The sequence below is a fragment of the Semicossyphus pulcher genome, unplaced genomic scaffold (genome assembly GCF_022749685.1).
Source record: "Semicossyphus pulcher isolate SPU_LCO1_2020_fin unplaced genomic scaffold, fSemPul1.0.p SCAF_15, whole genome shotgun sequence".
In the NCBI taxonomy this organism is placed as follows: Eukaryota; Metazoa; Chordata; class Actinopteri; order Labriformes; family Labridae; genus Semicossyphus; species Semicossyphus pulcher.
Genome location: NW_027211659.1, coordinates 24,577,641 through 24,846,990, shown reverse-complemented (window position 1 = coordinate 24,846,990; position 269,350 = coordinate 24,577,641). Strand labels below are relative to the sequence as shown.

The window sequence follows — 269,350 nt, the reverse complement described above, 5'->3', positions numbered from 1 at the left end:
AGAAGGAGCCCACTGTAAACTATAACCTCACAACACATTTTCCTAATGAGTTTATGATCTGAACCTCTAGTTTCAAGTATTAAGTACAGCCTGATGTTCATTGGTTAAATTAAAGCAAAATTTAGAGGAAAATAGACAATAAAGCAGGATAAGATTTAGGGTGGTCTAATCAGAATTATGGAAACTAAAATAATTAAAAAAGAAAAATCTAAAGAGAGACGATAGTCCAGGTATAACCCCAAGCAAATTGCATAAAATATTTTTTTCCTCATTTTATTTAATGCTTCTGTATTCATGTCGCTGATTTTCAAAATGTAACTTTAAATTTTAAATAACTTAAAATAATTACAATTTAATTATTACAATCGGGAAGTGTAGAAGATTAAGGTCAGTGACACCTTGAAAGCCCATATCAATCAATCAATCAAATTTTATATGTATAGCGCCAAATCATAACCAAAGTTATCTCGAGACACTATACAAAAAGAGCAGGTCTAGACCGACTCTTTGTTTTGTTATTTAAAGAGAGACCCAACATGAATCACCATGAGTAGCACTTAGCAACATTGGCAAGGAAAAACTTCCTTTTAACAGGCAGAAACCTCGAGCAGAACCAGACGCATGTTGAACAACCATCTGCCTCGACTGGATGGGCCGAAAAATGGGATAAAGGGAGATGCATATGTGCACTTTATGTATATTTTTACATTATGAAGACAGTGTTTGCCTAGCCAACAGCAGTGTTTCTCAAAGTGGGGTCCTCAAAATATGTGATAAATTTATAGTTTTTATAAATATAATTATTTATAAAAATTGCGCTCTATCATTAAAAACTGCATGTCTAAAGATGAGGACCATTTGCGCCAATGAAACAAGCATGTTGTGTCCATTACGCCCACCTTTGGACCAAACTGATATAATTGTGAAACATCACGTCAATCTAAATCACTCAGCTCACTCATGTCGCAACAAACCGTTCCTGTAGCTGTCAAATGCAGTGAAGTTGAGTCCACAAGCAATTAGAATAAAATGACCCTCTGTTTTAAAGTCTATGGGTGGTATTGATTCAAATTGAAATGTTTTTCTGTTTATTTTTCTGTCTATGAAACAGGTCTGAAGTATTTAAGTTGATAAGTTTTACAGTACAAATAGTTCCTATGGCATCTATGAGTGCAAATGGTAGTAAGCTTAATCGGTGTTACGATTATAAGGGGCTGCTTGGACAATGTTCTCCCCAGTGAGGGGTGCCTAGCCCCAAAAAGTTTGAGATCCCCTGGCCCCGGAGATGAACTTGTTATGTACTTGCTCCTATCATCACACTTCCAAGTAACCGTCACATAAAGACTGAAACTAGATTTTCATCAGACGCATTAGTGACATTTAAAAGTTAAATATGGGCTTCATCTCTGGCCTTCTCTGTCCGGACCTCGCCGTGTTCTTCGGAAGGAACCTCTCCAGGTGACATGTGACCGATAGAACAGGTATGTGTTTAAACGGGCCGGAACATTCTATGGTTGCTATGTTTTGTCTCCGTGTGCATCGTTTCGATAAATTGATCATTTGAGGCCAAACAAAACTTCTGTACGGTCAGAAATTGCAAAGCTCTCACGGATATTTCCAAGCGAGGATTTCTTCCAAAAAACCAACAACAAAAAGCGACTACAGGACTACAGGACTTCAACTAAAGACCTTCTCCGACAGACGACAGGACTTCTTTGTGGTAAATGGGACATTTATGCACTTTTTATAGCCATGTTGTTGACAGAGCATTTTGCTATCGACTCTTTCTGAACCCTCAGACAGGTGCAGGCTAATTGCTGATATTAGACATAGCTCTTTTCGATTTACTGTGTATAATAATTACTTTAAACTGAATAATTAAGCCAAAGGCTGCTTTCCAGGCTTGTTTAACACTCATTGTATTTCCGAAATCCCCTTAAAATGATGGACAATCAAGCATAATGAGAAATACGCTGTTAATTAAACCAGGCCTACATGTTCTGTATTTCTAACCTGGTATATATCATATAGGTCACAGGCTATTTGATGAAGCAGTGACATCAGAATTTAATCCATATCATTTCGGGTTATACAGTTATGCTCATTCACGTTTTTTTTTTTCATATTTAAAATATTTTACATTTGATCATTTGGCAGAAAACGTGTTTACAAAATTCGTTTTTAGCTATTTCACAGCTGCAGAAATGATGGTGCGGTCTTGACACACAGATCCTTCTTATACCCAATTATTAATTATAATATATGATAATCTGAATATCAGAGTGTTTGTTTTATAAGGCACATGTGAGTCATTAATTTTGTTACACTAAGCTTATAACAAAGTCTATTATATGTGTAATTTTAAATAACTACACCAACATGTTTATACTGTTTATTCTGAGCAGTTCATCTTCATCTGTCCTGTCTCTGCGCTCATGGGCTTGTTTTTTTTTTAATTGATAAATACAGGATGACAGTGACCATGTGTGCTTTCATAAACATATGTTAACATAACCAAGGTTTCCTGCAAACTTATCAATATGAAACAAATGTGAACAATTAGCATTTTTACTGCAAATACTTAATTCTAGCTTGTGTATAATTAATTGCATGCTGTTTGATTTTAATGGAGTATTGCTGCATTGAAGTTCCGTATTGAGTTTTTAATTCAATATGCGGAGCAGCGGGCTGAAGGTTGTCTTTGTCTTCACCTGTAGATGGAGCAGCGCTTCCAGTGGACCTCGGACCTCGTCCCGATCCCCGGTAGGCCCAGCAGCCCACGGCTCATCCTCCGGAGGACCCCGGCACCGACCGCCTCACCTGGCTGTCACACCAGCTCTTCCAGTAGGTCACACGTAAGATCTCCCTCCTCCTCCACTGGTGATGTTTTGAAAAAGCAACGCCGCAAGACTCTTGTGGCTCTCAGTGAGGCTGTAAAAGCCCGCCCACCGAAAAGACTAAGGGCGTCCACTGAGGCTCTTGAAGCTTGCCCCAAGCCACCTAATTTATCTTTTAAATTGTGGCAGTTTGACACAACTGGGGCAGTGGGTGAAGCTCTTAAAGCGAGCCCTCTAAAAACATCTGTGGAACCGAGAGAGACTCATGTGTGTCCCCCCAAGAAGACGGTGGCCCCGGGTTTGGCTCGGAAGTCGTGGCTCCCCGAGGTGACTGTGGCTCCCCACCTGGCTCAGAGACCATGTCCTACACCAGCTGTGGCACCCACTGAGACTCCGGCAGCGTGCCCTCCTCGGGCACCTGTGGGACCCACTGTGGCTCCGGCAGCGTGCCCTCCTCGGGCACCTGTGGGACCCACTGTGGCTCCGGCAGCGTGCCCTCCTCGGGCACCTGTGGGACCCAGTGTGGCTCCGGCAGCGTGCCCTCCTCGGGCACCTGTGGGACCCACTGTGGCTCCGGCAGCGTGCCCTCCTCGGGCAGCTGTTGGACCCAGTGAGCCTCGGCCGTTGTGGGACATCCCTGAGCCAGAGTGGGCGAGAGAGCACAGGCTCTACATGGAGGAGAGGGAGCGGTGGTTCGAGAGCTGGTGGAAGCACAAGCAGACCATCTGAAGGTAAGTCTGCAGGTAAGTGATTTTTTCCTTACAAATAATAAGAATTTAAGTTTATTCTTATTTTGTTTCCCTAAACTAAGTTTAGTTGATTTTATTGAATGTTCTGAATGTATTTAATGTGAATTTGTGTGGAAACGGAGATGAGACGAGGAGAGGAGAAGGAGGAGAGGAGCGGAGGAAGGTGGAGAGGAGAGGAGAAGGAGGAGAGGAGCGGAGGAAGGTGGAGAGGGGAGGAAGGAGTAGAGGAGGAAGGAGGAGAGGAGCGGTATAAGGTGGAGAGGAGAGGAGCGGAGGAAGGAGGAGAGGAGTGGGGAGTAGAGGGGAGGAGAGGAGCCAAGGAAGGTGGAAAGGACAGGGGAGGAGAGGAGGAGAGGAGAGGAAGGAGGAGAGGAGCGGAGGAAGGTGGAGAGGAGAGGTGCGGAGGAAGGTGGAGAGGAGAGGAGTGGAGGAAGGAGGATAGGAGGATAGGAGGATAGGAGGAGAGGAGTGGAGGAAGGAGGATAGGAGGAGTGGAGGAAGGAGGATAGGAGGAGAGGAGTGGAGGAAGGAGGAGAGGAAGGAGGAAGGTGGAGAGGAGAGGAAGGAGTAGAGGAGGAAGGAGGAGAGGAGTGGATGAAGGAGGAAAGGAGAGGGGAGGAGAGGAAGGAGGAGAGGAGCGGAGGAAGGTGGAGAGGAGAGAGGAGGGGAGGAGCGGAGGAAAGTGGAGAGGGGAGGAGAGGAGCAGAGGAAAGTGGAGAGGGGAGGAGAGGAAGGAGGAGAGGAGCGGAGGAAGGTGGAGAGGAGAGGAAGGAGTAGAGGAGGAAGGAGGAGAGGAGCGGAGGAAGGAGGAGAGGAAGGAGGAAGGTGGAGAGGAGAGGAAGGAGTAGAGGAGGAAGGAGGAGAGGAGTGGAGGAAGGAGTAGAGGAGGAAGGAGGAGAGGAGTGGATGAAGGAGGAAAGGAGAGGGGAGGAGAGGAAGGAGGAGAGGAGCGGAGGAAGGTGGAGAGGACCGGAGGAAGGAGGAAAGGACCGGAGGAAGGAGGAAAGGAGAGGTGAGGAGAGGAAGGAGGAGAGGAGCGGAGGATGGTGGAGAGGAGAGGGGAGTAGAGGGGAGGAGAGGAGTGAAGGAAGGTGGAAAGGAGAGAGGAGGGGAGGAGCGGAGGAAAGTGGAGAGGGGAGGAGAGGAGCAGAGGAAAGTGGAGAGGGGAGGAGAGGAAGGAGGAGAGGAGCGGAGGAAGGTGGAGAGGAGAGGAAGGAGTAGAGGAGGAAGGAGGAGAGGAGTGGAGGAAGGTGGAGAGGGGAGGAGAGGAGCGAAGGAAGGTGGAAAGGAGAGAGGAGGGGAGGAGCGGAGGAAAGTGGAGAGGGGAGGAGAGGAGCAGAGGAAAGTGGAGAGGGGAGGAGAGGAAGGAGGAAGGTGGAGAGGAGAGGAAGGAGTAGAGGAGGAAGGAGGAGAGGAGTGGATGAAGGAGGAAAGGAGAGGGGAGGAGAGGAAGGAGGAGAGGAGCGGAGGAAGGTGGAGAGGAGAGAGGAGGGGAGGAGCGGAGGAAAGTGGAGAGGGGAGGAGAGGAGCAGAGGAAAGTGGAGAGGGGAGGAGAGGAAGGAGGAGAGGAGCGGAGGAAGGCGGAGAGGAGAGGAAGGAGTAGAGGAGGAAGGAGGAGAGGAGCGGAGGAAGGAGGAGAGGAAGGAGGAAGGTGGAGAGGAGAGGAAGGAGTAGAGGAGGAAGGAGGAGAGGAGTGGAGGAAGGAGTAGAGGAGGAAGGAGGAGAGGAGTGGATGAAGGAGGAAAGGAGAGGGGAGGAGAGGAAGGAGGAGAGGAGCGGAGGAAGGTGGAGAGGACCGGAGGAAGGAGGAAAGGACCGGAGGAAGGAGGAAAGGAGAGGTGAGGAGAGGAAGGAGGAGAGGAGCGGAGGATGGTGGAGAGGAGAGGGGAGTAGAGGGGAGGAGAGGAGTGAAGGAAGGTGGAAAGGAGAGAGGAGGGGAGGAGCGGAGGAAAGTGGAGAGGGGAGGAGAGGAGCAGAGGAAAGTGGAGAGGGGAGCAGAGGAAGGAGGAGAGGAGCGGAGGAAGGTGGAGAGGAGAGGAAGGAGTAGAGGAGGAAGGAGGAGAGGAGTGGAGGAAGGTGGAGAGGGGAGGAGAGGAGCGAAGGAAGGTGGAAAGGAGAGAGGAGGGGAGGAGCGGAGGAAAGTGGAGAGGGGAGGAGAGGAGCAGAGGAAAGTGGAGAGGGGAGGAGAGGAAGGAGGAGAGGAGCGGAGGAAGGTGGAGAGGAGAGGAAGGAGTAGAGGAGGAAGGAGGAGAGGAGTGGAGGAAGGTGGAGAGGGGAGGAGAGGAGTGAAGGAAGGTGGAAAGGAGCAGAGGACAGTGGAGAGGAGAGGGGAGGAGAAGAGAGGAGCGAAGGAAGGTGGAAAGGAGAGGGGAGGAGAGGAGAGGAGAGGAGGAGAGGAGAGGAGGAGAGGAGCAGAGGAAAGTGGAGAGGAGAGGAGGAAGGTGGAGAGGAGAGGAGGAAGGAGGAGAGTAGGGGAAGGAGGAGAGGAGTGGAAGGAGGAGAGGAGCGGAGGAAGGTGGAGAGGAGGAGAGGAAGGAGGAGAGAAGCTGAGGAAGGTGGGGAGGAGAGGAGGAGAGGAAGGAGGAGAGAAGCTGAGGAAGGTGGGGAGGAGAGGAGCAGAGGAAAGAGGAGAGGGCAGGAGAGGAAGGATGAGAGGAGCGGAGGAAGGTGGAGAGGGTAGGAGAGGAAGGAGAAGAGGAGCGGAGGAAGGTGGAGAGGGTAGTAGAGGAGAGGAGCGGAGAGGAGGTGGGAGGGCCATAGGTACGACCTCTCTAATGTAAAAGGTAAATATCAATATTTTTTATTATAATAATTTCAGTTCACCTTGTTTCTGTTTTTTTTAAACTAAAACCTTCACTGTCTTCCATTTTTCTTAGAGAGAGGAGAGGAGAAAGGATAAGAGGAAGGAGGAGAGGAAGGAGGAGAGGAGAGGAGGACGGAGGAGAGGAGGAAGGAGGAGAGGAGAGGAGGGGAGGTGGCGGGCCAAATTAAGCTACATCTCTCACACAAACAGGTAAATATTAACTTCTCTAATGTCATCAGCAGATTTCATCACAGCTCAGTTTCAGGTTTTTCTGTTCGTGACTTTAAGTTTTTAACTCTTCTTTCCTTTGGTCTGCCATTTGTCTTTTATAGGAGAGGAGACGAGACTGTAGGAGGTGAGAGGAAAGGAGAGGAGACGAGATAGGAGGAGAGGAGCGGAGAGGAGGTGGGAGGGCCATAGGTATGACCTCTCTAATGTTAAAGGTAAATATCAGTATTTTTTATTAGAACAATTTCATTTCACCTTGTTTCTGTTTTTTATTTAACTAAAACCTTCACTGTCTTCCATTTTCTCACAGAGAGAGGAGAGGAGGAAGGATAAGAGGAAGGAGAAGAGGAGAGGAAGGAGGAGAGGAGAGGAGGGGAGGTGGCGGGCCAAATTAAGCTACATCTCTCACACAAACAGGTAAATATTAACTTCTGTAATGTCATCAGCAGATTTCATCACAGCTCAGTTTCAGGTTTTTCTGTTCATGACTTTAAGTTTTTAACTCTTCTTTCCTTTGGTCTGCCGTTTGTGTTTCTGACATTTTTAATGTCAGAAACACAAATGTTAACTTTTGTTTGATGTTTGTTGATAGTGTGACTTTAGAGTAAACAGAGGAGGTGGTGCGATGAGGAGAGGCGGTGGGAGGACAATACGTGTGAATTCTCTAATATAAAAGGTATATATGAATATTTGTATTCAATGTATTTTTAATTCAATGTTATCATCATGCTGCATGAATAACATGTTCACATAGTTTCTGATTCTTTAATGCAAAAAGGTAAACATCATTTCTCTAACATCATCACCAGGTTTAAACAAGTTCACGTCTACATTTTCTTTTATGTGTTATTATCACAATTCATGTAATGATTCATAAATAATCAATTCACCTGGTTTCTGGTACATTTTAAATGAAACCCTCCTTGTTCTCTTTTTTCGTGCAGAGAGAGGAGATGAGAGGAGAGGAGGTGAATGAGAGGAGAGGAGAGGAGGTGGGAGGGCAATATGAGGCATGAACTGTCATGCAACAAGGTATATATCAACTTATCTTCTGTCATTAATAGATCTCATCAAGTTCACTTCTCTGTTCACAATTTCAAGTTTTTAACTTTAATTCATTTTTGTCTGACGTTCTATCTGTTAGATAGAGCAGAGGAGAGGAGAGGAGAGGAGGTGGAGGGAGAGGGAGAGGGGAGGAGAGGAGAGGAGGTGGCGGGCCAAAATATGCTACAGCTCTAAACACAAAAAGGTAAATATCAACTTCTCTAATGTCATCACCAGGGGGGTATAATAGGAAGCAGGATTTGCGGTTATCGTGGTAACTTCAGGGTAACTTCTGAGTTTTCAGTACTACGAAGCTGGTTCACTTCGTACTGGTGTAGATTGCCATGGTAACTTACGCTGAACACCTAACTTGCTCCGGAGCAGCGAGCATATGTATGGAGATAAGAGATCAACCTGAACTCATCACCACCAAATGAACAATCAGGTCTCTTGATTCTTGATTCGGTGAGCAGATCGTGAGAGGGAGGAGGGAGAGAGAGACTGGTGAAACACTTCCGCTTTACCGTCTGATTTTATAAAAATGTATTCATGAAAGATATTCATCGAGCTTTAATGATCTACATCTGCAACAGAGACTGGTAAAAACACTGAAGCCGGGTGCAGAGGCTGCAGTCCTCAGCGCACTGGTCGCGGGTTCGACTCCTGGCCTGCCGATCCGTTTGGTGCATATCAACCCCCACTCTCTACTCCCCACATTTCCTGTCTCACTTCATCTGTTCTATCTAAAAAATCCAAAAAAATAATCTTAAAAAAAAAACGCCACTGTACTGTACTGAGATATCAAAGTAAGCATTCGTACTGCTTTAAATTGTGCTTTTATATTTATTTTTATTTGCTTCATGGTTTGATACAGCTGAGTCTAAAATGTGTTATTAACACAACAAACAACAACAAATTACATCTGTGCAACGTATTAAATTTAATACACAAGTGTTATAATAAATATATCTTGCTCTAATGATGGAGCAGTAATATTTTATTTACTCATTTACACAGTCTGCATTTATTTGTCCTCTCTTTAATTACACCGATTGTACAGCTGCAGCTGGATTTCAGTTTTTTAGACTTGCCCGTGTTTAGATTGGTCATTTGCTCCAAACAACGCCCCTTTAATGTGAACACGCTCATAGAAACCCTGGGCTGACTTATCGAGTTGATAACCAGCGCTATGTGACCGCTTAACGTGCTTCCCTTTGTCAGGTTAAGTGAAGCCAGATCAGGAAAAGAGACCCAAAAGGAGAGGAGGTGGAAGGAGAAGAGAGGAGGTGGGAGGGCAATATGAGGCATGAACTTTCATGCATTAAGGTAAGTATCAAGTTCACTTCTCTGCTCATCTGTTCTTTTGTCTGATGTTCTGTCTGTTCGGTAGTGGAGAGGAGCGGAGAGCAGAGGAGCTGGGAGGACATAATTGTGAACTCCCTCATGTAAAAGATTAACAGGAAATCATTTGATGTTTTTATCTCAATTTTTTCAGCGATGTATAAAATGTCTCCACTTAGTTTCTGATGTTTTTAACTGATACATTTGAATGGAAAAGGTGAGTATCAGAATATTTCTTGTTCTTATATTAATTCATGTTATGAAAACATTATCTGTTTTTTAATAATATCTCCACTTGTCCTCGAGAGGAGAGGAGAAGTTTTCTGTGTGAATCTCATGTTAATAGGTATTTACATGTATTTTAACTTGGAGTGGATCAGTTGGATTATTAATCTGTTAATCTTTGTTCTTTACAGACGCATTTCCTCTTGTCTGCATTTAGTTTTTTAGAGAGAAAATAAACGATCACAGAAGAGAGGAAGAGACGACAACAAAAGAGAAAATCCAAGAACGACAGAGGAAATGAAACAAGAACGATCATGAAGCATGAACACTGACTGTAAAAGGTAAATATAAATTAACTTAATATTCATGTCAGAACTTATTACATGAGTAATCTGTTAGTCATCCAACCACCAAACTCTGCCTGCTCTCAAAATCAGATAAAAAGATTCAAACTGCAGAAATAAAGTGAACATTCATCTTAATTTAATGAGTATTAATGTGAGAAAGAAGCTTCTAAAATGTTTTGTTTGCTTCTTTACAGCCGATGAAAGTCTGGAGGACCTGGAGTGAAACTTGAACAAGTAGCAGAAGTGATCCACATCTCTGTACAGAGACTTTTAACCTGATCAAACACTGAACAAAGTGTTTAAAATAAATAATCAACACCACAGGAAATGTTTGTTTGGTTTCTAATCTTCATGTTTGACCTTGGGATTTAGCAGGCACTGAGTTTACATTGTGTTGCAAACCATTTCCTGTGACACACATTCCTCCTCGGGAATGATTATATTAAACAGGGTAAATCTGTCACACAAAAACATCCATTCAAGAATTTTTCCTGTGGATATACTTTGGTTTCTTCCCTCCAAGTCGACATATTTTGGTACAAGGGCCATCAGAGTCTTTGTTTTATACACACTTAAACTGTACATAGTCTGGGTCCCATGAAAGACCCATGTGTTAGTGTCCTCTACTGAATCCTTCACATCAGAATTTAAGTTTAATGCCAAGTAGTTTTCATACACATAAGGAGTTTGTCTTTATGTTTTGGTGCAAGAACAATCAATTCAAAACTAGAATAGAAATAAGTAAAGGGCTTTTAAACATTCCCCTACTGTCAGGGTACTTTCAGTTTCAGTTTTAATTTTTGAGCACCACCCACTGGTGACAATCGATAATTGCGGGAGCACACTTCCCGATTTAACCAGATGTCTACAGCTGGCTGGATTTTCCTCGCTTTTGTTTGTAGACTGTTTGCCTTCATCTGAGTGTCGAATTTGTTTCTTTTTCTTTGGATTTTCACATATTTTTGGAGTTGTATCTGTTGTTCAGCCATAGTAGATTACTGTTTCCTCACAATGCTTACAGAGACCACTGCTGGGTGATGGAAAACGCGTCACTAACTGGGCGCCGCTTGTGATTTTTTTCAGCGAAAGTCGCACTGGACACCCAGTCTGTAATACTGCAAATGCAAAGGCTTTCATCAGTGGGCCATAGGCTCAATCACCGTTGTTTTACCTAATTCGGCGATAGATAGTGACTTAACAGACATTTATTTAAATGAAAAAGTTCGAGATTGTAACGTTAAATAAAATAAGAAAAATGGACAATAAGAATAAAATATAAAAAAGCAACATGATACAAGATATGTACAACAGGTGTAATTTAAGAGCTGTAGAGATGTGCAGGTTTGTGCAAGATGATGGAAGAGCAATATTCAACAGTATGAAATTAAACACAGAGTGCAACGTAAACATACAGTATGTAGTCCAGTGTGCATTAATGTAAAACATAAATCTACATTACTGAGTACGTCAGTTAGTACAGAAGAGTGCAATGACTATAAAGGCTTTAATGTGCTGCCTTTATCTCTAGTGAAGAAGTCACAATAATACAAAGTACACAATTCCTCACAACATTCACATGCTTCCACTTAAACTTTGTAAATCTTGAAGCCAGAGGAAAGTCCTCATTGTCACTAAATTAAAAAGGTTCATCTTCTGCAAAGTGAGAAGTTTTGTACTTGGATTTAGTAACAGTTCTCCACCAGCTGAGGGCAGAGCAGGACTAAACAACTCATGGTGGTTAACTGGATGTTGAAATAAGAATGGACTGAGTAAAGCTGATTAAAACAGGTGTTACACCTGTTCTTTAGTGGATGTGCTCATATGAACAAACACGTGTGTGTGTGTGTGTGTGTGTGTGTGTGTGTGGAGGGTAACGTGATGCTTCCTTTTCCGCAATGGACTCAATTCTACACGCTCATGGGAAAACCCCATATTAAATTGGCAGAGCTACAAGATAGGGAAAAAAGCATTTAACTGATACAGAGGAGCTTAATTATGTATAAAAACAGACTGACAAACTTTTAAAACCTTCACACTCTCTCAAAACAGAGTCTAAACTGAAAATTAGCCTACTGGCCATAAACGCAGCAGTAGCCTATACTTAGCATGCTAACATTCATGATGTTCTCTACACTGTTTAGAACAGTAAGAACGGACAAAATATTACAAAATAATTAAATCCACTGGCTGGGATTACATTTTAAACCCAATGTGAGTTTGTAACTTTATCTACAAACCCTGTAAAAGAGTGGTGGTGATGGCGTCGTCTGTGAGGTCACAAGCCATTCATACATTAGTTGTGAGATCATTACTGATGCAAAACCTGATAGTGATGTACGTAGCTGTGTCATTTTTTTCTCAACAGTTTTCTCTGCCAAATCCCGCCCTCTTGTGCTGTGATTGGCTCGCACTAGCTGCCTCAAAGTTTGCCTTTACGGCTTTCTGCTTCAGCTACAGAGCCAAGTAAATGTTTCACATTTGAGTCGTACAGTCGCCCACTGTTCTAGCTAATGTGTAGGCCCATGTTGACTTGTTGTTTTAGCCCAAACAATGATCCTTCATAAACCTAAACAAGTGGTTTTGTATCTTTTACCTAACCCAGCTGTTTCACGACATTAACCACATACTTGCTAAAGTTTAGGCACCTGCACATCTCGGTCAGGTTTAGTTACCAAAAACACTGAGTTGGATTTAGGAGCAAATCTTGGTTTGGGTTAAAAAGGTGTTTGGTTTTCACACAGGACCCCACTGTTCTAGCCAAATGTACAAGTTCACTTTGACTTATTGTATTAGCCCAAATCATGATAGTTTCCAAACCTTATTTTGTAGTTCTGTTGCCTAAACCTAACTACTACCCTACTTCAAAACAGGTGGAAATTAAGGCATCCCTAACAGGTGAAATACAGGTTTTGCCACCATTGTCAGACCATGCTTGATCACCACTCTGACTGTGTACAATATGACTACTTCTTATTGAGATTGTGCGGTTGAAAAATGCATTGGCCTCTTCATCCCTCGTTTTGTTTGTGGAAGAAGAAGGGACTAGGCTTAAGCATGCTTTCCTCACTTCATTTTCTGTTGTCATCCATTGATTTCTCTTAGCCGAACAGCCAATCAGTGTTCAGTGTTTTCTCTCACTGATGACCCAATATGGGCGAGAGCTGATTGTCTGATTGTTGTGTCAGGGCCTTAAATGATGTTTCATTTCTTATCTCTCACACTTTAACAGGAATTTCAACTGCTTACAACGCACGCAATCTGACTGTCCTTACTTCTTCCACTTCAGCTGACATTCCACGGCTGTTATCCATTTTTTTTTTTTTTATATAGGTACAATCTTGACCTTTTTCATCTAAATAAATGTCTGTTAAGTCACTATCTATCGCTGAATGAGGTAACACAATGGTGACTGAGCCTCTGGCCCACTGATGAAAGCCTTTGCATTTGGTGCGACTTTCGGCGAAAAAAATCACAAGGGGCGCCCAGTTAGTGAGGCATTTTCCATCACCCAGCAGTGGTCTCTGTAAGCATTGTGAGGAAACAGTTATCTGCTATGGCTGAACAACAGATACAACTTCAAAAATATGTGAAAATCTGGACTGGGTGTCTGGTGAGACTTTTGCGAAAAAAATCACAAGCGGCGCCCAGTTAGTGACACATTTCCCATCACCCAGGCGGAGCTAAGCGGCTGCTTTTCCGGTCTCTGTAAGTGTTGCAAGTAAACAGTAATCTACTATGGCTGAACAAACAAAGAAAAGATGGATGACTACAGATACAACTTCTAAAATCAGTGAAAAAGAAGTAACTAGTTCAATGCTCAGATGAAGTCAAACAGTCTACAAATGAAAGCGAGGAAAATCAAGAGTTAGAGCCATGAGAAAGAGAGCCAGGCATAGCCGCCTGGTTAAATTGGGAAGTGCGCTAGTAACTTGATTATTGCCAGTGGGTGGCGCTCAAGAACATGAAAGTAAAATATGAATCATTGTATCTGAAAGCCAAAAGGACTTGGTGTTGGTTGTGGGATTGGAGGGGTCATGAGGTACACAACATCATTTTTGGATGATATCTGTATCTCTAACAGTGATACCTGGCATCCAAAGTGCACCCCTTCGACAGTCAAAGGTTTTATTTGTCTGCCTTTGTGAAGGACCTCATTGCTTGATGCATGCAGGGACCCCTCAACCCCACTTAAGTTCATCAGACGGGTTATCAATGGACTAAAATCCTGCATCGTAAAATGCCTAGATGCTTGCCTTAACAGACACAGATTGCTTTCTTAATGAGTCCCCAAGCTTATTGAGAAACTGTTCCAAGCCTATGGAGATACCAACTGGAAGTTATGTAATACATCATTATTTACTTCCCCATCCAGCACACTAAAAAATAGGGTATGGTTGGAATGTTTCCTTACGGCTGTGTTGTAAGGGTTAAACATGCTCTGAGGCATGGCCCCTCCTTGCTCGGCTCGCCTGGTCTCCTGGATGTAATAGGAGCCTTGTGCATTTGCTGCTCTACCCTCCTCATGGCTGCATGTCTGTCCCGGAGTGTGTTTTGGAGGAATGGCAGCTGGTTACTGTCCTGCCATATCGCAGGGGCCCGGGTCTGCTGCAGAGGTGTGGGAAGTGCCTCCTCTGGATCGGAGGCCCTCTCTACTTTCCAGGAAAAGCCTCGGACAGTCGAAGATCTTCCTAATGTCAGCGTCTTGGAGCTGCTGTACAGGATGGTGTTTCAGGGGTTCTACAAACGTTTGCATGAGCTTCAGGTACGCCGTGGACTCTGGCTGACACAGATTCAGCCGATCTGATCCTTGCATTCTAGAAAACCCTGACATAACTTTGCTTTAATTGCTGAGTTTACCTGCTGAGGCTTTGACACCAACATGCATAATAAAGAATGTCAGGCTGGTTGCATTACCTTTGTTCCTATAGTAACATCCAGAGAAAAACAGCTGCTCCCCCAGAGGAGAGGCTTGTTTTCTCTGTGTACAGGACAACAACCTGCTGGGTGTACAGCACTTTTGCTCAATCTTGAGATATCTTGATGCATAAGTAATGTATTACACAACAATGTTTACTAATGGGACGGACAGTTAAACTTTGTTGATTTGAACAGCCTGTTGTGATGCAGAAGATAAAGTTGTTTGTTAACTTCACTCTGCCTCCCACCAGATTTTCGAGAAGCAGAGGTACGGGCACATTTACAGACATGGAATGAAATCAGTGTCCGTGAACACTCCTCAGCTGCTGGAGGAAATCCTGAGGAACGATGAGAAGTTCCCCTGCCGGGGAGACATGTCCCTCTGGACAGAGTATCGAGACATGAGAGGACTTGGATATGGGCCTTTCACAACGTAAGAACACAGAAGAGTGTGTGATGTGCACAACAATGCTCTGTCCCCATCTCCCTGCTAGGCTTGTCCCATGTCTAAACATTACATGATGAAGCTTGTAATACTTACAAAAGGGCTTTCCGGGGCAAAGTCCTGTCAAGTGAAAGGAATGGATTAACTGTAACCTTCTAGTATTGAAACACTTTGTCAGCGTGTTTCTGACTGGATTTACAAGATTCTTTCGCCACTTCGGTAGGCCTCTTCGGTAGGCCTCTTCCTTGGCAAAGCTGTTCAAGTTAAGTTTTTTTGTTATGTAAGGAAAGTTTTGGTCCTTACAAAGTAGCTGCAAGATGTTACTGTGTCAAAAGTTCATCTGCAGCCTCATAAACACTCCAGTCTGTGGAGACAAAGCGGGCCTGTAACTTTCCCTCGTCTCCCCAGAGTCTTGACCACAGGCTGATTTTAGATTCTGCTTGTAAGTTGAGATGAACCTGAGAGAGATTGCAGTCCCAAAGCTGCACAGGAGACAGAGCAATGGGTGTCGTTTAATGTAGTGTATCAATTGTCCTTTGTTTTTTTATTCATGGTGGGACACTTAAAGGAGCAATTCGCCCCTGGAGAAAGCCACAGTCAGTCAAAGCTGGTGTTCTAAGTAGTCTGGCTTTCCAGGGCCCATTGAAGAAACGGATAGCGTCCTCCAAAGGCACAGAGCCAAATTGCTTTTTTTTTTTTTTACCATTATGGCATTAGCTCCTCATAATAGCATGATAAGACTGAGGTTGAAAATCAGCGCGCTGGCCCTTTAATATGCATTTTGATCTTGGGTTATGGCTGCATTACGCTCTCAGATGGAGTTGTAAGCCCTGCAGGAGTGTAGTGTCTGGGATGTGCCAAGTAAAGCCAAGTTTCAGTGAGGCTCAGGGTGACGGACCTGGGTGGCGAGGTCTGTTCATTTTGTTAGCCATTTGCAGCTAAAACTTGCATGCATGCAACATGCATTACCTTTTTAATATCCAGGAATTTACAATATAGACACTACAACTGACAATGTAACGTGTGAACATTAACCACGCGAGGTCCTGCTTAAACCTAGTTTATAGCCTAGTCTTGTTACTATTTGACTCCGTTGTAGCTCATTTAAGTGTCGCTCTATCTTTGCTTACATGATCTTTGTTTGCAATTTATTTCTCAAGCACTTTTTATTCCGATTTTATGTTCACATCCAAACTGCAATCAATCGAAATGTCAAATGAAATTCTCTGAAACAAAAGTAGGGGGTCCAGTGTATGTGGTTGTTGCAGAACTGTAATTCTGCAACAGCACCAAATTAAATGCTGAATTGGTTAATCTACCTGTCTACCTGTGCACAATCTGTGCACTTATTGCAGATGTGCGCAGTCTTCCACAAGATAAAGTCTGGTCTTCTTCTGTTGTTTTTTTTGCCTACCCCAGCTTTAAGGATGAATTTCACTCTGTAGTGTCCTAGTTAATCCCATTATCATCTCTGATGTTTGGTTTTGTTTGCCACGAATAGTCAATAGTGGCAATGATAACACAAATACAAATTTCACACATATTAAGCATTAAAAAAACATGTCTCAGATTGGTTTATGTTTCTTACTGACTGTACATCTGTTCCCAGTGAGGGGGAAAGGTGGTACAACCTGAGGGCGATGCTGAACAAGCGCATGCTGCATCCGAAGGACTCTGCACAGTACGGTGGTGTTATCAGCGAGGTTGTTACTGACTTCATGAAGAGAATGTACTACCTGCGTCAGTGCAGCCCCACAGGAGATTTGGTGCCTGATGTGGCCAATGAGCTGTATCGGTTCTCACTAGAAGGTATGAAAGTTACTGAAAGCTGCACACTTAGGTGGTGCTCAGTACTTATTTAAGTGCATTGTGCATGTAAATTCAAATCTTATGAACTAATAAAAAATAATGAATCATACAAATCAAATGAAATTCCAAAAATGTGTTTTATATTATTGATTAAATAAATATGTAAATGTTAATTATGGTTCTGTTTTGTCTGTTTTTGTTGCTTTCCAACTTTATTTAGTTCCTTATCATTTCTTTCCTTACCCTCTCTGACCCTCAGGTATTGCCTCTATACTGTTCGAAACAAGGCTTGGGTGTCTGGAAAAGAAAATCCCAGCAGGTACTCAAGACTTCATCAACGCCATCGCTCAGATGTTCTCATACAGCATGGCTGTGGTCGTGACGCCCAAGTGGAGCCGCACTTTCCTGCCCTTCTGGGGGCACTACATCGCAGGCTGGGAGGGCATCTTCAGCTTTGGTCAGTTGGAAACACAGTTTAGTGACATTCTTTGATATGGATCTGTTGGTACCATGAGTGCTCCTGTAATGACTACTTCAACAAGTGATGCTCTCATATTTCTGTTGCTCCTCAGTTATGTGTAAGCTATAGTGTGGGCATTTTTTGAGAGGCTTGAGAGGTGAGTTTTAGGAGGCAAAACTTTTACCTTCCTTTTGGCTGCAGCTTCATTCTCTGACATAACAGGGGTATTAATCTTTGGCAAGAAATTGATGATGCATATTTCCCAAAATGTCAAACTACTTATCTTTGATCTCCTTTAAATTGTAATGACACTTTTTGTTTGTAAAGAGGAAGCTAATCTTTTGAAAAGTGAAATAAAACACTTCTATTTCTGCACTTATTTTAGCCAAAGAGTTGATCGACAAGAAGCTGGAGATCATTCAGCAGCGTGTGGACAACAACCAGGAAGTGGAGGGCGAATACTTAACGTACCTCTTCTCAAACACTCAGATGAGCACTAACGATGTGTACGGCAGCATCGCGGAGCTTCTGTTAGCTGGAGTGGACACGGTAAATGGGATTCTGTATCATTACCTGCCTTTTTCCGTGCACACCTCCAGAGTTAAGCCATGTTGATGGGTTGTAGGGGCTTGGTTGACTTGGGTAGACTCTTTTAAATCAGTGTCTTATGTTAAGAATGAAAGAAGTCCCCCCCACGAAAAGAAACATTATCATGAGCTGTTAGTCTTTCTGCAAACCTCTCCTGCAATCCCTTGATTAGTAAAAACAGCATTCTGAAAATTTGTATTCATAAAATGTCAAAATAAAAGTTGGGCTGCAGGGCTGCTACTCAAATTCCCCCCCAAAATCCTCTACATATGCACCTGAGTTTGAGTATAAATTTGTACAGGTATGCATATCTGTGCCTGTTTACTTAATGATATTTCTTTGTTGTCCAGACCTCCAACACCCTCACATGGACGCTGCACCTGCTGTCCAAGCACCCTGAAATCCAGGACAGACTTCACAAAGAAGTGTGCACATTAGTACCAGCAGAGCGGCTGCCCTCCGCTGAGGAGGTCACCAAGATGCCGTATTTAAGGGCTGTAATCAAGGAAGCTCTGAGGTGAGACTGGCGCTCAGCTTTTAAACAGGCCAACAGTCATGGACCGTGGAACGCATTTAGAATTAGTAGGGAAACACAGGAACACAGAGAGAGAGAGCGAGAGAGAGACAACCGCTGGTATGCCCCTCCTGTAAATGCATTGATTGAGGTGCAACATCCTCTGTTAGATATAGCCGTTCTGGTTCGTAGTGTCGATCTCATTTGTCTTGATCATTTCGACACGTAATGTCTTTAACACTGAGCCTCCTTCACACACGGCTCACCTGCTGCTGTGGAAACGAGATCGCGGGTGAACAAATTCAAAACACGAGTTGGTTTTTTTTGGGCTACTTTGTAAAACTTACAGCTCATGATGAATGTCAACAGAGCGGACACATACAGGGTGAGAGAAGCACATAGTTACGAACAGTTGACACAGTTTTAAATAGGGTGACGACATGTAGTTTGCTGCGATGTTTATGTTCAGAAGTGGGTCAGGCCTGGGCACTACCGGCCCAACCGGCCAGCAGTGATGCACAAACATGATACGTGAAGCCTGATCTAGATTTAGGGCACTGATTCTATGTCTTGAAGTTTCACTCACTGTCTGTTTAACTAAAAAAAAAATGACATCAAATTATAAATTCTTATTTTGCAGGATGTATCCTGTGGTTCCCCTGAACGCAAGGATCATTACAGAAAAGAGTGTTTCTATTGGTGGATATCAGTTTCCCAAAAACGTGGGTCCACTTTTATTATTTAACCTTTTTTTATTGTTTTTTATGCCCCTGTATTAGAAGTTTATTAAATTGCTGTAAGAAACCCCTGTTATCTACAGCAGAACAGGCCTTATAATCTAGCATTGGCATTGTACTCCTTTAACTCTACTAGTACTTGCTACTACTGCTACAACTAAAATACTTCTCAAATTAACTACAACAAAAGAAATTAGATCACAGTTCATAAATTAAATCTCTTGACTGTTTTTCTTTCAGACCCCTTTCACACTGTGTCACTATGCCATCAGTCATGATCCGGACACCTTCCCAGAGCCGCACATGTTTAGGCCGGAGAGGTGGCTCCGTGACGGCCGAGAGAGGCCCAACCCTTTTGGCTCCATCCCGTTTGGCTTTGGTGTGAGAGGCTGTGTCGGCCGCCGGATTGCTGAGCTTGAGATGTATATGGTTCTGTTTCGGGTAAGTTACAAGTGGGAAAACTTGCTTTATCCTTTCAAATAGTGAAACCCAGCTTTAAACAAGGCAGGGATGTTATAGGAATGTGTGTTGAAAAGGGGGCCTATAGGATCTGATCACAGAAGCTCAAGATAAATACTTATATTTGGTCATTTATTCGTTGTACAACGTGAAAATCATTCAGTTAAAGGCTACAAAAACTTTGTTTTAAATCTTAAGTATTTCTACTTAATGTAAAAAAATCCATCCATCCATCCATCCATTATCTTCCGCTTATCTGGGGTTGGGTCACGTTGGCAGCAGGCTAAGCAAGGTGACCCAGGCGTCCCTCTCCCCAGCAACGTTTTCCAGCTCCTCCTGGGGGATTCCGAGTTGGACGTGCCCGGAAAACCTCCAAAGGGAGGCAACCAGGAGGCATCCTAACCAGATGCCCAAACCACCTCAACTGGCTACTTTTAATGCGAAGGAGCTCCCAGCTCCGAGCTCCCCCCGGATCTCCGAGCTCCTTACCCTATCTCTAAGGCTAAATGTATGACTGAAAAGGCAACACAGTTAAACGAAACATCTTATTATATTATGATACATCGTATTTTTATATAAGGTATTTTTCATTAATATTTTAAGACATTCAGTTAAGCTGCTTCGTCCAACCCAGGGTCAGAGGAGTTTGTGAAATAGTCACACTAGAATCTATAAATTCACGGCCCCATCCATTTTATTCATGTCAGTTTGTTTGAATTTTAAGCGTTTTTTATAATTGTAAGTCTATTTTGTGCCTGCAACATGAAAGAATTTATGAATTCATGTGGCTTCGTATAAAGAGCCAAAAAGGCTGTGGTGACCGAGAGCAATGGATGGGTGAAACAAACACAGGTATTGGTCCCAGGAGACTGAGGCTTATGTTCAGTGTGAGACCAAAAGATAAAATTCAAGTAATATATAAAAAGTAATATAAAATAAATACCTTCTATTTTGGTTTCTGAGGTACAGTATCTTAAACCAAATACTGTGTAAACCTAACGTAGTGGTAGTAGTGGTGCCACAACCAATGAAACTGCAGCAGTTTTTGATAAATGTATGGTTAGGTCAGGTAAAGATCATAATAAGTCTCCTGAGTGAAACATGGCAGAAAGCCCTAAAATCTTCCAGGCAACCACCATGTAATACGTTTGTGCTGACGGACACCAAACGGCTTTTGGGTTTCAGGCACAAAATATTGTTCCAACTGAAATACATTTTAATTTCCCTTTGACGGAGTGCTGGTGTAGCTCAGCTGGTAGAGCAGGTGCCCCATGTACAGAGGCTTCAGTCGTTGACACACCGATCACAGGTTTGACTCTCGGTCTTTTGATCATTTGGTGCATTGCGTTTTATATTCATCAGCAGCCCTATCCAATAAAGGCAAAAGACAAAAAAATAATCTTTAAAAAGTTGTATTTGACTGACACTTGAATAAGGGAAATTCATGTGCGTATTCTAATCTATAATTTTTTGAATATTTCATGAGCTGCAGTGAGACTGGGTCGCTTTATCAGGACTGTGGGGGCATTTCTAATCAGAATTCATTGAAAGTGACCAAGCAACCTGCCATCGTATTCTGATTTAAATGTTGCAGCATGCCAGCAGCGCCCCAACCACAACCTCGAAAATATTGTCGAGTGCAAGCATAAAGTAAAAAGAAAAACGCCATCGTCCCTAGCAACGTGTAACCAAGTAAATCACATGGGCAAAAATCTCAATCTCAAGTTTGTCAGGTACATCAGTATCTCCATATTCTTCTTTTCCCTCCAGATAATCAGGCTGTTTGAAGTCCAACCAGACCCCACGATGGGAGAGTTGAAATGCATCTGCCGCACAGTTCTGATTCCTGACCAACCACTGAGCCTTCACTTTGTGGACAGAGGACGTGGAAATGCAGCTTGATGTGCTTTTACAGATCGGTTTGATTGCAAATGTTTCATGTGAACGTAAAACTTTATATATATATGTATTTTTTAAGAAATGGGCTGCACCTATATAACCACTCCAAGCACTTTCACACTACATGTCACATTCACCCTATCAGACACACATTCATACACTGATGGCTGCTACATGAAGTGCCTAAATGCACGGGGAACAATTTAGGGTTCATTTTTGCCCAAGGACACTTGGTCAGGGATTGAACCACCAACCTTCCAATTGAGAGACGACCAATTATACCACTGAGCCACAGCTGCCCCAAAGAAGATCCAATGATTTAATCAAGAGAGACAACGGGAGCAGGTTTAAAACTTTAGCTTTAAAAACAAAGTGTGTCTATTAAAAGCGTATTTTTAAGCTCATATGTTTTTTATATATGTATAGCACTACACCAAGTTACTTCACATTAAATATTTAATATTTTTGCTACACTGAGGAAACATTAAGCATTTATAGATGCTTGCAGATCTTGTAAATAGGATTACATAACAGGTGGTGATGGCTCACACAGACGAGCCCTGCAGACGTCCAACTGTGTTTTCCAAAGACGACATAAGAATGAGGAAACAGAGTAACATGGATTCCCTTTAAACTTTAGTTTCAGACTTGTAAAAGAAGAGTAAATAATCTTATCTGGTTTTTACATTGCTCCTTAAGTGTGCACTGCATGCAAGAATCACTGCATTTATTCTGTAGTCAATGTTTATGTGGGAGCTGAACATGAATGAACCCCACTGTAGTTTTTTTTTTCTTTCAAAGCAAAATCAATACACCCGATGTCAAACCATTTTGTATTCCTTTGTAGCACAATAAATCCTTGTATCTTTGGTATTCATGTCTATAATGCACATTGCTCTACTTAAATAAACTATTGACTTACTTAGATTAGAAATATGATGCATACTGTATGAAGCTGTATGAATGAACGTATGACATGTGGGTTAACCAAGAGAGGCTGGTCTCGCTCAGGAGCAGGTGGATTGTGGGGAATGTTGTTTACTAGAAACAGAATCCTCCAGTATTTACTCAGACTGGCTCCTCTTTTCTCCCTGTGTTCTATAAAATACTTCCTCTACTCCAAGAGTCTGGGAGCTGAAGGGAAACATTTTAAAGACTTTGGATAATACCCTTTGTGAAGAAAAAAATACCAATGTCATGTCTTCCCAATCTACACACAGCACATATCACTGTTATTACAATAACACCGCCCGTCCCTAAAACATTAAATTAAATTCCTGACAATTAACTTAACGTGTTAAATACAAAGGCTGCACGGTGGTGTGGTGATTAGCACTGTCGCTACACAGCAAGAAGGTTCCTGGTTCGAATCCTGGTTCAGACGTAGCAGTCCGAGGCAGGTAGCCTGACTTCCTCCTACAGTCCAAAGACATACTCATGAATGTATGTGTGTGATTGGGTTTTGTCTTTTGTGCGTCAGCCCCATGACTGATTGGCAATCAGTGCAGGGTGTACCCCGCCTCTCGCCCAATGAAAGCTGGGGTCAGATCCAGCCGCCCTGTGACCTGAACAGGATGAAGCTAGTATGATGGTCGGGCTATAAGATTGTAGAGATAAGTAATAGATGTATTTTCAATGCATATATAGTATACATAGTTTTTTCTGGAAGTACTGGACTAGTGGAAGTACAGCTTTAAGTTGCTACTGTGGCTCTGGTTGTTTTTATTTTCCTTCTGACTAGCCCTTCGCGAACCACCCAGCAGGGGGCAGCACGTGTGCATGAAAAGAACAGAGTCCTTCAACTTCACTGCTGCTCAGTCTGCAGGGATTCCTTCACTGTGCAACTACTGATCTCAGTCCAGTGTTTTAATGTATCAGCAGGGACTTTAGGTAATTCCTGACCCCAGACCTCTTGTGGACGTTGAGGCTAAATGGACACATGTAAATATCCTTTTTTTCTTTGACACTGTCTAAGACCAAATCACTGGAACTCAGCATAGGGACAGACTTTGTTGCAGTGTTTGCACATGTGCAGACTATTAAACAATCAATGCCTTGCAGGTTTGAATGACAGCCTGAGGCACCAATCACAGAACCAAATGCAAACACAAATGTAAAGAGAGGAGGGAAAGAGAGAGGGAGAAGGGGAGGGAGAGAGAGAGCGCTGCAGGCTACCTGTTTGTCCTCCTCAGTCTGTCTGCAGTGGGAAGTCACCTCACCTCAGTGTGGCAGACACGCTTAAAACAAGTGAGGGGAAACTCCTTCAAACTTCTTTAAAAACACACTACGGGTTAATGCTCGATGATGTCAGACAGTCTGCGCAGATTTGTCGCCTGTTCCAGCAGAATAAAGTGATAAGAAGTCCCTGCATGAGAGGCGTGAAAGGAGGTAGCCGAGCTGTGAACTTTTGAATGGGTTTGGACGCGCGCGCTCTCTGGCTTTGCTCGGATGGGATGCACGGTGAGCTTCATCTGCTGTGAAGAGGACTTTCTGCAAATGCCTATGTGCCAATATGAAGAGGAGAAGAAGAAAGAGAGCGTGAAAAAGGTGAGAGAAGAAGAAGAAATGCATGCTAGTGTGCGTCGGAACACGAGCTGGTGGCGACAGAGTTTGGTTCAGGTTGTTTTCACTGCAGGTTGTACATGTTGATGTGCATATAAATGTATGCTTTTATAGGTCATACGCTATCGCTATGTGGGGCTTAATTAATATAAGAAATTCTGACCTTTGGTTCCACTTGACAAATGAGGAAAAGTCCTGTAAACCACACACAGAGTCTGAGCAACAATAAACGTGTTAGTTTACATGGAGGACCAGAATAAAGCCAGTGGTTGTTACATAAGGAAGATACTTGTAGAGAGCTTGTACACAAACATAAATCTCACTATATTGTGTGTCTAATACCTGCTTTGACAGCAGTCATTCAATCACTGCTACTGTGTGTGTGGGAATGAGGTAAACCATTTACTGTAATGACTGCCAAGGGCAACAAGGAGAAGTCCAAGTTCAGTCATGCTTGTTCTCCATGACAAAGAGCACAGGGACTACCTGTTGTGATCATACCTGTACTCTAAAGTAAATCTGTCTCTTCCTCTCAAACTCTGCTGGTGTTTCTCCGCTCGTTTATTTGTAAGTTTTGTTCAAGTTGTTTTGCAGCCCGAGGCTCGACTTTCTGCCCAGTGGAATGTGGTCAGTGACCTGTGACCTGCGCTGAGCAGACAGTGTGAGATTAACCCAAAGGACTGTGTAGTAATGCTTAAACTCTGCGATAGAGTTGATTTCATTAACCCTGCAGCCCAATCAGGTAGTGGCCCTTCATCAACACCGTCCTCCTGGAGGAAGTTGTTTAAATTTGTCAATATACAACAGTGCAGACGTTGTGATACAGGACTTCCTTGCTTATTATCTTTTCCTCAAAGGTTGGGCTGAGTTTACATTTATACCACCATCACTTAGGGAGGCAGAAGCTGGCTGTTTGAACTATCTAACCACTTTTATTTAAAAAATCCCCTTGAAGTGACTAGCTGGAGTTCATTGGCAATGCAAATAGAGTTGCTCTGATGCCATTTTTCTCATTACTTTCTGATACTGATTTCGATCCTTGAACTTAGCAATCTGCCAATACAGAGTATCGATCTAATAGTGCCATAAACAATGACAGCTTTATACTATCCTTTTTGTAATGCCTCGTTCATGCCTGGTTTGTCGTTTCCATAATATTGTATTTTCTTTTATTTGTTGTCTCTTCTACAAACTGCTGACCCAAACAGCTGATCTGACACCGTGCGCTGCATCTGTAGGTGTACAGGGCCGTTGTGCAGAGTCATAGACATAGTGCCGAGGGGAAGGGCTGCCTGATGCTCAGTAGAAGTGGTGACAAAAATAAAAATACAGGGCACACTTAAATGGAAATGTTTGTTTACATGTAGGACTCTTTTAAGTGGCTAAAGTACACATAGCTTATCTTCCGAGTAGGAACTCTCCTAAGGTTTCTCCTAACAGGGGCCGTGCTCACTGTTATCTACTGTATGTAGTACACTTACTATTGATAAGTACCTCATACAACCCCACTTCAAAAAAACAGAACTATCTCTTTAAACCCTTGGTATCATATTCATAAATACAGAAAGGATCAGAAAATGAATTTGATTAACAATTACCACAGTTAATGATGACAGAAAAGAACATAAACAAATCACTCTTGGAATAAATATCATTTTTATGTGGAGTACATGTTTCTTAAACATCACTCTCTCTTGTGGCTGCCAAACAGCATCAGAGCCACACCGCTTTTTGTAACAGAAAACAGCGACTTTCAGTGACTTTAACCAGTTTTAATAACCGGGTCTACTTTTTGGGGGGGAGAGGAAAATAACTCGGATAACCTGGTAATTACGGTACCTGGTGAAAGGCAAATACTGAAGGAATTCTTACCTGAACTGAAGCAAAGTAGCTACAAAAAAGCAAAGCTACCAGCAGCTCCTCTTGACGTGTTGTGTTGCCATGAAACGTCAGAGAAACGCTGATTGTTAACATGATGCTGCTTTATTTAGTGTAGCTGACTGATGTTAGACTCTCAGCTAGCATCACACTGTTGTTTGCAATCATCATGTTAAATCAGATCATACGCATCCTTAACACATCCATGGTGGCAGAACAGAGCAACCCTCTGTGTGGACCACTGTTTAGGAGCGAAGAAGAAGAAGAAGAATTGATTTCCAGTGAAACAAGTTGATATTTTTGTGGCTAATAAATTATGCTATCAGATTGGTGCAGAGACTTGCATACTAGCCACACAATCCTACATTACACTGGAATGGGCATCTGAAAAACAGGACCTACAATTAAATTAGACTATTTGGCAGTTTTTTTTTTTGCAAGGTACCCAATTCTAACTGAACCCTGAGGTTCAAGTACCTGTGGTTGGGAATCACCACTCTTGATGACACCTTTAGTAGTTATGTGGATGGAAAATCCTTTAAAAGCTTACAAAATACACATATTATTTCCCAGCACAGGACAGACACGTACTGGTTATTAACCAGCAGGGTTCTTGCGCTGCAGGGAAGTCACACTGAAGAGACACTTTTAGCCATCTCGGATGACTTTTCCTGGACGTGCTGGGCTGTCTGGTGGCACAGACAAACAGCTGGCACCGAGGCGTGTAGGGCTGTGCGCACAGGGAGAACTGTGGGAAACGAATGTCCTGACTCTGCCAGCAGAGCTGTGGTCGAAGTAATGAAGTGGTGCTAAAGTGTTGAAAATAGTCACTGAAGTGAAGAAGCCAAGTGTCACTCATGCTGAGTTTAAACAAGCAGCATTCACTTGTGATGCAAAAGGACAAAGTAGAAGAAGCTCAACAAATGTGGAGCTGTTTGTTGTTGTTCTGCAAAACTATAAAACGGATCTACTGTTGTGTGTTGAATCTCTTTGCCTCCTTGCAGCTTATTTACCTTTCCAAATGCTCAGCTCACCCGTAGCATTTTCTTTGCATCCCATTTGCTCCTCTTTCATGCTGATGTTTTCGTCAGAGGTGTTCTCAGGTGCACAGGCTTTGCTTCCTGTGGTAATTTGCTCTTTGTGTGTGTGATGCCTGTGGTTTGTGTCTGAGGAGAAGAAGAGAGTGTGTCTGCTCCTGTCAGGAGCTCTCAGGGAGGCCTGAGGTGCAGGACTTTGAAGAGCGATAACAATCGGCGCGAAAGAACAACCCTCATGTAAAATCAAAGTAAACAGCCAGGACTTTGAACCAGTTGAGGGGGTCTTGAATAGACTTAAGGAAGAATGTTCCCTGTATGTTTTTCATTTATGGGTTGTTATATAACGGCAGAACATGAGCAGACAGACAGTTGTAGGATTAAAGGACCATCTGAATGCACAGATATTGAAGAATCACATTAAATGAAGATGATTGTGCTCTTGTGCCAATTTGAACACACATTAGAGAATACTTTGCTTTACAGAAACACAACCAATGATTTTTTTCTTACTTCATTTAAATAGAATTAATAATTGTTGGTAAAATGTTCTGTTTTTTTCCCAAATTCATCTTGAACCCTAATGTGTGTTTTTTATTAAATCACGACTGAGAATGTCACTTCATAGTGTGAAAATGTTGTTAGTTCTGCTGTTCCCTCTGAGTATAAAGCTGACATCAGATGAAAGTCATGTTCAGCTGAATGTTTGGGGTTCCTCCCTCTGTATGATCGAATCCTAAAAGCTTGTGCTCACCACTGCATATTAAGACCTTGCACAGACACTCCCAGGCCTTTAGCTCAGCTGATAGTGTTTCCAGTGTCAGCCGATGAGCAAGTGGCAACCTCCAGAGCTGATAAATAAAGCCATCATCCAAGTCATAGGTGCTGAACTGAACAGCAGAAATAAACAGCCTAGGACAAAAGACACTTTTGGTCTTTATTGCTGGTTCGGGACAGCTGTATCGGGGGTAAATTTTAAATGAACTTTCGTTTTTTAATAATATCAAGGCTGTAAGTTATGCATCATTTCACTCAGATCAGGCGGTTCATTTAGTGGTGGAGATACATGGCAGAAGGATGACAATTCTCCACCTGAGCACCCATGGCCATAATGTTTTCTCACTGTGTAAAGCCTGGCTGACATTTTCCTCATGGTCATCAGGTATTTTTTTTGTTCCTATTATTTTGGAGCTGCAAATCTGTTAATCTGCAGCATGTGAGTTTAAAAATGTAAATAATGTTTTCTAAATAAACACAAGGTAGCAGAATGTACGCCCATGTAATCTTGACTGCACTCATGCTTTGTGAAATCTTTCGAGAATTTTTACTTCAGTATTTTTGAAACCAAGTACTCCAGTACTTTAACTCAAGTAATAATTTGACTGAGCAACTTTCACTTGTATTGGAGTAATATTTGACCAGGAGTATTTGTACTTTGACTCAAGTAATGAAGATGTATACTTTGTCCACAACTGGTCCTATTAGTATATGGTTTACACGCGCTTGTCAAAGTATGCTCCCTTCTGGCATCAAAAAACCAAGATGACGACAGACAAACTTGAAGTTTCCATAAGACAGTCCACAAACCAATGTGTGACATGCTGGCTACGTCTACTTCTTCTATTAACAGTCTGTGTTGATGAGTAATCATTGTAATAAAAGTAGCTTGTGAAGGTCTGCTAACATGTTAGCCATCTGAGGTTTATAAGCTAGTAATAGAACATGGATCTTTTTATGTAGCAGCTGGAGCGTCAGAGGGAGGTGAGACATTTCAAGAGCATTTCACTGTACTGGAAATAAAGTTGCCACAAATAAAGTCCATGCAGTCGGCCATTAGTTTAATGTAATCAAGACCGTGAGTCTACATATGTGTTGGCGGTTTAGTGGAGGCGTGGTGGTGCTTCCTCAGCATGTAGACATGCTCACAAAGTGTATGCTACTTGCTTTAACAGACATGATTTTTACAGTGTTCACTATCTTAGTTTAGTCTTTTAGCTTGCTGGCATGCTAACATTTGCTTAACAGCACAAAGTACAGAGTAAAGCAGAAGCTGATTGGTTTTAACATACTAGCAGTGTTGTAGTACTCGAGTCCAGGACTCGGACTCCACTCGAGTTCAGGACTCAGACTCCACCCGAGACCAAGACTTGGACTCCACTCAAGTCTTGATTTTCAGGACTCCTGACCCCTCGATCTCACATGATCCATGTCCAGCGTGTTCCATCTGCGCCGTGGTTCTGGCCCGTCTTTAGTGGAGCAGAGCGGGGAGACGCTTCTGGGACACGCCGGAGACAGACCACGGCGTGAACAGGGGTGCTGTGGAATCATGAGCATTGACCTGAATAGACACGATCGACTCCGGAGGTCACGGCGCACGCGGAACATGCCGGAGAAGGATCCTGTGGAATTTGAGGGTGACTCCACTCGGACTCGAGCACTGATGACTCGGACTGGGACTCGTGCATTGACAGCATTTGGACTCGGAAGATGGAGAGGAGGACGGTCCATTTTTAACAGTGAAAATCAGTTTTTAGTTTTGCTGCGTAAATGTCCCACGATGTTTTCTGCAGTGACATTACTGCACACATGGAAACATTTACAATCGTTGTAAACAGCTTCTCTAATCTTTGATCAATGCAACACAATAAAGAAATCACCTGGAAACACAATTTATAATTTCTTGATCATTTGGCTCTACGTTTTAACAATATCACACCCTCTTAGACGTGAGTGCAGTATAAACATGATGATTCACAGATGATAGAGAGTTAAAGCTCAGCTTAGTAGCATTTTTTGTTTTGTTTTTAAGATTAATTTTTTGGCTTTTTTTTGCCTTTATTCGGTAGGACAGCTGAAGAGAGGCAGGAAATGTTGGGCAGAGAGAGTGGGGGATGACATGCACCAAATGATCGGCAAGTTGGGAGTTGAACCTGCGATCAGTGCGTCGAGGACTGTAGCCTCTGAACATGGGGCGCCCGCTCTACCAACTGAGCTACATCAGCGCCCTGCTTACTAGCATTTAACATAATTAAACCTTGAGGACTCGGACTCGACTCATATTGTTCTTTAGTGACTCGGACTCGACTTGGAACACTTGGGACTCGAGACTAGACTCGGACTCGAGGTTTGGTGACTCGGTAACAACCCTGCATATTAGTAACAATTCCAAGGTATTTAACAAATTTAAAATTTGACCCGATGATTGGTGATATTCTGACATTTCTTACTGAACAAACTGTTATATTTATCCTTTGCAGACCATTAATGTCCGTACAAAATTCAAAGGTAATCCATCCAACAGTGGTAGACTACCTGACATACCAATCAGCATCCATCCAACTCAGTGTGCTGGATTAGCTGGAAAGTTAAACAATGTTTATATAAAAAAAGGACTACATATATATTGGCATGGATTTGCCTTAATACAAAGCTGTATTTAGCAGTCTTCAACTGTTGAAAGGCAGAGCAGTTCTTTACAGTCATATTGAGAAGTGTGATCCCTTATTCGGTCCGTCGACATCTGTGAAAGATATCTGGTTCTCTTTGGCTCGCTAAGTGTTTAGCAGATTTGGTTTCTATTCCTTATGTACTTTTTCTCCCTGCTGTTTCACACTGGGTAGTGACCACTTAGCTCCTGTTCTGGGAGCACACAGTTATTAGTGGAGCAGCATTGGTTTCTTTAGTTGGTCTGGAAATTTCCAGTTCCAGTAGTTGAAGCAAGTTTTCACACATCTTTAGCTTTTAGTTTGTGATCAGTGACTGCAGTGACTTACTTTTAGTCTCCAGGTCCAGACAGCATTTAAACTGACTCAGACTTTTAGATGTCACAGCAGACAGCAGAAGTTCCCTTTTTGTGCATATTAGCAGAACACGCTAAGTTGATGGTGTAGCTCAATGTAAAGTGTTCAAAATGTTTTTTAATCTGAGACTTTTGTTATGTTTTTTGTGCAAAGGATTTCCTGTGTATGAAGGCTGTCAGGAAGTACAATTATCTTTAAGTTTACGGAAGCAAAAACAGCCAATTTTAAGTATTACATTTCTTAGTTTCAAGTAACCAGCAGGCTAAAATCTCCACGTGAGTTACACCGCTGACTGTCCCTCCTTCAGAAGCTAAGCCTCATTTCAGTTTGAGGCCTGTCAGGTCCAGCTCTCTATCCTCCCTTTTTTCTGAATTCCCACCAAAGTGTCAGACGGGCGGGGGCTTTCCTGGGATTTAGAGATTTTCGATAAAGGTATGCGGTGAACTGAAAGTTACCTGCCGCCCCATATTGCATTCCAGTGGATGCTTTAGCTGAGGGGAAAACAGTGCGTCCTCTGTGCTGCGTCTCTGGGGAGGCCTATCATTTCACTCCTACCTGCCGGCTCTGACCCGCATATGGGCCGCAGAACAAGACCCTCTCTGTGTGTTCCTCTGTGGAGAGGTGCCCAGTGTGTGCTTGACCCGGGAGAGGGCTGTGATGCCTCTGCAAGGTTAACCCCTGTCATCTTACCTTTTAATGCCCGCGCACACAGGAATTTAACCTCTTGTGGACATTTTTGCACTTTTTTTCAGAACAGGAAGTTTCCTTAAACAGACTTATACTCCTCCTCTGACAGTCTGGGCAGACAATGCTGCATTGTATTCATGTTGACAATGATATAATAAGAGAAGATATCAAAGACAGTGTCTATTTGAAGTTTGATTGTCTACTTACCTGCATCTATCTGTCTTGATGTGGCAAACCTCTCCCACCTGCTGCTCCCAGCAGGTTAAACCAGCTCTGACCAGCAAACATCCAGTCCACTCTCACTCCCAACTCGTGACAGGTTGGTCGTTGACCCTAATGCTTGAAAATATAACAATCTAGGTCCCCCTTTAGCATTATTTCTGGAGGCTCTTCTCTAGTTTAATGTGGGTCCAGAGAACAGAGAACAGAATTTAATGGGTTTTTTTTTTGTTTTTTTTTACTTTTAACCGACATTGTTACACAGTTCAATCAGTTCCACTGTTCTCACTGAACAGCTTTAATACCTCCGTGTTCTTGTGTGTTACAACAAGCAGTAGTGAAATCGTTTGGTCGACGCTCCCCCACGTCTGTCCTCTACTCATCTTGCTGCCTGGCTGTGTGGCTGTGTGGCTGTCTTTGCAAGTGTCGGCACCCGTTACCAACCCACAATGCACTTTTTTTTTTTGGTTCGCTTCCTGTATTAGGTCCGACTTTAAGTCTGATTATGTTCTTACCTGAATAGAACCGGACCGTACTTCATTTGGAAATGGACCGAGTCCTGTCTTTGCTGGACATCCGAATGCGTGTCCAAATGAACCAGGCTTTCAGAGTTAAGTCTGAATGTCTGGACCAAAGCTGTCAGGTCTTAATGCACCCTTAGAGCCAACCACTTTTAAAGTAACGAAAGTAAGTATGTAAGGAAGTATATGTAGTTCTTATTTAAACACAAACAGTGATCTTCACCGAAGCCTAAAAAGGTGATTTTGGTGCCTAAATCTAACCAATCTCATATGTTCACCATGTGTTAAATAATGTTGCACTCGTTAAGCTGAATGTTTCTCAACAAGCTTTATTCAGAACTTATTTTCATAGCAGATGTTTTATATTTATAATTGCTAAATTGACCTTTGAGCCCCTAAAGCGCTGACACTAGAGTGCTAACTAGACTATCATACTTTGAAACACAGGTCCACTGACCAAGCAGGTGTATGTGACAAGTTGGGAGTTAGATGTGTTAAAATGTCACACTGATTTAGCACAGAGGTCCTTCCTTCCCAACAAAGTAAAGGGATAACTTTATTAAGTTGCTTCATAAGAAACTTGTGTGCTGCAATCATGAAAGTTAAGTTACAGTATTTTAGTTTCAGTTTTTGGTTCAGATCCTGTTAGAACGCTGCCCTGGGAAGTTTTTTTTGTATAAAATTGTAAAACTTGAGAGGAAATCCTCCAGTTTAAGTTGGCAGCTAGCAGGGACTAACCTTTTCATCTAGTTTGGAAGTCAACACCTTTTCTTTGAATCCTTCTCGGTCAAAGGATGTGTGAATCCGATGAGCGGATATTTCGTTTCCAAACAGCCTTTCAAGACATTACTGATCCAGTGATGCGTAACGTTGCTCACAAAGAGTGTGGAACAGGAAGATAATGGGACACAAAAGGCGTTCATTGAGCTTCTTAAAGTGTCTTTAATTCACTTGGCAATGCACAGTGGATAGAATGACAGTCAGAATGATAGATTAAGGCACAGGGCAACTGTATTTCCCCCCGAGTCACGGCTGTGTGCCCCTTTTCTTGGAATGTAAAGCAGAGGCCTCACTTCCACCTCTTCCTCAGACCTCGTGGCATCAGCGCTACATAATGCACTCCGTTTAGCCCTATACCATGCAGCCTCTATGGCTTTGTGGAACCGTGCATGCGGCCTTTATGCTGCAGTTTTGTTGATATTTCTCTACGTGTGGGGGGATTTTCTTGTCTTCTCCCTAATACTTGGCAAGGCGATGTGGCATTTGCTCTTGGCAACGTCCAAATCCCACAAAGTCTCACTCTGGGGGCCTTTGTAGCCATTCACAACACTTCCGAGTGATGGACAGGGCGCTCGGCTCTCCCAGGTCGCATCCCTTTTCGCCTCAAAATGCGTCTTTTGTTGATATTTGTGGCTCCTCTCTTTTCCCGGGGTCTTTTTCAGCGAGGTCGGATGCCACAGGGCTCCAAGGGTAATTACTGTGACAGTGGAGCAGAAGTTAGGCTGGGCTACCCAGGTCGCCCAATCATGTTTTCATCATCGGGAGACTGTTTTTCTTTGGGGACGTGATAAATCCCCCCTTTGACATGCTGCATTTACTCTGAATACACACAGGAAGAAAGACCCCAGTTTTTTTCCCTCTCTTCCTCTATTTTGCACCAATGCTTGTAACAAGCTGAGGCAGATCATTGTTGCCAGTTCGCCCTCACTGCGTTTTAAAAGGATAGGTTTGCACACTTAGACATTCCAGTGAGGAGGAATTTCATAGGTATTTGCACAGGAATGTGGTTTCTCACTGGACTGGGAGGAGAACCTAATGGGCATTATGAAATGTTACTATAAAGTCCCTAATAAACATATAGACTAACTGTCACAGGAAACGCTTTGTAGAGAATTAAAGCATTTTGAAATGTGAGTTAAAGTAGTTTAAATGCATATATGATAACAAAGTTAAGGGTCTCATGAAGCATCCACAAAAGTCTGTGTGAAAACTTTAGAAAAACTAGCTAAAAAAAGCTTAGTGTCCTTCTTAGACCATTTCTTATGACTTAGCCCTAAACAGTTTGTTTGAGTCGTCTGAATAAAATCAGCTTTATTAATCCCGAAGGAAATTACAGTGCCAGATAGCTCCAAAAATTACAGAACAATACAAATAATACAAAATGCAAACAACAACTCAATTTAAGCATAAATACAGAATATAAAATGTGTGGCTTAATGCAAAAGAGACGGTGCACTCCTACACAACAGAAGTGTAGGAGTGCTTTCTAGAAATAATAAATAAACTGAACGTTGTGCAACGTTAGCTGATATGCTGCTATTTGTTCTCAGAGCTATGAATGCAATGCTGAATGATAATGCTGTAATGTTAGCTAGTGCTTTCTTATTACAAAGCACATCCCCCCACTGACGCTCAACATCCAACCGAGAAAACAGATAATCAACAGCTAACCCAAATTAAAAACAGAGAACCACTGTCCACGCTCAACACCGCGTCAATACTTGTCCCAAGGACGACACTTGAGCAGAGATATACTTGCTCTTTAACCTTGCGTTCATGTACATAATGGCCTCTTCATGATGTAATTGTTCACATACTTGTCTATGCACTACGTGTGTGACTGGAGGATACCTCAAGAAGGCGCACCAGAGAGCTCAGGCCGTATGCAGCTACCGGATGTGCTGGATGTAAACATAGATGGAGACACTCGAGGAGGTTACTGTGATGTTCATTCTGAGATCACGGCAGAAAATGTGACAGCTTTTGTTTGTTCGATGGACACACCGTTGACACGGTCCCCACTCCGTCTCTCCAACATGTTCCTCCGTGCACGGACGTAACAGTCCCGGACTTGTTTCCATTTAGTTTTGCAGGTTTCCACGTCGACTTCTAAAATGGAATGTATCTGTCTCCAGCTGTTTGACAGGCATGTTTGTCGCTGTGCAGTGGCAATAACACATCGTACAGATGTGGATAATTGTGGACTTGGTCTGTCAGCTCTTCTTCAAAACTTGCTGCCTTGTTGTCCCTGCTGCTGTGTTGATCCTGTCACATCCCCTCTGCCTCTACACTGCCCCTACAGCTCATGTGCATACTGCATCCTGCAATAGCGTACTGTCAAATTTTGAGGACGTGCACAGCAGACACTCCAAACTGATGCGCGCAAACGTATAGTTAAAAGAAAGAATATCTCCGGCTTTACGCTGGGTGTAAACAGTCAAATAGCTACTGTGTGACTTTTACTGTGATTGGTCTGCAGACCTAATGGCATTGTTTTAGTAACAAATACCCGAGTGCAACCATGTCCAAGTTTACAGAAATACCATTATTTTGATTTTGGAGTTAAAGTAATTTCTAACAATTTTTAGATGCTTCCAAACATAAACTCATATTGCATCGTCAGAAGGCTGATTAGACGGTGGATTTGGGTTTCCATGGGGCTCTAGAGTTGGGTTTATAAAGCTTTAGGCAGTGACCAAGCAGATGAGGATGCATGCAATGTAAACACATTATTATACTCCACATTAATGTGGAAACGAAACATAACTCTTCTCTGCTCATGTATGATACTTGTCTGTGTCTCCACAGCCTTAAAGACAACACAGAGGGACACAACAGTTGATTGTTCTGTGGAGACGTTTGTCATGCCGTTATTATGAGTGGAAGGGGAGCAGAAACTCTATAGCCCTCCATAAAAAAAACTCCGGCACATGCTCCACGTTCCCGTCCTGATCCCTGTTAATGAGAGCGGGTGTGTCCCCTCCTATGGACCAGGCACAGGAATCTTTAATTAAATCACACTCTCGGACCCCAAGCTGCACATGTGTTGCACGCGCCTGAAATCCTACACAAGCAACACCAACGTGCCAAACATTTCTATGGTACACACAGGCCCTGAGTTTATTTACAGCACCCCTCAGGCTGTGTTCACACTGCAGCTGAAAATATACTGATTCTATTTATTTAATCACACGTGCGTACAGGCTGATAAAATGATATATAACATGAGATGACAGGAATTTATCTACAGATTTAGTTATATATATTTATACTTGGCTGGGTACCCCTGTTGTATCTCCTTATTTGTCCATTGTGAGCACAGCTGTAGATCAGTAGGCTGGATGATCTATAAATGGCATTGAGTTTAAGAGATTTAAGCATCAGTGTGATGATTTTTTACCTCTAAGTTTTTGAGGATGCATCCCCTTTTATTCCACCTCGCATCAACCTGTTTTAAATGCTTTAAAGAAAGTTCTATGTATGCCGTTAATGAACCCAGTCTCACAGGAGTTTGAGAAATAGCCATGTAAATAAAATACATAGAATCATGTTCATGGACACGAATTTTCCCGTCTTTTGTGTTGCATTGTGGTTGCAAGAACTTCCCGCCCAGCATATCTCAGCGCTTTCTGCAGCTTAGCTCTTTCTCTTTATCCTGGAGGCCGCTGTTTGTGTCTCAGATGAAACCAGAAGTTAACATAGATGTACTGTTTTCGCCAAAACCACAATCTTTTCCTGGTTTGGTGCCTAAACAAATAACAGTTCGGTTTGTTTAGGCTTCATGGATAGGTATGTTCATACATTGTTTTTACCGGCGCCTGGTTGTGTTGTGGTACTACCGTCAGACGTTGGCTGTAGCGCACTTGAAACCTCTTTTCTAACCGCCATTAAATAATAAAAGAAGAAGAAAACGTTAGTGCCAGAAACGGGTGTGGCGCTGTGAGATTCGGAGCTGGAGAAAAATGCAGAAAGTTCGGCAGCTGTCAAAGAGGTCTGTGTGGAACTCGATAAAATAAAAAGGAGGTCAAGCAAACTTAGCCAGGTAAAACTACCACATCAGAAGTCTACAACAACAATATACAGCAAATATAGAAAAATAGCAAAATAAAACCTCTTTAAAGTCTCTTTCTCCTTATGACTGTGTGCGTTTTCGCGAACGGTGTAATGCAATCTAATCTCTCGCACCCAAAGAACACAATAAGTCAAATCTTTGCCTGTATCTATACGTCACCAGCCTTCAAAACTGCCTGTTGCAGGAACAAAATAGCACACCTGAAAATAAATCTAACTTTAAATGAATATTTTATAGATGTAAATATGTAACAGCATGGACAGTATTTACATCCAACAATAATTTAATGAATTACAAATAAGAAGTCTCTAAGTTTGTCTTTCAGTACCTTTCAGTGTGTCATGTTTTTATTCTGCACACGTGTTTTTGTGTTGTAGCTGTTTGGGAACATATTATAGAGAACTATGTGTCATCCTCATTATAAACACTCACCGAAGATCGGCAGCAATTAGGATGAAATAACAGCAGCAGCACAGTATGAAGCATAAAAGCTTTTAGTCCTGCTTTCTTAGCTTCTGCGTGGACTTTCCCAGACTACAAGAATAGCATATTGGATTACCTAAATTGGGGGGTTTTACCCTTTTAAGCCCACTTCATTTTACTTTACATTAGTCACAGAAGTCCTGAGAACTTAATCTGCGACTTCTTTGCCTTCTGCGTGCCTGTCTGCTTGGCAGGCTTTCATGGCACGACTCTGAAAATAGCCTGAATACCTCCGCATCGTTGTATTGTGTTATCAAGGGCTGTGTAGGAGTGTGTGATCAGGTTGGAGGATAATATTTCTCTGTGTGTGCATGTTGCATAGCTCCTGAGTAAACAGGATCGCAAGAGTGATTCATAGTTACAGAAATGCGACGTCACTGTTGTAAAGTCCAAACTAGTAAAAGTATTATCGCCTATAGAGAGTGTGTGTGACATATGTGCAGATTCTCTGTCGCTGAATGTTAACTGTACCTTTTTAAGATACTTCTACACATTATACAGCTCTTTATTTAGATTATTTAGATATTTGCTTCGTTTATGTTTTTCCAGGAGCAAAGCTGTATGTCAGGATTAATGAAAAAACATACTGAAAGTGTGTCAGTGCCATACGTTATCTGTCCTGAATGGGTGGACTCCCCGTGTTACAGATAACAGTGATGGATTTAACAGCGTGTAGACAAAATGAAACGGAACAATCTGTTTTAATGGCTGTGTTATCTGTAAGCAGCTCCCTCCACTGCAGCACTGTCACTTATCACCTCTGTGGATGACATTCTTTGAATCTCTGCGTCATTATGTACGATTGTCTTGTGTCTAATGTTACCACTGAGCTCTGCAGGGGTCAAGCCTTTAACACCTGCCATCTGCATTCTTATGTTTGGTTTAGTTTTCACTGGAGACCACGTTAAAATACATCACTGCAAGCTACACTCCAACAAACCTACAAAGACCGTCCTGTATTATTTATGTGTATTGAGTGATTGCAGAATAGATTTTTAATTAAGAATATTATAGCAGAAACTTTTTCATGTCCCACATTAATGAATTATTTCTAAATCTGCTTAAAGATGCTGTAAGTAAAATCTAAACTGCACCAGAGGACAAATTTAAATTTTGTTCAAACCTGAACCAGAGCTAAAGTTTTTGTCAACTGACACATAAAACTGCCTGTCATTGAGCATGGTGTACAGGGCAAATGACTGCAATTCATCATTTTCAGCCTTAAAAAGTAGATAAGAGCTTGTTTCATATGACATGTGCTAAACAGTGACGTAGTCTATGAGATGTTACAGTCTGCATTACTTACTTGCCCTTTAAATTAACACAAATATTCCAAAGATGGGTTAAAAAGCAATTTTGATATTGAAAATTTGAATAGGGCTGCACGGTGGTGCAGTGGTTAGCGCTGTCGCCTCACAGCTAGCAGGTTTCTGGTTCGAATCCCTGTTTGGGGGCCTTTCTGCGTGGAGTTTATATGTTCTCCCCGTGCATGTGTGGGTTCTCTCCGGTTACTCCGGCATGCCGTTAGATTAATCGTTTGGTTAACTGGTGACTCTGAAATTGTCCGTAGGTGTGAGTGTGAGCGCGAATGGTTGTCTGTCTCTGTGTGTCAGCCCTGTGCTTGACTGGCCAGATGTAACCCCGCCTCTCGCCCAATGACAGCTGGGATAGGCTCCAGCCACCCGTGTCTCAAAACAGGGTCAGGGTCAGCAGTATAGATAAGTTATTGAAGCCTTCTCAGGTATGAGACACTATGTACTTCATGGGTCAGAAACACATACACAGTTTATTCAAATTAATGTGAATGACACCAATGAAAACAGCTCTATTTCTAACTTAGTTTGTTGTAGAAATGAAGTTGTTTCGTTTCATTGCAAAGCTTCTGCTGCCTCACTTGAGCTTGAACTTAATCTATTATTTTTATAAGCTATCAAATCCAAAAAGGCTTCCATGCATGACTTCTCAGATGGTTTGAGGTCATGTTATCCCTTTGCCATGGTACTATAGTATAATCTATTTTGCGTTAGATAAGACTATATGACATCCCAACAATAGCCTAGTTTATTCATGAGTCAGCAGGGCAGGCAGTGGGTCAGAAGACAGTCAATCGATGTTTATTTTTCCCTCCTGCTTAAAGTAGTGTTACTAATTTCTAACAAAAAGTCTATGCCTCCAGCCTCGGATATTCGTCCCAATCTTTAAGTTGTACTTTAAGTTGGTACATTTTTGACACTTTATCTGGGCTCAACAAAGAGCCAAGAATTATGACATAAAAACTGTTGCACGTCGTGCAAATACACCAGCCATAAGGCCCATAGAAATATATTGTTGTTCAGTTCAAGTCTGTTCATGCTCGTAGCTGCAGAAATCACACCCATCAACATGACAGAAGCTTGTTTGCTTCACATTATCTCAGACACCGGCCAAACATCTGAATCTCCACGGTTCTTTCATCTGCTGGGAAAACACGTGACTGTGTTTGCTCGGTGTCTGGGTGGGTCTCTGCGTTTCTGACTGGGAAACATGCAAACATGAAAGAAAAAGGAAGACAGCCAGTAAACAATGAAGGCATTCCTTCTTTCAAACTGTGGCTTGTAGCCAAAACAAAAGCGGATTACTGAGTTTTATCTGAAGACTGTTTCTTACAGTACAATATGATTTTAACCAGCAGGTGGGGACATTGCCATTGTCTGTTTCTGCCTTTTAAATCTGTACCCACACAACCGCCCATGGATTCTAGGGTGGCATAAATCATTCTAAAAAAACAGTCTTGCATAAAAAATAATTTTAATGTATACTTAGGCTGGTGTCTTTTATAGATTGCGGTGTGTGGCGGTAAGTGAAGTGTTCTCTAAGCTTCTGAAAATAGTTTTCCTATAAAAATCAAAATCATGACTGAATTAGCAAAAAAGTTAAAATTGTTAAGAGTTTTAAAAATCCAGAAAATGTATTACATCGGGATCATAAAAAACCACCAGCTGTCTGATTGGTGCACAGAAATGTGTCTTTAACTACCACCTGAAGAAGACCACTGCATCCAAACGTTGTGATTAGCCTTTTAAACTTTTTGTGGCATTGAGTAAGTGTGCAGGCTTTTCTTCTTTTTCATGCTGCTGTTTTCTGATTGCCCTGCTCCTACGTCATGTGCGTTTAACAACCCTTCTTCAATGCACAGAAATGTGACATCATTACTTTTTTTGAAAGAACTGAAAAACTTCAAACCGATGAGAAGAACATGGATAAAGAAATGTGTTTAAACATTGACTGAAAACTTTTTTTCTGGGCCTTTTTCAGCTTGGGCTCCCACATATGACTATTTTTCTATTGATTAATCTAAACGATTAATTCTGACATGTGGTCGTTTTCAGAAACATTTTATCAAACACTTATTTAATAGAATTTCTAAGGAAGCAGTCAGACGACTTTTTATTAAAAAGCTTCAAGGACAAAAGATATTAAAAAGCTCTCCCGACTAATGAATAGGGGTGGGACAAAATATCGATATCACAATATATCGTCGTCCCGACTGTTGTGATAAAATTATCGTATCGCTAATGCCAAATATCGATATTTTAATTTTAAAAAAAGTCAGCGCTCTAAACAGATCTGCCTGCCAATTTGAGTCACTGCATCATTCTTTATCTCAGTTTGTGTCAAAAATCTGTAAAACTGACCAGAATTTTGTATTCTTCTTTAATCAGACATCGTGACCCATACCTTTAAAGCCTTGGGCCTTAGGAAACTTTCACTCTGAACCGAGTCGGACTCTGCTGCTGCCGCCGCCATTTTCTAAAACTGCATTGTGTGGACTGGAGCTACTCGGCCGACCAACGACTTGAGCCAAAAAACGACTGATGACTTGACGCAGAAGAAAAACAATTAAAAATGTTGCTTTGGTTTAAAATATTGTTGTCGACGCATTTTCAGCATTGACGTAATTGATTACGTCGACTACTCACGGCAGCCCTAATTTCAGCCCTAAGTGACTGTGAGACGTAGGAAAGGCTGCCATATGAAGATGTGACGTTTGAAGTGAAAGCTCTGGACCTTTCTTTGTAAGCATTGTTCCAGATGCTCAAACATGACAGTGAAATGACAGCAGTGATTCTTTTAATGGTGATTGTTAATTTGCTAATCTATTATGTTCTGTGACAAATTTGTCATGTAGCACTTATATAGCACTGTTATAAAATTAGCTAACATAGACGCCTCTTTTCTTGTAAATCTCTGAGTGATTCCAGTGTAAACACCCGTAAAAGCTCCCATGCGGCGGTGACGGCCGTGTAACGTCCCGCAGCTCTCCTGCAACAAGGTCTGTTTCTGAGAAGTTAATTCAATTAAAGCAGACAAAAGGCCACTGGCACCAATAAAGTTTGGGTGAAATGTGAAGCCGTGCGGTGGACACACACACAGTCTTGTGGCCACTCAACCGTGATTTACATTAGCATAATGCCCGGCTAGTGGGCCGGCTCACCGTCACCCCGGGTTACGGTTGGTTCCGTGAAGAAATCCAGCTCCATGTTTATAGAGTGTTTCACGTCTGCAGCTGACAGACGGGGTGTCCTCACTGCAACCACACACAGACAATTACACACACACGTCTGTGTAACTGTACTTGTAAAGACCCTGTATTCCAAACACATATAAACCCTTACCTTGACCCCCTCCTCTTCTCCTTTATATAAATGCAAACTTTGATCCTGGTAAAAACATTGCATTGGTTCCTCCTGCCACATGTGTGTTGTGACTCTGAGTTTCCATGCTGACAGAGAAATGCATTCATTGATTAGCATTAGCGGCTATCAGCGGGTATCAGCTGATCAGTAATGTCCAGTCATATTAAAGCAGATATACAGTGCAGCCATTAAAGCCCGACACTTCTCATTTTATCTCTTATTTTTGTGGTGTTGTAAAATTTTATGTTTAAGAAAAGTGGACTTTTATCCGTTGCTGGCAACTTCAGACAAGCGCTTGCTTTGCACCCGTCTCATCAACTCCATCAGCCCAATATTTTCTAAAGCTTTGGCTAAATTAAATATGTAACATACGGGCTGTTTCCAGGGCGAATGTGGGATGTATGTTATTACTGACCTGTAAAATAACGATGGTGATTTTCCCTTGTAATGCAGAATTGTCTCTTCAAGTTTTGGACACTATGAAACTTCAATGTTTGTTAATATTTACGTTTATAAAGCTAATCTCTATGTCGCACACACACCAGCAATGCTCATGCTCTCACTCCATATTGGCCGTTTCATTGATTATTATAGAAGCATAAGCTGTGTCTCAACTCAGGGGCTGCAGCCTTCGAAGAATATGGTCCGAGGAGGTAGAGCCATTCATAGGTAGACCACTGAGGCCGAACTGAAATGAGGCGGTCTGATCTACAGAGGATTACCTTTTTGCGTCACCAGCTGTTCTCGTCCTTACCCTTGCGTCACCAAATCCTGCTCCTGTCGCCTAACAACAGGTAACTAGCAGGCTAACTAGCTAGCATAACTAACGTCACATAACTTAGCCTTTTAGTTTAAAGATAATTTGTTTCAAGGGCCCTTTCGTTATTTTTAACATTTGTAACGCTGGCAATTCAATTGAGTTAAAAAAAAACATTTTACATGTAAAAGTTTACATGTTAAATTGGCATGTATCGGGATACGTTGGGCCGCGAAGGTTACACTTGATGGATCCTTTGTAGCACGAGAAAACAAGGACGCATTTGTCGGCCGCATTGGAAGGAGCCTTCAAATTGGGAACGCCTTTGACATGCCGCTGTGACACAGTCCTGTCTCCTTGGATTGGGACACAGCTGTTGAGCTGCAGCAGCCTCTCGTGCACAGTCCTCATTTAGTCATAATTGCAATGATGAGCAAGGCATAAAAGTTTACAATGCCTGCAAGGTTACGGAGAGCACGACAGTCTTTGTTTACTTTGCTGTTACTGCCTTGCAGAGCTTTGAATATTTGCTGATCATTTTACTGAATTATTGAGCCCCCAAAAGACTGTATATTTGGCCAATAAAGCTAATCCTCATTCTAAATTTGCAACATGCAAGCTTCATTCCCTCTCCTGTTAATTTGAACATATTGCACAATTGACAAACTCCATACTTGTGTCTCATGCAGGAGCATGTGAGAACCCTGGATGACTCACAGATGTTTCTGCAGTTAGAAAAAAATGTCACCTTTTGAAATGTGACATTGCAAATGCATTCTGTGTGTAAACAGCGCTCGCAAATCATTTTTATGAAACAGGCCCCGGGATGCCTCCCAGAAATCCCCGCTTTGGAAATATCTGTCCAACTCCATCTTGGAGGAGGCACAGAAGGACTGTGTCATCTAGCCAGGGGGCTTGAGGATGTTTTATGGGCTGCAGATATTTGAAAATGTTTCTCACTCATTTACCAAACTCATCCGTCTTTATATAAACTGCCACATAAACTATACGCGGTGAAAAGGATTAGAACTTTGCCGATCATCCTTAATAACATGCCAGAACGATCCCACATACTGCATCATTTCTTACACATGTGGAACGTAAAGCTCTCCCAAAGGATGCTCTAATCTGCTAGTTATGTTTCTTGGAAATCCTCTAAGAGATGATTGATCTCAGCCCGAGTGAGGCTAAATAAATGTTTATGGGATTTTGTGAGTAGACTGGTGACTCGGCTGTGTGAAAAAGAGTCCTTAAGGGTTTATCCGAGGCACCATTCCCATGTTTCTAGCCTGGTCGGTGGCTTTAGCCTGGAAAAAAAGTTACTTACTTACATGGGTATCTAAATATTGGGATGTCCAGCATTAAGAGAAAGTAATGCTGTAAGGTTTGGTGTGATTTTAGTGCGATATATCATATATCATCATGGAGCAGTCAGTGTTGTGATTGGTGGGTGCAGTAAGCCTGCAACAGTTATGTGCACTAAAAGAAAAGACTTGCTGTAATGTAGCGCTCATGTGGTTTCATCAGAAATGACAAGTGTGAGCTCATGCAACATGCGCTTCCAATTTAAACTCATGTGTTTGCCTCATCCGCAGCACACATGGCGGGGAGGACTACTCACACACACACACATGCAAACACACACACAGGCATTTCAGAGCCTCCTTTGGCAGCGGCGTTGACGGAGGCCTCACTCATGGCTTAGCACATTGAGGGGCGATAACAATCGGCCAGAAAGTAAACCCCCCCATGTTAAAACCTGAGCACACAGCGCACACTTTGATCCAGCTGAGGGGGGTTTAGGGGGCTTTAGGAAGAATGAACCCTATATGGTTTTGGCTCAGGGCTTCACAGTGTTTACAATATAGACACAGTTAGGGTCCCCCCATCTACATACACATGATGGAAACACATTCTCAGCTCTCCTGTAACAGTTGGCAGCGGGCTTTTTCTATCTATTTCTTGTCTTTTACTGACACAACATAGTTATAAAGTTACATAAAGCACTTTGTATCTGTGTTAGAACAACGTACATTGTTTGTCTGGCTGCCCCCTAATGGTAGATGAAATATCAGTGGAGAAGATCCTGACCTGTTTACTCAGTGATGTACCAGTGATTAAAACCATTTGAAACACAGACTAAAGCACTTTTATGTTGAACATCAGAGTTTCTTTGCTAATTGTTTTTGCAGACAGACGGTGTCAGTAGGCCCTGCGAGCTGAGGTGCAGCTTGCTTACTTCCAGGTGCTGAGCTTGTTTTAAGGTTCGGATTTCTTTGGTGTTTATCACTGACCAAGTTTTCCCTCCTTTCAAAAATGAATGAACCAAGTAATTAATACCCATAATAATACTAAATAGTGTCTTAGACATGGGATCAACTCAAGCAGTAGTTAATAGGGCTATGGCTAGGCAAATATCAATATATATATGGCGCTTTAAACAGATTTCCCTGCAACTTTTTTTTCACTACTTCATGAGTCCTCATGGTGGCGCTTATGACATCAATGAGGGTAGCATGAAAGGAAATTAACTGGCCAAAGAAGAAATTAATCAGATAATGTCATGATCGATTGTCGTAGAATCGCTGTATTGTGATGTTATCGTTATCGTGGGCCACGTATCGTGTATCGTATCGTAAGTTACCCTGTGATTCCCACCCCATTAGCTAACTTTAGCTTAGCTTGTTTGACTGATAACTTAAGATCCAGACATCCGATTACTAAACTACTTCATATGTTTAGTGACACTTATGCGTGGCCATCAGCTGGGGCTGAAAGGAAACAGTCATAATCGTGCCTCTTACAGGTAACACAAAAATGAGACTCATGTAGGCTGATAAAGGAGTTTTGTTGGGCGCTGAGCTGAAAACAAATCAACATTCAACCTGTGTATTGAGCAGCCAAATCCTATTTGCATGAAAAAATCCTAGGTGGTGCAGCCTTAACTTATGAACAATATGTATCTATGTAATACATAGTGTACATGTTTACATAAACAGGTTTAGTAGAAATTAAACTTTGGTCCGGTGCAGATGACGAAAGAATTAAAATGGTTTCATTGTGACGAAACTTAGAATTAGTAAATGAAGAACATCTGAGGTGGGATTGAGTCATGCGTCACCGATCATGTTCTCCTCAAAGGCAAGTAGGCTGCTCCTGTGTTTCATCTCCAGCAAAGTAAATATCCCGTCTTTGTACCAAACCTTGTGAAGTTGTGTGGAAGGAGAGTAAACTGGAAGAATGCTAATGTCAGATGCTGCTCCTGTTTCATACCCTGCATGCTCTGCTTCCTGAGTCCCCTCCTTGGACATGGGCGAGTGGCAGTGAATCTGTCGGGTCTGAGCTGCTTTCCATTAAGGGTCTGTTAAAAAAACAATAGAGCCAGTTTTGTTGGGAGTTACTTTGTTAGGAGGCCTGTTGCAAAGGGTGACCTCTTGACCTCAGCTGCCAGCACCTCCAGTGTGCTGATTCATTGGCTGAGACAGTTTTATATCTGTTAGTTGATAAAAACGCATTAAATACACACAGTAATGAGCCAGAGCATATATTTCTATATATTTTGCAGCATCTGTAAATTGCTTTATTTGAAACCTGGAAGCATCTGGAAAAGTTTCTGTTCTGCTAACAGAGAGCCAGGATTTGAGAATTAACAAATGAGTCCACTCTTCCACTCTTTTATGGCTTTAATACTGAATTAAGCCAACAAACAAGAGAGAAAATGTCAGAGAGCAAACAACAGGTCCTGGTTTTCTTACTTTCCATGTTATGATCCTCTGACTCTAGCTTTCCATAGCGCGCGTGTGTGTGTGTGTGTGCTTCCTCTCTTTTAGCTAACAATGCAGCTCAGGAAGTGTGTCAGGATAAGGGCCAGACCGCTGGGCTCTTTTCGGTCAGTGCATCCAACTTTGAGGGACAATAAGTCAGTCCTGTTAATCCCAGAGAAGCTCGCTCCGTGTTGGAGAAAGCTGTGGATCTGTGAAAGGGAATTACTGCCCAGGTGTGTTCAAAGGAAACTCTGAGATGTCCCTCTGGCTGGTGAGTGCTGTTGCAACATGTCATTTCTAACTGTGGGTGGTCAGAGACTCGCTCCCATCTCAAGGTCAGACCAACGCAGGACACAAAATGTTGGAGTCAAAGAAAACTGCTGCTGGTTTTGCCTGTTTTAGGTTATTAACGTGCTACTTTTCTTAAACTTGTTTTATTTGCCGCAATTTTTTAAGGACACAACAGACTTTTATATTGATTCTACCTTTTTGGCACCAGCTGTTTGAGGTTTGGGCATACACATCTTGCTTGCTGAATCTACTCACGCAGTTTGAATCTGTTCGAAACTCGTATTGAATTACATTTTAAATGACCTTTTAAATTATAAAATTCAAAGATCTCTGGTCACATCTTGTTTTTAGCTATAATCTGAAAATTCGACAACCAGAAGAAGATATGAAGAATAATACTGATAAAAATGGATCTGAATTGTAAAGCAAAGAGACTTTAACCGCAGGCTTAATATGAGCCGTTTGCTGATGTTAATGTTGTTTATTCCTCTTTGCATGAAATACAGGAAGGGCATGAACCAGGTGTAATTCCAGAATTATTCTCATCATAGCTTTAGGCTGAGTTTTAATCTTACTTGCTTGGCATAGATGCTACATTACTACAATTATAAAGGGAAATGCTTAATGAATATGACAATTTTCCTTAAATAAGTTTCAGAAAGTCGCAAGATAGTTTTGTTTCCTGTATCGTAATACATTGTAATATACTGACTCATAACCCCTGTAAGGTGATTGGTTTGTATTAGAGCTACTGCAAGTTGTCGACGTAATCCATGAAGTCGACCCTTAAAAATGCGTCAACATCAATATTTTTAATCGACGCAAACCAATATTTTTTCTTCTGCGTCATGACGTCATTGGTCGGCTGAGCAGCTGAGTCTGACTCTGTTGCAGCAGGGTTTGACTCGGTTCCAAGTTAGTTTCCGAAAGGCCCAAGGCTTTGAAAGTATGGGAGTACTTCAGATTATCACAGAACAAAAAGGTGGTTTGCTATGCACGAGCACCTAAAGAAAAAACACACAGGCGCTGTTCTGGATGATGGACCGCCAGAAAGAGTGTTGTCTATTCATTAGTAGGGAGAGCTTTTTAATATATTTTGTCCTCGCAGCTGTTTAATACATTCATAAAGCCATGTCAATTTCCTGCTTCCTTACAAATTCCATTGAATAAGTGTTTGAGAAAATGTTTTGGCTAAATCTGGGTTTATATTACGTTACGTGTGTGTGTGTGTGCGTGTGTGTGTGCGCGTTGGGCTTCTCGTATGTAGGGCTTCCACAAGTAGTTATTTTATTTCTGCCATTATGTTGAGCACATTTCTTTGTGTTAGGAATGCTATGAAAACAATAACGTTTGAATAATTGTGCAATATTTGAGGAAAGTAAATTGTTTAGATTAATCAACTAATCAGTAAAATAGCCAATAGATTAATCGATAGAAAATTGGTCGTTAGTGGCAGCCCTAGTTTGTATCGTCAGCCAGTATGCTGCCCTCATGAGCACGTTGCCTTGTGTAGTGGACTGTCTCAGTTTTTACGTCAGACTGAGACGGTCTGTCCCGTATGTCTCTCTTTCTCTGTCCCTCTTTTGTCCTCCCCTGTGATGCTGAGGTGTCACTCTCGGAGGTGTCCGGACAGATAATTTCTTTATGGCCCTGCAGAACGCAGTAACTTTCACCCTGACGACTGCTTTACAAGCGGCCGTCCTCTCTTCATTGGAGGTGGACCCCCTCGTCTGTCATCAAGTCTTATGCAATGGTCAGCCTTAACAGAGGACAGCAGTCTTCTTTAATTGACCTTTGTTTCACTTTCATTTAACCTCTAGTGGCTCCTTTATTAATTTCACTTTCACATGTCATGAAAGCGGATTTTTACATGAAGAGGACTCCTGTTAAAATGTGTATAAACCTAGAAATAATGGACATACGGGTGTATACTTGATGGGTGTTCCCGCATTTTTTTTTGCTGAGTGAAGAAAGTCAGAGCCAGCACTCCACCCTTTCATCACCTTGGCCTCCATCCTGTTCATTTCTGCCCTGTCTGGCTTTATGAGGCAGCTGATGATTGCTCGGAGGCCTTTGGTGTGTGAGGCCAGTTGATAATTACTGCTCCAAAGGTGAAATGGTCACTGTGTGTACTTTGTGTTTGGCGGGGGCGTCTGTAGATGATAATTAAAGGTTAAATAGCTCACCCCTGCCCTTTAAGAATTTATAATTTACTCCCACACAAAGGATAAAGCTGTCAGCTGTCATCTTCTTTCACAGCTTATTCGCCTCTGATTTATTGGTTCAACAGAAGCCATATCTATTACCAGACATTTGGGAAACTCCTCAGGACTCAGGCACCAGATTGATTTTGAATAATGTGAATATTTTCTTGTGTGTAATATACTGTACATCTCTATGCTTTTAAGACATATTTACGAGGCTCACCAGTAAAGATGGCACAGTGGTGCAGTGGTTGTTAGCACTGTTGTCTCACAGGAAGAAAGTTCCTGGTTTGACCCTTAACAGGATGAGTGTTGAGATAATGGATGGATGGTTGAAAGGCTTCCAGTAAAGTAAGAAATTGTCCCCTTGCTCTCCGTTTGTGATACGTTTTCCTGTATCTCACTTGTTATCCACAAACTTTATTGAGGAAAACCAATGATATATTATGTATATAAAGATGGATGACATGTCTCCATGTACTCTCATTGTACAAAATTGAAGACAAAATACCTCGCGAGGCGAGCGCTGACGTCTTGCGATGGTTCATTTGGAGCCCGAGCTGCAAAGTAGAGATTGGCGGGTGGAGCTGCCGTAGCCACCGCTAACCAAACACACACTTAACTTAAGGTCCCACATGTGGGCGTATTTAACTGCAGAACAGCTTCTTGTGTTGGTCTGAAGCAGACGTTCACAAATGTGGAAACTTCAATGACTGTATTGTTTAAGTAACGTCTCCTCTCGCCGTTCCTCCTCTACTCTGTTACTCGGGCAACAGATCGTCTGCAGGAGCCGTATTTGTCAACAGAGCTGTCAATCATCCTTTTTACAGCATCAAATAACTAATTTAAAATAAACTTGTCATACAAATGAACACTTGGACATAAATCAGCAAGATAAGAACTAACTATAATGACAGAAATCATGTGTGAGAAAAATGTATTTGACATGTATTTTGATTTTATAGTTTGACTCATGTCCCATCTGTTAACATGGAGGAGGAGGGCTTTATGACCTTTACTGCAGCCAGTCAGCAGGGGGCGATAGAGAGGGTTTGGCTTTGCCTTTGGGGAGCTGTCATGTCGTCAATCTTTTTATACAGTCTATGAGGAAAACCCTTTTTAGTGGTGCACAGCACTTAATAGGAAACTTAGGGATCTTAGTGATCCACATAACATTTTATAGTTCTGGAAAAACAAGACAGAAATGTTGCCTCTGCATGGCACAAAATTCTAAATATTCTTTATCATTTCTCACCAGACAGCTTTATTATAGGCTGGGGTGACAGTATCACTCGCATGCAGTCACTGAGAATTAAATCTTCGCCCAGGAAGCTTTGTCATTCTTTGAGCCTCCTTCTGTCTGAAGAGGCTTTGGGTTAACAGCTGGGATTATAGCTTGTCTTAAAACAGGACATGTCATTGTGCGCTCCATTTCCACAAAGTCCCGATTTAAATTTCCCATTCCTGCCAATTTGTCCAAAATGTTCCCATCTGCGGACTTAAGATAGAGCACCGTCTCTGTGCTTTGCTCGAAGATGAATTGAGCCACTCAAGTCCCCATGGCGGTCTGCCACCTGCTTACATGCCAAAAAATGGACGCCTTGAATCAATAGAGGGAGGGGCAGGAGATACTTGGTGCATTAATCATAGCCACTTGGTTGGGGGGTGTAACATGAAATGCAATACTTAAACAAATGGGCCTCCAATGCTAATGTTATTATTAGCTATTAGTTAACTTCAGCTTTAATTGATTTAGCCTTTTCAGCAGTGACAAAAGATAGACTGGTTGTATTTTCTGCCATGATCGCGCAGAGTGTAAGCTAGATGCATGATGTGATTGAGGCTAAACTAAAACATGGCACCTGAGTTGAGATAAGAGAAGCTTAGACAACATTTCCACACATTTGTTTCTTTATTGGTGCTTTTAGAACGACACTGCATTGCTATTGATGGATAATAGCAAATTAAATTGAAGAGCAGATACTACCAGCTGTGACCAAAACCTCCCAGTCACCCCCCCCCCAATAAAACCATGACCGCTGCTTCCCCTCTTATTCTCTCAGGAACAATGACCCTCACTCCCTCACCTCTTGCCTGGTTTCCTAGAACAGACAACAGACCTGACGTTGCCAGACTCTGACATGAAACCAGCCCATTGTTTGTTCTGCAGAGAGACAGGAAGTGCGCATGATATTGTCCCCGCTGCTTCTCCAGAACTTAGCCAGTATTGTGTAATGTTCTGTAACATGAATAAAGAAGGCTATGCCAGAGCCTGATTACCTTTCTTCACCTGTAAGAAAGTGTTTGTGAGCTATGCACAGACTGTTGGCCGACTTGTCTGTAACCGTCCATGTCATCTGACCGCTGCACTGAAGAGATCTACCAACCTGCAGCATGTTCTAACCAACAAATTACTCAATACTCACTGTTTTCTTGCGCTTGTTGTTATCGGAAACACATGGTTGGATTTTCCCATTAGGAAAATGTCACTTAGACAATAGGCTGCTGTTAGTTATAAGGGCGTGAGCACAATATATTTTTTACAGGCAATTTCAGCTTGAATCAACTTCAGTACAATCGCCTCTAGAGGTTAGGCTCATTTGTTAGCTGTGGCCAATTTTGACATGTGAATTTAAAGGTAAAAAAATGGACAAAGCAACTATTACAGAGGCTGTGCCAAAGAATCAAGTTCTGCACAAAAAGGCACTGTGTAGCTCTATTGTACAAATATTCTTGAACAAACTCTGGTACTGTACAACTCTACTTACAGTTCCTTAAATTAGCATCTCTCTCTGCATGTCATGGCCAGCCCAATCCGGATCTGAACCGCATTAAAAACCTCCTGAATGTGATCAAGAGGAAGGTGGATGGTCACAAGCCATCAGACAAAGAGTGGCCGAACAGCGCCGTGACAGACTGGTGGGGAGCATGCCAAGATGCATGAACGCCATCAATTAAAACCAGGCTATTCCACCAGATATACACCAGACCTAAATGAGAATATTTTATTTGGTAGAGAGAAATGTTGTTTACAATAAAACAAAAGTTCATGTAACACAAACACAAACCTATGAATAGTAGAACCAGAGAAAAACACATTCTGGCATTGGTCTCTTCATTTTTTTACCACAGCTGTATTGTCAGGTAAGCAAGGAAGCTAGCCCTCTTGCTAACAGGCAGATAGCTAGATTGCTAACTGGTAACTTCAAGCCATAGTAATGGTCCTGGCTTGTTTAATGGAGAAAGAGAAAGAGAAAGTGAGAAAAAATGATTCATGTACATAGAGTATTAATCCATGGTCATGATGGTCATTTGTGTTTTTGGATGCCTTAATTAGTGCTCATGGATTGATCACTTATGCCCTAGAACAGGGACTCCCAAAGTGGGGTGCATGTGAGGATGGATCCGCTTTTTGTCCATGTGATCTGTTTCTGAGGCCGTGCATGTGTCTGTACTTGGTGCATCATGTGTAACTCTATTGCAGTTTGATTCAACTTAGGCGACTGATGTTCTAATTTCCGTAACAGCTATGTTATGTTTGGTGATTGTAATTTAAACTCTTCTCTCATGATGGGCCTATCTGCCTGTGCGTGTCTCCTCGCCCTCACTCGTCTTCTTTGCTCTTTAAAAGTGAGGACTTTTGTTGCAGTGTAGTTTCAGTGCATTGTTGTGATCTGTTGAATATTTTGAATATCTTGATTATTTGTGCAGAATTAAACTTGATTCCTTTAATGCTTCTATAAATAGGCTATGTTGCGTTTTTTTTGTCTTTCTTTTAAGTGTCGGGGGTACATCAACCTGGTCCGGATGTAGAAGGGGGTGCGTTGCATAAAAAGTTTGGGGACCGCTGCACTACAACATAAGTCTAAACCATATTAGGATATAACAATTAGGATTTACGGCTTGTCATAAACACAACTTTGAACTGGCAAGATCCAAATTAAATCAATGCATTTGTATTAAACATTAAATCTTAAGTGCATAAAACCCAAGTGGCTAATAAGTTTCCCATGGCCTGACAATTTGCAATGTCGCCTTTATCCAAATCAATACAGTCGAGTACAAACACGCACAAATGATCCATTTAAGAGCAAGAATCACATTTAAGTCTGCAACAATGTTTTCTTCTCCTCCATTTACCTGCTAGGCTCTGTACTTGCTCTGAAATTGTTCTGAATAACACTGCGTTAGAGCTATCTGTAAAAATTTGGATGAGCGGTCTGAACATTGGACTTTCAAACATCTTGCAGCACAGGTGGATCTGAAAAAGGCTCACCACAAAAAAACAGGAAGCAGATGAGAATACACCCAAACAGGGAAGCTGGCTGTCTTGCAGTGTTTTCAGCAAAAAGTCAGATGCTTCCTTCTCTCATTTACCCCGAATGGAGACAAAGAAGGGAGCTTCCTGTGTGACGACATGATCTGGAACTCGGCTACTCTTCATTGTTGTTTAAAGAGATTTAGCTAATGAGAAGTAACTTTAACATCAACAGATTTTAACATCATAAACCCTTTTTAATAAGACCTCACAATATATAAATAGATGTCTGGTTTTTTTTTTATGCCTTGTGATGATTGTCATCTACACACCAGAATATTGGCAAATACTGACAAAAAGTCATATTGTAGCTATTCTTAATGAAATATTTTGTCAATATTGGAACACAATCAATTCTTGATGACACATCCTGCATTCGGAGGCGTCTTCTATTTATGTGTCCATGAAACGCTTTCTCAAGGTGTCATGCACAAGTTCTACGAGCTGCCTCACAGTTTTGTGTCATTACTGTGTTTTTTTTTAAAAATTCTCTCAAATTCAGCGCTATAAGCCGTAGGGGTGGTAATCAATAAGTGCGCGATATGTGGCCAGAGATAACTGTACGGTAAAAGACTGACAGAGGCTTGATGATATGAGCACTCATTAAAGTCGAGGTGAAATGAAAAATGTCATTTTAATCCTTTTCGATCACATCCCCGGTAATATTGTGCATCTATTTGACAATATAGGTTAAAAAAAAAATACAGAAAATCAATTTCTTTGTATTCTTATATCAAAATCTGATCATTTTTTCTTCCGGTAAAACTTAATTTCATGCGTGCTTACGTAAGTTGGCACCAAACAATTTCAACCAATCAATCTGCAACATTTAGCCGCAGAGCACCAAGAACGCTCGGTCAGTTAGCTAGCTACTGCGCTGTGGAGAACGTCTGTCTACGCCCACTTCTCAACGATCAAATCAAATCCCTCTAATGATATGTCCCGCCTGCACGTCCCGTTTCACTCGGGAATACGTCACGATACGGAAGCTAGATACTCTCGAAATGCCGTTTCAGCTCGACTTTAAACAGATGAAGGAGGCAGCTGCTTCAATTTCCCACATTTATTTTCTCATTTTCATCACACCTGGAGGAGTGGAGGAGTGTTTTTTCTATAAAAAGAAAATAGACAAATTAGTCTTCAATATGAAATTGAAAAATCAATTAAACACATTTAAGTAAATTAACTATTAAATCATTTTTCAAATTGAATAGATTTTATTAGCATTCTCACAATGTCAGGCAAACATCACTCACTCAACGCACTCAGGACATGCACAGTATACCTTCTCATGGTAGGGCAGACAAAGGAAGAACTAGAGCCTTGTCACGGCGCCAGTGATTGGTACAGCTGTGATTGTGCTCTCTGGTCATGTGACCGTCTCCCAACAATAACATTCATGATACAGCAATTCTGGGATAAATTGTATATTGCAAGACAATCATGTAATGATACATCACGATATCTGATTAATAATATGCCACTAAATAGGTGAAGTGCAGGATTAATGTATTAATTTATTGCAATTTGGTGTCAGTTTCATAGAATTTGACATAAACTGTGTTTTCAGTCTGTAAATTAAATTTCTTGTCATGAAAAATTCAGTGCGAGGAGTCATGTAGCAGTGACACGTTAAGTCAAATTCGCAGGAAAATCAGTTTAGAGCGCCGTATATTTGTGAATGAAAATATCAACATTTGGTGCCAGCATATCGATTATCGTATTGCAGTTAGGAGGACGATATATTGCCGTATCAATATTTTGTCCCAACCATAATTAGCTAGCGTTAACACCAATTACAATTCACAGGAACTCCCTCACGAGCTTTCTGTTTTCAAAGCAGAATCATACAGCACATTTGGCCTTACATTGTAACATTAATGATTTCAGTTACACATTTGGTAGTGAGTTGTCATTAGTTTTAAGTCAGCTCCTCTATCTGACTTACCATCAAAAATAAGCCTTTTTTGTGTGCTCCTTTTTAGGGTCAATATATTTTAAATGATTTATATCATTTGTTGTTAGAACAATAAATGTAATTGTTAGGACAATTTCATTTCCCTTTATCCAACACACAAAAAACAGCACATGCAGATCAATAGCTGGCGATGGCGTGCTCGGTCTAATTACTCAGAATGCATACAGGCTCAGTGGCTCCATATATGACTGGTGTGAGACTGTCAATCTTCATTAGCCCCCCTGACAGCTACAAATACACTCACACTCTGCTGAATACACTTATCTCCCCAGCACACATACACGGTCACATTTTAGATCTCTCTCTTTCTGTATAACCTTTGTTATCAAATCTATCAGTTAGGAGAGTGCCTGCATTTGATATGTATTTACAGCTTCATATTTAATTGCAAGGATTTCGCCCTACTCCACTCAATACATCTCATATTCATTGACATCCCCCCTTTTCTATATCAAATTGAAGGCCCCCTCCTTTTCCCATCACTATAAGTGCCTCCTTCTTTACCAGACGGCTCTGCCCGACCAACCCCACCTCCGCCCACTCCTGCTTTCCCTTCTCTGCAAATCTTTTGCTTCTTCATGCTTTGAATGGGAGAACCCGCAGCATCCAGAGAAAGAGGGGACCAGATAAAGGATGCTGTAAGGATGCTAGGGAAGGATGCATTTAGGAATTACTTCAATTATACTTTAAGGGAACTTCTTTTCACTTAAACTAAAGGAAGATGCACTATTTCTCGGATCGTACTTGCATCCATCCAAAGATTTTCCCCAGGAATAATTGCTAGGGACATTGTACAGCTGGAGACTGGGTCTGAAGGACAGACTTAGAGAGGGAGGGGAGACGAGGAGCAGCAGCTGTTTTACAGTAGAGGACGTGAGGAGGTTTTCAGGAGAGGATGGGCGGACTACGCTGGTGTCTTGCCACAGTCTTCAGTTGGGCAAAATTTTTCTTCTTCTGCATCTTCCCGTTTCGGAAACAAGGGAAAAGCAAAAACAAGGTACAGTTCATTCTTAGATGTTATATCAGTATGAAGAGGGTTTGTATTGTTTTGATTTATTTATGTATTCATTTCAAAATGTGTTAATCTGCTTGTAGAATAGGGTGCAGTGACTGTGACACATTTTGCTGTATGTAAAAACCGAACAGATGTGCATTAATTCTGCTGATTGAGACACAAAAACTTTATTTTCAGCCACGCTAGCCATCTGGGTTTAGGGATTGCAATGTCATTTGTTCTGTGGGTTGACAGGTCGAGACAGAAATATCTAATGGATCAGTTGCAGGGACATTTTGTCCAGAGATTCTTGCTCCCCAGAGGATGAATCAAGCTGACTTTGGGGATCACCTGACCTTTCATCTATTAGCACCAGCAGGTGGAAATTGTTCACTAATCCAGTGAATATCACAACATCTAGGTACTGCACAGGAACAAAATGTTGTACAATTCTGACCATGTTTCTCTTTCCTTTGATGATCCTCCAACTTAACTGTCAGCACAAGCATGACTTTGACATTTGTGGTTTTCACTGAAATGTTTTGAAAGCTATTGCATGCACATTTATGTCCTGCTGAGCATGAATTATTATGAGTTTGTTTTGTTTCCTCTTGTGCGTCATCAGGTGTACTTAGGCTGATGGGAATGTCATTATTTTATAACCAAATACCACAAAACTTGAGCTCTAATTAGCAAATGTTGAAGTGGTTTACACTGTAATCATTATACCCTCTAAATAAATGCATGTTAGCATGCTGAAGTTGGCCTATCGCAAACCATCGCTGTACAGTCATCAATTCGTATGGATACCTAACAAAAGAAGACTTTTCTAAGATTTTTCAAAGACTAAAGTCTGACACACTCTAACATTATTCACAGACCATCAGATTTAGCAAAGAGTGGATATCTTGAAGGGTCACTGTTAACAAGACTACAACTAGATTCCTGCTGAGATTATTTCCCGTCATGCTTCTGTTGGATCAAGAGAAAAACAATCAGAGAAGCAGAAACAGCAGCCGCTTGTGATCACTGCTGCCTCCTGTGTTTGCAGTGGTTTGTGTTTTCTGCGGAGACTGAGGCTGTGTCTTTCGCTGGACTAGCATTTCAAGCTAGCAGCCTGTTTGTAAGATCCTGATTACCCTGACTTTCACTGACAACCAGTGACGCTTCACAACTGTGTCCTTGCGTCCAAATAGCGTCCAACTTTTGCAGCACTTTCACTTTGAGCACATCAGCCTTTGTTTGTTCAGTTGTTGACCCCGTTCCAGAGTCCCCTTCATGTTAGCTACCGGGTTAGCTGCTTCCTAGAGAGAGCAGACAACTGGTTGCCGTTAATGTTCACACAATTGAACTACAGTAGTTGCATTAGCCAAGATTTGATGTTAGAATTTATTAGAACTCTTTATTTCAACATTGGAAAATTGTCTGCAACTTTGGAATTGCTTGATAAGTTTGGTGTAAGGTCTGCATAAATCATGCTTAAATCCAGTCTCTTCTTAGACTTCACATGACATTTATTCACACCAGTGATATGCAGATATGGTTTCAATTGTTTGTTATATCATACTTATTGTGTACATTTAATGTGTTGAACAAAAATATGAATCTAATAATCATAGCTTCTTACACAGGAAGTATAAAACATTGGGATAATGATCTCTTGACCCGTCCCCAAATGTCCCAACATTTCCATCTGCAGCTGCCAAACGACAATGGAAATGAAATGAATATTTGTATGATGCCCGGCCAGTGATAGGCCTGCTGTGAGCGCAGAGGATGAGACAGGCTGGAGAGATAAGCAAATTAGGACACACACAACGGCACACACAGACACACACCAGGATATTGCCAGTTTGACTTGGCTACTTTTCCTGGTAGTAGGTCTGTGATGTCAAACAGAGCCATTAATCTTGCAAATGCAGCCACTGCTCAGTGTGTTTAGCACACACACACTTGCAGACATTCATCCCGATGTGCACACAGGTTTCATCTACACACTCTGAACTCACCCCTAATTAAAGCAGAAAGTGTTTTAGTCGATGTCTGGCTGTCTGGCTGCAGACACATTGAGGGTCTTTAGCATGCGTCTCCCTCTCCTGGGGTTGTGGATCTTCCTCCGCTGGCACTTTCATGGTCTCTGTGCCATGAGGTGGTGTTCAGCAGGGGCAGAAAAAGCACTTTACCTGTGTATGCCCTCAGTTTGGGCCAGTTTGCGTTAGCTGTGAGCTGCTTAATTGTTAGCAACAGCAGCTTAGCATGTTAGCGTGGTGATGCAGTGACATGGATGACTGTACTATTAGGCCAGCTGAATCCTAGCGAAGTCCAGTGATGTATAGGTGACCTGTGCTGTGACCTCTTGAAGAGGTGCTTTCTTTGAGACTGATGAACTTTCACTGAGCTAATTTTAACATCTTTTTAGCTGTGGATACGTTCTCAGTGGTTTTATGGAGGTCAAAGAAAGTTTTTATGACACTCCTGAGAGAAATATTAGTCTCCTCCGTCGCTAAATGTTCCACAATGTTCCCAAGCTAGTTCCTATCTTTGTCTGTCGGCTCTTTGATGCTGGGCAGATAGCGATGATTTTTTAACACCTTCTTTGCACAAAACAGCTGGATTCTACTTAAAAAGATCATGAAAGGTTCCCTTAATAAGACCAAAACATTGAGCTGAAAGCAGCTAAACACTTTAATGATGATTAGGATTGCAGAGTAGGGTGATAAGTCACTGTGGGTTCATGGCTATTGTTATTTCCAGAATAGTTTTGTACCTTGGAGCTCTTAGTCATGGACACCCTTTAAGTCAGCTGCTGATTTAAGTCAAGGTATTAATTTATCCTATGATATACTTTTGGCTCTTTTAACTATAATACAATCAACATGGCATGTACAATGTGTTTTACAGTTTAAGAATAACAAATAATGTCAATTCAAGTAACTACTTGCTCTTTTAGTGTTGTTGTTGAGCAGACAGGAAGTGTGTACACTGTACCTTTAACACACCTGCTGATGACGTGTAAAAATGTCAAAGCCTGCAGACTGAGAATAATTCAACTTCAAGTACTGTACTACACACCAGAGTGGGGGCAGTACAGTACACACAGTCTTTACCCAAGTAGAAGTACAGATATCTGTGTAAAAACTCTGGTAAAAGTAGAAGTACTGATTCAACTTCTTTACTGAATAAAAAAAAGACAAGTACAAGCCCTGAAATTTACTCACAGTATAAAAGTAAAGTGTCCCTCTGAAGAACATGTTTACAGACTGTTTCTGTGCAAAGCTAACTGAGTCTCACATTAAATTGACTATCCATGTTGTTACAAGTTCTACAAGTGGGTTACATCATATTCACTAGACACCTCTTCTGCACGGTCGGGTCGCCTCTGGTCTGTTCCGTCTTGATTTATCTGTTACATTGTTGTCGTCATTTTATGGCAGTTTTGGGTGATATGCACTGATGGCTACACCAAGGTCTTTTCTATGTGCCATTGTCCCATTATTTAGGAAGAAATCGATCTTGATGCTGGGAAGGCGGCACATGATGATGCAAATGAACTATAAGTCCCCTAAAATGAATTTTTAAGAAATGTTGGAGTAGGAGTTAAAGTGGTAATCTCGAAGATCTCAGTTTCGTTCTCTTTGGCGGCACCTATGGTGATAAACGGTAATTACTGGAGCACACTTCCCTGATATCCAGACAGTGCTGCGTGTGTGACGTCCACGGTTGGCTCCGGTTGTAACTCTTGATTTTCCTGGCTGACGGTCGCTTTCCTTTTCAGACTGTTTGCTTCATCTGAGCGTCGAGTTTGTTTCTTTTTCTTTGGATTTTCACTTATTTTTGAAGTTGTATCTGTAGTCATCCATCTTTTCTTTGTTTGTTCAGCCATAGTAGATTACTGTTTACTCGCAACACTTGCAGAGACCGGAGCAGCCGCTTAGCTCGGCCTACCCTCTCTGGCAGACCAACCACTGCTGGCTGATGGAAAACGCGTCACCAACTGGACACCCAGTCTGTAATACTGCAAATGCAAAGGCTTTCATCAGTGGGCCATAGGTTCAGTCACCATTGTGTTACCTCATTCGGCGATAGATAGTGACTTAACAGACATTTATTTAAATGAAAATCTTGGAGATTATTACTTTAAGGTGGGAGAAGTGAGTAGTTGGCATACTGAGTTATTTGGAAAGGTGATCTGTGGGAAGTGCAGTGCAGAGATCCTCCTGACGACCTCTTGTTTTAGAGATTTCTCAAAGTTATGAATTACTCCCAAGACAAAGATCCCTTTAATGTTCTCTAATGACCGCTCTCCAAAGAGGAAGCCGGACACACAGTAAATGCTTCACACCGTGTTTCAGTGTTATTGTTGTGTTCATGGGTCAGTGTGTTCTGCGGGTTGGACGGTCCTTCCTCTCAGCACAGAGAACAGAGGAAAACGTGCACACACATGTGAGTGCTCTGCAAAGGGAGGGCCGGGGGTCTGTATTGTTTTCAACAGATGGGAGTCACGGGGGTGGGAAAGGGTGTGTGCCTGTCTGTGTGTGTTGGGGGGGCCTGCTGGAGTGTGCTCTTCCTCTGTCTGTCAACAAGTGAACTCCCCCCTTCATGTAGCAGCTTCTAGGACGTCAGCCAAATGACAGAACACACCCCTGTGTTTACACGTTCACTCTCTGCTTATCTATCTGTGTTTATCTACCACCTCTATCTATCTGCTTATCTATCTGCTACAGACACTATTTCACCTGTTTATCTCTTTCTGTCCACTTTATTTTTTACCTTCTCTATCTTACAAACCTCCTTAATTCCTTATTTTTTCTGTAATTCTCAGCTAAAACCTTAATTTTTAAATATTAAATCTGTTGTACCAGCGTGCACAGCTTTGATCCCCCTCTGCTGTTTACCCATCCTCACTCGGTTCAAGGACAGTGACCTGACAGCGGTTAATCTTCTTAATTGTGTAAGTGCCTCGCTGTCCACTCGTGGCTCTGCTTTACAAAAGAAGACAGAAATGGTCAAGGTTAAAGAGGTACTAAAACAAATCCCACAAGTGATCTGATTAGCCTTGGAAATATGCCCACCCTCCCTTTTACTACAACACAACCTCGCTCACCCACGCACACACACACATGCACACACACACTTGCGCACACTGCCTCTGTTATCTCTGCAGTGCATCCTATATTTAATATCCGTCCTCTTGAACAAGAGTCTGAACATGAATGTGGATGCAGTTTGCTCAGTGGCCACCAGTGGGTGCTGCAGCTGCACTCTGCTGCTGCTGTATTAACAGTGTCTTGTGTTGCAGCCTAAATAAGTTAGTTGGATCACTTTGCCCTTGAATAGTCAAAATATCATTATATGAAATCTGATTTGCAAAAGCTGTTTCTCTGTCTTATGCTCTTTATAGCTTTTTATTGTTTTTGCTTGATAAACTGGTTTTTAAAGCACTTTGTAAGTAGATAAAGTCATAAAAGCAAACCCTGTTATCTCTCTTTGTTGGCTGTGCAGTAAATCCTGATGTTATATATAGAATATGTTCTGTTATTGAATGCATCATACACTGTTTGTCACAGCGTGCACTGACAAGGAGTTGAGAGCTGACTTCATGCATAGAGGAACATTGTGTCCAAGGTTGTGAAGGTTAAGTTTTCATGCAAGTACAACTAAGCTCTGCTGGACAACACTCATGTGCACCGTCATTATGTTCCAAAATAACCACGAGCTCTGATATATGATGTCAGTCTGTTCTTATTCGCTGTTCATATTTACACCTAACAAAAAGAAATGCAATATATTTTGTGTATATCTCACGGGATCATGAGCCGCGAGGCTGTGATCGAGTAACCTATTTTCTGCAGAATCATGCTGAAGATCTCTGAATTCCCATATTTTGAAATTGATGATCAATTAGGGTCACCGTTAAGGTATTAAGGTTTGATTTATTTAAGGTGGGAAAAGTTGCTTCCTTAGCTTAACTTAGCTCTGTTACAAATCATCACATCTTATTCAGTGAAGTTGGTAATGTTAAAGTAATAAACTCGAAGATTTTCATTTAAATAAATGCCTGTTAAGTCACTACCTATCGCCGAATGAGGTAACATAATGGTGACTGAGCCTATGGCCCACTGATGAAAGCCTTTGCATTTGCAGTATTAGACTGGGTGTCCAGTTAGTGACGCGTTTTCCATCACCCAGCAGTGGTTGGTCTGCCAGAGAGGGTAGGAGGAGCTAAGCGGCTGCTTTTCCGCTCTCTGCAAGTATTGCGACTAAACAGTAATCTACTATGGCAGAACAAACAAAGAAAAGATGAATGACTACAGATACAACTTCAACAAGAAGTGAAAATCCAGAGAAAAAGAAACAAATTTGACGCTCAGTTGAAGGCAAATAATCTGAAAAGGAAAGCGACCGTCAGCCAGGAAAATAAAGAGGTACAACCGTTATCTTTGAGATTACCACTTTAGTCTCTTTGGCAAATTGGACTGACACATTTTACAAACACTTTTGATTGTTGTTGTTTACAACATCGATTAGTAAAGCAGCGTTTGGATTTGTGGTTTCAACACAATTTTGGGGTCTTACCTGTGCACAGGATATGTTGCCACTTATTTGAGGTGAGATGTAAATAATTTTAATTAAATTAGAAGACATTTAAATCATATAAAATTGATCTAATAACTTAGTTGAAAAGGGTCACTCTCACTGGAGGACTCACAGGGAATTATCAGCTGAAAATGCAGCTCCCCTCAGGTGTACAGAGCAGTTAAGCCTCAATGTTTGTATCAACCTTTACTTTGAGCAGCAGTCGTGAAAAGACTCTAATACCTCTTTATTCACCTGCCCTGAAAGAAACAGCACATATTTCTGTCAGGAGTTGGTAGAGACCAAAAAAGAGCTAAAAGGAAATTAAATATTGAATATACGTTTACCCCAAGTAGCCAGAAACACGACTCCAAATGAATGCTAATATTACTGAGTCTACTAAATGAGTAAATCAGCAACTGTTTGATTGCCATATCAACTTGAATGATTATGAGTCAAAGTTGCATTCACAGCTTGTTTCTGCAACCCAAATGTGAAAATGAGCTGATTTCTACCTGGTCCAACGTTGACAGTAGGGATGGGTTATGAATTTCGGATATTCTAATAGTTATTAATTTATAAAAAATAGTTCAAGCAACTATCTTGAAAATATATTTTTCCATTGTTTTTGGTATTACCACCAGATGGTGGCTATAGTGCTGAAAGCTGTTTGCTAACTGCCATTAAATAACAAAAGAAGAAGAAGAAAGCGTTTGTGCCAGGTGCTGGTAAAACGGGTGTGTTGCTGTGAGGTGTGGTACCCTTCCCACTCCCACTCGGTTTGACGTCACACTCGCAGCTGAACGGAACACCCTTCGTTTAGGTGAAGGGATTGAATACAGTGCCGAGCTTTGAGACGAACTCCCCTCACTCTGTTGGAGATAGGACATGTGTGTAACCATGGTTTCATGTCAAACGATCTTTGTAGAATTGTCAGATAGTTCCCAGTGAATGTTAAATAGTGTTTTTCTAGAAATGCCCATCCTTAGTTGACAGCTGGTTTGTCAGAGGCATTAATTTACATGAAGACTGAACCATCTGTTTTTCAATTCATTGCTGTCATGAATATCTTGAATTCATTTTTATGCTAATTTAAAGCAGATTAAGCTATTTTTATTTAGCATATGATCACATATATTATTTATGATGTGTGATTACCTAAAAGTGTGTCATTCATGATTTAACAAATGAGCAACAATTACTGTAGAAGGTAAATCAATTTGCTTGCTTTATTCCACTAAAGACTTTCACTTGGACGACCTCTAACTTTTGTAACTGGCTATTTGTTCTGTTACTGCTTGATTAACTGAAAAAAGACAGACCAGTGAAGATAATTAGTTTAAGTTGAGCCCTAAAAAGACACAAGTGTGCAGTAACGAACATAAATGGCAACTCTTTCAGCAAAGTTCTTACATTTCTCAGACAAAAATCCATCTGTTTGTGTGTGTGTGTGTGTGTGTGTGTGTGTGTGTGTGTGTGTGTGTGTGTGTGTGTGTCGTATGGGAGGATTAGGTGTAAATGTTTTCTCTCTCTGACATTGTCTCCTTTAGTGGATTTGTCTCTGTAGGGGTGGCCTGCAGGAAATACCAGGGGATTAATCCTCTGTGCCACTGGGCGAGTGTTTGTATGTTTCTCTGTGTGTGTGGGTTTGTGTATTTATGTAGTGTGTGAGAAAGATGTGAGTGTGGGAGAAAAAGGTGGTTATTGGTGCATGTTTATGTATATGCATGCTGTGAGTTAGATTTAAATTATGTGTGTTTTTCAGGAACTAGTGGGCCTGGATTCTAAATGTCTGTTTTGTTTGGGGATCTGTGGGCGTGTTAGAAAAGTATAGGTCAATAAGTGTTTACAGGTGCAGGTAGTCTGGTTGTGTGGAGGTTTTCATTGAGCATGTGTCTGATGTGTGTGTGTGAGAAAAAGAAGTACCCATCTGCGGGGATAAAGAGTCACGCATGGGGCTAACACGGTCATTGATGAGCAGTGAGAACTTAATGAAGCAGCTTTGCTTCCTGGCCCCTCTGTGTTCTTTCTCACTAGTGAAGGGTCAAAAGATGGAAGGGGGCGGGGCTCCGTGTGAGGCCTGTCAAAGGTAGATCCTCCAGGACTCATTTTTTTCCCCCTTTGTGGAGGGAAAATAGTGGTAGGCCAAGAGGTAGAACATTTGTAGAGGAGAGTCCTAGATGGTGAAAGAATAAAGCTAGTGACCTTTCAGCACGTACAAGGGAAAGACTAAAACCACCGATTAAATCATCTTACTAACCGGAATTGTGTGTGCATCCAGACCCTGATATACTTGGCATAAAATCCGGAATATAAGTGACACCAGAATGTAAGACGCAGTCTGTTTTTGGGGTATCGCAGAGGGAAAAAGGTTTTCTAAAGCTATTTATAAATAAAAATGTGTCTACAAATTATTTCAACACTATTTCAATTTATTTTCATTTAAACACATTCAAAACACACACAAATCACAGCCTACAATCTGTTTTCACCATGTCGAGTTTGCAATCCTGCTAGCTACCGGTGCTGTAGCTAGTGGTAGCCTACGGTGACGTTGATTGTTGTGAGGGTTGAGGCTGCAATGCCGATGGTGACGGTGCATGTCCGTGACAAAGCGTTAGCAACAATCGAGTTAGCTTTCCTCCCTTTAAACAGCGAGGAAAACACAACAGCACTGCAGCATACTGTAACTAGGAGACGTAGCGACTTCTACCTGGAAACAGGGGGAGATGTGACGTCACCACTTAACAACTGGATAGCGCCATCGTCAACACAATAACATCTCTCTCCATTTTATACTGGTATATTGGTTGCATCGGTAGTAGTAGTGGGTAAAAATGTATTAAAAGTGCGTCTTACACCAAATTTTACGGTAGTCCTCTGTGCCTTAGAGCTCCAATATTTCAATGAGTAACACTGTGACACTCTGTGACGTGTTCCTTCATCATGAACACACATATAAGTAATTTTCAAAAATACTGTCCTTCTGCCGTAAATACATACAAGAATACCAATGTATTAATCCGCCTCCTAAAATAGTCCCCAACTAACACGCTAATTACTGCTGTTTGAGTAACATTAGCTAAAATCTGCTGTTTAAGCACTATAATTTGACTTTTTAGTAACATGATTTATAATTGTGATCTGGTTTTTTTGTGATTTATACAGTACAAAATGTAAATAGGGCAGACTGCCACAGAGTGGAGAAGTCAAAAACTATAAAAAAAATTGATTTAAAAATGTGCTGCTTTTGGTCCTCCCATGGAATTTGCATATGATCAGAAAGATTTTAAAATTATATTCACTTTCCTTAAAATGTAAGACTGAGAGGAAAAGACATTTTGTTTTTGAACCCCATCCAGAGACGCAAAATGTTCTGAACTCAATCGTCCTGTCAGGACGGATTCCTTTACTGCCTTAATATAAAAGAAAACTGTGATCCTTAAACTCATAATCAGCCTCTGTCAATGCAAAATAATCTGAAGTGGAAACAGGAGGCGGACACTGAACAATTCAGAAAGTAAACATGCCACTGTTGTTTCATTTTAATGGGGACAGGTGTAAAATGTCTTTAGTATTGTTAAAAATTGTGCATCAAATAATGTCAAACACTGTTGCAAAGACAGGACATCCTTATGTAAGTGTCAGGCATGATTCAGGAGTATGAAATGACAATGTAAATAGCAGGTGTCTTTTCTGACATCCACAAAGATTCAGTGCAGTGCTTTCCAGACATCCATCACAGGGGTGAAAGCAGGGGGAGACAGAGTTTATGAAATATTAAACTCTGGGCTAAACACAGCACAACACAGAATCTGCATGAAGAGAGATGAAGGGAGGGGAGTGCGATGGATGCTGAGGGGGGGCGAAAAGAGAGGAGGGGGGTCGGGATCAAGGAATGAATGAAATTAAAAGTGGTGAGACTTAGAGGGGTTAAGAGGGGGGGAGACATAGGATGAGAGAGAGTGAGAGGAGGGGCAAAAGAGATGGATAATAAGCGCAGCACCCCCTCCCCCTTTACTCCCGTGGAGCGGTGAGGGGCAGCCCGACCCCCCCTGAAAAAAAAAAAAAAGCTTTGTGAAACTTTCGCCGACAGAGGGGAAGAGAGGCAGAGTGAGCGCAGAGGAGAGGCAGAGAGGATCTTATTTAGAGGAGAGGAGGAGAAAGTAAGTCAGACAGAGAGGAAGAGGCAGCGTGAGTGTTCACATCCAGGATAGTCATGGCTTTGCAGCGTTGGGCAACTCTTCTCCTGGTTGGATTAGACTTAAGGAAGCCCACTGGTCTGTAGCAGCAGCAGCAGCAGCAGCAGCAGCAGCATCACTCCTACCCGTCACCATGCCGTCTGTCTCTCTGAGCATGCCAACAGCTCTGGCTGGACCTGCTCGCACCTGGGTCTGCCTGTCCTGCATGTTCTGGGTGAGAGACCTTTTCAGCTGAATCACTTGTCATGACGATGGTTGATCTTTAAATATCAGCACGGGAGTTTTGTGACATTAGTGGGCAATTTTTAGGAGGTACTAGAAGTTTCCTCTGAAGTTTGCAAGTACGTAGCTTGTCATTTCCAGATTATGCACAATTACATAATGTATGTCATAAGTAGTGCATGAGGGAGTTGAGGCCTGACGATGCAATAAGCAATAAGCGTCACATTTTTTGTCGTGATTTTGTACCCATAATGTTCTTAGCTCGTTTGAGAGGATGCATCAGAGCAGCATCATTGGGAAACCCTGATCAAATCAAGCTGGTGTGGGGATCTATTGGGTGGTCTGCTTGTCGGGGGTTGGGTGGAGGGTTGGGACCTCGGCTGTGGGGGGCCTTGGCACGATGACACGTTTGAATGAGGGCGATATCATGAAGGAGGATAGGGGGGTGTGCGATCGCAAGACAAACTCTCTATTGTTTTGTCGCTCGAGAAACATATTTGAGTTTTTTCTGCAGCTCCGTGCACGGACTAAAAACTTGGCGAGTCTGAGTTGAATTAAAAGGCTCTCCTGCACTCTTCCCCTCAGACTCTCTTTCTCACCCTCATACTCCCTCTGTGCACTGCTCTGTCTCGCTCTAGGTGGTTGGGACACAGCTATTTTTGCTTTCTCTTGTATAATTCAATCTGCCGCGCATTCCCGCTCACAGTGAGGGGTTGTTTGTGCACTTGTGTGCCCTCTGAGCTGTGATGTGGTCAGTGAAGGACTGTGCTCATGTGTTTTTGTGTGTCCACGCTAAAAGCATTGTGACCGTGCTCTCGACATTTGTCTTAAAACACTGTGAGTGCTTTTCCTAATTTGTGCTGATATGAAAGAACATTCCTGGCTCAAATATACAACATTGCATGCTGCTCCACTCTTTTTCGGCTGAATAGAGGATGAAAGAGGAGAGCAGTTGAATAGACCACTGAGATCCATCCTTTCCCATTCTGCAGTGGTCCTTTGGGACATGACTGCACACCACTGGCAGAGCTGGACTCCTTGGCGAGGAGACTGGATAATCTTACAGAGCTCTTCATCAGTTAATTACCATTCTTTCTTTTGAGGAGCGGGAGGCGAGGTGAAAGGGGGGGTCGTAAAAGAACCTCAAAGCCCCCCAGCTAAGCCCTGGGTCACTGATTGACTGCATCAGAGGACTGTATGACAAAGCGGGCTCACTTAAGGGGGTGGGGTTCAATTTGAGCCCCTGCGTTAATAGCAGATCTTTGTTTGCACCTAAAACAGCCTTATTTTGGGTACACCTTATTCCAACAGTTTGGGGTTAGGGTTCCCTTCTCTGAGAAAGTGCTTTTCATTGCAAACAAAAGACAAACCTTTGCCCAAAACCTCAAGGTATTTGGGTACACCAAAATCTAAGGATTGGGGTTTAGGTACCAAAGTGATTAATTGCATTCAAGACATGGACCTGTGTCAGGTACCTTAATCCCAATTAGTTGAAATAAGGTGTATGCAAAGAATGAACCTTTGCCAGAATCTTTAAGGCTTTTGTGTACCCCATAATCTCTAGGATTAGGGTTAAGGTACCCTTCTCTGAGAAAGTGTTTATCATTACATTCAAAAGATGAACCTTTGTCAGAAACATTTGGGTATTTGCGTACACCTTATTTAAAGGAAATGGGGTTAAGGTACCCTTCCCTGTGGTGCTGGTTTGGCTCAGTTGGTACAGCAGGCAGGTCATTTACAGAGGCTACAGTCCTCGACGCACTGATCGCAGGTTGGACTCCTGGTCTGCCGATCTATTCGGTGCATGTCATCCCGCACTCTTTGCTCCCCACGTTTCCTGTCTCTCTTCAGCTGTTCTAAGTAATAAAGGCAAAAGCTCTTTCCCAAAAATGAACTAGGGTACCCTTCCCTGAGGAAGTGTTTTTCATTGCAAACAAAAGATGAACATGTGCCAGAAACATTAAGGTATTTGGGTACACCATAATCTATAGGGTTAGGGTTAAGGTAACCTTACATGAGAAATTGTTTATCATTGCATTCAAAAGATGAACCTTTGCCAGAAACATTTGATTATTTGCGTACACCTTATTTAAAAGAATTCAGGTTAAGGTGCCCTTTCCTGAAAAAGCGTTTTTCATTGCAAACAAAACGTTCTTTCAAGACCAGAAAAGTCTAAAATTGTGAAATGGTAGTTCTTTCTGATGACATATTGCCTACTTCCTTTTAGACTGATCAGGTTTGCATAGAATGGGCAGAGACATACTCCCTGGGCAGCTGGAAAAGTGACTACAGCTGCAAAAGCTGTTACGGACAACTGAGAAGTGGAGGAGAGAGATATAGGTACAGGGAGAATGAAGAGTGAAAGAGTAAGTGCAGATGCAGGAAACAGACCATCCCATGAACTTGACAAGAGCTATTCCTCAGCCTGGCCTTGAATAGGGAGGCTTTCCTCTTGTCAGAGCAGGATTGTCCAGGATAAAGGGAGGTTTTTCCAGCAAAGACGCAGAGAGAAAATGCTCACAGAAATATAGGAAATGACAGGAACAACTTGAAGGACGAAGGAAATGAACAGATGATGCTCTGAGCAAGATCAGAGGGCAATGTAAGCAAGAGTGCAAGAGGCCTTGAAAGAGGACCTTCGGAAGAGTGCGGCTCGTCCACCAAACATTGTGAATAATTAATGATTGCCAAAAAAGGGTTTTAGGGGGAGTTTTATCAGGTTTCTCTGAACGGAGCAGGAAAGCAGTCAAATGTCCTCTAAAAGCCCATTGCTGAGACAAAGTCTAAAGGCCATGCAAATCCTGTTGAGAATCACAGGTCTTCTGCTCCAGTCGGTATAATGAAAAGGATGGCCAGGTGCCTAACTAGGTGCTTTTGTTGGAACACTGCCTTAGATCACTGCCTCACAGTTGTGTCAATACAATTATTGACCCACAGCGAAACCTTCAGAGTTGTCAGGCTTCAAAGAACTCGGCGGGATGATCGATATCCATTAACGTACACTCAGTCCATCCAGGTTCACAGTTGGGTCTCCAAAGGATCGCTCTGGGAAAAAGTGTCATCTTAGGAATGTTGGGCCATTGGTCTGTAGTTGTCTTGACTTGAAAATAGTCAAAGGTCAGACCTGTTGTTGCTGTTTCAAAATGACTTGGATCTCTAACTTCTGCCCCTGAAAGCCGGACACGTGTTAAAGAGTTCTGAGCACTCAGTCCTTTTGTTTCTGTAATCTTTGGCTCCTCTGTCACATCCTGCCTTCTATTCTCTCATGGTCTGTAGCTGGTTTGATTCTCCCCCCTCCATCAGAGTTCCTGAGATCACCTCTGATTTGAGTTGAAAAAAGTTCCACATGTGGGGCCCCTTTGAATAACACCAACATTTCTGCAGTTGTAACATCTGGGTTCACGATGCCCCAGTGTTTTTCACTACACATTGGATTTGCCATGCTGTTGTTTCCCCGCTTGGCGCTCACCTTGTTGTCACCATCTTTGGGAATTCTGCGACAAGACTCTCATCTTTGAGTTGCTCTTTGGATCTTGGTTGAAAAATCATGGACAACAAAAAGGGAAGTTTAACCCTTGCTCAGTTGATTTATGAGACTTGTTGAGCTTTGTGTTACCCCTCCCACCCACCCCTTTCGTTCCTAAAGAGACCCCCAGCCTCGTGCACGCTTCACTGGGCACATTGGCCTTAAACCTCCCATGCATGGCCTTCTGGCTTTGCCTGGAGGGAGATTCAGGAGTCAGAAGTTTCACTGGATTGTAGTTTTCCCATTTGGTGACCCTGATCCAGGGATATTGACTTGTAAACCGCAGTAAAGTCAGTTTATCCTCAATTTTATTGGTGATATAAGTTTCCCCCTACCCCTGCTTTACAACGTGAAAATCAATCGAAGTGAAAAAATCTTGTTATGTGACTTTTTTCAATTTAAATGTAAAGTTCTTTTTGGTTTATAATTTCATACCAGACTCTCGGGGCTCGCTGCTGTTGTAAAATGTGTTCTTCTTGCCAATAAATGTATACAGGTGACCTTTCTCTTGGAAATGCTTGTTAGACCCCAGAGAACAAGGAAGGTCAGAGGTCACTCACAAATGTGAAACAACTGTGGGGACTTTGCTCTCAGGCCTGGGAGGTGTTTGGGCCTGGTTGTAGTTAAGTCTAGTTAGGAAGGCGACAGGAAGCTTATTGTGGGGCCCTGGACCCCTCAGAACGCGGGCCAGGACATTGCAAACAAATTCCCTGCAATATTTGAAGCCAATAACTTTAATGATACAGAGATTTCGAATGCAGAGTGTTTAAATAGTTGTATAAAACTGCTAACTTGAGACAATTTTGTAATATGTTTTGGTAAATGAAGCCATTGGTGCAGTTGTCTCGTCCATCTCTTGCATTTCTGACAGAACACATGCACTTCCACAACAAGGAAACTCTAAAAAGAATTGATTACAAAATCTGTCAGATATTTTAGCTTAACCATTATTTTTAAAACTTTTCTCATCTTCTACAGATAAACATTTAAAACAGGAAGTAAACTGCCGATTTATCAATTTCCATTTCTATCATGGCTGCTGTCCATTAACTGCTCCCCAGTCTGTCTTTGCGGGTTTGGTATCTTGTTAATCAACCCCATACAAGCTACCTTATAAGGCTATGCTTCACATCTCATGTGTGCAACACGGTCATAATCAGCTAAAACATTCCTTACATGTACATGTAGACTCAAACTTTGTGCTTCTTCTTTGCCAGAGCTGAACAGAGCGGCCAAGTTAAACTTATGTAAAAGATATTTTAACAAGACAGTGTTTTTACACAGCAACAATCCACAACACTGATCAAACCCGGGGAGTCACTTTATTAAATCTGCTGCCAGAACTGAAGCATGTGTGCATTTGTGCGAGTCATAATAAAGCAGAGATTAAGAGTAAGAGCTCGGAGCTTTCTGCTTAACACCGGGAATTATTACTTGACTGCTCCGGCTGAAGAGTCCCGACCGTCTAAAGAGAACTCAAGATCTGTCTTGGCACCATTTCCCCAATCTGTCAGTTGAGGGCCCTCACCGAAGAGGCCCGGAGAACTTGTTAATGCCATGATAACCTCTAACTCTGGCTGTGATCTGAGACCTCCCGCAGATGCATATGCACTCAAGTGTGAGGCCAAACAATGCTCATTGGAAGTGGCGCTGACAGCATCCTGCTGCGCTGCCTGTGCTTTCATCCAGAGGGATTGGGATTTACACTGTTGAGTACCCAAAGGTAAAAGGTAGCACACACAGAGACCTTCAGAGCAAAGTTGACTAATCTCAATTTCACCAATTTATTCTGGCCACGTCAAACAAACATGCTAACCTTTCGGCCTTAGTCAGAGCTGGGACCTCTCATATAAGGGTTATAATTTTATCATCCTTGTAACTCGTTCTCACAAAGTTGACTTAGTAATTTGTAGGATTTGTTTAAATTTATTTTCTGTCTTTTTAGGCAACGAACCAGAGATGATTTTTATCTGTCTGGAAGAACAGAAGACGAACTCCTCAGGAAACTATTAGATCTAATCATACGAACAAAATCCCCCCAAAACATGTCATCCCCGTCCTTCCCAGAGTTCATTTTGGTTTCTGGTTTTAGTTTCATCGGTCTCCTCCAAGTGTCTGAATCTCTGCCAGCTCAGCGCGATATAGAGCGCATGCTGTTTCTCCTTTGCATTTGGCTCTCCTGATGAACTTTGGCTGTCTCTGATTAAACGTGCTTTATCCCACTGAATCGATGCTTTTGGCAAACACGGTCCGTCTTGCTTTTATTTAGGGCTCGTTGCCACATGTAGAATTTATTTTCATACTGTGAGAGAAAGTTCAGAGCTCTGCTTTCCTAAAACAAAAAGCTTATCTCTGGCAATTTGACTGAAAACAAATGAAACCGAGTTTTTGTGAGTTGCTTAATATGGATTTGTTGTAAGATTTCAAAACACATACCTGACTCCAGGCCAGGAAATGACAATGTAATTGTGTTACTACAATAATAATGAGTGTGTTTTGCTCTCACAGTGCTTGGCAGAGACATTAGATCAAAACAACGAGCCACAATACTTAAGAGAAGAAGGCACACAAGTACGAGTAGTTAAAATAAAAAGCGGAATATATCATCAATAAGCAAAGATGGAAGAGTCAACTAAACATGAGTATTTCTCTGCCTCATATTAAAGTGTAAGGATGTTATTTACTCCCTTGATTATTCTGACGGTTCACTGCTTCGTCTGTATCTGTGAGGAATGTGTCTTTATGAGACGTGTTCATGTCGTATAGCTTTCTGGAGATTATAAGCTTCAGAGACTTAAGCGTGCATTGCTGGGAACATCCTCATACAAAACGAATCCCTTTGGAATTTTTACAAGTCAAATCTGGTTTGCTTTGGCACCATTTGTTTAATTTACTTTGCTAGTCTTAATAATAATAATATTTTCATCTGATATCCGTCAGGTGCTTCAGCTGATAAAAATCAGCCCATAAAAGCACATGAACTTCTATTTTTAAGATTTAAAAGTATCTTAAATCTGATTTAAAAAAAACTTAATTCTGCAGAATTTATGTCATCTAATAAAAGTTTAGCCACCGTTGTGTGACACCATATTGTTAAAGGAAACCTGCATCAGCTCAGTTCTCGGCCTTGCAAATGTTTGAGTCTGAGAAGTACGAGTGTTTGCAGTGCAAAGCAAACGTACTTTAATGTGATTGGACATCTGTGTTATGATAAACAAAGCTAACAGAGCTAGCAGAGCTTTGTGTAACCGCATAAGAGTCATGTGGTTTCCTCATTTGTCCTCAGCTCAACACTGAACAGATGTGTGCATACAGCACAGAGATGTGGTCGATAGTAGAATTTAATTTGTGACAGTATGTTTGGCTGCAGAATAAAAAGCTTTACTTTGGGGACCAGGCAGCTGCATGTGGCTTTGTTGCTTCAGTCGGCTCAACCTGTTGGAGGTCACATGAATCCAAACTTTTTGTCTCAATCATTTATTTGTAAGACGTGAAGGAGAAGTTGTTTAGGAACCACTGCTAGCGTGAGAATGCTAACGTACTCACAGTGATGATATTAACATGCTGATCTGTAGCAGATGTTACCATCTTATTCATCACTGTGGTTTACTGATATTTCCTAATAAACCCTGAACACAGTGTGCAGCTTAAACACAAGTATTGGACACATAAAAATTTGACCTGACTGTTGATTCAAGACTGAAGGCCCGACTTTAATACAGTTAGTAATTGTTTGAGTTATCACTCTTCACCTGTAGGGACCAGGAAGATCTTGATCCAGTTTTGGTCGACTGACATGGCCATCACTGGAATGTGCTGCTAAAATTGCAAAAACAAAACTTTAATAATTATGCAAAAAAATGTAATGAATTTAGAATTTTTATAATTAATTCAACTTAGGAAAAGTATAAAAAAGAATATGACAAAACAGGTCTGGATGCATAGTGGTTCATAGTGGGCCTTTCTGTGTGCATTTTGCATGTTCTCCCCGTGCATGCGTGGGTTCCCTCCGGGTACTCCGGGTTCCTCCCACTGTCCAAAGACATGCTCCTTAGGTTCATTGGTGACTCTAAATTGTCCATAGGTGTGAATGTAAGCGTGTCTGTCTCTCTGTGATTGACTGGCGATCAATCCAGGGTGTACCCCGCCTCTCGCCCAATGATAGCTGGGATAGGCTCCAGCCCCCTGAGACCCTTAACAAGATAAGTGGTATAGAAAATGGATGGATGGATGGATGGAGGTCTGCATGCAACCTGTTCCCCATAAAGCTGCAGGAGGTTGTTGTTTGCATTATCCAGGTTAAATAGATAGAAAATAAAACTCTTAAATCTACAGCCTTACATATTAAGCCAAAGAAAGTCTGGACATCCATCTTTGGAGTCATCTCCTTGTTAACTTGTTGATGATACCAGCAAAAATACAAATTAAGGCACTGTATTTATATTGCAAATAAGATTATCAAAATGCCTTTACAGCCTTATGGACATAAAAATATCTCAGAAAACTAAAAATACATTATATATTTTATGTTCCTGCATTTAGAAACATATGTCGAAATATTTATGTGTGTTTATTTCACAAAATATGATGGAAATACACGTTTGATTCCTGTAGTATTTTCATTAAGAGCAGCTTCAATATGTATTATATACTATTCAGGGTTATTGACTTACAAAACCTTTTAGCTCAGGTTGTACTGATTATGTACTATAAATACTCCTCGAAAAGGCATCTCAGTGAGCAAAAATAGAAATGTAGGCACTGGTGGACTTTTTTATTGCAGGTGATGCCCACTATACCTGTAACAATACTGCATCATATGGTTTAATTTGCAGTCAAATTAAGGAAAACACTATATCCTAAAAAACATAGTTTGGTATGAGAGCTGACCGTCTCCACTGCCCCCCCATAAACGCTTCCTCTGTCACCCCGCGTACCACTCAGAAACCTGAATGAGAACTAAATCCTCAATGCTGGGATTTTTTCTCCCTCTTCACTTCTGGATGACTGAGTAATTTCCTCCCTGGGATCCACCTCACCCAGATGAAATGCATGTAGAGAGTGGAGTTAGAGCAGGGGAGGGGAGGAAGGAGAGACTGTGGAATGCCTGGGGTGCATTTTTTCCCCCAAATGAAAAGCAGGTGACCGCTCATTGTACGGACGTTTGTTGAGTGGGAAGCTGAGAGCGGAAGAAAAGGGAGGAAGGAAGGGTCGGAGAAAAAAGAATGCTCTCTTCTTTCTGCTTTTTAGCTGTGAATTGTTGCCCGCTGCACTTGTTCTGTAGTAGGGTCCTTACAATTAGGGGATTCCCGGAGGCTTCCTCCTTCAGCTGCTCAATGCATTGTAACATGTCATTAAGGAGAAAACGCCTAATTGGAACCAGGTTTACTCTGCATTTGTCCTCAAGAGTTGATCTAGAAGTCACCACACATCTGCCAACATGAGTAATCTGGTAGTAGTCTTCCGTCTGAAGTTGCCGCTGCAAATTGATGTTGAATGCATGCTATCTAAATCAGGGAATAAAACCGATACAGGCAATGTTTAGACTTGCACAGATAATATCTAATTAGCATCAGATGTGATGGAGTGAAGAGGGCAGACAGAAACATGTGGATCAGGAGAAAATAGTCGTGTAGGCGTGTGTTTGTTGAAGGAACAAAGCCTCCGTGAAGGCAGCTTTTGTTGTGTAAGCTTGTGTGCACTTTATGTTTCCATGTCTTGTTGGGGTTTGCATGAATAATTAGGTCTCTTCATTGTATGGCAATGAGTCATAGGTTTACTTCGCATGCATTTCATTCATGGGTGGTGGTGGTAAAAAGTTCCATTTCCAGAGATGTAAGATGTACATTTCCACTGGAGCCAGCGTGATTTACAGAAGTGACATTTGATCTAATGGTGGAGTAAAATGGAAAAATTCATAGTGACATTTGATGAGCACCCAACAGGTCCACAAGTGTTTTTTATTAGTAATAAAAGAGAAACGTGTGAAACTAAGCCTCCATTTGATTTTGACGTTGTTTACGTCTTGTGTCATCAGCCCTCTGTCTCTCACCTGCTCTCTTTATTTGCTTGCATGTGATCTTTTAACATATAGGTTGTTATAAACTAGATTGGCAACACACCAATTCCACACAAATGGAGAACACTTGAGGTCTGCTGAGGTTCAGGATTAAAAAATGTAAACCTGATGATGTCATCAGTGTAACCTGGCAGGCAGTCCTGGTATGTACATCAGGTGTAAGACGTGGTTTTAGGCACCAAGAAGACTTGTTTCACTTTAGAAAACGATGATGGTTGGGGTTGAAAGTAAGTACAAAATGTACATTTGTTAAATCAGGTGCGTGGGTTACATTACGTACATGACCTTAGGTACACAGTTGACATAACAAACAAAGAAGGAAGTCAATGTTGCCTTTAAGTTTCACCTGGGACTTGAACTTGGGTCTTCTGGGTGAAAGTTGTGTGTCTGTGCCTTCCTCCTTTTTTATACCTTGACTTAGGCTAACTGTTAACACAAATATTGGTCGTAATAAGCAGTTGCACAAATGATTACATTTTTGGTGCTGACAGTTTTTTTTTCAAGTCTCAGTGGAGAACATCTTTTTGCAAACACTTGAGTGCATATTAAGGCCCTGTGTCCACTAACAGCCATTTTTTGCACTGGCAGCGCCCACAACCTCAATTTCAGAGCGCTTCTCACCAGCACTTACTGTTGCTCGGTTACGAAAGTTGTCTGGCGGCGCTTCCGCTTCCCTTGGTAGTGACCATTAAAGCCTAACTTCCAAGCGTCTCTCTGCTCTGCTCCACTAAAGATATGCGCTGAGTCTATTTTTGACATTTGACACTGGCTCTGTATACTTCATTTTTGCTTTTATTTAAGGACATTTTACAAAGAAACATTAAAACAATGACAGGAATAGTGTCCCGGCATCAACAGCAGCTCAACACCTGGAAATTGTACCCTTGAAAAGTCCCGTCCCTTCTTGATTTTGATTGGTCGGTGAGAGAGAAGTGTCACTGACGAGCGCGGCGGTGTTCCAAAAGTTGAAGTATTTTCATCTGAGAGCGCAGCGACAAAAAACAGCTGATGCTGAGGCCGTTTTTGCGCTTAGGATGCTGACTGAGCTGCGTTGGTAAGGCCCTAAAATATGTGCAAAGATGAAAGATGAAATTCTGGATACTTTCTTGGATACATTTTTTAAAATGTCCGATTATTTATTTTTACTACATATTAAATTTGACTTTGAAATGCTCCTTAACGTCAGACATCTCTGGATGTGTCTGAAGATGGTCAACAGGTAGATCCTGTGACTAAGCACACACCTGACCTAAATTTCAATAACCTAATTAATCTGAAGCAAACTTTCCCATTTACATTAAGTTCAAATAACAAGGTGTTTGCATTGACTGTGTTTGCATCACTTTCCAGACACGTTCACTGTCTGCACTTGTCCTTGTGGTTTTACTTTCTCATTATTTGCATCTCGTCTGTCAGGAGCAGATTTTCTCTCCGTCTGTGGTCTGCTTTTCCTTCTGTTTCTATTTGAGCCATTGATCTTTTATCGCAAAACTATTTATAGATATAAGGATTAATTTTTGTTTAAGTTATTTGATATAACTTCAGTGCATACAATTTAAGTTTATTCATATAGTGAATTAGCAATATGGTAGATGTTTGTATGTTATTGGCTCTGCTTGGCTGCGTATACGACTCATTATGTTGCACAGTTCCTGTAAGTTTCTTGATATTCTTCACATTCCACAAATAACTTTTTTTCTATTATGAGATGGTCTGTTAAGAGCCTTTTTACATGTCATTCCCTCAGAGATATCTAAAAGGTGTAGATTAATGGGGAATGTAGAGTATTTCAACACTAAAGCGGCACAGTAGCTGGAGGTTTCAAACATTCCCCCGCCTACTTCATCCCCTTCTCTGGGAGCCTTCCTGCCTCCAGCTAAATGTATGTTTGTGTTCATGCAGTGTTTTGACAAAACCCTTCCTGTGTGTGGATCATGCATAATCAAACAAAGCGCTGTGACTGGATTTGATATATTTTAGTTCAGAGTGACAACCTCTGTTTCTTTCCCATGCACATTCAGAGACTGTTTGGGTTTCTTGATAGTCACATGACCACACGAGGAGAGAGATGGGTTCAGTGAGAGAGGGAGTGGGGGTTTTGGGAAAAGGTGGATAAACAGGAAAGATGGAGGATGAGTTGGGAGTTTGGGAGAGTCTTGATTAGACGAGGGCACAGGGAGGAGGAAAGAGGTCAGGCAGAGGGGAAGAAGAGACGTGGAGATAGGTCAAAGGTCACTTGGCTCTTGCTAGCTCCTGTTTAGCTGGGGACGATGAAGAATAGCTGCCTTGTGAAAAGGGAACATGCTCAGTGGGAGGGGGGAGGGACAAAACAGGAGGGTGAGGATCCTGGGAGTTTGAGGAAAAATGAACGCTTTTATTATTTACTTATTTACACAGTCATTGTGTCAGTGACGACACATACACGCGGTCACAGATGGGCACATGAAGCGGTCACTCCAGTGCGTCTTGTTAATGTCCATCCATGCATATGGTGTCCCATATGAGAGACGGCGGCGTGCTAACTCGCTGATTAACCCAGTCGACTGGAGAGGGCTCGTTCTGTCTTCTGGCTCCAGCAGGAGGAACAATGGCCTCTGATTGGTGGGGGCGATGATGTAGTGCTGCCCTGTGTTTATGTGTGTAAGCTTTACAATGACTTCCCTCAGACTGTAGGAAATCACTGTGACACAAAGCGTGGCCAGACTGCTCGTGCTCGTCTGTCTCGTCTGGTATCAGTGGCTTGTCTGTCTGTCTATTTACTCATCGTGTTGTGTTGCTGCCTGTCTGTCTCTCTTTCTGACTCAGTGTCCTAGTTGTGATATTTATTCACATGTAACCTGTTGACCCTGAGAACTCTGCAAGAGAAATGTCTGCCGATGCCTTCAGTAGTATTTTTTTGCGCCGTCATTTCTAAGTATTTTCATTGATTCATATCCCTACAATCTGCAATAAAGTAATAAATTAATAATACACATTATTTCATGAAATTTTGCAAAATAAACCCACTAAACATATTGATCCAAAACAATTTGGAATGTGGAAACATGAACTTCATATATCTTGCAACTACATCATTTTAAAAAATTTGTAATTTTTGAGATTTTATTAGCAGAGTGCAAAGTGTACCTGCAACAGAAACAAAATGCTTACATTGCTATATTTGCTTACTGTGATAGGGTTTCCTGTAGCATCTTCAAATGCATCATATTTTTAAAAAAAACGTACAACCTGATGGTGATATACGTTTTGTAAGTTATGCTCTTTCTATGATGGTTTTACTTAGATCAATTAAAACAGGTCCAAGCAAACAATGGTCTCCTGCAGCAGCCCACTGTTTTCATTGGGTTAACGAGAACTTGCTGATTTCTAATCAACATAAACGCCAAAAGATGTCTCTTATCTTGAACTATATCAGGATCACACCTGCTGTTTTGGGTCTCATTGAGATTACATTATGTGGTGTAATATGTGTGGTGCAATTAAAGTTGCCCTTTTAGTTGTCCCATGGTGGACACCATAAACAAACAAAGCTTATATGGTATTATTCCTTACGGTCGAGCGAACATGGTGCATAATCTTTCGTATAAACACTTTGCAAAGTCATTTTTCAAAGTGTTTTAAATGCAGCATCGTTTACGTCCATGTGGTGTCTTCACTGCCGTTGCTGCTGTTATGCTGAGTTTCTCTGTGTATTGCTGCCACCTGGGAATCAGTTTAATATTGTGAAACCAATGGAAAGAATACTTTTCTGGGTCACGTGATAGACCCGCACCAAATTAGGATCTAATCATATAAACAGATCCATGGAGCGGCCAGAACGCTACCAAAACTCCACAGGAGACCTCTGGAGTGGAAAGTTATTATAACTTTTAGTCAGGTCTGAAATATCTATGTTGGATGTGTTTTTGTGAAAAATCACTTTAGAAATCTTTAGTGCTAAAAAGATATGTACAGATCTGTTGTAGAATTATACCTTTTACCTGACTCTTTTAATGGCTTGTTCACATGTTAAAATCTGCAACATAAAGTGACCATAAAGGTGCCCGGTAAAGTCACGGCCCTGCCCTCTCAGACGGAATTTTACATCGTCCTCTCTGGTCAGGTACACAAGCTTCAAAAATTAGGGTGCAACAGGTTTTTTTAGATATATTTCATGTAAAATAAAATGTCTAATGATTTCTTATTTAGCAGTTTAACCCTTTTATTCTAAGTTTCATTGTTTATATAGTGTTAACCCTTTGAATACCTTCTATTGTCCTATAGTTTCATTCAATTTAAGTTTCCTTTATTAGGGGCGCTGGTTTAGCTCTGAGCAGGTGTCCCATGTATAGAGGCTAAAGTCCTCAACGCACTGATCGCAGGTTCGACCCCCGGTCTGCGGATCATTTGGTGCATGTCATCCCCCACTCTCTGCTCCCAATATTTCCTGTCTCTCTTCAGCTGTCCTGATGATAAAGGCAAAAAGCCCCAAAAATAATCTCATCTTATATAAAAAATAATTAAAAAATAAAGTTTCCTTTATTATGGAGGACTTGCCGTGGTTATTGATTGGTTTTAACAGTAGCCAATAGTGCTGTAGTGCAGGTACAACAGATTTGAACTGTCCCCATCAACAAAGAGTGAAAGTACTAACTTGAGCCTGAAAGCCAAGCGTCACACTCTGTGCTGTTGATTTAAGATACATATCAACGTTATGTATGCATTCGTGCATGTCCGCTGACCACATGCAAACATGGCTCCATGTGCATATGAGGTAATGTACAAGTGCTGAAAGTGAATGCCAGCGTATCAGAGGTCAAATCAGTGTGTGTGTGTGCCTGTGTGTGTGTGTGTGTGTGTGTGTGTGTGTGTGTGTCGACGTAATGCTCTGCATGAGTCACTCGTTCAAAGCAGTTGAGGTAATAGTTTTGAGTTCTGCTCTTAAGGAGAAAAGCAGCCTCCTGGTTACCTTATTCAGCTGGAATGTCTGTCGCACAGTCTGGAAGGATTTATCTCCATTACTACAACATTACGGAGCACATGCTGAAAATGTGAACGGTTGATTATAAAACACTACAGATCCATCAGGATATAAAAACATGCTGTGCCAGATTTGACAAATATCACTTTTCCAGTCGTAACAAATTCTTGTATGATGATCAGCAAATGTTGATTGTAATCTACACTTTTTGACTAAACCAGCAAGAAACCAACAATGCAGCATGTAGATGTAAGAATAGATATAATTCAGCGGGATATTAGGTCTTATTTTCCATCTGTCTGTGCCAGCCTCTCATCCTTCCTTTACTGTCTGTCTGTTCTCCTGTCTCTCTCTCTTTACTTTGGCTGGACGTCAAGTTTCCCTGTACAGCTTAAAAAACCCTAGAATACATGTTATCCTTTATTTGTCACTTTAATCCATCGGACACTTGATTCACTTCCAGCTGACCTGACAATGACACTGTAGACATCAATAAATAAGCAGGATCTCGTTGTAATTTGTAGCTATTAGATATCTAAGCTTGTAAAGAGTGTTAAATTTCCCACTTATTATATTTTCCCTGAATGCCGCTCAGTGCTGCCATCTGTATAAAAACATGTATGCATGTGCAGGTTAAACATTAAAGTAATTTTGAGGATTTTCAGTTAATTAAAATCTGGCTCAATTGTTGTCGTGTTAGACGGTGACTTAAAGGCCCAAGTGGTGTACATCAAAGGGGGGGGTATTATGCTTATTTCATATTTCACTCTGTGATACCTGTGAAGTAGCTTAGCATAATTTACAGTTAAAAAAAACTCAGTCAGCTCTGTCCCTTGAAGAAACCCCGCCCCTACAAGCCTGCTTTCTTCTGATTGGCCAGCTCACTGAAGCCTTCTTAGGCTGCACTTTGTGACGTCACGAAGTGCAGCATCTAGAAAAAACTGTTTGAAACCTGGTGTTCACAGGAGCCTGCAGACTGAGCTGAGAAGCCTGGGGATTACTCCAACATACTTTTACCCAAAGATTTTAAACTTCACCCACGTTAAGTCTGGACATCCAACATTGTAACATTATATATATATGTCTTTAAATGTGAAACAACAAAATACCCCCTCTTTAACAGAGAGTGGTTGGTGCCAGAGAGAAGATGGAAACTGTTTTCACTCTGTGAGGTTGAAAATAAACAAGGAAAAGGTTGATGACAACAAATGATAGTACTTCAAAAGAGTCCAAACACAAAGATAACAAACAAAGCAGATTTTCAGATGAAGACAAACTGTCAAAACCATAAATGAGGATCTTGTTTGGAACTCTGTTAGATTAAGGTCCAAAAACACACCTGCAATTACACCTTATCACTAAAGAAGGCACCAAAATGAACGAAAACGGAGGTCTTCGAGGTTGCTTCTGTTCAGCTGCCCTAAGCATAAATGTCAGTCAAGCAAATGTTTATATAAACAATGGGTCAAATGAGTGTGTGCATACTCTCCACAATCACAAACACTTCCTCCCAATTTGGCGTCTATTTAAGCTGTTAGATTTCTGGTCTCTCTCTCTGCTCTGTCATTGCCACCGCTGCCCTGCACCAGTACTGCGTTCATATGCTGTGTTTGAAATGCCATACTGTACTAGCAGTATGTACTGATTTGGCCAAAATGTAGTATGCAGTATGAAAACAAAAGCAAAATATGCAGTATTCCAAAAATACCCGGATGTCGTACTGATTCGGAGAAAATCTCCTGTATGCATCGGGCCAGTCTACCTTGCATAGCTTTGCATTGTGGGATACAGTAGGTATCCCACAATGCAAAGCTATGCTCTGCTGCTGCAAAAAACATTTCAAACTATTACAAATGTGAGTCTCAAATAAACTGCTCATCACTAATCGGCACACAGATGGAGCATAAACAACAACATGACATAAACAAATGAGTCAGATATTTCTCTCAGGAGTTGGTAGAGACCAAAACAGAGTTAAAAATGGACTAACTTCATCCAGTGGCCAGAAATTTAACTCCACAGCAATGCTAATGTTGCTGGATGTTTGCCAAGACTTTTAGCATATTTTCTTCAGACTGATTGTCTAAAACATTCATGTCAAATGTCAGGAGTCCAGGTCAGGCCTACAGCTCAGGTGGTGTAATTTACCTCCCCTGAGGGTTCCTAGAATTCCTGTGAAATTAAAAATGACAGGGCAAAAATGTCCCTGATAATTAGGAGAAACTGTGCAGCAGTAGATGGGCTCAACTCAAACACACACCACTGTGTCAATTAAGACTTTGACATAACCAGCATTTAAAGAAGTAAAATAGAAAAATAACTCAGGAGCGTGGAGACTGAAGATGCTGTTTGGAGGATGTTTGTCTGAGGATGTGTGGATTAAGTAAAGGATGGCTGGGCATGTGTGCGTGCATGTGTGTTCATCTATGTGTGCGTGTTTGCACATTTTAATGCACCGGAGTGCCTGTTTTGCCCGTGTGTGCTAATGAGAGTGAGGCAGGAGATTATGCGCGGGTCTCTAAGGGAACGGGAGTCTGTTCCCAGGAGCTGCAGTGCCTGAGCTGAGGGGGGTCTGTGTACACCCTGACCCCAGCTTTCGGGGGTCCCGGTTGCCTGTCTGAAACCATTTCCTTCCTTTGTGGCCCATTTGAGAGCCCGACGTGTGACGCGAATGTGAAGGACCGAGTCCATTTGCATGTTTCTGCAACACGTCCAAACAGAAAGTAATCGACGAGGGCCACGTCTCTGAATGTGCCGGCAGGGCTGCTCTTAACTCTTTAATGCTGTGTTCCCCACCCCCATACATCTCCGCGTCACCCATATCTCCCCAAGCGACTCCCGTATACCCAAACCAACCCCCAAACAACAAACAGAGTCCGAGCGCCGGTTGCATTGCTAATGATGGGAAACAATTAAGGGCCCACAAAAGGGAGCATCCCGCTATATTGCTGTGCGCTGTGTTTACATAGTATGTCGGGGTTAAATGAGTGAGTCTGGATTTCTAGTGAGGGCAGGAGGCCTGAAACAGACAGGCTGCTGAAGAGATGTGTCTTTTGTTTGGCTTTGTAAAGACGGATGTGTTGGACTACGAACCACTCCAGTGATATTGGGAATTAAACTCTTTAAGTTGAAGGAATTTCAGTTTGAGTGTCGCCATTCACATTACACCCCTCCAACCTTGTTTCCCCCACTCTAAACCTGGAAATAAGAGAGTGATAAATTTGTAAACAAGACGAGTGGCATACCAGTGGATCAGTGGACCCCCCCCTCAGTGTCCGTGCTGCAGGATAAGCTCGAGGGTGTGAATGGGTGGAGGCTGAGAGAGTGTGAGAAGGCTCAAGAATGGTCAAAGAGGCCGCTGAATAGACTCCTAGATTGAGACATTCTGCCTGTGTAACACAAAGTGTATAGGTGTGTGTGTGTGTGTGTGTGTGTGTGTGTGTGTGTGTGTGTGTGTGTGTGTGTGCAAAAGAGGCGGAGAGTGAAATCTTGATTTAAGTTTTAAGCCCTGAACAGACATAGAATACTTAACATTACTGGTTTTATCTACAGTATCTGTTAAAGTGAGGCCTTTTTGTTACGCAGTTATGAGAATGTTTATGTGTTATTCAGACATGACCAAATAACTGTTCTGGAAAAAGCATAATATTTGGCAGCAGGTGCATGAGAGGCGCATTTTCTGTTTCTGAATAAACTTTTAGAACACATTCTGTCCTTGTATTGTTATCTGGTTCTGCCTTTATTGATTGACAGAGGTTCGTGGATAGTGTCGGAAACAAGGGAGGAAAGAGTGGGGAAGGCACGCGGCAAGGTGCCAAGGGTGGGAGTTGATTCAGGGTCTGCCGCAACGGGGACTGAGCCTCATGCACATGAAGCCCGGCGAGTTAACCGCTGCGCTAAACCTGCATCCTTATTAGAGTACTTTTTTTTTGCTGCATATTTTATGATGTCTGTTGGTGCAGAAAATATGTTGGGATTCTTCTGTAATTTCTATGTTCTCATCAGAACATCAGATCATTGAAAAACATTGGTGTGAGAGTTGAACGGTAAATAGACTGCACTTATATAGCACCTTTGTAACTGTCAGACCACTCAAGTCACTTTACACATCACCCTTTTACACACACATTCATACAATAATGTAGTGCAATACAAGCCCACTGGCAGGCCTCCCTGCATGCACACTCAAACCTCTGCAGATGCTCCAGAGTGCAGCCTGAACTCCCACATCCAGGTCTACACTGGGTGACCGTAAACACAGGTCTACCATCCCGCCCCCACTACGCTCTGCCAAGGAAAGGCGTCTGGTACTCCCATCACAACAAGTCGCTAACTAGACTCTTCTCCTTTGTAGTCCCCCGGTGTTACCAAACTCCATGCGGCCCGCTTAGTCCCTCTCACCTATAAGAAGAATCTAAAGACCCAGCTCTTTATGAACACCTCCGCACATGATTGATGATGTTGATGAGGATGATAATTAAGGACGCACCGATACCAGTATCAGGTATCGGGCTGTATCGGAGCTTAAATACTCGTACTTATAAAACTACGCCGATACAACTGCACCCGATACCACTTTACAGCTTGACGTTAGCCTCCCGTTAGTTAAGCAGGTAGGCGGAGAAGGAGCAATGTCACTTTTCAGATAAAGGCTTAGTCCTCACATAGAGCACTAACACACTCACAGCCAATCACGGTACTCGGTATCGGCAAGTACCCAAATGTAAGTACTTGTACTTGGTCTGAAAAAAAGTGGTATCGGTGCATCCCTAATGATAATGATGCTGTTGTTGATGTGCACTGCCTGCTGGCACCTGTGTCTGATCGCACTTACTGACTTTGTTCCCTCCTGTCTTGATCGTTGTTGGTGTTGTATTAACTCTCAGATGTTCATCGCTTTGCTCAAAAGCAAATTTGTAGGGAGCAATTTGTAGGTTCAGTATGTCACCAAAGGATATTTCGATATGTAGACCAGAGGAGCCGGGGATTAAACCACCAACCTTCCAATTTGAGCACGACCCACTCAACCTCCGAGCCACAGCTGTGGCTGTTGTGGATTATGGGGTGTTGTCAGTTCTCTTCTAGTTTTTCTGTCCCCTGCCAGAAAATACAATAAATAGAATGAAAATAAGTGACACGTTCAAACGGTGAACCTGAACTTGCATTTAAACTCTCTCTGTGTGTACTGGACCTTATGCTGCTGTAGTCTTCATGTTAATCTGACAGCCTTCAGTGCAGACCTGCTATAAGAAGTGGTGTGACCGTGTTGGGCCTATTAGGGTTGCTGTTGTGACTTTTCAAGACAGATACTTTAGGACTTATGCATGAGACTGACATGAACATTTAAAAGATTGACGTGTGTCTTGTTTGGATGTGACAGTACATATTTGGCTTTTAAACAAGCAACAAGAACAGCTTAATTTACCTTAATACAATTACTACACTGAGGAATGTTTGAGGGAAATTAAGAGTGATTAAGATGCTTGGACATCGAGGTTTTGGAGAGACTAAAATGCATCTACAATGGCTTATTGCTTATTGCTATGGCAACAGATTAAAGTTGTACACCCCACACTGCAGAGGTAATTTGTTGTGGAATCTGGGAAATGTTTTCATGCATAAATGATTAAATAGAAAAGTTTAAAAAAGCCTGTATGCAGTCATACGTTTCTGATATTTTTATTGTACATTATATTATTTAATTTATTATATTATTTATTATTTTTTTACATTAGGTTTAAGTTTTCAGTCCACAACTAATACAAAAAGCAAACTGTAAGTTCATGTCCTTTCCCAAATATCCATGTGGTAATTGCCTCCACAACAGATGACATCATTGCAGACCAGAACTTCCACCATGAGGACTTAATGACTGTTTTGGGTGATGTGGTTTGAGAGAAGACACTTTGACAAAAGCGATTATTGAGGGAGTTCCCTTAACACCTGCCTGCGGCTGAGTCATGTTCATCCTGCTGACAGCTCCGACTGCTTTCATGTTGACAGCAGAATCCTGAACAGTCTGAAAGTGAAGTGAGAGGATTGTTTAATGGTCAAAACACAGCTTGTGTGCTGCATTATTCAAGGGTATCAGTTCCCATAAAGCCTGGTGTCAGTTTGACAGGCTGTATTTCTGTTTCTTCAGGAGAAAACTCCACATATTCTGATGGACGGACACACTCTCAGAATACCCTTGAACTGGCTTATCACCCCTTCCCAATCCCCTGAAATCCATCTCCAGATTCCCAACCCAGCAGATGCCAGCCGGAGCTCTGGCATGGCGGCGCCGTGGCTAACACCATGCGCGGATGCCAGGCAGAGACCTCCAGCCCCCCTCCACAAAAGCCCCCTTGCCAACATGGCGCGTCCTGCACAGCCATGGTCATTATCCCAGCCTAACTAGATTAAGCTAATCATGTTATGTCGTGGAAAGGCGTAGCCGGGAGATGGAATGAAGGGTCGGCTGTCCTGCTGTTGCCATGTGGCTCTGAAATACAAACAGTGAACTGTCACATGGAGCTTGATAAACACCAGAGTAGATCTCAGTCTGTCTGAGTTTCTGAAGCTACAAATGAGATCATGAACTGTAGAGAACCACCAACTTTGATTCTGGTCCTCTGAATAATCTTTACTCTTTTATTACGTTACAGATTCTCAAAGAACCTAGGAATGGGTTTTATTACATTTTCTTTTACGACTTTGTTGTTCATTAAAGTTTTCTTGTAGCGCCATCATCGGGTCATAATTTGGCAGGCCGCAGCTATTGACAACTGCTGCTTATTTATTGATCCATTGATCTATCATTATGGATATGGGCCTGGAGATATCGACACATAGAACCTTTTTCATATTTATATTGTGTGCCAAATCAAATTTAGTTGTGTTTAAAGTTATAATCTCGAAGGTCTCAGTTTCGTTCTCTTTGGCGGCTTTTCGCGGGAGCACACTTCCCAGATATCCAGACAGTGTTGCATGTGTTGTAACTCTTGATTTTCCTCGCTGACAGTCGCTTTCCTTTTCAGACTGTTTGCCTGTTTCTTTTTCGTAAAATTTTCACGTATTGTTGAAGTTGTATCTGTAGTCATCCATCTTTTTGTTTGTTCAGCCATAGTAGATTACTGTTTACTCGCAACACTTGCAGAGACCAGAAAAGCAGCCACTTAGCTCCGCCTACCCTCTCTGGCAGATCAACCACTGCTGGCTGATGGAAAACGCATCACTAACGCTGCTTATGATTTTTTCCACAAAAGTCGCCACAGACACCCAGTCTGTAATACTGCAAATGCAAAGACTTTCATCAGTGGGCCATAGGCTCAATCACCATTGTGTTACCTCATTCAGCGATAGATGGAGACATTTATTTACATGAAAATCTTGGAGATTATTACTTTAATATACAATGACAGTAAAACACCTATATATTGATGAACCTGCAAAACATTTCCATCAGCCTCAGATATACCAGTGCACTAGTCAGCAAATATTATTGTACTAACTTTTAAACTAACAGTGTTATTGTGATCAGCATGTTTGAAGGCTCCTCAGGCAGGTTAGAATAAATTGTCAACTTGCCTATAATTGATCTTGTCTCAGGACAATGACCAGGTAAAATATCAACATGGCCTTACAGCAAAGTAATCCACCTGATTGTGTGCTTGCAAGCAATCGATTGGCTCATGGTTGATCCAGATTCAACTATTCTGCTGAAGTACCTTTCTTTGCTTCTATGCATCGTTAACCCCACATTTTTATTGATCTGAACTTTTTCGTAGTTGCTCATATCCTAGAGAACGCTCAATCCTACATTTCTAAATCAACTCTATAATGTTTTTGGTTTCAAACTCCCTGCCTGGTAAACTCCACTGCCTTTGAAACCCCACCTGTAATATGGGCTTACTAATAAAAATCACTTCATTGTTGGACTCCATGTTTCGTCCAGAGGAGACATTATAAAACTTTTTTTCACACCTTTATTGTTGTAGATCTGCAGTGTAATCACATGATGAATGTAACCTAATTGGGTTGTGTAATGAGACCATGAGGCGGATCCTTCACTGTCTGTAAGTGAGACATCATGAGACAGAGACGAGGGGCTTTCCTTCCCTTCTGCTCAGTCAGTTCCTTCTGCTAATAACAGGAGAGAGGGCAGTGTGTGGTTTATTATTTAAGTGTTAGGCCTGTCCTGTGATTGCACACCCGGAGCTACTTTTCCAACACGTTGCCTTTTAAAATGATGGGAAGACAAAACAAAGAGATTATTAGTGGTTATAAGGTTACTGTGGTCGGTATTCTGGGAATTCTTTCAGAAAGGGAGCTGCTATATATTCTTTGCCATGCTTTGAGATTATATGGTTTCTCCAGATGAAAATTCCTGTGCAAAGTCCCCCAATATGCCAACCACATGGCCACTCTCAGCCCTGTCCTGCATGCACACGCTTAATGGAAGCCTCATGCATGGACGCCACGCTAAACTGGCACTTCCTGCCACGCTTTCTCTTTGATCCCAGTCTGGAACATATGTACATTAAGGTACATTGAAGACATACATTTTAGACATATTAAATGATTAGTTGGACTGTGACGGTTAAAGAATAAAGTGTCCAGTGAAATTCGTATTCTTTATCTCTCTTATACCAACCATTTCAATTGGATAATTGCAGGTTACATTTAATGCCACTTCACTTTATTTGATGGAGTAAGAAACTGTTGGCTTAGTACCTTTAAAGCATAATGGTTAAAATATAAACATTTGGTAAGGCTGTCGTGAGGGATTCATTGGACCATTATTCCCAATCGGCTGAACCTCAAAGTTAAAACGTGAACCAGCTGAACAAATAGACCTCAGAAATGATGTCACTTTTCCCTGTGGTCAGTCATTAGGGGGCAAATGGAAATACGATGCAGGGTTCTCCGAAAGACACCGCAGGAAACAGTCAAAGCTTGACTTTTGTGTTTGCCCTCCAACACTGCTGAATGGCAAGTTTACAAAGTAGACAGGAAAAGGACCACGGGGGGTGAAGGAGGGTATACAGGAGAGGAAAAACAGCAGGCTGCAGACAGACACGGAGGGGTGTTTAACCGGGGTGGGGAGCACCGCCGGAGAGTTTCTCTTAAGAGTTGCGTAACACACCTGCAAGGGAAATGAGATGACAGGACGAAAGTTTACAGGGAGAGAGAGGAGGAGGAGGAAAGAATGAAAACACTTTGTCTAGTTTTTATTTGAGCCGACCTTAGCCTTCCTTCCTGCATGTGTTTAAAGAAAGATTTCAAGAGTCGTCACATGCCTTTTTCCGGTTAAATGTTTTGTATTGCAAATGAACCAAGATAAAAATATCAGTGAAACACCTGCACGTAAAAAACAAGAGTCCAAAAATGACTCACACCACCTGGTCTCATTAAGGTCCCGTCAGGTCGCCACTTTCTCACACTAACATTCCTCCTCTTTTGTCTTCTGTTTTCTTCTCTGCAGCCGGAGGAGTTGGAGGCTCTTCATTCCCACACGTTCCGGGTGAAGACTTTCAAGAAGACCAAGCACTGCGGCGTGTGCAAACAGACCATCATCCAAGACGGACTCGTCTGCAGAGGTCAGTCACCTGTCCTGAAACTCTGATCTCCTCAAGTCCCAAACAAACCCTTACAAACATCCAGCAGTTTAACCTCTGACCTTGCGACACAGTGACATCAATGTTGGGTGTGGTTACAGATCCCACAGAGCACACGTGTTCAGTGTTCAGCCCTGACACAACTTAGCAAAACGTTTATTTAGAGGGAAATGGTGGTTCTTTAAACACCCTGCTGTGTATATTGTGTTAGGAAAGTGCCCCTCTGCGAAGTTTATATACATGTTGATGCTGATTGGGCGAAGCCTCTGACACACCCATTAAAGGAGAGAAAATGCAGCTAAAACCCTGTCGCACAGCGTGTCACATTCTTCAGCGAAAATGTTATCAACTCGGAAACTTCTTTCATCCAGATAGGGCTGCAATATGCTGCTTTAAAGCCAAGGTTAAGTTACAGTTTGTTTTTTAAGATTCTTTTTTGAGTCATTTCTGCTTTTATTGATCGGACAGCTGAAGAGAGACATGAAATATTGTGAGCAAAGAGTGGGGGATCACGTGCAGCAAAGGACCGAGGGCAGGAGTCAAACCTGTGGCCTCTGCGTCGTGGACTGTAGCCTCCATACATGGAGCGCCTGCTCTACCAACTGAGCTTAACCAGCGCCCCAAGTTACTGTTTTGGATCAGAATCCGCAAATCTTTACAAGACAATATATAGGCTGAGACTAGTAAGGCCTAAAAGAAAGTTTTGACAGTCGCCTTTTAGCAACAGACAGTTGGCCATTTTTTGTAGTTCGAAGCTTGCTGAGGGGTCTGCTCTAACTGTTCTGACCTGCTGGAACAATAAAGGCAATATCTGTTACAACATCCATCAGTGGTCTAAACGAGGGGTCATCTGAGGTTACCTGAGGTCACCTTTGTGTCAGTAAAGTGACAGAGGAGGGCAGAAGAAGCCTCAGAGGGGCTAAGGGTTAACAGCTTCTCAATTTCCTTAATGGTGTTTAGTGAGGAGTCTTTGTGTTTGACTGGTGATGATGAGTCAAGTGCATTGTAGGGTTGAAGTACTTTTAGATTGTCTTTGTGGCTTTAGTCAATGGCGCTGCATAAATATGTCAGGGCTGCTTCCATAAATGTTCCTTTGGTTATTTTTTTTAAACAAATATAACTTCGTTTTGGTCCCTGAGTCAAACCGTGTGTCATGCTTCTATTGTTTAGTTGCTTTTGTCTTTGCTGGTGCCAGCTTTGTGAAATTTAAGTAAAATGTGAAACAACAAACAAATGCAGGAAAGAAACGATAAATGTTGCCACTTTTCTCCATGCAGTAAATCTTTCCCATCTGGTACTTTAAGTTGGTTAAAACAAAATAAAGAATATACGACCCTGGTCTGCTCACAGTATCATGTTGTGATGGAAATGTCTGTTTTCAGACAGATAGAGTCCAATGAAACTTTGCGGAAATGTCTGGATGTTTGGTTTGGCACACCAAGGGGGAACATTCAGCGTGCAGCTTCCCAAACCTGACACAGGACAGGACGATGCTTTAAGGGCACAGCTTAGACAAACAACGACGACGTTCTCTGCACACTGGTATCTTTCTGGACTCTGATGGCCACTTGACAGAAAGACATTTTGTTCTTCTGCCTGCAGGTCAGAATAAATCACAAAATCCAAAAGGCCTTAAAGCTTTTAATTCTAGCTCCGTCCACCAGTCAGTTTAGAACTGACTCAAGAACTTCAACCAAGTCCAGTTGACTTTTGGATTTAGCTTTGAATTACCACGACAACTTCAAAGACAAATCACAAGGTTATAACTATAAGTTAATTAACGACTAAGATACAGTATTTGAATGTATTATTTTTAATATAATGTTTTGACTTTGTATCTATGGCCCTTTTTACACTGCCAGTTCACAGCGGGATTATTACGCCTCTGTTGCGTCTCGTCTTCTATGTAAAACACAAGGGGCGGTATGGTGGGGTCGTTCCGCCTCTGAGCCAGACTCGGAGGTAACAGAAGCGTGATGGTGGCGAAACAGCGTCAGTTTAAACAGTGGAGCGAGCAGGGTGAACAGCGCCGTGTGTGTGTGTGTGTTTGTCGCACACGTTTAGCTTCTGCAACGCAGGAACATGGTGTAAAAACACACATGCTGGCATTGTTTGGTCCAGTGTAAAATGACAAAGGCGACATGACAGCAGAGCTTCATTAGCACGCAGTGTAAAAAGGTCTTATGATACTGATTCGTTGTTCATTCAGTCCCAGTAATGATCCGTATCGATGTATCGTTACATTCAAAATTCCTATGCTCGGAAATTTCTCAATTTGATGCTTGAATAAAAGCTGTCAATCCAATAAATAGCTGTGTGTACATCTCTCACGGACACCTTAGAGTCGGTATTCAGGCAGAGGCAACTGTTGCACTTTTATTTCACTGCCTATATTTCTGTTACCTCACCGTTAAACCCTTTGATACCAAAGAGCGTATGTAGTCTGTGTATGTAGAGTATGTTGAGTTCCCGTCCTCCATCCATCCATCATGTGGCTACGTGCCACATAATCTTAAAATTACAGGTTAAAATCTTATATCGCGTCGTAAAGTGGCTGATTACCACTGTTCCCTTCTTTATCTGCAGCTCAAATAAAGGCTTATAAAATCTGTGCAGTTCACCTCCTGCTTTTAACCTGCTCTCTGCTCTGTGATCAGACTGGTGAGTCCAGATGTTGTTGTTGTTGTGCAGTTGGATGTGTGTGATTAAAGTTTTACCTTGGCATCTTTGTTTCCCGTGCTCAGCGGGCTTCAGACGGTACTTTGCAGAAGACTTGTATCCTGCGTGACCTCTGAAGCGACTTGTCCTGTCCTTCAGCTGCTAAGTAAAAGAGAAAAGAGTGATTAGTTTTTCCATCACTTTTCTCTGTATGAATAATGTTCATTTGTGTGTGCAGACAGTCACTGAAATGTTCTCTTAAAATGACTGCAGAAAGCACCTGGGACCGTCTTTTTTAAGGCCTGATTTATAGGGGGAATAAACCATCATGACAAGGCTGCATGGAAATCTATTCTGATATGATTTACCTCCCATCTATTCTTGCTTCTTCGTCATGTCTGGTCATGTGCACAAGAAAATGTGTGTGTGTGTTTGAGGATTTACGATCACAACACAACGTGAACAGTTTCCTCTGCAGCAGACATGAACCGCTCTCTGTCCTTCTCACTCCGTCTGTCTTATGATTCATTCAGCTCTCATTTTTGGCAAAACTAGAAGCATCAAGCAAAATGGAGAGCTGAGGTTAAAGGCTGGAAACATGCAGAGGTGGAGAGCAGCAGTAATGCAGCTGATGATGTCAGCGGGGTTATCATGGAGTGCATGGAGTGCATGTAAGAAGTGAACTGCTTCTTGGTTTCAAAATTGGAGCCAATGCAGAAGGAACTGTTCTTTCTAATGGCCAGCAGGGGGCGACTCATGATGACGCAAAAGAAGTTGGACTATATTTAATCTCTTTTTACAGCTTCTACAAAAACATGTAGAATCTGTAGGCAGGGATGTGAATTGTTAGTACAGGAAGTGTTCTGGTTTCCGTTTGTAGTACGCTTGTAGTCCGGGTAATATTGACCAATCACGTATCAGCAGGCTGCGGCGTATGCAGGAAAAATGATCCATGTGGAGAGCAGAAGCAGGCGCAATGTGACAACAATTTAGCTTCTTATTAATCTCTTTAAACCGACATCTGCATGCTAACAGCTAACAATCTGTTCTCGATCTAAAATTCAACTCGATGCTGTCGCAAAAGTTGTTTGGCGTTCAGATTTCCTGACTTCCTTGAATGCATCAGATCGATCCGACCTCCGTTCAACAAACGAACATTTTAAAGTAGTGTTCTTCTCCTCTTGAGGACAGACCAGACAAAGGATCATTTTGCCTTGTTACTAATCTGCCTCATGATATTATTTTAGAAACTTCAGACCCGTTCAAGTCAATCACAAGAAAATCTGTTTCTTTTTCGGGTTCATCCCGCTGAAGTCAGCCAGAGTGCAGCCTCTGTGTAACTTACTATTTACAGTGAAACTGAAACTCACCACTAACAGATGAACGGGCGCTCCTCCAGGGGATTTAATGAACCAAGATATGACGGCTTTTATTTCACAGTCACATCTGGAGGGGCAAATTTTCGCTTCACTTTTGATCCGAACACATGGTCGCTTCTCAGGTTGCGAACTGGACTGTAAACATTGCAGCACGCGGAAATGGAAGTCGTTTATCGCTAAGCGCTGGCTAAACTGGACACGCCTGATACGTTCACTGTTGTAGTCGATACGTTCCGAGATTGGGTTGTATGTTAGTCTACCAGAAAATAACCCTACTACTTCTCGCTTGATTTACTACTTCAGTAATCATTTCCTCGCGAGCTTATGTTCTCAATTTCTAGTTTCAAGTCTTTTTCAGTATATAGATGATAAAGACGGGTAGCCTGCAAAAAAGTTAGCTTAGCTTAGCATGAAGACTGGACCTAGGGGCAAACGGCTAGCTCTGTTCACTAACTGACATGTTATATGGATAGAGGTTTGGCTTGGGAACCGGAGGGTGGCCGGTTTGACTCCGGGTACGGACCAAGCATGGTGCCAGTTCCTTTCCTTGAGCAAGGCACCCAATCCCCCAACAGCTCGGAGCGCTTGTCCATGTGCAGCCCCCTCACTCTGACATCTCTCCATTAATGCACACCCAGAGAGTCCTGTTTATGCATGTGTGTATTTCGAGCCTATGTGTGTGTAGCATGTTTGTAAAAACAGAGTGAAAAATGTTGAATTTCCCCTGAATAGCGTTTGTCTTCCTCTATCTCATTTGTATAAAGTGTATAACAGATTATGGCAGATCAAAATCACAGTCAGATGTTGGTGATGATGGTCCACCAAGTTGCAATCTGCCATTAGAAAGAAGAATAAGAAGCGTTCAAGTATTTGGGTTGTAATTTGTGGTAAGTGCACACCTATGTAGGACACTTCTGTTCAAATTCTTATACTACGCAACTGAAAACATTGTCTGCATAGTGCATGGCAGCAGTATTAAAAGAAATATCCAAATGAGGACTCCCCATAGCTGTTTCCCTGTGTGAATCCAGCTTCAAATTTAGCTAACAGGTTTGAGAGTTGTGTCGATTTTCTCGTCTAACCTCTGCCAGAATATTATTCAGCTGATTCCCTAAAAATAAAGTGTTAATAAGTTAGGAAAATATGATTTTATGTAACTCACTCCATGAGCTTAGATATATATTGGACACTTTTAACATTCAACATGATCATAATAAAGCCTGACAGGATCCAGCCGCTCCCTCACACAGCTCCTTCCCTCTGCTGCTCTTGTTTACAAACATTGTCCCGTCACATGGTCGCGTAATGACACCAGCACTTCCTGTCTCTTTACCGGTTGCCAGGATACAAGGTGTTTCTTACTTTTGACAATAGCATGTTGACGCAGGTCAGGACCGCAGTTTTCCAGTAAAAAAAAAAAAGCCCTCTGTGGTGGGGTATTTTTGGAGACGTGGCCCTGAGGGCAGGAACTGGCTGTTATATTCATTCACTGTTGTGCAGTTCAGGTTAAATGGGAGGTTTGTGTGCAGGAACAGGTCAGTCAAGACTGTTGTGCCCTTAAAAGGTAAAGTGATACTGAGATGATTTAGTTCCTTATGTAGTTTATGAAGCAACCTTATTTTTAGTTAGAATTGACTTGATTTTGTTCACATACTGAGCATTTTTAATGCCATAATACAAAATATATTTATTAAAAAACAGTTTTTTTGCAAAAGGTGTGGCTCTTTAGCTCGGGGGCGTGTACTTTGTCCTTGTTCTGGAGGCGACCACTCCACCGTCCCTGACTGTAAACAGTGATCTTCAAAGACTGTGCCGGGGACACTCCACAATAGCAGGTGTAAGCGTGTGTGTGTGAGTGAGGTAGAGTGAAGGTTATCGCAGCTCTGTTCTTGACTGCTGAGCTCATACAGCTGGTATGCAGCAATCACTACGAGGCCTGAAACACAAACACACATGCAGGATTGGCTGCATGCAGCGCTTTTATATCAACTACCGATGTTTGGAAGGCATGACCAAGTTAGGAAAACATTTTGTTACTGCAGAATATAAAAATAGTTGGAGATTCTTGTCATGCAGCAGGTAACACTTCAAACATGCATACACCCATACACTTAAACATGTAGAGTACATAGAAGCATAGTAATCTTTCTTGGTGACACTGCTTGCGTCGTTTAGTCTAATATGTGCAGTAGATGGATGAATGTGAGCTCTGGTTTACTGTGGATGATGGATATACACCGTCTCCCGCTCTAATATCATTATCCTAATCTACTAAAATGACTGCACAATGACTTTCCATAAGTCGTGCCAGAGGACAGAGGCTCCCTGTGCTCTGTCACAGTGAATGGAAGATATATTTGTTGTTGTTTGGGAGTTCAGCTTCTTCCTTCTGCATGCACATGAACTGTTACACTCTCACCTGTCTGCATGTCTGCTCTACAGTCTGATAAACTACATGCACACATCTGTGCCGCATGTTTTCTCACAAAACGGCTCAAACATATTAAACCGTATCCTTTTAAATCACACCATAATGTGACCAGATTTTTAACTGTTCTCGACAGTTACAGTAACTTAAAACAAATCTAACTCAGTCCCCTCATTGGCAGCTCCACAGCAGTTCGTGCAGTCAGGGCGCCACCTGTTGGATGTCTTGAAATATTGCAACTGCACTTTTTAACTGGGATAGCGCATTGATTTGAGTGTGTTGTACAACTCAACAGTGTGCATCCAAGGCAAATTTAGGGCTCCGTCTTTTGTGTCAAATCTTGCATCTGGGTCGTTTTTTTTATATAAATATATAAAAGGTTTAAAGAATTGGCACCAACAGTCCAAAGACATGCTCCTTAGGTTCATTTGCGACTCTAAATTGCCCGTAAGTGTGAGTGTGAACGTGAAAGGTTTTTTGTCTGTGTGTGTCAGCCCTGTGATTGACTGGCGACCAGTCCAGGTGTAACCCCGCTTCTCGCCCAATAACAGCTGGTATAGGCTCCAGCCCCCCTGCGACCCTGAATAGGATAAGTGATATAGATAATGGATAGATGGATGGAGACATAGTTAAATATCACCTGACATTTATTTTTACAGAGAACTGTAAAAACAAATCTGTAAAAAAAAAAACAGTAGAACTGATTAGAACACTACTAAGATAAGATCATCTCAATTGAACGCCCATTGGGGGAAATTAACCTGTTACAGCAGCTCAGACACACGAAAAAACTGATCAAATAGTACAAACAATAACAGTAGGATAATAATAGCAACAACATTAATATCAATGAAAATAAGAAGAAATAAAGAAGTAATAATGATAAAAATAATAATAAAATATATATATAGTTTACACCTTTCACTTGTATGTGTAGATATGGAAGAACGCACAACTATATTATAATTAAAGTCCTGCACCAGCCAGACTGCCTCTCTCACATACAGCCACTTGAACATTAATTAATGTCGAGGATTTTTACAGCACCAAGGTTTGGAGGGAGCTTCATTTCATTTAGTTTTTACTTGTGAGCACACAATTGAGTTATTTGTTGAAAAATATACAGCAAAATCTGTAGCTAATAAGCTTTGTCAGGAACTGACTTAGGCATGTATAAAATATCATACATTGTAAAATTACACTGCAGTTTGACTAATAGTCATACAATTTTCTGTCATCTACATTTAATCACATCTGGATAAACTCCATCTGTGGATGAAGATCATGTGATATGATTCACAGGTCCAGAGGAGCACCTGAACGGATCTTGTCATTGGAGAGTTTTTGTTGCATTTTGAACACAAGAAAATTATTATTACATCAATTATGATAATAGTAAGTGTGCACTGCAGTTGTTTAGTTAGTATAGTTTTAAGTGTTTAGTTTTGTATGTGTAATCCACTCCTACACTACTAGTGCACTCTGGCATGTAGTTCCTGTTCCAGCCACCAGGGGGCAGCAGAGCCCTTTGCTTTAAATGGAATACCTCTCTCAAGCTGCTGTACAGCTACATCTGCTGCTGGCTCCCTCTGTACACGCTCAGTATTCCAGCACAAACCTCAAACCTGAACTCTTCATATTTACATGTTAACATGGACTGTGTTTTGTAGCTGCAGCTTGAATCAGCGGAAGCAGCTGCTCCAACCAAACACAGTCAAACACTAATACTCACACACACACACAAAACATAGACTGCAAGTAAACAAACAGAAGCTGTGTTTTGTCAGGCTGAAGCAAACACATGACACAGAGTACACAGACTGAGTGTATGGGAACTCTCACTCAGGCTTGACTGTGCCGTCCTGCGCTCTCTTTGGGAATCTCCCGTGTTGGAAAGACTGAGCAGCTGGATGAAGGTGGGGCTTTACCCACAGAACCCGACACTGACGGGGAGACGTGTGGGCTGAATGATGACAAGCCTGTATGAGTCAAATGATTGATATTTGTGTTGACTGACTGTCAATAATTACTAACATTAATGCTGCAGAAACAGCAAGAGCATTGTATTACCAGCCCCTCCAGGATTTTGCGGCTTTTTCCCCGATTGTTGCTGCCAGAAATGCCTGATTTCACGGCAGCTGATACAAAAGTCACCCGGCATGACATGCTCATTTTGCACTGCACATGCACATTCATTGCTATCCACATGTGCAAAGGAGAATCTACACATTATTACGGCTGCTGCAGCAGTATAAGACAATTGATAAGAGACAGGAGGATTACGATCTAACTGTTTGAGCACAGAAACATGGATAAATGATGACAAGAAGACTTCGAGTGTTAGATTTATTATTATAGATTCACTGTATAGCGTCTCCTTAAAGACATTGTAGTTTGACGGTGGATTAGGAAGCTCATGAAAGAGAGACGCTCAGCTGTCTGCTTCACTGCAAAAACATATAGTGAATATCAAAGAAGAAAGTTTGGGCGATGTAAGTGACTTCATGCACTCTGGGAAATATGATGATTGGTCAAAGTTGCAGAACAAAATTTGAAGGTTGCGGCAACATGGCAACTTCTTGGACGGACTGTATTACAGAGTGTTCAGAAACATGAAACACAAGATCGATTTTTCTGTTCATTCATATCAGATCAGGCTGTTTACCGTCACTTTTGTGGAACAGCTGTAACACGCTGCCTGTTTCAGAGGATTTATATTACATGACCTGACAGCCGGTTTGCACCAAACTGTACCTTCAGCTAGGTGTATAAGAAAACAACGATACGCTTTAGTTTCATAATATTATGTTTTATGATACTGTATTGATTTTCTAAAACACTGAGGTTTATGCAAAGACTTTATTCTTTGTTTAAAGAATAAAGTCTTTGTCTTTTAGACTGAACGTAGAGCAGCGTGTGGTGTTAAAAAGATTGTGTCAAATGCAAGAATTTCAAATCTGGTTGCAGCTTTGTTTTACTCTGATTTTGTTCATATAGCTGTCAAATACATACTCGGGATCAAAAACATCTTTTGGAGTGCCCCCTCTTTTTTTACAGTATCATGGCTCAAGATGTTCCATCAACATGGTTTGTACTGTATATCCCTGGACACACAGAAGTCCTCCATATACAGTTTATTCCTGTGTTTGGAATGTCTGTGGAAGTAAAGACCAAAAATCCAAATAATTTGAGATTGTGTAAATGTTTTTTTGTTTTCATAAACTGTCCTAGAACATTGACAGCACAAAATAATATTTGGGCTGCCTGCCTGAGACATGCAGTGACCATGCTTTAAGCCTGTAAATAAAGGAAGTGAGAAGAGCGATAGAATTGTATGAAAATGTCCAACTTTATGTACCCTGGTAGAGCGTGCACCCAGTGCACTAACTATTGCCATTTGCTGCATGTAATCCCATCTCTCTTCCTTGTTTTCCCGTCTGTCTTCAGCTTTCCTATCAAGTAACGGCAAAACAACTCAGTACCAGAAACACACACACGCTCTTATGCTGTGGACAAGTTGGTTATGACATTTGCAACCTGTAGTAACGTCATTAAATACAAGACTCTAATAGAAAGTTAACCAATTATGTAACTCTGTGATTTTGGCTTCGCTGCTAGTTTAAGCTTATCAGCAGCACCACCTGGAGACCCTTATTTAAAATGTCCACTTCATCACACAGTAGGTGGGAGCAGGAGGAGGAGAGAAAAACGGCTCATTAATCAGAGAGTTAGTGTGTGTCTGCACTCAGGGCTGACGTACTGTATGTGTAAGAACACCGTATGAACACGTGCCGGAGCTCACGTGTCCGCGATTGTGCATGAGAGCGAGAGAAGCAGAAAAAGAGAGGGATGGAGAGAGTGAGAGTGAGGGGGGAGGAAGGGGAAACTCTCCCGCCCTGCCCTCTGATTGTGTTCGGCGTTGTGAGGAGGTCCAGCCCAGCCCTGTGGGAGAACACGCTCATACCAAGGGACCAGGGGAAGGAAATCACCCAGCCTCAGTCACACCAAACACACCCCCACCTCCATCATACTTTCCCCCTCTCCTCCCTCCCTCTCTTCGATGTTGTATAGCATACCACAGACCAGAGTCAGATAGCAACTGGTGTTCCACACTCCTCATCATCTCCTCATCTTGACCAACTCCCATCCAGGCTGCCCTCTCATTTTGTTAACGATTGACGCTTTGCACCCCCTCCCCTTTTATTCATCCTTTCCTCCAACATCTTCTCCTCTTTCTGGCATCTCCTCCTGCGTCTCTCCCCTCCTTTCCTCCACCAGGAAAATTTCTGCTCTGTTTATTCTCCTAAGCTCTAACTTCCTAACAAGGTAAGGCCTAACTGGGCTTCTCTGGGCGCAGCGCTTTCACACCCAATATGGAAGTCCTGCTTCTTCCCATGTGTCCTCACAGTGTTGTTTACTGGGGACTCACGTGTGGGAACAGAACTGGACATCGTCCTGACAGACAGGCACATGGCTTAAATGCTTATCGAGCAAACAGTATGTTTGGTTTAACATCTCTGGAAACGTTCCATGTGATGCATGTCAGAAGTATTTTGTTTAGGCCTCAGTGTGCGTTCAGTCTCGGGGAGCTGGTGTAGCTCAGCGGTTAAGTGCGCGTGCCATGCACAGAGGCTCAGTCCTCGAAGCACCCTGTGCTGCATGTCATCCCCACTCTCTCTTCCTATTTCTGACTCTATCCACTGTCTTATCTAATAAAGTTTAAAAAAACCGTTATGGACAGTGGCGTACTCAGGCTGTTTGAGGGGCAGGGGCAAAAAAAGAGGGGCAATCGCTGTATGCCATGGGGCACCAGAGTGCAGAAAGTTGTGATGCGAAACAACAACGTGGGCATATTAACCACAGAGGCATACCATGAGGGCACTTTGTCTTACAGGTAGGAGAGGCCAACTAATTTTCCAACAGGTATCATTTATACACTGTAGGGGCACCCAGAGGCCACTGTATCATTTTTAACCTACGACAGGGGCATCCATGGGGGCACTTTCGCAGTGTTTATTCAGAAATGGGGGCACTAGGGGGCGATTGTGCCCCTTGCCCCCCCTCTGAGTACACCACTGGTGTTGGATAATACTCCTGCAGGTCAGAAACAGCTTTCTGTAAAAGTAGACCCAAAACGATTTTTCTAGTTTCCCAATCGGGTGGGTCATGATTTTCCAATATTCTAATTGTCATTTAATGATAAAAAAAAAATCGAAGTTCACGTGACTATTATCTCATCTTAAAATAAATTTTTTCCATTCTTTTTTAAGGAATGAAAATGGGGTCCATTGCGTATGTTGAAATGTAAAACTAGCATATGATAACTATGCACATGTCATCTGAGAGCGAAACAAACACAACAGAGTTGTGAAGAAGTGAATCGGTCTCTCTCTCTCCTTATGTCTGTGTTTTTAGGCGCACAGGAGTTTGCCTTTGAATAATGGTCCAATAGTTCCAAGTGAATATAAATACTATTTTTGTTGAACTGCCCAATCCTCTTTTTCGGTATTATATCCAGGGATGGGAGGGTTACTTTAAAAAATGTATTCCGATACAGTTACTAAGTACCTGTTAAAAATATGTAATCAGTAGCCTAATCCAAGTAACACAATTTTAAAGTAACTGATTACTTTCAGTTACTTCTGGATTACTTCAACACTGACTCTGCAAATAAAGACAAGAGAAAAGAAATGTCAATGCTCTTTAAAGCACGATTGCCGGCTGCATCCATCACCACACTCACAAACTATTCTTCAGTAGTTGTAGAAGACGACAGGTTAGCGAACATTTTTAACTGGAATTCTGTGCTGGAAGACATACCTTGCACTCTACTGCGTTGTTGCTCCCATTTTCTCCTTTGAAGACGAAATGAAATTTCCCCCCGGTGAAAGCATTTTTTTTCACCACTGGCCATGGCAACCAAAGACTGTTGATGGCAACTTTGAGGAGCGGTGTTGTGAGACTTGTGTGCCATGAAGTGTTGTAACGTGTGCGCGCAGGTGCATGGTATTATCAGAGACGGTCAGACGGACGGTTTACCTCTTGTTTTTTCTGTAACTGTAATCTAATTACATATTCCGTTACTCCCCAAGCCGGTGTACATCATTGAAAATGAAATTTCTTTGTGTTTTTGGGTGATCTCCAACAAAACAAGCAGTTTGAATATGTCATTGTGGGCTTTTTTCCCCACATCTTTGTGTTTCATTAACATTGACAAACTTGTAAAATGCAATAAAATGATGGAGAAATAATATTGAAACTGAATTTTTTCAACATTTCCATTTTTAGAAGTAGTCTTATGCAGACCCAAACATATTTTTTATGCTTTATTTGCTGTATATTTTGTTGTTTATAAAAACTGCTGTACAAATAGATTTACATACTTCCCATTGCTTCTGGTGCTCCCTATACCTGCAACTGCAATTTCCTTTAACATATGCCCCTAAATATAGAACCATGTGCTGCAACATGTGTCTGCAGAAAATATATGACGTGCCATCAATAAACATAAATGGCTCTCCCATAAATAACATGTCAGCCCCAATTAAAAGAGTCTAAACTCCTCTGGTGGTTGGATAATCAGCAGTTGATGATGAATGTTAAATGCTATCCTTATTCAGAGTATGTTGTCCCAAACGCAGTATGATGCAATGTGTTCATTATTTCTGTCACCGTCCTGACTCAGTGTGTGCCCTGCGATGGTCTATGTGGGTCATGTATGTACAGAAAGACTCCTTTAGGTTTCATCCTGGGAACTGGAGTACCGTTGGAAGACTTGGAAATGTTTGCTCCGGTAGGATTCGTGGTGCCACCCACATTTGAAAGTCTCTAATTAAGAAGTCAAACTGACTTTCAAATGTTACCCCCCAAGTGCAAATATAGTCCTGCGTGTGCTGAAATAGAAACTAACTATACCATGATGTAATTACACATTTGGCTCCAGAAAGGAAGGTTATCACTTTCCCTACTTTTACACTGTATCCTCTCCTTCTCTACGGGTTTATTTAAATACAAGTTAATTCAAATGTTTTGTCTCAAACATGCATCGTTTTGTCATTGCACAAAGAGTTTTACTAATGACGTGTCAATCAAGCAGACATGGCCGTGGGTTACTTAAATACAAGTCTCCTCAATATGAATGAATGAAGCTTTTGTCTCAGTAAAAAAAAAGAAAAGAAAAATAAATTCACGGCCTTGGTTGTTTGACCTTTAGCTGTTCTGAACACTTAACCTTTGACCCTGAAGCAGGCTGAGGGCTATTAAATGTTTATATGAACTTATAGTGTTGCAAAAACATTCTGCAGTGTTATAAGAGCAAAGTAAAAAATGCCACAGTTAAAAAGTGAAGAACAAATATGACGAACTCGAGTCTATAAATGAGAACCTAAAACGATTTAGCTAACCGAATAAACTCATCAGATCGGTTAGTCTGATGTCTGGGAGCCTTGGAAACATCTGATCTCAATTTCTGACTTTAATCAGTAATAAAGTTAACGTATTAAAATCGTATATAATGATGGCTACATCAATGCCTGCCTGTCTGTAGCTGAGCTCTGCTCCAGGTACATTCCTTTTAACGTTGCACCAAGCAGTGAAAGTAATACAAATTGATTTTTTCAAATTCTATTAAAATGTTAGTTTGGATATTTGACCAATTAAATCATCAATTGTGCATGAACCCATTGTGCAGACATTAGCTTTAAGCTAGTTAGCGTTGGAGCTAGTGTGCATTTGTGTTCAGCTCAGCCTCTCTCTCCCTTTTCCTCCCCTCTCTCAAGTTAACACTTCCTAAGCACTGCACCTTCTCGCTCTATTCTCCAATCACAGTTGCATGCTTTGTACCCGGCAGAACTTTCCCATGTTTCGTGATACTAATCAGATAATCTATGTGTAAGACTCGTCTATGTTGGAAAGAAAACCAAGATGAAGATGGAAAAATGGTTGCTGTTCTCTTGAACTGTTTTGGCTTATACCTGCAAAAAGTAACCAGTAAGTAAAGTAGTGTTGAAATATTACCTTAGTGCAGGCAGCAGATCCCAGCTGTCTTTGGGCGAGAGGCGGGGGGTGCACTCTGGACTGACTGCCAGTCAATCACAGGGCTGACACACAGAGACAGACAACCTCTCACTCTCACTCTCACACCTATGGGCAATTTTAGAGTCACCAATGAACCTAACGATTATTGGACTGTGGGAGGAAGACGGAGTACCCAGAGGGAACCCACGCATGCACATTGAGAACATGCAAACTCCACATAGAGAGGCCCCTCAGTCAGGGCGTTTTCACATTATGTACAATTGCTTTGTACCGTACCCAAGTATGATTGTCAGCTTTCACATTAATAATTTCGTTCCATAACCGAGTACACTTGCGGGAGGACTCTGAAGCAGAAGGTGGCGGTAATGCACCTCAGAAACAAGGAGAAGAAGAAGAGTATCATCAACTACGTCACATTGTTTATGTTGTCGTTCCAGTGTAGAAAAGCATGTGAATTGCATGATCCCAAGCCCATACGATGGAGCCGACCTTCACACTATGCCTACTATTAGAGAACATATCAGGAACGACCCTCTCACCTACATTCCTACAGTATCAGCCATGGCCGTGCAGTTCAGAGGATGAGATCGGCGGTGCTGTGCACACACACAGGTTTCAGAGGAGACATAAAAAGTAGTCCACTGCTGTGTTTTGGTACAGTAGCTTTCACACCGTACCACCTTTTCAAGTGGACCCGGGCACGGATCAACGAACTGTGCCCGATCAACGAAGCATACCTGAGTATGGTACACGGTGTTCACACCAATCAAACGAACTGGACTTTGGGCTCAAGTGTACTCAGATCCGGGCCCGGGTCCCTAAGGTGCAAGCCCCCTCAGAACTGGAGTTTGAACTAGGAACCTGTTAGCTGTTAGCAGGCAACAGTGCTAACCACTGCAGTCCACATTCGTACAATTATGCATAAAAGTTGTGTATGAAATGGGTGTTAGGCGATATAACGGTGAACAGACTTTGACTTTAACAGCCTAAGTTAGACTCAACGCCATTAATATATCCTTCCATCATTGATACATACTGCAACATCTAGCAATTTGTGTACATTATAACCATGTTTCTTTTTGTCAGGCTTGTCGAACCTTGCAGCAATAGCAGGGTGGTACTTTGCATTGATCATTTGCATTCTTCCATTGACCTTGACAGTGCTTGTGCTACCTCCAAAATTAGCTTTGCTTTCTCTCTGAAGACACCTAATGCAGCACGGATTGAGAAGATGTATTATTAATAATATGGACGAGAACATTTAAGAACAAAGGGTTCAAGTACTTTGCATGAGAAATATACTGTGTTACAAAGGGACATACATCAGAGAGAACAAAGTGTTTAAGGAGCATACTGGATATCTAAGGCATGAAAGATAACACACGACTGACGACATAACACAGTGTAACACACATTATCTTCACTCTCACACTATTTGAGGACTGGCTGCTTCCCAGATCTCATATCAATGACTTATAATCACAGCAGATATTACACTTGCTGTGAAAAATGTGGCTGGAGACAGGAAGCATAACTCATTACATAAGGTGTAGCGTGTTCCAGTAAAAGCATACAGTCTTCTCCTTTATTTGGAGAGCTTACGCCTCGGCACACCGAGCTGTGTTTTCCTTCTTCTGTCCTTGGAGGGGATCTGACAATTTATGAGCCGCTGCTCCAGGTGCTCTCCCCTATTGACCCCTATTTGTAGGCCCGGTGGGGGAGCAGTGAGGGGGCTCAGGGGGTAGGAGGGAAGCTGCAGAAATGTGTTGAAATTCAATAGTAGAACAATGTCTGTTATGAGTGTGAGCAAGATTTCAATGAATTCCTTTCAACTCAACGCACATTGCATTTCCTCCAGTGAAAACACAAAATCTTCTTCTTTAAAGAGTCTTTAAATAATATTTTTCTAGAAATAATGGATCATATAACCACCAAAGCTTGCAGCATCAGTGTTTACGGCTTGTTTTCACTGCAGCCAACTCCAAAAAAATCTCCATTAAAAGGTTTGAATCCTGCAAAGTGCACCGACTCAATGAGTTTGTTGTGTTTTTAGTCGTGCTAGCAGGTTCTTGGTTGATCGGTCCTTTCACCACTCTGATCCAGGTTATTTCAATAAATGCAGGATAGATTGCTGTTCACAGATTTGGTAAAGTCCCCAAAAGAATCCAAAAGACTTTGACACTTATTTCTAGAAGTTTGGCATTAAGTTTGGTTCACACGTTCATGGTTCCTTGAGGATGTGTCCTTAAGAGCGCCTCTAAATTCTTGTGCAGCACTTCCTGTTTTTTGATGTCTTTGGTCTTGAATGAAAAGTCACGATGAAATTGTTTACATTTCTATACTATGTAATATTCAACTTAAGCCAATGTTTTTGTTTATGAACAAATACCTGCAAAACTGAACATATTGCATCAACCTCAGCTGTATATTAGCATGTGCTAGCATGCTAACAAGCTGACCTGGTCCACATGTACAAACATAAAGGTCCAAAGGTTTACAAAGGTAGAAGAAAGAAAGATGAAATATCTTGAATTGCTAACTGGATTGAAAAGTGTTCAGTCTGAGAGTCTTATTTATTTTGGGTCAGGGTTAGCATCTGAGTTTTTGTCCATCTCAAATCTCTCATCTCAAAAAGTGTTGATTCATTAAAGTTGTTCCAATAAAAACAACAACGTTATCATTAGCACATGTTAGCATGCTAACAAGCTAAGATAGCTTCATCGATTTTAATTTCATGTTATAAGTTCAACACAAAGATACTCAAGAGATTATACTTACATTAAATCAAAAAACAAAGAGGTCAAATGATTAAAGTGTCTTTAGAATAATGAATTAATCCTCCTATAGTGAGTCAGTGTCCAAGGAGCACAAAGCTAACATTGGGCAGCATTAGCCCTCTAACAGCAGATGATATTTGACTTTGACCACAGAACAAACAGTGTGTGGAATCTGAATGAACCGTTTGTGTTTTCATACCTTCCTGACAACTCCTCAATGTCATGATTCATATCGGACCACAGTGTTTGGATTTCTCCACAATGTTTGGGAGACTTTTATGAACTGTGAAGTTGATTTAATTTTCTCTTTTCTCTGTTTTCTCTAGTGTGCCGAATAGCTTGCCACAAGAAATGTGAAGTCAAGGTAAGACTTAAACCGTTTTATGTTGTTTGAAAAGTATTTACAGATATTTTGAGGGTTTCTGCTCAGTTTTTTGTTGCTCTTCAAGGGGAAAAAGGCAAAAACAGCTGGTTACAAATGCTGAACTTGCCCTTTAAAATCCATGTGAGCTTATCAGGAGGAAATATTATGTTTAAGGTGGAGTCATGTCCTTTTCTAAGTTCGTGTGTGAGAGTTCCTATACATGCAGATGTTGGGGTGGGCGGAGTTCGGAGAGCTTATGTTCTGCTAAAAAATCTTGAGTATGTCAAAACAAGTGCGCTTTGTACCAGAATCTGTTTATGTTGGATAAACTCTTGCATCTTTGAGATGGCCCTGTGTCTAAAAATAAAGGACCTCTGGATGGAGCCGTCGCTTGATTCATATTGTTTTGAAAAGGCAAAGGCCACGCACAAGAAAATGGGAGGGGAAACAGATGAAGCTGAAGTTCCTGCAGGGTCATCAGCGAGGGAAGGTTGTGTGTTCAGTGCACGTGCGAAAGGTACAACTGCCACGAGAGGTTTACAGGAGGATTTGCACACACAACATTACATGAACACACACACATGTACGGTACACACACACCTATGTTTATACACACGCTTCATCTGGAATCAATTATGAAATGGGTGCTACTTGCCAGCTTTGCCCAATCCCTCTTTTATTCACAGGAAATGCCAGGGGTGCAGGGCAGGCAGGCCAGGCTGAGTATGAGGCGGGGGCTTTGGTCGGCCTCGCAGGAACGGCCTCTGGTGGAAAGTTATCAGCAAAATGGCTGAAATGATAAACCCAGCCCACGCTGACTTTCTCCTGAAAGTGCCAGCAGATTTTGGGGTTGGAATTAATGTGTTCACCAAAATAGCAAAAAAGCATTTTTACACCAACCCCCAGTCCCAGCACGCAAACTTCTAATTTTGTTAACCCCGGAGTTGCCTCCACCTCAACAAACTCAGATTTTGTTTTTTCCTGCACATAGCATTGAAAAAAATGCATTTTAACAATTCCAAAAGCAAGGTGAGACATTTTTAAGTACTGAAACCACAGGCCACCAAGGATCTTAAATTTGGTTGAAAGAGCACACTTCCCAGATATCCAGACAGTGTTGCATGTGTGACGTCCACGGTTGGCTCCGGTTGTAACTCTTGATTTTCCTGGCTGACGGCCGCTTTCCTTTTCAGACTGTTTGCCTTCATCTGAGCGTCGAGTTTGTTTCTTTTTCTTTGGATTTTCACTTCTTGTTGAAGTTGTATCTGTAGTCATCCATCTGTTCTTTGTATGTTCAGCCATAGTAGATTACTGTTTACTCAAAACACTTGCAGAGTCTGGAGAAGCAGCCGCTTAGCTCCGCCTACCCTCTCTGGCAGACCAACCACTGCTGGCTGATGGAAAACGCGTCACTAACTGGGCGCTGCTTATGATTTCTTTCCACAAAAGTCGCCACAGACACCCAGTCTGTAATACTGCAATTGTAAAGGCTTTCATCAGTGGGCCATAGGCTCAATCACCACTGTGTTACCTCATTCGGCGAGAGATAGAGACTTAACAGACATTTATTTACATGAAAATGTTATACTATAATACTTAGACCAACTTAATAAATATTCTGTCATGTAAGACTTTGATTATCATTGTCATCGTCATGGCTGCCAATTTACAGAGAGGGTTTTTTAATCACACTTGTCTCTCTACTTGTGAATTGGGCTGAATAAGGATATTTTTGAGTGCAAAAACAGAGGGAGCGAAATGTGTTTCTCTGTTGCCTTATCAAAGAACACAGGGTGATGTATGACAGTGTACGGCACATATTTGTTGGTAACATTTGAGTTGCAGGAAGTCAGAGGTTAAATTGGTGGGAGGAAACATTAAAGCAGTCCAGAATGTACTCCCAGTGTCTATATATACAAAAGTTAAACTTTCCATCTCCAAAAATCACAGCAGCATTTCCTTTTCTAAACATTTCAACTAAAAATGTCATAGCTTTGGCAGGAAGCAATTTGCTAACAAGCCTGAGATGAAAAACAAGGGAGTGACCAGGACAGGGTCAAGCTAGATCCCTATCTGCTCTCAGCCCGGCGTGTAAGACTGTCGGGGACATTTCTATGAATTATGTGTTTGAAAAACGAGATAAAGCTCTTTTCTATGTACCGTCAGTCATATATGAGCTCTCATTCTAGTAATGAAACTCCTGATAATGACTCTGAGCTGCAGTTATCCCAAGCACACACTACAGTCATAAATCTCTGTCTGGAGATAAGACTAACATGAGGCCCGTATTTAACCTGGCAACTGCAAACAAATGGTCAGACTTGTGTGTGTATGTGTGCGAAAACATGTGTTTGCTAACAAGTGGCTGTGAAAAATGCTTCAAATCTTGTCAGTGAGATTTCACTCATGCGTGACGACAGGAAAGAGCCAGAGAGGGAGCATTAGATCACCCTGGAAGTTGAGACGAAGCGATTTCAAGGTTGATTTCTTGCAGTTGTGCTGAATACCCTACCTGTCGTTTCTACCTCCTGCCTGTTTTATTAGTCTTCTTCCTTTGCTCAAACTTTACCTCTTTAAAGAAACCCCTTAAAACCTTGAATCAGGGAATTTCCCGCTTTAAGACTGCTCTTTAAGGAAGGAGCATTAAGGAAAGGTTAAACACTTAGACAGCTTAAGAGCTCTCAGTCTTCTCACGCTAATTTCAGTCCAAGAAAATACAATCACTACTAATCTCACTTTGTACCTACCATTTAATAACACAACATTAATAAATTATACCATAAAAGTTCTATTTCCTATGTTCTTTTGTCCACACTGCAGGCTGCATTATATCTGTCAGTGAGGTTTACCCTGTAGTCTTATGTTATAAATCCATTGCGCACTCTTCATGTTTGAGCAGTAAACCATATTTCCTTTATGCTCGAAAGCAAGTCAGCAAAAGTCTAAACACATTGTAAAAAATAATATGCCTCTTAGTTGTGGGCTGTGGTCTTAGTTGTTTATGGCAGCAACTCGTCCTTAGCCCTTTGAACTCCCTTTACAGGCCTTTAGCTAAGTCCACCCTCATTATTAAAGAGCAGCTTCAATTATGTTTTAAGACGTATAAAATGCTATGCCTGAAATAATAAATTGTGTCTGGTATGTGTTTTCTGCAAAATATGGTTAATTACCTTTTAAAAATCCTCCCAAGGCATCTCCTCCTCCTCCTCATTAGTAGTAGTAACGTTAACGTTTGTAGTGAGTAGTGAGTTTGCAAAAATTGAGATGATGGTTACAGCTGGCTTGTGCATCGCCGAAGTGGTTGCCATAGGTTACACATAATGATATGCATAGCATAGCCCAGTAGCGGGATTGGCTCCTTAGGTTTGTGACATCTCAAACCTGCCAATCTGAAAACGTGTTGTTCAGCCTGTCCTTGGTGCACTGCAGTTTAAAAGCAGACTTCTATGCTTTAAGTTTAACTTCATCTGTATCTGTCACAATTAAAGGATAATCAGCACACACAAAAAATGAAGTCAAGAATATTATTATAAAAGAAATTTAAACCTAAAGTACATAACTACACTTACCTATGTTAATATATATTACATGATACTAGAATAAACACATGACAAACATATGTTTATACATTCATTCATTATTAAACTGTACTCTTTATGTCTGCTAAGCTAAACTGGCTAAACCATGAGCTCCTCTGAGACAGCGGTCAGTCTCTAATGGGTTGGTAGCTCTTAAAGTCAGGAACAAGCCGAGGTGCTGAGTGCACCCTATTGGATTTCACTGATCCTTCGTTGCCTGTCAAGTGTGTTTTGAGAAGGAAACTAGCATGTTCCAGCGTTAATGAGGAAGGAGGTCTGAGAAAGCAAAGTGGGAGAACACGAACACGCTCTCGCTCCACTCGTTTTTCATCCTCCGCTCCGAAATGATGAAGCATTTGTTTTCATTTTTGCCGGCTCCTGAAATTCTCAGAATGCCTGTTTTGAGAGTCTGGAGGAAAATCACGTGTTTCTTTGTGCTGGCTGGTTTCCACTGTGTGTTTTTTGTTATTTCAGATCTGTTATTCATGACCCCTTTAGTTCCTCTCATTGAGCACAACATGCTTCAGTTAGAGATCTGCTGCTCGCAGCTTGCTGATGGAGATGTCCTCATTTAGCTCGTCATGTTTGCCAAGTGAAGAGCTGCAGATTGCTTCTTTGTGTGTCTGAATGTATTACGTTTTAGAAAGACTTGTTCTTGAGTCACTTTCTGTCTTTTCAAGCCTGACAAACGACTGCTAGTGAAATATTTTGAAAGGACAAATGAAAACGCTTTAATCACACATTTGTAAGTAGATAATTATGTAATAAATCATTTGATCATTTGTGCTTTTTAGCTGTGGATACGCTGTGAATTTCAGGTAAATTATCTAAACTATCTTCAATTCAAAAGTTAATTTTCTCCACCTGTGAGACCCCTTCCACGACTTCACTGGACTGTTGTTGGGCAACACATAAACATTAGTGATGTCCGAGTCATGAGTCAATCGTTCGAAACTAGCAACTCTTTACTCACGAGTCACGAGTCCTCATCTCCACTAACTTGTTCCATGACTCACCCCTCCTACCCGCTGATAGCCACAGCAAACTGAATTTGAGGCGAGACCACTTTATACGCCGTCTGGCATTTTCCTGCATCCTTGCTTTTATTTCCATAGCTACATGTTACTTCTGACCAGCTACTTTGTATGCATACATTTATCTGTATTTTTATGTTTATAATGTAACTAGTGAAATAAGAGTCTTGTTGTGTGAATCATTAATTAACAGCATTCAGAACACCTGAGGCGGAGTGATACATATAGTGAAAAGTCCCAGTGATGCGCTCATGGAATGCCTCTTGTCCAATCAGATTGCTTGGTGTTGACTTACTGTTGAATAAAACTACACGTCGCTATGTTTATACAAGCAGTCATTTTGGCCTCGTATGCACCTCAGTGGCAACCACTCCCTGACATTTTTAACATTTCTGAGCGATCATCTGTAGATTTAAAATTCTCCGTGTGGCTTAGAATAAGGCAGGCTATCTATCTCCTGTTATTTATTGCCTCCAAGTCTCTGACACGTCCAAACACCTGTGCCCACACATATGAGGTGAATACTTGAGAGAGAGCATCAGGTTTGCAGCTGGCCTTCCTCTCACCTGTTGGACACAGCTTGGATTTATGACTGTGGATGGTTACAGTAGCTGTCTGGTCACCAGGAGCTTCATGCACAAAGTGAGGCTTTAAAGAGACCATGCATCAAAAGCAACACTGAGATGAAGCCCAAGTGACAGCAGGCATAGAGTCGAAGCACTTTAAAACAGAAGCTGGGGTGTATAAATCAATCTAATCTGTTTTTAAACCTTCATAATCGTGAGCCAATTTGGACCCATTTGCAGCGTTAGAAACGTAAACAAACTGATCCAGTTGTCCAGTATGTGTGATTTCTGGTGATGTATTATTTCCATCATCTGGTACAACATTTACATTGTTGTTACTTTCTTTGGCTCATGACAAAATACCTGCTAAATGATCATCCTTTGTTAAGTTAGCATGCTTTCACCATTAGCATGTAGCACTGTGCATCAGTGCAGCCTACAGATCTGATACCATAAATGTCTTTAGGCTTGATAAGTGACTTAAAGGGCCAGTTTGCCGATTTTCAACCTCAGTCCTATCATGCTGTTATGGAGAGCTAATGCCATTTTGGTAGAACTTTAAGATATACTTTAAGAATTTTATAGAGGTACCACTGGTATATTCTCGTCGTAATCCAGATTCTGGACCGCTCTGAGCCATTGCCTGACTGGAAAACGGTAGTATTTCACTCCAGCGTCTCTCGCTAGGCCGTTCCTTTCAGAGGGAGGGGCTCAATGCATGCTGGGTGTTGTAGGACTGTAGAAACCATTGTGGTATTAGGGGTATTATGCTAATCTCAAGCTTCATATTTCACTCTATGATACCTGTGGAGTAGCTTAGCTTAATTTACAGTTAAAAAAAACTCTGCGCAGGCCCTCATACAGCCGTCTGCCTGAAACGACTCATTTGTGACGTCAGAAAGTGCAGCATAAAAAAAACTTGAAACCTGGTGTTAACAGCAGCCTGCAGACTGAGCTGAGACACCTGGGGATTACTCCAACATACTTTTACCTACAGATTTGAAACTTCACCCACGTTTAGTTTGGACATCCAACACTGTAACATCATATGTCTCAAAATGAACAGTACCCCCTCTTTAAACCTTGAATTGGTCATATAAGTTGTTGACATATTACTTTTCAGCTCTTATACCACTACTTTAAATTTGGGTTTAGTTGTACTTTCTTTAACTTGATTTAAAGAGCAGTTGTACGGCACCGGTCAGAAATGACCCAGTAAGCTTTTTTCTTGGTCCTGAATAAACTCTCTTCTGTCTCATGTAAACTTTTTCTTCTGCTGCAGCTGTCCCGATCATTTGGCCCGATTAACCTCCTGCTCTGTTCCAGTGACTTCTTTCAGATACCACACATTGCCACAGGGCTGATTTATCACACTGCGTTTAATTGGAAGCTTTGGAAGCTGCTTCACTGCTGCAGAGCGCCAACGCAGCTCTTTCACAGTCGTATCGACTTTACAGTACTGTAGCTTTTGCGCTGTTGAGACTGGGCACAAGGGACTTCAGGTTTTTGCTTACAGTGACAGAGAACTGTAAACACCTGCCATTAGAGGTAGTTTTAACTTTAATTTATGTTTAACACCTGTGAGTAAAAATTCTATTTCATTTCTTTTTTCAGACCTTTATAGGACTGTGTCATTCTGGGACTTTTTATACCTCATAGATAATCCACAACAGAGAGTGAGAGAGCTACGACAGAATGACGCAACGCTGTTTTCTTTGACTAATAGCACAGGAGGCATTACATAACCCTGAGGTGAAGTTTCAAAGATGTCGGAGTAGTATTGAATCCCTGTAACAACATTAACAACTTCCTTCCTTTTCCATGTGGTGGCAGCGGCTCTGCAGTAAGAGAGAGTTACAGTAGGAGGGGGAGCAGGAGAGAGGGGTGAACCCCTGTTAAGAAAACAATGTCAAAGTCATATCACTGTGACAGACGGGGGGCCGGAATGAGTGAGGGCAAACATAGCACAAACAGGGTGGGGACATATTCAAATTATTACTATGGGACTTTGCTGTGGTATCTGTAAATACTGCATTTATTTTCGAGTAAGCAGCTCCTAAAGTCTGATCAAATACCGAGGCAGCCAACATCTCTGAGGCTAACCAAATTAGCAGTCACAGGACCGAACACATGCTCGCTACTCTGCCCTCCTCCTCAGGACAGCAAGCTTCTGCAGGAACACAACAACAACAACAACAACACGAGCGCAGTTTAAATAATCTAATTCAGCTCTTACTGAGTTAGAAATTATGTTTATGATATTAGCTTTATCAGGTTCATTCTTCATTTTATGGATGAAAGGAGGATGAAATGAAACTTCATTGAACATTCAAAGTCTATTGGGTCATGTTTAGAGATGCAATGCAATCCTGGGAGAAGACATCTTTAAAGCTGCATTAATGAAATTTTTAGCCACATGGGGGCAGCGTAACAAGCTGGAAACCAAGCGGCAACATCTGGTGTTGAAAAATGAATCCAATGCAGAAGTGCAAAAAACTGCAGTTCCTCAAGTGTCCACTTGAGGCTTCAGAAAACGATAAATAACATTACACCAGATGGGAAAATTTTACTGTTCAAGGTAACTGTATGGGGTGTGAATTTTGTAAAACTTCTTTATATTTATATTAAGTGTTCAATTATAGGGGCCGGGTCACTTGAGTGACAGGTGTACACTGCTGGCTGTCTGCTAGCTCGGCTTCAGTAAACCAACATGGTGGCGGCCATATCCTGGCTTCATTGACGCAGTCAAGAAACCAATGGGTGACATCACGGTGGCTACGTCCATTATTTATACAGTGCTGTAAACCCAACAGTGACATATTATCACCTCATAAAGGTTCTATGGCTAATAGTTGCTTATCAAAATATCCAGCAGACACGGAGCAAAAATTAGCAGCGGAGTCGTGTTTCTGGCCACCTGGGGTTGATGAGAGCTGTGAGACTGAAGCTAAACATGTTGAAGGCTGTAAAACCAAAACACTGAGCAGAGCAATGCAACAGGAACCACAGAGTTTGGTTATGATTCATTGGATTTGTTGAGCGGGACACCCCTTCACTTGACACATACTGATCTATCCCATTGTTAAAAACACATGTTGATAAGTGCATCTCAAATATGAGCTTAATTGTATCAATTTAGCCGTCAAAAGAAGAAAAACAAAGGATTAATAATCTCTGAGCTTCCTAAAACCCAAAACAATCATCTGTGAGCTCTCCGTGCTCCAGTTACACAAGCTGCGCTGGCTTATGGCCATTAGTAAGTGCATGGTAGCAACATGTTCATAGATACAGCCGAGAAAAACAAACAGGAACGCCCAGCTTTTAACATGATGGAGTAATCAAGAGCTGCTGGAAAGAATGTCAACAATGGGCCAAGTGCATGCAGGAGACATCGATGGAAGGAGTGAGAGGAATGACCTCGTAGATGTTAATAAATTAATTGCAATAGAAAGCTGGAGGAACAGTTGCTGAGTGTGCACGCTGTTTCCCGGCATCACTAAGCTTCCCTGACCGCCGCAACAGCTGTGGCTGAAATGCCTTGCCTGAGGATGACTCTTCATTACACGCTGAAGGAGCCTGGGGACTTTGTTTTTTGCCCGAGCTCCCCTCCCACAAATCACCGTCCTGCCGTTGGATTCAAAGTGACAGCTTTTCCATGCCACTGTGTCGGATCTCCTGCTGCCTAATCATGACCATCCAGGAGAAAAATCCATGTAAAATCTGGTGTCTGCGCAGCATGGGCGTTGGTGAAACGTTCCACTGAGCGCTGGGGGACAGCGATCTGCTCGGCTCTGATGTTGCTTGGGAAAGCCTGAGTCAGAGTCATGAACCTGGACCTCACCCAGATGGAGCTCTCCCTCTTCTATGTCCCTCTTTTTCTTACCGGCCTTTCATTCTAACTTTCTCCGTCTTGTTTTTTTCTCCCTCTGTCCTTGTCTCTTTCTCTCCCTCTCATTCATTCAGCCGCAGGATTTGCATAAGACTATTGATCTCTTGATCCATACTGCTTTGCTTCTCACTCAACATTTCTGGCAGAGGCGTTATGTTCATGTTTGAAAGGTCAAATTGAAGAGCTGAGAGGAGAGGTTTGTTTGTCCCGTCACGTACAGGAAGGATTCAATGAAACAGACCTGTCAACAACAAAGTGATGCAACTCGCTCGAAATTTCTCACCGATCTTTGGCCTTTCTTCAACAAAATCTGTGGTAAAAGTCAAAATGCTTGTCTCATAGTTGTCTACAGCAATGTTGGTGTGATTCCAGACAGCAGTCATGAGTTCATGAAGGGAATAAAAGCCTCAGAAACAGGAAATAGTCCAGACTAAGAGAAGCATATTAACCTCAAATACAGGCGGAGAACTTTCCCATGCTTTACATTCCCTTACTGTTGGTATGTACAGTAACTCATACCAGCATGGACACCCAAAAACAAGGGGAATTCCCACCTCCCACAATCCAGCCTGGTCCCAACATGAAAGGTGTGCATCCCACGTAAACAAGCATGATGTTGTGTTACCATAAACCATATGTCTCCTCTGTACCCGCCCTCCCTTCCTTCCTGGCCCTTGTCATTAATAGCGGATTAAATAACGCTTACTGAGCCGACATCTGGTGAACACGGCTCCGTCTAAAGGTGTTACTTTTAGAGCCACCTTCCATGTAATTACTTTCCACCAACATCAAAGACCTCGGCCATTCTTTCCATGTTGCGGCCTAATATTTAATGCGCTACAAATTTGTACCAACATTCTTCAGTAATGTCCCTTTGTCTGCTACTGGGTGATAGCTGGTGAGGTGGTGGGAGCCAATTAAAATGCCAGAGCGCTTACTTTACTTTAAGACTATCATCAGGTGAGACTAAAGACAGGCTTCAAACGCTGCTCTGATCAATATTTAAACTTTAACAATGTCTTTGCCTCGAGTGAAGCATTTGAGGTATCTCGGGGTCTTGTTACGAGTGAGGGAAGACAGATCGGCGCAGCATCAGCATTAATGCAGTCGATCTACGTTCCAACCCTCACCTATGGTCATGAGCTTCAGGTAGTGTCCGAAAGAATGGGATTGCAGGTACAAGCAGGCAAAATTAGTGTCCTCCTTAGGGCGGCTGTGCTCAGCCTTAGAGAGAGGGTAAGGAGCTCGGCCATCCGGAGGAGGCTCTGAGTAGAGCCCCTACTCCTTCGCAACGAAGGGAGCCAGTTGAGGTGGCGCCTTCTGTTGGAGCTGTTCCAGGCACGTCCAACTGGGAGGAGACCCGGGGGCAGACCCAGAGCCGGTGGAGGGATTATATATCCCACCTGGCCTGGGAACGCGTTGGGATCCCCCAGGAGGAGCTGAAAAACGTGGCTGGGGAGAGGGAGGCCTGGGTCAACTTGCTTAGCCTGCAGCCACCACGATAATTGGAAGAAAATGGATGGATGGACATTATAATGAATGAAGTGATTATCCATGATTTGGAAGAGTCTACTGAGCATTGTAGCGTCTTTCAGCTTATTGATTTCATTTCTACAGTTCACTATTTGACCAGTTTGATTCATTCTCAGCGCTCTCATCAGCTTCATTTTCAGCAGCAGCAGCTTGAAGCATTACAGAACAAACTTGCTGTTTTCCAACGCTTGAGAGGTTGAGGATACCTTTGGCCAACCAGAGCACAATTACTTCATTCGCTTTTACAGCAGGGCTATTCATCTGTTTAAATATTAATACAAGAGCAATTAATATGTTTTAAGTTGGAGAATAAATTGATTTTAAGCACTGCCACTTTCCCTTAGAGGACAGTTGAAAAATGAAGAGGTTTCTATTGGCAGAAAGGGAAGAAAGTATTCATGAGGTTTTGTTTTTAGTTTAGAAGAGCTTTTAATATCTACAGAGGGAGCTGGTCTTCCACTGCCGTGTTTCTACAACAACCCAGAACTGAAACATCAAACACTCCGGGCTCTGGGGGCGCTGGGTTAGCTCGGTTGGTGGAGCGGGCGCCCCATGTGCGGGGGCTACAGTCCTCGATGCACTGATCGCAGGTTCAACTCCCAGTCTGCCGATCGTTTGGTGCATGTCTTCCCCAACTCTCTCATCCCCACATTTCCTGTCTCTCTTCAGCTGTCCTATGAATGAAGGCAAAAAAACAACAACTAAAACAAAACAAAACACGGGCTCTGGAAAGTGACTTTTGCGTTGCAAGTTAGCTGCCACTGTTGGCTCTCCCATACCTCTTTAAGAGGAGAATGCAGGGAGCTTTTGGTTGCCGTCATAGGCTGTATAAGTAGGGCAACGTAGCCACTCTGACACCCCCCTCATGAACTACCATTTAAAATGCCTTAGTTTAGCATTATGGCTGCCGCCATCTTGGTTTTTAGGGCCAGAAGCGACCATATTTGGACAAGAGGGTGGATAAGCGCTGTTAAATCTCTATCCTGGACATAGGTGGGCATGGTAGCGACCCTAAAACATACTCTGTGTTATAGTCTATTTTAAATGGGACCATTACTTACAATAGTAAGTGGCTGTATTCAGGAAGTCTACTAGCGGTTGAGCCTCAGAGCCATTAGTATAATATTTACTGAGGTGATAAATCAAAGTGAGATGTAGGGTTATTTTCTGGTAGACTTAACATACAATTGGACTTCTTATTACAACCAGTGACGTCACCTCCCTTAATGTACCACAGATTTCACAGTCAGTTCTATTGCAACGCTCTGCATTGTGTGATCATGTGGATGTTGTTGCTTTAAGACCGACGGCTCATGATATAGACATTTAGATGTTGTTTACTGAAAACTGTCCAACATAGCAACAGTGAGTGTGAACGTGTTGAGTTATATACAAATCCATAGATTACACTGACAGCTGTTTCACTGTAAGCCTGAGTGACTGAGTGACTAAATCAGCTGCCTCGGCGTCATTGCAAACTTTACAACAGCGTCACAAGAAGAGGGGCCGTCGCTGACCCCCTCATGATCCTAAATTGGAAGCAGATTTGTTGTTAACATTTACAAACGCTTGTCATCAATGCTGGCATAGCTAAATGTTTAGCACATGAAAGCTGTGTGGAGTGGGAAAAGAGATTTAAAGGAAATTTAGTTGCACATATTCCAGATAAAATGGTGCGCTGAAATCGTTTAAAGGGACAGAAATAAAACGGTGATTAGCAGTAGTTTTAAACTGCTCTGCTGTGCTCTACAATGTTCTGCATGTTTCCCGTGTTGAATCTGAAATGTGCCTTCGTATCTCAGCATATGAAAAGATTTGAACTCCAAACGACATGATTAATTGGTGTTGCGAGTTGAAAGACAAACTGAGCTGCTGACTGATAAGTATGTATCTCCATGCTGCTGTTGACACTGTTTGACTTTGGAGTAGCGGTGAAGTCAATGGATTCATTCATGGGACCTTCTCTCTGGTTGCAGCTGTAGAGGGAGTGCGTGTGTGTGTGTGTGTGAGAGAAAGAGAAAGTCAAAGAGAGAGGGAAAGAGACAGAAAAGGCGGGCGGAGGAGGTGGGGGGACTCGTATTTAACCCGTAACTTGAGAAGCTGATAACAAGGAGAGAATGAGGAATGGGCTTGTGAGGAAGGAGAGTGTGTGTGACAGAGAGGAAAAGACAGTGACACAAAGAAATAAAAGAGCTGAGTCTTTGTTTTAGCTCACGTCCCTTTCCTCCTGATCTCCCTGGGAAATTCAGCTCAATATTTTCTCCCCTTCCTCGTTACTCATGTGTCTCCCTGTTTGGGAGGAGGGTGAAAATGGACTGAACAAGAGGGAGGAGAAAACCCAGGCAGCAGAGAAAGAGAGGGAAATAGCTGTAGCACATAGCCAGACTTTCCCTGCTTATTCAGCGCTGAGTGCTGCACTGCGCCGTTTCCAGTTGTGGGATGTTAAGATTTGCCTTTGGCTGCACTTCTCTCCACTCTCGCGCTCACATAAAGACTCTTTAGACATTTTTATGCTCATTTTCTCCAAGGAGGAGGAGTGTGAGAGGGAGAGACTAGCCAGACCTATTAGCCTGGAGACACACACACCAACTCTCTCTCTCTCTCGTTCTGACACACACACACACTTGTACACTCCTCCAGCTCTGCGCTGCACCAAGGTAACAGTGAGTGGATTTTAGCTTTAGCCGTCTGGTCGGAGTGCAGAGGAAAACCTCTCTGCTGCACGGAGGGGGGAAAAGGGAAAGGACGATGCAGCACTAGCTGGGCAGAGAAAACCAAAGAGTGAAAGAGAGACGACACACACACGCCGAGTGAGACAGGATGGCCACCGCAGTGTTTCAGGTAAGGAGTCTGGTTGTGAGAGGGGGAACACAGCTGCTGCCTGTCTGGTATTTGAGTGCCTGGCTGTCCCAAGTGTTGTGTGTGCTGCGCTCTGTTTCACAGCAAACCCTCCGCAGTGTGGATGTGGATATTTGGTAGGAAGAATGAAAGCTTTGACAGCTCACAGATGTTAAATTCAGGCATGTATGTTACCTGGCATTGGTGGGGTTTATGCATGGCTTCTGTCATGATTTGCATAAGGATTAACGCAGTAGATGTGATGCGTGTTTGTGCGTTGCTGTGGATTTGTGTGTGAAAAAGTGATTAAAATCATGATGTATGTGTAAATGTTTGCAGTCCCCTGCAGCTGGCAGGGATGACAGGAATGTGTGTAAATGATCCTGTAACAGAGATACATCGTAGTGTGTATCAGTGCAGACTTGTTTGTGTTACTGTAATGTAAAGCACTGCTTGTTTCTGTACAGCCTGTGTCTGTGTGTGGTCTCCTCGGCTTACCATGTTCTGTGGTTGGTGGCCCTCGGTCATAGCTGGAATGACAGTGGTGGCGTATGTCTCCTCTTGTTTTCAGCGTTCTTCTTCTCCTCTCCTGCATTCCTGAAAACAATTTGTTGCACTTTTGAGGATACTTTAGTGTGAGCCTGTTTTCATCATACTGTACTTAGCAAACCCTTTCTGACCCGAGATCAAAGCACAGTGTGAAATAAGAGACATTTGTGGTAGAAAGTCATATTTAATCGAACAGGAATGGATTCTGTTTTTCATGAAAGAGAGAAAGTGTGCTTGTGTGTGTGCGTGTGTGTTCGCCTTCTTCCAATGGTTTCAGTGTTGGTGTGTCTGCAGCCATGAACTCAGCCGCAGTGTTTCACAATAGGACCTTGCAAAAGTTGTTGCACAGAAAACATCGCCCCAGGCTTGAGAAAACCCAACAGCACTGGGAATTTTTGGCGCGTTGAGCGAGCTACAATTGCCTCCAATTTGCCTCAAATTGGGGAGAAAGAAATAAGGGCACAGTGTTAGAACACAGGACATGCTCTGGGTTAGTAATGTACGCTGTCAGCTGAGATTTTCAGTGGCTGTCTGCCTTCCTAAAGGATTGATGTTGAGCTGTCAGAAGCACATACACCTTCTATATGAGCTGAGAGTTAAAGTCCTTTGAACATGGCTTTTAAACTTGAAGTTCAATGGAGTGGCTAACACATAATGGAAGCTTCCCAGTTCATTGTTGCGGGTGTCATCTCTGTGATGTTCCAGCTATGGGAGCCTTCTTGCACCAGGCCACTGAGTCAAATCAGTTACATGCCCGGGGTTAACCTGTTAGGGGGCCCCGGGGCGAAGAATTGCCCCCATTGGCCTCTGCACACTTCCCAGAGCTTTGTGCATTGTGTCTGTGTCCTGTCACTTCCAAGTTCACACCATGTACAGTGTGCACAGCAGACTGCATTGTACATGACCGGTTTGGAGACGCAGAAGCTAAACAGGACTCCTATACTGGAGTTGTTGCTTCTTCTTCTTCTTCTTCTTCTTCTTCTTCTTCACTAATATACACCAACTGTTTATCCTTATCAACTAAACTGGGGACTGAGAAGGTTTTGAAACAAGGCCCCACTTCAAGATGAGCGTAGATGACAAATTTGCATTGACACTTTGTTGAGGGCCCAAATCTTCTGAAGTAATTAACATCTGGGTTAGAAATTAAATCAGACAATAGAGCGAGAGTTATTGTTTTAAAGCTCTGTTTTTGGTCTCTACCAATCTATGAACCCATTGGATATCCTCTAACAACAGTTACGCCTCTGGGGGCGACTGCAAAGGGCCTAGACTTCCTCCTCCAACCATTGGTCATTGTTAACAGTCCTAAAGCAACTTAACACATGGGATGTCAGTTGATAGAGAGTATATTGAAAGTGAAATGCTGATGTGTTCAGGGATTGCGTACTGACCAATAAGTGCCAACACAGACTTGTCTTCTGCGTTCAACCAAAGCCTGCTCAAACATGATTGGTCAACACTAGTCGTCCTACAAATGGAACCAAGAACGCTTCCAACACAGATTCTACATTCATATGCAGATATCTGTTAATTAGGTCTGTACCAACTCATGAGTGAAATATTCGTCTCTTGGCTGCTAAATGCTCCGCTGTGTTCATCAGATAGTCGCTAACTGTGCCTGTCTGCTGCCTGACAATGAGCAGGAAGTGTACAGTGCGGTTTAAGAGGTTTTTCTGCAGCTGTCCGGTGTTCCTTAGTCGAGTCGATGTCCACAGAGAGACTAAATCAGAATGGTACCGCTTTGCGAAATTAAAAGAATGAGCTACAATAAGCTAAAACTCTGAATAGAGCCGAGGGCAGGACCTTTATTTGATTTCACACCATCATTTGAGCTATCGTTGATGTATAAAATGAAAGCACCAACACATACTGTGCTGTAATGACATCAGATTTAGTCTGTACGATGTGACACACACATTCCTCAGAAACATTCCTCGCCCAACGTAAATGCACCACAGCTCCGTCCTGCGTGGACAGCGGCAGTACACTTCTGCTCGTGTGGGAACGGTGTACATCCTCTGGCAGCGAGCCCGCGCCGGACTGGATTTCAGAGGAGACATTTTTCATCATTACCATCTGCCAGGGACGCAGTGCTCCACTCAACCCCCCCGTCCCTCCTTTAGGCAACTCATGATAGATGCCTGACCGCAGAAACACACAACCGCACATGCAGTCCGGACAGGCACGTACTGTAGGTCGGGGCTGGGCAGTTTGGGAAGGTGTGTGCTGAGTGACTTACTGTCTGAGTGTGTGTGTGTGAGTTTCTGGGATTAGAGCTAAGGCAGTGGTCCATGACCATATAAAACCACCAGCATGAATTCTCATGCTTCTCTGCTGATGTAATCCTTCCTTGGTGTGTGTGTGTGTGTGTGTGTGTGTGTGTGTGTGTGTGTGTGTGTGTGTGTGTGTGTGTGTGTGTGCTTCAGTCCCTGCAGACACAGCTTTACCTCTTCCATTACTATGTATTGCTTTTTATTGTTTTTCACATTATTACAGAACACTCTCCGGCCGTCACTTTGATAAATGTCTGTCTTTAAGAGTCCTCTTATAAGAGTGGAAGCTTTGTTTCTATTCACATCACCGCACAAACCTCAAGAGGGATAGCTGAACGAGCAGCTAAACCAAACCTTTATTTCCTTCACTCAGTGTTTTAAAGTTGCTCTCCCTGTTCTGTCCATCTGTCAAATCTGTTCTGTCCTCTTTCGTCCCTCCACTTTCCTTTCATCCCTTCAGCCCATTGTTTAAATAGATAAAAAGATTGATAGATGTATGGAAAACTTGGCATTGACTCAAGGGCATTGACGTATTGAAATACACGCAAGTTTCCTCAATGTTATCCTCAAGCACAGGGTTTGCATAAACAGCCAAGGCTAAATCAATACATAGCTTTAAACACATCTAGTCTAAATTAATACAAATTATATTGTATTGTTGGAAGTTCGTCTATCTGCACCAGAGGCTCTGCAGATGAACTGTAATGTCCACACAGCAGTTTATTTATACCCTTTGTCCTCTGGACTAAATGCTGGCGCATACAGTGAACCTGCATAAATAACCTATAGCCGTGCCAGAGCATCATGCCTTACAGTTGGGCTTTTAGTATAATTAATAGCATCCAAGGAGGGCACAATAAAAGCTTCACATTTTCAAGGGTGTTGTATAATGTTTCACTCACGGTGGTTACCTAGTAGGTGGCCTGCAGGTAAGAGAAACTGCTGTCATAGGCCCACAGGAAGGCGTTTAAAGAGCGAATGAAGGAGCATGTCCACACACTAATGCTGCAGTAAAAATGAACAGTGGACCCCTTCAGAATTTACTGCTCTAGGGCCGTTACAGCCCACAAGCATTACGACATGACAAAGCCCACCAACTTGGACCAAAGCGTGACCATCCACTCACTCAGAAGTGATGTAATGTTGTCAGTTTGATAGCTTGGTTCATTCTTCACTTCATTCTGACCAAAATTGTGCATCAAATCCGGTTTGTGTTTCAGACTCTTTGGGTTGGGATCTCTTTGTTGGTTTCCAGTCAAGAAAAGCTGGAATGAAACCACTTCACCACAGTGCTTTCAGTCATTCTCCCCATCTGTCCTTCAGGGAAAGCTGGTGCCAGCACACTCAGACCGAGGCTTTCTTCAGACCCTTACAGTCTAATACCACTTAAATGGAGGAACTACTAATAATACCCCAAAAAAGAGGAACATAACAGTGAAACACTTAATGACGGCTAATCTTTGAAATGACTCCGTGCAATCACACTTAAAGCCTGGTATAATGGGCCTTTTTAAAACAGTGTTTGAATTTTTATAATCAAGGAACGTATCGAGAACCCAACGTTCCCATGGCTTTTCGTATAATTACATTGTTTCCCATTTGCAGCAACAACACCAAGATGGCTGTCTTATCAGTTGCCAAACCAATGGCAATCCACCGTCTTCTTATAACATAGTAAGAGCCTAATGTATTTCTGCTGATGGCCTTGTTTGACCCTCGCAGAGCTCCTTCCTTGAGCACAGATTTGCTTCAAAGCATCATGATGCTTATTGAAGGTGGCTCCTCCAATGAAACTCAGCTGAAGGTTTGTTTTGTGAAGGCCGTGTGGATGGTTTGGATTTGCCAATTTATAGATGTATTTCAGATTTTGATGCCCTGATGCCTGCAGACGCGTGGGCTTTGATGTTGTCCTAAGGGTTGGGGTAGAATCAGGTGCAGCTTTCCTTTGTTTGAATTTCAGCTTCTGGTTAATATCAGTGACCTTCCACCTGGTAAAATAGAGCCAACAGGAAAGTGTTGATGGTTTCTAATTTACATAGAAACTATGATTTTAATGTTTAAACCAATGTCTGCAGGACGGTTAGTTTGGATGTTTTGCAACCTGACCTCACAGAAGTACTTAAAATGACCATGACCTTTTAACACCGGATTACATGTTGGTGGAACACAGGGTGTAAAATTACCTTTGCGCAATATGGACTCAGTGGCAATGCGAAGAGAACCTGCGAGAAGAAACTGAATGCAGTGGAAAGGTTGCAGATCGCTTAGACTTAGGAAGCAAAACTACTTGATCAGGTTAAAAAAAGATCAGATTTGGGTTATAATAAATAATCATGTTTGTAAAGGTATGCATGTTCATTACGTTGTCTTACATACATGACTTAAGTAACTATGTGTTACCTGCAAGCAGGGCTGGGTTTAAAAACTCGATTTTTCCGATTCAAATCGATTCTTATTTGAATGACCCAATATCTATTGATAAATCCGAGATCAATCTTTAAAAATGTTTAAAAACGTGTCTGATCACTCACAATTCTGAGCGCTCCTGAACACAGCACGACTCAGCGCATCCCCTCGAAACACGGTAGTGAGGGAGACATGCCCGGACTTGTTTACTGCAGCTACTATGGATAAATCAGTGATCGCTGACGGACTCTTTTTATTGTGTGTGCGTCCATGAATATGTAAGTTAGTTTTGCACTGATGTTTATGTTACTCTTTTTTGGCCGCGAGTGTATTTTCGGCATGTTGTTATATCTTTCCCTATAACCCCGTGTGGCTTTGTTCTTCGTGCTGTGAGATCTCATGGCCAAATCTTGCGCAAGTTGAAGCCCAGTTTGTTTAATCAAAACTATGAGCCAGATGTACAGACTGAAACTCTGAACTGGAAAAAAGTTCATGAGCTGTCTGATTCATAAAATTGTTAATATTGTGTTGACTGCGGTGTGTTTGTCATGTAAAATAAAAACTATGATGTAACTTCTTTGGGTTATTTGTGCATTGATATTGTAACTGAAAAACTCCTAACACAATATCATAACACGATATAACACGATATCGAATCGAATCAAATCGGGACCTCGTGAATCAGAATCAAATCGAATTGAAAAATCCATATCGATAAGCAGCGCTACCTGCAAGAGGCAAAGTGAACAAGGGAGCTCTGGACATGGGGTGAAAGTCCTGTAGTTTTGTGACCCATACATCACCCCTTACCACCACCTCAAGTGACTTTACCACTATGTATCTATATACCATGTTAGTCTCATCCTCATCCTACTTCATGAAGAAGTGATCTGTCGAAGGATTTGAAGCGTGTCAAGATAAGCTGGTCCTGCCCAACTATCAAGTAAAGACCCATTCTTTAGGTCGGTTAGATTTTTTGGTATCATAGCTAATTTGTAATAAGAATCTTTTTTTGCTTTTAACCCTGTGAGCTTAACCGACCTGTCCTTTGGCTTCTTTCTCAAGTCCCACTTTAAACTTAACGTTTGACTGTAATTCTTTGACGTGCATGTTACAGACAATGTGCCATCACTTTGAATATGTGGTTGATAACATCAGGGCATGCAGCTTCTTTAAGGAATTACGGCAGGTTTGAAGAAGCAGCTCCTGGTCTCCCTGAAGGCCTAAACTTTCATCAAAGATCAATTACGACAACATTCAATCCAAAGACGAGGATGGGCATGTTGTTTTTTCTTACTAAGAACTTTATGAATTTACTGACAAGTGGTAAATATAATTATAAAATGTCCTTCACATTAGCACACTAATCCTCATAAGCCAATAAAATCCAAAGCTTTCAGATGAATTTTATGCTCAAGCGACGGACAAAGCATGAAATTAGTTAGTTTTTTCAGTGAAATCAATTAAAAACCTCAGTGAAGCTGCAGTTTGTTTCTAAATGACTGAGCATCCATGTGAACACTATGTGAAGTATGTGCCCTGTGTGTGTGTGTGTGTGTGTGTGTGTGTGTGTGTGTGTGTGTGTGTGTGTGTGTGTGTGCCAGCAGTCGGCTGGAAGGGTGGAGAGGTTGTTTTTTTCTCCTTCTTATCAAACCTCCGTGTCTCTCTGAGGAATGTTTATGGAAAGCAGACCTGCTTCCTTGGTTTTGCCAGAGAGCGTTCATATTGTTGTTTGCTTTACATGGCTGATTGATGGGGGGGTTGGGGTGGGGGGGCTCGGACCATACAGAAACACAGGAAACATCGGTGCCAGGTTCCCCGAATCTCACTGAGCAGCTGAGACCTAATGACCGCAGTGCTAAAAGACGAGGAGACGTTTGTCTGGACTTAACACTTTGTGTTTACGGCTTTGTTACGTCTCTTCTTCTTTTGGTACTTTTATATTTCTGCATCAAAATAAGGCGTCGAAAACATATTGAAACAGCTGTGTAAATGCTAGAAATTAAAATGTAATGTTCTTGATAGTTTTTCCGAGCTTGGATATGACCTGTTAATGGCAGTGTTGATTTAGCCTTCGCAGGCACATTATTAATATTTATTACAGTAATATTTGTGCTGGAAACAGTGCAGCAGTGATTAATCCTTGCAGAAGCATGGTTATGCAGATTGCATCAATATTTTTTCACTGGATCTCAAATGCATATTGAAATAAACAAAATATAGAAAACATTATGGAAAATGATTTCTTACATAATCTCTCGTCTCACATTCCACATTCAGCTGTTGATGCACGATGAGAAACATTCTGCAGATAAAGGGGGAGTTGAAAGAGAGAGATAGATAAGGAAGCGGAGGAGAAGAGATGCATAGCGGGAAGGACCGTGAGAGACTTTGGTGGGATTAAATGTGAAACTCAAACCCGCCCATCCGTCCGTCATGACAGACAGCAGTGTGTGTAGGTGTGAGGCTGAGTTATTGTGGCAGTTGCCTGTAAGATCCGTGCATGTTAACATCAGCGTGTAAAAATCTCCTCCTGAGTCAGAGTTACAGCTCGTCGTGTCGAGGTGTGTTAAATGTCAGCATGGTTCACTCTGAGCAGAGGCTCGCCTCAGCTTGTCTAGTTTCCCTCCAGAGAACAACCTGCTGCCTTCGCAGGCCGAGGCACTCGCAGTCGGTAAAGCTGAAAAGAAAGCAGCTGTTGTGGTTCAAGCTCTCACTAAATATGGTGATATGAAGGAGTGAAATGGTATCAGGCCCAAAGATCAAACTGAAAGACTGCGATCACCACAAGGTCTGTTATTACGTCGCTGTTCTGGAGCTTTCAATCATATCACATGATCCTTATCTGAAGTCAGAACTGCCCAGTTCAGATAAACTGTGTCCCAATTCAGGGGCTGCGTCCCTTTGAAGGACGATTTCAAGGCTGATTACGTCACAGTGGTGCGTCAAACGCTGTCCAATTTCGAAGTCTCCTTCAGACGTCTGTCTTTTCCCGGGTCACGAAGGATCCATCGGGTGCATCCTTCATGGCCCAACCTATCCTGATATTCATTGCGCGATTTAAACGAGACGGCGGACTCTGAAACGGCCGAGGAATAAACTTTACATGTTTGTTTTTAGTTTCAAATCAATCGAATAGTTAGAGATACAAATGTTAAAACATGAAAGGGGCCTTGAAACTTCAAATTTAAAATATTAGGTTAAATTACGTGAATTTAGTTATGATAGCCCGCTAGCTACCTGTTGCTAGGCGACAGGATGGGCGTTTGGTGATGCGAGGGTAAGGGTGGGAACAGCTGGTGACACAAACAGGAAATCCTCCGTAGACCAGACCATCTCATTTCAGTTTGGCATTAGCGGTCTAAGAACGAATGACTCGTCTTCGTAGCCCGCGTGCTTTGAAGGAAGCAGCCCCTGAATTGAGACACAGCTATCGAGATGCATCCACCAGAGGGGAAAACAGATTGCGCTACAATATACAAACAAAGAAGAAGAATGGAACACTAACAAAATGCCTGTAGGAGAAAAGGGTGTACTGACCACCTCAATACTGTCTCTCTTCTCCTTACCTCCTGTTTTGGCCCGTTTCCACTTTTATCCTCTTCAAAGCTTTTTTTTTTTTCTTCTTTTGGGTTCTTTTAAAAACTGAGTTCTTCCTTTTTTATCTCACCAATTTGCATATTTTAGGCATTTTTCTGTCATTACCTAGCAGACAAAAGGGAGGATGAGTAACCTTCATGTAATACAGGTTTAATAGAGCCTCCTGTGTGGAGGTTTGCAGATGTAAAGAGCTCACACAATTGAACATTATGTCGAGGTAACCATTTTTTTAATAACAATTGAACAATGCGACCAGGTAATGAATATTCTATGATGTGATTGAAAGCTTCATGGAAGCTGCTAAATGGACCTCGTGGTGAGATAATGACATCTCTTTTCTTCAGTCTGTCCTCAGGAGCACATTATGCTGACAGAAGATTATGGTTATGCTTGTGGCAAATTCCTGCACTGTAGCATGTTAAATATTAGTGTGCACAGTTCCCACAATAACTGTCATAACCACAATATCATATAGTGTGGTTATTTTTCTGTGTGTTTAAGGGTACAGAGGAAGGCATGAATCAAAATGTTCAATCAGTCTGTGTTCATATCTGCTCTGGCAGTCAGTGCTGAGGTTTAAGGGAAACTTTATAGTTCCTTTATGTTAAAAGATACATTTTTCTTATTGTTACTCAGCTCTGATGCTCTGCTCTCGCTGTGCAGAAGTTTGAAAATAGAAGATATTCACCTTCATCTGCTGAAGTTTATCTGTGCTCGCCTTGAATTTGAGTTGGAGACGCATTCCTGCGCGATGATTTGTGACATGACGGCTACACTATAAAAAAGTAAAGGAACAGATATAATATAAATGTTTTATTGCCAAAATGGTACCGCCAACAAAAGAACTGTGCGTGCTTGTATTTTTTTCGAGACAGGAGACATCAAGCGAACGTAATCCACACGGAAAACATCATCTAGCTTCACAAAACCTCACTCTGTGCCAGACCAGGTGTGTTATTATCAGGAGTGTCGTTTAGTAGCCGACCCTGCTCCAGCATGAAAGCTACATGTGTGCTGGGATAATTGAAACCTCAATGGACTGAGAAGTACATGCAATTTAGAGAACTTTTATTGTGAAAAATTATCCTGTTCGTCTTCAAACATCTCTGGAGGAGGCTTCTTTTCCCTGACTGACCCCGGCTCTCTCGCCTCTCTCTGGCTCGCAGTCCTTCCTACATCACTTCTCTGTTACTTACATCCCCTGAGCGTGAGCAGATGTCCGATGACATCATGTGGAAAAATGTTTTCATCTTAACATTGTCACTAAGATACAACATTGGGAGAGACTAGAAGTCATTTTTCGTAGACGTCATGTTTTCCCTGCTTCTTGTCTTGTAGCTAAGCTAAGCTAAACACTTCACGTTTGTCTGCGCTGTACTTACAGACATGGAACTAATATTGATCTTTGTGTCAGGGAGAGACGGCAAACAAGCAAATTGCCTAAAATGTGAAAGAGTTGCTTCAGCGTGTTTTGGGATTGGCAGTGAAAAAAGCTTTAAATTGGGTTGTTTCCTGTTGAAAACAGAAGAGTGGAAAAACAAGCAGCTCTTTAAGCAAGGAACTCTTCACCCCCCTCAAACCCTGATTCTTCATGGCTGCCTTCTTCTCTCGCCCACGCCCTCCCCCCCTCTTCCTCCTCCACGGCTTGGCCCGGTGCCAGACAGTGAGAGCCATGCTAAATGTGTAAATTAGCGTGCTGGTAAATACCGGCTCTGAGCTGAAAGGGCCTGGGAAGGGAACGTGACCCCCGCTGTAACTCTGGAACAAAAGAAACAAGCCGTAGCTTCTCCCCTCTGCGCGCCGTCAGTCCTGTCCAACAGAGCCGGGCTGAGCGTGAGCAGGCGCTCCGGGCGGCTGAGGGGCCACTTTGAGTCGCGGCCGTGGAGAAGAAACATGGCAGGGACACGTAGAGGCTGTCAGATCCCTCTGGGGCTCGAGTTACTCACACATGTACAGGAGAACATAAAGTGTGTATTTTATCTTGACGTTTATGTGATCTACAACAGTTTGATCTCTGTTGTGTTGTTAGCTACTGCAGTGATGTGGATCTTAATCTTTATAGTGTACAGCACATACTGTATGTACAGGAGCAGCACAGAGGATCAGGGCTGCAACTAAAGACTGTTTTGATCGTCGACTAGACATCGATTAATGAAACGATTAATCAACTAATCGGATAATGAACTGCACAATTACTTAATGGCTCTTATTGAACTACCAGCTTTAAATGTAGATGGAGGTTCTTTTAAGCAAAAAACTAAAAGATGACTTTGTTCAAAAATATGTTGGCTGCTGATTTGGCTCCTACTGATGCAAAAGATCAATAAAAGATCCAATGTCGAGTTTTTGTCAAAAAACCAAGAACAGACAAAGTGCTGATTTGAAAAATACATCAATTGCACAAGTCCTACAAGTATCGTGCCCTATTACGAGTCTTGCAGACGCTTTTCTTTGCAGCGTTGAGAGTGAAATGCTGCCAGACTCCAGAAGTGTTAGGATGCGATGGTGTTGCATCTGCCGCAGCCATTTTGCTATGTTTTGTTTACCTGTCGCTTCCCAGTCGCCGATTTGCACGCACAACTCTTAGAGATAGTAAAGACATGAGATGGCTCACCCCTCAGCATTTCAGCTCCAGAAAAGGATGTTATATCCGCGCACAGCATGAACAACATGCGCATTGACGTAACCGACTATTATCGACAATTAAATTTGTCAACAATGTTGACGAATCATTGCTCCCCTACTTAGGATGTGCACACACACACTTCTGCAAGTCATTTAATTTAACATTTATTTTGTTTCTCAGTGCAGAAGTCGAATTAAGTAGAACAAAGTGTTGCATATTCAAGTTCTTTCTTTCATGTGATGAGGAATAAGTAAATAGATAAAAAGAGGTTTAACATTTAATTAGTTTTTAATTAGTTTTTGTGCAAAGGTGACATCTACAAATGACATTACCAAAAAACTCAAAGATGTTAAGTTTACCTTCATATAAAACAGAGAAGAGCAGCTAAACCTCTCACAGAGAAGCTGGAACCAGAGGTTGTTTGGTGATCTTAAACGATAAATGAGTAAAAGTATCATGAAAATAGTTGGTTTAGTTTGGCTCTCAGGATCTGTACTGTATAGAAGACAGCACACTCGAGTAGTCATAGTATGCACGCTCATACGAAACAGACACAAAACACTCACACACGCTCTGCTGTTCCTGAAGAGGTTCTTTAGCTCTGACACATAAATCAGCGGCACTGAGACAGGGACCCGTGTTTGGAGACCGCCGTTCTGTCGTGTTCATGTCCTGCAGTCCAATCTGCTCAATAAATCTGACATCTTCCACAACTTTCCCTGGAGTCAAACAGGAGCCATAACTTTAACAGAGACGGAGACAGGAGAGGGAAATAGAAGTTGAAACGCACAAAGTGACAACTGGAGCATGGACACAGAGATCCCAGTGAATGATCGTTCAGTGCACACGAAGTACATGCATCTAAATGATTACAGCAGATACAAACACTGATAGGGCACAGGCACTTGGACCAGAGCTTTCCCATCATTCCTTCATGCTTTGAAAATATCCCAATAAGTCCATACAAACCTGCACTCTGGCACACTCCAGCACCACGGCGGCAGTGAGGCCTTCTGTTACTGGTTACAGCTCACAAATTGAATTTGCACAGTGAATAGTTCTGCTGGGATGTGCCAGATGCAGGGAGCTGGATAAACATAAAAGCACTCGGGGCAGCCGTGTGTTTATATGCCAGCACAGAGGGCCAAAGAGCGGCCCCCATGATCTTTCCACGGTGGAAACAAGCTTACCTGCATAGCAATCATTTTACTGCTTGGGATGTGCGTTTATCTGCCATGATTTATCTCCCTACTGTTTGATTTTCTGACAAAAACATTCAGATTTATAGACAAAAGCATAGCAGAGATTTCACTGCACGCTGTTTGGCCAAATAATCATTGCGTTCATCATTTATTCAAGGCTCTACTCCGCTCACGTCATTAGCGAGCTGCATTAACATAATAAGACCTGGGAGCCTGACATCAGTTACATAACGCGGCTGTGTCTGGAGTGTGTCAGTAGCTAGCAGGGAGCTGACTGCATGTGAACGCTGTCCTGCAAGCCAGAGATGTCTGACATGGACTTTTGTCTGCAGGAAATGGGCCCTTGTTTAATGCAGTTAACACAAGCATGTACGGAATGCAACAACACAATTATTCTTTATTATATTACACTCATTTGAATACTCCCGATAGCATCAACAGACAGGCCTCCTCCCCACGCACCGCAGAGCACGGACAAAGGCTTTGTGTCGGTTTTCATCCAAACACAAACGTGATTCAGAAGCAGCCGCTTGCACCGAGTCCAATGCTTTTTACTTTTATGGATTGTTTCCATGCTTTGGTTCAGATGTATAAATATACATTTAAGTACGGTTCTCTGGGCCACTGGTATGTTCTGATCCTGTCTTGTGATAGCTTAAATATACACTAACATGAAAGGCCTGGTATGAGAGTATCGCATTAAGACAGACTTTGAAAAATCTGTACTTTTATCCTTTTGTATACTTGCAAAAAACAAGACCGCACAGCCATGTGACAGCAGTGTGAGGTTGAACGTAGGGACAGTGTTGCTTTGAGCAAAAGGCTAACTATAGTGTTCTAATAGACTCAGTTGACAATATGCTTACTTGCTGAGGTTAAAGAGCAGCTCCAGTCATGTTTTAAGACGTATAAAATGCTCTGCTTGAAACAATAAACTGCATCTGATACGTTTGTTCTGCAAAATACGTTTAATAAACTTGTCAAAATTCTCCCAAGGCATCTGCTCCTTCTGCCTCATTAAAAAGTGAATCTGCATAGATCCCGCCCGCTACGCACATTTCCAACAGCTCCCTCTGTTGCGAAAACAAAACACGTCTCTGCCATCGTTTAGTGGCAACTTGTTGAAACTTAGCTAGCTGGAAATGTAGTGATGACTAGTAGTAACGTTAACGTTTGTAGTCAGGAGGACAGTTACAGCTCACTCATCGCCGAAGTGGTTGCCATTTGTTACACATAATGATGTGCATAGCATCATCCCGTCCATTAATGGGATTGGCTCCTTAGGTTTGTGACGTCTCAAACCTGCCAATCTGAAAACGTGTTGTTCAGCCTGTCCTTGGTACACTGCAGTTTAAAAGCAGACAGGCCCAGCCATGGAGATGATGCTGATGTTGTCCCTGATGTGTCTTGTAGCACATGAAGAACACCACATGGAGATGTTTACAAGGTTAAACACTGCTCTTTAAGAAGGTTAAATGTCAAGATGTTTAAACAATTTTAGTTTAATGTGGTGCCATGCTAACGCATGCTTATAAGCAAAAAAACACAAGTACAGCTGAGGCCTTTAGATTTGTTGTTTAACAAATTTGGTCATAAACCAAAATGTTGGACAAACTTTACCTGGTTACACTGGATCAAAAATCAAGTTGTCCTGAGAGGAACATGGATGTCTGTTTCACATTTTGTTGCAGAAGTTATTTTGACATTTTGCTCAAAAACAACAAGTGAACCTCAGTGTGGCACTGATGGAAATCAGAAGATCACCAAAGTCACCAACTGTCCCAACTTTCATGGCAATCTATCTAATAGTTGTTTAGTCCAGACCATAGGGACCTCTGGAGCTAGCTGTCAGCATGGCTAAAAGTCATGTCATGAGTGACAATCTGCAACTAATGTGAGCCATATTACCTCTGTCCACGCATACCTTTCAGATAATATGTATTTTTCAGGAGTATTTTTCACCTTGTGGTTTCCCACTGACTGACCTGTGGCTAGCCCACTGCTAAGTGCTTACCTTTACTCTGCCTTTAGATAAATATTCCCTGTGGTTACTGGGAGATCTTGGCTGGTAAAGTAGTTCCTCTCAAGCAACAAGTTAAGAGGCAACTGCTTAGCATGAGTGAGAATGTGAGCTATTCAGAAGTGGGCAGACTACCTCCCCGCTCAATCTGACCTTTACATCAGAGCTTTTATTACACTGGCGTCATCGACTAACTTGGCATCAATGCTATCTCAAACATGATTAACTGTGTTTAGTGCAAATGACATGTATGCATTCAGTTAGACATGACATTCAGCTAAATGTCATTTGCCAAAGTCTTTGATGTTTGTTCATGAAGTGCTCATTGTGTTCTGTTTTGTTTGCGAGCACACTGTCATAAAAAAAAACACATTTCTTGATGACATTTCCTTTATACTCTCACAGTGCACTTTGTCTGAATGTTTGAATGAAAGGTTGCCCTGTCAAAGTAGTTTTCTTTGTATTCATCCACATAGTTTAATGGTGCCTTAATGGAGCAAAACAACAATGGGACTTGAGTGTAACGAGTGTTTGGCCACGAGGTACGACTAGCGTTCCAGTTTGAAGACACACAGTGACAGTTTCTGATTCTTTGAGAGGATTGAGTCCCTACAAGTTATCTAACTGCATAAATTGTCTTTTCCATTCAAATATTTGCAAATAAAAAGTAACAAGGTATTCTTCCTAGTGTGTGTCTGCGTGTACGTGGTTGGTCAACAGCACAGATTTGAGATAGAAATTGGATGCAGCCAACAAAGTCGTCCACTTCTGAAGCCTTGATTTTTGCCGTTTTGACTGTAGCCATCTTGTTGCGATCAGAAGCGGCAAGATAAGGATAAGAAACTGGATACCAATTACTTTGTCTCTATCTTGTTTGATAGGTAGCTTTGGTAGCGTCTTGTCAATCCCAGGTCGCCATGCCCTAAAGCATTTCCTGCTTTAACATCTATTTGACTCTCAATGAGACCTAGTTTACAAATAATCATGCTGTCTTGAAGAAAACTTCACAAGACAACAAACCATACTCTGGTTTCTTCTACCAGGATGTTTCTTTTGCAAACACGTAAACAGGATCCTCTGATAACTTGAAGCTTGTGTGCATGCTAACTATTCAGTGAATAGCGACTGCAGGTGGACTGGCTGTCTACGACTTGTGAGGCTGCATCAGGTGAAAACACTGACCAGGCCTAAGAAGGACGAGAAGGCGCGGGGGCCTCCTAAAGAAGAATGGCATGTCGTTGTGTGTACAGTGATAAGGATGCTGGAGTAGGAATGGGGTTTGGGGGACTGGAGGGGGTCATGGGAGGGTTGGAATAACTTGTAATGGATGTGATTTGAGCCAGACAGAGATACTGTATCCTGTCAACTCAGGACATACTCCACCTTGCCAGACTTAAAAAACAGAGACGCATTCCTCCGGGATGCCATCATTCAAGTATCTGTTGATACACAGGACGTGTTGGGCAACTGTGACAGAAAGCAGTCACTGAGAACCATGACGAGCACGTTAAATGCGTATAGGTTCTTCCTTTGGCCTCAGTTTTACCTCGACTTTGTATTTTTCATGTCACAAATTTGCACAGGAGGGTTTTATAGAAGATCTGATAGTCCGTGTGTGTTTGAGCATGTCTTGTCTTTTGGCACTGCCTCTTTTCCTATCAGTGTATCAGCTGCTTCGACGGAAAGAAGGGACACAAATATGTCATCTGATAAAGGACATTTCCTGTTTAGAGTTTACATTCCTGTATTCCAGATAGAATAACTGCTGTAAGTTTCCATACTATTCTACTGACTCATGGTGACTCACTCAAACGCCACTCGGTGAATCTAATCAACCATCTTAACATCACAATGACACTGAGTTTGTTTTAAACATCTAAAGCATACTACCCCTCACGCCCAACCAAGCTTCTGAGCGAGACTAGACTAGGTTTAAATTCAAGCCTGGCCAATAAATTAGCTGGACAGATCTGTAAAACTATTTTGCATATATCGATACATATCAGTGTTTACTGTACGCAAGGCAATACGTGGGACCCATGTGCTATGATCTGACGTCGATATAGCCTTTGAGAGTGACAGTGAGCTTGTCAGGTTTTCCAGTGTAGCCAGTGGTTAGCGATGAAGCACTTCCTGCCAAATAGCATCAGGTTACGGGCGTTACTTCTTCTGGTGCGATCTCTCTCGGGATGGTATTACAGCAGATTGTGATCCGCTCCTTCGCTCTCCACAAGGACTGTTTTTCCTGCATACACAAATCCTACTGATTCGTGAATGGTCAATATGACTCCAACTCCAAACGTACGACGAGTGGAAACCAGAACAGTTCCTGTACTAAGATCAGGTCCTGTGAGTAAATACGCATTAGACTACCTGTTGGAGCTTGTTGCCTGGTTTTTAGTAGCTCGCCGAGGTTCACAGACTAAATGCACCTTGAAAGCCTCTTCCAACTTCAATTCAATCAAATACACAGATGTCTCGCCCCCTCCAATACAAAATAATAAGATAGGCCGATCAGCTGTCAGTAAAAAACCGCAATGTTGCAGCAACCTCCATCGACAGGTCGGGTCAGTTATGCTGTACGCTAGTTAAGCTAAAGTGAGGAGTTCGGTGCTGTTAGCCTGTTTAGCCAGATTTATGATGGACAGTGAAGGTGGCCACGCCAAGAAAAAGCCTAAAACATACTATTTCCATGGGGAGTGGGAAAGCAAGCTTTTATTCACGATTTTATTTATATGCCTCATCTGTGGTACCAACGTTTCAGGTGACAAAATAATCAACATGGGGCGCCACCAGCAATGACAGCGATGTAATGCAAGTAGCTCTTGGCCACTTTCAGTTTTTCAAAGTAGCTCTCAGATGAGAAAAGGTTGGAGACCCCTGCATCAGGCAATAGGCAACAATACATGTAGTAGAGAAATGTAAAGAATATGGTCAGCTAATTTAGAAACAGTGAAACTGATTTCTTTAAATGTGTCAGTCTCCAAAGTCTAAAAACAGTTGGGCTACCGTGATGTGCACGAGCCTTCTGCATGTTTTCTCTTTTTGGGAGAAGCATAATGACATGGGCATTGAAACAATTTTTTTTCTCACAACTTGGAGGTTTAATTTTAAAAGTTGTAAACCGTGGTATTGCGTCTCTAGGTAGTCTTTAAAATATGAACTGAACTAAGTGGAGTTATGTTCTGCATGAGGGTAACTCCTGCTCCAGTTTCAGCCCCATAACAAAGCTCAATGAGAGCACAGTTCTGGAAGGCTAAGACGTGCTAAAGAGGGCCAGTGTTTTAATGTTCTTTTGCGGGCGGGCGGGAATGTTGTGCTTCCTTCAACAGTAACACAAAGCAGACCCCAACAGAGCAGAGGGCTTGTGTTCATGCAATGACACAATTAGTCCTGGATAAGGAGAGTGGTAGAGCAGTAGCAAAGATGAAAGGTGCTTCTAGAGGTCGACAGTTGAGATAACCCGAGGCCTAATCTTTCAAAGCTAAAACAGACACAGTTCTGTGATAGAAATAAAAGAGAGATTAAGGGTACAAACAAGGCAAAAGCCTACTGGAAAGCTGTCCTGTGCTAATGTTTGCCATCTGTAAATTATCTACAGAGACGATGGTGGTGCTAACTGGAGGAAATTAAATTTGTAGGGGCTTTTTTTCCTGTGGCCGCCGTCAGAAAAATGATGGTGAAACAGGAGCAAAGGGACAGAAAACAGACCTGCACAGGAAAGAAACATCAGCGGTGACATCCTCTTTGTCTTCACCCTCATTAAGCAGCCATCTTTTTTCTGGAAGCACTTCATCTGAATCTTTAGTTAGAGGCCATTATCATTATATCCTTCCTGTTTATCAGCCTCATGCTCCCGCTCCCAGCTCACAGAATGATTATGGAAACTGCCGGATGGTAATCGGATTAGCCCGGCCACTTGACAGATCATGAGTTCTGTTGGAGCGATCCCACCACAGACTTACTTGTGCTGATACGACAGTCGTGTGATCTTCCAGAATAAGATCAGAGTTCTAGTGGGAGAGATGAACAATAAAGCTTTTTAACCAGGGTACTGCAGCGCTGACACAGGGTCCTTACCCTGTCCATTAAAGAGCCACTGCACACTTGAACGTGCTGTAGGAGCTTTGAGGAAATTGATTGAAGTGTGCTGGGATGAAACACATCAGTGCTGGTTTGTACATTAACATTAAGTACTTTATTTATAAAAAAAGGCGTTTCAGGGGTTGAAAGTTGCTCATCACGCCAACTGGTGTTTTAAAGTGCCGAAGATCTCAGTTTCGTTCTGTTTGGCGGCACCGATGGCGATAAAAACAGTAAATGTGGGAGCACACTTCCCAGATATCCAGACAGTGAAATCCAGACCGGAAAAGCAGCCGCTTAGCTCCGCCTACCCTCTCTGGCAGACCAACCACTGCTGGCTGATGGAAAACGCGTCACTAACTGGGCGCCGCTTGTGATTTTTTTCTGCGAATGTCGCCACAGACACCCAGTCTGTGATACTGCAAATGCAAAGGCTGTCATCAGCCATAGGCTCAATCCCCATTGTGTTACCTCATTAAGCGACAGATAGAGACTTAACAGACATTTATTTAAATGAAAACCTTTGAGATTTTTACTTTAAAAGGTCAATAAGGCCGATTCAGTCGGTCACGCTTAATCTACCTCATGACATTTATGAATATTAAAGGGGATTTCCAGTATTTTGAAACATTGGTCCTATTTTTAAAACATACTTTGGGCTCTAAATGAAAGATAATCATGGTTTTGAAAAGCTTTTGCCTCATATAGATTGTTTAAGCCGTCATCTGCACCAAACTCCACTGGAAAAAATAGCAATTTTATCTTGCAAATTTGCCTTGGCAGTTGCTGGTCCACTGTTGCCTCAATTGTTAAGTTTACTTGTGTATGTTACTTTGTGATTTCAAAGGTTACTTCAGATCCAACACAATATCTGTGAAACACACTCTAACATAAACAGGTGCGTTTTCCTGCAGGGATCCCTTTGCAGACATTATACCCTGTTTTTTGGCTGCCACTTAAAGCAATCTACTGGAACAAATGCAAAACAATTTTTTATTTAGACTTAAAAGTGTGTTAAAAATAGGAACAACATTTAAGAATATCTGAATTAACCTTAAAAAACCCTCCATTCAGTGTCCCTGAGCGCCTGCTTCCTCACACCATGCTGCTTACTCTGTCCCTTCCTCAACCTAATGCTGAACAATAAAGAAATAAAAGCAGGAATGTGATGATGATAATAATAAAATATTCTTCTATCGACATAACTGCAAAGAAGCAACAGTATGACTGACTGGTTCTATTTTTGTTTTCAGGTGTCTTCATCTTGTGTTCCAGCAACAAACTATGAGCTGGTAAGTAACACCTCTCCTTGTTTGTTTCAGTAATTGCTTCCATGCTGTAAGTGCTCAGCGGGCATTATCGGGTCCTTCATGGTGCAGGATTTTTGCACACAGGGTTGGAAACTAACAGCCTCTATCAGCCGCACTAACAAGGCAGGTACTATAGCAGATAATGAACCATTATCAGGAGGCCCCCTGAGACAAGCATGTGATTTGGGGCTGTATAAATAAACCAGACTTTACTTTAAAATGTCTGGCAGTTGTTTTCTCGGCGTTGCTCAAATTGCTACAAAAAAAAAGACAGATTTTAAAGTCTTTCTGTCTCTTGGTAATTCATTTAGATGACGAGTGAGTCATGAATCTGCTATATCACGATGACGTCTTTCAGTGGTCAACAGAACACTGAAAAAAGTGGGAAGTAGTCTGAGTATGAAGTGAGTTTGCACGGGCAATAAAAAGCACGCCTGCTCCGTTGCCTTATTTGGTATTGGCATTAGAAGCCGTGTTAGACTTGGAGATAATTTGCTCGCTCTCGTTCTCTGATGTTGTGTGTTTAAATGGTTTTGGGTGCTTGACAAACCAAAGCAAATATCCCCTGCACTTTTATACGCTTACAGAGAAAATATTTCTCAAAATGTCTTGTTTTTCTTTCATAAAAGCAGCAGTGATCAGGAAAGAACATGTTATTATCCTCTGCAGATGCACTGGATGCTTTCTACATGAAGACATCTGTTTAGGATGTGCGGCTGCATGGGCTGAGCTTACTGGGCACTCTGGAAGGGGCTGCTCCAGACACGAGCTCTTTGGTTTCTGAAATGAAAACCTGTAGAGACATAGCAGGAATCCACCGCAACCATACTCTCCCACACTACCTGTTGGCTCCATGTGACAGAAACATTCACTTCACTGTTTTCACCTGTGGTCTGTTGATTCTGTAACTGCTCTGCTGACAGCGCTGACTATGTGCTCTGATGTCAATCAACTTCAATCTGCTACTAGAATATTCTTCTCACAGTCGAGTGTGACTGCAGTGTTCAGGATACTGAAGCCTGTTCTCACTGTCAAATAAAGCAGCTTGGTCTGCGGCCCAATGCTTCAAAATATAACGCTGTAGGTTACGCTCCTCATTTCTGAAAGCTGTCCTCTTGTTTTGATGTGGCGTTGAAGTCAGAGCTCAAAAGTTCACTTGGGCCGACGGGCAGAGACAATAGATGGGTTACACAAAGTCTTTCATCCATGAGACTGTGGTTCAATTTGTGTGAAACAGTCAATGTTAACTTGTTAAGTTATGTAAAGTAAATTGGTTACATAATTAAAGTTCCAATCTGGAAGATCTCAGTTTTGTTCTCTCTTGTGGCACCTATGGCGATAAACGGTAATAGCGGGAGCTGTTTGAACTGTTCCTCTGGGGCTATAATCAGGACATGATTTTAATTCGTCCAGTACTTTTTGTAAATTTGATTTATAACCAAATACCTTCAAATTAATGACTTAAAGTGGTAATCTCAAAGATCTCAGTTTTGTTCTCTTTGGCGGCACCTATGGTGATAAACAGTAATTGCTGGAGCACACTTCCCAGATATCCAGACAGTGTTGCATGTGTGACGTCCACGGTTGGCTCCGGTTGTAACTCTTGATTTTCCTCGATGACGGTCGCTTTCCTTTTCAGACTGTTTGCCTTCATCTGAGCGTCGAGTTTGTTTCTTTTTCTTTGGATTTTCACTTCTTGTTGTTGGCTAAAGTCACACCAGACACCCAGTCTGTAATACTGCAAAAGCAAAGGCTGTTATCAGTGGGCCATAGGCTCAATCACCATTGTGTTACCTCATTGGTCGATAGTTAGTGACTTAACAGACATTTATTTAGATGACAATCTTTGAGATTATTACCTCAAGGAACATATGTTTGTAGTTATTTGAAGCCCAACCAGGCTCTTCTTTCTTTACCTTTCCCTCAGGCAGTCATTTTGGTGCTGAAACCAAACCAACTGCCAACGTCTTTTTATTATTGATGCACGTTTAACACTAGATGATAATTGATGCATGTCCAAAACATTTCAAGAATTGTGACATTTTTCTCTGCGAGATTAATTTTGAAAGTAAAACCCCGTTCTTGATTTTCTCTCAATGCTAACTTGAACAGTTTATAGCATAATTTTTATTGCTAACTAGCCTGCAGAGCCCTGACAGTGCAAAACTGACGCCAGAGGGGGACGTAGCTTGGCGTATTTTGAAGCAAAGGATCACAGCTGCCATGTTTCAGTAGTTCAGAGTGAGAACATGTTGACTGTGCACTGGACCTTCAGAGGCTGATCTTAAATAATATTTATTCTTATTATCACATTGGAAGGAAATACTAGAAAATATTCGTCTGTCAACTTGTTTGTTTCAGCTGATTCATTTCAGAGACTAATGCAAAAACATAAAACATTATATTTCTGTTCTCTCTTTTTATTCATCTGGTTAAATGGAATGAAAATAGCTGAAGGAAGAAGAAGCTTCAGGGCATCTCCCTCCATTTTATCTCCTTCTCCTCTGCTTGCCAGCAGGAGTCTCCCCGGAGGCTTTTTGCCTGCATTACAGCTGCTGATTGCTCTCATAAAAGCTGACGAGCTGAGGTGTAAAACATTTGTACCTTTACAACCGATGAGAGTGGAGAAAGTAAGAAGAGGAAAACCGATAAAGCTATAAGAGACGATGGCTCTCAAGCCAAATGGAAAAGCAGCCAGACAGTGATACGGCCTTGTTCCACTGAGTCAGAGCGACCGGCTGCTGCATTCACTTTATATTAAATTACATATCACGCAGATGAGTGAGCCATTCTGCTTGTGCGTACAGTATGTGTCACTTTTCAGCCGTGTTGGTGGCTCTGTGTGACAGGAAGTGGATGATGCTGTTTGTGTTGATGTGTGGACGTGCGAGCGTGCATGCCTGTGAGCGTTCCCAGCAGCAGCCTGAGGTGTGTGTCAGCTCTCCTCAGCCCCTTGTTTGGTGAATTCCTTCACTTGCTGCCAGAGACCAACCCGATGAGCTGCCACACTCAGGTGCAGACTGATTACATCACCCTTATATTGAATTAGCTGAAGAAAAATGTCAGGATGACAAAAGTTCTCTTTTGAGAATGCAGACATTCCACTGAAACGGGACGAGCTTCAGAGACGAACTGTAAAACAGAATGACGCTCGGTAGTGATTGAGATGAGTATCAGTTATCTTTCTCAGCAGTAGATTAAAGTGAGCAAACCATTCAGGAAGGTGCAAGGTGTTCCTGCGAATTCAAGCAAATTCAACCAACTGCTGCATTTTTTTCTCGACCTTGCAATATCGGCCAACTGCCGCAACTTTTCTGCAAATTTGACCAATCATCCTCTGTCCCCGTGTGTGTAAAATCATTTAAGTCATTAACTCACTTCTTTAATGTTTTTGCAGTGAAGCAGACACACCTAACTCATCCCTAACACCGGGCTACAGAACTGATCATCTCAATACGAACACACCCAATGTACCCAACCTCCCCCCTTGTGTTCAACATAATTGGAACAAATTCCATGTCACGTAGAATTCATTCGAACGTCATTTTTGGGAAAAGTAACAGCCCTACTTCTCACATTAGAGGACCTGTGGAGCCACAGCTCTGATAACTGACAGTAGAAGAGTCATTTACACCAACATATTCATTTACAATGAATGTTATGATGAGAGAAGTTGCGTCTTACTCCTGATTTAAACATAGTTACCCACCAGTTTCTCAGTAGGAATCAGCCCACTGTGAGAAGGTGATGCCAGCTGGCTGCCCGGTTCGTGTAATTGATGATGTGTTGTTGGAAGATCCCATCTCACAGAGATGACAACATAGTGACTACCCCCAACCAGACCCCCTCCACTTGGACATGCCCGGCGTGCTGTAAAGCATGCTGGGAGAATTCCTCAGATGTGCCCTCATGTCGAGCCAACACTGCCGAGAATAGTTTGTATTTTGCACAAACACAAAGCCTGGATGAGGTCGATGGAGGGAGAGATATGAAGGGATCGGGTGTAGACCGATCACCTGAAGACACACATACATAAAGAACGCACGCACCAACAAGCACATGCACACACACTCTGCATAGCCAACAACCACGAAACACCTACGTCACCCAGCTCCTTTTTTAATAGCTCTTGTGTAGTGGGGGAACAGGGCCAGGACATTGCTGAGTAATGAGTAACTGCAGGGCAAAGATGGTCTAGATGTGGTCCAATTAGCGCTGTGCTCAGAACCACACATATTTCCCTGATGTGCCCTGTGTTACGCTGTGTATACAAGCAGCAACCACGCTTCCTGTAACTGGTATGATCACAGTGCCCTGGGAATGTACAGACTTTACCAGAAATACATGTTTCATACTGAGTCAGGCATCATGTGTTAGTGTGAGTGCATGATACTCCAGCACTACCAAGTGTGTATATATTACATAAGACCTGAGGGAGCTCTGTGAAGGACTGACGTCATGGTCCATTTTTTCCTCTACAGGCATCGACTTCAGCTTACGTGAAGGACAGAAAGAAGGAGCTTTCGGGAAAGTTACTGTGATGCCTGTTTCTGTCTTGTTTGACAGATTTAAAGACCAAAATGCAAATAAAAGTCGACTACCAATCTCTCACCCTGCAATTCATTTAATCTCTTCACCTTCAGACAATATGTTAAAGGGCCAGTTCGCCGATTTTCAACCTCAGTCCTATCATGCTATTATGGGGAGCTAATGCCATTATGAAAACAAATGCAGTTTGGCTCTGTGCCTTTGGAGGACACTATCTGCTTCTCCAATTGGCCCTGGAAAACCTCCACCAGACAACGTAAAACACGTCATCTGGCGGAGGCCAGGGAGCTCGCTAAACTACACTTCCTCAATCTGGGATGCCCGCCTCCGAAGTCATGTATCGTTCAAAATTGTCACGTTTGAAATGTTGACTGCAGATCCGAAGGCTTTTTTTTACGATCCACCGGTATATTCTTGTCGTATTTCAGATTCCGTACCGCTTGGAGCCATCGCCTGCAGCGAAACGGTAGTATTTCACTCCAGCGTCTCTCGCTGGGCCGTTCCTTTCAGAGGGAGGGGCGCAATGCATGCTGGGTGTTGTAGGAATGTAGAATGGGCGAAACCACGAGCTGTTCGTACAACTTTCTCCACAGCTATGGCGCCAATTTCAAATATTATTGCTTCTATCGATTGCAGAGAACACCAGCTTTGACTGACAGTGGCTTTTTCCAGGGGTGAACTGCTCCTTTAAGGATTTCTGTTGCAGAGAAACCACTGCACTTTCTTAAAAGAGTTTGTGCCTTGTTTGAGTGCTACTTTGAAATGGGCATTGAATTTGCTATCCAAGTTTAAAAATGTAACATTCCATTTCTCCCCTAAGAACAATACAAACAGTGCATTTTTCATTAGTAATGAAACACATGAATTGTGAACACACTTGTTATTTATGTGTTTAAAAGTAACTGTGGCTCTCAGTGTGGCTGATTTATATGAGTGAATGGTGGCTTGTAAACTGCAGTTTTATGAAGTCATCCAACTAAGTGAGGTGTTGTGTTTAAGAGAGGCAAAACTATTCCTGTCCCATTCACTTAGATATATTATAACAATGTGCTGGTCTGCATGCTCAGCTGTAATTAACCCTGTGTAACCAGTGTTGGACAGTACAGTATGAAGAAACATCAGGTCAGACTGTGGTCGCCCTCAGCCTGGTTGGTTATGTTGGGCTTTCCAAACTGGAGTAAATGCTCCAATCAGAGACCAATATCGTCATCCTATACCAACCTTTCGGTATGTTTCAGGTCTTTTGCAATTACAAACAGCGCTGTATTTTCGTTGAATAAAGGCTGAGACTTTCCACCGTGAGGTTAAGTACCAAGAACTTTCTCGTCTTCACAAATTAATCAAAGAGTCTGTCCTCACCAAAAACAACAGCCACACGACCTTAGCATCGACACAACCTCATACTAGATATGAAGGCTGCTTAGGGGGTTTGCTGTGTGAGACTTGCCAGAAGTCGACGTCGGTCTCTTCTAACCATGACCACAATCTCTCCCTAGTGTTTTGTTGCTAGCAGCACGGCTCTGGAATGGCAATAATGGTCGGCAGGTCAACCACTTTGGTCCACATTGAAATATTTCAACAACCATTTGATGGATCGCCGTGACATTTAGTGCAGACATTCACAACATGAACAGGATGTTTTCTTTTAGCGCCACAACAAAGTTGTGGGTGAAATGTTTCAACTATTGGATGGATTAACATGAAGTTTAGTACATATGTTTGTGCCCCAAAGGATGAAGTGTTTGAACTGTTCCTCTGGGGCTATTATCAGGACATGATTTTAATTCGTCCAGTACTTTTAAAACAATTTGATTTATAACCAAATACCTGCAAATTAATGACTTAAAGTGATCTCAAAGTTCTCAGTTTCGTTCTCTTTGGCAGCACCTGTGGTTATAAATGGTAATTGCGGGAGCACACTTCCCAGATATCCAGACAGTGTTGCATGTGTGACGTCCACGGTTGGCTCCGGTTGTAACTCTTGATTTTCCTGGCTAACGGTCGCTTTCCTTTTCAGACTGTTTGCTTCATCTGAGCGTCGAGTTTGTTTCTTCTTCTTTGGATTTTCACTTATTTTTGAAGTTGTATCTGTAGTCATCCATCTTTTCTTTGTTTGTTCAGCCATAGTAGATTACTGTTTACTCACAACACTTGCAGAGACCGGAAAAGTAGCCGTTTAGCTCCGCCTACCCTCTCTGGCAGACCAACCACTGCTGGCTGATGGAAAACGCGTCACTAACTGGGCGCCGCTTGTGATTTTTTCCGCTAAAGTCGCCACAGACACCCAGTCTGTAATACTGCAAATGCAAAGGCTTTCATCAGTGGGCCATAGGCTCATTCGCTCATTCGCTGACAGATAGTGACTTAACAGATATTTATTTACATGAAAACCTTTGAGATTATCCCTGTAAGGGCTAAGCTATCAAATATTAGCCACTTCTAAAATGCAGACATGGGCAGCAAGGTAAAAGTCATACCATCTGAACATCAGCATTTTAGCATTGTCATTGTGAGAGTGTTAGCGTGCTGACTCATCTAGCACAAAGCACTGCTGTGCCTATTTGCAGCCTCACAGAGCTGCTAGCATGGACATAGACTCCTAAGGTTTATTCATACTAAAATATGCATGTGGACAGCTGCAGAGGTCGACACAGATATTTCACACATGTGCACAAAAACAAGTTGGTCACCTCCAAACTGCAAGAAGAAGAGATTCTGGTTTTGTAATATTTGGCTGAACAGAAGAAAAATGTGTCATAAAAAGGTGAATTATGAAGGTGTATGTAGCGTTGGATCGTCTTGCATTCGTCAAGCATTTAATTAGCTTCCCTAAGACATAACCTGCAGTGTCTTTATCATGCAGGTGATTACGGCTAAGCAGACACGTATATTAAACTGAATTAAGCCTGTTGTAACTAACCTTAATTTATCTTACCTGACAGATCAGTTTATAAGATTATTGTGAAAGGCACTGTTTTTGTTTTTTGTAGCTGAGGTTATTAACTACATTACATTCATACTTTTTGATTATTATAACTATTAAGGCCATTTATTGCATTATGTACAGAGCACCTCATCATTCACAGGCAGGAGAAGTTCAGCCAAGAAATAAAGGTATAATGATGAAGTACAGCCGTCTAGATAAAACCTGCACAATTTGTTTTCTTAGTTATCATCATGATCTTGTGTTATTGCCATATTGGGACATCTGCAGGGCTGGATATTAGAGTCGAGGAGAGAAAACAACTTGTTTAATAGGTGTGTTTATGTGCATGTGGGTGTGGCCGAGCAGACCCTTTCCACACACACACATCCTGAAAGAGTAAAAATACTTGGCAGCGTCCTCGCTCCTCTCTCACATGTTGGAAAAGGCTTTGTGTTACATAACAGAGCGGTCGGTCCGTATCAGCGTGAGCGGGGACGGGCGGGCTGAGAAACACACAGGAGTCAGAGGTGCTTCGGGGTCAGGGACGGATCAGGGGTTTTTCCCACAGTGAGGACCGTCCACTCTCCTCTCCGCTGGTCCTCAGGGATCCCTGGCATCTTAGAAGCCCCCCCTGTGCCTGAGGGGGTGGGAACAGGAATAAGCACACACACACTCCAACCTTAACTTTAACCCTGGGACACACACAAACATACGCAGCCCCTCCTCCCTCAGCGCTGTGTTTACATTTCTGGGACATGGCTGTGTGAACGCTGCAGATGAAGGAGCACGGAGCATGAGAGAGGAACAGCTGTGTGTGTGTGTGCGTGTGCGCGTGCGTGTGCGTGTGCGTGTGTTGTTGCTTGTGTGTTATTGAGACTGATGAAGTGGTAGGAGTGAATGTTGAACTTTCAGTGGTATCGTTTTGGTATAAATACGACCATAATGTGTATTTTAGAAATAGATTTGTCAAAATAAAAGTCTCAGGAAATTAAATAAAATCTATTTGTTTTATATATTTTACATCAAATTAAACTGTATACCAGTGTAATAGTGTAAGGAACTTCAGTTAGAGTCACACGGGACTTTGTATGCATTTTCCATGCTGTTATGTGTTCTGTCAAGGTGTTGTGTTGAAGATGGGCATCCATCCATCCATTCATTATCAAAAGGACTCATCCTGTTCAGGGTCACAGGGGCGCTGGAGCCTATCCCAGCTGTCATTGGGCGAGAGGCGGGGTACACGCTGGACAGATCAACAGTCAATCACACAGAGACACATAGAGACAGAAAACTTTTCACACTCACACCTACAGGCAATTTTAGAGTCACTAAAGAACCCAATGAGCTTGTCTTTGGACTGTGAGAGGAAGCCGGAGTACCTAGAGGGAACGCACGCATGCACGGGGAGAACATGCAAACTCCACACAGGTCCACTACTTCCGAACCAGGATTCGAACTAGGAACCTTCCACTGCGCTATCCACTGCACCACCGTGCAGTGGCAACAGAAAGACGCACAGCTTACAGTGAGTGACTAAAATAATCCTGGTTAATGCTGGGAGAATGATTTAGAGCAACAACGTTGTTGATTTTAAAAATAGTTGTGAACTTGCCAAGAGAGGAGAAAGTATCTAGATCGATGCTTTTTCCAAGTTTGTGTGTTAGAGAAGGAGAAGACACATTTCCCCATCATACATATAAGGATACTTTTTTACTCTATTTACTCAGGCCTTTACTCTGTGAATGCTTTGCATATCTGTATATCAGGATTTTGCATGAGAGACAAGCGAGCTGAAATCTGCACTTTAGCAACAACCTCAGCAGGTGACACAAATATGTAATTTGTGCTCTTTATTTTCAAGCATCAAGTTTTCAACATTACACTGTGTACTTTTTAAATCAAGCAAGAATTGGCTCCATCGTGGCTTCAACCCAAAAGAAGTAGGATTGCCTTTTTAGGCAGCTATTAGAGTTCCCCTCCAGGAGTATTTGTGAGGGTTCCTGCCAAACAGCTGTGCTTTTACTTTGAAGGCAAACAAACACGTACTCAGATTTTACTCTTTTTAAAAGTACAAGAAGCATTTTTTTTTATCTTTACATTTGCATTGAGCTTCTCAGAGGGACTCTTAATGTGGCTGTTTTCAGAAGTCTAAATACGTTTTATTGTGAAGGACAAAGGCTCCAGGTAAACAATCAGAATGCCAGCCAGCGTCCATGCCTGCACTTTGTGTTTATTCCCACTAGAAGGCACTGTTGGACACATCAGCCAGGAGCCTGCACAGGTGTCCATCATAGAGGCAAACAGAGGGAAGTATTTTAAGGTCACTTCAGTTTTATTTATTATCTTACCTGAGGCAGAACTGTTCGGATATCGTAACCACAAACGGCTGTTTCTCCCACTGAATCAAAACAAGATTTGAATTTATTTTTGATGTAATTTAATACGAGGCTGATCTGCAGTCAGTCACAACAGGAAATAGCATCTCAGAGGAGCCGATCGCTGTTTATTCCTTTCCTCATGCTGCATTGTTTTGGAGTTCTTCATTGTAATATGATCAGCTGTACACTGCACGAGGGAACTGTTTCAGGATGTGCTTTATTGTTTGCAGTTACAATAAACAGATAGCTTGTGATTGCACATATAGCTGTACATCTACTCACTTCATTACCAGTGGGTAATGCTGCACAAATGTCGCAGCGTAGTTGAAACATTTCAGAGACAGGTCAGGTCTTGGTGTGGGCTGTTTTCCAACATGCAGTGTAAACAGAGGAGTAGAGCTGCTACGTAGCCTCTCTGATGCCAGCGTGGTGTGTGTTTAAGTTTCCAAAGAAAGCAATTGTCCTAAAAATGTACCAGGCTGCCCGGGGAGTGAGAGGGAGGGGGAGGAGGGGAAAGGATGAGTGGCACTGGGCACACACCCTTGGTCTGACTCACACACACACACACTTATAGACACAGGGATGTACAAAATAATGGCAGAGTTTCCCATGGGTGCTTGGAGACCCTGCACTTCCTCTCTCAGGTCCTGAACACACTCCAAATGAATCACACACACAGAATTATGTATACAGTATTTAAGTGGAGTTCAAGGTATATTTAGACATGGGTCCTACTGACATAGTTTGGGTACTAAATGGTATCCTTTTGGGGCAAATACGCTTCATGAAAGTAGGTCCAAACAAAGTGCTTGTTTTTGCCACTTGCAAGCTTGAATTCATTTTTGAGGTTTCTTACAACATAACAGAAAAGATCCCGACTGAGGTCGAGTATGTTGTTCTGGAAATATGCTGTTTTTTTCAACCAGAAACAAATGTTAACATCACCCTCGTCAAAGCCACCAGAATGTATTTAAAAAGTACAGAATTTTTACTTTGCAAAAACGGGACTTTCTGCTCTAATGCTACCTTGATTAGTTTGTTGTTTCTGCTGTTGTGCAACTTTAGTCTTTTAAAGAGCAGCCCCAGTCATGTTTTAAGATGTATAAAATGCTCTGCTTGAAATGATAAATTGTGTCTGATATGTTTTTTCTGCAAAATACGTTTAATTACCTTGTAAAAATCCTCCCAAGGCATCTCCTCCTTCTACTCATTAAAATTTCCTGAATCTGCAGAGTCCCCGCCCACTATGTACTCATTTCTCCTGTTGTAAAATAACAGCCGAAAACAAAACACGTCTCTGCCATCATTTAGTGGCAACTTGTTGAAACTTAGCTCGCTTGAAATGTAGTAATTAGCAGCAACGTTAACGTTAGTAGTCAGCACTGAGTTAGCAAAAATTACGATGACGTTTACAGCTGGCTCGTGCATCGCCAAAGTGGTGGCCAAAGGTTACACATAATGATATGCATAGCGTCACCACCCGTCCATTTACAGGATTGGCTCCTTAGGTTTGTGACGTCTCAAACCTGCCAATCTGAAAATGTCTTGTTCAGCCTGTCCTTGGTACACTGCAGTTTAAAAGCAGACAGGCCCAGCCATGGAGATGACTGCTCATGTTGTCCCTGATATGTCTTGCAGCACATGAAAAACACCACATGGAGATGTTTCTTGAGGGGGTCTTTAAAGGGTTAACTCAGATCCAACACAACAAAATAACAGAAACAAGCTAACAGAGGTAGACCAGCAACTTCTGTGTTCTGCAAAGTAAAATTACTGGTTTTGTAAATGGAGTTTGGTGGGGTTAAAGAGAGTGCAATATGACTGTTTCTGGTTAAAATAAATATTTATACCTGTAGCAATACTTTCTGCAATGTTAGTTTTAATAACAATCTGAGCCCTTAAAGCACTTAAGCTGAAGTTCTTTGTGTGGGCGTGTTTGCCCCATAGGATTGCATTGCAACCATTACTGCCTGTTTTGCAGCTGCTGGCTGAAGCGATCGACTGGAGCAACTCCAAAACTTTCTGAACCCATCAGTCAAATCGACTCAAAAATGTAAAAATAGTCCCCTGAATTGAAATTAAAAGTAAAGTGATTCATGACTAATTTCACTGGTGTTTTCTGTCATTCATGCAGTCTGAATCAGTTTCTGCATGGTCAGCTCGATGACCGAACGTAAACACTGAATCTCTCCAACACTCACAATCGATGCCGTCTGTTTCCTCTCAGAGTAACACACACTCTCTCTCTCTTTCTGTCTCACTCTCCTCATCTCACACCCACACTCATACACCCAAAGCGGTGATTTTAACCACCCTGCTGTCCACACTGAGGCCGGCTGGGCCGAGCGAAATGGGCTGTGTCTCGAGCTCTAAAGATGCACAGCTGTATATTTAGCTCTGGGTCATTTCCCTAGAGGGCTCAGCTCTGGGCTACGTTTATCCCCGCCGCTCAGGGGGGAAACTCCCATCGTGCTAGCTACCTCTGCCTTCCTAAAGGAGTGGGCTGTAATTTGGTAAATTGGTCAAAGGAGCCACTGTGCTCATGTGAAAGAAGCACATGGTACAGTGGTGACAGCGATAAAGAGCGCTGGGTGAAAGTAACACTCTGATATGCTGTACTTATAGGAGGCAGACACGTGGCTGTGTACATGGTGTCTCATCTTCTGTGTGTTTCCCACGTGATCTTTATAAGGACACCCGAACATGAGCTACAAATCAGAAGGCTCTTAAACTCAGCTCATCAGTTGTCTGTGAATGAAATGTGTATTGTTTGTGAGGGGACGACATGCAGCCCAAAAGGGCAATTTTGAATTTCAAGCTTATTAGCACTTGCGTCTTTCCTTAAGGCAATTATAACATTGCATTAACAACTTAATATCTAGGGTAACTAGTAATATCACTAAAATGGTGAACACTCTGACTATGCAAACTGCTTCCTTTACTTTGACCCACTACACTTTCCAATCGTTCTGCTTGTCAGGATTGTTCAAGAGTACTCACGTTCATTTCTACCGCCACATAAAGTTGCTTAGATCAGTTGTTTGGACAGAACATTTGGTATCAGCCTCAAGGAAACAAATGATTTATTAAAAGAGCTACATAATAGAACGAATCACAAAGTTTGTTTGCATTGACTCCGGCAGAAAACCCATGTGTCATGTTCGTATGATTAATGGTCCTGAGCATGCAGCAACAAGGGAAAAAATGTGACTTGTTGTGTACGGGGGTGGCAGATAACAATTAAGAGTAGTGTAACAGAGCAAACTTGCTCCCTGTTGGGGAGATTTGGTTTATCAAAGACGTTAGCAAAGCAGCACAGTAGGCAATAAAATTAGCACAGCAGAATTGACAGGCTTGTTACACACCTTAGTTATGACTGAAAATATCACTAGAAATAAACAAGCCAGATTCAAATAGTATCATCTCTAATGCCTTCCTAAGGTTACCTCCAACTCGGGGTGGGACACAAGATTGATAAGGCAATATATCGTTGCCCTGACTCGTGCAATTCAGTTATCGATATGCTGGCCCCAAATATCGATATATTTATTTGCAAATATACGGCACTCTAAACAGATTTATCTGCAATTTCAGGGTAACATGAATGGAAATTCCTTGCTCGAAGAAGTTAATCAGATATTGTATCATTATGATTGTCTTGCAATATATCAATTATGTCAGAATCACTGTATCATGATATTATCGTTATCGTGGGCCATATAACATGACTTACCCTGTGATTCCCACTCCTATCTCCAACAGGTGTCTACCTTGCTTTGCCTTTAGTTAAAGGAAAACAGTTAGATCTGTCTAACTGTTTGTAACCTGTCTGGTTTTTCCTGATGTTTCTATTCCTATCGAAGCAATGCCCCCAAAATCCCTATAAAATCTTCAAATTCAAGTGATAGTAAAAGCTACAGAAATAGTTTGGTTTAAAAAACCTTTAATTTATTTATGATTCCTATAAAAATAGAGGTAATGTGTGCATATTTTGGCAGCATTAAGCACCTATTTAAGTCAGTCACAACTCATACCTCCCATTCTGAGCTATGAAGCAGGAAATACTTCACTCATTCTCCCTTCAACCAACATTTTCGTCATACTGTGCGTCTAATATTGTGCCTGTTTCTGTTTTGCTGCCACATCAGAGATCAACGGTCTGTATTTAGCTCTTCTCATGGGAACAAGTGCAACATGATGCTCAGCTGACTCGTCTCAAGGTGAAAGCATCGCTCTGAGCGAGTGATGTGCCGCAGAGTCATAAAATCTGTGCAATGAATGAAGTTCATTTTTCTGTTTAGTTGATAGAATTACTGTACGACCAACATATCCAAATACACAGCCACAAACATTCAGCATTTATTGATGTATTTGGGCCTGAAGAGTGCTTGCATCTCTTTTTAGTGTTTACTGGTTTGTTTTTAAGCTTGTTAATTAGGAGTGGGACAAAATATCCATACAGCAATATATCATCGTCCTGACTCGTGCAATATGATTATTGATAAAAAATAAAAGAAGAAGAGGACAGCGGAATGATGTCGGACAGCGGTGAAATGCTCCAGTCACTTTCAAATCCAAAGACTTATTTGTTTTAACAGTTGTTATGTAGTCCTGTAAAATTAATTTACAGACTGAAAATACGTTGTTTCATCTCCGTTTGTGTCAAATTCTGTAAAAATTGACACCAAATTGCAATGAATAAATAAATCTTAATCTTAAGTCTTTTTCCGCGTGCTGCATTGTTCACAGAAAAAGAAACCGTTTTTCTTGTGACTGACTTTAATTAACAGGTCTTATGTTTGCTGAAATTTCAACATCATGATGCAGATTAGTAAAATGAAGCTTTGTGAGGTCTGTCCTCAAGAGGAGAAGAAAACTGCTTTTAAAATGCTCGCTTGTAGAACGGAGGTCAGATCGATCATTTCTGATGCATTCCAGGACGTCGGGAAATCTGAACGCTGAAGGCTTTCGTGACACCTGGGAATTTGTCTCAAGTTGAATTTCTGATCCAGAGCAGATTGTTAGCTGGACTTGCTGCAGATGTCTGTTTATAGAGATTAATAAGAAGCTAAATCATTGTCAGATCGCGCTGATGGGAGTTGGGATGTCATTACGGTGCATTACGTTCCGCCTGCTTTTGCTCTCAACACGGACTGTTTTTCCTGTGTACGCCGCAGCTTGCTGATACGTGATTGGTCAATATTACTCGGACTACAAGTGTAGTACAAATGGAAACCAGAACACTTGCCGTTCCTGCCTACTGTAAATAGAGAATACGTATCGTATCATGTTGTGAGTTACCCTGAGATTCACACCCCTATTGTTCATACATAAACTCAGTTTGCCTCTGCAGGTTGTCAAATAAGCTTTGTCACAGCTCCTCTCAGGTATCTCATACAGATGCATAAGTAAGAGTCTGTTTTAAGGGCAGTTTGGTTGAGCATAAACACAAAAACTAAGTTTAGGAAACACATTGAGATGTGGGTTACGACAGCAGCTCAATGTAGACTTTTTGTTTTACACGGGACATTCTGCAGTCTTTCTGCAATGTTTGTAGTAGCTCTGACCATCTCATGCTGCTGCAGATGGCTTCACATTGCACTAAGTTCAATGGTTGTTACATGCAGATGTAAAAGGAAGGGTACCTTGTTTATCTGTATGTGGGACAAAGTGTCCCCCCCTGATTTGATCAGATTAAATTTGACTTCAAAACACAATTGTGGGCTGTGAGGATTGACCTTGTATCACGATGACGCAGCAAATTCAGATTAAGAGTGGATGCTGTCCGGAATCATTTGATGCCATGATATATACAGTCTATGAAATCCAAGACCCGGTCCTGGCTTTAAATACGGGATTAGACAAAGAAGTCTTTGACACCATAACTCCCCTCGATGTTTCTTTGAAGACAGAAACTGCACTCACATCCTCTGCGGACTGTTCTACTGATACACAACTTCCCAAGCTGTCTCATGCTTTCTCGATTGATTGCAAGTCCCAGCTACCAAACACCAACACAGACACACACACACAGACACACTCCGGCCATCTGGCTGCAATTGTTCAAAGCGGAAACGCACATGCTCGATGTATCATTGTGAGAATTGTTTGTGTCTGTGTGTGTTTTTCTTGGTGCACACACACACACACACACACACACACACAATGGGGTCTGTTTGTGTGGAAATGCCTGCGGCTGCAGATTCAGGCCGCGGAGTCTGCATTTAGAGGCTCAAACATCAGTCTGCTGTTTACTTTTGCTTTCATTCCTAGAAGTAACTCGTGCTGTACAACAAGAACACAGAGGTGAACACCTACCTGCTCGAGAAGTCATGAATATAAGTTGAATTTTTTAAATTGTGTTCTCTTTGTAATCACGATTCTTTTTGCTTTGTATTTAAAAGTCACAAGTAGGTGGTGTCAATGCTCGGGCAGGAGTTTGGCGTAAAGTTAGGATGATTCTATAGTCTCTCTCTCTCCCCCTCTCTCTCTACTTGGTGGTTTTCTCTGGGCGTTTTGAGTCTGTATTCTGGGGCCTCCACAGACAGACTATAATTTACCCTTTTGCTTTTAGTGTTTATATTCCTCTGGAGCTTCAACAGAAGCAGAGCATCCTTGGTGCACCAGGCCAGCTGTCTGTGTGGGACTGTCCAGTGATCATTACCAGAACTCTTTCCTGTGTATCCAACCTGACATCTTGTTCCTTCATCGTCGTCCAAAAACTATTAAAACACACACACTGTAGTTTATTTTGAGCTAATCCCACATGCACCATCCTGTCGACTTTAAGTCTCACTAGTTTAACAAATGTGTATTATTACACTGCTGAAAATAGTTCCTAACAAATCAACTATTAACCTCTGTTTGAGTATACTAAAAATTGCAATTCCCATGTGTAGGTATTGTTTTGCACTTGAGGCTGCATAACTGCATAGTTGTGACCCGTTTTAAAAGATTGACATTCCCCGTAAGGACAAATTGAATTTCAGTATGCCACTCATTCCCATTTTTAAAGTTTGTTATTGATGGGAAATGTTTATTTACCTGATTTAGATCCAAACATACGATTAAAGATAATTAAACAAGCCGACTAATCTGACTGAGCACTTCTTTCAATTGTACAGGCTGTTTTTGGTGTATTTGTATAGAAGTCTATGAGAAAATAATTCTACCTCTGACTACATTTTTACCTCAGTTAACCTTTTCCTCATGTTTTTATGGTCCCAATCAATAGGTTAAAGTCTTCTTTGATACGTGATGTTTATCTTGTAAATTAGGATCCCATTTTGAGCAATATAGATGATAATACTTATGTTTTAGGTATGCTTTTGGGCGTGGCTCCCTTGTGATTGACAAGAGGCTATCACAGAAACTTCTGTAAAGTTGTAATCTGAAAGATTTTCATTTAAGTAAATGTCTGTTAAGTCTCTATCTATCGCCGAATGATGTTACACAATGGTGACTGAGCCTATGGCCCACTGATGAAAGCCTTTCGCAGTATTACAGACTGGGTGTCTGATGCAACTTGAGTGGAAAAAATCACAAGCAGCGCCCAGTTAGTGACGCGTTTTCCATCACCCAGCAGTGGTTGGTCTGCCAGAGAGGGTAGGCGGAGCTAAGCGGCTGTTTTTCCGGTCTCTGCAAGTGTTACGAGTAAACAGTAATCTACTATGGCTGAACAAACAAAGAAAAGATGGATGACTACAGATACAACTTCAACAAGAAGTGAAAATCCAAAGAAAAAGAAACAAACTCGACGCTCAGATGAAGCAAACAGTCTGAAAAGGAAAGCGACCTTCAGCCAGGAAAATCAAGAGTTACAACCGGAGCCAACCGTGGACGTCACACATGCAGCACTGTCTGGATATCTGGGAAGTGTGCTCCCGCAAAGAGAAAGAAGCTGAGATCTTCAAGATTACAACCCTATTACAACAGAGATGTAGCACATAAAATAAAAGATGGGGACTGTCCAAATACCAAAATCCAGGCTTTAAAACAGTCTTCCACAAACCAGTGGGTGACATCATGGTGGCTACGCCCACTTCTTATATACAGTCTATGGCCAGGATGCTCTCATTTGTTGCACATTATGCACACTGCATATGGTTTTGCTGTGATGAAAAGTGCCATGAGTCATTTACTGTCTTCTCTGCTACATATAGATTTGGCTGATGGTTTCAATATTCCTCAGACATATTTTTATGCTTCATTTACAAAGTAACATCTGCGCCTGTGTGGTAACCTGCAGTTAGCCAAGCCCACACAAGCTCATGACATCATGGGTTGCTCTGAAGTTTTCTTCCTCTGCTCTCTCTGTACCCTCATCCTTCTCGCTCTTCACCCCCAAGCCTGCCGTCAATCTGTCTCTCTGGTTTCTGTCTCTGAGCCTGTCCTCGGTGAACATCCACCCACTACTTATTATCTGTCCTTTCTTTCTTACCCTTCCCCCTCATTTTCTCTTTTGGCTGTCCCCTCTCATTTCTCTCTCTGTCTCTGTTGCCTTGATCCCCTGTCCCTCTCTCTCTGTCCATAGCTGTATATGGCGCTGAAAAAGAGCGTTCCACGGATGGACTCTCTGCTCTTGGCTAATGGAAGTAGACCTGTCTCTTTGTGTAAATATTTGCACAGAGGGATTATAGATGGTCCCACGCATTCAAGGTGGAGCCCCGCTCTGCTCCTGGCCACATTAGGGCAAGGAATGACGCTGAGTGTAGCATCAACATAGCATGAGAGGAGACGCTGTGACGTGATAAAACATAACATAACGTAGTGGTGTTTGATGTATGAAATGTAGCAGGTGTTGATCTTCTTCCTGTCTCTGTCTTCACAGGCGCCGAGCAGTGACCTCGCCCTCAAGCATGTAGACACCATGGTGAGTTTCTACCTCTGTTTCTGCTCTCAGGTCCAGTCGCCCCTTTTGTTTGGTTTACTTAGTTGAAGAAGCCGATTCATCTGCCTCTCAAACACTGGCCGACGGGGCATTTGAAGTCGGAAAGTTATTAATAACCAGTGGATAGAGGGTCTTCAACTGGCATTAATGACTTATTTAACAGCCAATACACCTGAAAGCATCTGAACACTTTTGGGAGGGGATTGTCCGTCCCATCTTTGCGAATGCGACTTCTCAGAAAGGCCCGAAGGGAATATCTGTAATTTTGGCCCAAACCTCCACATGGACTCAAGAACGAACTGATTAAAATTTGGTGGTCAAAGGTCAAGGTCTCTGTTATCAGATGTCTTGTAGGATAAAATGATGACATAAGAACATTTTTTACCCAAAAGGTCAAAGGTCAACTTCGCTGCAGCATCACAATCTTCTGGAAAAAAACAAACTCTTTCTTCCAATTCTTATGAGAGCAATATCTCTGAAACGCCTGGAGGGAATATCTCCAGTTTTGGCACAAACATCCACATGGACTCAAGAACGAGGTCAAAGGTCACTGTGACTTCTCAAGAAATGTTCTTGGTCATAACTCAAGAATTCATACGCTAACTATGACACATTTTCACAGAAATTGGTGCTCAAAGGTCAGTGTCTGGTGGAAATTTGATGACATCTGGTTTTACTTTTTATACGTTCAGGAGAACAACCCCATCAACAACAGATTGCTGGATAACATCCTCTTGCTTTACCTGTCGTGTTTGTTGTGCTGAAGCAATCACATGTGCTGCAGAGAAACCCGGAGAGAGATGTCCCGCGGTTTTCTGGCCCTCTCTTATGTGATTTTGTTGCGGTTTATCGTCGCGACACTTACAATGTGACACTGGCCACAGTCAGACTGTCATACATTTGGAATCACTGATGGATGTAAACTGCTTTTTGTTTAAGATGCTGTCTGATGCATCAACCTACCTGGAACTCAGTTTGCAGCTTTAAAACAAGATCAGGGATTTCTGTGCCGGGAGTGGAGCCAGGCTGCTGCAGCAAACAGCTGAGTCTGCTCCCATTCGGCCTTTTTGCTCGACTGTTTAAGAGGGAACACCGGACACCGGGGCATTTCACTGTGATTAGCTGCTGATTTGTGAGCCAGAGGATTTGTCAGTACAGTGTAGGGTGATACTAAGTTTTCTCTGTATGCCTCCTGTGGTGAAAACTTAGACAGTATGCAGGGAGGTTAAAGGTTGAGGTCAGCTACAGGCTCACGTCCTGAACATGCTGATGAGGTTGCATTTACTATTAATGAAATGTTAACTGCAGGTCTGTAAAGGGAGGTAATTAATGTTTTGGGTCGCATGAAAGCTGTATTAAAGTTAAATGTCTTAAACCAACTTAACCTCCCAACAACTTCTTATTGCTAGGCATGAGGCGCACTGCTTGCAGTGGGACCAAACCTTTTCGAGTAGAGACAGATGAGAAGACAGCATTGCTTGTTAAACCATCTTCAAATGTGGTTATCTTTCCATCATAGACAAGCCTAGCGTGACATATCGAGTGTAAACAATAAAAGGAAAGTGGAAATTTGAGGGGTTTTCCAGGTATCAAACTTTTGGAGCGTGAAGCAAGAAAGGTGGGGCTTAGGAAGGGTCAGGCTGCATCTATTATCTATACTGCTTATCCTGTCAGGGTTGCGTAGAGGCTGGAGCCTATCCGAGCTGTCGTTGGGCGAGAGACGGGTTACGCCCCGGACTGATCGTCAGTCAATCACAGGGCTGACACACAGAGACAGACAACTGTTCACATTCAATATTAGAATCACTAATAAACCTACCAAGCATGTCGGGGGATGGAAGTGTGCCAGAGGGAACCCATGCATGCACAGAGAGAACATGCAAACCACACAGGAAGGCGACAGCACTAACCACTACACCTTGCAGCCCTCATTCAATCATCTCATCTTTAATTTACCCTAAAATCTGGAATATAAGTCGAACCGGAACATGAGACGCTGTCTGTTTTTGGTGGTATCCCAGCGGGAAAAAGGTTTTCAATAACTTTATTAATAAAAACAAGTTAATGCAATTTATTTTCATTTGAAATGCCTTCAAAACAAACACAAAACACAGCCTACCAGCTATTTTTGCCAAGACGAGTTTGCAATCCTGCTAGCTTCCGGTGCTGTAGCTAGCAGCTTACGTTAACGTTGATTGTGGTGAGGGCGGTGGCTGCACAGGCGGTCATGAAGTATGTAACGGGGCGTGTCCATGACCGAGCGTTAGCTAGCTTATACCACTATCGCCTGGGTAAAATACTGTAACAGAATAAAATGCCTCTCTCTCTTTTTTATACAGGTATAGTGGTCGCACCGGTATGTAGGACGCAGCCTACTTTAAAAGTATTAGAAGTGCGTCTTATACACCGAATTTTATGGTAATTACTGTTTAGAAAAGTAGAAGAAGTACAAATGTCCTGACTAGGTCACATCTTTGAACAGTAGTGTGAGTACACATCACAGTTGTTTTGTATTAAACTTCAGCACAGACAGCCCAGGTTGTGTGATGGAATAAGAAACACTCAATGACCTGTCACCCTTAAGCCCATCCCCCCACCCACCGCCTCAGAGCAATGACTGTCTGCCCTCTACGCGGATTAAAACACACACATTGAAATGAGAGCATGCGGACATGTTTGGCTCGGACTCACGCGGGACTGCTCGTCTATGACACAACTTCCTGTGAGTTGTATTTTGTCTGGGAAAGGAAGGATAAAGTGACCGATTTAGAGCTACCACCCAGAGCCATGTGCCCGCTTCATCCACAAGGACCAAAATAAACACAAATGCACTACTGTCCGAGTGTGTGTGTGTGTGTGTGTGTGTGTGTGTGTGTGTGTGTGTGTGTGTGTGTGTGTGTGTGTGTGTGTGGCTGCTTTTATTGGCATTTCCCATGTTATTCTTCAGTTTTTTCTTACAGTGAAGCACAGCAGCTTCTCTGCCTCAGTCACAAAGCTTCATATCACAGTCTCAGGTCGTCATCTGGTGCAGCTTAACTAACGGGCAGAGCCTGAAACACACAGAGATCCTAAACGTGTGATTAAATGAGTTTCACACGTACTATATGATCACACGTCCGTGCAGTATGAATGTGTGTGTGTGCAGCTGTTTGGTCACGGGCATTTGCTGTGTGGTTACACTGTGACGTCTGGGAGACGTTTGGCCGCGCCTCATCGCCTCGGAGCATCAAAAAGATTCGTCTTATGACTACATGAGCTTCTCTCGCTTCACTGGATCACTTTCTATCTCGGCTGGTCTTGTGTCTCGTCTGAGTCTTTGTTCACTTTGTTATTCGTTTTAGCTTGTTAATGTAGACATTTAAATTAAACGAATAACTGTAAATGAAAACACATAAATGTAATACAACAGCTACACGTACATAAGCAGAGCATCAGGAATCAGCAGGAGTCACACTAATTGCTTTTGGCTTTTTATTCACTTCAGCTCACTGAACTCTTTATCACTTGTGTGTCATGTTTTTCCTGTATGACGCATGTTTGTCTGACTTTTCCGTTGTTGGCGTGTCATTGGGACATTATACCATTTCTAGCTGATGACTATTTTACTGTTTCAAGTCCCCTCATGGTTGCTTTTAACTATTTTATTCAACCAAATTAGGGATTTTACTCAGCGGGTGAGCTGGAGTAAGCAGCAGCTCTGCAGCTCGGCCGCCTCCTAAGCCCCGCTGAAGAGCCTCTGACAGACATTTATTCTGAATGTGAAGCTGTTTAAGTCACTGTTTTTGCTGGTGTTAATTACTGCATCCTATGGGGCGGCTGTGGCTTAGAGGTAGAGTCTGTCATCATCCAATCGGAAGGTCGGTGGTTCGATCCCCGGCTCCTCCATTCAACATGCTGAACCCCAAATTGCCATTGCAAATTGCAAGTCTGAGGAAGAGCATGTTGGGTTGAAACGTCACTTTGTGCTGAATAAAACCCTCTACAGGAGCTTCCTGATGTGCGGATCTTTCCATATTTTTTTGATATACTTGATTGTTTTGGATCCAGCACCCACTGGGGGATGTGCGTGTCTGTATTTGATTTTTTGAACCCCAAATCGCTCCCAAAGGATGTGTGCAAATGATTAGCTGATTGGTGACCTTGCATGGCACTACATCAGTGTGTGTATGAAAGGGTGAATACCGACATGTAGTGTAAAGCACTTTGAGTGGTCATAAGATTAGAAAGGCGCTTTATATGTGTATTTAACACTGAAAGAATCCTAACATAGAAACAAGCTGGGCGTCTAATAACAAGCTAGCAGCAGCTCAGCGTGCAGCCCCGTCTGACGTCCTCTGTCCAACAAATAGTGTTGAGAAAAACCAGGTTTTAACATGAATTCACTTTATTCAGTGTTTCTTTAGCGGTTTTAATTACTGGGTTACATTTATTTTGAACAGAAGGAAACCGAAAAAACTTTGTCAACACTGAACAGTGAAGGAAACCTAATCGTAAACACAAGTTTGTCTCTGAAATAAGCTAGCAGCAGCTCAGCTTGCTCCCGCTGACTCACGTGTCCACAGAAGAGCGTCAGAGAGAGTTTTACATCAAACTGCTTTATTCAGTGTTTTCTTACCGGTTTTAATCACTGGCTCTGTGTAGTCTGGAGAGGAGGAGAGCTTTCCTTTAGAAACCCTGTGAACGACAAACACTGATTTTGTACAGTTTACAAACTTGCTTTTGCCGCATTGCTCTGTGCACAGATTCAGCTGACAAAACAGGCATCTAAAAACCAAACTGTACAAGAACACAACAGAATAAATCGTTTTACAAAAGCACATTTGACCGGACGTGACTCAACACACACACACAGCAGTGGGGGGCTGCAGTCAGATGATTTATGCGTTTGTGTGTACACACATGCATCAGATGCCACATGTTTATCAACAGTAACCGAGTTTAGAAGTTGCATCTGAGATCAGTACACAGATGAGAAATGGGAGGGAAAAGCTGAATATGAGGGGGAGAGATAACGTGATGGGAGGCAGAGTCGGAGGGGGGGGAGGGTGGCTGATTCTCAGACACGGAGGGAGAGAAGGAGAGGGAGAACAGAGAGCGGACAGAAGGACGGGACGAGGAGCGCTGTGGAGGAGTCCGGTCTGAGCTGGAGCATGAAGCGTCCCTCTGCAGGCAGCTGCCCAAAATAGAGCCTTTAGTTTTTTTTTCTACTTCCTCGTCTTCTTCTTCCCCCTCTCCTCCTCCGGCGGCAGAGAAAAGGGAGAGGTTTCACACAGGAAAGTTCACTGCCGGACAGAGAGCAGTGAGAGCGGAGGGAGCTCTCCAGAGATGAACCGAGGAGGGTCTTTGAGGAGGCGGCTCTCCTCTCTGAGGGGGGCCTGGAGATGGAGTACCGGCTACCTTTTCAGGAAGGTAGGACACCATGGATGGATTTAGTCGACGCGGGTCCTCTTGCTTCTTCTCCTTTATCACTTGTTGCTTTTTTCTTTGTTATGGAATCGCTCTTCTCGTCTCCTTCGCAGACTTTTACCAGCCCCCAACGTCTTTACCCCCCTCCCTCCCTCCTCCGCTCCCTCGCTCTTTCTCAGATGGTTAATTTGAATGGCCTGCTTGTAAAGTCAACCTCCACAGATGGTTTTCATCTGGAAACAGGCCTGCTGGACCCCCCACTCCACCTCCCACCTACACCCCCTCCTCCCACCCTCACCCGCTACCTCGCCTCCCCCCTTGGTTCCCAGTGCAAGTTCTCTAAGCAGAGAAACAGGTCTTAGACTGCGGTCTGTGTGGCGCTCAGTGTTTCAGAGCAGCTGCAGGGAGGAAATTGATTTGATTTGAACACAGATGATCGTTGTGTCTTGTTTGTTAAGATGCTTAAAATCTTGCAGCTGTTCAAGGATGAAGTGATATTTACTGCAGTGCAGATCACTCTTCATGAATCTTGAGTCTCCAACATCCTGATGTCAACAAGAGAAGCATCGATGTGACCACAGACTGTTCTGTCTCATAACTTCTAATAACTTCACTGTGATGCTTTGACTTACCCAGATGGTTGCTCTCTAACTTCAACATTGTGGCTCATGTCACTAATTTTAAGCAAAAACTACAAATTAACAGCAGCACAATATAAACAGCATCCCTCCCGGTCTCTAATTAAGACGTTTGTTTGCACGCTGGTTGAACTGGTGGCACCGTGTGTCGTCTGCGTTTCTCGAACATGTTTACCTTGCCTTTCAAATATAGGACGATCACCTCTCTCTGGTCCATTTATGACCACTTTGGGCTTTTCCTGACTTCCATGTGCATTAAGTCCCACAGCTCCACTCAACACAAGGGCTCTTAACTTTCTTCATGCCCTGCGTCCGCCTCTGTACCGTCTCCTTAAGGCCATTTCTGGCTCATTCATCTCTGTCCTCCTCTGGCGACTCTCTGCTCTCTATAGACCCTGCAACATACTGAAACGTTTAGGCCGAAGCACCGGCAGAAAATGGGGGAATTTGCTTTGTCTCGACTCAGTCGGGCAGCGGACTCACGTGAACACGTGAAATGAGGTGTGTTTTCTGGGAAAGAGAAGAACTTTGGAGAACACTGTGTCATCACGTTTGTTTATGTCCTGTTTGTGCCCGTTTGTGTTTTATGGTTTTATACCGTCTCTCCAGATATCTTCTATTTAACACATATTCAACCAATAAGTGCAGTGTTGGGAGGTTTTTTATTAATTAATGTATTTTTTAGTTGAGTTTTTGTACATTTTCAGCTTTAGTTGACTTGTGAGGTTCATTTGCTTCAAGTAATTAGTTTGCACTTGTTGAGATTATCCCATTGCAACAGTAACAGACAAACACGGTACATATCCTGTGCACCTGTAGTGTTATAAACACTCTGTGCTGGACATCACATAGATAGAGAGAGAATTTTAAGACCTTGAAAATACCGTCACAGCGCTGTTTGTTCTTATTGTTGTGCCACCACGAAAACAAGGTGCATTCAAGGCTCAATTCAAGGAGGGAAAAAACCGACTGAAACTTTGTTGCTAGGTAATTAGCTGGTGTTTGTGCTACTGGAAATCCCAAACACAGGACATCCAGAGAAATCCAGTCACAAAATGTTGCAATCAGTCATGCTTGTTAAACCAAGCTCTTCTTTAAACCTGTTTCCCATGGTAAACTTCTGAGGACATGTTTCTGAAGTGTTTAGCAACCACCCCTTCTTGTGTTTGTTCTTGGTGGTGAGCTTGGACTCATGAAGAGTGTTTTGCTACTGCAGCTTGTTCAGGTTTGGCAGTTGATGTCATCATTTTCAGAACTGTTCCCAATTTTACGCATGAAAATCCTGCTGTTAGGTCACTCAATGTTTTACTTTGGAAATCTCCGAAGGCCTCAGAGTCTTGTTCACGAGTGAGGGTAAAATAGATCGTGAGATTGACGGACGGATCGGTGCAGCGTCAGCAGTAATGCAGGTGTTGTACCGGACCGTCGTGATGAAGAAGGAGCTGAGCCTGAAGGCAAAAGCTTTCAATTTACCAGTCGATCTACGTTCCAACCCTCACCTATGGTCAGGAGCTTTGGGTGCAAGTGGCCGAAATGAACTTCCTCCGGAGGGTGTCTGGGCTCGGCTGTAGAGAGAGGGGAAGGAGCTCAGACATCCGGAGGGAACTCGGAGTAGAGCCGCTTCTCCTTCGCATCGAAAGGAGCCAGTTGAGGTGGGTCGGGCATCATGATTAGCATCTGATTCTTCCCTCCGAAAACAATTCGATAAGTTGAGTCCAGAATCGGCCGATACCTCTCCAATACCAGTGCAGTAAAGAATTTATACATATTATTACATACCACTATAAAAACAAGCTGTGGCGGCTTAACTCACGGCCTCTCCTGACGTCCTGTGTCTGCCGAAGAATGTCGCAGTTATATTCATTTTTGCTGCTTCTGTTCTGGGGGAAGAAGTAACATTTTTGAGGGGGCTGTAAATGATTGTATTGAACTCTAGCTCACATGACCCCCTGCACACAGATGTGTTCTCGGCTTATTGAAACGTGTGCACTGACAGGCAGTCGGGCGTTAGGAGAGCAGAGCAGGCTGAGACTCATCCAGGGAGGCCGGCGGTGCTCAGCCAGCTAGTCTGATCTAATGGATGATGATGGATAACAGCCCCCTCCTGTGTACATGTGACCCAAACACCACAGGGGAGGGAACAAGTCCACATGACCTTTGACCCCCCCGCTGGAGCTGGTCTGAGGGGGAGGCGAGGCAGGCGAGGCGGAGTGGAGCCAAACACAGTCAATCACCTTCAGCCACACTTCCTCTGTGAGGCCTCTCTGGTCCGCTCTGCGAGGGTGCCATGTGAGACCGTCCTCACAGGGTGCTGCACGGCATCGTATATAAGAGTCCATCACGCGGTGCAGGGGTGCCACGTGCACACAGTGTGTCAAATCTTTAAATATTAAATATAGCAAGAATCCAAATGTCTCTCTTTGTTTGTTTTTACATCACAGCATGGGAGTGTGTTGGTTTACACAGGATTCTTTTTTACCTCGTCAGCCTCATTTCTACCACAGTGAGTTCTGCTTTATTACTGAGTGTGTCACAAATCATTCACTCATTAACTACTCCCTGCTCTCTATATAGGGAGCTCAAATAGAGGAATGCAAAATGAACTCACTATGTTACAAAACAACAGCTATGTAAATGGGAGAGCTGGGAGGATGCTGCCGTTGTACACTGAAAAACGTACCGAAACAACCCAGACATGATGGCCGAGCTTCTGTACGACCTACGAGCTACAGTTTGCACATACTAATACACATCCCCTGACAATAACGCTGAGTTGCACAACCCCATGGTCAACATCCGATGTCCCCAATATCATCCACTCTTTAGGTGCCTAATGTTTGGAGGGACGGCTATTTTTTAAACACCATTATGTGAACATTTTATGAACTTTATTTCCAAATAATTTCATTTATTTATTTTTTTTATAATATGATTATCTCTAAACATTTTGTACTTTGAATTGTTCCTGATACTTATTGCCGATAAAGTTGCTGAATTCATTTGAGTAGCAGAAGCTTTAAATGGTTTATTGAATTACTTTTGACATTATTTATGTTGCTGTTCTTCCCTCTAAATATAATGAAAAGATCAGAAATATTTTGTTAAACTCCATCATTTTTCATATCAGTCTTTACCTGCAGAGCAATCTTTGATTTCGACTGTACGAGTTACTATACCAGGCTGTTATGTTGTATCTTGTCATTCTCCAAGTCTGCATGGTAATACAATGATATACTTTTAAAGGTGACTTGATGTTTTCACTGTATATTTGTTAGTATTTCATTTATAAGGCAATAAGCTTAAGTGTTTATCTTTGTGTTTTTCAGGGCTCAACCAAATCCTCAAAGAGCATGGAGTCACGCCGCAGACCGTCCAGGTAAGAGCTGTTCTCTCCTTTGCGCAAGTCTCCCACTAAAATGGCTCGTTGGACTGTATTTGTTGAACTGTCTTAGGAATCAAATGTAACACTCCTCATTCAGCTTTAAGCTGCATTAAAAGTTTAGCTGCAGTATGATATCTGTTGCTTCTCACAGGGGAATAAGTGAAGCAACATGCCCTGGCTTTGAACCAGACCTCACACTGTTTTGCTGGACACAAAGTTATTTGGTGTCAGGCCCCCTCACCTCGGTCCTCAGGGAGTCACAGATGTTGTCAGTTGTGTAATTGATGTGTAAATTCGACACCACAACAGTTCAAGCTGACGTGCTGCGCTGAGCCTCAGGGACGGATTGATTCTCCAACAGTGAAATCAAAGACATGATTCAAGTTCTTAAACAATTCAACACATGCTGTCATACATTCTGAGCGGGCAAGTAGAGTAAGTTTGTGTTATGTACAGTCATTTTTCATCTATATAGCGGTTATTTTTTTACGTACACAATGACACAGTCAAATGGCAATTGAAATCTGTAATGCTCTGGATAAAAGAAGGCAGCCGATCAACCGAAAGGGTCCAGACAGACCTCTTTACATTATAGAGAAAGTTAGATTAGAAAGGCAGGTACTGTGTATCTGTATGGAGGGTTGGGATGCACATGCTACACAGGCGATGCACGGATTAATTTAAGATTACGTTAAATTAGGAAGAAAATAATCTGTTGACAACATATTCATTTTGTATCTCAGTTTCTTCAATGTAATCATTTATTTCCAAACAAAACAAACAGTAAACATCTACGGAGACATGACTGTTAACAGGTCTGAATATGTGGTTTGAAAATGAGCAAAATAAGGGAGCATGACAAGAGCATCAGGCCTGCTTACAGGTGATACACTGCAAATGTATTCTTCCACATAGCATCCTCTGCATCAGTTTCTGTAAGTAGCCAAGCAGAGCCGTTGCGAGGCCCTGCTCAGTGACATGCATGCTCACTAGCTTCGCACACCTGCTCAGCCACCGCATCTCTGGGAGTGTTGACAAATGTATCCAGCGATCCTCGTCAGGACTTCTTCTTTTAAAAAAAAAATAATTTGTCTTTTCTCAGCCGCCGACTGGTGTTTGCGAAATCTGTTGCGCTCTCGTGCGGCCGACAGTGTTTCCCCTTCTAGTTCGCCCGTGCAGTGAGCAGCGAGATGGAGCACGCACTACGTAACGACGCAATATCGAAAATGAAAAAAAAACCAGAATAATTTCTTGGGTTACATTTTTGAGTATGCATAATGTAATTGACAAACAGGAATTTCATTGCAGAATCATGCTGGGTCAACAACAGTCTGGAAAATATTATATATAGTAAAACAAAATGCAGGATGCGATGCCAGGTATGCTGCTCTAGTCCCGCGAAATTGGGCCACTTTCAAAGTGCGTCTGCACACTTCAAACAGCCCATGCGACGGTTCTGTAGCCAAGCTTTGTAGATACTTTGCCATACAAGTGTGGGCAGAGACTTGAACTCCGAGCTGAAATAGCTTGTAATTCCTCCGGGCCGCCGACTACACCAAATGACAGTGCTGATGCAGTGAGAAAAACAGATGTTGCAACTTTTGCAGTTGTTAGGATTAAGGATTAAAATCAGAAAAAAAGCAGGAGTCAACAAGTCATTAACTTTTCCTGTGTCCCACACTGCGCGAGGAAGGAAGTGTACCGTCTGTGTTCTGTGTCCTGCTCTGCTGCTGTTGTAAACAAGTGTGAAGAAAAATGGCGTTAGTGTGCCTTAACACCAAAACAACATTATGGTTTTGTCATTACATAATACATTTACATGACAGACTCTTTTCATTGACTTCACACAGGAAGGATTCGTCCTTCTCTTGCTTAATAAACTGTACTGGTAATCAATTCAGTCTAAGCACTCAGTGTGATCTACACTGATCAGTGACTCTTGAGATCGTGAGAAACTGTAGGTGTTCTGTTCACAAGCTGGTATGTAAAGCTGGTAGGGCTCTGACTATTATAAATAATCTTCTGCTTGGTCACTTTTATTACTAAGAGATGTCTGGGCAGATTTTTTACAGCCTAAAGTCTCAGGTTTCCTGATAAAACATTCCTGGTTCACAGTTGGTGTTTGTCCAAATGCAGATGTGAGATCACTGCAGCGCTGAAATTGAGCGTGTAGAGATAAGGCGTCACTCATCAAACACTGTGCAGAAAAGAGCAATCGCTTCATCTCTTCAGCTGATGAGAAGCAGGTTGGCTCTCAGCCGGTCAATGCATGCTGGTGGACCTGGAAGGGGACCAAACCACAGCGTCTATATTGGCCCTGACTGCACCCAGAGGGGAGGGACATACATATGCAGAGACAGAGAAGGAAATGGAAAGAGTAAGGCAGGGAGAGAAACACACGACACAACAAATGCTACTAAAGAAAGATGGAAGAAGGAGAAATAGTTTGAGAAAGAAATGGAGGTGAAAAAAAGGAAATAAAAACAATAAAAGCTTCAATCACAATCATAAGAAGATAAAATCTTTAGAAAAATTGCAAAGAGTCTTGCATGAGAGAGGACATGTGTGACATATCTCCCCCATCGCCTGTGATGAATAATTTCCAGTAAGCAGGTTTTGAGTGGCTCCAGATGTACAGAGCAGAGCAGGTTACAGTGTTTGTAGAGCCTGCAGAGATCCTCTGTCCCAGCCATATGAGCAATTTCCTCTGGGGCTACTCACAGCTGACAAATGTGGGAAATATGCTGCTGTCCAGACACCTCTCCTTAACCTCTTCATCTCACTGTTCCCTGCAGACATTCTGAAATGCAGAAGTGCTTAAAAGGACATGAACAGTCTGAGCACTTAAAGGAACAGTTCACGTCGAAATGTTGAATCAAGCAATAGTTTAGTGTTTTGGGAATTACGCCTAGTTACTTTCTTGCCAAGGGTTGGATGAGAAGTTGTTTAGCCTAGCTTAGCATAAAGACTTGGAACAGGGGAACCACTGACCTGGGTCTCTCCAAAGGCAACAAAATCTGCCTCCGAGCCAGAGGTTGCTTTAGACTTTCTCGCTGTCTGTCATTTTGACGGACAGGGTCGTCATGTGGATTTAGTCATTTTAATGTTTCTAATGATAACGAGTTATGACCTATTTAATAGCATTTGATTTTAAGAACAACTCGATCACAAATAATAACATTTAATATGAAGAAAAGTCTTACAGATTGTGCATTTATAAAGGCGCTGAGAAAAAGATCAACACCGACCCTGCAGCCACTTTTCATGTCAACACCGCACGAAGCAGACTTTTTTCCACAGTGACAGCAGAGCACGCTCAAACACAGTGGCCAAGTAATAATAGCAAGTGATCTTGCACCCACGTTAGCGCCCATGGGTGTGTTGGTCTTAAAATGAGGTGTGGTCAGGCAAACTTGTGGCACGTTGTTATCTTGAGGACGCAGAAAGCGACTGCGCCTTAGACCAACAAGAACCTAAATGGGCAGTGGGATTGCTTCCGTGGTTTTAACATTAATCCATGCAACAAATATCGTGTGAATAGGACCCAATCGTTAATTCATCATGCACACGCGCCAACAACTGGACAAAGGGTCTCTACACATGGTTAGAGACAGTGCTGTGTGAGAATTATGCAGTGGTATGGTGCGTCGCCCTCAGGATTCTTATCTGTCAAAATGAGCCTTCAGATTCATTGTTCAAAAAATTCCAGAAAATATTTGGTGAACGCGACCCCTGCTCCTGTAAAGCTTCATGATTAAACTGGAATTGCCTTATTTAACATTTAAAGATTTTAAAGGAATTGCTTTGTTTGATAAAGCTGTCTGTCTGACAACATTACAGAAAGGATCCGTACAGAAACAGACCTTTGTGTTAATGTCCAGAACATTTTATCTTGCAGAACTAGATGTTGCTGGTCTACTTCGACTGTTAACTTGTTATAACACATAAAACAACACGCCGAGGCAGTCTATAGAGAGATAGATTATAGAGTAGAATTAATGTATGTATCAGTGGAGTCCGGGGGCTTTGAAGGGAGTCGTTAACAGCTGTTTCTGGTTGATTGAATCGTATCTTACCCTGACAAAAAGGTCTATTTCTGTAGCAATCTTTCATGTCAGAATATCAGAGTAACACTCGAAACTTGTCAGTGGTGAAAACAAGCACTTTTAGTGGATGTACTCTGATTGATTTCATTGCCTGGAAGATGAAGTTGCTGCCATTACAGCCTGACTTGTGGCTGCAGGCTGAAACAATCAAACTGGAGCAATTGCAAAAGTTTTTGTACGTCATCATTTACGCTGATCAGCCATAACATTATAACCACCTGCCTAACATCGTGTAGGTCCGACAGCCCCGACCCGTCGAGGCATGGACCCCACCAGGTCTCTGAAAGTGTGCTGTTAGATGGTCGGACCCTAGGTTTATCACTGCCCCCACCGGCTCATGTTATAGCTGATCGGTGTATACCCCAAAATACAAAGAAAAAAAGACTGGTATACAACGTCAACATGTTATCTGTACAAAGACAATATGAAAACGTTCCTGTTTTATGAGAGCGCATGTGCAGGACTATTTCTCAGTGCTAGTAGGCAGCAAGCAGGAGGCAGGTTATCCGATTCCCCTGTTGTCTTTTACTGAGCTAACAGGCTGCTTGCTGTCCCATAAACACACAACAGATGTGAAAGTGGCACTGGTCATCTCTTCAGCATGCCGCAGGAAAGCTAATAAGTGTATTTCCCATAATGTTAAACGACTCCTCTTGACAAGCCGTTTGTCATAACTCCAGAAAATCTAAAGCACTCCTGCAAGGCAGAATAATTGAGGCAAATCAGGAAGATAATGAGGAAAGTGTTCAGTTTCTGGATGGAAACAAAGTGTTGGATGATGCTGCACGAGCTGGTTGGAGACATTGATGACTTCTGTTTGCTTGTTTTGGAGAAACGTCTGCTCTGTCGTTTCCCATTTTAAAATCAAAGATCAGTCGAAGATTTCTGACACAGTTGGGTGAGCTGTCATCCATGCCTCCTTTCAACAATCCTCTTTGACCCCATTTGACTCCAAACAAACCAGCCACAGTCAAACATCTCAGCTGACTTCCCCACCAACGCTCACACATTATGTTTGGTCTATGTGTGCTGTAACATCTTGATAATCTGGCATGTTCATCTACTTAATCAATTCCTCCTCGCTCTGTGTTCGCTCTCAGACAGCTGAATTCTAACAACATGTGCTCAATGCAGAGGGAGAGCTACATTTCGGAGGCAGATTCGAGCCCCTCTGGCATTAAATGATCTCATTGTGGATGTGGTTGCTCGTGTGTTGCCTTTTTCCATATAAGGATATTTGTTTCTTGTTGTCTTGAAGACCAGTGTTGTGCTGCTTGTTCAACTGAATCTGGAATGTAATTTGCCTCTGGATCCAAGCTGCCCACTAAAGGTTGATCAATCAGATCATCAGTCTAGAAGACTCCGAGTTGATTTGCATTTGGCAGTGAAATCTCTGCACTTTGGTTTTTCAGCTGTCTCATTGTAAACAGAGCAGCGCAGGAGCAACAGCATGGTGGGCTGTAAACTGCACAGTCCCAAAACAGCCCTCCTGTGTACATGATTTACATGGATTTTACAGAGAGGTGAATTATCTACGAAGTAACGATAAATGGACTTTACTTATATAGCGCTTTTCAAGTCTTCCAACCACTCAAACCCCTTTTACTACATTCACCCATTCACAAACACATTCACACACTGATAGTAAAGGCCCATGTGCCAATCTCCAATAGGATCTATGCACATTCATATTCACTGGGAGCAATTTGGGGTTCAGTGTCTTGCCCAAGGACATTTCGACATGCGACTCTAACAGTCAGGGATTGAACCCCCAACCTTCCGATTGAGGGACGATCAACTCTACCACTGAGCCAGTGTGCCACAGACGTCCCAAAGGTCTCCTATTCCCAACCACTGTTGGTCAGTGGTAGAGTTGGTCGTGTCTCAATCAGAAGGTTGGGGGTTTGATCCCGGACTGCTACAGTCACATGTCGAAATGTCCTTGGGAAAGACACTGAACCCCAAATTGAAAGCATACCTTCGGTGTATGAATGTCCATAGATCCTGATTGGAGATTGGCAGTTTACATAATTGCCTTTGCTATAAATGTGAGTGTGAAAGAGTGAATGTGACATGTAGTGTACATAAGTACTGTCCATTTACCATTAACAACAAAAAGATGCAGAATCAGCTGTAACACTGAACGGAGCTGTTTGACATCTTCAGCAGGGTTTCAGCTAACCTCCCTTTGGTTTAGTTTCTCCTTCATTTGGTTAAATGATGTATCCAGAACAGACATTGTTGTGACTTGAATCACTAAGAAAGTAGTCGTATTGGTTTATCATGCAGTTAAGTCATCCGGCCGACTGCCGACGTGCCTCTTACAGGTAAAACATGAGCCATTAAACTGGAAAACTAGTTTACATCTCGACGTAGAAGATGGAATGACAAGGGTTAAATAACAGACTAATAACTGATACTCTGATATAATGTGTCTTGTGATATCTCTGTGAAGTGTTTCCATGCAAAATCAGCGGAGTGAATCATGCAGCAGTGATGTCATCTGTATAAAACATTTCCAACAGGAGATTTTAAGACAGTAATATTTACTTTAGACTGATTTAACATCCACTTACTGTAAACGCTAATATTAAGTACAGTCAGCTAATCACCTTAATCATAAACTGTGAGGAACATCCATCACTTCTACTGCGTCCAGTGAATCAGACCTTTTGACTTTCTTAAGCTTTAAAGTCTGGTCATGTTACAGAGATCACACGCTAGCGGGCCTGAGTAACACAAGCAGGAGTGTGTAGCTCACATGTGCTGCATTACTTCTGGGTGTTATATCCCCCACTATCTTTTGAGGTCAACTTCAGTTTTGATCAGCCAAATTGCTCAGTGCCGTTCTAATCATCATTGTGTCTCTGGCAGGAGTGTGAGTCTGCTGCAGGCCCTGGAGGAGAACTACGAGCTGGACCTGGTCTACATCACAGAGAGAATCATCTCCGTCTCCTTCCCCAGCAGCGTGGAGGAGCAGAGCTACGCCAACAACCTGCGGGAGGTCGCCTCCATGCTGCGCTCCAAACACGGACACAACTACCTGGTACGACCTTCTGTGCACATCTGGATGAGTCTGGCAGGAAGACGGAGATTAACTTTCACAATAAATGAAGCAAATAGCAGGAACATGAAGTCACTTGAGCTGAGATCAGTGGGTAATCAGCTGATCTCAATCCCAACTACACATCGCCACACAGCAGAGTGGTTGCATCTGTAGCTGTATATACATTTTACTCCTGATGCTTCGTCTGTTGGTTGTCTGGTGTTCACTGACCAGTGGCTGCTTCTACATGTAGAGCTGAAAACTCACCAACCAAAACTCCAGCTACCACCTATATGTTCTTTAACTTAAGCAACTGCTGCTGCTGATCATGTTAACTACTTTGTTATTTATATAAATAGTGAGTAGAACATTGTCCATAGATGTAAATAACAGAAATGTATTCATTGCCTGTACCGTAATCCAAGCTTTGCTACTTTAACTGAGTACTGCAGACATGTTATGCTTTGGACTGCAGCAGTTAAAGGAAATGATACACAGGGGTTCACCCGGGCCCCCCGGGTTCGACACCCTTGGCCCACTGCTGCGTATCATCCCCTGTCTCTCTTCCCCTGTTTCTAACACTATCAACTGTCCTCTCTCTCAGATAAACGCATAAAAGGCCAAAAAAATGATCAAATAGAAAAGGAATGATACACTTGCTGTTAAATCTGTTTCAAATGTGAGCATCTCCAGCTGCTTAGTCACCTAGAGCAGCAACCTAGCATAACGTCAAAGGCCAATAGGTATAGCTTAGGTATAGCAAGAGGTAGCTTTTAACTTACTACAAGTATGCTACATTATTTATGTTGGGATCCAGGTTACCATACATCAGCTAGCATCTACTAGCATCTGTGTGGAAGCTGGTTGAGTAACAGTACTAGGCATTAACAACCGCTCCATGAGAGTTTGGGTCAGGTAAGCGGCACAGTCCTGCTATGTTTTTTTGTTTTTTTGTACCTAAGACAACTTTGCCGAACTCATAAGTTCATACTCATTATCCTTTTCTAACAGAGGAGTAAAACATACTGTTAAATTGAATATACAAACAACAAAGCTAACCTTTGTGTTGTCTGTCAAACTAACTCATACTGTAGCTACTTGTATAACTAGCTCTCCCCTGCAACATCAGCTCTCTATATTCCCACGTATTTTTATTGAATCATTAAATAATCCAAGTTAAGCGAGTAACAATGTAACTTAAGCCTTATTCTCTCTTACATAGTTACTTAGCGGTGAGTTAGCATGTGCTATGTAGCGATGAAACACATGTTTAAGAACCTTTTGGGGCCAGAAGAGGTTAATCTAAGTCAAAGCAAAGAATGATCTACAGTGCTGAATCATATAACAATTTCTCTTCTCTGTAAATATACAATGTAATGTTGCAAATGTCGTAATAATGATGTTTATTTTTACTTCATCCTTAGCTCTTCAACCTCAGTGAGAAGCGTTATGACATCAGCCAACTACATCCAAAGGTAAACCTGACATCTCTCCTCTGCTCTCCTCTCGTCTCATGTATCTAATGATCATTAATCTGACAGGCAATCCCTCGCTTCTCTCTCAGGTGTTGGACTTTGGCTGGCCTGACCACCACGCTCCTGCTCTTGACAAAATCTGCAGCATCTGCAAAGCCATGGACACCTGGCTGAGCGCGGACAGCCACAACGTGGTGGTCATACACAACAAGGTGAGTGCTGTGAGGAAGCATCTGTGGACAGTAGAGGGTGCTCTCAGGCTCTTCTCAGGACCTCCTCCTCCACCCCCTGAGGCTGCAGCTGTTTTCTGTGTCTGGAATGACGTTGTGTTTAAGTGAAACTCTGACAGTCGGGGTGGAGTGTTTGTGTGAGGGAGTGTGTCTCTTTGTGTGCATGTTTGGGTTGTGTTGGATGAGGGTTAGGAAAGCACAAATTAGGGGGTTAAAACACGCCACTTATTATGGCTACTTATGTTTATCTATCCTTTAACCTTTAACAATACCATAAAAACAGAATGGACCAATATTTTCCTGTTGTTGCCTAAACTTACTTTATCCTCTTGTGGCAAACCACACTCATCTGGCTCCTTAGTATGCGGACGCAAACCATAAAAAGTAGATCCAAATACAACCACCCGGCCAAAATGTACTACCTAATCATTTTCACGTTAAGCCCTCTGTGTGTCTGATTGTGTTGTGCAACGTAAGAATCAAGCATGCGATCCTAAAGCTCTGTGCTTGTTCCAAGATGTTCCCACAGGGAGGTTACAAACAAGTCGGCAGCCATGACAACAAGTGTTATTTTTTTTTTTTAAGAGAGTTGAGTAATCTGGTGATGAGAGTGTGGGCCTGGAGGTTGTGGTTGGTCACTAAGGAAGCAGGCCGTGTTGGGTTTCTTCATATCAACAAGTCATTTCCTCTGGGCTTCACGCTGTTTGGAGTGGCTGCGATATTTATAATGTGGAACACACTCGTTCTCCACAGTGACCCTTGTTTTAAAGATGGATAGATGTTAGAAAGAATAAAATCCAAGACGGGTTTGTGAACACAGAAACATGGGACTGCAGCCCAGTGAACTACATATTATACGCCCATTTAGGATTTTTATTACCACATAAATATATAATATTAACATCCCAATTTAAAAAAAAAAAGGTTGTGGTCAAATCATGACCACTCTGTAACTCTTTACAATGTTAAATGTCTCCTGTGGTTCCTAAGGAGGTCTATAAGTCTGAAAAAATAACCTTGATGACATCATCTTGGGCCTGGAGTTGTTACATGTACAGAAAAACAGAAAGCCCGAGTTACAAACTTGGTGGATGACATTTGAAAGATGTGGACTTTAACAAAAAGTTGCTTCGTTATTATTTGAGTTCCAATTATTTAAGTGTGCTGCATTGATTTGTACCTCTAATTTAATCTCGGGTCTTTTAGGATTTCCCCAATTTAAGGAAGTGCAACATTAAAGTTCTGCATCAGACGTTATTACAATTGCTTAACATTTAATTCACATTGTTGACTCAGTGTTTAGAATCTGTTTGAGTGTTTGCAGGCTGTTTTTGAATTTTGGATCATCTTTTAAAACCAACACCAGACAAAAACTACCCCAATAATCTGATTAAATTAAATTCAATACTGAATATTGTTTGCTGACGACCATCACTACATTAGAGATAAAATCTGTTGCTAACTCTTGTTTGATTCGTGTCTTTCAGGGCAACCGAGGCAGAACCGGAGTGGTGGTGGCAGCCTACATGCATTACAGCAACATATCTGCCAGGTAGGTGCATCACACCACCTGCAACTGTTGGTTTTTCTTCCTATAAGTTCCAGTTGGATCAGGTTTCTTTGACATGAGTCTGGTAAATAGTGACTCTGCAAGATACCAAGTCTATGTAAGATCTTGAAGTTTGTGAGGTCTTTATTGAAAGAGTGTGTCAGACTTTTACAAGTCTTTTTAAACTCTCATCAAAGGCTTCTTCTGTTTGATAGGCATTAGTTTCAGCACACTTTGGAAGGGAGGAGGGGGGGAAAGTACAAACAGACTGAAAAATAAAGAAAGGGAACAAGATGAATCTGTTCTGGAATCAGAGTGTAAAAAATGTCACATGTCATGTGGAAGCAAAACAAGATAAACCAGCATTGTTAATCACAAGACTGAAGCCTACATCTAAAGCAGACAGAGATGTGATTAACTGAAGAAGGAGGGCTGGAGTCGGGAGAACAAAGCTTTTATTTGAAGAAATCTGAGGTAAAGTGTTTGATATGATAATTATGAGCAGAAAGCAGAGCGTTAGCTAAAGTAGCCAACAGATCATGAGACTCACATTATGGGTGCCCGCCCTTTTCTGTGTTTTCATTAGATTTTCTTTGAGACATGGAAAAAATACAATCAGAATCAGAAAAACAGGCAGACATTATCAGTTATACCATCAAGACTCCCCGTTGTTTCATTGTTTTTTAATCAAGAGCAATGATTGACCATGAAAATATCTAACACGTTCTACTCCCTGCAAAAGTATTAGATTTCCTGTAATCCAATTATCCAACTTGTCAGTTTAAAGCCGGCCTGGAGTCGCTGTGAAAGCAGCGAAATGCCAGAACATGAGCACACTGTGACACCTGCCATGTGCATAAAGATGTTATGTAAAACAATTTCACTGTGTGCTATGTTTATAGGGTTATGCAGTAATAGCTGTCGGGTATAGACACTGATGTGTGCAAAATCTTGCTGCCCACACATTGGCGACCAGAGCAAACCATGATAGGAAATAAAGATAAATGAAAGTGACATCAACATGTTTACTGATTGTTTTCTTGTTTATTGTGCCAGGAGCATCTTTTATTAATCTATGCATATTTTCCTGTTGACACCTGTACACAATGTTCTATCTGACATAAGAATGCTGAAGGGAGGCTTTATATGAAATGTGCAGGTGCATCAAGATCATGTCTGCACGTCATGTTGTGCAGACACATGTCTAACACTGCATGGTCAAGCTTTATGTGTTCATGATTGACAAGCTACATGACTACAAAAAGTCTGCAAACAAAAACACATTACATACTTGAACTGTGCACACATGGCACACATGGAAATAACGGTGTACTTCTCAAACCTCTGTCTGAATGCAGTGCTGACCAGGCTCTGGACAGGTTCGCCATGAAGCGTTTCTATGAAGACAAAGTGCTTCCTGTGGGTCAGCCATCGCAGAAAAGGTCAGTCTGAAAAAACAAAACACTGAAAGCTGCATTAACTGACATCAGTGGCCACATGGGGGCTAAAACAGAAGATAATGACACAATATCAGCATCTTATCATGTTATGATGGTGATATTACTATCTACAGATTCAGCAAAAAGGAGCAACCTTAGTGTTCATTTGGTTTGCTTGCTACCAACTTCTAAAGGAAAACATATGGTTCTTGAAATACACAATGCTTCACAATGTTCCACAGCTAGAGACTAACTTTGTCCGTATACTGTTTTGATTTTTTTTAACTCATACCAGTCGTATCATGTAGCTGGTATCAACGTTGATCAACATTGATGTAGACTTTAAACTCTAAAAATAAAATTCAAATGGGTCCAAAATGATCTGAAGAGCTGATCTGTTAGCTGGTAATTTGCCACAACTTGAACCTTTGACATTACCATTATTAATACAAAAAAAGGTCCACCTGTTAGTATGAAGTATATTGGTTGAGTTAATCATAAAAACAAGGAGCGAGGTTGGCTCGTTCAGCAGGGCTGACAGGCTGAAAACATTCATTGTTGTTACGAGAGGTCAAAGCCAAAGATTATAACTCTTTGTTGTGATGAACACAGGATTAGAACTTTATCCCTTTGTTGTCAAACACGAGGCAGCATGATACAATTTGGCAGAGTCATGGTCATCACTCCCTTTTCTCTGCCTCTGCCATGCTCAGGTATGTGGAGTACTTCAGCGGCCTGCTCTCCGGACACATCAAGATCAACAACAAACCCCTGTTCCTCCACCACGTCATCATGCACGGCATCCCCAACTTTGAGTCCAAAGGGGGTGAGTGTCATCCACAGATATGTCTATATATTGCTTTCTACAAACACATTATTTAATCTTTACTGACTTGTGAAAAATTGTCTTCCAGGTTGTCGTCCTTTTCTCAAAATCTACCAGGCCATGCAGCCCGTGTACACATCTGGGATCTAGTAAGTCTTAAAGCACACTCACACTCGAACGCTTTTACAAGATTCCAGGGATAGCAAGCTCGTAATGGCTCGATAATAAAAACCCTGATTTTCCTTTATAGCCTCTCACTTAACTCCCCTGCCCCCCAATATACACATACATTGTCCCTGTTGCCAGTTTGCACTCTCTGCTTGCCTCACATTATTGTATTTAGCTAGCCTCCCCAGCTGTAGGCTCTTGTTTCCCTACTGTAGATCCCTCAATCACCTCTATTATTATTTGTGACCTGAGAGCCAATGAAACAGGCAGACAGGCATCAGTGTGGACGCCTGCGGGTGTTTTCTTTCTCATAGGACCCCGTTGGTTCTCAGGGCCAGACAGGAAATAATGGATTCGATGCTTTACTGTTGTTGTTTTGGGACGAAGTGAGGCTGAAAGAGAGGATAGGAGGGGAGAGCTGCGCTGCTCTCAGATGGCTGATGCGCGCATTCAGGCTCAATTAACACCACTTAAAAGCATTACAGTTTAGATATAACACAGACACAGATGACTCTATCTGTGTACAGTCGACAACAACAAAAAAACAATAAGTAGATTACAGGTTTGTCATCCTTTGCCGCGTAGCAGATGCAGCACTAACATGGAGGGTGAAGCTGTGGAAATGATGTGGCAGACTTTGTTTATACGTGGGGAATTGGTTGAAGGTTAAAGACACAGAGGAGCTAAAACACCTTCAAACCAAGTCTTATTAACAAAAATTTGGATTGATGATGAAATATGGAAGTGTTAGACGTAAACACAAACATGGGTTGGTTCTTAAATGTGCACAAAGCACAGTTTTTCTAAGCACAACACGGCTTAAACACACATATAACTATTATCTTTGGGCCGATGTGTCTAAATAAACACTTATTTCTACATTTAACAGACACAAAGCAACATTAGTCTCAATTTGGAGTCCAAATCACACATTTATATCCCTTAAGCTCAGTTTTTTTTCTCCACCAACTGCTGAGGTAAACAGTTATTTATTAGCTTAATTCTCCACATACACACATGCAGCTGACTTACCTAGCACCAAGTGTGGATTACTAATGCTTTTTTCCTAATAGCTAGCTGTCTGCTGCAGCTTATAATTGGGTTAATTTCAGTTAGACAAGTCATGTTTGTAATACTTTGAAGTGCTTATTGTAGCAGCAGAACAGAGCTTGTGTTTTGCGTCTCAGCTCCGACCTCATCACTCCTCGCAGGTTTATTTCACATGCAGAAATTTGAGGAGTGATGAGATAATATCTTAAACCCCCCTAGCCGGAGCCTGCAGGTGGATGCTGGGGCTGAAAGTATGAGTGTAGTACTGGTGCAGGGCAGCAGTGCCAATGACAGAGCAGAGGGAGAGACTTGAAATCTTGCGACTTAAATAGGGCGCCAATTTGGGAGGAAGCGTTGGTCAGGTGATTGTGGAGAATGACGAGTGTGAAATCAGCGCAGCTCGAGTTGCCTGCCTGAGCTAGCTCGCAGGCGTCGCCCCACTAGCGCAGAGTTTGTGGACAATAACACAAAAGCAATGAAATGTAAGATTCTAACATGGTCAGTCGAGCTTATTGTTACTACAAGCAACACTTTTTTACTTCTGTGTAGTCATTATTTTTTGCCATTTTGCCTGTACTCTTTTTTTCTCATTCTTTGCCTCCCCCCATGACTTGTTATGAAGTGTTTTACAGTTACTACTGTATGTAGTAAAGTGCTAAACTGCTCGTGTTGAACGGTCTCTATCCTGTGCCCACTCTAACAATAGTGTCAGAACTATAAACACCATTACAGCATGAACAATAACTGTAGTGTGAAATAATCAGAGCACATATTGTAGACTTCCAGACTGTCAACCCATTATAGCCCACATTCCTCCCCACTCTCTCTCACATGATCCCCATTAGCACTCTCCACCCTTTGATCTGACTCCCCCACTTAGACAATCATGTAGACACTAATACCCCAAATTAGCCCCGCACTGCACCGCGGTTACGCTTTGTGACGGCCGCTGTTTAACTAACGGGGGAATTGTTAGTAGATGATGTAGATCATGTGCACATGGTTTTACCCACACAAGCAACTTCAAAAAGAAAATGTAAACCAATGCACTGGACTTCTGTTAGATTGTACTGTGATGGTTTCACAGCAGTAATGGTGGAAGCAGGTTTGTTTTCTTACATGTTCGGGCTTCTTTCTTTCACAGTAATGTCCAGGGTGACAGCCAGACCAGCATCTGCATCACCATCGAACCTGGTCTTCTTCTGAAAGGGGACATCCTGGTAAGAAATGTGCAGAAACACTGAACTACAGTAGCAGATGTTTCAGATCTAAGTGTTGTGTCGTAGCTGTTTGTCTCTGTATTCCAACCAGGAAGTAAGAACTTAGAAACACAGCTGGAGAACATTTTTTCTTACGTCAGTGGGTTACCTCCGAAGAGGGAAGCCAAGTACAGACAAAGTTTATTGTCTTACTTTTCCAGTGTTTTACCTCGGCCAGAAATAAAGTAAAATAAATGGATGTCAAATGATGATTATCATGAGAGTGCCAATGAAAACAGCTGCAGGAATGTACAGACGATGCACACATTTATTGTTTATTAGTAATGAGGGAATCCTGTTGGTTTTCCAAACTGACGTTGGGTGTAATGCATGTGCTGCAGCAGTTTATAGTATCCATTCACAGAAGAAATAGGGCCATAAAATCCTGGGGGAAGACAGTTGGACATGTTCCTATACCTCAGTTTTATAGACCCTCATTAGCACACAATATGTTTTCTGGAAACTATGACGTCAAAGCGGCCGTGCTCTTCCTGTCCAGCGGGGTTTCGGATACACAGGATACTATTTTAGCATTACATTAAAAGTAGATTACATGTCAGATGGATGTTTTTTTTTCTTTGTGAGAAATATTTTCCCATTTTGGGGATTTTATAAAAAATCCTTCTCGTTCCATTTGCACTTTTAAAGAGATCCCCAATAAAAAAAGTACCTCCGTCTCATTTTGCATGTAGTTGAAGCAGAAGAACTGCACACTTCAGCAAAGTTTCTGCCTCTGCTGTCATAACGTGTCCTCAGGGCTCATAATTTCAGCGTGAATAATTTCACAGGGGCACTCACAGTGTGCTCAGGGGCCACTCCATTCTGGCCCCTCGCAGCTGAGCTCGTATCTCATCCTTTATTTAAGACTGACTAATAGATTCTGCTGGACGCTTCATCTGACTGAGCCACGGCTGCTGATGCTCGTTGTTATTCAGACAACACAGAGAGCGTGAGCTGTGGCCTTATGGACAAACGGGGGAGACGTTAGTCAGCTTTGAGTGTCCTGCATATAAAACTGTTCCACTTTGTGTTCTGTGCAGTGGACTTTGTGGATAATAAAGCAGCCAAGAATGACTAATGAAAGAACAATGAGATGAAAAGAAAAAGATTATCACAGAGATAAATCTTTATTAACATGATTTGAATTCTTCAGGGTTTGGCCGTTTCCTGTTCTCACTGGCTGTTGAAATTCAATTCTATTTCAAGTTTAATTTCAAAATAAGCAGAAGGTTGGGAACTTAAAAGTTGAACATTAGAGGCAATGTGCTTATTAGCTTTGTTGCAGAGAGTTACATGAGAAGATCAATACTACTTTCATGTCTGTACTGTAAATATGAAGCTAAAGCCAGAGGATTGTTAACTTAGCCTAGCATAAACACAGGACAGATCAGAAAGCAGAGAGCCTGCCTCTGACCAAGGAGTAAGACCTGCACCTTAAAAGCTCTCTTATCAACACAGTTTGTTTGTTTAGTCAGAACAGAAACTAAAAGTCCAGTTGATGCTTAAAAGGCGGGTTTTTTGCTCAACTGTCTTTGCGTGGTTGCAGTGACTTCCTATCACGTTTACAGATTATTATTTACACTTGGACAGATCCAGACTAGCTGATGCTTCATCTAAGTGTTTGTGCTGTAAGCTAGTTAAACAAGAAGGTAAATAAGCTTATTCCCCAAAATGTTCCCTCAAATGTTTTTGGGTTTTTTTCACAGGAGGGGGTTTTGGTTAGTGCTCAGCTGGTGCTTGAAAATGAAATGTGTTAGGGCTCCAAAGGCAACATGTAAGCTTGAAAATTAATGTTTTACTTCCACATTTTGTTCTCAAACTTGGCTTGTCAGCCTTGTTTTCCTCATGAAACAGGCCCCTCTGTGGGAGGTTCTCCATATCCCAGAAAGCCGCTCTAAGCCGCTGGATATTCTACCTCGCCTCCCTCTTGTCCTCAATCCTTTATTTGCTTGTTTGGATTTGGGAACCTTGTATGTTTTGGTCTTATTTGGCCGCACAAGGAGAGAACAGATTTGCAGAAAGGTAGTCGGTCTTAGCTTCCTCAAAATCATGTTTAAAATGAGATTTTAGCAGCAGCTATGATGGGTAAAATCTACATGCGCTTAGAAATGCTCTCTGTCAGGGCAACAGTACGTCTGTTTTTTATTCTTTGCAGCCGCAGTCTGTCAGCTTTAGGTTGAGGGTAAATATTCCTCTGGTACCTGTAAATGTGAGGTCCTTGTAAAACACTAACAGGTCCAGGCTGCCCATCAGGGAGCAGCAGGAGGGAGAGCGGAGGTTTTCCTGTGTGGGTTTTTAGTGTTGCTCTTAAAGCTGTTTGTGTTGGGAGAAACAGTTTGGATAATAATGCACGTGGAGAGGCCATACATTACCAGGGATACATAAAAAAGTCTCAAATGCTTTTTGCAGCTCAGAGCCAGTGTAAACAAGGAGGTAGCACTGAATCAAGCTGGCATGTCTCTGGCTCGTGTTTCACAGCGATTGGTTCATATTATGTTCACTTGATATTTTGAGTGCATCAGCATTAAAGCCAGATTCTGCTGAGGTATTAAAGTAATCAGATTTACAGTTTATTTGTCCCGAACACATTTGTCTGAATCAGAATTGACACACTGTATGAATAAGCCACATTCTAGAAAGGTTATTTATTTCAGCTGTAGACCTAAAAAGGAATCGAGTGCATTCCAACAGTATTAAACTAACCTGTTGAGTCCTGCTGGCACTTTTTGCTGTAACACCTGTGCTTCACAGTTTTGTTTAAATTTCCTCTCATGGTTTTTCCCCCTCCAGTTGAAGTGCTACCACAAGCGCTACCGGAGCCCGTGCAGGGATGTGATATTCCGGGTGCAGTTCCACACCTGTGCCGTGCATGACCTGGGGATCGTGTTTGGGAAGAACGAGCTTGATGAGACATTCAAAGGTGAGACATTATATGTGTGCAAAGCCACATTTCTTACACTGCGTAAAATCTGACCCCCCCCTTCAAGTGTTGTTTGTATTGTATTCCCTTTTTAACTATTTTATGGCTATCAGTTTACTGCTAGAATGAGCCTACAATAATAAATGTATAAGTATTAATTTCATCATTATGCTGCATATGTTTCTGTGTGCAGATGACAGGTTTCCAGAATATGGAAAAGTGGAGTTTATTTTCTCCTTTGGACCAGAGAAAATTCATGGTAAGAATCAATGGATCCTGTTTTCTTGGTTTACTGGAGCATTTGCCGCACTTTGTATTTTACCTTCATGCTTAATTTAAGTACATCTTTGTTTATAGTAGAAATTCAGACAGGAAATGAAAGAGAGAGAAGGAGATGACAACAAACTACCGGGGCTGGAAGTGCTCCTATTTCTAGTTTTCTTTTGTTGTAAAAGTTTGTTATGCTTATTCAACGTGCTGAAAAACTCACAAACTTCAATCTGTTTTAAATCAAATAAAGGGAATGAAATTTAATAAGCGTAACCTGTTGGAAGTTAAATGAAAAATGATGCCTTAATGAAAGGAGTAAGACCACAAAAAATTAACTGAAGAATTTCTGTCGCATGATCTCGTGACATTCACGTCTTCTGCTCTGTCTCTTCGTACTCCTGGTCAAGGTGTGGACCACCTGGAAAACGGGCCGAGCGTCTCGGTTGACTACAACACACAGGACTCTCTGATCCGCTGGGACTCGTACGAAAACTTCAATCAGAGCTGTGAGGACACCACAGATGGTGAGTACAGCTGGAGAAGAGATTACATTTTGCATTAAACTCTGCAGATTCTGTTCTGTGTACATCAATGGGTAAAGCTTTGCACTCACACTGCCCGGGTTGAGTCCAAAGATAACACACTGAGCACACTGTACCTATTTGGGAAGCAAATTCAGACATAATATCTTAATAATAAGCATTCCAATAGTGATTTATTTTGACCTTGTTGAATGCACAGCGTAATGTAAGCATAGTGGCAGACACATCCATATATCCGTCCACATAGAAGGCAGACCTCCTTCTGCATGCCCTCGTATGTGTTGTAAAGTTAACAAGGTGTTAATTACACGGGCTCTTTACAACCACGGCCCTTATGGCCACTTATGTGCAATAATTTCTGCACAACTTGTGTTTCTAACTTCATTTAAGGAAGTAACTTCTCATAACAAGCCACAACTCACATTTATGTTACTGCATGAGACCCGTTAGTGCTGCATTACTTAAACATTTTGCCAGTTGAAATTTCTGACACTGCAAAGCACTCTTCATTAGCTGTCAGTGAGTGGATTGTGGCTTTAATTCAAAGAGGCACACTCCTAATGAACTTGTAGGTGAAACCGCGTTTTAAATGAATGTTATGTAAACTGTACATGCAACTGTGGAAATTAGTGTTCGCGTGGTTGAGAGGAGGATGGGATTCTATTTTAGTTTCTGTCTTTCTTTCTCCCTCACACACACATGAACAGCGTGTAACCCAGCTGACCTCTGTAACAAGGCTGTTGTTGTCTTTCTGCGTGACACAGAGGAAAGTTTCAGCCCGCCTCCTAATGGAGTTAAAAGACTTTTTCACACTATCATCTCTTTAAAACTCCCACACAACAGGGTCAAACTGAAGTCACATTGAAGTTCAACCAGTGTTGGAATGTTTAATGAGTCAAGACACGTGTTAGCAGCTGTGCGTACATACGTGTATAAATGTGCCAGCTTTTTGATTATACAGTTTTGTTTACATGACTAAGTGGCTAAATCTGTCATATTGTCATAGGAGAGTGTTTTACCCAGTGCGAGTATCAAAAATCAACCCAAATCAGCATCCCAAGGTTTTCCTGCTGTCCTAGATGTGAGCGGTAAATCATATTTTAAAGGGATTAGAGAATTCAATTGTGGTGACATTACAACCGCTGAGAAGCCAGAGGCCCTGTGGGACCTGAGTGCAGAACGAGACATTCCAGGGCTGAGCCACAGGCATGGACAGAGCCTTCCTGTTGAGGGAGCGGTGGTCACTCTGTGACCAAAGTGCTGCTTTCTCTGCCACCCAAAAAAGGAAGCAATGCTACGCCCTCAGCGATAGCAGCACGACTGTTGTTTTGCCTTCTAAAGAACAGAGAGTGTCGGGATGGTCAGCTTGTTTTATGATTGCTAGAATAACTGTCATCTGTCATCAATCCAGTCAAAGAATGAAGATATCCCATTGTCAAGTGTAAATTGAAGAGTAATTTCACAGTACATGCTGTCCATGATCTCACATGGATGGTGCTGTCCATCACATCAGCTCATGCAGAGTTTGAGTTGTTGTCCAGCCCCTGCAAAGACTGTTCAGTTTGGTGCAGCTGTGGCTCATGGGGTAGTGCGGATTGTCCACTTATTAGAATTTTGCGGTATGCAAGTGTGTGTATGTATGCGATATAGTATTAGAATAACACCTTGCATATCCAGCCTCAACCATAAGTGTATGACTGTTTGTGTGTGAATGGAGAGAACAGCATGTAGTCCATTTATAAGTTACTGATCCGCTTGTGTGAGCGATGCAATGGAAACAGTTGACAGAGTTTGCAGGATGAATTTGTTGGAATATTCACATATTTTGCCAAGTGAATCAATATATTTATGATATAACGTTAGTAAATGTACGGTAGTGTTATCATCAAAGCGTACTTGTGCTAGTAAAGCTACTTATAATGAAGAATGGCAACTGGTGCTGGTAGTCTTTAAATTAAAAATGTATTTGCTGTAAGAAGTATTCTAGTGTTGTAGCTGTTTACAGCAGAGCTGCTTGTATACTTTCATTTATGGTTTTTGGTTATTTAATTAATAGTAAAACATCATATTTGATAAAGTGATCACGTTATGCATATAACGTCCTAATTGAATTTATATTTCCCCTTGAGAGGTGGGACTTTAAAGGAGCAAAGATTGGGAATATTAAAGTACAACTGAGGTCCTTTTACTTAAGTACAGTCATTTAGTATATACCACAGATACCACTGTTGTTCTGTTAATGTCTCCTTGGTAAACAAACTGCCAACAATCAAAGGTTAACATGAGGAGCCGGCACATACCAAACACAACTGGAAAAGCGAACAGTGAATATCATTGTTGTACTGTACGCGCGTGACCACAGTACAGACTGTACGCGCGTGACCACAGTACAGACTGTACGCGCGTGTCCACAGTACAGACTGTACGCTGTTCAAGAACCTACATTTGACAAACGTGTTACAAAAAGTGACAATTTAATGTTATTGCCATTTAGAGTATTTAATGGTTGAACAGTGCATATTAAGGGAGGATTTATAAAATGACAGACTCTTTGCAGATTGATGCTTGCTGAATATTTAATGTCCCTGTTTCCCCCTGATTGTGTTTCTTGGTCTCCCAGATAGCCAAAGGTCAGAGGTCACTTGGCTGCCTTCTATCACTGCCCATAAAGCGTGTACCCCACACTTGGCGGCAGCTTGAAATAGACCTTTCTAAAATAGAACAGGTGTAAGTCTCGTCTCATTCTGTTTCAGTGGAGGTGAGTGCGTGTGTGCGTGCAGCAAAGTCCAAGTTGTCTGCCATATCTTAGCCTTCTTTCATATGAGGGTGATACTGTAGTCAAGGCTGAATTTGTCCTAAAAATACACACACATATTAACACAACTACAGCTATAGATAGGAGCAAAACACATGATCAAAGTAAGTACACAACGATGCACACAAACACACACAATCATAAGCTCTTTATTAGCCACTTTAGACAAGGAGTTCTCGATAAGACTTCAATCATGTCCCATAAATAACCTTTTGTAACTTCAGTCAGCAGTCAGTCTGATACATAGTGCATGTTTAATGGGCTAAGCTTGCAAATGGCACTTAAAAGAACAGTAAAATATGGCTCCCTCTCACAAAAACAAGAGAGAAAGGGTTTCCAGGAAACTGGAGTGTTTCCACCGTCATTTGGCTTCACACTTGTTAGAGCTGAAAAGACAATTAGCTCCTCTCACAGAGAGGCTTTTAGAGCCAAGAGGATGTATGTCTTCACGAGTGTTAGTTAGGAACAAAAAGTATTGTTGTTGTTGGGTTTTCAGGATTGCAGCTGCTTTCTGAGGAATCACTTCAACTGCTTACAACAAGTTGTTTTTTTTGCCCTCTTTTCTTATCAAGGCAACGCATAAAATTATAGGGCCAGTGTTGTGTTGGGATCAACGTTGAGTAAGTGCCGTCTATGTGGTCTTTGGTTTCCAAAGATTGATGTTGACATTCATTGTGTTTATTCCACGAAAAACCGCTACAGCTGCTGTGGGGGAGTTTCAGCTCAGGGATTCTTGTCGTGCCTGCACCTTGCATAAACACAGCAATATGAAAACATCACACTTACACAATAATCCAATGTCATTTTAAATGTCAGGAAAGTTTGCGTCTCTCGTGGTCAAATCTTTAGTTTGCCAACAAGTCATCAACAAAGATGCATTATGAGCAAAACCCCAGTACCATGTTACCCTTCAGCTTTTATCTTCATATATTTTTTACTTCTTAAAGAGTTGAAATCACAAATCTCGAACCTTCCGTCACAGTCTCTGGAGACCGTGACTTGCCTCAAATATAGAACTGATTAACATAAAACGTAACAGGTTGGGTTATTTATATTTCCATCAAATTGAACAATGGACATTTTCTATAGATGACAAATCTCGTGACTTAAGTGTCTCTCTCCAATGGAAGCTGCTCAGTCACCTGCCTCATGCACCAGTCTATTTAAAATCCCTGCTACATGCCTGCTGTAATGCTGCTAATGTTGCTAATGCTAACAACTATTAAACAAACTCTGTGTGATTAGCAGATGCAGGAGAAAACTTGAGACCTGCAGTGTTCTGAGTGAAGGGTGAAGACATAAAATATCACTTAACTCAGCTGCAGTCGGTGCTGTGTGTAATTTTTCCCACTTCTGAACTTGTCACACTTGCCACCTTAAATGTAAATGTTTCTTAAATTGGCATTACATTTTTACTTTCCCTCGCTCTTTCCCCTCTCTCCTCTGAGGAGTCGGAGGAGTTAAAGGCAGACTCCTCTGCTGGACTGTGAAGCTCTTTTGTGCACACATTCACAGGAGGAGGAGTGACAGAGAATGTCAGTGTGGGTTTGTGCATGCTGCTGTTCAGCACAGACAGACCGTCTGTAAGACTGACATGGTGAGTCTACAGTATGCCCAGAATATCTGCGATACCCTGCGTTTTACAGAGCTGATAGCTGAGAGTTCAGCCGTGAACCAGCTTACGGTCTGTCCTCTGCTCTTTAATCGCTGGAGAGAAAACTTCAGCATCTGACGTCTTTCATAACATGTGAGTATCATGCTCAGTACTGGAGATGTGGAGATTCACAGCGAACCAGAAACTTCATTTTCAGTTGATCTGGTGATGCACTGAATTACTTATTGACAGCAGGTTGTCTTTTATCCAAACGCAGGTCACATTGTGTTTTATAAGCTAATCTTTTTTACTGTTTCAACTCCTCTCACATGGGAAGTTGTTCTTTCCAGTTTAATCTTTTACAAATGCTTTTATCCAGTACTGATGATAAGTTAAGGCACAGCTCAGGCACATACTGCAGTTTGAAGTGGCTTAAAGAGTAACTCATAGAACTGGGCTCTATTTTTTTATTATTGTGGCCATTACTTAGGAATTACAGCACTGTACGTATAAGTGAAGTTAATTGGTGGGATTTGGGAATGCTGTGATAGGTCCAGGTTGGACTTATATTAACTTATTTGGAAGAACAAACAGTAACATGGCCAAAACTGTCCCCTGTAAACATCCTTGCAGACTGACTTACTGTGGTCAACATTGATTTAGCCAAAGTTTCTCCACAACTCTCGAAATGGTAGAAACAGTTGCAAATATCCAAGTTATAATGTATCAAAATCATAATTAAACTGTACATGAAGGGCCTCTATATGATGTGCATTTTGAGCTCAGTGACTTTTTGTTTCCAGGCACAAAGAGTCTCCTTGAGTTTCTCTCTGTAAGCTTATTTTCTGATGACATTAAGTTACTGTTCATCCAAAGTCCAATAAGCATTTCCCTGTTTAAAGTGGTGGCAGCTCCAGGTGTGTGCGTGTCTTCTTGTTGTTTTGCGCCTTCTCACCGGGAGGTTGGAGCTTCCTCTTTGATCCCATACAAATTAGTCAGAGTGAGGTGTCTGTGTTCACATCCCCACAGCCATAACTAATCCAACAGAAGGGATGAGTTGACCATGCCTGCACAGACGATCTGTTGCTGCATTCTTACAGCAAGAGAGCGGGGTTCAAATGTAAGTCTGTAAGTCTGTGTTTGTGTTGCCTGCTGAGTTACAGACAGGGGTGGGGTCTGGGGAAGTTACATAATCTTGGTGGAGATAGAAGTTGATGCAATGAAATGATATCACTGATGAGACTATGTTTTGGCTAACCGGATGACTATGGTCCTTTACCTCAACAGTAGTTCATGCACAAGGTGAGCAGTAAGTTATTACAGACAGTGAAATGTATTTCTAATTCTAAGAGAATTGTTTTCTAGATTTTTCTTAATTTGACAGACAACAGTGACGTGTTGCTTCAGCCACCCGGTGCTCAGATAATTTAATAGTGCTTAAAGGGCCCCATTTTGACATATTTAAGGGTCTACGTGACAGGTACAAAATGTTTAGGAATTAACCCAATAGATAACTTCAGCAGTCAGGGGCAAGATGGGGCAGCCTATAGGGCAAAGGCCCCTCATCAAAGTATGTCCTAAAAGACTCAGAGGCTCAGATTGGTACTGAAACAGTCAAACAACATAACTGAAATGATCCTAACAGAGAAGGACGTTTCATAAGATAAGACCTTTTTTAAAACCAGAATCTGCAGTAATATCTTCTACCTCAAAGCAACTAGACTCCAAAACATTAATTTAACCGAGCAGAACAAAGGTGTTGTTGGTCTCGCACTGCCTGGACCTGTTAGTTTGTTTGTGTTATGTCTGTTGTGTTAGATCCAAGCTGAAGCTTTAAAACACTAACATCATACAATAATACAGACACAGTAATCAGTCAAGGCAGTGGCTCACCAGCAACAATCGTGTTTTACAAGGTCAGAGAAGTCAGGTGAATTTAAGGTAATGTAATGGTTTGTTTCTGGTTAAAAAAACATGTCACCATAACACAAAGGACTTCTCGTAGGGATCCTTTCTGTGAGGTTGTTGGACTCTTTGACGAGCTCAGATTGATATTCAAGCACTTTGAGTGGATGTAGTTTAATTGGGCAGAATTCCTCACAGCCAATACAGCACTTCCGCTGGCTGCTGGCTATAGCAATCTACTGGAGCGATTCAATTTTTAATTTTTGTACCTGTCAGTCATTAACACCTACATACTGGAATTTCCCTCCAAGTTCCCGTACTCAAATATTGCTTCAGTCCTTGTATGTAGGATATTAAATGGTCAGCGGGAACAGTCGGATGTATGCTTAATCTGCATTCATCGTCTTGCACATGGGTTTTCTGTCGGTCCACTTGCAGATGTTGTCATTGTGGCTTTATAGTTCCAGATGAGTTGTTTCATGAATAAACAAAAAAAAAGATAAACTTCTACACGTCTGTTTTCATTTGTTTGAGTGCGAACATCAGGCTCTGGAATGCAGCTGTCCACCTCCAGTGATATCTGCTGGCCTAAATATTGTGAAATGTTTCAGCCAACTCTGACAATAATTCCCCTGATGCTAAAAGCCACTTTGGTCAATAATGGGATCCCATTGAAACGTATACCTCGTCAGGCTGTGCTGTTGCTCCAAGAAGATGCAGAGGTGAAACGTCTGCTCCTTTGTGTTGGCAACAGGCTTCTGTGCTATCAATCCCTCAGTCTGATCTGAAGCTTTGGGGAGGATTAGGCTGCTTTGACTCCAAACTTTGCACAGCTCCGATTGCATAACAGCCAAGACAGAAAAATAAAGGCCTTCTTGGAAAGACTGTATAGGACACAAAGAGAGAACAAGTGCCTTGTGTTGTGTAGTGTCCCCGTTTGGACCCTGGCTGTTGGGGCACATGGACAGGGGTTTCTGCTAGGCGACAGCCACTGACCATGAAGTGTTTCTATGCTTCACCAAAAATAGAATAGCAACTTCTCAGACACATTGAGCTTTGGATATACTAAAACTTAACTGCCATCATATGCAAATCCTTACAGCTGAATTTCACCCAGGAAAATACATGGTGTACTTGTTTTTTTGTACTATGGCGTATTGTAGAGTTCTTTGCAGGACATGGCTAATCCAGGGGGAGGGAGTGCTAATTATCTGCTGTCCAAAATGTGTGGGAATGAATGAGTCGTCTGTTAGCTCCTCGTGGATACAGCTATACTCCAGCTGTTTTCCAGACATCCTCTCTCCCTCTCTTTTCTCCTGTCATCTTTACACAGCTGATCTGGATATAAATGCCACAGTGAAGCCAGAACATAATTAATAGTGATCACTTTCCACAAGTGTTTCTCACAAGATCTGCTCCTAATCTATTTTTTATCCTGTATTGATGTCTTTGCAATGAAGGAGGAGATCTCTTGGAAATCACTTTTTCTTGGTCATCAACTTTTTTGACAGGACATTTATGTCTGGTAAAATCAACAGGATTTAGTTTGTAGGCCTATCTTTGTTAGCTTAATGGCTGTTTTGAAGTCACACCAGGTAGCCAGAAGTTGTATGACCACTGTTTCCTGCTGACAATTAAACATTCTTGCACACCTCTCTTACAGGCGATGGAATGCTTGTTGTGTTTGCTTAATGTTAGATGGCCTATCATAGCCTCTTGTCCAGCAACTGGTCCCCCTAAACCTCTCTTAAAGGCACTCCTGTCTTTTCAGGGGTATGTTATTGGCCCAGGGCATCATTCTGCACGGCTCACTTAGCTTGCTAAATAGACTCCTCCTGAGCAAAGGGCTGGATGGACACGGAAAATGAACTTTACAAGTAAAAAGGAAGTTTTCAGGATGAACTCAAATGCTTTCATCTAGGCTCTCTTGGGAACACTGGCCTCGCCTCCCTTTTTATTATTTTCCCATTAAAAGAGAGGTCTATTCATGCACTGGCCTTTCCTGGTCTTTGTCAACACAATGTTTTCTTAGTTTTTCAGCATTGCATCTTCTAAAGCAGTGTCCCTTGATGTTACATACTGCAGACTGTCCAAGTCCAGTTTTCTCAATTGTGCCTCTTCATCAGTTGGTGTAGGATTGCAGAGGGTGGTACAGGGGCAACCCGCTGCCCAGATTCTGACACTGATGGCGGTACCAGAGCTTTATTAATTTGTTCCTTTTAACACAAAGCCAGGAAAGGGGACAGCCCGTGAGGGATGAGGCTTGTGTCCTGCGTAAGTGACTTCCACTTGTTGTCAAGGGCAACTGCATGTATTGGATGGGATGGGGAAAAAGTGTCAATAAACTCATCGTGATCATCCATTTCCTTAGGTAATGGGGAACTGGCAGACAAATCTGACTAACTGGTCAAGTCATTGATACATCTCTAATACCAGGAAGTATTTGAGATCAGGAGCGAGACCAGCTTGTGTCTCAAGCATTTACCAGAATCAGGGTTTATTGCCAAGTAGGTTTACACATACAAGGAATTTGTTTTGGAATACCAGAATGATGATAAGAGCAAGATCTGACAGGAGTTGCTTTGAGGAGGAACTGCATTCAAGCATTCAAGGCTTCAGACAGAAATGAATTGGCTCTGCTTTTGTAGTTTCCTCAGACCATAGCTTGTAAGACTTAGCCCATCAAAGCTTCCCCTCACCTCTAGAACAAGAAAGGTACATCCAGCTCATCAGGCACTCTCCTCATTTGGCCCTCCGACTTAGGACCAGGACCACTGATGACTTTTCCTGAGACACCACCTCATTCAAAGTGAAACCTAATGCTCTGCATGGGTGAACTGTCAGACAAATATAAAGCACATGGCGTGGGTGCGGTTTCTATCCCATGCTTTTATCTTTGTTTTCAGTAGTATTCGGGCTACATATTTTCCTATGCTATTTTTAATACTAAGGCCTTAACAAATTTGGAGATATTGTTTCTATTCCATTTTTCATTAATTTACTACATAGGATCATAGTTTGGAACTACATGCAAATAATACTATCTATAGCAATGACATAAGCGAGGTTTTGGCCAGTTGAAAAGAAAAACTGTATTGATGGTGATAAATCTTCTCCTGGCTGCTGCACACCGCCCTCCATTACCTTGTTCTTAGTTTCCCCAATCCCAGCAACTTTGCACTCACACACATTGATTCCCAGTAATCTTCGATGTATATTTAATGAGGTGCAGTGCAACGAGTTCCAGTACTTACATTTCACTAAGTGTTTTGGAGCTATGGATGTTGGCAATAGCTAAACTGTTACAGAGTGTACTATATATCCTGGTGTGCCTCTCCTCTAATGTATCAAGAAGATCCAATCAAATTAACCTTTGGAAATCTTGCATTGGCATCATTAGCTCTCACCATGACTTGAGACATATTAACTTTATATTGTTTATAGACTGAGATCAATTGATATAAATACTGCTGGTGAACTATTTTAGTTGCAGGTACGTAGTTTTCCACAATCATTGCATATAGTTACTTTTTTCTTTCTGACTTTTTTTTAAATCATTCAGATTAAAGATTTCAGTTGAACTGTTTATGTAGGATGTGACCCTGTACAGCAACATTGGTTTCCAACAATGTATACATCCCCCGTCCAGTAGTTGGCGGTAGTGTACATACAAACTGGTTGGCAAACTGTCATTAAAAGAAGAACGCATGTCCCCATACCATGTCATGTCATGTCATGTCATGTCAACAGGAAGGGCATTCAGAGAAAAACCTTAGAGTTATTAAGTGGAATAATTTCCATGGTATAATATTTCTTTCAATTGGTTTCTAAAAAGGTTTACACTACCCCTCTGCAAACGACTGACATTTCAGACTGGTCAAGGTGTTAATTTGGAGCATTAGGTTTTCACGGTGCCTACTTACAAAGCATCTACTGTATTGCATCACTTATTGTATCAGGTCTGCTCCATGAGCTCTCTGTTGACTCTTTCATTAGTCTGATGTTCGCAGGTTAAATTAGTCCTGCTCTGAAGATGCAATAGCCTCTTATGTAGATCATTTACAAGGCCACAGTGTTTCCTTAATAGCGGTCCTTGAGCCCCCACATACAGTAGAGGCATGCTTTGTTGCCAAATCAATAGTTTAGCCATTAACTTTTACCAAATATGGCACCAGGCTATACTTACACACCGTCAGATTATTTTAAACAGCTACTGAAGCCCTTTAATCTCTTGATCTTCTTGAATGTAAATAATCTTAAAGCTTTATTCTTGTGTGGCTATTAGTGGTTTTAGCATCTGAGGCCTGCGGGGAAGTTCTCAGAAAATGTTTCATCTTTGCTTTTTATTAATGTTACACTTGTGGCCAAGAGAAATGGACCCCCAACATGTTTGGAATGCCCACACACTCACAGACACTTACAAATACACACAGGCACAGAGTAGCACATGGTGTGTTTATCCATGTAAGCTAGAGGGGAAACATGCTATTTCCGCTGTTAAGAGGGATCTATTGCCACAGGGGTCAGAGCTCAAAGTTTAAAGATCAAGAGGTCACACAGTTGCACCATCTGGTCTGCAGAACCTCAAAATATCTGGCAGCACCTTCCATATCAACACTGTGTTTTGAAGAATGCAGTTTTGATCTACGGTGTTCTTCCTCTGCAATATAGTTTTCTTACATGCCGTAAGAAACTGTTCATACTTACATATGCAGGAGCAAACAGCTCGAATGCAATATATGGCATCTTGTGATCGATTTACACTCTGTCTGCTACTGCTTTGTAAAGCATGCTGTGATAGACCTAGGTGTTTCTTTTGCCCCTCTCAAAGTCAGAGGATGTAGTGACACAACCAATTGGTCATTCTAGACTGGTCAGACGTTCACTCTCCCCTGCTGGTGTATAATTTGTTTGTGCTATGAGGTCAGGATCGCAGACATTCTCCCCTGACTAATGGGCTTGGGATCACAGAGCAAGTATTTACCTCCTGGAGAGTATGTGAAAACACACCGACATGCACACACACGGCCAAGAAACACCGTCAGAGGTTATTTGTAGAGGCTTACGCATGTATATTTCAACCAAATTAAAACAGCAGCAGACATAGCATGACACACAGAAGCAGTCTCAACAGAAATAGTCTGCTTGCCATAAAAAGTGTCACAAGTGTAAAGTGACAGATTGGGTTTCCTGTTTTACAAATGGAGATTCTGTGGAACGCTTATTAGTCATCTCTCTAAAGTCATGAGAGTTAAAGAGGGATGACTGAGCTAGCACAGCATGCACTATTTCAGTCATTACCATTATCATTATCACTGAAAGAACAGAGCGAGAGACGAAGGATGTGTGGGTTGAACGAGACAGAAAGAGAGAAGGGGGAAAAGATCTGAGAGTCAAATGAAGGGAAGCAGCGTCACATAATCATAATCATGTAATTTCCATCGCATATGTTTAAACTGAGGATGTAAATAGGAAAACAAGTTTTATGGGGGCCAAAGTCACGTTTATTCTAATCGACCAGAAAGATGAATGTGGTTATTGTCAATTGTTCTGGATTTAGTTGTGCAATAGTAAAGAGACTGTCCTGTATGCTAATGTGTACTGATTGCTAAATGATATGAAGTGGACCACTGAATAAAGAGCTTTCGAACCGTGGGAAAAAGCTGGTTTTTATGTGCTTTCAAACAGCAGGAAAGAGCTTGTTTTTAATGTGCACGTGTGTTGCATTGAAAACCATCATTCAACCCCATTTAGCAACTACAGTAAAATATTTACTTCTGACTTTATTAGACGTCTCATTTTTACTCTCCTAATAAGACAATGAAGCTTTCTTATACAAATCAGACCAGCAGCCACTCAGTGTATTCATATTTCTTTTTTTGACCTGCTAAGCTTTTCTGTTTTCTCCATCTGCCTTCAGCAGGGTGGAGTTTTCCCCTTGCTTCCTAGCTTGAAGAGACCTCGTTAAATGACTGTTGTTGGACGAAGTAGCTCTTTCCATTACATGAGTGTTTTCGGCACCAGTGGGCTAAAGCTAAAGGAGGGGCAACTCTATATATGTGTGCATGGAACAAATGTTGGTGTGTGCCTTCTTATATTTTTCTGCTACAGCATAAACAAGTCTTATAAACTGAATTAATTTTAAGTTTTGAAATAGTGCCTTTTTGTTAAGCAAAAAAACTTTTTGGGCTTGGCTGGTAAGTGCTCCAGAGGGGCTAACCTGAAGGGACTCACGTAGTTCCATCAAACCCGAAATTTCAATGACCCCTTTCCCCCTCCGCCCACATACACCGTCAAACAGGCTGTTGTGACAGACCTCCCACATACGCACACACAGCAGGGACAGCCTTCAGAGTAGTGCGAGCCACTGAGCAGTCAGCAACAGCAGTAGCTGTCCTGATCCGCCTAGACAGCTATTCAGGAGGAGAAGGAGGAGAAGGAACAGTAGCCAAAACCAACTCCCCCAACTCCTGCTGTAATCCCTCATGTCCCATCCTGGGGGCTCCTCTGTAGGGCTTTTCCCAACTTAGATTGGGACTGTATTGCCGTCCACTGCTCGCACAGGTAGGACCTCCTCCTATGGAGGTACTATTTGCTTTGACAAAGATTTGACTAATTTTGAGGAGACTTGCTAATGTGTTTTAGATGAGGCATTGAAGACGTGAAATGAGCTGTGATTTCTGACTGATCATTGTTATTGTTTGAGTCATATTTGGCTGTACAGCAGGTGATTTTAAAGGTAATGAAATGGAGAAAGGTAGGGGAGCTCTGCTTTCATGACTTATGTCTATGTTTATCGGCTGATGCTTTAAAAGTATGTGTGTGCACTCATGTGGATGGGAATGCATGCACAGGCCCTAACTTGATACTTTAGCAATTTCGGGTGCTATATAAATATGTAATGATGACTTAATTTGGAGCCTCCTTTCTTAGCAGCCTACTTTACAGGGGAGACAACATTTATTTTAAAGTAGAAGTCACATAAACAGCTATCAAAAACCTAATTTTGCATCATACTTGGTCTTTGGGATGTTTAAGCTATTGTTATCATGAACATTACCTTGGGTATTGATGTTCTTGGCTGAGTACCACAGATACTAACAATGAAGATGGACTGTCCAACTGGAATTTGATACTGTTACAGGCCATTATCAGACTAGATAGGCTTTAAGCTACCAGCTCTATCAAAGTAAACGGATTTAGCAGAAGAAAACATAAGCTGTGATTTTCTGCACCCTAGAGCTACAAGATTTGTTTCAACCAGCAGCAGTGAAGTAACTTCAATGTGCCATTTCCTTGGCAAGTTGCCACGGGCCATCCAAGGAGACCTTGCAGTACCCTGCTTGTATACGCCCACCAAACTCCATTACAGAGCCCTGTATTCACTAAAGCTGAGATAGAGATATCTATAAGTTACAGGGACACAAACAGCTCCTTTGTGCAGCTCCTTTACTTGCTGATGAATCTGATTTTGTATGAGAATGCCTCATTATGGTTTATAACATTTCTTAAGAACCTAATTAGACAGTAGAAAAGGAATTATCTGACAAGGTATTATTAGTCACTATTACTTAATGGTGTGGAGGATGCGAGGTAGTTGTGATCATTTCAGACGTGTGTGGGTACGCATGTCTTTCAACCTTTTCAGTGCGACTTTGAGCTTTTGTTTTTCTCTGGGTTTCGGAGGCCTGGAAAAGCCTCCAAGCCTTCCTTTCACATTGAGGCCAGTTTTCCAGTGATGACGGAATTCTTCCGATTGGGGCACCCTATGTCCTCTTTATTGGAGTGTTGCAAGGGCTTTGTGTCCATGTGCATGGGCATGTAGGTTCAGTATTTGTGTATGTTAAGCAGTGCATCCAAGCTTGACAAATAAGTAGATAGAAACTAAATGGTTAAAAGGACATTGCAGAATTTCTGAGGGAACTATCTTGTTTACTGTAATGAGCAAATCAAATCAACAACCGATTGATCTTCTATTATGCCAGTATTTCTAAGGTGGCACATTAATCCAGTTGACTTGAGAAAGTGCAAGGCAGGCTCCTGTGATTTAACCGTTTTTTCCACAGTGCATGCCACAGACTCTGTTCATTTCCTGAGGCTGGTAGGATAGGTGGACATGAGCCAGTATTTTATTTAACTGCAGCTGTTTTGGCCATGCCCACAAAATCTCACAATACCCCTGTTTCTCCCTATAATACTTCTTCATTCTTTGCCTCTTAATGGCTTAATGAATGCTGTGTGCTTATATTAAAGGGAATTACACATTTACTTCTGTAATGGGAAAAACAAATGGCTCTTGAAATACTTTAGTTATTATAGAAAGCTTATTGTTTTTTCATTGTCATTTATCTTCTAACCTCTGTCATAATTGTTTGTTTCAGAAGTCATCCACACCCAAGGACCCCTGGACGGCAGTCTCTACGCCAAAGTTCGTAAAAAGGAGTCTGTTGAAGAAACAGTCACAGCAAACGGCCTCCCACCCACTGCTGTTGAACATGCTCTACCTGCGGTTGACCATGCCTTGTCAGTGAGCAGCGACTCAGGAAATTCTACTGCCTCCATCAAAACTGACCGAACTGATGAAGCAACAGCAGCCCCTCAGGCTTCCACAGTGAGCCAGGCACACGTTACTGTAGGTGAGGAGCTACACTCAGTCCATTCCCACGCCCCACCTGAACAACAACCAATCAGTCCCCAAGAGAAACAGGAGCTGGAGCAGCTGCTGAGTGGCCTGGAGGGGCCCATGCATCGACAGGGCTACCTGTCCACCCCAACCTCTTCTGCTGGAGGAATGCTTCACCTTGTGCCTGCCCAGGTCCATGTCAATGGGCACAGTAGCATTGATCGTGAGACGGACATCTTAGACGATGAGCTGCCTACCAGTCAAGAGGGCAACAGTGTCGACAGTCTAGGGACATTCTCTTCCACTGATGGTCGGGCTACACCAGCTGATCTTTATTACCAGTCTGAGTCACTTATCAATGGCCAGGACCATGTGCCATATCTGGAGCGCAGCGTCCCAGAAAAGCCTCTGGAAACCGTCCAGGGACAGATTGGCATGTCGCACAAACAAGTTACTTTGACCCAAAATGATTCTGCTCCATCCTCGGGTAATTACATGGCAACCCAGAATGGAAATTTGTACCGCTCTCAGTCGTTTGGTGCAGAGCCAAATTCTATGCCTCCAGCTCCCACCCGCACCACCAGTAGCAGGGATGCTGTCCAGCGTGGTCTCAACGTCTGGCAGCAGTTCGGAGTACCCGAGGAGCCAGTAACTGAAGGCCTCACCTTTAGCCCACCTCCTTCTGTAGCAGTGATTCCCAGCCACCACAGCCTCCCACAGTTCCCCCATCGCAACAGTGCCTCCCAGCAAGAAATTGAGCAATCTATTGAAACTCTTAATCTCCTCATGTTGGACCTGGAACCAGGCCGTTCGCTGGTGCCAAAGTCCCAAAGTGCTCCACTACGGGAAAACAGTGTTGTAGTGACCACTCAGCCGTCCTTCTCCCAGAACCAAACCAGGCCCTCTTACCAGTCCGATGCAGCAATTCATACCCACTATTCCGGCCCTATGACCAGCCTTGCCAGCCACTCTTCGCCAGCTCAGATGTCACCTGGAAAGCCCAGTACTCCAGAGCCTTCACCTGTTCAGGCATCTTTGAGATACACAGCTGAAATGGCTGGAACCAGCCCTTCCTCACAAGTGTCCCCGACAGTAACTGGTCACATCCAGCTCAAGCCCATGAACAGCTACCCACCAAGCACATTGCCCCAGTCTGCAGAGGGCTCTGAGTCCCTGAGAAGCCAGAGTGCTGCTTCAGCATCACCCCAGACAAGAGATAGTGACCCGGATGAAGTCTTCAACGTTGAAGGTCTGGTGGCCCAAAGAGTGGCTGGTAAGAACTACCATTTCTTTTAAGTTTCAGTTATTTCATTGAGGTACTTAGTTTCATGTGTGACTTCAGCACCTTTTATAAAAAAGAAAGATTACCTGATATGCAGTGGGTTGTATCTTTAGATGCAATTACTTGATCTCACAGATTTCTATGATCCGACCTGAGTAACAAAATGTTTGTAGAAATAAGTTTGGTTTTTGCATCTGTCAGACTCTGTCTCTGCCTGTATTAAGGGCTTTGACCTTCACCTACAGCACATCCAATAAATAGGTGGAGGGGAAGTCAGTGGGTATATTGTCAGTATATTGTCTTTTAAATTGGATGTTGCCTGTGTCAAACATTCCATGAAACTCAGCAAACTGTAGACTCCTATGAGTTCACAGACAAACCATTTTTGAGCAGCAGGCTGCATCTTTAAATGTGTGATTTAATTTATAAGATTATGTTATGAACACTGAGTGAAAGTCTGCTGAGAATGCTGAAAATTGGGGAAACCACACTATTTAGTTTGGTGAGAAGGATCAAATCTGTACACAATTCCTCTTTAGTGGCTTGTCTTTCTTAAAGAGTCGTACTGATGTTGTTCTGGCCATATGTTGTCTATTAAGATTAATGTATTCTTGCGGATAACAACTTTTTGTAGCAGCAAATGTAGGACAGATCATTTACTGATCAGTAATGTTGATGACACCAGCTGTGCACTGTATACACAGCTCCCTCTTGGAAAGTACTGCTCTATCCTTATCTCATTTCCTGAATGTCACCTCATCGGTCCCCAGCACTTAGGCTCAAACAGGAAGTGTTCTCTCCAGTCCAATGGGTTGACTTTCCCTAGATAAGCACACGTATAGCAGAGCAGCAAGAAATGGAACAAAGTCAAAATAAAGCAGAGTGACAGCTGAGTCCCTCTGATAACAAATGTCAGAAAGAGGTTTTCTAGAATCAACAATACAGTTCACTTAACTCTCATAAAAATGTAGAGTAGTTGTTCACTATACACAATACTAAATGCACCATTAGGTTAATCCTCGTTTGTAGACTTGTTCAGAAACAATGCAGACAAAATGATTTCTGATGTGGGCCTCAATTAAAACTCGTAGCTTGATGTATAAACCTTGGCTACATCTTTCATTTCCTTTGTAACGTTCTATTTCTCGTCATAGGCGGTACCTCATCTTGATCTTTTCTTCTTTTCCTTTTAGTTTTGTCACCATCATTCTTCTTTCTCTCATCATCCATCTTTTTACCCAGAATACTCTGCTCGTGTCCAAAGAGTCATCCCGAGCATGACCTCTTCTCAGTCTGAGCACCGCCGTTCTCACTCCCTCTCGGGTTGGTTCTCCCATCCTGTCTGAAGGAACACTTTAAAAAAAAAAGGACAGGTCCTTTTTTTCAAGTGTTTCTTCAATCCAAGTTCAAGTCTGTATCTGTTTTGCCTTGGAGTGCGCTGGGCTTTGGTTTGCATTTAATGATTTCTCATTTCCTGTTTATGATTAACCGCCCCGTCTACAGCTGCTCTTTTTGTCTCTCTTTGACTTCCTCTTGTTCTCTTTTTATATATAAAACATTCTTCTCTGTTTTCATTGGGTTTGCAGAGCATCATCATCAAACTAACCCCCTGATTCCTCTCTGCATACATCCTCACCCTGTATTCATGTTTGTTCTGAGTTGCAGTTCTCTAACTCAAGGTTGAGAATTACCTCAACTGAGGCATTGGGGAAAAAAACCCAATTGGATAATGTTAAAGTTTCACAAGAATGGGACAGGGGAAGCACAAAGGAGCCTCTGTCCCTTGCCAGGAGAGTGCATGTCACAAGATCTATTTCGCCTAACTTAGGGAACAATGCAGAGTCCAGGATACACTGGCCTCATTCACGGCTGCTTTTTTCTGTTACACTATTTTGAAGATTTACAAAGTCAGGACAAGGAACACTAAATCAAGGAGAGGGACCACAGTCCTAGTTGGAAAACATTTAAAAAAGCCCTCAAGTATTTACTGCGAGACACGCCAATGCAGACAGGATTATTCTTATCAGGGCCTACGGTGTCCTCAGACTGCAGTATGATGCAACGCAACATAAAAATTAAATGTTTACAGCTGATACGTGGGTTGTAGAGAAGGTAATATCTGTATTCATTGTGACACTTTTAACTACTGTAGTATTCTCAAGTATTCTGTTTTATGCACCATCAAAATATAAATTATTGAAAACTATTTTCGCATTGATCTGAAATAGCCTTGCAAGGAATGCTATCCCGCACTCTTACCTTAGATAACCTCTCTGAGATGCAACTCTGCACATATGGAAACTGGTTTTCCTTTCTTAAAAGAGAAAAAACAAGGATCACCTATCAAGTTTATGCTTTTGAAATATACCCCATGCTTATTCACGTGATAGCTGGATTTTAAATAGCTGAGGAATGGGAGGGGAGAGAAAACAAAAAGCCAGTCCTTGAGAATCTCCAGCCTACCAGCTGGAAATCATTAGCTGTCGCTAAGGCAACAGCACTGTTTGACCGTACTCTACTGTAGAGCAGTGCATCGCTGGTACATCTGGTTCTCAGATTCTAGGCTCGGCGCGATGGTGGGTGTGTTTCTGTTTGGGGGTGTTGACTACATGCTTCTCAAAGCTGTCAGATTCAAGATTTTTTAACCAACAACCTGCCAACACCGAGCTGTTTGAAGCTGGAGATGAATGTAACTGATATCATGATTAGCATTTATTTATCATTGATTTTGTAATATTACATAAAAAAAAAAATTAAGAACATTAATTTATTAAATACAACCTTACTGGTTTTGGCACCTCAGATCTTACACTATTACTATTACATACTTTTCCAAACTATTTGAGAGATAGCAGCTGTGAAAATTTGAACACACTGTTCCCCATAGATACTGTGTGGGTCAGGATTTTGTTCCCTGGCTTCAAAGTGCAGCTGAGTGAGGGGGGATATTAATATTTTCACCGTTTCCATAACAGCCGGGAATTGTAAGGGCGTGTCTTTTTTTTTTCATGTATGGAAAAGGGCTCTCTGTATTAAACTGAAAAAACTTCCAGTTACATTTTGAAGGTCGGCATAAGCTTGTGTGAGGTCATTCAATCCTTGTTAGACATTGTTAGAGTTCCTCTTTTGCACCTAAAAGCAACAGAGACAACAAATGCATAACTCAAGGTCCATCAAACTAATTTTCAGACAGAATTTACAGACATAAAGAGTACGGTCTAGACCTGCTCTTTTTGTAAAGTGTCTGGAGATAACTTTGGTTATGATTTGGCGCTATACAAATACATTTTGACTGATTGAGGAAAATTGGAATTATAAACTCTGTGGTGAAACAAAGTGCTACTTTTTTATCTTTTCTAAATTCATCACTTATTCCACAAACCTTTTCTACTTTCCTTCTCTCTCCAATTAACCTTCATCATGTTCCAAAGTGCAGAACAGCCAGTGATTGCTGCTTTGGCCAGCATATCAAGCTTTGCTGCCTCGACCCGCCAGTCAATGGCATCACATATTAGTTTAAAGCTCTTAACTCCAATCCTGTTTGTTTTATGCCGTTAGCTTTCTCCCTCTTTCTCTGGCTTTCAGTTCAAACCAGATTAACAGAAATGAGCTTACCAGCTGCTTTGAGGTTCAGCCAGAACTGGCCACATTGAGGCATTAGATAAGTGATATACAGTTTGCATCCGTTTATAAGAAAGGCTTGTGAGATTGAACATTTATCCTGATATAGTAACACAAGTTATTTATTATAGAAACAACAAGCTGTGTAAGGTCAACTTTTTCCCCCTTGTATTTGCAATTGTTTGGGTGTGTTTCTGTTGTTGGAGATTTGATTCATGGAGTGGGCTGAAGATGAATTTGAAGTTTTCTTGTTTAATTCTTAACTTAATGGGCTTATGTTGCAGCTTACCCTTCATTAACCTTTCGTGTGTGCATGTAAAATTGTGAACTTTTAAAAGCCACACCCCCCTGCATATCATTTGCAGTCTTTGATTGTCTGCAGAATGCACACAATGGCCCATGCAGACAGCATTCACAACGGTTGAAACCATTAACCTTTACTGACAGTGATGGAGGAGAGCAGTGGATTGAAGCAGCAGTGGCCAGTAATAGCTGAATTTTAACACTTACTTCTGGGTCAACTCAGGTGTCCAGGCTCGCGTAGTGACCTTGGATGAGCATGCAACTCTGCCCCGCCGTCGCATCACCAGTGATGGCCAGCACCAGAACGGTGCAGATGAGTGTGCCTCACCTGATGTCCCCATTCGCTCCCCCGTCCGCTGCGTTTCACCAGAGTTTGTCAACGCCATAGCGATGAATCCTGGGGGACGACCTAAGGAGGTAAAAAGTGAACATTTTCAAACATTTTCTAACCGTTTTTGCTTCACACATTTACATGTTTGTTTTTTTCCTGCTACTCAGAGACACATGCACAGCTACCGGGAGGCCTTTGAAGAGATGGACGGTGGCCCTATCAGTCCTACACCCACAGTTGGTGGTGAGGTGTTTCCCCAAATCCCTGCCTTCCCCATCTCGCCGCAAACCCCTTACTTCAACCTGTGTAAGTTCCCCCTCCGGCTGACAGAAGGCACTGTGGAGCTGAAACAAATCATTTACAAGTTATTCAAACATTAACAAGCATTTATTGAACTTTTTCCCTTTTTTAAAGTTACATCGCAAAGTGATTAGCCTTCCTTTTGAAATACCATTGAGCTGTTTCCGGTAGTGAAAGTGATTTTTAGAAGTCGATATTTTCAGTGACAAAGTTACATAGCCTCAATTAACTCATATTTGTCTCTATTTTTTAGGCGGCACACAATAAATGTAGATTAGTTTATGATGCTGAACTTACTGCCAGATATAAATGGGCTGCCTTTCCATTGTATAGCTGAAAGTTGCACCTTTCTGGCCTTGTGTTAAGACAGAAAAAAGCTAATTTTGGTGCAATGGATGCCCACAATTCAAGTGTGACCTGATACTTGAACACGTGATCTTCATCTCTATTCTCTATCCAAACAGTCTTTAAGTGTAACTCTCACAAAGAAGAAACTGAAGTTGATCTTATGGGAAAAAATAAAAATAGTTCAGAGTCCATAAAATTACGAAAGCCCCGAGAGGCAAGAAAGAAAAAACATTTGTTTAATACATTTACAAAGTCTGACCGTAATTGTTTTCTTCCTGTTGATCTTTCTTCTCCTGTCTGTCCGTGAAACAGGCGCATTATTTGTCTATGTTGAAAGAAATGATGTACTGTAGAAATTTTTTTTTTTAACCAGCAAAACTTTTCCACCTGTTTCACAAATTAAGGACTAAAGGAACTTTGAAAGATTATCATGGCAACAAAACAATCACCTGGTCTTCAGTCATAATCACAGGAGGCAAAACAATTGAGATCAGACTTAGAAAATGCATCCATTATTTTTTTTCACTTGCCTCTCAGGGCTTCCGCAGAAAAAGCAGACACACCCCACAGTAAAACAACAGTCAAATATTAGGTAACACATCATTTGCCAACCAATTACCTCATCCAGTCCTCTTGCCTATCTCCCCCAGGGCACACCCATAAAAGTCAGTAATAAAAGCACACACCGTATTTTTAACACCCACTTAGTTGTGTAACATCCCTCAAACTGGGAACACTGTGTACAAAGTGACACTAAGATGTTGACATTTTGTCAGATGAATAGAAAGTTGAATGTTTTATTGAATAGGGACTAATTAAGATCAAATTGTTGCATTGGAAATGCATTTGTGAGAAAATATAAGTTCCCTCCTTGTTGTACTTTTAATAGACCTTTTAAGACTTTTTTTCTCAGCTGAGCACTAGATGGAGTTAACTGTCATCAGTTAACTCAGATTAGTTTTGCAGTAATGTGCAAAACTTCTTAGAGGTGCATGGTAAGGTTATTGCACGCGACACCAGATTTACTTACCATTACACTGTCGTCTTGAGTAATGTGTCCTCAAATCACGTTCCCAAGTGTTCACTTAGCCTGCCCCACACACCACACACGATTAAATGTGGAGCATCTAGGTGCAAGGACAAAGAATTGATTTGGATTCTTTGGTAAGTGGAAGATGCACGTGTCTCTACCGGAGTTCCACTGTCCCACAATGTCAGCCGAAAAGATCCCTCATCCCTTAATCCCCGCCCCTCCTCTCTGCCCAGTGACCCTTTGTCCATCACTTATTACAATCCCGCACTGCTTTGGCATGAGAGCCACAAGAGAGCAGCACTAGCAACAAAATTGACATGGTGAAGAGTAACACACACTCCAGACATGCTGAACAGTTCATTTTGTTTTGTTCATAGATTAACTATAAGACAAAGTATTTTGCAAGTACAAAGGGAAGCAAAAGATGAGGCTACAGTCATGCTAACGGCTATGAGTCTGTATTTAAAGTGGTGCTAGCTTGGCTTAGCTAGACTGACATAGTCTCAAAGTAATCAGTCTAAACACAAGCAAAAAAAACCCACATCCACTGTCCCGTACATGTACAGCAAAAAGACTTTTATTGCTAACCTCTCAGCAGCTGCTGCTCTCTGTGTTGCCGTTTGGGTTCCTGTTGCTGTCACCACAACCAGCACCCTGCCTGCCCTCTTTAGCAGTCTTATTACCCAGCCATTCATGTCTTGTCCTTTGATTATTTTGCTCGCAGTATGTGTTTGTTATAACAAGATTTTTTATGTTCCACAACATTTTGTGTGATTATGCTGGAGGAAGGAATAAAGGAGTTTTTGGCACTGTAGATTGTAAAGGAGTAATTGACACCTTGAACAAAAAATATTCATAATTCGGGTAATTGTTATAATAAAGGTGTCAGTCGTATGACAAAGGCTATTGTGGCAACTTTACTCCTCATCCTTCCCACCAGTTTTAATGTAGCAGAGATTGTGTCAAAGTTCCTGTTCTTTGAAGGACAGGACTGACTTTGTGGCCATGTTTAATTTAAAGGTACAAAGAGATGATTTTCAGGGAGGATAAAGAATGTAAACTACAATCCACAATGTACAACACTCACATATGTAAACCCAAAAATGGAGTAGAAACATCATTCTCCTGTAACATGGCTGGTTCCTATGGACCAAGTATGTGCGTTTGACCCAGCTCTGCTTTCATGTCAACTTGTGTTGGACACACCTCTTGTTCTGCTGATGGTAGAGTGAGGTGGTGTCACATTGTGATTGGTCACATGCATGTTTTGCCCCTCCATCAGAGCATGAGCGCACCCCTCTGAAGATGTTGCTCTTGTCTGTATACCTGTGCTGATGTATATCTGTGTATTGCTTTGACAGCTGTTTACCTGTGTATTAAAATATGATTTTTATGACTGAAAGTCGACTATAAACTCCACTGGAAATTTAATGGACAAAACAGAAGTGCAACTTTTGGTTGACTTTTCTCATACACTGGCATCATTTTCAAAGTAAGCAATTGTTCAAGTGTTAGGCCATCAACAGGTACCAGCTGTCAAGATGTCTGTGAATATGAAGCCGTTTGTTGAAACTGTGTCAATCTCTTCAGGTCGGTCCCCTCCTGGTCTTGCCAAGACTCCATTGTCAGCCCTGGGTTTGAAGCCCCACAACCCAGCAGAGATCCTTCTCAATCAAACAGGTTCAGGTGAGTTGTAACACTCACTTCAATAGAATCAAAAGTTTGGGTGGACACTCTGGCGACTGGGATGTTTTGGCGTACCAAAACAAAAAGCTTGTCAGCCAGATACACTCCCTATCAACACTAAAAGTATAGCGAGAAAAATCTTCTTTTCAACTCTCTTGCTATCCCTATGTTTACATTTTTCTGTTTCCCTGGATTATTTCTACTGATGCTTCACAGATGATGAGAGCAGTGAGGCAGAGGAAGGTAAGAGTGCTGCCATAATGCCACAGATCCTCATCATCATCGAAGTTTATTAAACTCCTCCAAACCCCTTTTCTCTCTACATCGTGTTCAGTTGTATTCCACCAATGTATCATGCGTGGCACAACCATTTCATTTCTTGTCTGGAAAGGTCACCACCATTTCAAATGCAATATATACTACACCAGGCATTTTACTTCCATTTTGTGGCACTCTTATTTGACATCTATTTTCAGTTTGGGTTGTTTTGTGCTATATATCACCAATTGTATAACACCAATGTTGGCTTAGTGTTTTGATTTTAACTTGGTACAAATAAAACAGTTTTTCTCCCACCCACTATTGTTATACTATTCACTTTCATTTTTACAGCCCTTTGGCAGTAGTTGTTGTCCACACAGTTTTGATGTGATTTATCGAACAATTCATAACAGTCCATGCTGGAATTGTCAAATTGTCAGAAAGAAAATGATCTCTGTGAGCCACACCTTTAACTTTAGCTTTTCTCTCTCACATTCAGCACCAAGAAGCTATGTAGAGTCTGTGGCAAGGTCGGCAGTGGCAGGCGGAGAGCAGCCCGCTTCACCTCGGAGCATTAGCCCACCAGGAGAAACTACAGCCCAGCAGAGAAGTCCAAGTCCCTCATCCCACACACTGAACCCACCTCTGTCCAGCAGCAGCCCCATCCAGAGCTCTCAGGGGTGAGTCACAGTTTTTGATCCAAGCACAGATCCTGGACCAAAGTGTTGGTGAACATATTTATTGTATTAGAAAATAAAGGTCATTTTTTAGATGGCCTCTTCTTTGCAAGGACAAACCATGTCAATCACTAATTACATATAACTATGTAAATACCATAAGCTTTTAAGGCAAATGTTCAGATGTTCTACTGGGGTACAAATAGACTCAGACCAGTGTTTTTAGTCTGCAAACTCATACTTCTAAATTAACAAAAGTGTACTTTTCTAATTCTCTTCCAGTGATCACCCGTTAGCAGAGAGCAGTGTTAGCACTCCGTCCCAACCCACTACTGATTCAGGCTTCCGCTCTCAGGCTACAGAGAGTGCCTACCCCACTCCAACTCCCTCATATCAAGTCCTGAATACCCCCACTCCTTCCTACCTAGATTCCAGCTCTCCAACCTCTTCCTACCTTGGCACTACTACCCCTACACTGTCCTACCTTGGTCCTAACACCCTACTGGGGAGCTATGTGCCCTCAGATCCCAGTCCGCCCATCTCAGAACCCTCCCAGACGACGCTAAGCCACGGAAGTCCCCTCGCACAGCACAGAATAAATATCCTTGGCACCATCCAAAACCCTGTTCTACAGCAGCACTCAGGTGCTAATCATGATAGTTCCATCATAGGCCAGCAAGCATTACCAGCCAATGGCTTTGATTTGGGTATGGTAGGGCTGGGTGGCAGTCCCATCCTTGGTCGTTGTCCGTCTCAGGGAGCTCAGAGCAGCCCAGTCCTCAGTAGACAGGCTTCTTTGGGACAGGGATCTCAGCGGAGCCCGGTTCTCAGCAGACAGCCATCCTTGGGCCAGCCTATGCAAAGCAGCCCCGTGCTCAGCCGACAGCCATCTATCACACACCCCCAGGGAAGTCCAGTTTTGGGCCGTCACCCATCTGTATCACAGGTGTCCCAGAGAAGCCCCAGCTTGGACCGTCACCCCATGCACAGCGGTTACACTACCCCAGATGAGAGACATGGGAATTTGTCACGACAGAGCAGCTCTTCAGGCTACCAGGGACCACCCACTCCATCCTTCCCCATCTCGCCTGCAGGCTATCAGGATGGGGGAATGATGGGAATGGGTGTGGGGTTCAGGCAGGGTAGTCCAGCCCCGAGTTTCCAGCCCCAGCTTCCAGAGAAGAGGCGCATGTCGAGTGGCGATAGACCAAACGGAGCACCGTCTTATGGCACGATGAACGGGAAGATCATGTCCCCTATGAGTGGTGGAAGCACTCCCGGCTACTTCCACACCCTCTCTGACTTCTCAAGGTTCAATATGCCTGGTAAGAACTTTCAATTTGTTGTGTTATTAAAGCCGACTTTGGAGTTCTTCCGTTTGCAGCTTTCATTCCTAAACCAGCTGATCCAGAGTCTACCTAAGCAATAGAGTAGCTTAGAGCCCAGTGTGTTGGCAACTACCTTACTGCTTGTGTTTTGCTTTTAGTCCATCCAAGGTATAAGGTGTTCTAACATAGATGCAGAGAGCTAGAGATCGGGATGCTAGGCATATTTTCCAGATGTAAACTCCAATGTACAACACAGCTCTGCCGAGAGAGCCGAATGTGTGAAATCTTTTGGGTACATCTTCAGTAATGTACATTGTGAACAACCCTGTTGTAGGACATTGGCTGATCCCATCAATGGTTTTTTAACATGACAGGGCTTGTCCTCACTATATAGACCAGTATTGGGTACTTCTGTGATGTTGTTTCTGTTTTTGTTTTTGTTGCAGATGGAAGTCCTGAGAGCAGGCTCAATGTCAAGTTTGTTCAAGACACGTCCAAGTTCTGGTACAAGCCAGACATTTCCAGGGAGCAAGGTATGATGCTGAGAGACTTCTCCCTTAAATTACCTTTGGAAATTATCTGTTGCTCTTAGACTTCCACCTTGATTTTCATCCAATTTACGTCCAGGCAGACAGAGACTTCTTTTCTATCACTCTTTTCAACTTCCATCACAGTTTTGTGGTCTTAGGTCATTTTAGTTTACAGCCTGTTATTGTGGTGCTCCTGAATTGCTTTGTTTAGGATGACTCATCTTAAATAAACACATTGTTGCATTCCAATGTGCAAAACATCATCCAACCCTATACGTCTACATCGTCTTTGGTTGTGTCTTCCTATGAAACAGATGATAGGTTTTGGACGACTAAACCCTTATGATAAATGCATCTAAACAAATGCAATGACGAATATGCATGGGTACGGATATACCCACACATGATTTTACTGGCATACACACATCTCTGTACTTATGTGTTTGGATGTGAGGTCAGTGGCTATTTGCTTCCCCATCTGCATCTGCTCATGGCCAGTATTGGATTACAGCATGTTAAATACAAGCACATGCTAAACTGCAGTGACATCACACACACACAGTTTATACCTAGTAACATGCACTCCTAGAAGAAAAGCCGCGCCATATGAAGAGAATTACAGAACATCTGCATGTGTTGCTCATCTCATCCATCTTTCCTTCTTAAACTATCACATGTGGACAGGCTGAGCCATTGAATTTAAATGGTGAAGTAATGAATCTAAAGCCCTTCCTCTTGAACAATGGAGTGTCTTAAACAAAGTGTCATGTTAGAAGTTGTAGTTTTAATGAAATACAGACTGACGGCAATTTCTCAAACGAAGCTTCAGGACGTTCTTCCTCCTTTCCTCATCCTTTAATGAGCTGCCAGTCTCTGAACTCGTAAAGGCTTTTGTCCATATTAAGCCAATGCAGTAAAAGATGGCAGTGTCCCTAAACGGGTTGTTGATATTTTATAAGCGCTATACTGATATTGTAGTGTCTTATCGTTATTTTAAGTGATGTATGTTTAACTGTAACTTGTAGCTGCCCGTCAGTGTGCTTAGGAACAGCATGTCTTTGTTATAAATCCTACCATCAGCATGTCAAGACGCTTAGAGTGTTAATTCTATCATGTCATGCTTAGCAGAAATCATTTTTACAACGTTTAACATCTCAGCAACATTATATTTAGTTATTAAAACACAGACCCTTAGTACAGACTTTGGCAGGTGTTTGGTATTAGACACATTTTGACTTGAAGATTGAGCTAGATGTAAATCAAGGAATTGTCAAAGTCACGACATTAGCATCCTGTTCTGATCGTGTGAAGTAACAGAATGTCCTCTGTGTTCCAGCGATTGGCCTGCTGAGAGAGAGGGAGCCTGGAGCCTTTGTTATTCGGGACAGTCACTCGTTCAGGGGGGCTTATGGCCTGGCTATGAAAGTGGCCTCTCCTCCACCCTCCGTGCACCAGAATAAGAAAGGTATGACGGGGCAAGATGTTGGTTTACATGAATGCCTTTTTCAAAGTCATTAGTAATGCAACAAGTATTCACATGGACGACGTCAGTGTTTTGCAGAGCTCTTCTTTCTCCCTATTTTGGTCTTTGTTCAGGATGAAGACAGAATTAAACATAATATCTTAATTACAAAGAATGAGGTGATGTCTCCATGTTAATCAGCTGTAAACTCACTCACCCCTCTCCCTCTCTTTTGTTGTAGGTGACGTCACCAACGAGCTGGTGAGGCACTTCCTGATTGAGAGCAGCCCTAAAGGAGTGAAGCTGAAGGGTTGTCCCAACGAGCCATACTTTGGTAAGTGACAGCCTGCTGCTCTCCCTCTTCCCTGAGCTACACACTCACGTGTACACTGAAAGCTTAGTGTAGCAATTCAGAGTTTGGAGGAAAAGTCAAACATGAACGCTCCTTTGTGTGTGCCCGCCTGTGTGTCTGTCACAGATCTGCAGCTCCTTCCAAGTTCTGTAACGTGTAATCCTTCTGTAATTATAGTATTGACTGAAGGGATCTAACTCATGTTCTTCCTACTAATTACACTACAAGGCTGTATGACGTTTGTTTGTCTGTGTTTGCGCGTGTTTGTGTGCATGAACACATAAAGACAAGGGGGAAAAAAGTTTACAGCTTGCCCCATTTTGGATTTGGCATAGGATCTTTGTCTTTCGTTTCTTCTCCTTCTCCTGTCTTAAACTCATAACCCGATGCATCTCTTTTTAATTTGATTTAATTGCTGTGTTTTATTTTACAACTACTAAAACAAAAGAAAGATGGTGTGTGATTTTCTACATAACTATTAGAAAAGATAATTGGCTTCCTAGAATGGGAATAGAACCAGAAGTGTCATTGTATTTTCTTTAAGGGCAGTCGATGTTGCTTTAAAAGTCTCTTTACAGATGTTAGTGAAAGTGCTGTAATGAAATTGACTTTACAGAGCTCTGGAGCCACAAAAGTATGCAACTTTTTTCCACACGTACATCTATTGAGGTTGCTAAAGGTAGCATTAGCTGGGTAAAAAATGGACTCAACCTCTTGGTGGGCCAGCAGGGGATGCCCCCTGGTTAATACAAAATCTGTTGTAACAGTTTATTGTGTTCCGTTGTGTATTTTAATGACATAACCATTCTAGCTACAGTAGATACGGTATCATAGTGGCAAATTAATTCAATATTAAGTGCCTGTTATTTATGGCTACAAAAAGACACAGATATTTTAACCATTTCCTAAATTACACAACATTATCACAGGAAAAAGTAGTGGAGTAAGAACTACTACAAGCACAGAAAGGTACAAAGACACCAGGTGTTTGCTTTCAATGTGTCATGTGTCTGTTCAACAGGCTGCCTGTCTGCCCTGGTCTACCAACATGCCATCACACCACTGGCCCTGCCCTGCAAACTACTTATCCCTACTACAGGTCTGTGAAACAAATACGTGTTATGGTTATGCCCTTTTTAGTGTTTCTGTGCATACAAATACATAAAAACTACATCTATGCTAAAACTGGGAACTTCACCTTTCTCTTGTTTGCTGCAGACCTAATTGAGGAAGTGTCAGAAGTAGCAGCACCAAATCCCCTGGCTGAAAGGCTGAAACAAGGAGCAGGTAACACATCAGCTCATTCTCTTTGTTAAAACTGGTCGGTTGACGGTCTCAGTTTTTGAGACTCGTGTACAGCCAACAGAGCTTTGACATAAAACCACAATGTATCTCAATGTATCCTCACTCATCCTACTGTATTCACTCATTCTGACACCATGACATCCTTGTTACCCCAGTGCAGAGGGCCCCTGCTGATTCCCATGGTAAACCCTGTGCACTTTTTTTTACTTAGAAACGCTCACCTGGAATGTGCATCCACTGTCTGTTAAATGTCTGCTAATGTTGAAACTTGCACCAATTAATGAAGACAAGTTATATAAAAGACCCTGCAAAACAGAATTTCTTGGGATGTTTTTACACTCTGCTGCCCTGCTTCTTTTTCATAACAGGCAGAATGTTTCATGTGGAATGATTTGGATGGATTGGTTTCTTAAACTGTTTGACCCTAGCTTTTGTTCCAGACAGCATGATGAGAGGAAAATAATATTTTTGCATGAACAGGCCCAAAACAAGCATTAATAACATGTTTTAACAGGATTGGGAGCAAATATTTAAAGCTTTGGTTCGTCCATATAAAATGTTTCTCATTTACAAAACTTGACTTTTTGATTTGGGTGTCTGACTGGGATATCTGATCTCTTCCCAGCATGCAACGTGCTCTACATCAACTCAGTGGAGATGGAGTCCCTGACAGGCCCTCAGGCGGTTTCCAAGGCGATATCTGAGACACTGGCTGCCACCTCTCCATCTACTGCCACCATTGTGCACTTCAAGGTGTCTTCACAAGGCATCACGCTGACCGACAACCAGAGGAAGTAAGTCTAAATCCACCTGGCACAAGATAAGACTGCACGACATGTGGAGACTTTGCTGCAGACGATTCTGGATGTCTTATCAAGCTTTTCTTTAAAAAGGGACGTATGAGCCTCTGAACCAAACCAGAAGCAATAAATGGCTAATGTAGGATTAAAGGGTCGGGGTCTTTTACTACAGTGTCAGTCAGGGACCAAATATTATTCTGTAAGGACACTTTTTACGAGTACATCATGAGCCATACATCAGCATGGCCAATCTTATATTGGTATTGGAATAGTCTCTATCTGCATATATCTGCGATAAATAACGGCTGCTCAACAAGTAGCTATTAATCATGGTATAGAAAATGCCTAAGATAAATTTGGTATAATTTGGGAACAGTGTCACCATTACAATACCTGTCCACTGGATAGCACGGACACGTACATTTGTGATAGTAAAATGTCCTCGTCAGTGCATTAAATTATTAAAAAGCCCATTTAATGTAATAAAATGTTAGAAATTATTAACATTTATACAATTGTTGTGTAAAGAGAGATTTTTAGTTTTTAAAGAACTGGCTTGAAAAAAGAAAAACTGCAGTTTTCTGCAACATTAATGCAAGGCTCGTCTTAAAACACAGGCAATTCAAACTGCTTTATATGGGCGAAGAAAAGCATTAGACACTGAAAAAGAATACTAATATTTAGAAAGAGTAAAGGAAATGTTATAATGGGAAAATAATAAAAAAAAATTAAATACATCCTTTTTTATTTTGGTGCCTTTGTAATCTGTATTGTGGTTTGCTGCTTTCACAGGCTTTTCTTCCGACGCCACTATCCTAACAACACTGTCACGTTCTGCGATATTGACCCTCAGGACAGAAAGTGAGTACAGAGACATAAAAATGATGGCTTAATACAACATTCATGGCTTGTTTTAGGCAACTCATAATTACAGGGTTCCTTTAAAGCATTTTGTCCAATGTACCAATGTTTTTTGATATAATTACTACTGTAACTGATCGTGTCCATCCTGTGTTTACCTCTCGGCTGTTTTTAAATGTCGACTTATTTTCCTCAAATCGTTACAGGTGGAACAAGCCTGAGGGAGGCACAGCCAAGTGAGTACATTTGTGTTGACTACACATCTGTAATCAAGGGTGGGGGGGCTACTCGATTCAGTGGGGGATATTTATTTAGGATTTGTGGCCCTTAGGTGACAAAAGGTCTTTTTACATTTGTCCCTGTGAAGGACTGCCCCGAGCTCTTGCACAGGGAAAATGGGGAAAAAAAGGGTCATGCTTGGGCTTCTAAAATTTGAATAGCTTAAGTACCTGAGTTATTATTTAAACTAAGCACTGCTGCAGAGGAATCTGCCTCTGAATATAATAAACAGCCAGTAATAATTATTAAGAAGGCTGATGTAAAATGATCTTTATTTGAATCACACCCTCAGTCGCTGTAGTTATTTCCCATTGACTGGCTTTTCACACCTCCAGATTGCATCCACTTCTTAAATACAGCGTGTCAGTGCCTTTTATCTGCATACTTTCCTAAATTCAGTCAGTAGTATCTCCTTATATACAATCTGCCCGTTGCAGGAAAGAGTAGTGGCAGAAGAGGAGTGGCTTTAGGGATAATGTTAGTTATACAAGATGTATTTTTACTTTTAAATAAACCTGCAAACCAAATATGAAATTATATCCTTTTGGTTATGTTTCCACTGTAGCACCAGTCCAACGCTTTAAATGTACTCGGGTGGCTTTTACTGTACATGTAAATCTCTAACTTTGTCTTCCCAGGCTCTTTGGGTTTGTGGCGCGTAAGCAGGGAAGCACAACAGACAACATCAGCCACCTCTTCGCCGAGATGGACCCCGACCAGCCCGCCAGCGCCATCGTCAATTTCGTCTCAAAGATGATCGCCGCGCAAAAACGATGAGAGCCGTCAGCAGACCCTGGCGCTTTTTTAAATGCCTTTGGTTATTCTCTTTCCTTTTAACCACAGACACTTACTCTCTGTTTTGGACATTTCAGCATTCAGTTCTACACGTCACCTTATTTTTTCTGCTCTTTTATGTTTGCGTCTGTGTGTTTGTGTATGTTAGCAAATGAAAGAGAAAATGATCGAGTGAGTGTGTGTGTGTCTGTGAGCGGCTTGCATGCATGTGCTTTTCTTCTCGGGCGGACTCCAGAATGGACCAGAGGAAGTGCAGGATGGGGATGGGCTGTGTGTGACAATGGGACGGGAGGCGATTTTGATCTCCCAGGCAGGGTAACACGTGAACAGTAAGAGGGGATGACGTTGTGTGTGCAAATGTTATTTTTTTAGCAATTGTTTCATTTCTATTTTTTTAAAGAAGAAGTCAAGTTGTTTGATGTAAAGGTGGATTGTAAATCTATCAGGCTTTTGACTGGTCAACCAAAGATTTAAAAAAAGTAGTCAGGGCGTGTATAGTGTGCCACTGTCAGAGGGTCGGAAGTATTCTTTTTGTAAAACAAACATGGCTGCTTAATCAAAAATACTGAACTGTCTCTTCCTGTATGTACTGATACTGTAGGTCAATTCTGCACAGCTGCAACCAATCTTTGCAGCTGGTTACGTCTCTGTAAATATTCTAGATTGCTTTATGAGTAGGACTGTTCTAGATGACATTTGGTGCCTGACTTTATTTTGTAACGCAGAGCTTTTTATGAAAAAAACAAAAAAGACGTATAACTCTTCCAGGCTGTCTTAAATATGCAAATAGCCAAATTTGGAAATAAGGTTGTTCTCCAAAATCCTGCAGGTCCTTCCCCGTTTAATGCAGTAGTGTTGCTAAAGATGCAACAGATTCCTCTGAAAGACTGAGGTTTTTTACGGTCTATGATTGTGAATGAAGGATGAAGGATTAGCTTCCTACCTGCTGTTATTGTCCACTACATAGCCACACCATTTCACTCAATGCAGAGGGGCCTAAAGTTGCTTTGTGATGATGATCTTTATAAAAAAAAAAAAGTGTCCTGCTTAACTGCTCTTCAGTTTTTAGTGTTGAACATTTCCGTCAATAGAAAGAAGCTCTTCTGCGTCAGCCGGCCAAAACTGTTAACACTCACAACCTAAAAGTAAGCTAAACATATAAATATACATATATAGATATATATAAAAACTTCCAAACAGTGACTTAAGATATTTATTTTTTTGCTTTGTTGCTCTATGTTATCTTGTATACATGTATTATAAAGTATACATCAAAATTACTGAACGCGAGAGGAAAAGATTGCTTTTTATTCTGGTTAAGTCATGTGCGTTGACATATATAAGGTGTAAAGTGTGTGCATTTCAAAGTGTATCACTGTTGTTTTTGAATGTTTTTTTCACAGCATTACTTCCTTTTGTTAACATTCTTGTTTTCTTGGTGAGGCTTTTATGTTTTTTTTTTTATTAAGAGGGGAAATATTTTGTATGAAAGATTTTCGTTACTAAAGTCCAAATTGGAGTTTTCCTAAAGTGATGCCAACACAATTGTTTTATTAACTTAAACCTGCCTAGAAAACACATTGTCCAAGTTTAGCACTTAAATGTTGAAGTATTATCAGTGTGTTGACATTGACAGACCCATTTCATGTCATGCATGTGTGGAAGCAGACTTCCTTTCCCCCAAATGATGTGGAGTCTGTTCATGGAAAACAGTCAGTTCAGTAAGTGTTTGCTGCCCTCATGTGGTGTCAGAGGATCATTACAAAAAGGAACCACTTATATTCTTATACAGTGTTTTAGCTGTGAAGTCAAAGGGTAAATGTTTGAGTAATTTGATCACAGAGAAAATGAATCTGAGAGAACTTAAATGTTGATTTATATGCTAACTCTCTTAGCATATTACTTTTTTATCTTGCATTGTAAAGTCCCGCTGAAGGACCGAGCAGTAGATAACATCACCCTCCTTTATGCCTGATGCTCTAGAAACAGACCGCAGCATGACGTAAACTAATTAAACAAGAGTTAGTTTAGAGGCAAACATTGAATCCAATGTAGTTCTTTGAAAATAAAAAAAAACAGCACTTACAGGGCTTTTATATCTGACTAGAATGTTCCATTATTTATTAGAAAGAGCCTGCATGCTCCAGTCAAGTCCTTAGATACACTGCTGACTGTAATCTGAACACCGTATCCTCCAATCTTATTCAATCCAGCCTTTTCCAGAATGATGCCATAGATACTTATCATCAGGTTGTGATTTCCATGTGACGACTGTGTCTTGACTCGGCTTATGAGACAGAAGAATCTATATTTTTGCCTATTAAGTGCTTGTTGAGAAAAGAGGATGTCCTCTACTTCAAACTGAATGTTAATCATTTGTTGCCAAGATGGAAACTCCAGAGACGTCTGCCCACTTCGACAGATCGGTCTGGACTGTAGAATGTGTGTGAATGAGCTACTATGCCTGTATAGAGCTTTGTCATTTTTTGGTTTGCTACATTGTATGGCTTTTACTATTTCTGATGAAAACACATTAAAAAGCAGTACAAATCGAAATGGACAACTTTGTTTTTTCTCTTCCTCACGACAGAATGAACCCTTTTCAAGGTTAGTTTGCCGTGAAGGTTTTATCATTGTCTTAGGACAATGCTGGTCATAAGCTGAGGCCTTGCAATCATGAGATCTCTCAGTGGAAGAAGTGTCAATTTGTTTCAATACATTCATCTAAAAAGTGGGCTGCATCCTATATACCGGTGCAACCAATATACCAGCATAAAATACAGAGAGGTATGTAATTGTTTTACGGTATTTTACCCAGTCGATGGCGCTATCCGGTTGTTAAGTGGTCACGTCACATCTCTGCATTAAACCGTTTCCGGGTCCGAGCCATTACAACGTCTCCTATTTACAACATGCCGCAGTGCTATTGTGTTTTCTTCGCTGTTTTAAGAGAGGAAAACTAACTTGATTGTTGCAAACGCTTCGTCACAGACATGCACGGTCATGATCGCCATTGCAGCCTCCACCCTCACAACAATCAAAATTACCGTAGGCTGCCTGCTACCGCTAGCTATAGCACCGGTAGCAGGATTGCAAACTCGACATGGCGAAAACAGACGGTAGGCTGTAATTTGTGTGTTTTGAATGCGTTTTAAATGAAAATAAATAAAATAGTGTTGAAATAACTTGGATACACGTTTTTATTAATAAATAGCTTTGGAAAACCTTTTTTACTCGGGGATGACTCCAAATTTTTACGGTAGTACTTTCCAACATAAGCCAGAATAAAATGTATTCAAACCTAAAGCACTATGTTTCCATTAAGATGACAGAGAAGTTAAAGTCAATTAAACTCCACCAAACCTCATGGTACAACTACACAATTTAGATACTGAAATGTAGAAATCCATTTAATGATTTTTTAAAGGGTCCTACTATTCTTTAAAGCACATTTTAACAAGACTTGGTCAAAAGCTAGTATGTGGCTGACTCTATCAGGTCAATGTGCGCTTTTGTGGGCAATGTGTTACAAGGAATGTCCTTATGAGGCCGATGACCACGTGTTTGAAAGCAGGTGTGTGCTGTGGACGTAGGTGAGGACAGCGGAGGAGGAGCAGCCCCGCCTACTCCCCGTACAAAGCATCCAGAGGCGTATAGATAAAGTCGCGTCAGTGGAGGTCCAATATGCTCCATGATCCGCCAACTGATCTGTTCGCAACTCTCTCTCTACGGCTGTGAAAGTACTGTCATTCACTCACTGACTCACTCAGTCAGTCAGTCAGTCACATACAGACCCATGTTCTCAAAAAGAGAATACGGTCACAAAATCAGTCACACATAAAAATCAAACATAAAGTATAAGATCTCTTTCAGCTAGTTTTTTTGGAGCACTCACTCAGTGCAGTTTTATTTATCTTATTTGGTTGGAGAAGTAACCATGGCGTCTGGCTCCAGGAGGATGAGACACGTCTTTGTCACAGACAGACTTTATGAATTACAGTAGAATAGCAACAAATCCCTTTCCTAATAAAACACACAGTCCTGACTCGCTTCAACTAGCGGGACTGTTGGTAGTGCACTCTCATGACATCACTGCATTAGTCTATAAAAGTTTGAAATTGTGATAATAAAATTTTATGGACCTGCAATTTTCTGTACCTTAGCAGCTTAATAAAATGATGAAAAAATGCAGACATTTAAAATGAGCAAGCTGCAGGAATGTGACACTATAAACTTTGTCATTCAGTTTATTTTAGTGATGTAATAAGGTTGCCCTTTCTCCAGTCTTGAGAACTCCCAACTCATAAAATGCTTGGACATTAAAAAGCATGGGAATGTTCAGGAACTTATATTTCACCAGACGAAAGAGGGACAGAGAATGAGATGACTGGATGGTGAAGAACAACAGCAATCCTCAACTTACAACTCAGAATGTTTCCTCATAAGGGAAAAGATGCAATTTGTGCTGTGGAGGAAAGGCAGACTGAACCGAGAGGCCTAAAGGACACCAACAGAACCGAACTCCTCCGAAATCTTTTCTACATGATATCTGTGACCAAATCCAAAGCAACCCATCCTACATTAGCTGAGACTAAGAAGTCATTCTTATGATACCACTACAGGGAAAGTGATGGGATTCCCACATTCAGTAAGTCTCATCCTCTGGGGACCATAAATGTCTGTACAATTTTTAATGGCAATATATCAGATGTGTAGTGGCTCTCAGTGAGGACAATACTGAGACATCGGAGGAGAAAGCACACGCCCACTTATGAAGAATGAGTTACAACTATGGTGACATCTCTATTCAACAAGCTTGATCAACATATGTTTACATTTACGGAACTCAATTCAGTGATTCATTATCAATATTAACAGATGTGCTTAATCTTTAAAAGCCACAGTGTTTTTTTGCTTCGTTTTCGCACCTTTTTTTGAGGTCTCTGTCTTTTTGTTTGTTTAGTTTTGTTTATCCCTTTTTTATGACACCTTCTTTGCACCTTTGTATAAAAGAATCTATTAATAATATAGCTCTGGTCAAGTGTAATGCAGTCCCCATTTCTCTCAGTTTGATACCTTAACAATTTTTATTGATTTTCATTTTTAAAGTATCCATGTGGGGGGTTCCATGTTAAATGTATCCAAAAATACTGAACTGGAAACTATGACCAAATATAAGACTGGACCACACATGTGACACACTATCACAAAACATACAAACAGAAACACAATGGTGATGCTTTGTAAGACAAATGGGAAAGTATACACTTTTAAACAATGGGGGTGTAAACTCTTATACTGCTGTCAAAAATACGACAACTTAACTACATAACTACAAACAATACATATTGTTAATTTGACTTTTTCTTTGAGGTAAGTAAAGCTCTACTCTCCTGATAACGCTTGGAAAATACTGATATTCTTCACCATTACAACAGTAATATCAACAAAGGTGGCAAAAAGTTAAAGTAAAAAACGAAAAAAAAAAATTCTTGAGTGTTAAAGGTCTAATCTCTAAGATTTCAGTTGCATTCTCTTTGGCGAAACCTTTGGCGATAAACGGTAGCTAACTGCAGGAGGTTAAGTTAACCAGACGTCCACAGTTGGCTCCGGTTGTAACTCTTGATTTTCCTCTCTGACGGTCGCTTTCCTTTTCAGACTGTTTGCTTCATCTGAGTGTCGAGTTTGTTTCTTTTTCTTTGGATTTTCACTTCTTGTTGAAGTTGTATCTGTAGTCATCCATCTTTTCTTTGTTTGTTCAGCCATAGAAGATTATGGTTTAGTCGCAACACTTGCAGAGACCAGAAAAGCAGCTGCTCAGCTCCGCCTACCCTCTCTGGCAGACCAACCACTGCTGGCTGATGGAAAACGCGTCACTAACTGGGCGCCGCTTGGGATTTTTCTGTGAATGTCGCCACAGGCACCCAGTCTATAATAATACTTTATACTGCAAATACAAAGGCTTTCATCAGTGGGCCATAGCCTCAGTCACCATTGTGTTACCTCATTCAGTGATAGATATTAACTTAACAGACATTTATTCAAATGGAAATCTTCGAGATGATACCTTTAAATAGTCTAAGAAAATGTGGCTCTGACCTTGATTTAAAAACAAAAAAAAAGATTTATATTGTCGTAGTATGTTTGTGTCCATCAGCCACTCATTGACAGAATAAAACAGGGCTTGACAGTTACCCTGGTCAGGAGAAAAAACTATTGCTGTATTAGCATTTCCACAAACCTCCTCGACAGCAACAATTATTTGACGCACAATTTACAATTGACTCAATCAAAACTCTGAAGACTCAATGATGGGGAGAGAGGGCACATGTTTTTGCTTCTGAGAAACACATTCCTGATTAAGCCTGTTAAATTAATCAAACGAGCAGCTAGCGTGAGCTGCAAATGAAACCTGTAAACTTAATGCATTTAAGATGAAACATTAGTATCATCAGTGGCAGAGTTTTGGAAACCATCACAGCATCTACAAAAACATCTCCAGACCTGCACAATATATAGTTCCTATGTTTATCATACTACGGTAAATCTGAATGCCTGCACTCAGGAGTTAAATGTTGTATGTTCAATGTTTACTTCTATAAAGTGTGGAAGAAGGAAATAAATTGCACTCAGTGAGGTGTACTGCTGCACTTTAGACCTCTCCTGTGTAAGAAGCCAATTCTTGGATGCTTTGGTGTGCATCTATACAAGAACGAGGAAAATTTTGAAAAAGCAGTATTAATTAGAGAGATCATTGAACCTGACAGAAGTTACAGATTGTAGATTAGCAGTGGTTGCCTCCTGATTACAGTTACTGGTTCTTATGATCACCTCCAGACTGTTACTGGTGTGAATCACTGGCATAGGCTCCTTTGTATGTCTACACTGCTTGTCCATTAGTGGTCTGTCATTTCTCATTTTTTCTGCCTAAGTGCTTTATAAATAAAACTGTTATTTAAGAATCATTTTTGTTGCTGCATGTTAATGTTACTGTAAAAGTATAAAAATTAAAAATGTCTGCAATAAAAGTAAAATTTAAATGACCAAAGTTCAAAACTAAGGGCTCAGGAAGAGACTGTGGCTTTACTATGAATGTGGCCGTTCAATTAATATACATCCTAACTGCCTGGTGGCTATAATTAATGTACCGTTCTGTTGCAGTTTACTGCATGAAGTTTAATAGTGGTTCAATGTAGTAGTCTTTGTCAACAGTATCTGTAATAATATGTTTGACCACTTGATGCCAGTGTTTCCTTGTAAGTCAACACCAAGCCAAAGAAGCAGTCAACTTTTTGTTCAACTTAGTTTGACTTTCTGCTTTTAAGCTCATTTCAGGTTGTTGTTTTTTTTTTAAGTAGTGGCACAATGTTTATTAGTATTGTTCACCAAGTGATGGTCCATATTTGTCTGAATATCTTGTCCTGATGTTTGAATTTGTGTCGTCACAGAAATGTCTTCATCAAATGGTCGAAAAAAGCAACTTCTCTCTCGTCAAGGTTCAGTGAATTAATTTAATATTTACGACCAAAAATAAAAGGACCAGCTTTAGTTCATGGGAAACAACCCCACTTAAAGTCCTGCGTAGTGCTTCATGAGGAGGAGGATTACAGCCTTGTCATCTCCCTTACACCATGAAATAGAGTTGTGACTCTTGAAAATGGTAATTTGTTCTCCGCAGGGGGTCCAAATGACAGGATGGGGGAATTAGATGGTCTGTTTGGGGGCAGAGCGGGTGGATGACAGGGGGATTATCCTTTTAATCTGTGTTTGCTTCTGTGTACTGTTGCCCTCTTGTTTCTCCACTCAGTGGCGTGTGATTTTGACACCTTGTTCATGTGGCTGTTTAGTTACAGACTTATCAAAGCATCTCTTGTCTAATAGTGCCTTTAATTATCTTATGATTATTATGATAATGGGCCTATCAGTGTTTGATTTTTGCATGCTATCTTTAGTTTGGCCTTTTTAGCCAACAGGTAACCTCACCTGTGCATGGACAGGCTGTCTATGTATCTAGTAGGGCTCCATTTCCTTCACCTGATATGAAGACTTAAATCACTCAATTTCAAGATGATATTTCCATACCCTTAACCCAATAAGTTATCTAAAAGACCCCAACTACATGTGAACTGTGGTTCTATTACCACTTAATATTGGTAAATATTGTGAACAAGTATATTCAGAATAAGCACATGCATCTGTGTAATACTGAATGTGTAATAGTATTTAATTAGCCAAGCAAAGACAGACACCGTTTCCATCCTGAGTTCACTTTCAGGGTGAAAACAAACCAACAGTGACTCTGGGTGGGTGATGGGGTGAAAACTTATAGCCAGAAACAAATGTGGCTGGTGTTGCCTACAAGACTTTTGCTGGCAACATCAGGAGTCACAAAGGAACAGTAGATTTTACCCAGAGGCTACATCTACGTCAAACGAAAGCTGGTGGCTTCTGGTATTTTTATAATTCATTGGGTTAAGGTTTGAAATTTTGAAGTTCAAGGCCTTAAAGGGATAGTTCGGATTTTTGGACAACAAGTTGTATGTAATACTTGCTATTAGTGTGGTGGAAGCAAAGCTGTTAGCTTACTCACCGAGTCCTGTGGTCGGAGTTCTGGCCGGTTTGGAACGTAGAATAAGTAGTAAATGAGATGCCAGGGTCATGAAACCAAAAAGTTTTACCCTACAAAAACAACACGCAGGCAATGGTGATCCACTTTCAACAGAAAATCATCATCCTAGGATTTCATATACTGTGGAGTTCTTTTGGCACTATTTTCTCTCTGAACAATCCAGTATCACTACGCCTGCGGCAGGCCGGTTTCTCAGGTAAGCCGACCTAGAAGCCGTTCATCCGATTCACGTCATCGTTGAAGTAAACATGAAAGTACTATGGAAACTATGGAAACAGACTATGAACGTGATGAGGAAGATTTACCTTAAACAACAGATCCAATGGGTCCTCTAAGGGCACGATCCGTGTCAGGAAAACAATTAAATAAGTGCAGTGGGATTTTTTTATTACTACAGCCAGGAAAATCCCAAATTCACATCATTTAGACATGTATTTGCCTCTGTGACAACAAACGTCCTCTCACAAGTTACCAATTCCAGAATTCATTCGCTTCTCTTAGAAACAGCTGATGGATCACGTCACCTGAGAAACCGGCCTGCCACAGGTGTAGTTATACTGGATTTGTCAAGAGAGAAAATAGAGCCTAAAGAACAGTGCAGTATATGAAATCCTAGGACGATGATTTAGTGTTGAAAATGGATCACCATTGCCTGCGTGTTGTTTTTGTCGGGTTTTTGGTTTCATGACCCTGGCATCTCACAAGAACAACTTCTTCTACGTTCCGAACCGACCAGAACTCTGTCCACGGGACTCGGTGAGTAAGCCAATAGCTCTGCATCCACCACACTACTAGCAAGTATTTCATACAACTTAGTGTTCAAAAATTACAAACTATCACTTTGAGCAAAAGCACCTTCATCTTTTTTAGAGTCTAAGAGAACTTACATTTGATACAACACTCAACGATTTTCTATTCTGCACTTTAAGTTTTTTTTTTTTTTTACAAAAAGAGTAAATGTTCACAGGAAGACATTTCTGCTTTCTGAATATGAGGAACAATCTAAACAAACAAACAATATTTGTGTGTTTGGCGAAGCACGGTAATTGGACCAGAGCAACAGGTGTCTCGTTTCCTGCTAAAGCCGGTTGCCCTTTGTCACACATGGAAACATGTCACCATTTGGAGCGAGAGAGAGTGTCAGCCCTCCTGCAGCCAATATGATACACAGAGAAGTCGGTTTACACTCTGCCAGATGGAGTGTAAACCTTCTAAGCAGAGAGCAAAATGTATATAGTGTGCTGCATCCCTCCTCCTCACATATTATACATTGTATTCAAACACAAATGATGCTGCCAAATGGTCTCAAAGCAGATTATAGTTTGCCAATAAAACAAATTGATTTGCATTCCTGTCTCTGACAGCCTCAGTCACTTCTCTGACATCCACGTTGATAGCTTTTCCTTTTAGCATGAAAATTAAAGAGAGCGCTCACAAAAAAGAAAAACACATGAATGCTGCATGTATTTACACACTGTTCAAGTGCCTCTTTGTGGCCACTAAAATTCACTGGTGATTGTTAGGAACTAAGAAATGTGTGATCGAAATACAGTGTGTATCCTCTGTGTGCTTGAGTGACTGTGTTTTCATGTCCACACACACAAATTGTATCCCTGTGTGTTTTCTGGAGTCATGAGTGACTGTCCATCCTGTGACCGGTGCGTGTGACTCACTCCTTTTCCAAATGTTTCCATCTTGGCGCCTCAAAGGCAAAACAATCAGAGTGCTGTCACCATCTGGACAGTAAGAGCCCTCCTGGGCTGCCCGCCTCATGTCCCTGACTCAAAGACTTTAACTAAAAATACAACCTTCAGGATGTTATTGCAAACGCACAAATTCATGACTGGCCTCGATTTCTCTGCTTCTGGCGTTTGATGTTTCTGTTTCCCTTCCATAAATAACAAAGGTGAAATTGCTCACACACACATCACACAGTAGTAATAATGCTGTCACGTTGTCTAATAGGCATGCAATGGCTTTGATTAAAGGCACTTCCTGGAGAATTACGGCAATTTAGGGGGTTTAAAAGGCAGATTTTTTAATCTGCACGACTATAAAAGTGAAACCCACATAGAAAATCAATTTTGCAGAGTTTGAAATCTCTTGAATATTTTCTGTTATTTTAGCTTTGAGCTGCATGGAAAACGCTGCACACCTCCTGCCCAGCACCAAAATACAGACACACAAAGAAAGAAGCTAGCTGGTGAAGGAAGTCTAACAACTGACAGCTTAAGAGGAATATTTCCCACAGGAGGTGGTTGAGACCAAAACAGAGCTCAAAGAAAGTCAATATTACTCCTACAATGATCTGCTCGTTATCAACCAACTTAAGCGTCTCAGGGGATCGATAATGTGCAATGAATACAACAGTATAGCACGCACAACTCCAAACTATGTTTCAAAATAGCGTTACGGGTGCACGGTGGAAAATCGAATCTAGAAAAACAAAAGCTACAGCGCTCACAGAATCATGTATGACTCAATTTAATGTGGGTAACGAACGCGTTCTATTTATAATGAGCAAAACATTCAGGTGTGTTAGAGTACTGAGAAACCTAAGACATGCAGGACGGTAGCGCTCCAGGAGCTGGGTCGGAGACTCCTGCATTACATACATCAGTAACTTTAAACAACTCATAAGCTAACACACAAATCACTTCCACTAAATTAAACACTGTAGAAAAGGACACAGTGACAAGACAAATTGAGATCCTATATGTAGGCTAACCAATACAATTACAAATAAAAATAAATAAATAAAAATAAACAGTTAAGAAGAGATCACATATGTAAGTGTCATTACATGCACACTAAATATGATGACTTTATGTGACTACTCGGTGTAATCGGAGAACATTACCGTTGACACTGCAGAGGTCTGCCTTTCTCCGTCTGGTCAGTGGGCACATGTCAAGCACGGCCCAGTAATAATAGCTCAGCAGGGACAGGGCAAAGGTCAGACTTAGAACTGCAATATTGGGTTGGGAGAGACAAACTTGGTCTCTTTGGTCCAAATGAGGACAAAAAAGTGCAGCGGGAAGAAACCCACCTGAAGTCTCTAGTATTAGCAGAATCTGTTGCGTAACAGAGCAGATACACCTGTTCCGAAAATGTTCCTCTAACTTAGATTTTTGAAAAGCAAAAAAAAAAAAGGCTTTAGGAAAGAAAGAGACAGCTGGCTGGATTCTCTCATGTGTGTTTAATTCAAACACACTTGCACAGAGGTTGGTGAAACGTTGCAGCTGATGTATCTGAACAGATCAGGCTTTGCAGTGAGACTCATTTTATTGAGTCTGGGTTTTTTTAAGTCTGGTTTTTCTTGGACTGCCCAGTTTTTTCTTGGACTGCCCTCTTAGAATGCCTCTTAGTGAAGCCAGGTATCCCAGACAGAGCCTGACTAACTCCTTGAAACAGAGCCTTGACCCACGGATCGATCACAAGCACAGATGGATCATTACACAGCTATAAATTACTTTTTGGATCTATGTTGAATACATGAAAGTTTAAAGTAGAACTCCAAATCCTTCTTTGAAGATGCACAGACCAATATTTAGACATAGATATTTTTTAGTTAAATATCTGTTAGAGTTCAGTAATACAATCGTCAAATCATATTCTAGTTGTTCTTAGTGAGTTTATATAAATGTAATTGATTGTATTAAATTGGGCTATGATATGGTGTCATCAATCACAGATCACTGAATTGAATATGAATCAAAATAGCGTCTTGGCAGGCTTTATATAAATTGTATTGTTGTCCAAACAATCGATATAATTCTGTTGTTTCTGAGTGGTGTATATCCAACATCAGAAAGTGTGCACCAAAATTTTCACAGCCTCAAGGTGGAAAAGCCTCTCCACCTGGTTAAAAACAAGACAGTACCTCTGACGTTTTAACAACAAACAAATGTTTGTCGGAAAATAAATCCCTGGAAACGGATTGTTTGTTTGCATTTAAGGGGGAGAGCGTAGTCCTCTCGCTCCTCCTGATGGTTTTACGGCAGCACTAATGGCTGCAGTGAAGAAAGACAGCAGGCAGAGATGGATGCGACACTGTAACATGAGCCAGCAATCATCCTAAGCTGTGAGTGAATGCTGGGCTCCTTAACAGAAAGACCCAGTGCAGTGTTTCCAGATACGCATGTTGGTGTTGTAAAACCTTTGTGCATGCCAACACACTCAGGCACACAGGTGTTCAAATTTACATTTTACAGACAATCTGTGCGAGGTGTCACTTTGAACCCCCGTCATGCTTTGTGTACACATTCCCTCAAAGCCCCTCATTCACCGATCACCAATTCAGAAGCCCCAATCCCTTCTCCAGGCCCCACCCCTCACCCCACTCCCCCCCAGCCAATCAACACATCCCAGAGCCCTGTAACAGATGGCTGCAGGGGTCAGAAGGGGTTAGCTGGGGCAGGGAGGGGGTTAGCTAAGGTTAGGCTGAGGCACAGGGGTGTTTGAGATTGTTGTGACATGGCCTGTCTGCCTGTCAGTGTGCAGGTGGATGAGTAGCATGTGGCCATGTGGCCTCCAATCCCCTCCCCCCATTCTGTATTCTCCCAAAGTCAGGGCTTTGATTGCAGGTCAAGAAGCCGGGATGGAGGGATTCAGTGGTCATCCCAGATCAACCCCCAAAAATCTACGAGTTCGGCTTACTCAGCACCCCCTCGCACCTGCTCTGGAAAAGTGCAGCGTTAAGCCGCGGAGGGGGGGAATGGCCAAAGCAAACACAGGACACAAGGAAAGACTGATGAACCTGGCCAGTGTGGAACCATGATTAATCTGTGCTTATTAACCCACGAGACCTTTGACCTTTTGGTTTATTGGATGGGTGTTTAACTTGATTTTGTTAAAGCATTTTTGCCACATGCATTTATTTATTTTTCGAAAATGTGCAAAGAAATGTGGCTGCAGCGTACTGAAAGAATTTTCTCTCAAGAATAAAAAAAAAAGTTCCTCAACTTCACCCATCTTTATTATTTATGTCTACTTCAGTCATCTAGTTAGTGAATGGCTCTAAGGAAGAGAATGTTGGTTTGTCTGTTGGTCAGTCCATCACTTTGTTCTCGACGGAAAGATCTCAACAACTATGGGTTAAATTTCCATGTGAGTTTGTACCGATTCAGCTTCCCCAGAAGAATGGATCCAATAAACTACCAGCAGGTTTTTGGGGGTTTTTTAGTGCAAAGTGTTAACAAATATTGTGAGGAGATATTGCTGTCAAATCCTGTCCAGATATTCTTGATTCTTGACCAGACAATAAATCAGAATAGAAGTGAACTAACACTCTATGCTGCCATGATTAACATCATTATTTGTGAACTATTGGAGGACCAACTGATTTCCAAGAAAATTGGTGCAGATAATTCAGGGCATCCAGAGGATAAATTTTGACTTTGAAAAGTTTGAAAGTTTCTGCCCTCTGCGATTACAGGAAAGGTTAAGGGATCACCACTTATCTTGTGAAATATACTGTATCAACATGTACAATGTGGATTTCATTTTACCTAGAGAAGAATCATAATGACTTTGACAATCCCTTGACGTTTCCTATGTCACTTTCATGAATGACACTTTTGGCTTTAAGTTAAATGTCTCAAATATTGGATGAATTGCCAAGATACAGACTCTTATGTTTCCCTCAGGAGGAATTAAATGACTTTGGTGATCACTTAACTTTCAACTGGCACTAGCATTTGGTCTAAATTTTCAATACTATGGTTGACAACAACCTAGCTGCCAAACCACAACTCCAATAAGCCATAGCTACTGTGTAATTAGTGCTAATTAGCATGTTAGAAAGTTAAAGAAAATATGGTGAACACAGTAAACATCTCATCCCTTTTGGACAAATGAGATATTATTGCTGGAGAAAGTTCACAAACATCTTTCCAAGCATGTAACAGTACAATTTGTAATAAAACCAGATTAGACGTTTTTGTCAACGCCAAAATACCCTGACCTTGCTTGGCAGTCTCAGCGAGCTATGTTCCATATTCCGCCTCTAAGGTCGGAGGTGAAGTGAAGAAAATACAAAAAGGGGTGAAAAAGTGAAGAAACAAGAGATGGGCAGATTGGTTTTATAACTGGAAAGCAAACACTGACGCTCTCATCTTGCCTACGAAGCGTCTAGACTCTGATCACGGCCAGGCCCAGAACCTGACTATGAACTCGGGTCCAGCCCTACCTGCCCGGGCATCTTCCAGCTCTCCCGCCACCCTACACTCCCAATCACAGTTCTTATACTGATGACCACACTCTTTGCGGTGTCAGGCCATGCCAATGGCTCCATGTAAGCCCAGAATTAGAGAACATCCTGACTCGACACAAAAGATGGTGGTTTCTGGGTCGATTGCTTTCTAAGTGGCACACAATAAGATTTAATACAACCTATGGGAATGGAAACTGTATATAAGACAAACATACAGATAAATATTTGACGTGTGTTGGGTATTGTTTGGATTCTAATCATTCTGATTCGGTTTATATTATTTTATACTATTTTAATCATTGTAATGCAAAAACATTTAATGGTATCAGCTTCACCAATCTGAGGATGAGCTTCTTTCCTTGTCTTAGAATGCTACAAGTCACCTTTCATTATGCAGAGAAGGTAGACAGGTGCTGGCAGATATTTGGTAAGTGTTTGCAGCACACTGTTTATTTAAAACTAGCACAAGTGAAAATGTATTATGTAACCGATAAGCAGAAAAGAAATTACAATTTTGAATGATTCCCTTGATTCAGACTTGAAGACTTGGAAGCTGCTCTAATCTGGAAAACATCCTCATTACCTGAGATATGTGTAGTTATTTAAGTTGGGGGTGTCCTAAAACCCTGCTGCTGTAGAGGAAGGGCAGCCCAGCGAGCCTCCTGGTGTCCCATTGCTAAGCGGACCACTGTTGGCTCCCTGAGGATAGCCTGCTAAAATAAACAGGCAATCCAGCAAGAAATGAAAACAATGAAAACCAACAGTGACTGACACAACATGAGCGTGTGTGTGTGTGTGTGTGTCTGTGCGTGCTTGTGAGCGTCTTTGCTCACATATGTACGTCACTGATATCTCTGGGAAAGTGTTCTCCTACTCAGGCCGGATCTTCGCTGGCAGATGCATTTGCCTGGTGGGACTGTAGGGATGTGTGTGTGTGTGTGTGTGTGTGTGTGTGTGTGTGTGTGTGTGTGTGTGTGTGTGTGTGTGTGTGTGTGTGTGTGTGTTTATAAGGGGTGGGCTGTAATCGTGGCAACCGTAAACAGTCACTGGTATTGAGTTTTTCCTTCTTCCCTATTTCGCAGTCTACTTCCTGCATTTGTTGTGTGCCAGTGCATGTGTCTGTATATGTCTGTCACCGCCTGTGAGTAATGTCCAGATCCCTCCTCTGACTACACTGCGTGCAGAGGGGCGCATATGACGTGACATGTGACTATAGTCCTGTTATCACTTTGAATCACATCTGGATTAGGGTCATCAGTCTTCAAACTTTTAACTTAACTGAAGTCAACTTATAAAAAGTGTTTAATAACTCCTCAAATTCAGTCAGGTTGTGTCTATTACATTTACATCAACACTGAAGTGGCAGTGTAAAGCCAAAGTGGTCCAACATCTGGGCTCAAAGTGTGGAGTGTAATAGATACTGGAGTCTCTGTCATGACTTCACATAAAAAGGAATACTGGTATTGAGAGAAATCTCATTCTTACATAACAGAAAACTATCCAATGCATTTTGTAATACAAGGTCGAATAGCTGCTTGTAACACCTGTTCTCATAACAATTCCTATCTTGAGCCAGATGAGGAAGAGTCTGCCACTCGTAGTGGAAGCTGGCGTCATTGTCACGTTTGCACTTGTGCTGTGAAAGAGGAGACCCTGTCATGAACCCAAACCACTTGCTGGCTCCGCTTATGACTCCCACTGCAGTAAAACAACTGATCCTCTGAGTGTTTCATTAAGTTAACAACCTCTATCTTTTCTCTTCTGTGTTGACAATACTTAAAAAATCCAGAGATTTCTTTCTATAAGTCAGAATACATAACCTCAGCAAGGAGTACTGAATGAAACAGGAGGTTCTGGAGCTTTGTAGCTACATGCCTTACCCCCAAATATGAGAAAAACTGTCAAGTTTGAAGCTAACACTGAGGCTAAGCGTGTACTGACATCTTTCCCAAATTACATTCCATGAGACATCCGAGACAGGCAGCGTCAAAAGAGAATCACTTAACAAGGACTGTAAATTAAGGTTGTATGGTTGTAGAAAAATAAACTAAATATAAATATGTGCACATCGGAAATTTACGCAGCTCTTCTGCTAACACTAAAAAATATTATTTTCATGTCAATGCAGGACGCCAAGCCACAGATCCGGAAAAGCAGCTACCTCCTTGGCTTGAAAATTCTGGCCACTTGAGGTACTACAAAGAGCTTCAGCCCCCATAACGATGGACTTTACAGCGGAATTAAACAAGTTTACAGCCTGGCACAAAAAACTGTTTTGGTCTCTATAGCTAATTTGCCCATTTTTGACAACTGTACATGGGTTGTATTTATGAACTCACCTCTTTAAATTATACATATACATAGGGGTGTGGCTGCTTTGAATCACAGGTGAATCACAGGTGGCTACATCAATTATTTATTCATAGACTGTTACATGTGGTCATGACTGATTGAATTAAAAGTCCCTCTTTAAGGATAACTGCCTGTTCTTTAATGAAAACAGACAGGAAGTTTCCATACACCATAAAAGTGACATTTTAAATACCGGTATTGCGTTTTGTGGGTGCAGGTTTGCAGAACTGAGCACCTGTAGGACTTTGCCAGGTGACGTCACCAACTGCATGTTGTGCTTTGGTATAGAATAGGAATGGCTTTGACAGCACAAAATATACCTTTGTCTTCCGTTTCCGTGAGGTACCTGGAGATGCCACTCTGAAACAGTTCAGAATAAAAAACGCCAATTCTGTTGCTCTGCTTCAGTGTGTGCTTCTTACCACTTAAATATCAAAAACAGGTTCAATCTGCCACCATGTCTGTGGGAGGCCACAAACATGATAATCATCTAGTGTTGAGGCATCATCGTGACCTAATCTGTAGAATGAATACATGAAACAAACCTAAATGCCATCATTTCATTACGCTTTCTTCAGGCTTTTCCTTCATTCAGTTTGACTGCTGAAGAGAAGAGCTCAGTGAAATGACATATTATAAATGGGACCTTATCTGCTTCTCAATTTGCAACTTGATGCATCCAACTTAAAACAGACCCATGACAGTAGCAGACAGAAACGGTAAGTGCACATTTAGTTTGGCTTTACGTTTACTTTGTCCCTGCAAAACATTTGGTTTGTTATAAAATTGGAAACTGGACAATGTGTGTTGGTGAAAAACATTGAACGTAAATTTGTTTACATTTTTCGCACTTGGTTGATGCAAACCATCAGTTAACAGGGACCGTACAGAACCATTATTGTGGAAAGTAGTCGCTACCAGATGACCAGACGTAATGCTGGTAGCGTCACACACTGGGACACCAATATGGCAGCGTTGATAGGTTCAGTTTAAACAAGCAAAGCTGGTATAGTGATGGGCTTTTCTTACTGCGTTATTGTGGGATCTTTATGTTATAACAGCTAAAAGGTAGCAAGGGAGGAGCCAGCAGAGGACTAATCAAGCCCATGTTGTCCACACAAAGGTCATGACGGAAAGCCCCATCTGCTCCCTGACCTTGACCCCTGTGTCCAATCACCCTCAGCTGTGTGTATGCGAGTGTGCTGAAGTATACATGTGCGACACCGGTGCTGCTACACTACCCCGAGGGGTTTATGGGCAGGAGAGGTGGGAGGTGCAGCAGGGGAGTCTGAGAGGAGTAAAGGTGAGCACCTCTGACCTTTCTCCATTTCTGTGGACTCAGTGTCACAGACACAGCTGCAACATCCAGCAGGTGTGGCGACTCATTTTCAGCACAGAGCTGCAACTCTGAAGGCAGCGGAGGCATTGAGTGTTGCTGCACAATTTAAGTCTATTTGCCCTTAAGCACTGGGGGGGGGGGGGGGGGGGGGGGCGTCAATGGACCACTGCAAATTAAAATGCATCGGCTATAGAATGATCCAAACATTATACCTCTCTACCTGATTTCAGATCAACTTGTGTTTTCTGCATGAAATCAGTAATCAGGCTTATATAGATGCGATATAAAAGTAAATGGTAACTTTTCTAGGCCTATAGACTGTGTAATAAAGAGCATACAGTTTCCTACAAAGGACAAATACACACAGAAGACATGATATCCTCACTGTGGAGTTTAACCTGACATTTATACTCCACGGCATCTGAGCACAACATGTGGCTCCAATAGTGGAAAAGCCCAATTTGTACAACTAAGTATGCCTATCGACCGCTAAATAACATTGGAAAACTAACCAAAGTAACACACATGCACATATTATACACCACATATGATGGGAGAAAAGATAGAAACTAGATTTTAACTTCTGCAGGAATTTAAATCGTGAACAGATTTGGTTTCAGTCTGTGAGAATGACCCAATAACTGGAACCGTGTCCAGGAAATACAGCGTCACCAGCCGCACAACACCCATAATTAAAAGAATTGCTCATATTGATGCATTCACTGAAGCATCCATTCTGAGTGCTCTACTGGCAGCTGGTGGGGGCAGTCCGCCCTCATGGCGGTCTTGTGGGGGCTAGAAGGAAACCTCTCCAAACACTGAACACTTGTGTGTGTGTTTGATTTTCAAGCCTTCTAGATGCACAGTAAGTGCCAATATACATAGTTTTTACATGGACAAGTGGCCCACACATACATGAGTGTAATTTCGCCTTTGCCAGGCTGTGTGTGTTCATGCGTGGCAGATGGGCCCACTGTGTGCCAGGCCTCGCCGGGGGGCTGTGCCGTGACCAGAGTTGCAGTCGGGCTCTGGGCGACAGCCTCGCAGCACAGCAGCCTGGCAGGCAGCGCTGGCTCTTGGCTGACCTCTGCCTCCACCAGGCCGCCCTCACTCACTCACCTCATTAGCTTGACAGGAGAGACCAAACAAATTGAGGGCACCGTAGAGCTCACAGTACTTCCATGGGAACATTTTTTTTTTTCATCCCCCCCTCCCCCTGTTTCTTGAGTCATTTTGCTCTATGTGCTGTACACAAACACACACCCACGTGTAAACACTGACCTCTACTTAAGAGGGTGTCAGAGTTTGTGTTTGAACAAACAGACGGACAAGAAGACGCGTGTATAAGCAGGCCTGCACGTTTCTCTAAGCATGTGCACATGTAGCCACACAGATGAACACATTTAACTGCATCCAGCTTTGTAAATTGAGGCCAGGTACAGAACGAAATCAGGCAACATGTGAACCCTGCTCTGGAGGTCTCCCCTAAACAAAATCAACCTTTCACGAAGCCCCCCTTACGTTTGTTAAATGCAAACTATAGTGACTGAATGCATGGCTGCCCTCTCTGACAGATTTATAACAAAGTGAAATCAAGCTTGGAACGATGAGACATCAATTCTCCCTGTTTAATTTAGACTTTTTGTCTAGTCAGCATTGTCAAATATTAAAACATCCTTTCTTGAGGTAGAAATATAGCCTGGAGGGAAAGTTAAAACATATTTCACTGCACACATGAAAAAACGGGCGAAAAGGCACTGGCCACAGTGTTGGTTCTCATGTAACTGGGGGATACCAAACAATGCTGTGATTTATTACATTTAACACCCTTTTGAACCTGCTCTCCGAGTTGTGATCCCATTGTGCAGTTGTGTGTATTGCACACATCATAAAATAATTCAGCATGTCTTCATACCCATGGCATGCAGTAGAATGGCTGTAGATACACATTTGGGGTTTTTTATTCATGTTTTATGGTGTATGAGGACAAATATTGGCTGATCTAATATGATCAGAGACACACCTTCTGGTAAGCTGAGGTCTGTGTGTTGTGAGGGCGAACACGAGACACACGCAAGCAAATTAAATCTATTGTCATCTTAGATTCAACATCCCCAACCAGACGTATATTAGAAGTGGCTGAGCCAAAGTGACGTCATCCGATTCTCGTTTTGAAGCCTCTACTGCGGCACTATGGCCATTGTTATGTTGTTCTTTGGGAGCCAAAACGGACCATATTGGAATGAGAGGGCAGAGTTTGAGAGGTGAGAGGAGTTTGGAAACGCTAAGTTATCAAAGCTAAAAAGTAATGCAGAGGCAAATTTACAAAGTACAGTAAAGTACAGTGTTCCCCGCATAAAAACGTTACATTTGTGTTGGCAGCTGATCAAATTGTTCATTTATTAGACTAAAAAGGCTAAAAGGGCTCGTGGAACATAGCAGACTCACTGCTTGCTCACATCTAATGTGGCAGTGTTTCCACTACATACATTTTACAGCTGCGTTTTTTTGCAATTACTCGCATATATCAATGATTTCTGTGAGAAGCACATCACATGTAGACTTCCACACTCGAATTGTACTCTTTTCTTCACTGTATTAAGTTTTAATTCACAATCTACTTTTATCTGATCACTTTGCTTTGCTTCAGTCCCCCAACACACCTGCACCTCTGCTCTCTGCACAGCTGCTGGCCCCGCCCCCTCTTTCTGTCTGTCTCTCTGTCTGCTTTGTTGACTGTCTTCATCAGCAGTCTGTTTAAGTCACAAAAGTTAAGTATTTTCTCTCGCAATTTGAAACAGCACGTGAGCTGCGTGTGCACGAGGGACGATTGCGTGCGCACACAATCATATGCAGTTCTGTTATGCAATCTAAATCATATTGTGTATCTCCGTATGTCCCCATTATAAATGCATTGATTGTCGCTGTTTATAAAGCTTATAAAAACATGCAGATGTCATTTGGTAACAATCAATCGATCGTTTTGATCACTACGTCATTAATAACGTTCCTCGTGCACACGTGGCTCACATGCTGCGAGAACTGAATTGGGAGAGAAAATATTTAACTTTTTCTAACTTAAACAGACTGCTGATGAAGACAATCAAAGAAGCAAACAGAGAGATAGACAGAGAGATAGACAGATAGAGGGGGGCGGGGCCAGCAGCTGTGCAGAGAGCAGAGGTGCAGGTGTGTTGGGGGACTGAAGCAAAGCAAAGTGATCAGATCAAAGTAGATTGTGAATTAAAACTTAATACAGTGAAAAAAAGAGTAGAGTGTGGAAGTAAGAAATAATATGTTTCTCACAGAAATCATGTTTGCAAAGCCTGTAATTAATGAGATGACATTTTGTAATGGATACTTTTTAAATTCTTATATAACAACTGGGCCATATTTAAATCTAGTTTACCTGCCATGAATCCAATCTGACCACAGCTGAAGCCTGCAGGGGGCTGGGGGCTGGGTGTTCTATCAAAAAGATGGGTCAGGTAACAGTGTAACCCAACACACAAATCAAAGCAGGACAAACTCTACATGGAGGAGGACTTGACCTAAACTAGCAGGCCGACCATAAACAGGCCCGGCAGTGGGTGGTGTTTAAAATCTGGGCCAAAGCTGGAGGTGAAATAAGTCACAGGTGGTGTTAAAGAGGTGTTAAAGAGATGGCAGCCAGAAAGGAGACAGAAAGATGGATGTGCTCTCGTACTTCACAGCCAAGAGGGAGCAGAGCTTGAACCCAGGCGCTTTACAAACTGGTTATACTTACAAAACATTTAACCCTTTGTACGGAAAATGACACAGATCAATTATTTGTAATGTCCCTTTATCAAGTCCAAGACATTTTTCTGAGAATCTATGCAAACTCAGACTATATATAGCTTTTACTATGTTGGAATAATAGTCTTTAAGTGGCCAGAACAATGATTTCAAAGCATCATGAAGTTTTTGTTTCTGGTAAATGTCAAAGTATAGTCTGGAACGCCTGGAATTGTTTAGGGTTTGTTTATTTGTTTGAGTTGAGCCGTAATTCTGCTATTTGGTCACAAATATCTAACTGCACTGGATACTAGAGCTGTTTCGTTGTATTTTTAAAAGCTGAAACAATTTGATAAATCATTAAGTCGATTATTAGATACGTTTTCAGCAACAATGCTGATGAACTATTATCAAGTGATAAAGAATGCTGTACCAATCTTCATAACAAATGTTGATGTGTGAAAAGGACGTGTAGACAAAGGAAAGAATGTAGAAAGGAAGGCGGAGTTAAACTGCCAAGAAGGAATGGACCAGGGGAAAGGGAAAAGGGGATTGGTTCGGTTTTAGAGGATTAAGAAAAATATGATTCTCTAAAGTTCTTCAGCTTTCTAACTCCTTTAAAGGTTCTTCTGATTTTCAAACTTTATATTCTGATAAAGTATGAAAAAATATAAGGAAGAGGAGAAAGGATACAGAACATCAGCCATGGAGAGGCAAAGTCTGCTGGCAATATTGTAGAAACATAAAAGGCTGTTAACTCTACAGAGTCTCGAAATGACTCAGAGTTCATTTTTCATTAGGTTTTTATCTAAAGCTTTACATTTCGTAGTAGGGATGGGCATTTCCGGTAATCTCAATATTCGAGTAATCTAATTACGTCATGAAGTAATCTGTACTCGCAAATGATATACTTTTTACCGTTAAAAAAAACACGTCAGACACTAAAAGGCAACAAACGGCATCAGCTCACGAAGCCTTCTCCTTCCACAACACTTAATGGGAGCATATCTCCAGTCACTATTTTCATTACTATCAGGCTAATCTTCTCCGCTCTGGTATCATCATAATGGCGTGTGCTAACAGGGCCAGCAAATGATGTGATGCGAGACTGTCTGACTGTGTCTCTGCTGGCTTCTCCTTGTGCTTTAAGCACACGTGGTTAACCCTTGTGACCTCCTCGGGCATTTTTGTACATTTTTCTCAACTTTTCTGTTTGATTTGGTGATCATTTTGGCTGTGTTACAGCTTTTGGCATACATTTTTGCAGGAACTCTTCTTTTTAATAAAATTTTTGAAATCTAATGTCTTTTACTCTTACATGTCTTTTATACTCTCGTGATGCCTTTTGCACCCTCTGGACATCTTTGTGGCAAAAATGTACACGCACAAAAAAAACTGCTATTAAATCATCATACACAGAGATAATAAATCAAATAATTAAACTGGCATTTAAAGGGTTAAAATCCTGAAAATGATTGAATGTTTGATAGTTTTGAGCAGGTTTGAAGTTCAGTGATTTATGGAAAAAAAGCAGAAAAAAAACATTGATGTATGATGATTTAACAGCAGTTTTTTTGTGCGTGTACATTTTTGCCACAAAGGTGTCCAGAGGGTAGTACATTTGAGGAGGGCACAAGAGTTAAGCATCGAACTAGTAGATCCATGATACACAAGTTTAACACCACATGTATTGCACAGTATGTTAAAGTTGTCTTTTCTGTCAGAGTACTTCCAGACATCACTTTTGCTGGTCACGGCTGACATGGAGCATGTAACTGAGTTAAACTACTCTAATGTGCCGGTGCATGAGTAGTGTGACGTTGCTCAATTAATGACATCAACGAGTACTCGAGTATTCGTCCCCATCCCGATCTATAGAGGTCTCTTCCTCTCCAGAACAAAGAGCAGTGCAGTTCCACATTACAAATAATGTCTCTCAGACGCTCTTCAGTGTGGCTCTGAGGGGCAGTGAGCCCAGCTCTCCTTAACTTTTGCTCGTTAAGTGGACTAAAAATCCTTATTCTGGTTAAATAGTGTAGTTAAAAACGACAATGACTAGTTAGCTGAAACTGTTTTAATGTACAGCAAACATTGCAAACTGATAAATGAGCGTCTGAGTCAGGAGCTCATGTAGGCTGATAAGAGTTTGGTGCTGAATTTAGATAATTACATGTTTGACTCTTCACAAAGAGCCAGCCTCTGTGTGATGTAGTACCCATGATATGAAAGGAAGTGCAACAACCTGTCCGCGTGTGCACCCTCTTCTCTGTCGAACAAATCAAGCTTCTGTCCCGTGCTTCCTTATTCCCCATCTGCCACTTGTGGTCAGCGTTGACAGGGACCCATCAGGCTTATATAACACATGACCATGTAAGTACACAGTGTGTGTTTTTTAGACTACTGATGCTGCTGACGTTGATCCACAGTAAATCATTTCAATGCATGCAATGGGCGTACTACTGTAGCCTCAATCGTGGCACATAAATGTATTTTTAGCTTGCGGTCTCACTAGCTCCACGCAGCCCGTACTCCTGACCATCTTCTTGATAAAAAGACATGAAATACGATGTGTCCCTAATGCGAACCATACTCTCTGGGCGTGCAGGGAGAGTATGGTTCTCTCCCAGCCCCTGAGCCTCCTGCACGCTCTATTCTTGAAGAGTAAAACATCTTCCATTTCAGAATAAGCGGGCTCATCTGTAGGTGCCTGGAAACACGGATCTCCGGTGAACTTCCCTGAGTGAACCTAGGGTTCAGTCATCAGGCCACAGAGTATTTATTAAGCCACATCTGGGATTGTCATTACAGAGCTGAGGCACTGGCGTAAGGCAATGGGAGGCGATTGTGATTGAGTGGTTTAGAGAGTACACAAGGGATTAGAGAGGAGCAGGGAGACAAAATGGAGGGAAAGATAAATTCAGGGGACTGTGTTTTTGTGTCAGGGAGCCATGTTAGTACAGGGAGTAATAATAACCTATGCTTTATTTTCATTCCAGCAATAATTTTTGCCTTTCACATGTTCTAGCTGTCTCATTTGGCACATTATTCCTCAATGGTTCTTGTCTTTCAACAAAACGGAAACCTCAGGGTGGCTTTCGCTACGGTATGAACACATGGCAAAGACAAAAACATTCGACTTTCTAGACATCTGGTCATAACATACAACATAGAGGACAGTGTTTAAGTCATAGCCGTGACCAACGCAGCCCCCAAAACAGTCAAGAAGCACCAGTGTTTGCAGCTGCTGAGGTCAGAAATTCAAGCCACCGAACACAGACAATGAAATCTGTGCACGGGATCCGTTTTCACTGTATGACTATCTGTCTCTTCTCTTTTTCCTCTCTTTCTCTTTCTGTCAGTCTGTCCTTTTGTGTGCGTATGTGTGTCTCTGTGTGTGAGTGCGAGCGTGTCCTGTTCTTTCCCTGTTGCCTGGAACCACATGAAAGGTGGACACAAGAAGTTCAGCATCCTGTGCTGGGTGAGGTCCAAGGACCCACTGAGCTTATGAAAGGAGCTGCAGAGGAAAAGACAAAGTGAACTACAGAGGTTCAGACACATTAATTCCTGGACAAAGCCAGAGGTTTGGGATGACGCTTCAAACTAGAAGAGCAGTACAGAAGACTCTTTGGAAAGTACCCTGAAAAGCACAGCAATCAGTTAGCACAGTGAAATCAACCGGACAACAAAGTGGTAAAAATGTAACTCTGCAACTCTGATCGACTGTGTTGTGAGTTAATGAAACCTGCAACACTGGTGATTAAAGGAAGACTCACTCATGAGTACTTTTTTCAATGGCTGGTGTTTGCACCACAGGGCTCTAGTAAGCTCTTTCATCTTTGCATGTGTCCAGCTGCATTGTTTTTGGTTGCCCCCCCAATTGATGTGGTGGGGCGCAGTAGAGTGCAGCCTCTTATGTGGGGTCAACCAGGCCATGTTAGAACAGTGTTAGAAGTGTGCGAAGGTGGTCTGCTGGACAGATTCTTTATGTTGTTGGGGGGACTGCCTGGCTTAGCTCAGCCAAACCTATAGAAACAGTAAGAAAGGGAAGCCTGTACAGAAAAGAATGAGTTCTATAAGCACGGACAGAGCACTGACACGCTGCTCATCAAATCGCTGACTTTCATGGTAAATGGACTGCACTTCTACAGCTCGTTTCTAGTCTCCAACCACTCAAAGTGCTTTACATTGACCAATTCACACACTTATTCATACACTGAACAAATGTTGCAAACAAAAGGTGCAAACCTGCCCTACAGGACGTTATCAAAGCCATTCGCACACAATCTCAGAGCGATGACACAGCCTTCTGTCATGTTCCTGCCTCTCCCTTTCCTTGTGATTCTGTGTTTTCCCTGCCCTCTTGTTTTCCTGTGTTCTCCCTGTGTGAACAGCTGAACCTGATCATCAAATCAACTTCTGCAGTGTATCTACCCTGGCTTTCCATCCATTCTCTGCCAGATCGTTCTGTCTACTTCTGTGGCAGACATGTGTCTCAGATCTTGTACTTTTGAAGTTTTCAGTGCTTTTTTGCTCTGTGGTAATTTTTCCTGTTATTTTTTTTTGTGCTCAGAATTCTGCCTTGTCTGCCAGCCTGCCATTTTCGATACTCACTCACCTGCCTGTTCACTCTCAACCTGCCTGTTCACTCTCAACCTGCTGGATCATCTCCAGGAAATCCCCTGCCTTGCCCTTCTGCCACAAAATCATTCTGAAACTTAAGTTACAATAAACCTTTTACAGCTGATTTCAGATTCATTTTAGGGATGGGGACGAATACTCGAGTACTCAAGTATTCGTTGTTGACATCATTATTCGAGTAACGTTACACTACTCGCGAACCTGCGCATGCGTCGTTTTCGGCTAAAGTAGTTTAACTTTACTTGTACTTTGACAGAATACACGACGATAACGCGCGGCGCAAGTTATGTGGTGTTAAACTTGTACATAGTAATACTAGCTCGATACTTCACCACATATGCTTAAAGCACAATGAGACGCCAGCGGAGACAGATGACAGGCAGGGTCGCATCACATAATTTGCTAGCCCTGTTAGCACACGTCGGTTTGATGATACCAGAGCGGAGAAGATTAGCCTGCTAATAAAGACAATGGTGACTGGAGATATGCTCCCATTAAGTGTTGTGGAAGGAGAAGGCTTCCGTGAGCTGATGGCATTTGGTGAGCTGGAGTACAAGCCACCATCACGCCGGACAACAGCACGAGAGAGGAAATAATGTACGAGGAAAGCGTTTGATCATTAAGCCTATTTTTTATTATCATCATTAAGTAACGTATTATTCACAGCTCATCATTGCATGATGGTATTTCTTTTATTTTTCAAGGGAAATTGCAGCTAAAACTGCCGTAAATTAAGTTAATTTCACATTTATTTTAACTTGTAATGTGTGACTTGGCTGTTGATATAGAGTTACGTGTGAAGCAAAGCAGAACAGAAGTCCATACAGTCCGCTACCGCTGTGACGTTTGACAACGGAATGCTACAACGTTAATTGAAGGGCCTGTTAAGGTTGTTCAATAAATGCATTTGAAATTGCACTTGCTTTCCATTGTTGGCTATTTATTTACATTAATGTAAAAGTGTTAGATAGTAATGTTCTCTTACAGGCATACAGCCGACTATTTCCGGGCTGGGAGGGTCGTGTCCAACTTTTTTTTTTTTTAAATGGTAAAAAAATATATGATTTGCGAGTGCTCGATTACTCGTTCATAAAGTAATTAGATTACTCGAATATTGATATTACTGGAAATGCCCATCCCTAGTTCATTTCTGACTGAACATAACACCTTCAAGAGCACTTTAGGGTTATTAAGTATCTTTGCTAAGCACACTTTGACATGCGACCAGAGCAGCCGGACATCATACCGCAAATCTTTCAGTGAGTCAGCGAACAAACCGCTATACCTTCAAGCCACAGCCACCCAAACACAGAAGGGCCAGGTTCTTAAGGATTGGTCAATCCAAATTGGTTAACAAACTTATTAAAGTGCCCAAATAAAGTGCCTATCTGCAGTTAAACAAAGGACCATTTTGAAAGATTCTAAAAGGAACAACTTTATGACAACTTTTGATCACTCCAAACATGGACTGAAGTTGAGCCTTACCAACTTTGGGCCGACATGGGCCTTCAACAGATACACCGATCAGCAAAAACATTATGACCAATGACAGGTGGAGCTACTGGGTAGTTAAACTACTAAGGCTGCAACGTTACTGGAAAACACTGCAATTGTATTTGGCCTACTTGTTATTGTTGTATATGCCACTCGCCACCCTGGCTGGTAAATGAAGCAAATTCACCCGCATTTGGCAGGTGCTTAATTTCCAACCCTACCTACCAAAAGTTGTCCAAGGAAGGAAAACTGGTAACCCGGCGACAGGGTCATGGGTGGCCAAGGCTCATAGATGCTCATGGGGAGTGAAAGGCTGGCCCGTGTGGTCCAATCCAACAGAAGAGCTACTAAGGTGTCAGAACACAGTGCATTGCCATTCGTTGCGTATGGGGTTGCGTAGCCTCAGACTGGTCACGGTGCCCATGCCGACCCCTGTTCACCGAGAAGAATTGGACCACGGAGCGCTGGGAGAAGGTGGCCTGGTCTGATGAATCATGTTTTCTTTCACATCATGCGGATGGCCAGATACCACAGCACACCTTCAGAGGTCTAGTGGCGCCCATGCCTCGACGGGTCAGGGCTGTTTTGGTGGCAAAAGGGGGTCCTACACAATATTAGGCAGGTGGTCATAATGCTGTGATCAGTGTATAGCTGTATCGGTTTCTGATATGTGCCGCTGAAAACAGTCAGGCTGCAGACTGAGGTCAATGTTTTGGAAAAATTACATTTCATGTTGCCATGGGATGTTTAAGTGTTTCAGACTTGTGTCATGTAAACATCAGACAAATTGGACATTTTCTAATAAGTAATGCAGCAATTCAGAGCAACAAACCCGCCTTTTTTGTGTTAACTTAAAAAGAAAACATGAACTTCAAGTGAGGTTATCGGATAAGATCTGGTCAAAATGCAAATGACCATAATTACATTTGTATATCACCGTTCTGGTCAGAGGGGATTTTTTTTCCAGTGGAGTCACATGGTGGTCAAACACAAGGCAGTCAGTACAAAAAGATTAAAGACTGCTGACCATTCTAAGGTGTATTACTACATATTCTTAAAAAATGTTTTTCTATTCTCAAGGACTAAGAAGAAGGTCATTGATGATTCTGACTGTGACCAACTTCATTTTGAAGCTTCCACACAGAAAACCAAGGATGATATCGGCATAAAATCTGGACCGACTTTATGCAAAACAAATTTGAAAAGACAGGAAACAGAAGGTTTTCTGGTAATTAGGGTTGTTTTCATTCCAAGAGTGGTTATAATGGAAAAATAAAACACCCATATAAGAGTCCTAATAATGATTTCAATGTTTGTCTTCATTCGGTCATAAAGGTCTGAGTAATAACTATTGTTTTAGCACAGAAAAATGCTAGAAAACATAACCTGACGTCACCTCTGACATTAAATAGTTCTGACATTTCTTTGCTTTGGCCACAGTGAAGCTTCTATTGTAAAAGGGCCACAGAGGCCGAACATGGACACGGCCCTAACACACACCCTCTTCATCCTCATCCAGCCACAGAGCCAGATTACTGATAATGGCTGCCCTTTTGCACAGTTGGAAGCTCAAACATATTAGAAGCCCATGATGTAATGACGAAAGGTATTTACATTTTTACAGCAGGTCTCTCAAGATTTAATTACATAAAAACTGAAGCCAAAGGAGGATGTAATTGTCTTGTGAGATAGTAAGTTTAGCGTGATGTCAGGAGTTTGTTTTGCGCGGGGATCAGCGTCCTCCCACAGCCATCACACTTTCAAGAGCCTGAATCCTTTGGCTCTTGTTGTCATAAGGCATAAGAACTGACAATGAATAAATAATTGCATTTTACCAATTGACGATTGCACAATATATTTTTTAATATTTCAAACTTTAGAGAAGCTCTAATGCATTACTAAATATTTAATGTTACTTTCCCTACAACACCAGAAGTAGTCAGAATACTGTTGGCCTGACAAGGAAACCAGACTTAGTCTACAGATATATAAGCTTCTTTGTTTGACTGTATAGATCGACGACGCGTCACCATCTGCTCTCATTGTACGAAATTGATGCCAAAATAGCCTCTGTGATAGGTGCTGCCATCTTGTGATGGTGACGTCATTTGGAGCCAGAGACTGCGCAGTAGAGATCGGCGGGTGGCACATGTCCCATCTGTTAACATGGAGGAGGCGGGCTTTATGAGCTATACTGCAGCCAGTCAACAGGGGGCGCTTGAAATGTTTTGGCTTTACTTTTAGGGAGCCTTCATGTCGTCCATCTATATATACAGTCTTTGGTTTGGCTGCACTGCGGCATGACAGTGCTTAATGCTAGCTTAATGCTTATATCGGAATAAAAAGTCTCGGTCTACACAACAAGTTTTAGACATTTGTATCTTCTCAGCAGATCAGTTCTCATAAGGCTGACCCAAATTCGTTGATGCTTCTACTGCTGCAAAGGTAATCAACATCAAAATCACAATTCAAATCTTAGGGATTTTATTGTTGTATATTCGCATTCGGTTTTGTGATTGTGTCGTCAGTGTTTAACTCAAAGAGCTGTACATTTTCCACACATTTTGTGTATCATGGTTAAGTTGACATCCACAGACTACAGTAGGCTAAGTAAGGGATAAATAATAACAGCAAGTTGGTACTGGCAAAATAAAAGCTGATAATATAAGAACTCCAAATATGGTCGAGTCTTTATGTATACTGGTAGTTTAATTTAAATATAAAATAAATACACTATGACCCACTTCTGTGTCAAAGGGTTGGGCACATCTCACTTCAAACATTAATAGAGGGCTGGCCTATTTGTAGACCAAAAGATGGAAGGAGACAGTCGAGGTTAACTTCAACAGACCTAAGTTCAAAAGCACAAATGTGTATTAAATAGTCTTCTACAGTGGTCTCCTATGTATCCTACACTATCACTAGATCTAATTGTGGTGCCTCTAGGCAGGGCTCCATCTGAACGTCACTACTGTATGGAAAAATGGCATCAGGGAAAGTTTGTTAATATTTCCTTTCCATTGAGGATGTTTTTCCCAAAGTTTCACAGGCACTGAAGTACAATGTCCAACAACTGAATGACACACTCATTTGCTTTTTCTTTACAGAGACTTATACCAGGTTGTAAAACATGGATGAAACCTTTCAGAATTAGGTCAGGACCTTTACTTCATTATGTACGTGCAAGAGCATGTCTAACATTTCAGGCAAAGAAAAACGTTTCATGTGTTCATTTCATCAAGTGTAATGCATGTTTTGGCAAGCAGAGGGACTTTGAACAATCATGTCACTGACACAAAACAAAGTCTTTAAACCATAAAGGCTCTGTATAAGGCTTTCATGCTCGCCTTCCATTAGCCTTACACTAACACTGAAGCTTGCTACTATGCAGGTACCTTCATTCAACATGACTATCTAAATATACTCAGGCAATATTTACACAGGTCTTATCTACCAGACTGTCCTCTAACACTGATTACAGTGCAGTAGGGGTTTTGAGTCTTCTGCCGCCTGTTTCTGCAGAAATCTTTGACCAAGCATTGACCATTGCTTTAGTCTTTATGGTTGTAGTCACCTGACATGTGGATGGCCAAGTGCAACATAGTCTATAGACAAAAGGGCTACCATTCTATAAAATGTACAAAGGAAAGACATGTGAACATACAAAGTATTGTTCCCACAATCCCAAAGCATGGAGGTCTGTATTAACTCCCCTCCTCTCCAAGTGGTTTTAAAGGTGAAGCCATGAAAGGGCCAAAGACAGGCAGCGTAACTTGTGAGCTGCTGACAGAAAGTTGGCCCGACAGGATGCTTCTCTGCAGGAGTCATACAGTGCAGATCTGAGGACTTCAGCTTAACAAGCTGTGGCCTGCCAGTAGACCGTGTCTGGGTTTGAGGGGGAGATGGTCTCTGAGAGCCCATCTCAAGGTTAAGATCAATGGGATAAAATCACAGCTTGTATTCAGAAGGACTGCAATAATGTCAGAGCTGATCTCCAATAAACGTGTCATTCTTACACATAAGAGAAGTAAACGCTCCACCCAGAGCCACAAGGTCAAGACATTGTTTGGATTTCTTCAGGATGATGGGAAATGTGGAAGAATCATCAGTACAACAACCACTGTTCTTTGACATAAACTCACGTTAACTGAAGGGCTATTATGGGTGACTTTTACATGCCTTATGTACTGCACATGTGCACTACTCCTCAATCTACAACTGATTTTAATTCTAACTGCCTAATTCTTGGTCATCTTAAATTTCTGATTTGAAAGAGCAATTAAAAAGCAGTGAAGAAAACGAGTCACCTGCAACGACCTACATGTCTTAAAATACAAGTAGACAGTCCTCAGGTTTTTAATAACCCCAGTAAAAAGTGAACATTAATGGAAGTCAACTGAAATGGGGCCTGCTTTAGCCCCCTTTGGTGGTATTTGGCAGGAAAAGAGAATTTCATTTAGTTCTTGGCGGAAGCTGTGACGGGGTGTTGACCTTTTGGCACAGAAATCAAAAATAGACCCACATAATGAGAAGTTGATTAGATTATAAAATTGTTGGTCTGTGTAAAATGCTGAGACACACCAAGAGCTCTTTGGTAAGCTTCTAATAACTTTACCTCCTAAAAACTTACAGCTTTCTCACAGATGTTTTGCACCATTATATTGGAATTCCATGCTGTGTTTTAATGCTATTGCTTGAAATATTTCACTGAATTGTGAAATAATAAAGATGCATGCAGAGAGAGAGAACCAAAGCAGAGTTTGGGGGAAATTTATTGATCTTTCTCTTGTGTATTTTGGTGTTTCACAAGAGGGGATATCATTGTCAACTTTAAACATGGGAACGTCTTGCTGCCAGTGATAGCAAACACTAGAATATATATTTCCATCAGTGCTTAGTGTGTCAGAGTGGGTTACCCCTCTGCAATTCTCACAAGCTGCTCTTAATAAACTCTGCCCCTTCCATATCAGGTTCTCTAAGTTACACAGGTGGCACTCGGTGACGCTCAGCTTTTACAGTTTTCACCTCACTGCTTTTTTCTGTCGGCAAGTTCACAAAGTAATGCAACATTACACTCCCAGTAATATTATCCTGGCATAAAGAAAACAAGCATAGATTATTATAAGCTTATGTTATATAGTGTTTATGAGGTAAAGAAAATAACAAAATACTTTTCTCAGAACAAAAGAGAATAAGTTATGTGATTAGACTTTTACATGTTCATATTCTGAGAAAAATCCAACCATGACCTAAACCGCTTATCCTGCTCAGGGTCGCAGGGGTGCTGGAGCCTATCCCAGCTGTCATTGGGCAAAAGGCGGGGTACAACCTGGACTGGTCGCTAGTCAATCACAGGGCTGACACATAGAGACAGACAACCTTTCACACTCCCACCCACACCTATGGGCAATTTAGAGTCACCAACTAACCTTACAAGCATGTCTTTGGACTGTGGGAGGAAGCCAGAGACCCAGTAGAGAACCCACACATGCACAGGGAGAAAGGCCAACTTTGCCCAAACCGGGGTTTGAACCAGTTTTAACCCTCTAGCTGTGAGGCAACAGCGCCAACCACTGCACCACCACCTGAGAAAAACATAAAACTTAATTTGATTTGAATACGAGCAGTTAATAAGAAAATGTCTCATGATTTATAGAAGTACACATATTTTGGAGATGCACTTAGTTTCCCTTGGACCCACTCAAACCACCTGTTTTCCCAGGGTACTCAGTATTTTCATATATTAAAGATAAGGTCAATTGTCCTCCCTTTATTGTTTAACCATCCCCCGTCTCCTGTACACTCTGACATCAGTGAGGTCCACAATGACACCACAGTCAGCAGTGTTCCTGAATTTTCAGTAAATTGAACCGTCCGTATCACTGTGCTTAGTGGTAGACCCCACTGATGTCATCCGGTTGTCTTTGGCTTCCTGCATCAGAGCCACATGACGCTACCATGTTCCTCCACTGCTGCGTGTGGCTCTGCTTGTGGCCCGTGTATAAACACCAGTGATTTGTGGTCACGAGGAGACTTTTGTAAACATTCAAGCTTTAGTGCAAATGCTGCTCTCCATTTAAAGGCATCGGTCTGGAAATGCAGATCTGTTAAAGGCTGACTTAGCAGCTTCCTCGAAAGATTTAGGGACTGGGTGTATGGTAAGCCTTTACATAAGAAGACACATCCCAGAAGCAACCAGTTGGACACAGTAAGTGCTCCATGACAGGATTCCTAGAGTCACCGACTAGCTTGCCATTTAATGAGGCAGGGTAGAGTCAAAAGTAGTCTTAAATGTCTATGAAAAAACTTCTACTGCACGTCTTGTCCACATGAAGTAAAGCTAGGACCAACAGCTATGATTTACAAAAGGTGCAATTGACACCGAACACTAGCAAGTCTATTTTTAAAACCAAAACAAACAAAATGACCTGGAGCACAGACAGTTTAGTGTGACTGCCTGCTGTCTTATCTGAAAGCAGAACTGGCCATTATCCAAGACTGCAATCTCAGGTAGCTTAATGCTTTTAAATATGTGAAGAAGTATGGTGGTATGAGGGAGAGGGGAGAAAGAAAAGATTTGTCATGATCCCAGTGTATTATGATCCCGGTCTCGGTTTTACTCACTTGCCTTTGGAAAACTAGGACTTGAGTGTAGTTAGTATTCCATTGATGATTTTGAACCTGCATGAACTGACAAGTTTATCCAGTTTAGATCTGTCAGTCAGAATGCAGATATGCTTTGGTGGCATGTGTGATCTCTTGTGTGTGTACTGGCACGTTTATTGTCACCCTTGCAGATCGGTATCGCTCTGTCTCATGCATGTTTACACTGTAGGCTCCAGTCAACATGTAGCTACTGGTTATCTCCTCCAAACCCGCACACTAGTATTTAAAGAGGTAGGCCGAGGCAATACTTCAGTATTGCATCATTTTTAAAGGGAATTTTTGCAACATTTTCCTGTGGATGTGCAATCGTGAATATGCTTTTATCAATGACTATATTCATCATCAACAATGCCAGCAGTGACTACATGTACCAGGATATATTGTTTGCAAGCAGCCACAGCCTCGCTCTGATTAGGCTTAATATCCGAGTCAGCCGTATCAGTGTAAAAGGTTGGTCATTACATCAAATGACGAGGCTGGTGGTGGTTGGCTTTGCTGTGCCCCAGAGACACAGAAAACATGGGCGACAACTGCCGGCGTTTTAACACGATAAACCTAACTTGGATGGATAGAGAATTTTTTAAGTCAATTTAGATGCATTAGTCACTCCCTAAACAAACTTTAATTTCTAGGCAAACATGTTAACACGTTCAAGAGCAAAAACATACAAAACCACACACGCACTCCAACTGTGGGATTAAAACAAATGGCTCATTTACAAAGTACTAAAAGGTACGCTTTCACGTCTCTCATGCAAAGTAGCCATGTGAATTAAGATGGAGCTGGCATGGCTGCTGCCTTCTTACGAGAAAGTCAACAAACTCAAGAGCTCTGGTTTAAATCTCAGGGCTGGCAGGGCACTTGGTCGCCTCCTCTCCTCCTCCTCCTCCTCCTCCTACTCCCAGACAGCATGTTCACTGCTCGCCTCATGAAGTTTGGTCATGGCGCTTGTTTTCTTAGTCCTCCAAACCTCCAATGGTACTTGATCATTAAAGGACTCGAGCTGCTGTTGCCCCCTCCCCTCCCCGTACTCCTCTAACCCGATCTGTTTTGCCAGAGGTGTCTTTCTTCGTTAGGAGCGAATGCCCTCCGAGACAGTAACGCACACAGCTGGCCTCTCCCACCTCCTGTGAACCTTTCACTGCACGTTAGGATACGGGGCTCGTGTCTGTTGACTGTCTCTCTGCCAATCTACAATGTGGCTGGCTGAGCCGTGGTGAGCTGTGTGGTGGACCACGCCTGTGTAGCCTGATTTACACTCCTTTCTTCCTGGGCAGCCACTAGACAGCAGCCAGCTCCTAGAGGGACCAACGGCGGCTTCAGCTAAGGGGCCAAGCCCGGGGCCCATTTGGTTTTGGTTTCCTTTCGCCTGCCACTGTGCCACACCTAGCATGAGTTGGGCTAAATGAGACCAGTGTGTAGATTCAAAGATCAGGCTTAAACTGAAACCAATAAAAGGCGAGGCTGTACAAACGGCTCCGCAGCCACTCGCAGGTCATATGTCTGTCTGTCTGTCAATTTATTCATGTTCTACCCGGCCCGCCCTGTCTCTAACTCGTTTATGCATAAATTCTTTGTGCACGCTATCGCACTGAAGCATTGAGAGTCTGGGGCCACGGTTCATGGGCGGACACTAGAATTAATTCCTTTCTCACATTTTACCTCTCCACTATAGGCAGAAACATGTGCACAGGGAACATTCCTTCCAGTGTACCACCACTCTTCCATCCCAGAGTTCCCCGAGAGTGGAGAGATCTGTCTGCAGACTGTCTGAGTTTTGTCTGACTTCTCTTTTGAGCATAAATGACCTTGCTAGACTGCGCATTAGGGCTGAACCCGAGTCAGATTTTTTCAATCAAATCAGATTTGGCTGTTCAAGAAGAAGCTTTGACTGTTCATTCCTTTTCTTCAGTTCAGCGCCAAACCAAACTCCTATTTCAGCCTACATGAGTTTAAATTTTTACCTGTACTCGCTTGTTTCTTAGAGGTTTCTATGAGCACAGCTGTCAGCCAGACCTTAAAACATCTCCTGTTTTATGTCACATCAACTTCTTTTATAACTACATTATTTAACCAGATAAGTTATTTCAGTCAGCTATTGAGTTCAGGTTAGCAGTAGCTGGGCTCACAGCCCACAAAGCCCAGCCAAAGAGCATCTAAAAAAACACTGATTTTGAGCTGGAAACAGCTTTATTTCATGTTTAAAGGTGTATCAATGGGTCCATTTGTTATCGAGAAGAGAAGAGCTCCACGGATAATTTAGCTCCTGGTAAAAACCTCCTTACAAATAAAAACTGAAAGAATCGATCTAAAAACAAGCTGTCACAAAGATATCTCTGCTACATGTAAAGAGATTATGATAAAGGCATGTCATGTCATACAGGAGGTGAATTAAACTGCTGGCACATTTAGGTGTGAAGTTGGCCTATGGCCAAACACCGCCACCTGGAAGTGGGAAACGCTGCACGGCAAACAGCGCACGCAGTGGGTTTAAACCATCGTTGAAATCTAATGGTCTCCAAGCCAAAGATTTTGAATTTACAGTCACATAAAAAAAGGGAAAAGCAGCAAGCTCACTGTAGAAAAGCAGACTGTTACTGATTGCTTACAGTGTATGTACAGTGTATAAAAGGGGCTACAGGTCTTACGTGTAAACACACAATTAAAGCTGAGCGTCAACAATGAAACCTTATGTCATAACAGCATACCTAATTCAGAGGAAGCAAGAAAATGTTTGCTGCAAGCTCTTCAAATTATCATGTTAGTCACAGAAATGAAAGACATGTCGTGCAAAGGTTATTAAGATACATTCTACCAGTCTAATTGCAGAAGCTGGAGATAGAACAAGTCCTATTATTTCTGCCTTCTGGCACTGCAGAAAGCAGAGTTTCAAGAGGGGTGAGTTTCGCTACGTGTTCCTAGAACTGCTTCATGTTTTTGAAGCCCTGCGGCTGAAAATCCCACACCCAATACTAATCCCTTCCATCTCTCTCATTTAGCATGTTGATTCTTTTTGCTGATTGATGCCATCAGTGTGTTCACGGCTGAAGTGAGATAGTTCTTTGGATGGTTTGATAGTTCAACTGCCACATTACTATGTTGATTCATGTTAAATGTATATCTTATAACTTGTCACATTTATGGTTCTCAGACAGATCACTGTCATTACAATATAACTGCATGATTTGTTTTAGTTTCTAGGTTGGCTACATGCCCTTTTTAACAACTAGGCCCAATATGGGGATAACACTCTAAGAACATGTACATGCACATACTTGAAATGAAATGTAAAGATAAAATGTAGTTTTGGATTTAAATGTGAAGAAACTCCTGAGAGGGATTTAGTTTGGACCAACCAGGAAAATGCCCCACTTCTTTCAAGTGTGGCAGCCAACCACACGTAAATAGACACACACATGTAAGTGCTTGTATAAAGCACACAAACAGATATCTGTCAGAGCATGCTTCATGGAAGTGCCTGACAGATGGTTGAAGCTGCCCCAAACTTTTCCAGGAAGTGTACTCCTTTTGGCTGAAGACGGTCCCGAAAGGTGGAGGAGGCACATTAATCACTTAATGATAGGTGGGCCAATGGGATAATCCTCAGACAGCGGTGATGACAGCCACACTGGGAACACATTACTCTGCGTTTAAGGCAGAATGAGTAGCATTTCTCAGGTGCTGTTTGTTAACGCATCATTCTCAGTTGACCCCGTCCTACCTGGCTCAATGGGAGAGTGAGAGCAGTGCTGGTAGTGAGAGAACGAAGACAAGCAGTGGCTTCAGTGAGAATAAATTGATTTTTCATAGCTGTTACGGTTAATATCAAATAAAATGCACTTATAAAGCACTATAAAAGTGTGTCTTTTGGAGCAACTTGGAGTTTAGTGTCTTACCCTAGGACACTTCGATATTGGAGGAACCAGGGATCCAACGGTTTTCAAATTAGACCACCAACTCTCCGAAGCCATAGCATTCCCCGTTATGTTTAAAACACGCCCACACCACGATGTTCCACACAACCCTGCAGGTTTTGGATTTTGTGTGAATCGCGCCGTAGCCATAGTTCATCCTGGTGACAGAGAGAGACAGCACATAACCTGGTCGCTACATTTTTGAACACCTATACGCTATAAAATTTATATATTATCTGTTGCAATCAGTTCTTGCCTGGTGGATCTTGTGTCTGTTACATAAATCTTTTCTCACCTTAAACCTGGGTGATTAAGTGCCAGCTAGAAGGTTAGACAGTGGATGTGATGCACTGTTTTTTTTTTGAGTCAGCAAAAGGCAGTTCTATTTTAAGCTCCTGCTCAGTGACCCTTTGTAAAGCCAAAGCCTTGGCAGCCAGCCCAACACACAAAACATAGAGGGGAAAGTACTTGTCTTAAGGAGGAAAGCACAACACAGAAGGTATGTTGTGCTTGAGTGCCATGCCACTGGAACAGAGGAGTTTGATGCTAAAAATACCTGCCTCCCACCACACTCACAACACGCAAGAGCCTTTGCACTGGATGACCGAACAGCTTGATGGCAATTACTGCAAAATTGCTCCTATTTTCTCCAAGTCTTCATAATTTCCAGTCAACTTGTAATTCATCAGTTCATGTGTGTTTGCATCAAGTGAGCCGGAGGAGGAAATGGGTAACGCCCTGCCTCTATTTAAAGTCTGAACTATTCCAGGTAGGCCCTGAAACTTTGCTTACTCGACCGTGCCAAACATTTACCAAAAGTCTCTCCTGACACCTGTGACCAAGTCATGTGAAAGCAATTAGCGAAAACCAAACAGACATTTAATGTGCAAGTTAGGCCACCCAAACCCATCCGTTATACAGGACTAAGCAGTAAAACCATTACAAGACGATTAAAAATCACTCAGAGTAAATGCACTTATTTTTTTTTACTTAACTTGCATTAGTCAGCGGTGGAAGGGTAGACTTCAAAAAGCCTGCATGTGTGTGCTCAGTGTTCACAGACCACAGGACTGAAACAGTCATCAAGTGTGGCTGAGGCTCTGGTGGATACATGTCAACTTTGTAATGCGCTATAAACCATCATTTTCACATCTCACATTGTCCTTTGCAGCAGGCTCTGAAATGGATGCGTGTGACAGTAGTTTGACCTCGTCCAGGTGGTTTGCATTTAGAGGAGAATCTATTCATAGGCCGGTTAAATACGAGCCAGGTGTTGTCAAAAAGCCCGGGCAAAGCTGGCCTGCTCTCTGGTGTCATGAGCGGCATACTTAGAATACACAAGCAAGACATGATCTGTCATACCAGCTGGGACACACACTTGCATGTGGAGTTTGGGAAGTCATTCGGAACTGCATTCAGGCTAACGGAGCTAAGCTACCAACATAACCATGACAAAGTTTTGGTTAAAAAGAGAAACAGGAGTGTGCATGCTGAAACATTTCCCTGCACATGAACAATTCAATGTAAGCAAATGCCAGAAATGACATGACAACATCCATGAGCCGATAAAGCATTTAAATATCCTGGATATGATGTTATTACTCTCATGTCAGTATAGAAACTATAATTCAATTGCCGGCAAAGGGGTTAGGTTGCAACATTTAAATCGGTAAATGGTACATGGTCCGCCTGTAAAGTGGCAATCTCCAGTCAGCATCTAACCATTCACACAGTCACACACCGATGGCTATGCCTTCAGGAGCAAATTGGGATTCAGTGTCTTGCCCAACGGTACTTCGACATATAGGCTAGCAGCCAGAAATTAAACCGTCAACCTTTTGACTGAAAGACGACCAACTCGACCACTGAACCACATCCAGTCCAGCCCATCTCACTGCTGCCAACTGAAGGAATCATCTGCAGCAGTTTCACAACTTTTGTAGTTTAAAATAGTAAGTTAGACCAAAAATCTAAACAAGGCAATGGTTTAAAAACAGCAGAATCACCCTTTACTGCAGGCTGACAAACTAGATTTAAAGGAGTCAAAAACACAACTACATCAACAATGTTTTTGCAGGAAGAAAAATATCGATATTTCTCATGACATGTCACTGGTGGCTTATAGAATCAAGCTTTGGTATATTGCACCTCATCTAAACGGAGTCAAAATAATATTCTTGTGAGTCACATAACAACTGGCTTAACATGTATTTTCTGTGGATGGGGAATTTGTACAAATTGAGAAATAGGCCCAAAAGCTGCATTTTTGTATGAAAGGTGGAATACAAATCAAATGTATTATTATACCAAGCAGGACTTTCCAAGTTCATGCTTTAGCAGACATACTCTAAACAGACTTTGAGAACTGGCTACCTTTGATCCCAGGAAATAAAGGCAAAGGCTTGCTGACCACAGATGCCATCCAGTTGGCTGTCCTCTGGTTACAATCTTTCACAACTCTTTATGGCTGCCAACCCACAGGGCTCTGCCTACTTCCATTCTCCACTCCATCACTTTAAATCTGATCCTCTGAGTCTCGATTCCAAACACGTATTGGTCAGTAGTCTGGGTTTTGGTCCACCACAATCAAACACAATCCCTCTCCTGCTGGTGTTTTGCCCCAGCAGTAGACAGAAACAGGATGAAGACGGACAAAATGTGAAAAATTAAATGTGAAAAAGACGCAGAAGTTCAAGTTAAGTAACTTTCCTGTCGAGTGCCTGCAGAACATGTTTTAAAGGATGTTATTGCTCATCCAACATTCCCTTTGTTGTTTTCTTTTACAAACCGCATATGTGTGATGTCCTTCCACTGGGGCTGAAATCCATTCCATGTTTTCACAGTGCAGCTTTTCTTGCTTTTTCAAGTTAAACATCTATTTAAAATTCTTGGGAATGTCCCGTACTGACAAACTAGGTTAAGATGAAGGACTGAGATTTGGAAAGCAGCTCAATTTTGATTATTTCAGTCAGAAATTCTTGGAAGTTCACAGTGTCACAGCTTTTTTTATACTTGAAACACTATTAGACATAAACCTACTACACTTCCAGCTTCTATAAATCTGATCTATTTCAGATATGATACTATTATGGGAAAACACAGTGACCCAACTTCTGACCACTGTGACCTAAACATTTAAAGCATACACAGTCACTATATGTTCTTGTGATCAAGAATCTGCATGACAGGGCTGCTTATTATTGCTCTGGTTGGTACTTTGTAATACATTACATTATTCATAAATAACCATCACCTGTGGCCCCCTCAACAACACACTATTACAGTTCCACTAACATCCATTCCTTTACATTAGCATCTGCAAAGGAAAATGCTTCAGTACGTCAACTGCTCCAGTAGCAAACAGCACACTCATAACCACTGGACACAACGCCACAATCAATCTACATTGCAATATACACAATCAATATAACATATTGCAAAAGACTGCCTGAAACACAATGTATGACTATCGATTTGGTGTCAATCTGGCGGGCCTGGTTGCTTATCTGAAGGATGTGTTAAGTTGCTCTCTTTTTAATAATAAATAAACACCAAAAATGTACTCTGCAACCAAATTAATGAGCTTTGTGGCTCGTGGAGCCAGTACTTTCAAATATAAGTATACTGTACTTGCTGTTTTTTTATGACAGTAAATTTCAACAGTTGCTAAAACACTACATGTAGTATACCTGACCATGGAAAAAAATCATTCATACTATAATACCTACCTGGAACTTGTGCAGAATAGGAAACTTGAATGCGAGTACATTCCATACTGCCCAGTGCAGTTTAATTTGCTGTTGAAATGAAAGCTATTGCATCTATCAACACAGATATTCATCAGGTCTGTTTATACATTTTGGGTGGTGCGAGCTGCAGACAGGGAAATGGTAAGAATTCTGTTCTTTTAACAGTATTTTTCACCTCAAAGCGTTCTCTGTCAGTGCCCGAGTCAGCTCTGTTTTCCTTGGTTTGGCTGCACCAGGTTCAGCTTCACTGCACTTAAGGCGTGCTGGTCTTACGTCTGTGGCATCTGTTGAGGAATGTGATGAATGCTGTCTGTACCATTCTGACAGCACTATACTTGCATGATTTGCACCCAGACAATCTGCTCCACCCTGATGCTTGGGACGGAGGCTGATGTTATACTTAGAGGTTTTAAATGTTTGAAGCACCAGGAGTGGAACATTACAATATAAGCCATTTCAGACATAAAATAAATCATACCTAGGACTCTGATTTCCCCATCATGTAAAACAGGTACAGGTATTTATTGCTATTCAAATGATTAAATGACTCAAAAGTAAAAATACATAGCAAGCAGAAATATACTTTGCCAGGTAAAATTTAACTGAAGCTCCAACAAAGAGGATTATCTGCAGATGAGTGACGTTCACCCCTTTCACACAAGAAGTCAACCATGCAACTGCTATTACAGCTGCATCACGTTCACAAGTTTCCGAGCCAAGCTATGTATACGGTTGACGAGAGCAACAGACATATATCATGTGAATTCATGTTATCTAATGGAAAAATCTCACTGTAACTCAAGCCTGATTGAGTCTGCAAGAAGAAGTGAAGGTGTTGCACCATTATCTCCCGTGTCATGAAAGCAGCTTTTAGCTATTTCTTTACTGAATAAAGAACCATAGAGAACCCACTGCCACCTGAAAAAACAACATCTGGAGAAAAACACAAGTAGGTCTTAAGTTATTCTCTGATTTGAAAGTCCATCTGGTGCATTTAGATATGTTCTGAATGCAAGCATATTAATAAAACATATACTGCCATTTTAAAAGATTGTTTGGTGAAGCTGAAGCTGCTGCTGTGTAAGGTGCTGCTCACAATAAGCCTCATTTGAGTCCTCAGTTCTGCAGAAAGAGGCCAGACTAAGAGCCAAATGATTTAAATTATAAGGCCCATCACTATCTGTTAAAAAATTCAAATCTCATAAGCAACAGTTCAAACTGGACAATGAAGCAATACCAGAATAAAGCACATAATTGCCTGTGTAACTGCATGGCTCTTTAACTGTTTGCAGGGCCACTGAACACTGACCTTTCTCCCTTAAAGCACGAACTGAAAATGTGATCAAAAGTGTCTGTTGATATTTAAAGGAAAGAATTCTTTGTAATTTATCGCACAGCCTACTTAAAATGCCACCTTGCCCCAAAAAAGGCAAATCAAGAATTGCTAGGCCAAAACATGCATACATGCATCAAGACTCTTTTAACCTCTCTTTAAAGAAGCCTGCTCTTAAATAGGAGTGTATTTATTTCATGCAAGTAAAATGACGTGTAGAATTAGATTGCCAAACAATAAAGGACAGACAAAACCCATCCCATCAATCCACAGCCCATATGTTTTAAAATGTATCAAACAATTTAATCATGTTTGAAGCTGCTTTAACAGTCCTAACTTTATCCACAAGCAAATTATCAGGCAAAGAATGTGCATAGCGCTTTTTACTGGCCCTTTGTTGAAAAGTCACAGTTTAGAGACACTTAATCCCTATGAATGAGCTGTGCCCTCTCAGGATTTCTGGTCAAGAATTTCAATCCAATAAATTTTCCCACAAAAAAGGCAATTTTAAGGAAATGAGATGTGGAGGAAAAAACTGTTGGCTGTGAAACACAGTTTAGTCTCGTTTCTGGTGTTCGTTATGCATGACTTGGATACATAATTAAAAAAGGCAGGGAAAGAATAGTGTCAAAAAGCAATATAAAGCTGTGGGAGCTGTTATGAGTTTTTGACATGCAGGCAGCTGCTTTAAAACAAACATGACTTCCTCTCAGACTGTAATTAGTCATGACACCATTCGAAAAGCAAACAACACTGCAAGTGTGAAACTGCTCTTAAATGGGTCATATTTTAGCTATGCTATCAATTTTCAATTATTCTAATGGCTTACTGAATCACGTTCAAAATGTTTTTGTTTTAAAAAATTGTATACATATTTTAATGTAATTATTTTTCGGAGCCTCTCCTTCCTCCTGAAACAAACAAGCCATTTTGCCACGATTGGCTGACAGTATTCGGAGTGACCGCTTAGCCCCTCCCCAACGTGAGCGGCCGCACTGCAAGGTCACGCCAAAGTTGTAGAAAACATGGCTGATCTAGGATCGGTTATTTGCCCTTATATGTACGAGCCAGGATCTCCAGGAGGTATCAGAATGGTAAGCTGAAATCTTGACAACGACTTGACTACAAGCTAGTGCAAGAAGGCAGCCTGAGGTGAATGATGATTGGTCGATTTCAGCGAAAATAAGGTTCTGTGTAGAAACCTGCAGCTGTTCTGAACGGCCCATTTCAGAGGCGACCTTTTTAAAAATGTAATACCGGAAAAAGACGTAATTATGCAGTTTACACTTTTTCACTGAACAATCAACATCCAAAAGAGACTACGAATCGTTATCTCAGTTTGATGGTGCAGGTTTATTTTGAACCGTACACAGGTTATTGTAGGCCCTAACCAACGCCAAAACAACAAACCTGTCTCTCTGTAGCTAACATGAACATGTGTGTCGCCGACTCCCGACAACAACATTCCCCGTTCCCTTCACTTCCGCTCCCTCCCCTGGGCACATGCGCCACTCTCAACCAATCTCAAACACTATCCCACACAATTTACAGACACTGGTTGCATTACCTGTCCATCAAAACTGTGATGCATTCATTGCACTCTGAAAATCTCAATACATGTTACTCTTTTGAACTGAACAGCAAAACACCTTATTACAATCAAACATGAATATTTCACCCAGTCCGTTACAATATAAAGCAGAAGTCACAATGGATAAACTAAATTTGGAGTATCTTTTAGTGAAAGACAAGTTCCTTGTAAGATTTAAAAGTGTACTTCCTCTTACAAACACAGAACCTTTACATCGAATGTCAAGTAAAGATATGCACCACGGAAGCAGAGACACACAAATTGTTAATTAGACAAATTAGGTAACCTAGGATTGTCATCTATTACTGAAGATGTAAAACTGCAAAGACAAACAGGCAAATGCACACAATATAAAGGCAAAATAATCTCCATAACGTCGGAAGTGCACAGCAGGTAAATAACTAAACGTTTCTCACAGTCTGCGGGCCACAGTCATGAGTACAGTCACAAGCTAACAGAGCAAAGCAAAAAAAACGACATAAACAGAGAGTTTGTGTCCGTGACTCACGGTGTTTGAAGACGATGGTAGTTCTCTTTTCCCTCATGGAGGCAGGTGAGTTAATATCCACGTACTTTCAGCTGGGCTTGTTTCTGGTATGATGAAGCTGCAGTTATCAACAACAGCTAATCTCCAAAGTCCAGCGCAGCAAGCTAAAACAGCAGTATGTCAAGTTAGCTAATTTAGCTCTTTAGCAACACGAAGAAAGGAGCAAGCAAACTTTCTTCTGTATGAATTTAAATCACATTTAAATGACTAGTGTACTGTACTTTGCTTGGTTTGAGATCAGTTCTCTCCTTTTCCTCCAGAATGCTCCCGGCTTACATTCTCGGCCAGACTTGGACGTAAACACACCTGTTTGCTAATTGCTAATCTAAGGATGCCAGCTGCCTTGCCTGCCCTGCGTGATTGCTTCCTTTCAAGGTAAGGCTGCAGTACCCTCTTTCACCACACTATTACCAAGATGTATCACACATTGATCTCCAGAGGGGCGCTGTTTCACCTGTTAATACCTAATTTTAGAGCGGTGAGCTCTAGGGGGGTCAAGGCTTTTTTTTGTTTGTTTAACTTTATTAAAATTTGAAATCATACAACAACAACAACAACAACAACAGAAACGGATATACAAAACACGAATGGCGTTGCATAGAAAAGTAATGAAGTAAAATAATCTAAATAAGTGAGGGGGCGTCCTAGGGGTTTTCATCAAGTTTAGCTACAGTTTTCTACCACGTTTAAGAGCTTTAAGGCGTTACTCTTTGCTATAAATTTTAATGATAGGAAATAGTTACAAAGTTCCTTGTGGAAAGTATTGCAATTCAGTTTTATTTGAACTATTTTAATTAATTAATTAATTATTTTATCTATTTTTTTTAAATCTATTTTTGTGTATAAAAACTT

General features: G+C 42.0%; 2 protein-coding genes across 10 annotated transcripts; both read left to right on the top strand.

The window, feature by feature from the left end:
- Nucleotides 1–14,096: 14,096 nt before the first annotated feature.
- On the top strand, nt 14,097–22,242 carry cyp27a1.1 (cytochrome P450, family 27, subfamily A, polypeptide 1.1). The gene is made up of 9 exons (XM_069663374.1): nt 14,097–14,336; nt 14,743–14,924; nt 16,546–16,745; nt 17,005–17,202; nt 17,591–17,754; nt 18,144–18,310; nt 18,948–19,029; nt 19,285–19,485; nt 21,274–22,242. Exons 1-9 carry the CDS (start codon nt 14,097–14,099, stop codon nt 21,403–21,405), a joined length of 1,566 nt encoding a protein of 521 aa, XP_069519475.1. The 3' UTR covers nt 21,406–22,242.
- A 24,604-nt stretch (nt 22,243–46,846) lies between these two features.
- Nucleotides 46,847–224,824, top strand: tns1b (tensin 1b). Of its 9 annotated transcripts, none has more exons than XM_069662594.1 (33): nt 46,847–46,906; nt 91,452–91,566; nt 109,190–109,227; nt 142,681–142,719; nt 161,420–161,461; nt 170,850–170,899; nt 177,886–178,057; nt 179,482–179,532; nt 179,622–179,744; nt 181,250–181,314; nt 182,670–182,753; nt 183,464–183,576; nt 183,665–183,725; nt 185,939–186,014; nt 188,844–188,973; nt 189,167–189,234; nt 189,647–189,767; nt 204,481–205,995; nt 210,152–210,345; nt 210,427–210,565; nt 213,531–213,626; nt 214,387–214,567; nt 214,847–215,889; nt 216,339–216,425; nt 217,759–217,887; nt 218,126–218,218; nt 219,258–219,335; nt 219,455–219,523; nt 219,697–219,723; nt 220,167–220,335; nt 221,134–221,202; nt 221,409–221,438; nt 222,120–224,824. In XM_069662594.1, the coding sequence occupies exons 1-33, from the start codon at nt 46,892–46,894 to the stop codon at nt 222,256–222,258; spliced, it is 5,421 nt and encodes a 1,806-aa protein (XP_069518695.1). In that variant the 5' UTR covers nt 46,847–46,891; the 3' UTR covers nt 222,259–224,824. The 9 variants fall into 9 exon arrangements, with proteins under 9 accessions (XP_069518695.1, XP_069518692.1, XP_069518690.1 ...); XM_069662591.1 differs by lacking the exon at nt 46,847–46,906 and adding an exon at nt 67,036–67,412 and having other exon boundaries at nt 189,167–189,232; nt 189,651–189,767; XM_069662589.1 differs by lacking the exon at nt 46,847–46,906 and adding an exon at nt 67,036–67,412 and having other exon boundaries at nt 204,484–205,995.
- Nucleotides 224,825–269,350: the final 44,526 nt, after the last annotated feature.

What these genes read in the sequence shown, in the direction of transcription:
- tns1b (XM_069662588.1), top strand. Translation starts at nt 67,332, where the DNA reads ATGCCGTCTGTCTCTCTGAGCATGCCAACAGCTCTGGCTGGACCTGCT. An exon ending in CAGCAACAAACTATGAGCTG is followed by an intron (nt 142,720 to 161,419) that starts GTAAGTAACACC and finishes CTGTCTTCACAG; the next exon opens with GCGCCGAGCAGTGACCTCGC. An exon ending in AACCCCTTACTTCAACCTGT is followed by an intron (nt 210,566 to 213,530) that starts GTAAGTTCCCCC and finishes CAATCTCTTCAG; the next exon opens with GTCGGTCCCCTCCTGGTCTT.
- cyp27a1.1 (XM_069663374.1), top strand. Translation starts at nt 14,097, where the DNA reads ATGGCTGCATGTCTGTCCCGGAGTGTGTTTTGGAGGAATGGCAGCTGG. An exon ending in AACGTTTGCATGAGCTTCAG is followed by an intron (nt 14,337 to 14,742) that starts GTACGCCGTGGA and finishes GCCTCCCACCAG; the next exon opens with ATTTTCGAGAAGCAGAGGTA. An exon ending in TGTTAGCTGGAGTGGACACG is followed by an intron (nt 17,755 to 18,143) that starts GTAAATGGGATT and finishes TTTGTTGTCCAG; the next exon opens with ACCTCCAACACCCTCACATG.